This window comes from Lytechinus variegatus, chromosome 1 (assembly GCF_018143015.1).
Source record: "Lytechinus variegatus isolate NC3 chromosome 1, Lvar_3.0, whole genome shotgun sequence".
NCBI lineage: Eukaryota > Metazoa > Echinodermata > Echinoidea > Temnopleuroida > Toxopneustidae > Lytechinus > Lytechinus variegatus.
This window is the reverse complement of record NC_054740.1, coordinates 69,203,583-69,421,359: the sequence shown is the minus strand read 5'-3', so window position 1 is coordinate 69,421,359 and position 217,777 is coordinate 69,203,583. Positions and strand designations below refer to the sequence as shown.

The following is a 217,777-nucleotide window of genomic DNA, read 5'->3' as shown; positions in this document are numbered from 1 at the left end:
GGAATTCCATCAAATGTCTGGTACTTTTCCAAGTGATATTAATACACTGTCCTACCTATGCCTGTCTGTGATAGAGATCATCAGAATTATCTGTTTTCAGCTAAGATTTCATGATTTCTCAGAGATAAGTTTACACTAATATACCCGATGTAGATCAATGGTGATATTGTGACCATTAACGTTTTTCTAATGAAATAATTGTTTACTACAAATACTTTTTTTGACCTTTAAGATGATATACTCATATTTCGTAATAAATACCACCACACATCTCACATGCATGTAGATAATTTCCAATTCAGCAATTTACTTTCTTTTTAACTGTCCATCCCGTTTTGATGAAACAACAGAGAGTTCCAGAATTATATTTAAAATATCACCTTTGATTCACTGCAATGTTGCAGAATTTGGTAGAAGGTTCCAAAATGTAGCCCCCGAAAATAAACAATAATGATAATGATTTCATGCCTGGTACATGTAGGTTTATAGTACAGTGTAATTATTTTTCCCAGCTTCATTCTCATGTGTAAAGACCATGCACTCACAATAACTTTATTAACATCAGTGAAAAAGAAACAAAAGCATTATGTACAGATCACATACCATAATAATCAACAATCTGATATTAGTACATCTTAATCTGTTTGGGTTGCCTTCTGAAAACCAGTTATCCCAGTACAATGCCTGTAGAATAACAGATTTCATTTATAGCCAAAGGGATAAGCTATACAAATTTCAAATTGCACAAAGTGTGGTAAATACCAGTTTGTCTTTATTTATCCATATTGGAAATTTGTTTTGTTCACAACTTCAAGTCAATAAACATAAAAAATGCCATATTAAACATATAAACCATAATACATTTATAAGAATTATATACAGTGAAGTTGATACCCCTTTACATAAAGACTAAAGCCATAAAGCCTGAAGTGTTAACATTAATTTCAAAAAGTTAGTGTACTGCCTCCCGGCCAAAGAGGTGTGAAATACATGTTTGTTATCAGCATTTCATTACAGTCTAAAAATTTCCTTCCAATGATAAGAGCATGGAGTATTAGCATATTAAATTCTAAAGGCTATACTGTTCTGCCATCAAAAAAGAATTAAATTAGATTTGAAGTAATCAATATTTCATTACAAGCAGTTTAGCATTCAAAATTTCATTTCAAATTCAAGCATGATGTATTAACATAATTCCTAAAAAATGCTGTATTGCTTCCAAAAGATTGAAATTACTATTAATGTGTGTAATCAATATATTATTTCAAAAAATTCAAATTTTTTCATTCCAATAATAAATGCATACTTATTCAAAAAATTTTGCCTCCAAAACGTTTTTTAGATTTGTATTATCAATATTTCATTATTAAAAAAATGAAAATTTCATTCCAATAATCTACATTTAGTATAATTAACATATCTATTTAAAAAATCACTGTATTGCTTCAAAGTTTAAAATGCATGTGTGCTATCAGCATTTCATTAAAGTAAAAAAAATTCCAATAATAAGAGCATGAAGTATTAGCATTTTAAACCGTAAAATCGATACTGTTATGCCATCAAAAAGAATTAAATTAGATGTGGGTAATCAATATTTCATTTCATTTCAAAATTTAATTCCAATACAAGCATGAAGTACATAATTCCTAAAAATTACTGTATTGTCTCCAAAAAGATTTAAATTACATGTGTGTAAAAACCAATATTTCATTTCAAACAATTCAAAATTTTCACTCCAATAATAAATGCATATTTATTTAAAAAAGTTATTGTATTGCCTCCAAAAAAGGTTTTTAGATGTGCATAATCAATACTCCATTACTAACAGTAAATTTATGTTGCCCTGTATTACGTTCGTTTAGAACTAATAACCTGGGCCCCTTATTGTAATTGATTCCCTTTTTTATGAATAAAAGGTGATTTATAAAAAAAAGAATGCCAACATCGATACAAACAATACATAACATGAATTACTGATAACATTAGAAGTAGGCATACCTGAATTTGAACTATTATTAGTACCGCATTGGAGTGTATCTTTCCATTCTTTGGCTAATATTGTAGTACTAGTATTAGAACTATCTTCGACACACTTCTCTTCCATTTCCTCTACAAGTAAATCTATTTTGAATTTTGTTTGCCCCCCTTCATTCCTACTCCAACAGGTGTAGAGACCAATCATATCCTTAGTTACATCACTGATAAGAAGTGCATTATGTGGGAGGATAGAAATTGATTCTGGTAGGGTGTCTCTTACAGTGTATAGTTGTTCCCCTTGAAATGTGACTGACCAGTAAATGTCATTTGATGTTATTATTGGGCAAGGTAACTCAACCATTTTGTCACCAAGGAATGAAAGAAGAGTTTGGTAGGGCTGAGAGCACAGCAGTGGTCGGCAGGTGAAGCTGTTCTTGGCAGCAAGGTCAGCCACTGAATAGTTGGCATAAGCTAAAGGTTTGTCACATTTAATGGGGGTGAGTGTGTGTTTCAGAGCAGAAATTGATTTGATGAGGTCACAATTACATGTCCAAGGATTATTTTCTAATTCAATTTGGATGCTTTTCAAAGAGAAGGTCAGAAAGCCGAGATCAAGCTTTGTAAGTTGGTTGCCTTGAAGGCGAAGATCAGTCAAGTATGTCTGATGCCGTAATGAGCCAAATTCAAAGAACATTATGTGGTTGTAACTTAAATCTAGAAACCAGAATTGTTGATGCTTGTCAAATGAATCGTTTAAGATCCATTTCAGTTTATTTTGAGACAGATAGAGACTGTATGTTTTTTTACTTCTTGGCAGACAGTATTTTGGGATGGTAGTAATGGCATTGTTTGACAAATCAAGAATTTTTACAGTGTTTATTAACACATTTTGACAGTGGTCCCCAAGGTTGATAGAAGAGAGATTTAAAAACCATAGATCTGAGAATTCCAAAATGGTTCCTACAAGATTACTTGTGTTTCTCACAAAGTGCGCACGAAAAGCCAAATTTTCATGAAGTTCCAAGTAGTGTAAATTTGGAATATCTTGAAATATGCTCAAGGATGTGTTTGAAAAGGGTATAGAAGGAAAAGATATGCCCTCTATATCCTGACTCGCTGGAAACAGGTGATTTGAAATGCTTGTCAAAGGATTTTCACCTAAACATATAAACTTTAAATCCAGAATGTTAGAGAAAAGACCAGAACGAAGGTGTGTTATGCGATTCCTTTCCAGCTTCAATGTCATAACTTTTCTCAAACCAAAGAATGCTGTAGGATATATATCAGCTATGTCATTATCATTCAATTCAAGAAATATTAGTGAGGATGCTGATATGAAAGTAAAATTGGGTATGGAGACAATATGATTCTTATTCAGGTATAGTCCCACCAAATTGGGAGAAATTTTGATGTTTTTGAAATCAGTCAGGTTGTTGTTGCATGCAAATATATTGGTTCCTGATAGCTCACTTGAATTTGAAGCTCCAAAAGCATTATTATTAACGTTTATATGAAGAGCTGAAGTAGAAACAACATCGGTGATTCTGTTGCCCTCTGCATTGATTTTAACGAGTGTTCTGTCACCAAAGAGGTGATTCAAGTTTAAATGATATAAAAGGTTGTGACTAATATCAAGGCTTTGGAGGGATTGCAAGTTGGGTGTATTAATCTCCATGAATAAATTAAATGACAAGTCCAAAGTTCTGAGATGGGTTAGAGTCAAGAAGTCTAAGGGGTTGATGGTTCTGAGTCTGTTATGGCTTAAATTCAGCTCCTCAAGTGAATAAATGGAATGAAGGAATCTAAGATCAGAAATTTCATTTTTGGCCAGGTTTAATATAGCTAGTCTTGGTGAAGAGTCAAATGTTGAGTTTTCTATAGTGTGAATTATGTTTTCTGATAATTGGAGATTTGTAAGTTCAGGGCAAGTTGGAAGGTTTGATAATATTGATATTCTGTTGTTATCGAGCGTGAGCTCACGAAGTTGAGGAAGGCAAATGAGGGTTTTGTCATCCAAAGATGTGATGGAGTTTGAAGACAGTTGCAGCCACTTTAGGTTTGGCAAATTTCCAAACTTGTTCATGTTCTTAATTCGATTAGAATTCAAATTAATGTATTTTAAATGATGATGACTATCAATGCCAAAGTCAACATCTCTTATTTTATTGAATGAAGCACATAGAAAATACAGGTTAGGATAGGACGAGATTGAAATATTTTGCAGGTCATTCCTATCAACATTAAGAATTCTTAACTTTGTATAATTCCCTCCAAATAATTCAAATCTTGTCAGGCTGTTTTTTGGAAGGAGAAGACTTTGTGGTGTACTGAAGAAAGATTGTGATAATTGAATAATTTCATTGCCCTTTAAATTGATTGTATCTATGTTTGGAATGTTAGTAAAGGCAGGTCTTTGCACAACTCTTATATTGTTTTCTTCTAAAAATATATGCCTGATGTACATCATATTACAGAAGGAAGAGATATCTACAATGTTGTTGTGCCCGAGTTTGATTGTTTCTAGCAAAGGGACACTTGAGAATACATTGTCACGGATGCGTCTTATGTAGTTGAATTCAAGCATAAGTATCTTCAGGCTTTTCATTGTTTGCAGTCTATCCAAATATTCAATATTGTTGTAGTTAATGTTCAGATGTGATATGGCATTTGGATATGCCAACATCATCATTGTGTGGAGGTCATTGATAGCATTTCCCTTCAAATTCAAAATTGATAATTTGAATGGAATTTTTGGTGGATTTGTGAGTTTATTGTATGCCAGTTCAAGTTCTGTAAGGTGTGTTTTATTCTGAAGTGTTTGATGATGCCAATCTGTCAGAGAGTTCCGCATGACAGATATTTGTAGAATGATGGGTAACGAACCAAGGTATGGAATGCTCTGAAGGAAGTTAGAGTGAAGTTCTATGAGCATAAGTTCTCCTGTATCATCAAAGACTTGCTTCTCAATGTAGCGTAGATGGTTATTGGACAGAAGAAGTTCCCTCAACCTGTTTTGGCATGGGAATGACTCTCTGTTTAGCGTGGTGATGAAGTTCCTGCGCAAGTTGAGTACACCAACATGACACGGGAGATCCTTTGGAACATCTTCTAGATAATGATCTGTACATATCATTTTAAAATTCACACCCTGCTGCTCACAATGACATGGGTCCTGACATTGTGAATTACAGCCCCTTCCATAAAGAGTAAGTAGGAATATGAAGATATACATTGTTGTTCTGAGAGAAGGAATATCCAGGTGAAAAATATATCAATGTAAGATTGCATTGATAGAGACCATCTTATTTCTCCTTTGGAAATGTCAAACACAAGGATATCAACAAAGAAAGGGTAATCCAACGATCTTCATGTTCTTGAAGTATTGTATTACTCTCATGTTTTATGCAGAGAAATGCATAAAAAACAATGTCTAGAGAGCACCAAATATAGAATCCTGAAACTTATGATAACGAATGATACATGTGACTTATAAAGTGCCAGATCCACTCTTAAGAGAGCTCGAGGTCCGTAAAGAAACTGTCAAGTGAACAGAAATTTTTAAACTCGACAGAGATGCAGTTTTAATGTCTTCAGGGAGTCTATTCCACAGTAGTAGCTTCCTGAAGACATACAGAATCACAAACATATGAGAAGAATAAGCAACTGATCTTGATAAGAAAACACAAAAAATATTAGAATAGACAACAAAACAGAGCTCTGTGGGAGGGCATCCCCCAAGCGTGCACACCCAAATTAATGATGGATTTGTTTACATCATTATAAAGAGGAAGTCTTCTCTCTCTAAAAAAAGCTAATTATCTCAGGGAAAGAATCATCCGGAATTTATGCTAGGGGGAAAGAATCATCCGGAATTTATGCTACTACTAGTAGCATAAATTCCGGATGATTCTTTCCCCCAAGATAATTAGCTTTTTTTTTAGAGAGAAGACTTCCTCTTCATAATTTACATCATTCTAAAGAGGAAGTCTTACTTCTCTCTGTAAAAAAAGCTTCTAATTATCTCAGGGAAAGAATCATCCAAAATTTTTGCCTCTAGCATTTCAAAGTATCTAATCGCTAATTGCAGTTGAGATGATTGCTTTTTAGTATAGAGCGATTTGACTCCGGGGAGGGGGGTGCACTCAGTATATAATAAATGGTGGGTTTGTGCTGTGGAGAGGACCCTCATTTTTACATGTACACTCAAATTTCTGTTCTAGTAGAGCGGATAAGCTCTAAAAACAAATTTTGACTAAAGCATGAAACTTTAACAAGTGTTAGTATATGCCGTAAGATTTATTTCAATGATGGGAGGTAAATTTGTAAATGCCATTTTCGGCCATTGCCATGGCAATGGATTGATTTCTCCAAAATAACATACATTCTCATGTATGTGGTAAATAAACATGGTATAGATGGCCAAAAAGATCACTTTTAAGCATCCAATTGATTACATAAGATTTAGAAATATTCAAGATCACTGAGATAGATCCAATTGGTCCATTACCATGGAAACGGCTTCTTTTTCCCCAGAAACAAAAAAAATTGATAAAGAAAATTTTGTAGAATCTGATTTATCTTTACTTTCCCCTAATTTTACAGTGTTTAACAAAGATATTTTAAGCTATTGCTATGGCAACCAAATAACATCTAATATAATTCTAATACCCTTTTTAGACAGGCTAAAATTTCCTTAACCCCGTACTATTGGTGGGGCTAAATGGCAATTTAGTGAGCATGATCGGTTAAGGGTTCGCATTGAGGTGAAAATTTTTTTTTAAGGTACTTCTATCAAATTTGCTTTTAAAATGATCTTTGATATCTCAGTTTTCAAAAAACTTAGTTTCATGAAGATTGATTATTCCGAAAGTACCGGAATAGTCCATTTTATTCATGGGGGTGCTGCTACCTCTCATCACGGACGGACATTTGTACTCAAATTAAATTCACTCTAGTTTTATTGTTTTTAAAGTTACTCTAATTTGGTTTGAATGTTCTTGCACTCTGAACATTACTCTATTATCAGACATAATATAGTAGAATAAAAATATTGGAAAGTAATTTTTTTTGGTAGGTGTTAACATTTCCATGTAGAAATTTCTGTCCGTGATGGAAAAAAATATGAAAAGTTTTTTTATTCTTTATCAGAATAGAAATAAAAAATAAAAAGGTGTAGAGGTATCTCTCTAAACACAGTACATCATTTTATTTGAACATAGCTGAAATCCATACATTTTATCCATATCATAAAGTCAATAAAAAATGATCACGGACGGACATTAATTTCATCACGGACGGACAAAGTTAATTCACTCAAATTCAATTCACTCTAGTTTTATTGTTTTCAAAGGTACTCCAATTTTTTTTAATAGTCTTGCACTCTGAACATCAGTCTATCATCAACCATAAATTAGTAGGAAAAAAAATATGGGAAGTAAACTTTCCTTGTGGATGTTAACATTTCCATCCGTCCGTGATGAAATTAATGTCCGTCCGTGATCATTTTTATTAGGATAATTTCTATGGATTCAGCTCTTTATTCTTTATCAGAATAGAAACAGAAATAAAAGTGTGTAGAAGTATTTCACTGGACACTGTACATCATTTTATTTGAACATAGCTATAAAAATCCATACATTTTATGCATATAATAAATCAATCAAAAATGATCACGGACTGACATTAATTTCATCAGACGGACGAGTGAAATACTGTGGAAAGATTCATATATGCAAATGAGAAACTTTGCTGAGCAGATTATAAATTTAATTTTAGCTTCTTATTACTGTGAAAGGTATTTCTGAGAATTATTCAGAATTCAAATGGAATAAACCTACAACCCTTCACAATTTTTTGTGATATCTTTGTTTGGCCGTTATTGGGGCTATATTGTTGTCAGGAAAAATTGTTAAACATTATTGGAATGCAGATAGAGTTGGAAAGCTACATGTACATGTATATGCCAAAAAAGCAGGAAATAAAACATGGGAAGTACAAGTCCAAAGCTGTAGATTTCATTAATTCAAGCTTGCAGAAAGTGATGGAGAAGAAGAAAGTACATAAGTAGAAAAATCATCAATTTTTCTATTCATAAACCTATGGATTCACAATGCTTATAACAGAACATGACATCACAGTCTTGAGGCTTGTGAAAATTACGTGAATACCTTTTTTCTAAGTCCATTTTGGAGCTAATTTTAAGCAAATCGCTTACCTGGTAAACTGTGAAAATGAATAAAGCTTGCACTATAGTGTTTAGAAGTTTTAATAAACTTAGGATTGGTGTATCAATTTCAATTTTGGATTTGGTCAGGGCCTAAATACATGAGGGCTTTTGATATTATGGGGTGTCTCTACTGTGCAAAAGATGGATTCAAAGAGAGCCCCTGACAAGTGTTGATCCAACAAACAAGCATAAGGATCAACGACCTGTTGATCTTTTCGATTTAGTTTTTGGATTAAAAAAACACATCTTTGCTACTGGAAAATTAATGCCTAAAAATCATCATGATCATAAAAATACTTGTATCAACATGATCATTGATCAACTAGCTGTTGATTTGGATCCTACATGTACGAGTATTCTACAATTTAAAAAGACAATATTCTTTCCATTCGATTTTGGCAAGAACTGTGTTTAGAGCAATGTTGCATCTGTCTAGATAATACTGTGCGTCTTGCATAGAAATGAAGTTGCTACATCTTAAATCAAGTTGCAGCAACTTGATTGAAGTTGTAACAACTTGATTGTGCAACTAATACTGTTTAATAATATTAAAATATGTACAAATCATCAATACAATAGCATTTGTTCCCCCCAAAAAGTATTAAGAACATGTTACAGGGTACTTCCAATGTATTTTGATTGTGTCCGTCCGTGATGTCCGTCCGAGATGTCCGTCCGTAATGGAAAATATTTGCAATTCTCTCAGAAGTTTGATATTGATGAAGAATTCAATGTGGTGAACATAGAAGCTAACATTCCCGAGTGTTAGTTGCATTAACAATTATTGGTCAATGTTAAGCTGTTTAGATAGAAACAATAAAAATGTACAAAAATTCTAAAAACCACATTTCTATCATGTCCGTCCGTGATATGGCACATTTAGTGGATACCTATGTTTGTAGGTAACCATGGCAACAAACTTTTTTCATCATTCAGCATACTTTGTCCTATCCTTCACTATAAAACACAAAGGGACCTTGTTCATCTTATTCCTAATTTGTTACAAGCCTTCAAAACTTTCAAAATCTATCAAATGTCCGTCCGTGATGAACCGATCACGCTCAGTACGGGGTTAAGCTTAGCCCACTTTTGTTTTACACAGCGTTTTTGCAAAGTGGGCTAACCCCACCTATAGTACGGGATTATTTGGCCCTGCAAAAAAGCAGGGTTATCCCACCAATTGCGGTGCTAAGAGCAATAGTACGGGGTTAAGATCGCATGTGTAAAACGAAAGTGGGCTAAGCTTAACCCCGTACTATAGGTGGGGCTAAATGGCAATTTGGCCCCACCTATAGTACGGGGTTAAGGAAATTGTAGCGTGTGTAAAACGTGTACGAGTGAAGCACTTCAATGATCGACAAAAACCACTAGTCCGGGGTTAGCGAGTTTCGTGTGTTAAAAGCAAGCATTCCTTTATCCAGGGTTAGCAATAACAATTTGGCATGTGTGAAAAGGAAAAAAAATAGTACGGGGTTAAGGATAGTACGGGGTTAGCGATAGTCCGGGGTTAAGAAAATCCTGTGCAAAAAGGGCATAAGGCATAGCATTTATGCTTAGTAATACCAGATCCATTTTAAACAAGATTGATGAAATTCGAGGAAAGGCAAGTAATGACCTTAATTTTCGTAATTCTGGTTTGCTATGTTTTACTGAAACTTGGCTGAATCCAATATCCCCAAGCGAAGCATTTGACATTAACGGTTTTACGTTGTTTCATAGCGATAGAGTTTGTGATAATACCAACAAGAAAAGAGGAGGAGGATTAGCAGTGTATGTGCATGAAAGGTGGAGTACGAATTATAAAGTTTGGAAAGAGACATGCAACCAAAATTTAGAACTGATGTGCATTTCATGTAGACCATTTTATCTTCCTCGGGAATTTAATCGTGTGGACATCTTCTTAGTCTACATTCCGCCTGATGGAAACGCACCTGCAGCAGCGCGTGAACTTGCAGACGTAGTTCAAACCATGGAAACCGCATCTCCGGACTCGCTGAAAATAATACTAGGGGACTTCAACCATTGTTCACTTGATGACGTCTTGCCGAACTATGAACAGTGCGTCCGAATTCTGACTCGCGGGGACCGAATTCTGGATAAGTGCTATTGCTCTATTAAGCAATCATACAAATCAATTTGTTCGATCGCCTACCGGGAACTCGGATCACTCAACTGTTCATATCATGTCCAAATATCGTTCTAAACTGAAATCGGAGAAAGTTAAATCAAAATGTGTAAAGATTTGGGACACTGAAACAATCAAAACGTTGCAAACATGTTTTTATATAACTTACTGGGATGTTTTGTTAGACAGCGCAGATAATTTGGAAGAGGCTACGGACATAGTCAACTCTTACATTAATTTCTGTGAAGAAAAACATGTGAGATGTCGAGAAATTAAGATTTCGATCTCTCTTTCGTGAAAGGAATCTTGCGTTATTGCAGCAGGACAGTAGTAAAGGAAAAGAATTATCTAGGGCAGTTACAAAAGAAATCGCATGTGCCAAAAGAAAATATAAAGAAAAACTTGAGAACAACTTTCGGTCCAATGACTCCAGAGCAGTGTAGAATTGTATGCATATCTTAGCAGGAACAAAAAAGCAACGCAAAGAAATGCCGACTATCGTATCTGCTACCGTAAATGAGTTTAATTACTTTTACGCACGCTTTGATACTGCCGACTTTACAAAAGAAATTGCTGAAAAATGCGACGAACTTAGGGTTGCCAGTAACAGTCCTGCCTTACCGCACATTCATGAAATAAGCATTCAACAGGTCATTAACATTTTTCGCCGTGATATCCCCCGCAAGGCAATGGGGCCAGATCATATCACGGGAAAGATAATTAAATATTGTGCTCACCAATTAGCTATCCCCTACACGAACCTCTTTGAACGCTCGCTTCTACAAGGTGACTTACCTAGTTGTTGGAAGAAAGCAACAGTTATTCCAGTCCCCAAAACAAACAAAGCGTCTGAACTAAATGACTACCGACCTGTTGCCCTGACATTGATAGGGATGAAATGTTTTGAAAGAATCATAATGAAACTCATCCTCCCAGTAGTTTCCCCTGTTATAGATTCACATCAGTTTGCCTACCAACTGAAGAAATCAGTTACGGACGCTGTGCTGACATTAGTATATGAGATAGCTCAACATACAGACAAACTGAGGTGTTATTCTCGGGCCCTTTTCGTAGATTTTGCTTCGGCTTTCAACACGATACAGACACACATTCCTGTTGATAAACTCAATGAATTTAACCTTCACCCTAGGATTGTACTTTGGCTAGTAGAATTTTTAACATTTAAAACCCAACGTGTTCGAGTTCAGAATACTATGATGAGATTATAGTAAATACAGGTGCCCCCAATGATGCGTCCTATCAGCACTCATGTATATCTTGTGTACTAATGATTGTAACTCAAGTTACAGAAATGTAAAAATACTAAAATATGCTGATGACACAGTAATTCTAGGCCTTATGAAAAGTGAAACTGATGATGATAGTTATAGAAGTATTGAACGCTTCTCAAGGTGGTACAAAAACAACCACCTCTTCATAAACCCATCTAAAGTGTAAAAAACTTATTCTTTATTTTAGAATTGCTCCCCCACAACCAGATTCAATTGTATTAGACGGTGTTACTATTGAAGAAGTAGATAGTTTTAAGTATCTAGGGACAACCATTGACAACAAACTTAATTGGATACCCCAAGCCAAGATCACACTTTCAAAAGCTCGAAGTAGAATGTTTTTCCTTTGAAAGCTTAGGACCGCGCATGTTCAAGAGAGGATATTGCAGGTCTTTTATAAAGCAATGGTGGAAAGTGCACTTCTTTTTAATTCAATTGTTTGGATTCATGCAAGTTGGAAAGAGGACATACAGAAACTAGAAAGAGTTGAAAAGCAAGCCTCTAAAATAACAAAAGAATTAAATGGTGCTTTGTAAATGAGAATGAAGGTAGAGTCATCGGAAAAGCCAAAGAGATCCTGACCAATGAGAACCATGCCCTTCATAAATATTATAATTTGATGAGGTCAGGTAAACATCTGAGATCCCTTCCTGGTAGAACCTCACGCTTTGTAAATTCTTTCGTTCCAGCTTCAATCCGTGCATTTAATAGCCATACTTAAAATTATGTTACCCCCTGCCTTTATCTTAATTTATCTTATCTTTGCTTGTTAATTTGTATAATGTTTAATATATGTTATTCTACTATGTGTCATGTAATCTTCTGTGTATATCATGTATTCTATATTATTTTGTGCAAACAAATTGAATTTCCTTTGTACTAGATTACAATTGGACAATAAAAATATCTGAATCTGAATTTTGATCTTATTGAGAAAAAGAACAAAGAAAGAGGCTCCAAAGCATAACATTATCTTCTTATCGAGAAAAAAAAGAAGAGAGAAATCTGTTCCAAAGCTTCGCACATATTTTGTTATGCCATTCCGGCCGCCTTTATGATATACAATTATCTGCATTTTTGGTGAAAAGCGGCCCGCAGAGCGCTGTCTGACCATCGCCTCTGTGCGAGCGCACCCAGTGCCCATGCTGCCAGGCTAGCTGCGTGCATGTGTGCCTGCTCCATAGGGATGCATACGCACTCGCACGCAGGGACCCGTTCCAAGGACCCACATTTTCACAAACATTTATTCTGAAGCTTGTTTCGAGGACCTTCCTTTTTACAGTAATCCCGCTCCAAAGCTCCCGTATTTGTCTCGCCCACAGCACACACACTTTATTGGTTGAGTACACCCCCCATGGGTTACACGGGCCTAATTACAACTGGCAGCAAATGATATTCATTCGAGCCAACCCATTTTTTTTTGTCTCACCTACATAGCAGAGTGAAAGACTTGTTAAGAGGTTGAACGCTGCATTTTTTAGTACAAATGTCCCACTTGGCACAAATGTTCCTTGAGTCAAAAGAAAAAGATTCATCCAAAGATCGAGACATGCTGTATCTATGCAAATAAGCAAGTAATTTGCATAAATTTGCATATTATGTCAATGTAGTGAAAATAGTATCCCTAAATTAGACCCCAAAGTAGCCAATCTGGAATAAAATTATTGGAAATGGTTTTTTGACTGATTTGAGTAGGTATGGGTGTCAACATTTACCAAAAAAAAGTTAGGAGGAATACGGGTTGGGGAAAGTGTTTTTTTTCAAGGTCAAAGGTCAATGACCTTTTCATATACTGTATAATGGTATCTCTGGGATGGAAAGATGCAGATTGGTGATAATGGTGTCAAAATGCATAAATTCCTAACAGAATATCAAACAAAATAAAATTAAGTACCCAGAATGCACATTCACCAATAAACTTCAAGGTCAACCTTTCAAAGGTCAATGACCCTTTTTACATTGTATACCATACTGCATAATGGTATCTCTGAGATGATCGGCTGGCGATCATGGTGTCAAAATGTACAGATTCTTACAAGAAGATAAAATAGAATGAATTCAAGTACTTAGAATTGATATTCACCAATGAAATTGAAGGTCAAAGGTTTTAAAAAGTCAATGACCTTTTTACATTATATATACCATACTGTATAAAGGTATCTCTGGGATGAAAAGGCAAGGCACAGGTTGGTGATCAAGGTGTCAAAATGCACAGATTCTGACCAGAAGACCAAATAGAATAAAATTAAGTACCTAGAATACACATTCACCATTAAAATTTAAGGCCAAAGGTCAATGACCTTTTATACATTGTATACCATATTATATAATGGTATCTCTAAGATGAAATTGTGAAGGTTGGTGTTCTTGGTGTCAAAATACACAGATTCTTACAGGAAGATTAAATAAGATAAAATTAAGCATCACGAACTTACATTCACCTTTAAAATTCAAGGACAAAGGTCAATGTCCTTTTTAACATAAGATAATAATAATGTATCTCTGAGATAAAACATCACAGGTTCGTAATCTTGGTGCCAAAATGCAAAGATTTGTACCAGTAGATCAAACAACAACAAAATCAGTATACAGAATATTGTTTCACCCTTGAATTCCAAGTTCAGATGAAATAATATATACATATATATATACATATACAGTGCGTCCCAGAATAAACGAAACCGAGATTTAGCGATCATTTATCATTACTTAATCATAAATAAAATAGACAAATGACCTACCAATTTAAAGCTTAGAATCTCCTCTTTCATCTGATATTACTTAGCTTATTTCTTATTCACGCATGAGTGAGCAAAAACAATGTGAAGAAAGGATACCAAAATCTCATTTGGCGAGGGGTATCTGGGTTTCAAAAAGGAAACCACATTTCCGAAAAGTTCAATATCTGCTCTTTAATTTGGTACCTCAATTACAGAATATGGTCAAGAAATAAAAAAGTTCTGGTCATTTGAAATAAGGCTTGCATTTCCATAATTTCATGAGATAAACGTGTTTTCACCGGTTTCCCACAGAAGCTTTCACATGGTGAACAAAAGATTCAATGCATGGCTGATCGTCAACAAAACGGAGTGTCGAGTGAGTTTGAAAGCCAGCCTGGAGAACCTCTTCATTTTATGAAATTATTGAAATTCAAGCCTTATTTCAAATGACCAGAACTTTCTTATTTCTTGACCATTTTCTGTAATTTAGGTATCAAATTAAAGAGGAGATATTGAACTTTTCACAAATGTGGTTTTCTTTTTGAAACCCAGATACCCCCCGCCAAATGAGTTTTTGATATCCTTTCTTCAAATTGTATTTGCTCACTCATGCGTGAATGAGAAATAATGTAAGTAATATCAGATGAAAGAGGAGATTCTAAGCTTTAAATTGGTAGGTCATTTGTCTATTTTATTTATGATTAAGTAATGATAAATGATCGCTAAATCTCGGTTTCGTTTTTTCTGGGACGCACTGTATATGTGTGTGTGTATAATCTGTATGAAATAAAAAATAACAAAACATTTATCCTATGTGTTCATATTTGTGATATCAGTGATAATGTAAATAAAGATGGCTAATTTGTAATGAAAACATGGAGGTTTCATAATTTCAGTCTGAAGTAAGGTCATGGAGAACGTATTTAGGGTTCAGAGGTCAATAACTCTTTCCAAAATATCAGTGGAAATTGTTTAAAAAAGGTGATAACCAAATAACACTTCTTCATATAGTGCGATGCATTTCCAAAAGCAATGAAAAAAAAATGAAATGGATTATACAATTTGAAATTTGATGCATCATAATAGCTAAATCAAGGTTGTCGTGTCTTTTTCTCTCCAGCAATAGTCCATTCATCTCATTAGCTTAATCTTCTGAAAATTGATAGGATAGGTCTAAATCTTATGTCACAGCTTGCATCATCTTAGAGCATTTCCAAACAGCAGAGGGATGACGATGAAGATGAAATGAAGGCCATCATTAGAGCTGCAGCTTTTGTCATAGTAAATGGCATGTATCTCAACTTTAACAAAGATGAATTCCTGTATTATTATTAATTACCTCTCATTGCGAGCTGCCAGAATCTCTTGAGATGCTAATGCTGCATGACAAAACTTCATATCTGCTCTCTAGCTGCCGTAGGTCACCCATGATGCTATTTCTACTAGGTATCAGTTTGTACAAGGATCATGTATTTGGTCCCGAACAACTGATTGTTATCATGCATAGTAATGAAATTCAAAAGGAGATAATAGCTTACAAGTACACATCCATTGATCTAACAACACTCCTACAGCACCACTTCCAGTTCTTGAGGATCAAGCTGTGCAACATATCAGTAATGATACAGATCCTGGTATGTTATCCCTTGACAGAACATTAGGCTTTCATTGAATGGGCCAGATCAAAGTCCTGAAAATGTCAGGTTTCCAAGAGTTTGATTACTCTTTGCTGAAGTTCAGACACTTAACTTCATTTACTATCATTTGCTATTGTAATAGCGCCATGCTATGACAAAACCTGCCGCTCTAATGATTGCCTTATTTAAATTATTCATCATTGTCCCTGGCTATATGAAAATGTTCTTGGATGATGCCTTTCTTTTCCATTTACAGATTAAGTTATAGTATATAGTATTGATTGTAGCATTTGAGGTTAGTTAAATATTGCTACAGAGAAATTAGTACCTTGATTTAGATTTATAAAATGCATATCTAAATGCTGCTACTTTAGACAACTTCACCATTTCAAATTATTTCATACATGATTTTTTTTACACTTTTGGCAATGCATTACTACAGTATATATTAAAGAGTGCTATTTGATTTCAATTCCACCTCGAACTTGTATTTTGACATCATCATTGGTCCAGGAATCAACTATTAAATTTCTGTTCATTTTCCACGCAGGTGAGTCTTTTTCCCATCAAAATCACTATATACCTACATGCCACAATCAAGTTATCGACATATTTACTTAAATTTCCAGCAGTTTTTGACATAGTTCATTGACCTCTAACCCCTAAATATATTTTTCATGGCAATTATTTATCCTTATTTCAAAGTGAAATTATTAAACATCCAAGTTTTCATTACAAATAGCCATCTTTCTTTCTATTATTCACAAAAATGTGAATATAATGGATTAATTTCTTTTCTGGGGGAATCATAAATGGATATATCAATGTTTATTAACTTTTGACCTTTGACATTGGATATCAAAGGTGAAGGATAATTCTTTAATATTATTTTGTGCCTTTTTATCTTCTTGCAAAAATTGTTTTTTGACACCAAAATCACCAACATGCAGCGTTTTATCTCAGAGATACCATTATAAGGTCATTGACCTTTGACCTTGAACTTTATGGATTAATATGCATTCTGGGTACTTAATTTCATTTTATTTGATCTTCCTGTAAGAAAGTCTGCATTTTGACACCAAGATCACTAACCTGCGCCTTTTCATCTCAGAGATACCATTATACCGTACATGGTATATAATGTAAAAAAGGTCATTGACCTTTGAAAGGTTTTGACTTTGAATTTCATTGGTGAATGAGCATAGTATGTACTTGATTTGATTTTATTTGATATTCTTGTAAGAATCCGTGCATTTTGACACCAAGATCATCAACCTGCGCCTTTTCATATCAGAGATACCATTATATCGCATATGGTATATAATGTAAAAAAGGTCAATGACCTTTGAAATGCTTTGACCTTGAAAATTTTCGTTTAATGTGCATTTTGGGGACCTAATTTCATTTTATTTGATATTGTGGTAAGAATTTGTGCATTTTGACACCATTATCACCAACCTGCGCCTTTCCATCTCAGAGATACCATTATACAGTATATATGAAAAGGTCATTGACCTTTGACCTTGAAAAAAAGCACTTTCCCCAACCCGTATTCCTCCTAACTTTTTTTTGGTAAATGTTGACACCCATACCTACTCAAATCAGTCAAAAAACCATTTCCAATAATTTTATTCCAGATGGTTACTAATTACGGGAGACTAAAACAAGTATTTAAGAATATATATTTAACCAGAACTGCCCTAAAATTGGAAATAAAGACTTAGGGTAAGAAAGGGAAGAAAATTATAAAATGATTGGGATATCCTTGTTTAGTATTACCTAATTTACATAAATTATGCAAATTGTAATTTAAAACAGAGTATTTTTACATGAATCCTAAATTGTTTTATAAATAACAGCAATTAATACACAATGTCAACATTCTACATGAAAGAGAATATATTAGCGAAAACATCGATATGCTTCATGACAGTATTAGTGTCTTAATTTGCTTAGAAAGAGGGCAAATATGTCAAAATGTAAGACGTAATATTGCGCTAAAACGAGACCAAAACAACCTCTATGTCACAGTCACACTCACGATTCGGACAATAAAGCGATTAATGGTATGTTCTGGCAGTTCTGATTAAATATATATTCTTAAATACTTGTTTTCGCTATATTGACATAATATGCAGATTTATGCAAATTACTTGCTTATTTGCATATCTTTTTCTTTTGACTCAAGAAACATTTGTGCCAAGTGGGACATTTGTACTAAAAAATGCAGCGTTCACCCCTTTTTTGCAGTTAACAAGTCTACTATGAGACTATAGGCGCCACTTTTGCGATGGCGACGGTGGCGTCAACACCAAATCTTATACTAAAGTGGGCTTTGCAAATAACCTTAAAACTGTATGTTTGGACATCTTTCAGACTCTATAAGGAACCAAATAAAAGCAGAAGTTGTCAAACATTACCCAAAGACATTTAAACACTCTTTTTGTCTCACCTGCATAGCAGAGTGAGACTATAGGCGCCGCTTTTACGACGGCGGCGTCAACATCAAATCTTAACCTGAGGTTAAGTTTTTGAAATGACATCATAAATTATAAAGTATATAGACCTAGTTCATGAAACTTGGCCATAAGGTTAATCAAGTATTACTGAACATCCTATTAGAGTTTCATGTCACATAACCAAGGTCAAAGGTCATTTAGTGTCAATGAACTTAGACCATGTTGGAGGAATCAACATCAAAATCTTAACCTGAGGTTAAGTTTTTGAAATGTCATCATAACTTAGAAAATATATGGACCTAGTTCATGAAACTTGGACATAAGGTTAATCAAGTATCACTGAACATACTGCAATAGTTTCATGTCACATGACCAAGGTCAAAGGTCATTTAGGGTCAATGAACTTTGGCCGAACTTGGGGTATCTGTTGAATTCCCATCATAACTTTGAAAGTTTATGGATCTGATTCCTGAAACTTGGACATAATAGCAGCCAAGCATGAACATCCTGTGTGCACTTCAGGTCTCATGATTAAGGTCAAAGGTCAATGAACTTTGGCCGAATTGGGGGTATCCGTAGAATTACCATCATAACTTTGAAAGTTTATTAGTCTAGTTCGTTAAACTTGGACATTAGAGTAATCAAGTATCACTGAACATCCTGTGCGAGTTTCAGGTTACATGATCAAGGTCAAAGGTCATATAAGGTCAATGAACTTTGGCCATGTTGGGTTTTTTTGTTGAATTACCATCATATCTCTGTAAGTTTATTGGTCTAGTTCATAAAAAGTGAACATAAGAGTAACCATGTATCACTGAACGTCTTGTGCGAGTTAGAGTAGTTTTCAAAGTCAGCACTTCTGCTATATCGAACTGCGTGATGCAGGTGAGACGGCCAGAGGCATTCCACTTGTTTATCAATATCAATAATGTATTATTTCTTCAGGTTTTGTAAAAAGTACAAGCAGATAACTGAATGTCATATTGCTCTCATATTAACCAATTGCTTTGTTTTACACAGCTGTACTACAATGAAGAATGCACTGAGATCCTGTGGAGTGAATCTGGTAGGTAACATTCATCCAATTTAAGCATTTACACATGTACATGGTTTGATACATTCTTTTGTGCAGTTAAGTATGCTGTGATATAGGCAGAGAACCATAGTCATTTGGATAAATTCTGGTTAAATCCAAAACTATTCAAACACTTCCTTGCTTTTTACCCTAAATGACACTTTTGTTATATAACCAGTATAATGATAACAATTACATTTTTCTTGTTACAACATTGATTCCTCAAGGTATGCTAATAACCATAGAAATTACCTTTTGAAGCATTCCTGTTTTTCAATAAATTCATCAATGACCATTGTATTACCCCAAAAGTTACAATTTTAATTGTTTATAATGAAAAGGGTATATATGACGCTTCAGACTAACAAGCATATTGGATATGGTAGGACACCTACTCTTAATACTGACCATCGAGGAGGACAGGTCCGTCTAAGAACACCTTGGGTATTAAAACAAAAAGACTTAGTTCAATGTGCTTTGGACATGTGCATTGATTCACAGGTGCAGCAGCATGGCTTCCACAGTTGACAGCAGACTCAGTGGTTACTAGCATCATCCTTGAAGCAGGTGCAAATTTGGTCATAGCGGGACGGGTCATAGCTGATCGTGTATCTGGAAGGTTGACCAGCTCTCTGCATCTACCATCCGGAGGCCAACTATCCATAAAGGAACTCTTGGCTGTTGATACAGTAACCAATCCTGGTTCTACACTTCGCCTTCTAGGGATCAGACCAGCATCAGTCAGAGTATCCCACCATGTTGTTGTGAGGGGTGAGCTGTTGACTGAAGCCACAACCCAGTTGATTGTAGGTGCTGATGCTCTAGACCCAGATAGTAGTCAATCCACTTTAGAGTTGTACCCACAATCTGGCATTGAATCCAATTCTGCATTGCATATTGTTGGCCTGGACATCAAAGGGGGTGCTTCTTTCTTCCTTGGTGCCTCTGATGAAACGGATGTTTGCGGATATTCGTTGGACATCAACGACCTTAATTATGGTTATCTTCACATGGAATCCAATTCTAGACTGGTGCTTGCATGCCCTTCTAGAATCATTGCTAATCAGGTGACATTAGCTGATGTGTCGTTTGACAGCAAGGCTGCAGAATCTGGCTCTTACCAAGTACCTTCTTACATTGAGACCCCTGCACTCAATGTCATAGGAATTACCAATGCTGGGCTTTTGAGTTTATATCCTAGTTTGGCCTATGACATCACTATAGGGATAAATGGTATATTTTGGTTTCAACCAGTGTCTCCTGATTTCACATTCCGTGAGATTTCGGTAGAAGGAAACTTAACTGCCTCTCGACCCCTGCATTTTGATTGCACTGTTCTCTCTATCGGAAGTGCTGGAATTGTGCATTGGCATGGTACAGTGGACTCGATACTTGAGTGCCACAATGTTCATGTCGATGGATCTCTCTATCCTGGTGATCGAGTTGACTTTGGACGTGGGATCAACACCTTTGAAGTGTCCTCAACAGGTACTGTGACTTTCACCCCAACCTTGACACCACTGAAAACAGAAATAGTATCAATTTACGGAGAGGTAAACATTCTTGCACCTCTCTCTATAACTCCTTATGATGACAACTTGGAATATGTCCAACAGCTTCTTGTCGGTCCTAACGGAATCATCCATGCTGACAGGTTGAACATTGGTGCTGAAGGAATCAGGATGCTAACAGTAAGAGGCACGTTAACGTTCACTTCTGACGGAGATTACCCACTTCATGAGACCAATATCTATGGAAGACTTGATTGCAGGAATAGATTATCTATCCATGGGATAAGGAATGATTCCTATCTCCAAACCTTTGATGAAAGTCAAGTAACTGTGAACAGTGCAGCAGAAGGGGACCTATCCAATGCTCTGTATGTTGAATTGAATACTATTTCTATTGATGGAAGTTTACGGGTGATAGGACGAGCTGATGCGGAAGTATACACTTCTTTTACTGTGGATAATAATGGATACTTTTTCATCGATGATCAAAGTAAGGTTTTTAAAATATTTTTCTATCATATAGGTAATAAGTTATCTACATCTTTCAGAAACCCAGCTACCTCAAAAACATTAGAAATATATAATAATTTTAGCGTAAGTTTAAGAAAACATTTTCCAGTTGTCAAAACATCTGGTTTCATGATAATCAAGATTTGTTTGTGCAATAATAATATGCTCAAGTTGTTGAATTAAAAACATTTCTTAGTCCAGTAGACGGTCTCTTAGGCCATGTACAAGACCTGGAAAAGTTGTTAAGTACACTGTACAATTTTTTTTTTGTTGATTCGTGTTCTAGATGGGTATTGAAGTAAATTCAGCTTGGTTGCCACGTTGGCAACCTTGAGCAATTTGTATAATTAGCCTAATTAGCATAATCATCTAATTAGCAAATGCTACTTCTCTTATACCAGAAAGACTAAAATCATAAATAAAATCAATTTTCTAATGGGTCCTGTGACGAGGAATCGATTCATAACAATAATCTAAATATTTAAGTTATGCAATTATCGTAATCAACCTAATTAGCATAATGAGCTAATTAACTTAAGTGTAATATATACATTTTTGTGGATTTGTATCCAGAAAATGCACAATACGAAGTAATGCAATCCTCATAGATGGTTTTCTAGAGCAAGGATTTCATTCATGATATTATTTTTCAATTTCAACCAATGTAATTGCTGTAATTAGCGTAATTAGCATAACGCACTAATTAACTTATATGTGTGTAATATATATTAAAATATACATTTCTTTGTCATTTCATATCGAGAATGCCCGAAAACATGGATAATACAGCTATATTATGGTTTTCTATGGCGAAGAATTCATTTATGAAATTTTTCCATTTTAACCAAATGTAGTCGCTGTAATTAGCATAATTAACATATATATAGATTTATTTGTCAAAGTACTACAACAGCCTGAAAACATACATAATACAGCTCTTCTAATGTTTTTGAAGTTCAGGAATTCATTTATGACAGTAATTTTCCCTTTTGACCAATGAAAATGTCTTAATTAGAATAATTAGCATAATTCACTACCGGTAATTAACATTGATTGTGCAACATATATTATATATTTGTTGTTTTACATCGAGAATGCCCCAAAACAACTATCCCATGATTTTCTATGACTGACGAGGAATTAATTTATGACATTATTTTTCCCTTTTTAATTATCGTAATAAGCATAATGCGCTAATTAACATTTATGTGCAATATATATATTCCTAGTACTTACATATATTCATTTGTCATTTTTTACTGAGAAAGCCTGAAAACATACAATAATACAGCTATCCTATGGTTTTTGATGAGGGATTCTTTTTTGACATTATTTCCCCTGTTTAACAAATTTTATTGTTTTAATTAGCGTAATTATCATAATGTGCTAATTAAAGAGCAAGAAAATTATATGAATATATATTCCTTTATCATTTTATATCAAGAATGCCCGAAAACATTAATAATACAGCTATTTCATAGTTTTCAATGACGAGAAATTGATTTATGACATTTTATTTCGCTGTTAACAATGTTAATGTTGTAGTTAGCTTAATTAGCATAATGAGCTAATTAAAGTGGAACGCAACTGGCAGTCTCGCCTGCATTATGCGATTCGATATAGTAGAATTGACTTTGGAAACGGCTATTGAATAAATATTCACATAAGAAAATATTCATATGATGTCCATTGACCTAAAATGTCATTTGACCATTATCATATGACCTAACGTGTGTGCAAAACAATCCTCCATACTAGATTAACCTTATGTTTATGCTTCATGAACTAGATCCATAAACTTTTTAAGTTGTGATGCCAAGTTAACAAATACCCTTAACATTGCAGAACTTCACTGACCTTACATGATCTCTGATCTTATTCATGTGTCCTGACATGCGCACAGGATATTCAGGGATGGGCCTACATGGTTGCACTTATATCCAATTTTCATAAACTACATGTAGATCCATAAACTTTTTAAAGTTATGATGACAATTCCACAAATATCCCCAACATTATCAAAGTTCGTTGACCCTGCAGGACCTTTGACCTTTGTCATATGACCTGAAACTAAGGGAGAATGTTCAGTAATACTTGATTACTATATATCCCAGTTTCATGAACTACATGTAGGTCCATATACTTTCTAAGTAATGATGACATTGCAAAACCTTAACCTTGGTTTATAAGATTTCAATGTGGACGATGCTGCAGTCGCCGCTGCCGTCAGAAAAGTGGCGCCTCTACATGTACGTGTAGTCTCGCTCTGCTATGCAGGCAAGGACACCTGTATTTTTCATGTTTTCAGGCACTCTCGATATAATGTAACAAAGGAATATATACATGTACTTAGTATATTGCACACAGATGTTAATTAGTGTGCATTCTAATTAATCCATTGACATTGGTTAAAATGGAAAATTACTGTCATAAAATTCACCAACGTAGAATACATTAAAAAAGATGTAGAGAGTATCTCGACATAGAAATTTATGTAATGCAAATACATGTATATGTTAAGTAGCGCATTATGCTAATTACTCTAATTACAACAATAACATTGATTAAAAGGAAAAAAAGTAATGTCACTAAGAATTCCTCGTCATAGAAAACTATAGGATAGCTAGATTATTTGTTTTCAGGCATTCTCAGTATAAAATGAGAGGAATATATAAACATATATATTGCACATATATGTAATCGCATTATGTTAATTATGCTACATGTAATTACGACAAGTACATTGGTAAAAAAGGAAAAGTAATGTCATAAATGAATTCATCACCATAGAATATTATAGGATAGCTGTATTGTTTATGTTTTCATGCATTCTCAATATAGAATGATAAAGCAATATATATATTGCACATATATGTTAATTAGCGCGTCATGCTAACTATGCTAATTACGACAGTTAATTAGTAAAAAAGGAAAAATAATTTCATAAATGAATTTTCTGGCAGTAGAAAACCATAGGATAGCTGTATTATTCATGTTTTCAGGCATTCTCAATATGAAATGGCAAAGAAATGTATATTTTGATATATATTACACACATTATATGTTAATTAGTGTATTATACTAATTATGCTAATGGCAGCGATTACATTGGTTAAAATATGAAAAATTATGTCATATATGAATTCCTCGCTATAGAAAACCATAAGGGTTGTGTTATCTACGTATTGGGTATTTTCCGGAGAGACATCCATAAATATGTATATATTGCACTTATGTTAATTAGCTCATTATGCTAATTAGGCTGAATATGATAATTGCGTAGCTTAGATATTTAAGTTATTGCTATTGATCAATTCCTCGTCACAGGACCTCTTAGAAAAATGATATTATTTATGTCTTCAATCTTTCTGGTTTAAGAGAAGTAGCATATTACATATCGTAATATGCTAGTTAGATGATTATGTTAATTAGGCTAATTAAAAAAATTGCTCAAGGTTGCCAACGTGGTAACCAAGCTGAATTTACTTCAATACCCATCTAGAATATGAATCAGCAAAAAAAAACCTTGTACCTTGTACAACTTTTCCAGGTATGACAAATTTCTACTGGACCTTCTTGGAAAGCCTTTTAAAGTATATCGTTGAAACATGAACATATTTTGAAGAAAATGTTTGCAAGTATTACCATTAAAACATTTGGAGTCAATGTCATAAAACCATTAGACACAAGGAATATAAATTTTTATTGATAATTTTCAAAAAAAGTTATTCAAAATACTTTACCTGTAAAAATTCTGTGATCTTGGGGAAATGTTATTAAACATTAATTACTAGCGGGATAAAACAGAGTTACGCAGAATAAAAAAAAAGGAAAGAAAAGATGGGCCAAGTCGAGTTAACACTTATCTTAAGGTTCAATTATGTTTGTTGAATGTGTTTTATTTGAATTTTAATGTGTAATTCTATGTACCAGAATGTGCAATACTCTTTCAATGGTTTTTCCATGAGGGCTCGCATACCTCCGGGCAGTAGTACTGAATTTTACTTTTGCGAGCCTAGCTGGCCTGTGAAAAAAAAAACATTTACTTACTCATTTCTTCTTTTCTTTCATTTCTACTTATTCATATTTAATCATTCAATTTCAAATTGTATTTTTGTAATTATATTGTGTAATTTTTGTATGTTTGTTATATCTTAAGATCTTGTATTGATTTGCATACATTTATTTGGAATTCTGTATTCTTTATTTCTTGCACCGAATAGGGAACTCTACATTGGAGCCATCAATCATAGATACTGGTTTACTTACCGTTAATGGTGAGCTGTTTGGATCAACTCTGGATGTAACAGTAGAAGAGGATTTCATAGTAGGTCCATTGGGTGTTCTTTCTGTCAGTGATGGTGGCTATCTCTCTGACAATGGACCTGGTAAGATTGCTCATCATTCTTGTTATTTTCGCTCTTCTGCATCTTAGTCCCTTTTTATCTTTATCATATTTCTACTTTTTCTTTTTTTCTAATTTCTATTCCCACTGTCTTCTCTTTGCTTTTAGTCATTGCCCTCTTCTCCTCATCTTATCCTCCTCCTTCTTCTTCATCCTCTACCTTTTTATCCACCTTCCCCTCCTTCTTTTTCATTACCTTGTAATATGACTACTCTTTTTGTCATCTTTTGCCATATTTGATAATTTTTAGTTGTTCTATGATGTCTCCTTCCTCCTCTAATCATCTTCCTTCTCCTACTTCTTTATTTCTTTCTTTTTTATGTCTAGATGATAAACAATATTCTGTTGATCATAATGTGTTTTTATGCCATTCCCATATAGCCAACACCCACTGCAGCACTCCATTCATTTTGCAAGTATTTATGTACATTTGCCACTTTGCACCCAGGTGTTGTAAATGGCTATCCAGGGGGAAGGGATTACTCGAATGCCTGAGCACCGAATCAGGGTAAATATGCTAAGCTTGGGTAATGCATAGAAACGTGGTACATGTATCAAGCGCTATACAGATTTTTGTCTCACCTGCATAGCAGAGTGAGACTACAGGCGCCGCTTTTCCGACGGCGGCGGCATCGACATCAAATCTTAACCTAAGGTTAAGTTTTTGAAATGACATCATAACTTAGAAAGTATATGGACCTAGTTCATAAAACTTGGCCATAAGGTCAATCAAGTATTACTAAACATCCTATTAGAGTTTCATGTCACATGACCAAGGTCAAAGGTCATTTGGGGTCAATGAACTTACACCATGTTGGGAGAGTCAACATCAAAATCTTAACCTGAGGTTAAGTTTTTGAAATGTCATCATAACTTAGAAAATATATGGACCTAGTTCATTAAACTTGGACATAAGGTTATTCAAGTATCACCAAACACCCTGCATGAGTTTCAAGTAACATGACCAAGGTCAAATGTCATTTAGGGTCAATGAACTCTGGCCGATTTGGGGGTATCTGTTGAATTACAATCAAAACTTTAAAAGTTTTTGGATCTGATTCATGAAACTTGGACATGATAGTAATCAAGTATCACTAAACATCCTGTGCAAGTTTCAGGTCACATGATCAAGGTCAAAGGTCATTTAGGGTCAATGAACTTTGGCCGAATTGGGGGTATTTGTTGAATTACCATCATTAACTTTGAAAGTATGTTGGTCTAGTTCATAAAACTTGGACATAAGAGTAATCAAGTATCATTGAACATCCTGTGCGCATTTTGGGTCACATGACCAAGGTCAAAGGTCAATGAACTTTGGCCATAATGGGGGTATCTGTTGAATTACCATCATAACTTTGCAATTTTATCGATCTGACTTTTGAAACTTGGACATAAGAGTAATCAAGTATCACTGAATATCCTGTGCAAGTTTCAGGTCACATGATCAAGGTCAAAGCTCATGTGAGGTCAATGAATTTTGGCCACATTGGGGGTATTTGTTGAATTACCATCCTATCTCTGTAAGTGTATTGGTCTATTTCATAAAACGTGGAAATAAGAGTAACCAAGTATCACTGAACATCTTGTGGGAGTTATAGTAGTTTTCAAAGTCAGCACTGCTGCTATGTTGAATCGCGTGATGCAGGTGAGACGGCCAGAGGCATTCCACTTGTTTATTATATTAATAACTCTGCTTGCCAAAATATTTTTGTTTGCATAGGTGCTGGGACTGCAAGTTCCTCGGGAGCATCTGGGGCAAGCCATGGTGGACGTGGTGGACACGGACAAGGCGATAGTATCTTAGCCGAGGTTCCCTATGGCAGTATCTACACCCCCGGGATCAGGGGCAGTGGAGGAGGAAGCGGTACTACCACACAATCTGGAGGACGGGGCGGTGGTTATCTACATGCTGTGGTCCAGGGTACCGTTACTGTCAATGGACAGGTCTTGGCTAATGGTCAAAATGCAGAGGTAAATGCATACAAATACATACATGTAGTACATGGGTTTTATCAAAGCCCCTGATCAAGGTAACTTTGCTAAAGTGCACAGAAACATTTGTATCCAAGCACTATATGATTGGTACAAATTATAACTTACATGTACTAACAAATTAGGATTGAAAATAAAGAAAATGAACGAAAGAAAATTTAACACTGACATGAGTCTGCAGGTTCCTGGCTTGCTTAACATGTGCTTTATAAAAAAAAAATGATTTCAATTATGTATTGTTCTAATCATAATAGGTACTTAACATAAAGTATAAAACTTAAAACATGTTTAATATTTGTCTTCTGAGACCCCCTTGGTACTATTTACATTTTTCTAAAAGTGACAATGATAATATGAAAATCTATCTGATTAAAAGTGTTAATTGCTGTTTGCATCATAAGGGATCCCATGCAGGTGGAGGGAGTGGTGGCTCTGTCTGGGTGTCATGTGATCACTTTCAAGGAACTGGGCGTGTCTATGCGGATGGTGGGAGTGGCCAAGGGAACGGAGGGGGAGGATCAGGAGGGCGTGTTCTCATCCAATGCTCATCTCTTACATTTGAAGATGAGAATATTGGTGCAGCAGGTAAAAATAACTACAATTTTTTTTAATAAGGTATTTTGATTTTATGCTCTAAAAAGGAAGGAACGACTCAAAGTGAATATGGAATTGTATTGAAGCTCGAAACAGTTTTCCAAATGACAGGAGCATGTTGTTTTGTTTGATACGTGTTTGTGAACTACACAAACACAGGTAAACAAGCATGATAGAAATATCCATTGATAACTTTTATTATTGTTTGTTAACTGTAGACGACCCAACTGATATTTGTTTTATTTAGAATGCTTTCAAGATTTTGAATCTATGTGCGTGCATTTATTTCAAAATGCACAGAGATATTAACAAACATTATCTCGATTGCTGATGTGGTTTACGGTACACCATGTGGAGTGTTATAGAAACAGTGGATAGAACAAGAGAAGAAATGGATAGGCGAGAAAGTGGAGATTTGAGAGTAGAGTATTCTTTTTTTAAAGTAGTCCTGAAAAGGACTGTAAACCAGAAGGAATTGATGAGTGAGAACAGCTTGAGTAGTAGAGCTGATGAGGAGATGCTGGCTTGAGTCGGCGAGTAGAGATGATGAGAAGTAGAGAGACTCGACGTTTCGGACAGTCAACCTGTCACTCCTGAAGACGGACAGTCACTCCTGAAGCTCAAGCCGTTCTCACTCATCCTTCTGGTTTACAGTCCTTTTCAGGACTACTTTCAAGAAAAAATACTCTACTCTCAAATCTCTACTTTCTCGCCTATCCATTTCTTCTCTTCTATCCACTGTTTCTATAACACTCCATATGGTGTACTGTAAACCACATCAGCAATTGTACATGCCACCATGCAAACCTTCAAACAACATCAAACATTATATCGGTATTTACTATTGGAAATAGAATGAGGAATATATTGTACAGAGTTCATTACGATAATGATGAGAAATCATTACTTAACTTACTTTATGTAACATTTCAATTAAGAGGAATCAGTATTGCTTTAAATTTTTGAAAATTATATATCCAGTGATTGTCATTTTGTAGTACCATTGTATATTGTGAGAAGCCATTGCATTATTTATGACGTATTTTTTTACACTCATGATTGCTGGACTGTGAAAATTTATAAGTCTTAGATTTAATGATATCAAAATTATGAACATTGCATCATTTTTGTCTCGCCCACCAGAGGTGAAGGCGAGACTTAGGGATCCAAATGTCATCTGTCTGTCACAAATCTAATGACACATAACTCCACAATCGTAAGTGGCTGTTCAACCAAACTTGGATGGTAGATGGACTTGGGGGACCTGCATGTTATAATGCTGTCGGAGGTCACATGGTAAGGTCAAAGGTCATTTTCAGGTCAACGTTAAAGTTAACATGCAAGACTCGCTTATGACACCTAAACTCCGCAACCTAAATCACTTTTCAGCCAAACTTGGATGATAGATGGACTTGGAGGACCTGCATGTTATGCTGCAGACAGAGGTCACATGGTAAGGTCAAAGGTCATTTTCAGGTCAACGTTAAAGTTTACATGCAAGACTCTCTTAAGACACCTAACTCCGCAACCGTAAGTCGCTTTTCAACCAAACTTGGATGGTAGATGTACTTAGGGGACCTGCATGTTATGCTGCAGTCGGAGGTCACATGGTAAGGTCAAAGGTCATTTCAGGTCAACATTAAAGTTTACGTGCAAGGCTCTTATGACAAGTTTTTTTCCATCCCAGTCATTTCACAATGAAGTTTTAATACAATTCTGTTGCGTGCCCTCGCAAATTACAATATTTCTGGTTATTTTCATAAGTGGGCGAGACACAAAATTAATGTTAATACTGTATCATACTTTGCCATTTTGATGTAAAATGTTATGTTGTTTTGAACTTGTAAGTTGTAAATTGTCATGCAATTCAACTGAGTCTGTGATATGATAAATTATACACTGAACTGAATTTGTAGGAATCAGTTTTATTTTTTTTTAATTGTTTCTCAGAATTAGAATGTGGTTTCAATTGTGCCACTGTCTTAATCCAGTATTGGTAATTTTATGTCTATTGTGATAAAGGTGGACTAGGCAGGAATGTAGGAGGACCAGGACTGATTTACATAGAAGCTTTAGAGACAAAGTTACTACGAGTGGATAACAAATGTAGGATGCCCCAGGTAAGACTCACCAGGGCTGCATGGTGATAGGAGGGGAAATGTTTCAATGTGCCAATATTGATTTAATATGAAACTGGTTAAAACCAGTCTCATTAGATTGTTAAACTCTCATTACCACTGGCATTTTGACGGGGCAAACCAGGAACAAAAAGTAGGGAGAGTAAAAAATGGGGCAGGAAAAGGGTGCAATACAGTATTATTTCCGGAGTATTTTGGTCAGATCTGTTCCAAAAATTAGACTTTCATTTTAACTCGCCCGTTTTACTTTATCACAACTTTTTAGGAATCTTGCTCACACCCCATGTTTTTCACTCTCACTCTCTTTGACTCATTTTGCCACTACTCATGACCATATATCAATTTAATGTTTTCATTGAAATTTCCATTGTACTTGGGTGTCTAATATTTATCGGTTATGGAAGTTCAGGTATTATCATCATTTCCGGTTAAAATTCAAGGCTGAGGTAGTATAGTCTAATGCTAATGCTACATGGACACACTAGTGTACCTTGAATGTTACTTTGTATTAGGGCTTCTTGAATTTATTGGTTATCTTCATTTCCAGTTAGGTTGAAGGTTGCCTAATTCATGTACTTGTGCAGAATGCTTTACAGTAGTGTACATGTACCGTGAATGTTCCATTGTTTTGGGGCTTCTTAAATCCATCAGTTCCGGAAGTTGATTCATTATCGTCATTTCCGGTTGGGTTGAAGGTTGCCTAATACTTGTGCAGAATGCTTTACAGTAGTGTACATGTACTGTGAATGTTCCATTGTTTTGGGGCTTCTTAAATCCATCAGTTATGGGGGTCGATTCATTGTCGTCATTTCCGGTTAGGTTGAAGTTGCCTAATACTTGTGCAGAATGCTTTACAGTACTGTACATGTACCGTGAATGTTCCATTGTTTTGGGGCTTCTTAAATCCATCAGTTATGGGGGTCGATTCATTATCGTCATTTCCGGTTGGGTTGAAGGTTGCCTAATACTTGTGCAGAATGCTTTACAGTACTGTACATGTACCGTGAATGTTCCATTGTTTTGGGGCTTCTTAAATCCATCAGTTCCGGAAGTTGATTCATTATCGTCATTTCCGGTTAGGTTAAAGTTTGCCTAATAATAAGACAGTGCTTTGCAGTAGGGTATTTCGAAAACATCATAAGTAGAAGGGAACATTTTCCTACAATAAAAAAAAGGAAACAAAGAATCCTGACAAAACTGTTTGTCAAGGAGATACTTCCCCAACCTGAACCTTCCATTAAGTATTATATGACAATTATGAATCAGCACTGCATCCTTTTGGAGGGATGTTTTCACATTTAGTTATTTTGGCATCCTTAATCAAGAACTAAACTGATATCTTCATATTGAATTTCATTTCATCTGTAAAAAAAAAAGTAAACTGGAATCAATAATGTTGTTGGGTCATTGAACTTTCATCAGGGTGGGGTAAGAACATATTATTCCAATCAACTACACATCTCCCTTCTTTCATTCACATATTACATGAAGATGTTTTTGTTTGTAAGGGTTCATCGATGCAGTCTCTAAAAGTTTGATTGTATTGAACCTTTTTTTTTATCAATTTCCATGTTTATTTGAATCATGATATTTTTTATCTTCCTTGACCAGGTTACTTTCCCTTCATCCTCAATGGACAGAGCATTAGAGGAAAGCTACTACCAGTTTACACTCTCAGGTACACCTGGGCCCTGTTCTATAAATAGTTGCAATAGATTCACATCAAATTGTGATTGATTTAATGTTGTGTAGTTAAGAGATTGAGGAGTTTTACATCCAGCGATTTGAGTTTGATTTGGATTTCCTAACTCTTTGTAAGACCGGGCCTGTATACATAAATTTATATTATGTTTATTTTCTTTTAGACATTGAGACTAGTGACTTTGAATTTCAAAATTTCAAAATGCCAAATGTATGCAATATCACCTTTTACTTTTTTATTTTCCCTTTGATAATCTGTTGTAGAATTTTATTATAATCATAAAATTTATTTGAGCAGTTGTAATTCCTTCACCATTTTATACAGGAAATCTGGAAATACTTAGTGATATCCATGTGAAAATAAATAATATTATTTAGAAAGACAAAAAGTGACCAGTATACTTTCATTCATCATTCAAGCTAAATGAACAGCCGAGGTAAATAGGAATACTCATATAGAAGATTTATTTTTGACTGTTTATAATTTTAGCACAAACTGAGATTGTGACTTCAGTTTCAAGTTATGCATGTATGTGAATATGGCCTTTGGTCTTTTTTTTTCTTGTTGTGTAGGTGGTATCGCATTCCTAGATGATAGTAGGATGCAGCATGATTTCACAGCAATCCGCATCAACGGAAGCGCTCATCTCGCTTTCATGGGAAATGACACGGTCGTCAATGCAGGCAACATCTATGGAGATGATACTGGTCATATCCATGTTGGTCCAACGCAGACATTGAACATCACAGATGTGAGTTCATGAGTGATTATTTTATGGATGAAGTGTATATTGACAAGGAGCAATATTAGCTGACAATGAAAAATCAAATAAACTTTGATACTTAGTTACCTACAGAAACAATTTTATTTGTCATTCATAACTTACAATGTATGTGGACTTATGTTTACTTGTGCACCCATCTTATTTTTAAAGCTATCTGACAGCAAAAATCATTGTTGTAAATATTTTAAATGTATGTCAATATTTTTGAAGAATTCATATTCTTTTATTGAAAAAGAAAACATGTTTATCATGAACGGATAAAATGATTGATCGTATTCCAATCAATGGCATGTGTTTCAGACTTGGGCATACAAGTACCAAAAAGTAAACTGGGCCCCTGTTATATACGAGAAGGCTACACTTGCACTCCCAGAGGCTACTGTGGAAGTACGACAGCCTTTTGACTGGAACACGCTCTCTGTGAACAGGCCGTATGCATGCCCAGTCAGCAATCTCCGAGAGTCTGGGGTAACAATCTGGGGAACTCTGGAAGGAAGAAAAGCACACCTCCTTGTCGGAACAGGTACTTGTAGAGATAAAGGGAATAATGTGGAAACTTTTAAGAATGAAAAAGAGAAAAGAGAGAGGGAAGAAGAGAATGGGACAAGGAGGAGGATGGAGAAGAGGAGAGGTGGAGGGATAGAGAAAGAATGAAAGCCATTGCTCTTGATTTCCAGGTCCCTTGCTTCAAATCATTTGCCCTCTGCCTGGATAGGCATAATTACTAGCCTTCTTATTAATAATGATAATAATATTCTCCTTTCATATAGCACTTAATTCATCAAAACAATGTCTCTAAAGCATTTTAAAGATAAATGATTACCCCGGTAATCGGGGATCATTCTAAAACTAGAGAGCACAAACATACGAAGAACTGATTATTGAGGCCATAGAAGAACAGAGTAAAGCAGAATTCGAGCAACACTGTGTTTACGTGAGCAAACTTATTAAAGCTTTAGACATTCTTGGATAGAAAGGATGAATATTTTTTCTAAATTTGTTCTCTTATCTATCAGGTTGTCAACTTCGTATGGCTGTTCCAAGCCACCGTGAGCTAGAATTTGCTGCCCTCACAGTTCAAGATGGAGGTGTTTTCAAAGTCGACAGTCTCTACAATATGACCCAGGATGCATGGAATATCAAGGTAATATTAATACCTTACATGTATATTATTATTAGAAGTATTATTGTTATTGTTGTAAAGTACATACACATTGCACCAGATGTGTTGGTGAGATAAAAAACAATTACAATACATGAACTTGCAAAGAAATGTGGGAACGGCATGTTGGTCAGGGGGGCACAAAAGCAAAATTTAGCACTGTTACCTGAAGGCATATACCCCCACACATGCTGCTTCCAAGACAAAAATCAAATATATAAATACTCTTACACAAAATATTGCACGATTTCATGAAAAACAGGGAATGCAAAAAGAGGCCAAATAAATAATTAATAGATAGGCCTAGAGATGCATTAGATTGAAAAAAGAATATTGAGCACATGAGGATATATGAACATAGCAACTGCACTATTAGATTGATAAGTGGGTCTATTTTTGTCAGTGATATGCTCTGCCGAAACTTTGACTGACTCTGCGGTATGTGTAGGAGAAGGACAAAGAAAATGTAAAAAAAAAATCTTCAAAACAGTAGATATATCAGTCTACTGCACTGCATAAATGGACCTATAATGATAATTATGATGATGAATAAGGAAGTGTAAAACTAAAAACTTGATTTTTTTCATCTCCATAAATTTATTTCAATCCTTAGATTTAATTTTCTCGATATGGTAATGACATCAGGGCCCCATTGCATAAAATCTATTATATGACACCTATATAGATCCTTGTCATTTGATTGGTTGTTTGATATCGATCCTTCAGCCTATTTTACAATGACGTCATCAACCGTGCGATTTAGGATCCATACGATTTTGTCCATTGCACGCACGCACTGAGACAGAAGGCACCAAAAAACAACTTGTGTTTGAAGCGTACATGTACGCGATAATCAGCAGACCGAGCTTGCACTGCATGACTATAATTTTGCATCGAAATTCATAAATTTTGTATGGAAAAAGAATCAATTTTTAGGTGTCATGTACACCAAATAATGAATGTTCTCTCCATTTGTGCAATGGACAGAATACTTCTTTTGGTGAAAAAGAATAAATGAATGATCCATTCAACTCGGTCACGCCTCATTGAATGGATCATTTCATCTTTCGCCTCATGAAGTATTCTGTCCTTTGCACTCATGAACATTCATTATTTGTGTGCTTTGCCTTCCCAATGGTATCTTTCATGGAATCAAGGATTTTGATTGGCTAATAAGGTGAGCATCATTACCATGAATTGCATGGCAAATTTACTATGTTAGTTATTTTTATGCAATTACAGGACCCTGGACCCTTTTTTCAGGTCCAGGTCCATCAACAAAAAATGAATAAATATCTTTTTTTCACACATCGAAAAATGTATTTCTTCTCAAAATGTAAGAATACATGTCAGCAATAAGTCAAAGTAAATCTTGTATATTCCAACATGTACATGTATATTAGGAAAAAAAAAACTATTTTATTTTTAGGGGCTACTTTTCATAATCTAGCGCCTAAATGAACAACGCTGGATAAACTTTAACAATGCAATGCAATGAATGGAGATTTTCCAGGGTTCTTTTTGAGTTTCCACGCTAGGGTCTTTTTAAGGATTGCAGGGGCTAAATTGCCCCAAGCCCCCTTGTAAATTTTCCAGATATGCACTTCACCATCATAGTTAGACAGTGGGGAATGTGGGAAAGCTATTCTGGGAGATGCATAGGTGTATATGGCCCTTCAAATCATGTCATAGATTGGCTTTATATCCTGTATATTGAAAAAAATTGCTCATTAAAGAATATATTGGGCACCACTTTGACTGCCCTCCCTCTAAACAGGTATGGCCTTTTGAGGGTGAGTGCCATGCATGCAAGACCGGAACTGTTACCATCGAAGGTGGAGGTATATTGACTGCAAGGGCATTGACCTTGGACACCTACTCACTGGTTGTGGATTCCCAGGGCATCGTGACTGCAAATGGACAAGGCTTGATAGATGGTCCTGGTTACCATGGTGATGATACAAGTGGGGCGGGACATGGAGGAATAGGAGGCAGAGGGTCGGGTCAAGGTCTGTATCCTGAAAGATGAAGTACATCAATATCAACATGATAAGAATAAACCTCGATTTTTAAAACATTTATTTGTTCATTCAGTTATTCTTGATTTTGATTTGATTGTCATTCTGATGATACTACATTGTAACATTAGTGCTATAAAGTTTGAAAACTTATTTTTCTTTTCTTTTTTCATTTCATTATTTGAAATTTCTCACTCAAAGCAAATACTGGAAAATGCTATGCTTTGTTGTTCAATCCAAAATAACTGTGATCTCATTTCAAGTATGATATGTGTAAGTGCTGTCATATAAATAATTTTAGGTAGAAGCTAGTAAATAGAATCCAAATGTATTTTTGATAATTTGTCTCCCATGCAGAAGCTCATGTTGGAGTCACATATGGATCAGTGAGAGAACCTGCAGACTTTGGAAGTGGAACGGGTGGTAGTAATGGAGCAGGTAATGATGGGGAACAAACCAAATTTGAGATTTTATGATAAAAGTCACCTTTAGAGAGGATATTGTAAGGTTTGTTTTCTTGAGGGTGGCGTAGCAATCTTTCAAAATTTATGTTCATCTGTGATGTGTGTAATATTCACTTTGATGTTTGTCCAAGAGATCCCTTGGAATGCCTGCCTGAAATCAACAAAAGATATTCTACTGAATTTATTTGACCCCCCCTCCCCCCCCAAAAAAATCCAAACCCCACTGCAATGATAACAAATGGAATAAATCTTCCAAAGGTCACATGCATTTTACCCAAATTGTCTACCTAACACTTTCAGCTGGTATTTGTTATATTTTTCTTAGTTTGAGGGTATTTGAAGCATCACAATCATGACAATAATTTGCTCTTTGAATTAATTTGTAATATCTTGTCTAGATATGCAAAGAATTAGATTGAGGCAGCTCACAATGATTATTTCCATCTTCCCCACAACTTTTATTTATCTTTCAAGGAGGTGGAGTGCTTCGTTTCATAGTTGAGACAGTATTAGAGGTGGAAGGAACTTTACGTGCTGATGGCAATGAAGCTGCAGGAGGACCTGGATGTAGTGGTGGATCTATTTGGATTACAACTCAAGAACTGAAAGGCTCAGGCATCATTATGGTAACTAGTCTTGTTATTGCGAGTAGATTTTCAATTTGTAATGGGGATCTGTATGATTTCAGTTTTTATGTCTCCCATCACTTCAAACATGATGGTGAATGATGGTGATTGTAGTGTTTGTGATGGTGATAGTGATGATGATGAATGCTTGTCATGGATGACAAGTGATGAAGATGATGATTATTATTGTAACGATGATAGCAATCAAACTATTGCTGATGATAAGGAAAATCATACATGTATGTTTATGGTAAGGATGATCAAAATGTTGATAATGATTAAAATGTTGATGATAAGGTTGATCGAAATGTTCATTATATAGATAATAAAAATTTGATAATTAGTATAATCAAATGTTGATGATGATAGTGATCTTATGTTGATGATAAGGATAATCGAATGTTGATAATGGGGATGATCATATGCTAATGATGAGAGTGATCAAAATATTGATGATTAATTTGCTTTCAGGTTAATGGTGGGCAAGGTTGGAGTTCTTCCTTAGGAGGCGGTGGTGGAGGACGTTTAGCTGTCTACTACAAGGCCCTTGATTGGTGGTTTGGGGAGTTCCAGGCATACGGTGGATCAGCAAGTAATCAAAGAAGTGGCGGTGCTGGAACTGTGTATCTAGAGGTATATATTTTCATGCCCCCGCAGACGAAATCCAGAGGGGGCATTAAAAACATTGCCCCTGTCCGTCCGGCCTCCATTAAAGATATTTAATGGATTAAAAAAAAAATTGTGTGCAGGTAGATGACACCAAAATACAGGCTAAGTTTGAATTCAGAGTCCGCAGGTCAAAGGTCACAGCTTGTGAAATATGCAAGTTGGTTTCCTCGTGACAACTCAAAAAATATTTAATGGATTTTTAAAAATTTTGGTGTGTAGGTAAATGACATAATACCTTGTAAACTGCATATTGTGCATAAACTAATGATTGGTTAATCAAATTGAATTTGGATTCACTGTTGTTAAAACCAATTACAGTAACGTTTTCTTCTGAATAAGTGTCCTTTTGAAACCAATCTTACATCAATTTATGAACCTTTTCCAAAAATCAGCTACTTGGTGACTTTTTAACAAAATGTGAGTAGATGATGCAGGTTTGTTAAAAAATGAGCATGTAATGTTTTACAAGATTTTCTTTAAAAGGCAAATTATTGTGCAGTAATTTGAAATTGAATAGTCTTACTTTATTAGCTCTGATATTTTTCAACTTAGAATCTAATACGTGATTTCATATATAATCTATTGGCAGTCGACAAATTTCCTCCCACCACCATCTTTATTATTATTCCAGCAATTATGATTGGCAAATTTTTTTCAACTTCTTTAATACCATAGTAAATACTGTCAAACGAGTCCTTTTGGCCACCTGTCCATTGTTTACCCCTGTCTCCAGTGACCACCCAAATTGTTTCCCTTTTTAAAGCGAGGTGTATTATATAACCTGTCTGTAATGGCCATCTGCCGTTATTGGCTACTTTGTTCTGTTTCTCTTTGGTGGCCTTACTAGATAAGTTTGACCGTGATTTAATTATTTAGGCTCAATAACAAACAAAGACATATTCCACAAGCTATTAGAAATTTTGATGGGCGTTTTTCACGCAGCATTCTTCTGTTCCCATTGGTTTTATGCAGAGCAAGGATTCTACTGAAAGAAGCAGCTCATATACCTTTATTTTGGAGCCTTTCATTTAGAAGCAATATTTTTCTGAACCATCTCTAAATGATGACATTTGATACATTCATGTTCGACATCCAATGTTTTTGATTGTGTGAAACTCGTGTTCAATACATCTTTAATTAAACATTTATGAAAATCATGACTCATTTTTCCTAGAGAAATTTAAACTTCTCGAGGAAATGTACAAAGCATTCTAAACATTTGTTTGAATCCTTTATTCCAGCATACACTCTGCTACATAATATTATTTACATATATGTCTTTATATACTATTCCCCAGGTTGTGTTTGGTCATTTACTCCATAATTAAAGTTTTAAAGCACTTTTAAACTGTTTTACCTTGGAATGATGGCTCAATGGTAGAGTGCCCGCCTCATCAAGAAGAGGTTGTTTGTTGATCTCCAGCCAAGTCATGCAAAATTTTTTTTTTTATTGGATGATCTTGTCTTCTGGCATTTTAGAGTAGAGAAGATCTATTACTAGAAATATGTTAATATATTTATGTTATTTAGGGCCTCATGGAAGATATGCTTATGGCTAGAGTGGTAATCATTGGTAAAGAAGGACTTATTTTTATCATTATTTCCCATGTGTTCATTTGTGTAATGTAAGGTTACAAGTGTTGTAGCATGAATCAAACCAATGTTTGGTAAGACACCTCTGTATGCACATCAATTAAGTTTTTGATCCAGTTTCATGTTTGTTTTTTTTTTGTTCAGGATCAATCCATTGGCAGACAAAACCAGACTCTGTACATTAACAACAATGGCCAGCTCCCTCCTTCCGAGATCATCGCGTCTTATGACTTAGTCTCGTTAGATTCCTCTCGCACATGGCTCTCCGACCATGACTCCAATATGACCTTTGACATCGATACTCTCACCCTGATTGGCAGTTCTCACATGGCTCTTGATCCAAGCATCCATCAGTATGTATTAAAAAAAATATTGCCCTTTATTTTTTAAGTATGTTGATTGAATCATTGTTATCTGTATTTGATAAGTTCGTAGTGATTGTGTTATTAGTATTATATTTGAGGACTCAGAATGGGACACCAGAGATATTCCATTAGTTATAGCAACAAACTGTAGATAAGTATTGCATCTATGATATTCCATGATATAAGACCATCCGATAGCTTTCTTATTATCTATCCCCCCCCAAAAAAAAATGATTAATGAAATTATGTCACTTATCACACCCAGTTAATATGGAGCCCCACTTCATCATTTCATTTTCATTATTTTGATCACAATAATGCCCCTTACATTTGCATCCTACATACATGTAGCTCTTCATCACATCATGAAGTATTATTTGGGATTAAATTAATTGTGTGCCTTGTCCATTGTCACATGGGCGTATTTGTGCATTCACAGAGACCATGGAATACTACACTACTTTTACTATCTTGAAATCGTATCATTTTCATTCAGATTTCAAGCAAAAAGATTAGTCAGTGACCAGCGATCACTCCTGCATGTTGGGCCAGGCCAAGTCTTTATCATATCAGTTCCAGAATGGGAAGAGCTTGAGGCTAACATCCATGTTTACGAAGGGGGTATCCTGCTGCTGCCACCGGAAGTCACATGTTACAATATTGACATCATTGTGAGGTATCTAAATTTGATCTTTGATTGCAATAATACATGTATTTGTTGAGTACAATAGAGTAATAGGACAGTTGGTATAGCAGGGGTTTGGGATTCCAGTGACATGATGTCAGTTCCCCCATTGTGTGTTAATGCCCTTTGGAAAGGCATTTATCCTCATTACCAGGTCCCACAAATAGGATAGGTTACTTGCTAACAAATATTCATGCTTTCTTAGCAATGAGAAAAAAAATAACCACCACCTTATTAAGTCATAGAGAATTTGAAGGCTTAATAGTTTCACAATTGTCTTTGGCTTGGATATAAATTCAGGAACTAAACCTGTCTCAATTAAACTGTTATTATCTTTCATTTAGTAAGCATTGATTTTGAAGTAACATTGGTGTTAAAAACTGTGCTTTATTTTGTAATTCCCCTACTTCTTTGGGTAGCTTTTATGTAACAATCATTTCATAAGTTAGAGCTTGTTGGCAGGTACACGTATGTGGATATAATTATGACATTTGACAAATAGCATTGATCAAGTAAATTGCATGCTTACAATTGTCTTTTTTTGTGCGTTTTGATTAATCAGGGGAACCATTAGTGCCCATGCAATGACAGTGGGTAAGGGTTGTCGTCTGCTCCTCTCGACAACAGGAACATCCAGTCTCCTCGATGATGACCTGGAAACCTCTCTAGCCGTTGCCCATGGCAGCCTGGCAGGCCATTACCGCTTTGACTCCCTGACCATTGCAGATGGTGGTGAAGTCACCATGACCGAGGATGTCCCTTTGGTCAATCGCAGTTTTGAGCTTACTGTGGACAAACTTCATATTCAGGGTGGCGGTCGAGTGCATGAGGTTGCCATGGTGATAAATGCTAATCAACTTATAATAGATGACCTAGGTCATCTGACTGGTGATGTCCATGGTTTGGACTGTGATCCAAGTGAAGGTGATGGTCTTCCAGCCGTTGTAGTCAACAGAGGTGCATCAGGTAATAGCCAGATCCACAGAGGTTAAATTGTTGCTTTAATTGGCTTAGAGTTGTACTCAAGTCCCAGGGTTGGGAATCAATATTTTAATCAGTTGACCTAATGAAACTAAATACAGTACAGTACCACTCCCTAATTTTCCGAACCTCGTACTTTCTACTTATCTATGGACACTGATTAGCGTATTCTCCACACATGGTCCTGTTGACCCCTTTAGGATTTTTATGAATATATTTACTGGGTTATGTATTATTAAACTGGATTAATATCCAGTGGTTTTAAAGGTTATTTTCATTTTGCTTTATATGTGCTACAGTATGTCAGGGATTCATATTTCTTTATCACATTTACAGGTATGATAGTCAGAATATGGGTAGTAGATTCAGAAGTATTAAAATTAGTAGAATCATTATCACTTAATCCAGATCAATTAATTGCGACAAACTTATTCATCCAAAAGAATTTATGGTTGATTAATCTTTCATGTTAATTACTTAAGGACAAAACTTTTCAGTATTTGATTGTCGGAAGTGGATGTTTTCTTTTATTTGATCAATTAGGTGCTGGACATGGAGGTAGAGGTGGGCGTGGCTCAAACCAACCAATCACAGGTGCAGCCTTTGGTCATGTGTACGAGCCTTCCAACTTGGGTTGTAGAGGAGGGGGCGCGGGTGGCGGCGACGGAGGAGGACATTTGGTGCTTCGTGTGAATGACACCTTAAAGATAGATGGAACCATAAGTGTGAATGGAGCTGATGGATGGAGAAATGCTGGGGGAGGCGGGAGTGGAGGGTCTATTGAGGTACACACAAGACTAATGCAGGTAAATTCCCTCTTTAGCTTTTTTATCTCAGATTGTATTACAAGCACCGGAATCAGTAGACAAGCTTAGCTTGGGTAATATAGGAGTGCCTTGAGCAGCTATACAGTTACATGCCATCTGTATTTGTATATGTACTTGTAGTCTGGTCTGTTAGCGTCAAAAATGCCCTACTTGTGGACACGGTGGACAAAAGCATGATTTTTTCTCCAGACCTTTATTTATGTATAAGAATTAAGAATGGGGTATGCTCCAAAAAATCTGGCTGCAGGAACAGTGAAAAAATGGGTGAAAATGTCAGAATTTATGAGTTCAGATTTGTCTGATATATAGACTAGCGCTAGTGCAAAACTCAATAGCAGTGCATTATTTTGCATTGGATTAGTTCTTGAATTCAGACCCATTTTGAATAGATCTTCTGTTTGTCCTTGCATCTCAATGCACCAAATATTTAAAGCAGATGCTAAACAAGCTGAAGGGTGACGGTGGAGGGGGTTGAATGTTGATGTGTATGTACATATTTTGGTCTTGGGGGAAAGATTTGCAAGACACATTTTTTGCATGTGTTGGAAATTGTGTTGCCATGGTAACAGTGTACCATTGCAAAAATAAGGTAAAAATCTTGCAGTTGGAACTTCTTCCTCTGTTTTCATCCAATTCTCATGAAATTTGGCACACACATTGATCTTGAGGTGAAGATGTCCAAGACTTATATTTGTGTGTCTTTCAGAAATCTTGTTGCCATGGCAACAACATATTATCTGGTGAAAATTGGGGGAAAAACCTTACAATTCAAACTGTTTCATCAGTTTTCAATCAATTTTCATGAAATTTGGCACACACATTGGTATTGAAGTAAAGATGTACAAGGCACTTTTTGTGTGTGTTTCCAAAATCGTGTTGCCATGGGAACAACATATATTATATGGCAAAATTTAGGGAAAAAAAAAACCTTGCAATTTGAACTACTTTTTTCATCAGTTTTTTTTTTTGTTGTTGTTTTGAACCAATTCTCGTGAAATAATTATGGCTCACACATTGGCCTTGAGGTAAAGATGTGCAAGATCCTTTGTCAGAGAGTGCATTGCCTTGGTAACCACATTTGGCCAGAAATATGGGGAAAACTCATTGTGGATCAGTCTACTTCTCAGTTTTCAGCCTGTGCTCATAGAAGTTGACACAAATATTCATGTTGGGTAAAGATTCATATTCAGTATTAAAAGGGAATCAAGCCTAATTGGTCATAATGTTGTGTGCATGGAAAAGGAGAAAAATAAGAATGGTGAAAGTTTTAAAGAAATCGGACAAGCAAAATAAAGCTATGGATGCTATAAAATTAAGATCCCTAAGGCTACTTGTATATGTAGAATTCAAATTGGCAACTGGGTTCAAGTAAATTATGACAAGGGGTGAGGCCGCAAGGACAACGTTCCCATAACACTAGTTATCAGGATTTTTGGTTTTCTCCTAAATCCCTATTCCATTGGGGCCGTAATATAAAGCCGGTAGTATGTTTTATGTCCTCATGAAAGAAAGATATAATTTGAAGTAAAACTTTTGAAAATTTTTTTTTTAGCTAATTAATTATTCCAGTACATGGAAGAGTGGTCCTTGCCTTCTTACATCACTATGACATCACATATGCGGTCAATTTGAAGTCTTCATGGGTATAGTGATTACCAATGTTTATAACTTTAATATGTTCACAACTTTGTTATGGTTTGTCCGATATTGTTCAAACTTTGACCTATAAACTTGTCTGATTTTTCATTTTCCTCTAAAAACAAGTGTTTATTTGGGTTTGATTCCCCTTTATAACGTCATATATATATTAATCACCTTCAATAATATTTATAGGCTTTTTTTGGGGGGCGGAGAAGGTCCTTAAAAACTGGCAACATAAAAATATAGAAGGTTAAAGGCCATGACCATGAGGAACTTAAACACTCTTAAAAAAAAAAACCTTACATTTTTTTATTGGGGGGGGGCTTTAGAAAATTGCCACATAAAGAGTAAAAGGAAATTATAACGACTAGGAACTTATCCCCCCCCCAAAAAAAAAAAAGGGGGGGAATCCTTTACACTTCAGCATATTAATTTAAAGCCTCAAACATTCTGCTTTGAAAAAAAAAATGTTTCCGGTGTCCAATTAATCAATGTTTAATTTGAAGCATGAAGCAGGGGCTGACACAGAAATATACTGAAAAAATTAAATGAAAGAAAATATAAGGCTAAAATCTATTGTGCACATAGGTATATTTTTGATATGGTATGTTACTGAGTCATGGATTGCAAGTGAATTTCTAAAACAAGTAGATTTTTGTATATATTTATATTTCTATAATTAGTTGCATGATTAAAGGTACACTTTAAAATATGTCAGAAAAATATACTTAGAGAGAGACAGGAAACAGGAGATGGCATGGTGAAGCTCAAAATCAAGAGTGATGTGAAAGTTAAAAAGAAAGAGTAGGAACGGAATATGAATATGAATAAAAGACTGAGTAGGAGAATATAAATAAACAATGGTTAATTGGGTACTGTAAACAATTTTTTTATCAAATCTGAATGCATTAAACTTCAAATGAATGGTCTGAAGTGCAAAGGACTCTTCTTACCTTTGAGTGGGGGGGGGGGCATTTTCTGCTAAAAAGTATATCAGCCCCCTATTTTTTCGGGGAGGGGGTTAAGTTCCTAGTCATAATCCTTTAACTGTAATTTTTATGAGGCCATTTTCTAAAGACCCCCCCCCCAAAAAAAAAAAAAGAGTAATGTCTAGCTTTAAAAATGCATTGACCCCTGAGGGACAAAGGTGTAGACTGGTTTGAGCATGGGGAAGTAGAACTAAAAGTGGTATGGGGAGGGGTGCACATCTTGGAGAGGTGGAACTAAGGTTTGGAAAATCAGCTGTTGAAAGTAGAAGGGGTACACATTTTGTTTTGCTTGCCAGTGTTGGAACTCCCCTGCTTCAGCGGAAGGTTTCATATTCACCCAGTGTACCTCCAGTCTATATGCCCTTAAGGGGATGCGTTTTTTAAGAGTGTTTATCATTTTTATGTTTCTAATGGCCACTGCCTTTAACCTTCTTTGATGTCAGATTTAAAGGACTAATCCTGCCCCTTCCCCCAAACCCTGAAATATTAATGAAGGTGATTAATACCCCCACATTTTAATGCAGAGAAGACATTTAGAATTTAATATGAATCTTTACCCCAAGATGAATATTTCTTCCAATTTTTATAAGCACTGACTAAAAACAGGGGGAGAAGTTTGATCTACAATAAGTTTTCCTACATTTCTGGCTATCATATGTGGCTACCCTGGTAATGCACTCTCTGACAAATGCAAAAAAAAAAGGTTCTTGCAAATCTTTAGCCCAAGGCCAATGTGTGAGCCAAATTTCACGAGAATTGGTTCAAAACTGATGAAGTAGTTCAAATTGCAAGTTTTTTACCTAAATTTTGCCACATGATATTTTGTTACCATGACAACACAGTTTCTGAAGCACACATAAAAAGTGCCTAGTACATGATCTTTACTTCAATACCAATGTGTGTGCCAAATTTCATGAAAATTGATTGAAAACTGATGAAGCAGTTTGAATTGTAAGTTTTTTCTCAATTTTGACCATATAATATGTTGTTACCATGGCAACAAGATTTCTGAAAGACACACAAAAGTGTGTCTTAGACATCTTCACCTCAAGAACAATGTGTGTGCCAAATTTCATGAGAATCGTTTAAAAACAGAGGAAGTGGTTCTAACTGCAAGATTTTTACCTTATTTTTGCAATACACTGTTACCATGGCAACACAATTTCCAACACATGCAAAAAATGTGTGTTGCAAATCTTCCAAAGACCAAAATATGTACATACACATCGACATTCAACCCCCTCCACCGTCACCCTTCGGCTTGTTTAGCATCTGCTTTAAATATTTAGTGCATTGAGATGCAAGGACAAACAGAAGATCTGTTCAAAATGGGTCTGAATTCAAGAACTAATCCAATGCAAAATAATGCACTGCTATTGAGTTTTGCACTAGCGCTAGTCTATATATCAGACAAATCTGAACTCATAAATTCTGACATTTTCACCCATTTTTTCACTGTTCCTGCAGCCAGATTTTTTGGAGCATACCCCATTCTTAATTCTTATACATAAATAAAGGTCTGGAGAAAAAATCATGCTTTTGTCCACCGTGTCCACATAATTTCGCTAACTGACCAGACTATTGTATGTGAAGATAATTATACCAATTAAAGCAACAATGCCACCTGACATATTGGAATCAGATGGAATCCAAACTTCTCAATTAGTTTACTACTTTCATGTAGAATGCAGCATTTTGATCATTTGATCTTATGATTTGCCCATAATACATGTACTCGTGATGTTCATATCCATACCACAAATGCGTTAACAAGTAACACTTGGATCACCTTTTGCTTCCAAACATTGCTGGGTTTTTAAAAGGTCAATAAACAGGAGCTTATGTATATGTATCCCATTACTAATTATATTTGAATGTTTGACCACAGTAAGCCTTCTCTACACTGTCAGTCATCTTGATTGTATCATTTGTTTCCCAAATGTTTGATGAGAAAATTGAATTGTGGAATCTGTTCACACTTTGCTGTGTTGTATGTGATATTACAGGGCTATGGCACTGTCTCAGCTAATGGAGGAAATGGTCACACATATTCAACTAGCTACCAAGGTGGAGGTGGTGCTGCTGGACGAATTGCTATTTATTTCTCCTTGAACAGGACGTTCTCTGGCTCTTTCGAGGCACATGGCGGTTTATCAGGTGGTCCTCGTGCAGGCCATGGTGGGCCTGGAACCATGTTCTTCTACCATACAGGTATGTTGATTACCAGTGTTTTTTATCCAAACCTTTTACTGTCCCTCGGAGTGTATCTTAATAATTTGATGCTTTCATTTAATAAGATTATTAACTCTCCTAGCATTCAGAATATTAACATTATCTTAAGAAAAGAAATCTGACTTACAAAATTATGGTACTGATAGACTTTCTCACTAATACTGAATGGTGAGATAATTTTTTTTCTGTAAAATATATCGTTTGCAGTGTGAAGATATTTACATGATGCTCTTGAAATGGTATTGTGCATTTTTCAGAATTTAATCACCGCACTTTGATTGTGGATAACCATGGGAATGACCCATACAACGATGTCATCAGTAGCTATGCAGATGTAACACAGGACTCTGGACGAGCTTGGATCCTACCTTCATCTGGGAATCATGAGTTTTCAGGTAGGTTGATTGATGGCAAAAAATAGTACTCTGCCACACTTCAAACATGGTATTCTATAAATATCCTTTCTGTAGGGTTTGAACCCATGACCCTATTGTTGCAAAGCGAGAGTCGGTACTACTACACTATGCAACCCCTTATGACTCGTGTAGCTCCATTCGTTTGTTATATGCAGGTCTTTTTATATGAGCCATTTGTGATGAGGATACAATGTGGCTATATTATGTACATAACAGATTCACATTTTATGTGTTTATTAGTCTTTTCCTAGTTTAATCCTACAATAAAAATACAGAAAAAGTACATAATAAATCATTATAAACTATTTTTAAATGAAAACTAAATATATTGTTGGAACAATTGAATTTTTTTTTGTTTTGCTATTTTGTTTAGGCAATGATAATTATCACTTTGAGGAGTTCCAGCTCCATGGCAATGCTCATCTGGCTGTGTTGGCAGAACCGTGGAATGAAACGGCTAGCTTCTACTTCGAGAACATGATTGGAGATCGCTCAGGGACCCTTCATGTTGGGCCCCAGCAGACCATGGACCTCTATCGCTCTCAGATAGACCTTCCATTCAACGTTCATGTCTATCAAGATGGTGTCCTTGGCCTTGCTAATCACACCATTGTACATGGTGTCACAATCACCATGGAAGGAACTCTTGTGTTTGTGGAAAACCTAACCCTGCATCATGGTGGTCGCTTCAACTTGAGGAGAGGAGGTCGTACAGCAGTAGCAGCGGAGATTGGTCATTACGAATTTGATACTGTTCATGTTCAGGATGATGGATATATCCAGATGACCTCTGACCCTGTGAATGACCCAGGAATGACCTTTCGGGTCAGAGCTCTCCAAGTGGATGGTGGTGGTGTGGTTGAAGGCACGCATCTCTATGTGCATGCTGAGAACATCACCATTGATGCAGGAGGGTTACTGACTACAAATGGTCAGGGATACTCGGTGGAGAATGGCATGCCATTGTATCCTAATGGAACATTCCGGAGGGGACTGCATGGAATTATCAATTATGGTCAAGGATATCTGCAAGGAAGTTATTCTTCTGGTGCTGGTCACGGGGGTAGTGGAGGCCATGGTCATGGTGGGTACCATTTGTCATTAGGGGTGGGCAGGGTGTTTACCGGAAATGTGAAAGTAATTTATTATCATTAATATCAAGTGTTCAAATTTACGTTAATGTACTAAGTACTAATGGAAAAAGGTTAGTTGAAGAGGACTGAGTTTCATCCGATATTTATGAAAGCAAGTAAATAGAGAACATTTGTTTTTATGGGATACTGAAAAAAAAAACAATTCGCTGAAAAATAATATGTATCTAAGATTTAACCCTAAATAGACTGGGCTATTTTGACGCCTTAGAAGACGGGGGGGGGGGGGGGCTGATTCAGCCCCCCCTTATGATCTCGGCCGTCGATCGCGCGATCGCAACAAAAATTGGCACACGCGTTACCCATGGCATTATCTACAACACTATAACATCAAACTCTGCAAAAAATCTCATGTCTCATTAATTATGCTAATTTATGCGTAAAATCATAAGTTTCCTCTAATTAATAGAATAATGCCCCTGAAATGCTAATTTTTGTTTCACATACTCTAGATAGGCATCTGATCAAATATATTTAAAAAAAATTTCAACATCACATTTATTTTCTTATGTCTTCTATTGTTTTCTAAATTTCTTATGTATTTCTTGTTTTTCAACTTTTTGTTTTTTATTTTTTTTTCAATGGAAATTATCGGGGACTTTCTTTTGACCATAAAAAAGATTAAATTAATTGATTTTAAGCAGTAAAAGGAAAAATAATGGTACATTTATGAATTTTGGCTAAAAACACTATTTGCATTGGATTTGTACACAAATTCACGCTTTTGAGTAATTTTGGGTCTGCATGCACTTATGAAACGTTGGGTAATTTCGGAACCACGTACCCGGTGTCACAATTTTGGTCTTAAAAGTTGCGCGAGACTTGAAAGTAAAAAGTCAGCGAGCAATGCGGTCAAAAAATTTCGCGCGACGGATTTATCGCGAAAAAAGTTGAGGGGGGGGGCTGAATCAGCCCCCCCCCCAGTCTTTTTAGGGTTAAAGGTACATCATTGAAATGCCTTTTTTATTTCATTCTTGTAGGTGGGAGACAGACTGGGAAGCCATACAGTGATTTATATGAGCCTGGAGAGTTGGGAAGTGCAGGAGGTGGTAGCTTAGGTGGTCCAGGAGGAGGGCACATTTGGTTCAATGTGACAGATACCATTCATATTGATGGCATTGTGTCTTCTAATGGCGCCTCTGGTGGTACCAGAAGTGGTGGAGGAAGTGGCGGTAGTATCTGGATGCACTCTAACCTGATCAAAGGATATGGCTCAATCGAAACCAATGGTGGCCAGGGAGGGAGCTACTCTGGTGGCGGAGCAGGCGGACGCATAGCGCTGTACTTTTGGCAGAATCGTACATCAACAGGATTCAAGTATGATTCCCATGGTGGTGTAGGAGGTTCGGGAACCACTGAAGGTGGCGGACCCGGCACCGTCTTTCTGTACCACATGGAACATGACCATAGATCGCTCTATGTGGACAATGCAGGAATCGAACCCCAAGAAAAGCTGGTCGACTGGGAGAGTTTAGATGAAGATGGGTGCAGAGCATGGCTCCTGCCTCTGTCTGGTTTGCATCCTTTCGCTGGTTCAAACAATGAATTTCATTTCGAAGAACTCCAGATCTATGGCAATGCTCATGTAGCCATTTTAACACCTAATGAAACCAGGGATGCAGTGGGAATGTTCATGGACTCCAGTGTGGGTACTAATCCATTTGAAGCATCTGGTGGTTTGACTTTGTCAGTTTCATCAGCTCCTGTGATGCACTTCCTGTACATGATAGGAGATCGTACAGGATCTTTCCACATAGACAATATGCAGGAAATGGATTTTGACAGAGAAGACATCGATCTTCCTTTCAATGTGTATGTCTATCAGGGAGGGCATTTAGGGCTTGCTAATAGGACTGTAGTTCATGGTGTGGAGATATACAATGCTGGCACCATGTCCCATATCCAGAATCTTACCCTTCACCATGGTGGGTTCCTGTGGCTGATGCATGGGGGACATACTGCAGGTGAACCAGAAAGTCATTACCAGTTTGAAGTTGTAAGGATTCAGGACAGTGCAGAGATTCATGCTGTCACAGACCCAATTTCAGAGCCGGGAATAACTTTCCTGACCGATGCCTTCTTTATTGAGGGTGGTGGTAGGATGCAAGGTACAAAGCTCACCATTCAAGCCATCAACATCACTGTAGATGATGCCGGACTGTTGTCTGCCGATGGAACTGGCTACCATTACTACCACAGTGATGACACTCATGGAATGGATTCCTTACATGGAGCTGTCAACCCTGGAAAGCCACCAGATAACTCACAGTCTGGTGGGAGCCATGGTGGAACTGGAGGAAGAGAACAAAATGGTCAGACTGGACTCCCCTACGGTGACCTGTATCAGCCATATGTCTTTGGAAGTTCTGGAGCAAGAGTCAGTAGTGGCTCAGGAGGGGGTATCATCTGGATGAATGTTACAGGTAAGTTTTAATCAAGTACCATGTTTGAAACATGGTATGTAATTTAAATGATATCTTGAGTTGTGAGAATTGCTGTCTTTTAAACTTGTACGTATCAGAAGATCATAATTAAATGATATGTCCTGTACTGTAGTAATATGATTCTCATGATCTGATCACATAGGGAATAAAAATCTGTTGAAGGCCTAGTATGAAGGTTGAATAATGTATATTCTAGCATTCCAATCTTACCAACGTGTAGTTACTGTTATATCATATTGAACTGATTGATAATTTGTTAAAATTAGAAGGTTTCCTTTGATCAGTAATATTTCCACTTTGGTAAATGACTTCTTAAACATTTAATCATTGCTTACTTGCATAAAAAAATTACATTCCAAAGTTTTCATCCCATTCAATACTTTAGAAGGAATTTTTCTATACAAGTAGAAAAAATGTGCACTTTTATATTTTTTCAGGTGACAAAACTGTGTGTATTTGTACCAGACATTTAAAGGTACAACATACCCATGAATACCAAACTTTAAATCACACCTTACCTCCTAAAACTTGATACTAGACTTCAATGTGGTAATGATATTCTCAACATGCATAATACTGTAAATTTATATACATTTGATAATGAGCACCCTTTCTTTTTATAGGTACGATACATGTGGATGGTGAAGTGACAGCCAGAGGTGGAATCGGAGATGGTCATGGAGGTGGAAGTGGTGGTAGCATTTGGATCTACAGCTTCACCATCAAAGGCTATGGACGATTCTCAGTTGATGGTGGCGATGGCACAATCGGTGGTGGAGGAGGAGGAGGACGATTTGCTCTGTACTTCAGGGAGAATCTTACTTCAACTGGATTCAGCTACCATGCAAGGGGCGGAAGATCGAACAGTGCTGAGAATGGTGGAGCCGGGACTGCGTTTTTGTATGACCTTGTCATAGAACATCGCACACTTATCCTTGACAATGGTGGACTTCAGCCGAGGACTGAGCATCATACACTCTGGAACTACACCGAGGTCACAAGAGATGGCTGTCGAACGTGGATCTTACCACAATCTGGTCGTCACTTTCTTGCTAATGGCACTTACTCCTATCACTTTGAGGAACTTCAGGTGTATGGGGCTGCTCATGCAGCAGTTCTAACTGACCCAGTGGATTCCTTCGCATCTCTGTTTTTCCTTTATATGATAGGGGATCGCACTGGAACATTCCATATTGGCTTCAACCAGACCCTAGACCTCGAAAGACCGGAAATAGATCTACCATTTAGTGCCAGAGTCTACCGTGGAGGTTATCTAGGACTGGCCCCAGATACCATTGTACATGGTGTCAGCATATGGATGCATGGTGAGCTTGATCATGTAGAGTTCCTCACAATTCGTTGGTATGGACACTTCTCAATGGAGCATGGAGGACATACCGAGGGTCAGAAAAGCAGTTTTTACAACTTCACCTCAGTGACGGTACAAGATTTTGCTCTCATGTCTGGCATATCCTCAACCACCTTAGATCCAGGGATCACTCTCACTGTGGAAACCCTAGATGTTGAAGGAGGCGGAGAAGCCAGATTTTCTCATGCTTTCATTCAAGCAGAAAATCTTACAATTGATGATGGAGGCCTTTTGAATAGTAATGGACTTGGGTACAATACAACAGACAATATGGACTTATCCAAAGGTGTGAATCTTGGCAGAGGTGCAGCACATTCATCGGGTAGTTCTGGAGGTGGTCATGGTGGAACAAGTGGACGTGGTCATGGGACAGAACTAACTGGCCAACCTTATGGTAATCTCTACGAGCCATTTGATTTTGGAAGTGTAGGAGGAGGAGGTAATGGTGGGTTTGGAGGAGGATTCCTCCTGCTCAATGTATCAGACACAGTCAAAATCGACGGAATCATGAGTGCGGATGGAGCCAATGGTGGAGGCACTTCTGGTGGCGGAAGTGGAGGCAGCATCCTCATGAACTGCAATCTCATAAAGGGTAGGGGGTTTATAATGGCTAATGGTGGCAATGGTGGAGGTAGTGGAGGTGGAGGTTCTGGTGGTAGGATTGCCGTGTATCTTATGAGAAATGAGACATTCAGAGGAAAGTTTCTCTGTCATGGTGGGGATGGCTTCGAGCCTGGTGGACCAGGGACAGTATTTCTCTACCATCTTTTCTTTGAACATCGTACATTGCTTGTTGAAAATGCCTTCCATGAGAGCACCTTTGTCACTCCTATCAACTCATACTTCGATATCTCTAGAGACAGCTTCAAAGCTTGGGTCCTCCCACAGTCAGGAGAGCATCATTTTGCCGGTGGTATTCATGATTATCGCTTTGATGAACTTCAGATCTACGGAAATGCTCACTTTGCAATTCTTGCAGAGCCTCGCAATCACAGTGCCTCACTACACTTTTTACACATGATTGGAGACCGGTCTGGGGTGATTCATGTTGGTCCTAACCAGGTGATGGATTTGGAGCGTGAATCAATTGACACTCCTTTCAGCTCCTACGTGTACAGGGATGGTTACCTTGGCCTCGGGTATTCTACAATCCTTAGTTACGTGTTCATTCACAATGCCGGTACCATAGACCATATTCATGACCTCACCATGTACAATGGTGCTACAATCTATGCACAGCTATCGGGGTCCACCTACAGCCTTCCAGAACGAGAATTCCACTTCAACGGAACTCTACGCATCAAGGCACGGTCGGTTTTCAACTTTTCGGCTCCATTTGCCCCATTGGAATCATACCACTTAAAGGTAATACCAATAGAAAGTGATCCTCTATCTTGAGTGTGAAGAGAGATTTGTCTTGAGCAGGATGTTGAGCAAAACTGTTAGCTAGCAAAGGAAAATTACTGCATAGATAGCTTTAAAACAACTTTCACATAATCACACAACAAACCACACCATAAACAGCAAATGAGAAAGTAAGAAATAGTATTCAATTGTCATGATTACATTCAATACTGAAATACAAATTAATCTTATAAAGAGGGTCAGATAAAAAGAAATCCATCAACTGTTTCAAGAAACATTCTTTTATCAACATCCCTATCACATATTTGTAGCTGTCCAAATGTATTTTTATACTCTTTTCTTTATTCATGCCCTTCTTCCAAGCAATTCAAGACATGATTTAATGTTTCCCTTATTCTGTTATTTTGTAAATTAAGAAGTTAAATGATGATATGTACAAGTTCTTTTTTTTTATAAATATATTTCAACAAGAATTTGTTGTTTCTTTTGTTGGTAAATTGATAACATTATTATGTTGTATGCATGTTTTTCATCTCATTTATTTCAATGGACAAATGTATTTTTAAGTATAAAACTCCATTTCTTAAATCATTTAACTACTAGTATGATGCACATGTCTTTTTATTATATGTTTCAAAAGGCAGGATTGGAAAGTTGATAATTATTCCTTCCATGTTTTTATATCCATATACTCTAATAGGCAAGCACAATTATTGTAGAAGGAGGTGCCAAGGTATATGGGAAGAACCTGGTTCTAGAAAGTGTAAATATGACTGTGGATGATGGTGGTTATATAGACGTCAGTGATGGAGGACATCTTGCTCAGCAAGGACAGGGTTAGAATTCCTTTAATTTCTGAATGTAGGATTGAGTATGGAATATAATATATGACAATTATTCTTGTGTATTTACTCTTTTTTTGGTTTTCATCTATTTTGCCTATTTCCATTACAATTGAATTTCAGAATTTTAGGAGTCATATTTTGAACAAAAAAATTGGGAGCATCCCAAAGGGAAGATAGGGTATATGGTTTGGATTGAATTGTAAACATAACCGCACGTGAACAGGTACTTGTGAATTACTTGGAAACAGATCAATATTTATTGCATGATTTGATATAAGTGAGATGCTACCTTACATTTGAAGCACAGTATGTAAATCAATTTCTAATAAATTTAAAATAATTTCCACTTATATCATTTGTTCAATGAATGTTAAGATGAACTGAACTTCTATTCGTGCAATACATTTACCATGCTGTATTATGAAATACAATGTAATTCATTGATAAATTAATTTTTATCAAATGAAATTTAAATCTCTCCATTTAAAAAAATACTTATTGCTACATGTATCTGAAAACCGACCTAATCTACATTTCAATTTATGTTTTTGTATTATTTGTACTGTGTATGCTTGTACCTGTCTTAAACATTCTTGTGCCAAATTTGTGCAATGTCATTGCAGGTGCAGGTATAAGTCATCGCCTCGGGGGCAGTGGGGCATCCCATGCTGGTCTCGGTGGTAGAGGGGGGTGTCAGGGGTATGTCACATGCACCCTTCCCAAGAATCTTCCTTATGGTGACCTCTACAATCCAAGGGACTTTGGTAGTGGTGGGGGTGGAGCAGTAGGTGGTATCGGTAAGTAGATGTTCCCTTTCGTAAATTAACTTTACCCTAATACTAATAGTGCATGTTATCATGGTTATGACGTGTTTAGGGGGCTGTACGCAGATGTTTCCAAGCAGGCAGGTGGGCTGACTAATAAAAAGAATAAATGTATTCATATTAATGAAGAAAAAAAAGGATAAATAAGTCAACTTCTACGCACAATTTAATTACTACATCACTGCTGTAGGAAATAAAAAGTGAAGAAGTAGGCTGATACAATGACATCATAAAATCATGGTTCAAACATTGTTCACTATATCAACCTTTTTTAAACATGATTCTGTACAAATGTCCCCTTTGTGATTTGAGACACATTAACTTTTGATGAAACGCAACCATGATTCTGCGAAACCATCTTTCAAAACGTTTTTCAGGTCATCATGATTCTAGCTGAAAAGTCGTGATTGAACGCAGCCAAGTTTGAAATAAGATTTTGAATTACAAAATGTTCATACGTTATTATGTACTGTGTGAAAACCTCTAGGTGGGGGAACTCTACAGATTCAAGTAGTTGATATTCTTCAAGTAGATGGTACTATAATGGCTGATAGTCTTGATCTGGACCTGACCTCATCTGGATCCGATAGCTCTGGCGGCAGTGGAGGAAGCATCCTAATTGAATCAGGAGCTTTTATTGGTGAGCACAAACTGTCAATTTCTCCAAAGAAATCCGAGAAATTTGCCTTCTTCTACTTCTGATATAGGTCATTATTAAGCAATGCCACATACAGTATTCATTCAGTACAGTTGCCTTTGGGTTTAATAAGGTGTAGGACTGGAATTATTTTCTGTATGAATATATCCCATTGCTGCCATGGGTATGAAAAGGGTTGGCAGGTCTTCACTCTCAAGGGAGGTTTTCCAGCCAGTTACCACATTATGGCCCGTATTCTGAAGTCGGGTTTAACTTAAACTCAGGTTTAAAATTGTGGTTTAAATATGGATAGCCAATTGTCACATAAATCACTAACCGTAGAGATATCATATTTCAGCTCATATGGCTCCTAAATCATTCATAGTTGTCTAGGAAGTATAAATAGATGATTGTCTTCACCATCAATGAATCAAGAAAGAGCATAGTAAACGTAAGAAACATACAACTTAATAAAAGTTTTGACACTTTTGGCTTCCCATACTGAAACCACAACTTTAGACCTGAGTTTAAGTTAAACCTGTCTTCAGAATACGGGCCTATGAGTCCATAATACTTGGCAAATTGTGATGAATTATGCATTATGGAAGTTAGATCTGTAGCACCTTGGTGGAAAGTGACCAATGTAGATAGATGCTTTATGGATTCATAGAGAATTTCAGCATTATTTGTTGGGCCTTTATGCTCATGTCTTAGTGGATTTTTTATTTGAACACTATTAATTCAAATGAGGATTTTTCTTACGCATTGAATTGGTTGTATCTTATTATCTCCTATGATCATTCTTTAAGGTGGACACACTGGTTCAGTACAGGCATTGGGCGGTGCTGCAAAGTACACCAACGGTGGGAGCGGCGCCGGAGGCCGCATAGCTATATACCACCAAACAAATGTTACCCATGGAGAATACCGAGGCTCACTGAGGACGGAGGGTGGTCCAGTAGGCATGGGTGGTGCTGAGGCAGGAGCAGCTGGTACTGTGTACATCAAGCACCTTGATACAGGGTTCTCTGTGCTCAAGGTAGACAACGGTGGTAGAAAGCCAATCACCAAGGAGATCGAAAATGTTGGTACACGACTTAATTTAGCCGGTGGATCTCGGTCCAAGTCTTCAGTCTACACTGCTACCTCTGGTGTCAGAATCTCTTCAAGTGGACCAACCTATGATCCTTATCCGTAAGCTGATAAGTCTTTGCCAGATTCAATTACATAAAACAAAGGTGTTTTTTTACATGTTGAAAAAAATTGATATATTTAAATAATTCATATCCCAGTTTCTAATTTTGTTAATGTGTTTTCCCCCTTTAACTTTGATGCAGAACAATCTGTTATGTATGAAGCAGGGATATTTTTTGTGGGGGGGGTGTATGCTGTAATGATACAATTGTGTTATATAATATAGGTACCAGCAATATAAATTTTTGAAAAAAATTCTTTTTTCATGACATGAGAAGTAGTTTGTTTTGGCAGTTTCCCAAAGATAGCAATTAGTGGTCTTTCAGATTATTCATATTCCTGCTGAAAACTATGATTTTTGGTGGCTTATTAAAAAAGACGATGAATATTTCATATATGTATGACAACGGCAAAAAGAAAGAAAACGATAATGAGTTGCACTTTACAGCTGGACATACGCATTCCATGATTATAACTTTTTATTCAGGAATTGCATTGTGACTGTTCGAGCAGGTTTTGTAGGTAGCAAATGGGGTATCAGACATCCTCCTCCCCCCCTTGAGCCCCCCTTTCTTTTCAGGGTTATCATTTTAATGGAATATGTGAAAATATGTCCTGCTATTAGTACTGTAATTATTGGCATTAGAATATCCTCAGATAGTGAATTGCTTCTGTCTACCTGGATAATAATGATGAATATCTTTTATTATGTTTACAATAGGCATCATGATGATTATTACTATCTGGCGTACCTCTTTGACCAGTCATATAATGGCGATGTAAGGTCATACTACAGAAGCAGCTATCACAGTGTAATCTTGACCTTTGACCTTAAAGAAATCTTCTTTGTGAATGTCATCAGAGTTCATGTTCAGTGTAATGCTCTTACAAAGTTCAGGGTAAGTGACCTTACTAGAAAACATGTACCCCTGAAGTAAGATAGACAGTGTTGAAGTAAAATATACCAAACAATTTCAGTCTTATTTAGAGTAGATATTCTGAATGAACAGAAAAAGAAAATCAGAGGTTATGACAAAATCTTGAATTTTTTGTTGAATTGATTTTCAAAAGAAAGGAAATGATTTGAAAATACATCCATGCAACTTCACAAAATTCGGGTATCTCTTATTCAGTATGAAGAGATACGGTAAACCTCTCATTTCGTTTGAAGCAAATTTAACAATGTTACTTCATCCCTTTGGCATTGAAAAATTCCCAGAAGTTTTTAATGATTGAATGATAAATGTTTTCATTGTCTCCTATTGGTTTCAGGTGGAGTCTTCTTTAGGAGGTACCATTCTGCCAGTAACTACAGACTATGTCCTTCCTCCAAACCCATGTCTTGGTTCTGGCCCTTATCTGGAACTGTCCGTTAAACGCAGGGCTGACACTATCAAATTCCATTTGACTTCTACTCAATCAAGCTCTGCGAGTTACAGTGATGCTGCATTGTCAGAAATTGAGATCTTTATTGATGAATCTCATGTGCACTCCAGGTAAATAATTATACATGCACTGTCTTTAATAAGATTGATTATATATATTTATATATACATGATATAGTTGTGTTACAATGATGAATATGACTTCTGGGAAGATTGTCATACAGCTTGGGAAATAATTATTAGACCATACCATAATGGATTTTAGGCACATTGTCAAAAGTCAGATCTGCTTCTTTTCCACAGGAAACCCACAAGCCACAAGTTTTCATTACAAGTCCTCACATGTTTGAAAGACGAGCGTCAGAAATACTAACAGCAATACATTTGACGCCCCCCCCCCTGGACCTGGGGCCTGTTTCATAATGGACTTGCAACTACATGTACCAGGAAACCTTGATTATGGTTGGCTGCTGAGCCCTGTTACCATAGTAGTTGCCATTATTGGCAAAGTTACAACAGTTGCAAGTCCTTTATGAAACGGGGCCCCAGAATATCTGAATATCATTTTATCCGTAATACAATCCTTCACCTATTGGTAGAAGTACATGCAGTTCTTGATACCTACATGTATCCATGTGTCCAACCATTCCTTACCGTAGGTATGAACACAGAGAACTAGACAGTGCAAGGACCTGGATTGAACCTGTGGGCACCAGTTTTCACCAGTTTGATGAGGTTTATATACTTGGAGGTGCACACCTGGCCTTCATGCCAGTGAATTACAACCTTACCGAGCCGGTTTCAGTTCAAGTTGGTCAGCTGTATGGGGATACAACTGGTAAGTATTACCTCTTGTAAGAAACTGAGATGATGATATCCTGGAGTTGCCAAAGATCGGTTCTTACTATCATGTAGAAATGTTGAATCAGTCCTGGCAGTCTACAGAAGAGACATCATGTAAAATAAGTCCTGAAAGCTCACACACACCAGCATGAAAAGTCTTCCATATTTTCACGACAGCTTCCTTTCACAATTATTAAACTAACACAGAATTCACACAATTATGTAGATACTAATGTACATGTATATACCTGACCTGCTTAATACTTGATTCTCCTTGCATACTGGAACAGGATATCTTCTTTGAATAGAATATAGGAATTACAGAATACAGAAGTCAACATATTTGGTAAAGAGACTGAAGTAATCTTATTTATTTATTTTGCAAAGGGGAAATGAATGTTGTTCACCTTTTCAGGTGAAGAATTCAATTATTTACTGTAAATAATTGTAAGTTTGCAGCACAATTAGTGCTTTTCAGCTACCCATTAGTGTTGAAAAAGGGTATATTTTAGGCTGATTTAATCAGAGAGTCCATTTTCATCAAATCCTGCCCAATTTGAGAATATCGGACATCTTTCATAAACAGTATCAAAACATTTCCTAGCATTTTTTATTCAGGGATATATTAAACTCCATGTACATTATTGTGATTTTTGTATTTTCTTATCTTATTGAATTACATTTTGTTTTATTCTAACATAGACAACTTTACTTGAACATCTTTGCTTGACATCATTTGCCAATGCTTAATTCAATTTACTTAATTTATCTTCTATACTGGCATATGTTTTCCCATGATGCCTTTTTGTTACCTCATTTTCTTTTAATTCATCTCAATATTTGAATTCATATTTTAATACGAATTGAATCCTCTCAATCCATGTACATGTACGTTATAATCAATCTGCTCTGTATTGAATGAATTCCATGACTCCTGTTCTCTTTTTCCAGGCTACATTCACCTTGGTTTCAAGCAATCCATGTCTATCAACATCACTCATCCTGATATCTCCTTCAATACAATGGTCTATGAGGAAGGCAGACTGGTGATGCCTTCTAGGGCATTCTTCAAAGGAGTTGAGCTTATTTCTTCAGGAAATGTTAGTCCATACTGTTAAAATATGAAAAGACTTCTACTACTACTACTACTACTACTACTACTACTACTACTACTACTACTACTACTACTACTACTACTACTACTACTACTACTACTACTACTACTACTACTACTACCACCACCACCACCACCACCACCACTACCACCACTACCACTACTACCACCACTACCACTACTACCACTACTACCACCACTACCACCACTACCACTACTACCACTACTACCACCACTACCACTACTACCACCACCACCACCACCACCACTACTTTCTACTTCTACTTCTACTACTACATGTACTACTACTACTACCACCACTACTACCACTACTACTACTACTACTACTACTACTATTACTACTACTACTACTACTACTACTACTACTACTACTACTACTACTACTACTACTACTACTACTACTACCACTACTACTACTACTACTACTACTACTACTACTACTACTACTACCACCACCACCACCACCACCACCACCACTACTTTCTACTTCTACTTCTACTACTACATGTACTACTACTACTACCACCACTACTACTACTACTACCACTACTACTACCACTACTATGACTACTACTACTACTACTACTACTACTACTACTACTACTACTACTACTACTACTACTACTACTACTACTACTACTACCACTACCACTACCACTACCACTACCACTACTACTACTACCACTACTACTACTACCACTACTACTACTACTACTACTACTACTACTACTACTACTACTACTACTACCACTACTACTACTACTACTACTACTACTACTACTACTACCACTACTACTACCACTACTACTACTACTACTACTACTACTACTACCACTACTACTACTACTACTACTACCACTACCACTACTACTACCACTACTACTACCACTACTACCACCACCACCACTACCACCACCACCACCACCACTACTTTCTACTTCTACTTCTACTACTACCACCACTACTACCATTACTATGACTACTACTACCACTACTATGACTACTACTACTACTACTACTACTACTACTACTACTACTACTCTTAATACCAATACTACTAATACTACTACTACTACTACTTATAATAATAATGATAATTCTACTTCTAATTCTACTTCTTCTTATTCTTCTACTACTACTACTTCTTCTACTAGTGCTCCAACAACAGCAGCAACTTCTAGTACTACAACTAAAAGCCTACTACTTGTACTACTACTACCACTACTGCTATATAACCTTGATGATGTACATGTAGCTCAGAGTGCACTGACAAAATGAAGTCCCTATGTCCTTTGGAGAGAGTGAAATTAAAATTCTATGCAACGAACCTCTCTTTTCATACAGTGAACATGTAATCACCATGTAACTGATTTATCAATTAATCTCTTTTACTTGTAGTGGGAGTACAAACAAATTGGAAAAGAAGGGTTTTGCAAGAAGGTTTCTGTAAGAAATACTCTTTTGCTCTCTATCTTTGTTTTAACGCTTTCTCATTTATTTTTTCCTTTTCTCATTCTGTGCTATTCCTTCATTAATTTCTCTTTATTATTTTTCCAGGTTGCAGGGATTGATGATCTGTTCGTCTTTGATGGTGGTTTTGTTCACTTGGATGCCAATGGTAGCCTTGGTTATGACAGCGATCCTAGAGAACACACTTTGTCTAGTCTACACGTACAAGATGGCGGGACCTTCTGGCTGGAGAGCATAGATGTGTGTGATCGTGTGAGCCTATCTGCATACAACATCACTGTAAGTACTGCAAGATTGTAAAAAGAACATGTCCTTAAGTCAGTTACATGTAGGAGTCAGTAGTCCACAGTGTAAATCCACTATTACTTGTTGAACTGGGGTGGCTGGATTCACCCCATGTCATGACAATCTGCCTTACCCCTGACTCCACTTTGCATGACTTGGTGCATATTCTCCACACCTTGTACCAACCCTCCGACTCTCCACCTTCAGTTGCTTCTGCCATGCTCTACAGGGGTTGGAAAAGGAAAGAGGAACTCATTAAAAGAGTGGTTCTATGGTTGATGGCTTGTGTTTTGTGTATAATGTGTCGCCTCACTGGCAAAATTTAATGTGTCAAGGTGTCAACAACTAATTGAAAACACAACAATGACACTAGAGGATTAAAATATTCATTAGGAATCTACTTTAGATGTGAATGTATTTTGTTCAAATTGATCATTTGTGAAAGACATAGTTGAGCTATCGGAGTTCTTTGTGATGGTGTTGCTAAAACTTCAATTTTTGTTTGCTCTTTATGATAAGTCACCATCTTAACAAAGATTTTGTTCTTTTTCAATATGTTTCTTCATAATATATATTTATATACAGAGAGTAAAAATAATTTTTATATTGTATTGTACTAATGGGACGATATCTCATTTATCCTTCATGTGTGTGCATTATTTTATACAAAGGGGATTCAAAAGCATTTGTTAGAATAAGGGCTTGAATTTTAGTGCTAGGGTGGATTTGTCAGTTTGAATGAATGTCAGTATGTTGGTGGAGTGCTCGATACTGCCAAGTGATCAATATATTTAACTCTTAATCAAGATTGATAATGTATGCAGAAAATACATGGAGAAAATGTTGTCTGTTGCATCAAAATCAAATATAATATGTATATTGGAAGTGTCTTCATGAAGTTAAATATCATTTTGTAAGTCTTTGGCTAACATCATGCACATTTAAGTGAAGGTACATGTAACTTTGTGGAGGTAATAATTTTGTTTCATTAAATTACATACAGGTGTATGGAGGAGGTCACTTTCAGTCTAACGCTGGTCTCAATATCTCGGCATCTCATCTCTTTGCTATTTACTCTGGTGGTGAACTCAATCTTGATCATTCTGGTTTCCAGACTCGGTCTTCCATCCAGCTTGGATCTACACTCGTCAGGGGACCGGGCCAGGGCTATGGTAAGACCATATGCATGAAAAATCCAGTTTAGAAATAGATGTTCATAATTGGTCTAATTTGCTCTTTGAAATTTGATGCCTCAATCACACATAATGGTCAAGAAATAAAAACAATTCTGTTTATTTGGAATACTCCTTGAATGTCAATTAATTCATAAAATGAAGAGGTTTTACAGGTTAGCTTTCAGACTTACTTTGACTCTCCGTTTTGTTGATGATCAGCCATGCATAAAGTTAGGTGGGAAGCCAATGAGCACATTTGTTGAATGAAATTATGGAAATATAAGCATCGTTTCGAGGGAACAGAACTTTGAAATTTCTTGTAACATAGGTATCAAATTAAAAAGCAGATATTGACCTTTTTAGTCATGTGATTTTCGTTTTGAAATTAAGATACCTCCCGCCATATGTCTTTTTGGTATGCTTCAAATTATTTTTACTCAATTATGTGTTAATGAGAAATGTTCTCTGTTGTACCAGATGAAAGAGGAGACTCTAAGCTTAACAATGATAGGGCATGTGTCTATTGTATTTGTGATCAAGTTATGATTAATCATGGCTAAATCTCGGTTTCATTTTTTGTGGGACGCACTGTATATACCCTCACTTGTCATATATATTGTCCCATTTACACAATTTATGAAAAGAAGTGTCTGTTTATAGCTGTAGTAGGTGTTTTGAACATTTGTTGATAAATGGAAATAGAAATTTGTAATAATTGTTAAGGGAAAAACTTAAAAAATTATTGTCCACTTTACAAATGTGACATTTACAATGTACATAATAACAATCGTAAGCTATCGTAAGTAAAATTCTTGTAATACTAGCTTAAGTTTATGGTACATGATTTGAGAAAGTGGGCGGTATCCACCTATCTTTTATACAAAAAATGCAGTCTCATTTTAATGATCCAGAACAAAATGCTCTGTACAACAATAAAAAATAAAAAAAACTTATTTACCCAAAATCAATTTTTCGTGTAAATTGGTAGAAATATATGGCTAGTGCAGGTATATCCATATGCAATATTCTTGAAGGAAATTGTGAAATGCAATCGATACAATTTTTTAGGTGGTGTTTCTGGTGGTAGTGGAGGAGGTCATGGTGGAAGTGGAGGTCAAGGGTCAGGTCAATCTCTTGTTGGTCTGGCCTATGGCTCTATCTATGAACCCACAGACTGTGGCAGTGCAGGAGGCTATGGAGAACACTATGGTAAGCTATTCTATTCTATAGTTGCCAGAATTGTAGTTTCAGAAATTTTCAACAACCATTCTCTTTTATTGTAGACCTATTTATTTTCATGAATATAAAAAAAAACACTCTCTTTTGTTATAACAATAGGTATGTAGTTCCAAAAATATTTGACCACCATTTTCTTTTATTGCTGCAGTGATTACCCTTTTCCAGAATAAGTCCCAGTATTATGTACTTTGCAATAACTGTAAATAAAGAAGTATTTAATGTCAAACTTGATGTATAATTGGTTCTTGATGAAGTATCTAATGTCAAACTTGATGTATAATTGGTTCCTGATTGGTAATTGATTTATGCATTAACCTGTTTAGAGCTGTTTAGAGCTATGGATATTTGCATTCATTTGTCAATCTAATCGAGTCAACTTTATATTGAAGTAAATACTTTCAAGAGAATATTGCAGCTGATGGGATAGTGAAATGAAGGATGTAGTTAATGTGCCTAGTTTATCCGTCTTCTATTTTGGTAATATCAAAGTAAGAAATTATATGCTTTGCCTACTGGGGCAGTCTCGAAAGTTTAGATTTGTATCATACAAAATGTCATAATGATGATTATAATACTGATAAAAAATTTTCTAGTACCATCTACTAGAAATAATATATTCTGAGGTGCACTTTTATTATTACCCCAGCTTTAGCTTGAGCAGCCTTCCAGTGTACAGCCATTATAGGTATTAATCCTGCTGGGTACTCATTCCTGTCACCTGGGTTGAGTGCCGCATGATGTAGGTAAATTTCTTGCCGAAGTAAAACATTCCATGCAGGGTTTCAAACCCACGACCCTCCAATTGACAGATGAGAGTCAGAACCACTAGACCACAACATCCCCAATATTAAGATAAATTTATACGACTGAATTTATTCATTTTTTTTTTACAGGTGAGCTGTATTTTGGATCTGAACCTACCAAGAATACACTTCAGTTGCGCGGCATTGGAGGCAGAGGGGGCGGAGCTTTGAAAGTTACATCACGTCATGTGATCATTGATGGCATTATATCAGCCAATGGCGAACCTTCATTATATGCCAGAGCAGGTATGAAATGAATGGTGAACCATACCAAATGTAAAATGGCAATGATTTAGTGTATCCTTATTGAATAACTGCTGGTTGTTGTGGAAATTACTGCTGGAAATAGAGGAAGCAGCATCCAGAACTGAACCTTACGTAAAAGATGAAGAAAGATTCTGAATTCAATTAACAGGCAAAAAAAAAATATTTGAATGGATAGTGCAATCAGTTGAATGGAGTAAGGAAATAGATGGGGTTGTTTTTTATTATGATTCTGTTTTTGTATTGGATTATTATGACTGACTAGAGCCCATGTTTATTTTACATGATGTGTGCTTAACATTTTAAGCATATTTTCTTGATATTTGATACATGTTCGTATTGTTTGATATGCTCAATATACTTTCATCATGTTAAAATGTGTGTAAAAAGTTAAATTTTCCTGTAGTTTATAATGACAGTCACAGTTCTGTGTGCACGCCCTTCTTGGCGACCCAGATTGGCTGGCTCCTCCAATGCGCCTTTGAATGTCTTTGACAGATATATGGCGCTATACAAATGCTGTCCATCATCATCATCATGAACTAGGAAATGAATTGAATTGGATTGTGTTATCATGAATTTTAAAATTTCTATCTTAGGAGGAGGATCTGGAGGGAGTGTTTGGGTAGAGTCTGAGGAGCTGGATGGCGTTGGTACCATCTCTGTTGACGGAGGCAATGGCCAGCTTGAAGGAGGAGGAGGTGCAGGTGGAAGGGTTGCTATTAACTATCAGAACATGGTCAACTTTAATGGCACCATCACAGCTACTGGAGGTAAGAGATAATTCCAGAAAGTTTGTACCGCACCCTCATATATGGGACATTCCAGAAAATTTTAATCTTTGTTTAATAGTTCATACGAATGGATGTTATGCAGTAAATATTTCATGGCTGAGCAGTTCCTGAAATGAAGATTGATTATTTTATAAATAAACCAATTTCATTCATCATTTTGATCCCTTTTGGACACTAATATACATGTACACGGTAGTTTATGATTTTGGTGTATACATGTATGGTAGTGTAAGTGAAACAGTATGACCTTCCTTATATCATGATCTGTAGAATATACAATTTGGATTAGTTTGCTTATGTTTGATAATCAGTACGGCTGAATCTTCGATCAAATATGTGCAAACTTATGTAAGATCTTCAGTAAGTTAAAAATAGTAAAAGAAATCACACCACTTATGCCTTTCTTTGTGCATTTTACACTTCAATTCTTAAAGTGGGTCCAAGGTTTGATGGAGGAGCTCTTGACATCATGATGATTCCTTGTGTGATGTCATCGTTCATTTTATGTGATGTCATAATTATGATTTCATCGAGACATCGTGAAGATGTTGAAAAATGGAAGTTGTTTGTCTGCACCACACCAGACAGATTATTTTGCTTACACCTGTTTTCATGTGCTCTACACTTTTGAATGAATGATTGTCGCATTAGCAATATTTTTAGATGCCACATATCCTTTTAACTATGATATAAGAGCCTTGTTGCATTATATTGTGTGAAAGGTCAACATGTTCTGTATGCATGTCCAACATAGGCAGTTCATCCAGAGAAGATGGTGCAGCTGGAACAGTTTACCTGGAACGTCATGAACTCCTGTCAAACACATCTAGACAGGTCACCCACAAGATACTCAAGGTCAACAACAGAGGGCGTTCTGAGCCTCGTTCATTAGATGGATTGCAGGAACCTCTACGTAACCTCCTGGATGGACTCTATGATGATATTACCGAAGCTGGAGGGATAACGTGGCTGTGGCATACTGATAATGAATATGGGTTTGATGAGGTGATTAGCTGTCATCTGAAAGAGTTGCGTTTAAACGAAAGCCAAAAAATCAATCGCAAGTCCAAAATGCGTGCTGTTGATTGGTTGAAAATCAAGTTGCGCCTAAATTTTTAGAGTTGCGATTGATTGCAACTCTTTCTGCAACAGACCCCTGCAATATGTGACTTGCCACCCCACAACCAACAATATGTCGACCAAAATGAATATTGATTTTTTTTTATTAAGCTTGAAAATTCACTTCCTAAGCTTTAAAATGATATGCAGTATGGTGAAATTCACCAACAATAACCATTACAAGTACTTGTTTGAATGCAGAGGAAATAAAGCAAGAGCTTTAAAAATAAGGACAAAACTAGGTTTGAAGTCTGGGGTTCACTCAAGCATGACATGTGCATACTGTGTAATCTCAGTGAAACTTTCAAGCAGTCCGAAATAGTAGTGTCCAAGAAACTCTTATATCTTTTCTTTTATTCAACTTTTTGACTTCAAATTTTAATGGTATGAAGAAGAAGAATTGCTCTTTCAGATCAGCTATTTTATTTTATTTTTGGTTTTTGAAGACCAATTTACTATTTTTGCTATTTACAGAGAACCGGCTTACCTAGCGACTTTTTGGTGGTTTTGGGGTGGTAGTACACATATAGAAGTTAAAATATTAGGGGAGCAAATTGCATGTTCATTTATATTGTCTGAAGCATTGTCAATGGATTTTGTTGAGTTCAGAATAACCCATGGAGTTATTTCTATGAATGATTTGAAACAACATTGAAATATAATTTACATATCTCCATTGCTTAAGACTTCAACTGACCATAGCTCTTTCATCTTTCAAAATAACCATAGTAACAATAATAATAGTATTTTTTCATCATATCACTGATGGCAGAGATTCATAATTGAATTCTGGGGTTAGTTAAGAAAAACATGTGCTTATTGTCAACCCTTGTGAAATAGACATTTCGCCTACGCTTCTATTGAAAATGTCTCTCCTAATTCTTCTTTGTTTATACATGTAGATTCATCTTCATGGAAATGCACATGTTGCAATTCTGAGTAACACTTCCGGGGAGACAATCACCATTGTTGGAGGAGAACTGTACGGGGATCGTTCGGCAGTGATACACATTGGCAAGAATCAATACCTTCACTTCAACTTCACGGATGTCTACTTTGCTGCCAATGTTCTCCTCTATAGGTAAACGTATGAACAGAATTGTGTTGTCTGTGTGACATGGAAGTGCTGACACTATTCTCTTTCCTCATGATGTGAAAGTCATGAATAAAATTAGTTACATGTATCTATTTAAAAAATTATACATCTTATATGTAATAAATCAATCATTGGACTGATACAATTAGTAAATACTGCATGATCATTTAAAAATTCTCTCTCATCTTTGTTTGTCATTATTATATGCAAGTTATTAACCAAAATACAATTTATGTCATTATTGATGCATGATGTACATGTACACGTATAGATGATTATTTTCATTCATTTTATACAACACTTCTTCCAATTGTTTGTGAAACTATATTCATTGCTTCAACCAATGGTTTTTAAAAGCACATTTGTGAATTTGGGCCATTATGTACAAATTTGTATGGATGTATCTTCTGTCATTACTGTCTCTAATTTTGATGTCAGATATGGTGAGCTGACAGTTCCTCCCAGACTCAGCATGAGGGATGTTTGGATGGATATCAAGGGGACATTTAACGGAATAGATCAGTTTACAGTAGATGAAGGTGGTCAGCTGACTATATGGTCAGTTGGACGGTCAACTGGTCAACCGATGGGTGTCTATAAGTGTGTCAACATGACGGTCAGATCAGAGGGAAATGTGAAGGTAAACATCTAGTTTATTCAAGAAAAAAATAGTAGGGTATCAAATCTTGAGACAAATATTTTTCTGGGGAAAACAGGTGCAAAGATAATCAGTTATTGCCAATCCTAGAGCTCTAAGGATCAATAGTTTATTTAGTGTATTACTTCTTGCATTTAATATGATATTTTTAGGGCAAGTCCTCTTGTCCATAGCATGCATTTTGATATTACAGCACAAATGGGAAAAATCAAAATCCAGTCAATGGGGCGCCTATGGCCATGATATTCTAAAGCCTTGGATTAGTTTAAGTCCAGAGATGGAAATAATATTGCTTGCACAATAGTTGGTACTGATAAAAATGTTTAAATAAAATCAATATGTTGAAATGAAATTCACATGGCTGAGAGAAAAATCATGTCAAGAGAAATTAGGAGAAGCCATCTTTAAAAGAAGTTAAGCATTTGAAAAAAAGAATATATTCATTTATTTTGCTGAGAAAATAATGGATACCAATTTAATGTGAAGTTAATGGTTCGTTCTCTGTGAAGTTTGGTATTGAAGAGGTGGAAAGAGAGAGCAAAACAAAATACATTTCAGGATTTTGGAAGGCATCAGCGAACATTGAGCTAGAGGATTTCTTTTCATTTTAAGTGTGCTATTTATAAGCCTGGCAATTCTAGAATTGTATTTTAATATATTTTTTTCATTCCAAGGTATGTTGACTTTATATGAAATTATTGCATTTTAGATGTTAGCAGTGGAAGGAGATGATGACATCACATTCCAGACCACATACCTTATCATCCAGGCTGGTGGGATTGTAGAAACTAATCGATTGATCATCTCTGCTGAAAATATCACCATTGATTCATCAGGTATACCCTTCAATATTATGCTTCCTTTCCCATTATATGAGAGTGAGGTAGATGTGTTCAAATATAGAAGAGTGAAGGTGTATCAGAGAATGAATCTTAAAGTGTTATTTAATATGTATGCATTTATATATATTGTTATCTTATTTAATTTTCTCTCCTGGAATATGAATATGAAATATACAAACACTGCAACAGTTGTTCACTCGTCATTTAAGCAGAATGGGCTTGTATCCCACAGCTGTCACCATATCAGATAACAAAAATAAATTACATCTTGTTTGTACTGCCAAAATCAATATGGTTGGCAGCTTTGCCCCCCCCCTCATGGGTGCCACTTTAATGTCTGCAACCTTTTTGAGGGGGGTATGGATATGTTTGTTTCTTTCTAGTAGCTCTTATTTTCTTATTCTCAAACATTTGCTTCGTGCAGGATCACTGAATGCAGATCACCGAGGACATCCAGCTGGAGAAGGTCCTGGGGCTGGTCTGCCTCGCACTGCATTCCCTGGCGTCCAGGGTGGATCAGGGGCAGGACACGGTGGACGAGGGGGACGGTCCTATGGAGGGATCTACTCTGCTTGGTCCTATGGTTCCACTCACATGCCTCGGCAGATGGGCAGCGGTGGAGGTCTTGGTGGATCTGGTGGTAAAGGGGCAGGTGAGAAACTTGTTAAACCTGTCTTAATGGCAACCTTTCTGTAAAGGTCACCGGGGAAGACTAACCATGAAGCTTGCTACAATAAAGGAAGAAGTCTGTGTTGTTAGGTATATCCGACTACTTATTTGACTTGAAGAACATTTCATGTGGGGGCGTCTCGGTCTAGTGATTATGACTCGTCTTTCAATCAGAGGGACATGGGTTCGAAAACCAACCATAGCATGCTTTCCTTCAGCAAAAAATTTACCCACATGGTGCTGCACTTGACCCAGGTGAGGTGAATGGGTACCTAGTAGGATTTATTCCTTGAATGCCTTAGAGCCTATATGACAGCTCAGCTACAGCTGGGGTAATGATATGATACCAAGTATCAAGCACATTAAAGTTTATGCAATTATAGTACATGCAGCTGCACTATATAAATAGACTATATTATTATCATTATTATAAATGGCCACACTTTCAACAGCTTCGATATGATACTTGATGACATATAATTAAATCCCCTAGCTTAATTTCCAGTTATATATCAAAACTGAAGTGGGGAATAGGCGCTAAGAGATAGATACCTTTTTTTTTTGGTGTGACTCTCCCAGGATCTATGTGGCTGCTTGTCAATGATACCTTGAGGGTCGAAGGTCGTCTCCATGCCAACGGAGAGGATGGATATTCGACCTCAGGAGGAGGATCTGGTGGAAGTCTGTTGCTGGATGTCTTTCATCTTGATGGGTCTGGTAGTATTGAAGTCAGAGGAGGCAGCGGTAAGTTGAAAAGTAAACATATTAAAAAGAATAAAGACTGAATGGATGAATATGATGTATTTTTGTAATAATTGATGAAATTAAAATGCATTTCTTTCGATACATATCAAAATCTCTTGCAAATCAGGATTGCTAATTGCTGTTGACGTTGACCTTTGCACCCATGCCTCATAATATATTGCCATCTAGGAAAGAATATTAGTGCAGTATATTGGTTGTTGAATATGTCAGGACTGGCTGTTGACATATAATACCAGATCCATAGCTGATACGAAGTGTGATTGCTCCTAAGCGCGTCACGTGATATGATCAAAATCTGTATATTTTAATGTAAAATTGTTGTCCATTCACTGAATTTCAGCCAGCAATGGTGGAGCAGGAAGCGGTGGTAGGGGTGCCATATACTACCAGCATAGCAGCTTCACTGGTGACTACCTTATGCAAGGGGGCATGGCATCAGAGAAAAATGGTGCTGCAGGTACCTTCTTCCTCCAACAGAACACAACCGATGGCAACGCAGTCTATCGCCATCTAGTGGCGGACAATGACCAGCAATCGTCAACATCGACGGTCATTGAGGAAGAGAGTCTTAACTTGAGAGGGCCGTTTTCCGCTGGATCTGTCTCGTATGCGGCATACAGTGGAGTGATTGTCGGGACCACTCATAGTCCTTACAAGCAGTCGTCTTCATCGTCTCATCCCTATAATGCTCTGAGCAACATGTTCAACCCTGTCTCTGGTGCCTATGTCACCCATACCTCAGCAACTGTCATGATCACCATCACACTTCCTTTCACCGTCTATGTCAAGGCTATCAAAATCAATCCTGTATGCAATGGGTAAGATGATTCTTTTGAAGATTTTAAATATCTCTGCATATTTGCAGTGGCTTTTGTTACAAGTTCTATTTCTTACCATCAATAATCATAATTCAGACATTGTATTTGGTTGGTAAGAGCAATCAAGTATTACCACTGAACCAAATAAATAATGACCCTTTGCAAAAAATAAACTGAAAATATTTGATTATCAAACATAAGAAATAGTGATTAAATAATTTTTACATTTTTTGAAATCAAATATAAAGTCATATTTTAATGAAGAAAACATACCTTTTGTTCATTGATTTATGTATTTTCTTTTCTCACAAAAGCTAAGAATTCAGTATGTATCAAATACAAATTGGATGGGGCATAATTTGGAAATTATCAGCTCTATAAATGTATGTTAAGTCTGCTCTCATGCAATGATTTATCATATGACTTCAAATTCATATTTCCCTTAAAAACCATATGAGAATGTTTGAGATAAGTGAGAAAGCCAATTCATCATATTATATATCACATGCAGTTGGGGTTATGGAACTCAGTTCCGCATCGTTGCCTACTCTGAGATGGAAGCTGATGTAGCAGATGTGACCAATGGGTTTGTAAGCACTCTCGGGTGCTCTGGAATTTATCAAGGATTCTACCATGTCAGAAAAGATGTCATTAAGGTAGGTTTTATCAGTCTTTATCCATAAAACTTATCTGTATCCCTTTCTTTGGCTTATTTATGAAAGCTAGATCATTTGGCCATTAAATTGATTTAAAGATATGCCCCCCAAGAAAAAAGAGGAAATATGCTGTTTTTTTTATAAAGTCAATAATTTTATTTGGTTCTTTTTTGGTTTACTTGGTTGTTAAGGCTTGCTATCTAGACTTATAAGACCATCTTGACAGTCACAATGCTACCTGTTTTGATAAGGGGTATATTTGAGAAGATGACGGTGTCAATGCTTTTGGTCAGATTTAAGATAAAATTTAAATATATTCATAAATGTTGCTTGAACTACCATTAGGGTTAGCCTGTTCCACTTGTCGATGGATTGGAAATACATAGGGACTTTGTCACCAATACCGCTAAAATTGCATTAATATAGAAATAAGATTGGATGTTGTTTTTTTTTACATAACTCTTACAGTTTGAGATTCACCTCCAAGGAAATGCAGGATTTGCTTCTTTGGGGAATGTTGAGATCTTGTCAACAGAGAACCCCTTAGCTACAGAGCAATCAAGGTATTCTGTCCATCCTGAAACACTCATAGTGACATCATCAGAGGAATCCTCAGTCCTTCATTATGACAAGGTAATGAGAGAGAAGCCATTCCATCATAATGGACATGACATGCCCACAGTTTCAAAGACTCATAATTCTGCGACAGTAGACGAAGACGACTACTTCTCTGTGATTAGGTTTATTGTTTCTATGAAAGGGAATTTACAGATGCTGCTTCTAAAAAAGTTGTTGATCCTTGATGTCTGTTGATAATGATAATAATAAGAATAATAATGGTATAGGTTATTTGGATAGAACACATATCCACCTTGTTATGTAATCAAGGTGCTCCTAGATTACCCCAGGAATTACTTAATGCCGGTACCCATTTAGCTCACCTGGGTGCTTGGGTGCTGGACATGGTGGATCAATTTTTTGGCTGAAAAAAATTATGCCATGGTTGGGATTGAAACTCGCAACCCACTGTTTCAAAGTCCGGACACTAATTCAGTGGGCCAAAACACTCCAATAGCAACAACAAAAAATATTGCTCATAGCCTGTATTTTTCATTGCATATCATTTTCACAGATCACAGTGAAAGGTGGAGCCAAACTTGGAATAACTGGCAATTCTTCAAGTCTCTCACTCAGAGAATCTCTGACTGGTGATCATACTGGTCAGATCACTATCAGAACCGGACAGTCATTCGATATCCAGATACCTAGGACCTTCTTGACCATTTCACTCTTAGCCAAAGTCAACAGCTCTATCACTTTGTCCCAAGTAGTAGAGTGTCGTCGTATTGGCATGAAAATATATGGTAAATACATGTACACTCGTGAAGTCCAACAACTTTTTCAGATATACAGTATGTATCCAAAACACATCTGACAGATCACAGGATTGCAATAATGATTGCATAATGCTAATATAAAGTTTACATCTTGTGAAATTATGAAATGTGCATTAAATTCATAGAAATACTTACAGATGGTCATTAATATATTTCAGTTTGGATAATTTCTTGAACATACTTAAAAAAAAGAAGAAATGTATACATGAGTTTAAACAATATTTTATGGATGCTGCTTTTTCATTCAAGGCATTTTTTGAATTCTGACTTTTGTTATCAACATATGTCTTTTTGCAAGGACCATTTGGTTCAAGTAGGTAATAGGATAAGTTTAGAATCCCATTTTACTCTACTTTAATTGATATTTTATAATCAATGAATTGACATCAACAATTGCATTTATAAAACTTGTTATTAAAGGGGGGGGGGGGTTTACCCTGACAAAAAGTTTTTTGTAAAAAATACTAGAAAAAACAATAGTCAATTTGGGGAATGTTTGAGAAAAATCAATCGAAGATTAAAGAAAGTTATATGAAATGCATAAATTTCAATTGTTTAATGGTGCATGATGACAAAAATATTTTTTCGTTCAGGAGTGAGTGTAAAATGATTTGTCTGTTGGTATACTGAAGGTGCAATTGAAAAAAAATTTAAATTTTTTAGAAACTTACATTTCACTGAATTTTTGAAATTCACAATACAATGAAAGCTGCTCGCATGTAATAATAATAAAAAAACTTTTAATAACTTTTTTAATCTTTGATGGATTTGCCTCAAAAATTCACCAATATTTTGAAAATATGTTTTTGGCAATTTCTACATTAAACTGTCTGAGAGGATGAAAATTCCCTCCAATGGATATTTTGACAAATATGGTAGAGAAATTTGTATAAAAAGAGCCTTCAAGTACTTGTGCATTCTACATCTCTGTGAAAAGGTGAACTTCACAGACTAGACAGACTGACCATTGGTGACCAGTGCAGAGTGAGCTTGGAAAATCCTACTTTCACTCTACTTGAGATTGACTACCTGGACATCAAGACATTCGGTTCTCTGGACATAAACAATGAAAATGATGGACATACTACAATCCTTGGAACGAAACTCGATGTGAGGAGTGGAGCCCAGGTTAGTGAAAAGAGTATGTTATGAGCCCTCTGACCCGAAGACTAACAATTTATTTGAGATCTGTTATGAAAAATCTGATTTGTTTGATGGTTTGCCTAACAGTGAGGTGAATGCAAGTCTGATCTTGACTCTTCACTGAACAAACTATATTTTGTAAATACTTATAAATGTTTGTTTCATGGACCTCCAATTCATTCATCATTCATTTCTAGGCCAAATAATGCTTTCTTTTTATAGTCAAGGAATTATTTCAATAATTAGGTTTTGACATACTAGATAAGAACTCTTTCACTGATCGAAGTATAAGTGTTACCATCAGCTGTCCCCACGTTCATTGAAATATTTTCTTATTTTTTGACAGATGATGTGTGGAGATCTGAAGGTTGATTATGATGATATCAGTTTTGAGCCATCAAGTCTTCTCCAGGTTGGATTCTCACCAAACTATGAGCATCATCAATATGATGGTACGTATACACTCAGCATATCATCAGGGCCCTGTCTAACAAGGATTTGCAATTGATCCACTGATAATCAACTATGGATAGCCAGTGACCCCAAATCTTAAATGCAAATTTAAGATTCAAAGTGTTGTATTATTCATACTTTTGCAAGCATCAGTGTCTTGAAAAGTCAGTGTGCTCCTTCTAAGTTCCAAAATCATATTAACATTATGTTATACAGTGGAAAATCTCACCAGTCAAACCTTCTTTAGATTGTGTTTGCCAAGCTTTATTTCCATACTGCAACGTGTGAATAATCATGATAGAAGTTTTGCTTATGTCACCAAAGAGCAAAGAATGTGGTGTTAAGAATCTCAACGAACACTGAATTTCCATTTTGGAAAAAGGAAAACGGGGAACTCTAGGACAGTCATTATCATACCCTACAACGCCATTGATGCAACAGATTCACCATGTACACTTGACTGTTTTGACAGTACCTCAGTGGTTGTCTTTCCTTCTCTAGGAATAGGGCTTGGTTTATCAGGTGCTTCTGGAAGCTCAGGTGCAGGTCATGGCAGCAATGGAGGACAGGGCCAATCTCAGCCTATTGCTGGGGCATCCTATGGTTCCTTCATGACCCCTGATACCTTTGGGTCAGTTGGAGGTCACTCCATCTTCCCCCATCATGGAGGATCCCCCGGTGGAGGTCTCTTCCTCTGTGCCAAACGGAGTTTGCACATTGATGGTACTATAGATGCATCAGGTAAATAATGACAGAGTTTATAATAATAATTATAATAGATACATTTGTATCGTGCTTGATACATATGTTTCATATCGTATCCGGGCATGCCCCTCACACAATGCATGTCTTACACCACTCCCTGGGGAGCATTCCAACAAGAGATCCAAGACTCAATTGCTAAGCATACTACCGAGGCCATTGCATCCTTCCAGGTACCCATTAACACCTGGGTGGAGAGTGGCATAGTGTGGATTACGTCTTGCCAAAGGATGCTAGGCCGAGCTGGGATTCAAACACATGACCCTTGTATTACAAGCTATAGCTAAACCACAACGCTTCCACAACACAGTTTGAGTTGACCAGTACTGCAATTATTGTTGCTCTCAAGTTTGTATTGTTGTTAGTAGGTTTTATTTGGTTTCATGATATTGTTTAATAAAGTAGATAATATGATGTTGTAACGATTTTGAAGGTGGTCTAACATTACCCCATCTTTACTGGACTTCCATCTCAGCAATCAGAACATTAAGTTCCTGATATCTGTTCCAACTGTGTTAGGAGTAGTAAGTGTAGATTAGGACATGAAAGTAAAACCTTGTTAATGTCAGTCTGACCATGTATCCACTACAACATGATACCCTTTGCAGATGCTAAGGAAGTTATGTTTCCTGTTTCATACACTGATGAACATGTACCATAGATTAAATATAGGAATGTTGTGAGTTGTAAGAAAAATGTTAGCAGTCATTGTACATATCATTAACAAATTTCACAATGGATACCAAAGCACTTCAGTTGGTATTCCTTTTTTTAAGATGCTGAACATTTTGTTATGGCTTATTATTCATTTTGGACCTGAGCTTGACTAACAGCTGAGTCCAAGTCTCTTGTATTGCTCAAGATTGGTTTCATTGCTTGCTTTCATTGTTTCAGGTGGAGGTGGGGCATCTCCTCATGCAGGTGGTGGAAGTGGAGGGAGTATCTGGATTGAGACAGAGACATTCAATGGAGATGGCTCCATCAATGCCCTTGGAGGAGATGGAGAGGGAACCGGAGGGGGAGGTGGAGCTGGTGGGAGAGTGGCCGTTTATTATACCTACAACCACTTCTCAGGTAAACGAATATGACAGTCACGGAGTGTTACAGCATGCAATAGAGAGAGTAGAAAGAGCCATAAGAGTACATAGAGGGAAAAAAAAATGAGAGAGGGAGGGGGGTACATTTGATATGAGAGATGCTGCCTATGTGTTTACTTAGGAGAATATATAGATATTTCATAAACTTCTCATACTAACCACACTTGTCGATTCTTTCATGACCTTTGGAATTTATTACCAACTTTTTCTGCATGAATGATCCTTGTGCATATATTTTTAATGACTTTTAGGAAAGCATTGTCAAAGAAATTTTAACACATGTACCAATTGTAAACTATCCCTCTAATCACTTATAGTTCTTATCCATTCTGATAAATGATTGTACTCTAAATATGTTTTATCTTTTTAGGTTCATTTGTAGCAGCTGGTGGAGTATCATCCTACGAGCCTGGTGGTCCAGGAACAGTATACCTTCACAAGCTTCAACCAGTCAATGGCACCGCATTCCTTGATGCTTCCAGCCCTGAAGGACAGATCACACATGACTCCAATGTCTCATCCCCTCTCACCAATCGCACACTCTACCTCAACAACCTAGGTCGCCTGCCAAGATCCAAGAACCGCAATCTCACTGAGCTGTACTCGGACTACCAGTCAGCCACGACTATCACCTGGTTAGAGCCTTCCGAACCCGCAATGATTGCAATTCTGAGGAATAGCCAATCGCATAATTACTCCGACGACTTCGTTATAGATGAATTGCATGTGTATGGAGGTGCAGAAGTGGCTTTTATTGATCCTCTGCATCCAGAATCACAGTTGATGATGCGTCTTGGAACCATTGGTGGTGACCGTACAGGTCGGATGCTCGTCGGCTTCAATCAGACCATGGAGGTGATACAGCCAGATTTTCCTCTCAGCGTTGATGTCTATAGAGGAGGAGAGATAGTTCTCTATGGAGAACTGATTGTCAGTGGTGTGACTTTCAACATTGAGGGCGTCCTTCCTTATGCAGAAAATATTACCATCAGGGATGGAGGTGAGATATTTTTTCAGAAAAAATACATTTCCACAGCATTCAGTGATACATTTTTCATTAAATTTATGGATAAATTGATATTTTGAGTTCTTGATTAATGGTACAAGTACAATGATTTGTGAAAAATACATGTAGTTTTCTTATCATGTATTTTCTTCATTAATATCATATTTTGCATCATTGGAAAGAATACCTCCAAGCATAAACATGTACCACATGAAACTGGTTTCATATTATTGGCAGAAACTCTTTCACGACAACCAGCTCGTGTTACATGACTAGGTTTTTTGTTACAGTAATCATATTTGGATTTTAAAAAGTTAATTTCCCAAAATAGATGTCTTGCTATGTCTTGCTATAAGCAATGAGTAATGATATAATTTTAAAATTGATTTATTTATTATAATATTGATACTTGCAACCGATTGTAGATACATGTGATGTTAAACATTATTTGCAGGGGTACTTAACATGCATGAAATGATAGGGCTGGATGGTGAAGCAACAGAGACGGTTCTTTTCAACTCTATCAACATCAGGAATCATGGGACATTCCTAACTCACAACGGGAAAAACAGGAGGGCTCTGATTGGCGATTATTTACAGGTTAGATTGTAAGATTGTAATAGAGATCCTTATAATATTAACGTTTTGTTTACCCATGGCAGCCACTTTTTTTAGAAAGCTGTTTTCCACTGAGCCCTGCATAACAAAACATTTAGTACCTATGTCTAATCTAAAGGCTGAGCACTTAGTATGTAGGCAGAAGGTTCTATTTCTGTAAGTCTTATGGTGTGACTCAGCGGGGGAGTTTATTTGATATTATAATTTTAGAGATACCAATACGAGTTCATAGTGTATTGGTTTTGCGATCCGATAATACACATGTGAAATGTAATCGCATGAGCAAGTACAATCTACTTAGGCGTGAATAATCTTTTGAAAATACTGATTTCCTCACCAAAATACTGATATTCAGCTTTTAAAATACTGAAATGTACTTGTTCAGGTTGGCAGCTCTTTCAATATCTTCTTACCTTTTCATCTAACCACTTCTATCATCCACAATAGTGCTTTATACTATTGTGTTTTTATGATATTTTGTTAATAATGTGTTTTTTTGTCTTTTCCCCTCTTTTACTGTTTTGATTCTGTCAATATGTCATCGTTCATGCTCTCTCTCACCCCCCCCCCCATCCTTACACTTGCTCTTTCTTCCTTTGTGCTGTATACCCCTTAGGTGTATGGTGGAGCATCATTGCTTTCGACTAATCTCTACCTTGAAGTGACTACAGTCATAGTGGATTCATATGGGACGATCGGTGTTCTTGGGTCAACCAAGGAATCTGCAGGTATTTTCCTTTTCGCTCCTTGTATCTGCACCCTATGTCAAAAGTTTCAGTGTCAATTAATAAAAATCTCATCAGAATTTTTGTATGAACTCATTTTTGTACACTAGAATATTTGGCAAAAAGACAGATACATAAACAGATTATGAAATTAAAACAATAATCTAATAAATGAATGCATTTATATATCTTACATTACATGTATGTACATATTCCATATAATATGAATAATCATTTTGAAATTAGGATATTTGCATCAAAGCTGAATTCTGAATAGCAGTAACGATTGAATAAATCATTCAATTAATGAAGCTCACAAGTAAGGCTTTTAGTGATATGATTTTCAAGCTACTTTCTGATTTCGAATAATAGTGAAACATTTTTTGGCAAGGAGCTTTTCAGGTTGCTATTCATTTACATGCCAAATAACAAATGGTATGTGGGGTGTTTACTCTTATGAAGCAGATATGTCATAATTAAATCTGTATTTTTTTATTACTACATGATTTTTCCTGTAGAAGGACCTGGCGGAGCATTCATGAACACCGGTGCTTCCCATGGTGGAGAAGGGGGCGGTGAAAACTCTTTGGTGCCCGTACCCCAAGCCTATGGCTCCTTCACCACCCCAACAGAGTTTGGGAGTTCCTCCAGCCCAGGAACCAATGGAGGTGGCATCCTTAGTGCTTTGATCTCGGATTTGAGGGTTGAGGGTCGTCTTGAGGCAAATGGAATGAATTCTGAGGATTCCGGCGGGGCGAGTGGTGGCAGCATCATGATACAAGCAGGAACAATACATGGGACTGGTGTCATCTCGGTAAGATATGAAACATGTGTACATTATAAATGTACGTTGCTAAGCAAGCAACTGTCCAGGGGCCCATTTCACAAGACTTACAACTATGGTCACTTTACCATTATCATAACTACTTTAGAAACCTTGATTTTGATTGATTGTTTTGCCCTGTTACCATGCTCATTGCCATGATAATACAGTTGCTATAGTTGCAACTGTTTCTGAAACTGGATGCTAAAGAATTATTATTCTGGTTTCATATTCTATAAATATTGAATATTTTTTGTGACTTCATAAAACATTGTTATTAAATTAGCAGGAAATCATATTGCAGTGCCTTGCTTACAACTTGTCAAGTCATGCAGAATGTTGGTTCTTTATTCGAGAATTATGTAATGTCTCAAAATGTTTTCCTCAAATATTCTTTTCAGTTGTCATTTCCTACCATCTACTTTGAGAGCTGAAAATTTTTATAAAAATAGGTCATCTTTTTGTCTGAAAGTATATTTTTTTTGTGTTCAGCAAATGAGGTTTAATATGACCTGCTACCCCCAAAAAACCAACAATAATTCATCCCAATTGAATTTTGATATTTTTATCAAGCTTTAAAAACCAAATCCTTAGCTTTAAACTGATTTATCAACAGTCACTTAAACTGTTCTACTGAATGTAGAATATATTTTAGTGAGAGCTACAAAGGAGAAAGCAAGGTTAGAATCGGGGATTTACTCAAACATGAGAAGTGCACACGCTGTGCAATCTCAGTGAAATTTCCAAGCAATATGGAAAAAAAATGTGTCAATAACACCCCTGTATCTTGTGCTTTATTTTACTTTACAACTTTAAACTTTGAAAAGAATTACTCTTTCAGAAACGATAATTTTGTAATCTATATTCTTGTTGATCAAATTATAGTTTTAGCTACATTCTATTTACAGTGAGCCTTCCCGGGTGACTTGTTGGTTTTGGGGTGGCTTGTCACAAATGAGAGGACTCTAATGGCACATTGCAAGAAACTTGTGATCAATTGCAAGTATAATTTCAGTCCCTGAATCAAGCATATGTCTTGTAGTTAATTATAAATTTGCATCTAATTGCTAATCTGCTTCTGGAAACAAGGAGTGTAATCTGATTTGAAATTGTTTGCAAATATTTTCTTGCAACAACCCCTTAGTACAGGTAAATTGTCTATTTCCAGGCAAATGGAGGCTCAGGGACATGTGGAGGAGGGGGTGGAAGAATGGCACTGTACTATAAACACCTCAGCGATGGCGTGACCCATGAGGTCAGAGGAGGTCAAGGGTCATTGTATGAACACGGAGCATCAGGAACAGTCTATCTGAAGGAAGAAGGGGATCTGGAGAGAAAGACTCTTAAATCTTACAACCATTTTGCCAGAGCAAGCTCACAGGTACATGTACTCACCATTGTTTTTTTTTTTTTTCAGTAATGATAATGAAAATAATTGGTTAAGACACAGGACTATTTATCGAGAAATGATCTGAACCGTTTACATTTTGTGTGTTGTTTGCTTGATGTACATAGAGTCTCAATTCTAAAAAAGTACTTTTCTTTTCTGTTGCATATCGAAAATATATGCCTTAATTACACAATCTATTTCAGTTATCCTATTTGTTGTAGGGATTTTTACCTTTATTATTGCTGGTGGCACATCCCGATGATCGCAGCCTTGTTTTAGTTTTCAATCCAATGCTTTGGATTGAGATATGTGCCATAACAGGTTATCTTTGAAGTAGATCCCCATTTGCTTTGGCTGTTAATTTGCTAGTGCTGATTTTTTTTTCTCTGGCAAAAAATTGCAGTCATCAGCTTCAAAAGTCAGCAGCAATGATGTATGTTGATGTATCACTCTAAAAATAATGTTTGTGTAATGAAGTAATGTTTGTTCAATGTGTCGTATCAGTGGTATAAAGAGCCAACGATTTTTAGGGGGCACAAGAAAATATATCAGGTAAACATTCTAAAATGTGAAAAGTGAAAGAAGCAAATGTGATATCATATCTTATTTCCCTGTCATTTTCTAGCTTGTTATCTTTCTTTGTCATTTTCCTTGGTGGTGGAACATTGAGGGGGATATGCCACCAACCCCCATTTTGTGGATATGATACAACCATCATTATCATTTTGTGCATTGGGTGATGGGATGAGGGCCCCTCCTATAATTTTTCAACATAGAAGAAAAATACATAATGTGGAAGAAAAGGGGAAAAAGAAAAAAAATAATCATCAGGTATATATGTAGATTAATTGTGTTACTCTTTCTTAGCCCTGATAGTAAAATAAATTTATACTGCTCATTCTGATGTCATCTTCATAAAAAATTACTTCCTAGTCTAAACTGCTCACAATTCTCTCTGAGCTCTGCTTTAGAGGAATGCTCCATAATATATATTGTACTATTAGGCTTACACTGTATGGTACATGTATCTGTTTTTATTCCCATGACAGGTCAGAAGAACTGTTGTCCCTCTTCCTCCAGACCCTGATCTTGACCATGATCTTGATCTCCTGGACATTGGTCAGTATGCTCATGTTGAGCTTGAAGCAGTGGACTTTCATGGTGACCCTGCAACCGATGACTCTCGTAGAACGCTTCACACGTCTGATATCGCTGGTGATCTGCTGGGAGTGCTTCATGTAGGAGAGAATGATAGTATAGAGATTGGGGCTAATGCTACTTCCAGGATACCGTTCGGCATCACTGTTTACCAGGTATGGATTGTAGCTTTAAAAGAAGTGCAAGAACGGGGGAAAACCTGATTAAACACATCTGAAGAAAACATTGTCAAATAACACTACATGTGTTGTTATATACATGTAAGACTCTTTCATTTAAGTGCAGTGAGACTTTGTGGTTTGGTCTTGCATTTCTGTTTCTTACCATAACAACTTCTAAGTTTTACTGTATATGACTCTGATATTACATGTGAAATATAGTACACAGATACGTGCGCTATACAAATTCTATGTTATTACCATTAATGATAAAGAAATTTGGGGCTCATGTTTTATGAAACTTGGTATTACAATGGCTTGGTTTTACTTTCCTTTACCAGGATGGAAGAGTATCCCTACCACCAAAGTCTGTCTTCCAGGGTGTAGACCTCACCATGCTGGGAGGAAGATTAGAAAGAGTGGACTTGTTGGAGATCGCAAAGCACTCTCGATTCACCTTTGACCCCAGTGCCAGCATCAATTCTGAGCAGCCCAGTGATATCGACCTGGTTTCCATGCTCCTATTAGGAGGAGGAACCATGGAATATACAGGAAGCCCAGCCGATGATGATGAGATGAAGATGAGCTTGGAGGAAGAGCTGGAGATACGAGGAGGAGGAGTTGTGAGAGGAAATCATCTCTCCATCACAGGTTGGTTTCTCTCTGTTTGTGGGCGATCTTGGCAGTAAAGTAATATTTCACAGACGGTGTAATAAAATGTAGTGAAGAAGGTATAATGTATTTACCCCAACCATCTTTCATTCATCACCTCTGTAAGAAGTTGGAAATTTAGATTTTTTATCAATATATTACATGAAAATAAACAACAATTTGAATAATTTTGAAACCATTTGAATGGCTTAGTTTGGTAAACACATGAAATAAGTAATATGATGTTTTCATACAGTGTTCTATGATACTATAGGACATTATTGTTCCAGAGGCCTTTTTCTTTTCTTATGTAAGGTGAGTTCAGATTTATTATAGAAACGTAAAATTATGAATATTGTTCTATCATCTTGTTGCTGTTTCATTTTACTGTTTGAAAGTAATATGCCAAAGGTAGAATGTTTATCCTTACAATCAAAGAAATAGAATCCAAGCAATGAAATTCACCGTTTTTGTAATAATTTCACTTAAAATGTGGCACAAAGTATACTTTGCTCTTATACATGTAGCTTGTGTTTAATAGCATAAAAATTTAAAGGACATCAGCATATTTCAGCTTTAACCACTGTGATTGCATTGATAAAGAAATTTACAAGGCTTTACCATCCTCCACTTATGCAGTAAGTTCCTTGTAAGATTACAAAAGGTTTATCACTCCCTCCCCCAATAAAAACAATGAAAACCCTTAAAATTTGGAATTATAATTCAAAAATTTGCAGATTATTATCATTCTCTGTACAAAGAATATTGGAACTTCACTAGTCATATGCTTCAATAATTTTTCATGTACTCTACTCCAGCACATGATATAGTGATCGATTCTGGAGCCCTGATGGATGTGAGAAGGCGTGGTTGGCGATCTGGAGAGGGTCCCGCTCCTGGTATCTATGGTGAAAAGGGTGCAGCTGGCGCCTCCCATGGAGGGCGTGGTGGAAAGGGGACCAGCGTGGATCACAGTAATAATGCATATGGAAATGTTACGAATCCAAACGACTATGGTAGTGGCGGTAGTCCTCTGTCCGGTGGAGATCAGGTGAGAATGAATCACGAATATGACTCTCCAAAGGTTTATGAAACAGAATTTGGGATTTGGGGCTAAAATTTATATCAGAAGTATGCCTATAAATTTGACCCATGCCCAACATAGAGTGTAATGTGTGTCTGAAAACGATGCATTTATGCAGAACTGGTCATCTACATTGATGATTACTCAGTAGCATGCATGCATCATTTTCACACAATGTGACCAATGAGGTGATGTATTTTACACTGCAGACAACTTGGAAATAAATTGCGATTGTAACTCAACCTTAACTCTTTTTGAGACACCTTCCAAAACACTTGGATAGGTGGATTAGATTTGAAACTGTCACATATATTTAGTAATGCTAGGAGTCCACCGGGCTGGTGCCAGTTTGCGCCAAGGCAGGAGCACCCGGTGTCGCCAATAAGATGCATAGCGGCGTGCAGTGGCTCAAACTGCCTCCCAACTGTCCCGTGGTGGAGTGTAAAGGCACCAAAAATTGAATTTGGTGCGAATGAAATTTTGAAATGTGTTACAGATTTTTGGACTTCTAGCATAAAAGTACATGCTTACTACAGGAGACAAACAACTCAGTTCTGCAGATCCAATGAATTTCAGACTATCATAACTAGGAAAACAGAATTTTTACAAGTAATGCTTCTTCTCTATGTATTAATTACAAAAGCTGTTCTGTATTGTAAAATGGTAATGTGGACCCTATTCATTAAATAAACTTTAAGCTTCAAGCAGCCTTAATGATTATTTGGGGCGAGTACGGAGCAATGATATCCCGGCTTTTTACCGAAGGGTATTCAAGGCTTACTAAATAAGCCACGATAATCAGAGGCCACTACTCCCCCTTATTCCTCTTCTGGATGGACCAAAATCAATTGATTGGCTGAAATCTATCACATGCCCAGTCATTTTTAGTAGCTAATGGCGAAAATTTTACTAATGACTGGTACTAATGGCTAGTTCTATTGACAAGTAGTGATTTGGAGATGAGGTTGGTGTATTATTATAACAAATATCCACATCTATATCCTATAAAACATTTAATACTCCTCACTCTGCTCTTGCGCTAGAATGATTATTCACTCTCATTTCCTTTTAACTACTCTGAATTCCCTTGGTTATGCATCAGGTTTCTTAGAACTATTCCAAAAGTACCTTATGCATATAGTTCTTACGAATGCCCTTGATAACATGTATTATTTATATACTATATGTATGTCTCTATAGACATCAAGTGGTGGTGGCATCATCAAACTGTTGGCCACAGGCAATGTTCTTCTGGATGGTGAGATTTTGGCAAGCGGAGGAGATGCGAATCGTGTAAGGACAAGTGGGGCTAGTGGCGGCAGTATTTTTATCTCTGGACGTGCTGTGACAGGTAAAATGAATTATATCGGCAGTAGGTATAAATTCAGCAAATTAGCTTGAAAGTAATAATTTTGTCTGTTTATTGATTAAATGCAAGGATAATTATTTATCCTGACAGCAGTGGTAGTCACTGTTGTTTCTCCTGAAATATGGATATTTATATAATATTGACTGGCCTTGAGGGGAACATCAAATATATTGCCAGCAAAAGAATCATATTGGCCCGAGTCTTTAGACGAGGGCAATATGGGTCTTTTAAGGGCAATATATTTGATGTTCCCCGAAAGAAGAGCCAGTCAATATTTTTATTATCCAAATCAGATATCTAGAGCAAAAATCATGATAATGGGGATATTTCTTTAAAAATAGAGTTCTATTGTGTCATGTTGATATCGGTCTAGGCTCTGCACTTTACCATTATGACGTACTTGCAAGCTCTCGGATCCAGCGTTGTCTTTATTATGACGTATATTGTTGGTGCGCGGATCCTTATGAAGCGTATCTCTTTATACGCATCCACAAATGCCCGGATGTGAGACCAGGGAAAATACAAAGGTATATTTTGCGTCGTCTCTGCATGCAAAGTAAATGCGCACATTGAGACCGAGGAAAATACAAACAATATACCTACCCTTCCCGATATTAAGAAAATGTAGGGCAATACGGTTTTGTAAATGACCAGCTCAGATGTCTGATACGGGTGATAATTTCCTTTAGTGACTGATTACAAAGATAAATTTTTTACGTTTTATGTTTTTTTGTTAAATTGATAATGATCATGATGCTTTAAATTAAATTATATTGTTATTTTAGTAAAAGTAATTTGCTTACCGCCGGCGGAAAATGAACTATAGATTAAATACTTGTACTTGTGGTGTCAGTCTTCAAGTACCCATCACAAACCTAAAGGGGTACCGTGCCTTTTCATCTATCGCTCCACGCCTCTGGAACTCCCTCCCTTTTTCTTTCTGTGAACTTGACGACATTGAACTCTTTAAATCATTTCTCAAAATTCCCATATTTCAGCAGATGTGTAATAATTAGCTTTATTGCATGAGCCAGCAAATATGAATATTATTAACAGATATATGGGGCAATATAAATGCTGTGGATCATCATGACTTGTACCTATTTCAACTGATTAATATCAGAGTAAATGTACATGTAAGTTCTTTGCAAACTAGCAAGAGATATCTACAAATGATTTTTTTTTTCATTTAACGGCTCTTATTCTTTTGTAAAAATGCCTGAATTTGCTAAGAGGCATTGACCTGTCTTTTTAACATTTCCAGGGCGTGGCCGTATCTTGTCTGATGGAGGCGATGCTACATGTGTACCTCATTGCGGCAGCTGCGATCCTGAACGTCGCTGCTTGTCGTGCACTGATTATAAGTACTGGATTGACTTCAATTGTGTTGATGACTGCAGATACTATTTTAACAGAAGGAGGAAGGAGTACAGAGATGGACGTTATTGCCATGGAGAAACAGATGGTGGAATCAAGGTAGGTGTAGTAAACGCAACTTGAAAATGATCTATGCCTCCATGAGGAGCCTATGCAGCTTTGGCAATTCTATATGCCCCAACAACAGGAAATTCTTGCATATTGATGTCCATATGATGCTTCCTAGTGTTGCATGTTTTGTATACAAATTTAACAAAAAAACCTGCATTGCATGTACATAATGTTAACTCATGCATGGACATTGTATATTAATGAAGCTATCAAATTTATCTTTCATTTTGAGCTTAAACTAATTTATATCCACAGTAAGTAGAAGATGTTTTTAATTTGCAACTTTTTAAGTGAAACTTCATCAACTTTAAAAAAGAAGTTTTTCCCAAAGTCTGAGCATCCCTCTTAACATTTCCCTTTATTTTGTTGAATCGGACAGGAAATTGGAGGAGGAGGATCGGGTGGAAGAATTGCTGTCCATGCCACGGATGATTACAAGTTCCGAGGGACACTGCAGGCTCATGGCGGTAGCAGCCACCTGGAGCCTGGAGCAGCAGGAACCATTTATACCAGCTTGGTATCTTCCAACATCACCCAACGTTCTCTCATTGTTGACAACTTCAATCGTGAACCAGCCGCAGAGTTTCTGCCTGGCGATCGTGACCTTGACAGCAGCAGGACATATGTGTTTGTCGGAGACAAGGACTTGGATGTGGAAAGGCTCCAGATTGACAGAGGTGCTCATGTGGTCTTTGCAACGTCTGCAGAAGGCGAGGGGCGGTTCACCTGTGGGCATGTGGAAGGTGATGGGACGGGCTTGGTACACATCCTACCCGAAACACCTGTGCACATCTTGGATTCAGTTTCACCATTTCCATTTGCCTTCAGAAACTATGAGGGATCAACAATGGGACTTCCAAAAGGTAATGTATTAGCACATTTTCTAGGCAAAGTCCTTTTCTGGTAAGTACATGTAGCTCTTTATGTAAACTTTACATCAAACGTAACTAGCTAACATTAGTGTAAACATCTACAAGGGATCACACAATTACAATATTTGATGTATAGGCTAACTTCCATATCTATCATTTTTATACTCCATAGTATTCACTGTAATGTTAATTTTATTGTCTCGCCCGCATAGTAGAGCAAGACATTAGGCATGGCATCCTCCATCCGAAACCCAACGCTCTTATTCCCCTCCCCTTCTTCTTCCATTTCTTCTTTGGCTGTCTTCTTCTCTCGATCCACCCATCTTGAACTCAAAACCCCTTCTTAATTCACGCTCATCCCTGAAATATCAATCTGATTACTTTTCTATAATCAATTACCTAATTTCATAAATAATTACATATACGTTATTTCCTTTATAGGAAGCAAATTTGATTTTTATATCACTTTTATTGGATTTACTGCCATGATTTCCTTTTCTAGCTGTTTATCTTGGTGACCTGTCCCACAAGAAGATCTATGTAGAGGGTTCTGTTGAAGGCCTGGAAGACTTCATTGTTGGAGAGAGAATTGAAGTAGTCCTAGGAACCAAGGTATGCACCAATTAAAGTTTAATTCAAACTACTTTTAACCTTTTGAACAGCTAAATGTGTTTGAATTTTTTGTTTGCTGTGGTTCAAAGCATATTATGCTTACAGGGATAAAATAAATTGATATTAAAGGTTCAGTATACTTAGGAATATCATAATTTGTTTTACCACAAAATTATCTGAGAAAAACAGATTTTAGCAATGAAAACGTATTCTTGTCCCTTAATAAATCTATTCCATATTTTCATGGAGTATTGTAATTTGGTATTGGAAGTTTGCTGGTTTAGATCTCAAAGTCCTGAAATTTTGATCTTAGCCATGAATACATTACCATGAAAACCTCAAGTCTTGTTTGCATATAATCATATTTTTTTTCTTGGTTATACCAACATAATTTCACATCATCAGGGAGGTTCTGCGAATTATCCTGACCAGACTCTAGTCCTGAACTCTCTCCGCATCCTCACAGACGGAAGCTTAAGCTCCCATTACTCGGGTTCTCTTGCTTATGAAGATGTTGTAAGCCCATCGCTGTCATTAGCAATCACTGACTCTCTTCACATTCAGCCTGGTGGACAGCTAAAGGTAGGATCCATGTTGTTTCTTTTCTGATTGAGTAATTTAGTTGCTCCTTGAATATCATAAGCCAGTTCATAGTTCCATTCTGCACATGATCAAAAGAAGGTGATTGGTACTAAAGTGACATGCCGGTTTGATATTTAATGAGATGAGCACCAACTTGTCCAGATGTCTTGCACCAGATGTCTTGATTATTATTTTGAATTTGGGTTTTCATTACATCCACAAAAAAACAATGGGCCCACAGTTGTTATAACATGCGAATGGATTCGAGGTAGAAATACAACAAATACCTTCTTAGATTGTTAATCGGTGTGCTAAATATTCTAGTCACCTGGCCTATTCAATTTCATCATCCTGCTATGTAAGACATGATTACATAATATCTTTCTTTGAAATGATGAATGAAATGAAAGATCATTTGACCAAAATTGCCCATGAAGTAACTACAAAGTGGTCTATTCACCTATCATATTCAAGAGATGTGCAATGTCTTGAGTAGGGTGACTTTGGACTTTCATTCTCTTTAGATATCAAACTCAAGGGCCAATTTTCTAAGGCTTTGGTTTCTCTTTGGTCCTAATCAGCTTATGTTATACGTTATGCTTTGATTCTGATCTATATATTTCATATTGATTTAAATCAGATTAGTGCAATGTTGGATGTACCCCTTGGTGTACAAGTAGTTGGTATACTTCTAAAATAGTTTGATACCATATGAGCTAAGCCCATTTGGTCTACTTCAATTTGGTCTACATTGATGTTTGGTCTTCCCTACACATTCTTCACCACACAGTCTTATTCTCATGTAATTCGTGCCCAAATTGTCATTTGAATTCTAAATTTCATTTGCTTTCATATGGATTAACAAAAATAAGATTGAATCGTTTTCATTTTCCCATATTGTAACAGAGTGGCCTCATGATTACTGTAACAACGTGGATATTCTACGAAAATGTCTTTTATTATGATTTCAGGGAAGTTGGATTAATGTTACAGCAGGACGGATCATTGAGATTGATTCAGCTGGTATCATCGATGTGAATGGTCAAAGTCCCATCAGGCCAACAGACCAGGAGAGTGGACATCCTGGTACCACAGGTATATTTTACTTAACGATTCTACCCTCACATCAAGTTCAAGTTGCTCATGTGGTTTACGGTACACCATGTGGAGTGTTATAGAAACAGTGGATAGAAGAAGAGAAGAAGTGGATAGGCGAGAAAGTGGAGATTTGAGAGTAGAGTATTCTTTCTTGAAAATAGTCCTGAAAAGGACTGTAAACCAGAAGGAATGTTGAGTGAGAACAGCTTGAGTAGTAGAGCTGATGAGGAGATGCTGGCTTGAGTCGGCGAGTAGAGATGATGAGTAGTAGAGAGACTCGACGTTTCAGACAGGTTGACTGTCCGTCTTCAGGAGTGAATCCTATCCACTTCTTCTCTTCTTCTATCTACTGTTTCTATAACACTCCACATGGTGTACCGTAAACCACATCAGCAATTGTACATGCCACCACGCAAACCTTCAAACAACATCTAAGTTCAAGTTGGTTTCAATACATGTAGAGTAAGAGAGTGATGAATTTTTAATTTTGTATTTTCACATTCAATTAAATGTTCCATTTGTCATGTAATATAGAATGTAAGCATCATCATAATTCTCTGAGATAATGGCATTATATCCAATTTATGCCATGTGTATCATGGGGTAAATGCTCACATGTAACGTTACAAAAACAATCCTTTATAAACTTTTAGCTTGATATTCTTTTATAGATTTTCAGCCATACTTTTGTCAATTCATTTTTCTTGTATCAAAACTAAATTGAGTAATTTAGTGCATTCATCATACTCTATTATTTTACTTTCAATGATGATGTAATACCTTTCATAGTATATGGCTGTAAACTTCAGTAGTTATCTTACATACTTCATTACTTATCTTGATGTATTTTAAAAACATGTTTTTGAATTCCAATATTTTGCTTGCCTTCTTTCTCTGTGATCAATGTGGCTGTGATTGCATTTTTGAACACTAAATTTGTTTATGATTTGAAAGAAACTATTTGGATCATATCTCTCAGGATCATCTGGTGGCAGTTTGGGTGGTACAGGAGGACGAACCTTTGACCAGGCCATCCCAGGCCCACCCCGAGGTTCACTCTTCAATCCTCTCGACTTTGGGAGCTGTGGAGGTCAAAACTCTATTGATCTAGATTCCTTGGGGTATGGTGGTGGAATCATCAGTCTTACAGCACCTATTCTAGATTTGAATGGAGCAATCCTTGCAGATGGTTCATCCTCCAAAGGCGGGCGTAATGGAGGAGGCAGTGGGGGTTCTATCCTCATTAAAGGTATTTTGAATGACATCCCTTGGGCCCATTTCATAAAGAGAATTGCTGAAAATTTGTCATTATGGCAACTACCACGGTCACAAGGTTTACCATTGTAGTTTCCACAATAGCAAGTTGCAATAGTTTTAATTTATATGAAATAGGCACTTTGTGATAAGTATGTGTAAGGCTATAAAGAACACATTCCCAATCTCAGTACACTAGTTTGGTATTTGGGAATGGGAATTTACATCAAATTAAACATTTTATTTGAAGTAAAAGAAATTAAAACATTTGAAATATCTGGATACTTAAGTACAAGTGATTTCCTACTTTTAAAATCTCCATTTAGCATGATATAGGAGGTGGGAGGATTTTGTTGAAATGGTATGTAGGCAAAATTTTCTTTCACTGAGTGCTTCATTGCTTATTTAAAAATTTTGGTGTGGTAGAATGGACCTCTCTTGCATATTGATTTAGTTTCTTCAGTGTACAGACAGGTTTCCATTGGCAGCCGCAGTGGGATGCATAGTAATTGATGATATGGAGATCGGATATCCTCTAAAACAAACCTTTTTTAAGGGTCCTGATACTGTAAAAAAAAAACTCATTTAAAAAATGTAGTGGTTCCCATACTTTATGGATTGACAAGAAATATCTCCTTGTCATGCTAGGTTCTTCAGTACAAGGTCAAGGGTCATTGTCAGCCATTGGTGGCAGCGGTGGGATGCATGGTGGCGGAGGAGGTGGAGGACGGATAGGCATCCACTTCAATAACAATACCTTCCATGGTGATCTACAAGCCACGGGTGGTGGTAGTGGCTATGAAATAGGAGGTGCGGGGACTGTTTTGTTCTACAACAGAGCTTCCGATGAAAAGACATTGATGACTGACAATTCTTTCAAGACTCCTGGTCCACTTGCAATTTCTACTGATTATGATATTACTGGGAGTGAAGAGAGTTGCCACACTTGGCTTCTACCTGTGTTTGATGGCGATCAGTATGTCTTTGATGAGTTGGTCTTGAGAGGAAGAGCCCATTTAGCTATAGCTGGTGGTGATCATCCCAGCATGAATACTACTGTGAGGGTTAGGAAGACTTCAGGAGATGCTTCTGGGATCTTCCATGTTGGTCCGCATCAGGTGAGTTGCTCTGGTATACAGTCAAATTTGTGGTGATCAAAGTTTTGCTTGCCTCCTGGGACCAATTACTCACAGTAAAACTTAATTATTATATACCTCAAAACATCCGTGTTCAAGTGTGTATTTACATTTCTAGTGTGTATATGCTGAAAAAAAGAAGGTTCGGTTGTCCCATTTAACTGCTTTAGTATATTATTATGATGAAATAGATAAAGACATGTCCTAGAGTCCATTTGAGATTTTTTACAGATGAAAATGTGGATATTAATGCTTTTGTAGTTCAGTGCCTTTCACACTAAGTAAAATGTTGTATTCTCTATGTACTGAAGTAAGTAAATTTCTCTCTCAAGGATCTCAACATTGACCTTCCATCTGAACACCCACGTGTTGCTTGGGGTGTGCTTCTCAACCCTTATGGTGACCTTGAAATGCCTGCTGACCTTGAAGTCCATGGAGTAACCTTTGAACTTGAAGGGCAACTACACAATGTTCAAAACCTCATCATTGGCCATGGTGGTGTAGTAAACATAAGGTGAATAATTATTGTTAATCTGTGTCAAACCAATTAAAAATGGTGTTTTACATGTAACTTGTGCTGAAATCTATACAGTTTTGCAACTAAGAATATATCAATATTGATGGTGCTACACAAAGATTTACAAATTGGTAGGCTACTTGGTTTTAGTTTTGATATTGGATATAATTAGTTATGAAAAGACAACTTCACTGTGCCCCCTCATGATTCATTGATGCTAGCTGTTTTACTGTAGAAGTATTTCACTGAAGTTGAATGTTAAATTGAGAATGAGTGTAAGCCTTTTGCAAAAACAAGAAGCTATTGTGCTATTTCTGTTGAAGTGGAAAAATTTCAGTATATTCGAAGCAGTTTCTACCTTTGAGCAATATACCAGTGTGAGGCACAAGTTATAACAGACACTTAATGATAGTGGTTATAATCAAGTGATGATTGTTTCAATGTATTCCATGGGGATTAAAAGAAAATATCAATAGTAGTTGATAATATTTCATGTCAGATGGCTATCTGATGCTAATAATATGCAGCATTTATATAATGCTTTATGTTTGTGCAGAATGTCTCTAAGTGCTGCATACTATTACTCCAGTTTTAAGCATGCCTACATGTTGCATATAAGACATTCCAAATCACAACTGAAGTCACATAGTGAAAATTATTTAAAACCAATATCATACTTGAAAACCTCAATTTATGTATCATTTTTTATTTTCAACTATTTACCAGACCATACACAAATAGCACTGCAGGAATATCACACATGCTACAATATAACTCAATCATAATCAGAGGTGGAGGCAAACTAGTCGTGGAAGGTGGAGAAAAAGGCTTCAATCTCCATGGAAACACCCTCATTGTGGAGAGCGGTGGTATTCTCGAGGCAGACCATCTAGCTTTAGTGGTGGATGATCTTGTCGTCGAGGAACTGGCAGTGATTGATTTGAATCACATTGTAAGTCTGCGATTTCAAGTGTAACTGTAATTGAACAATACTCTTGGGTTGAGAATTCTAACCAGTTGCTTTGTTCCCATTCAGGGCACTGTTCATTTTATGGATCTTTTCAGTGTTTACCTATTTATGTTTTGTCCATATATTGTTATGAAATAATCTGTAATTGTGTAAGATATAATGACATTTCTAAATTGTTTGTATGCTTGGAGAAGCCTGTGCATAACTCCTTGTCAAGGTTGACATAGAATGTGGTGTGTTTAGGTAGCCGGCAGATTGCCCTAATAGGATAGATAAACTTCCCTCTAGTACACATTATGAGGAATGGCGATGTGACCTATATAAGCCATTATTTATCCATAACCCTTGTATTCAAATGATAATGCATTGTGTTTTTAAATTATATTGATGATGATGATGATGCAAAGCATTATAGTGCCATATATCTGTCAAAGGCGCATAGGAGGAGCCAGCCAATCTGGGTCACCTAGAAGGGCGCGCAGACAGAACTGTGACCCGCAGGTCTCTCTTATATATTGATAAGCAATATATGTTTACATAATGAAACTGTCTTTAGATTGTTGAATCGTGTATGAACGTTTCCAATTAAAGTGAGGTAGGTTTTATAGTATGATGAATAATGGTAATGAATGCTTCATTTCTCTCAGTCACAGTTCACCGAGGGTCAAGGGTCAGAGGTCACCGGGGCAGGTCATGGAGGATTCGGAGGAGGTAGTGAAGATCATCCTGGAGGCATTGCATATGGAAATGCATTCCATCCGGCTCACTTTGGCAGCATTGGTGGTAGTGATGATGTAATGGGAGGTGGAATACTACATGTAGATGCAAGAAACATACGAATAGATGGTGAGATCAGGGCTTCTGGTATCGTAATCTATTATTTTGACTGCATCTTTTATGAACTGAATTTTCTTTTAGAGTGTAGCAATCACCTGAAACAGTAGTCATAAACTGCAAATATATACAGACATTCTATAGATAATTGAGCAGGAGTGTACAAGATAGCGTCTGAGATACCATGAAGCTTTCATGAGTCCATAGTCTGAGCTTGGAACCGTGCAAGCCCCTATATAGACAAAATTGAACAGGTGCATTAGAAGTACATGTATGTTTGCAAGTCATGTTTTAATTTATTGAAATGGCGTAAATCATGTATTACCTCACTTTAGAAGTAATCAATGAAAAGAATCATTTCATTTTTATAATATGTTAACATTGAGTGTCTTAGAGGAGAATATTCATTAGTGTTTGGAACACAATAGTCCAAGAGCCATAAGTTTAATTATCCAATCAATTGGATTTCAGGATGGGCAAAATTATATATTAGAACAGAAAATAATATGACTGATAAGCTTTAAGTGGCCCTGGCCATCAGGTGTGTAAGAACCACTTTAATTTGTGCAAGCCTTACTTTTGGTGGCAGCGGTGGGATTATACACTCAACTTTCATACAGGCCTTCAATCATGTAAAAATTATGCAGTATTTGAGTAAATTGCAATCGAATGACATCCTTAATAAAGGCTAGTTTAGATGAGTCAGAAAAGAAACAAATTGATCAATGTGAATTAAACAAATGGTAATTTGATCTTAGGAACTGTCAGGTGTGATGGAGAAAAGGGCATGGATAGAGCTGAAGGAGGAGCCAGCGGAGGGAGCATTCTCCTTGAGACAAGAATCTTTACAGGATCAGGAATTATCCAGGCAAATGGAGGGAGAGGTAAGTATTTCAACCCATAGCAAACATTATGAGATGGATTTCCAGGTATTTTATACATTTTTACAGATATTTAATTCAATTTGAAATTGAAGAATCAAGTTGAGACAACAGCGTAATTAGAACAATGTACAGACATATGGATCCTTGCTCTTATTGTGAAGTCATTTGTATTGAAAAGGGGTATGGTTTGGTAACAGTGAATTTATTTGTAAAGGACCTTGAAAATGAATAAATGAATGAAACATGATGATTTTTTATCTTTACTCAGGTTTTGGAACAGTTGGATCAGGAGGAGCAGGAGGAAGGATTGCTGTCTATTACACCGAGCACTCATTTGTTGGTCAAATGGTAGCTTATGGAGGAGCGGGATCTAATCTGAAGAATGGAGCAGCAGGAACAGTATACCAAGAATCCAGAGATCCATTGTCTGTCCATAGAACACTTCTTGTGGACAATAACGGTCTTCAGGTTCCCGATGTAAGTACCATTACTCAGTTCATTCAGAATGCTTTGATGTCAAGTCATGTGTAGTGCTTGTGAAGTGTTCAACGTGTAGATGTTTTTTTTTTAAGTGTTAGGTTATTATTGTAGTTGCAAGTTTTCGTGAACACTCAAAGAATGTACATATTCTAATAGGATTTTAGACTGATTAAATAGCCTTACAGAACTGACTAATTACCTCTCATGGAGGAAGTGTTTGATAGGATACAATGTGGGCTTACTTTTAGTGTGTGGAAATGGTGGATTGTAGAGTTATTCCCTCTGAGTAACTCCTACCTTTTGCTTTTGTCTCTTCCCAGACTATGATTACTGATTACAACAATCTCCAGACTGTTGGAACAAAGACCTGGTTCCCGGCAACTGTCAACAGCATGGAGTTTGACGAACTAACCCTGCTTGGAAATGCCCATCTTGCTTTTGAAGCCATTGGAAGTTTGACCTTGATTGTTGCCAAAGTCATTGGTCCTTCAGTCCATGACGGTTCCTTTGGAACTCTCCACATTGGACTGTACCAGTCGTTTCAACTGAATGAAGTTGACATTATTCTGCCATTCAACCTGAAGCTCTATCGTGATGCTACTCTCACAATCCTCCCACCTGGTGTCACCTTTCAGTCAAGTCAGAACTTCATCAATGGGAGGGTAATTGGAGGTGGAGATGTAACGGTCATTGATGCAGAGTTGTCTTACGGTCAGCATGCAAGGTCTGGAAATACTCCAAAAGCAACGATTGTACTGCATTCATTACAAATCAGATATGGTGGAATCGTATCATTCCTAGATGGTATTGAAGAGTACACTGTTAGGGCTGGAACTGTTAATCTGTCTCCTGGAGGTATTCTGAGAGGAAGAGCTTTGCTAATGGAAGATGTGGACACACTAACTATTGAGGAAACAGCCATTCTGAAAGTAGATCATGCTAATCCTTTCTCTCAGAATACTGGTAAGCAGTCAAATCATGTCTCATTAGCTTATAATGCTGAAATACATGTAGAAGTTTGCTTTGTTCCTTTGAAGTTTTTCATATTGACAGAATATGAGGATCCACTTTTCTTAAAGGAATTTGTTCACAAACAGAAATAATTAATAATAGTATTACCTGGATTTATAAAGGGTTTTTTTTAACCCTTTCCAGCCTGGGGGGCCTTATTTTTGCTGCAGATAATTTTTTACCGTGCTTCTCGCTGACTGTGCATGTCATTTTGTGTACCTAGTCAATGCAGATTGTGTTTTCAACCAAAAATCATAAATGTATGATTATTTTTAGTTTTGCCAGTCTAAATGTATCTATTTTGTGCTGTTTATGATCTCAGAAGAGTCCTCAACAAATTTTGTTGAAAAAACAATGAAAAACGAAAGGTAAAAAAAACAAAGAAGTACAAAGGAATTGCAAAAAAAACACAATATAATACACAACAAATTAATCTGATATTTTTTGTCATGTACACTTGATTTGAACACCACAAAGGGTTTTTATACTAAAAATTAGAACATTTGGTGCTATATTTAGGGAGTTAGAGGGAAAAGTATGATTTTGCATACTAATTACATATAGATTAGCATAATCACTAAATATCAATTTGCAAGAAATAAATTACTGTTGAATTTTGTAAATAATGTCTCAGACAACCTGCATGCCGATTTTCAGCGTGATCATGCGGCCAAGATCTCAGGGACCCCTCCCGGCCATATGAACTCCCAAAATTTCCCGAAACACCACAATTATTACCCTATATTAGCTGTGCTGCCCATACATGTATATGCGTTGAAAGAATTCTAGGAACTTTTCCTATCCAGTACCTATTCACCTCATTGTTATTTGTGGAGTACAGCACAATGTCAGTAAATTTCTTGCTGAAGGAAAACACGCCATGGCTGGGATTGAACCCACGTCCCTCAGATTGAAAGACGAGAGTTATAACCATTAGATGCACTGTCTGCTTACTGTTGCATCTGCACCCTACCACAGCATCATGGAACTCTTGTCTGTTAACTGTATATCTGTGATGATGATGAGACCACGACTGTTTGTTCAATAAGAGTGGGTAATTGTTATTAAAAAAAATTGGTTTCATTGTGTGTAGAATTTTTCAGACATTTTTAATGAAGTTATTTTTATACATCAAGAGAAATTTAATCTTTCGTATTTTGGCTTGATTTAAAGAAGTACAATATACATTCTCTTTTAAATGATTTGAAGAATTTAGGTCTGGCTCTGGTGGAAGCCTTGGTGGAGAAGGAGGATATGGACAGGGCACCAGCACAAGAATATACCCCATCACTGATATCAGCCGTCCAAACCTGTTTGGTGAACCTGGACAATGTCGATGGAACCCCTGTCTAAATGGAGAGTCCCCAGCGGGAGGTGGGAAGTTGCTTATCAAGGCACATACTATCATTAATCGGGGCACCATTAGTGCAAGGTATTCAGAATTATATTTCACCTACCTAGAAGCTTTTGGAGGATCATTCAAAAGTCTTTCATGTGATAAAATGGCTTATCCCATCTTTTATCTGTGAAAAGAAGGTTGTTGCAAACTAGATCTTGACGTTAACATTGATTGCACATGTGCAAGTGTCTGATCATCCATTTGTTCTGGATTTATTATTATGCTGGTGATAAGTAGTCATGAGTAAAGTTTAGTTATCACTCATGCTTTACTGTATTCCGTTTGATAAAAGTGCATTTTACTTTTAACTATGTTGCTATTTAAATATCAATGATGGTAACATTTATTTCGTTCGTCTCGAGAGGAGACTAATTGAGATCCCGCCTCGCACATGCGCACTCATTAGCGCTTCATCGCAAAATAGCAGGTTCAAACACCTGCCGCACTCTTACAGAAAAAACGATTTTTCTTCGGAAATACGACGCATTTTTACTCAAAAGACTATTCATATCTATTTTCAGAAGTTATTCAAGGCAAGGTGATAATTTCTTGCACTTCAGAATCGTATTTTTACGTTTTCTATCATGAGTTCGAGCAACGCTCGCGATCAAGATTCGGCGGATTTGAGTCCGTCTCCGACCGGACCGAGAGCCTCCTCGGCCCCCGAAACTCCGGCGGCGATGCTCCACCATGGGTCTAAGCACCCCGCGAGCACATCCACCTCCAAAAGCCTCACAAGTCATGAGCCCAAGAGCTCCGTGAGCGGGAAGAAGATCGATAAACGGTATGTTAAGAAACCAGAGAAAGATAAGAAGAAGCAAAGCAATGTTAAAGACGGCAATAGCGGACCCCCAGCTTCAGTTTCATCTTCAAAAAAGGAGCAGTCGTCCCGCTAACGGGATGAAAATAAAAACTTGGCTGATGTTGACAGTCGTTTAACAAAACTGGAATCCATGCTTAACCGTGTCATTGGTGCTCTCCCATTGCCGGAGGAAGATTATGACCAACATTACGCTGAACATGCTCATAATGAGGACTCAGCTGATGATCATGATGACATCAATCCGTACCAATCATGCCAAAGGCTGTACACGCAACCAGTTGATGTTGATTACGATGACATCACATGTACTTCCCAAGAGGAATCCACATTGCCAAAAATGATTCCCACATTCGCAGCTAAGTTTGCTGCCCAATCTGATGAGGGGCCTCCTCTTGAAGAAGAAATAGCTAGCTCAACAATGTTCATGATGAACAATAAATTGGAGGAGAAAGTCCTCGAAGAGACTGGAATAAAATATTTATCACCAAGCAACTGCCCCTACTTGGATGTACCTAAAGTGAACCCTGTTATTTGGGAGAATCTGTCTCCTTCAACAAGAAGCAGAGACCTCAAGCTAGCTAGGGTACAGAAGTCCCTCACTAGGGGCTTGACTGCCTTCACTCGCTCAATCTCGTCAGGCAACCTTTCTCCATCTCAACAAGATGCATTGGCCTTGCTGTCTAATGCAAATTACGAAATGAATGCTCTACGCAAGGAACAAATAAAGCCTGACATGAATGCTGCATACAGCCACCTGTGCAAACCAACTATTCCGGTCACAAAGTTCCTTTTTGGGGACGATTTGGGAAAGCGAGTTAAGGACATGACCGAAGAGCAGAAAGCTACTGGACGAGTTGTAAAAACTTCAGAGCCAGGCCGTGGCCGTTATCGAGCTCACGCCAATTACCATCCTTACAGAGCTGGAGATTACTCCCGCCAAGGTTACACAGCTGCAGGTTGGTCTACTCCTAACCATCGACCACAATCAGGTGCTCCTTACAGGCCTTTTTTGGACAGAAAGGCCCCTATCAGGGGCCGCAGACAGCCACAAGCCCCCATGGTGAAAAAACCACCAGCATCTCAGGGCAGATACCGAGAGAATCCCCAGCGGAAGTAGCTACCAGTATACCCCAAGAGGTAGGTAGCAATAATTCTTTGTTTTATACAAACGATCATGAAATTGCATGCACAAATAATTCTGACCAAGCATCCCCTGTTGGAGGTCGACTGAAACAATATTATAATAATTGGAAGAAAATCACATCCGATCATACAATACTGGAAGCTGTCAGGGGTTTTAAGATAGAATTTGATACAAGTTTACCACATCCAGAAAGGTTGATATGTCATCAATTTAAACGTAACAGATCAGAAACAGATAAGATATCAGCTGAACTGAGAAATCTTGAAGGAAAGAATGTAATAGAAAGAAGTTCACCCTTTATCAAGGGTGGTTATTTTTCCAACATATTTACAAGGCCAAAGAAAAATGGCAGTCTAAGATTGATCTTGGATCTATCAGACCTAAATGAATTTGTGGTTAAACAACACTTTAAGATGGATAATATCCATTCTGTGATTTGCCTCTTGGCGGAAAATTTTTACATGGCTTCAGTAGACCTCCAAGATGCATACTACTCTATTCCGATTCATTCTGAATTCCGGAAATACTTGCAATTTAATTGGCAAGGACAACAGTGGCAATACAAGGCACTGCCAAATGGGTTAACCTCTGCACCCAGGTTATTCACTAAGATGTTGAAACCAGTATTCTCTTCACTACGTGAAAAGGGTCATATTGTACTTGGATATCTTGATGATACAATTCTTATTGGGGACACAAAAGAAAAAGTTGAGTCTGCAATTAATGCCACTTTGCAGGCATTTTCAGAATTAGGGTTTAAAGTTCACCCAGAAAAATCAGTACTAAAACCAGTACAGGAGCTCCAGTTCTTGGGCTTTACCCTCAATACAGTAGACATGACCATTAAACTCCCAGTAGAGAGAGCTCAGAATGTCAGGGAAGAATGTGAAAAGTTACTCCTGCAACCAAAACCCACAATTCGACATGTCGCACATGTTATCGGAAAGATAATCTCCACCTTCCCTGCTGTCCAGCATGGACCATTGTTTTATAGGAATATGGAGAAAGAAAAAATAGAAGCCTTGAAAAAGAATAAAGGGCATTATGACAGAATTATGGAGCTATCATGCGAGTCGAAGCAGGAACTAGAATGGTGGATAAGTCATGCAGATAGTGCATTTGCTCCTATCAAAAGGGAAAACCCTAAATTTGAAATCCGCACGGATGCTAGTGGCTATGGATGGGGTGCCACAAATATGCAAGTTCATACAGGGGGAAGGTGGAATCAGTCTGAAAATGAAAAGGCACAAAATAATGAAATTAATTATCTAGAAATCTTGGCCATCGATCTAGGGCTGAGATCCTTTCATGGTAGTACATCCAATGCTCATATCTTAATTAGATCTGATAACACAACAGCAGTGTGCTATGTAAATAACATGGGAGGCATTAAATCCCCAAGTTGTAACAAGCTTTCCATAAAAATTTGGAAATGGTGCATGGAACGAAATATCTGGCTTAGTGCTGCACACCTTCCAGGCAGCCAGAATATTGAAGCAGATTATGAATCACGCAATTTCAATGATAGAACTGAATGGATGCTCAGCAAAAGAGCATACAGAAAAGTCATCCAAAGATTTGGCAGCCCAAAAATTGATATTTTTGCCTCCAGGTTGAATGCACAAACACAAAGATATGTTTCATGGTTACCAGATCCAAATGCAGAATCAGTTGATGCATTCACACTAGACTGGGGAAAGCTAGATTTTTATGCATTTCCTCCCTTCTGCTTATTGGCTAAATGCATTCAAAAGATCAAGTCTGATAGGGCATCGGGCATTTTGGTCGTTCCAAACTGGCCAACACAATCATGGTTCCCATGCCTTAATAGCATCCTTGTGGAGGAACCGTTGCTCCTTAGGAGAGACATTAACCTCCTTAGACAACCTGTAACAAACTTACCTCACCCACTTTATGATCGCCTTGATCTTTTGTGTTGCAGGGTAACAGGGGACCCTTCGAGAATATAGGCTTAGATGAAGGGATCACCGACGTGTTGACAGCATCATTGAGGAAGTCTACTCAACGTCAGTACCGAGTATATTGGACAAAATGGACAAAATTTTGTGAAAGCAGGAAGAAAAGTCCTCTTCGTTCTTCAGTTAACTTTGTGTTAGAATTTTTAGCAGAACTGTTTCATAGAGAGAAGGCTAGTTATAGTACAATGAATGCAGCAAGAAGTGCATTATCCTTGTATGTAACGCTGGAGAATAGTGTTCATTCTGTGGGGACACAACCTCTTATCTGTAGGTTTCTTAAAGGGACCTTTAACCTCAGACCTCCACAAGCACGTTATCAAGACACTTGGGATGTCAGCGTAGCATTGAAATTTCTACGTAGGCTTTCGCCAGCTAAGACTTTAAGTTTAAAGCAGCTTACACATAAACTTTGCTTATTGTTAGCCTTAGTCTCTGCACAAAGGGTGCAGACGTTACATTTGTTAAACTTAGATAAGATGGAACTGAAACAAAGTTCAGTGAGTTTTCATGTAGATGAACTGCTCAAGCATAGCAGACCAGGTCATCATGGTTTCACTATGAAGTTGAAGGCATATCCATCAGACAGGAGGTTGTGTATTGTTAAATATTTACGAGCATATATGAAAAGGACTAATCAGAGGACTATATAGAGCGACGCTTGTTCATTAGCTATACCAAGCCATATGGCAAAGTTTCATCACAGACCATATCAAGATGGATTAAAGTGACATTAGCAGGCGCCGGGATTGATACTTCAGTGTATAAATCACATTCTACAAGATCGGCTGCAACGTCGGCAGCAATCAGAGCAAGTGTGCCTATTTCTAGCATCATGAATCAAGCTGGATGGTCAAGAGAAAAAACCTTCCAGCAATATTACAATAAACCTCTTGCTGATAGTGAAGCAACTGAATTTTCGCAAGCAATTCTACAACAGTAGTAAAGTTGAAATAAGGTATATACAAATTTGCTTTGTACATGTTCCATACTGTATATTCTTTGTATCTGCACAAACATGTCTTTTGCAGACAGTGCAACTCAAAATGTGTTCGCTGAGCTACAAAATCTCAATTAGTCTCCTCTCGAGACGAACGAAATAAAATTGAAAGCTCAAACGATAACTTACCAGTTTGAAGTTTGAGCAGAATTTTATGAGGGAGTTGAGTGAGGAGATTAATTGCCCTCCTCTCCCTCCCTCTTGAGAGAAATTAATTTTAATAGTCTGTGGTGACTTAAAGCTAATGTTCGTTCGTATCAGCTGCATTAGGAAGCTGATATTTTAAACAGCGATCACATTTTGATGCTCCGAAGAATGAGTGCGCATGTGCGAGGCGGGATCTCAATCTCCTCACTCAACTCCCTCATAAAATTCTGCTCAAACTTCAAACTGGTAAGTTATCGTTTGAGCTTTCAATTCGAGATCATTGATGGTAACATGCATATCATGTTAAAGTAAAACTTACAAACAGGATATCTGCAGTTGAATTGATGTAATGTGTAATAAATAATACATTATTTAAAACTAGATATCAATATAAATGTTGGTTCACTTTCTTTTTCCACAGTGGAGAAGATACTCGAGATAGTATGCAGGCTGGAGGTGGGTCTGGAGGAAGTATCTGGTTAGAGTGCACAAATATTGACTCTACTGGTAAGTTAATTGTAACACCTCTTCACCTCTATGGATAATATAAATTGCGTAAAGGATATATATCCTTAAAGTATAGAGAAGAATGCAATGAAATTTTAAATGATGTAATGCATACTTTAGTTTTCATTTTATGTATATGTATTTGTCATTTAAATTGATACTTTTGTTAATTTCTAAAAAGGTGATGCAACAGTTTGAATATTTTACTCAAAATGTAGACAATAATGAATAAAAGGACCTTTTCTCGATTTGGTGCATTAAATTGGATATTGCCAATCATAAAAAAAAGATAATGATAATGTATTTTGGCATGTTTTGGGTTAATATGTTTCCATCTTTCAGTGTGTTAACACCTAAGTGAATGAAGTTGGACCAAGTAAGAAAATTATTTTGATACTGGTCTTGTCATAGGTACTGTATCTGCAGCTGGCGGTACTGGTAGGGAAGGGGGAGGTGGGAGTGGTGGCCTGATCAAGATTTCATATGAAGTTGGGTCCATCTCGAAAACACCGAGGTCCTGTGGAGGGCTGGGGCACCAGACAGGAGGTCCAGGACTGGTTATGCTAGAACAGAAACTGATTGGATCATATCACAAAATGGTAAGTGCACATTTTCTGGATCTGGATTTGGATTTTTACAACTCAACACTAAAATGAGTTGGGTAGGTGTGTGCAAATATTTCCTATCTTTGCAGGTACCGAGTTCCAGTCTATCCGTATTTTAGCGATGATTGAATGTTTGAAAAAATATTTTTCCTTGAGCCAATTACAATAAATGATGCATTTAACTCCTGGTTAATGTCTGACAGGGTTTAGCATGTTGTGGACTTTGTCTCTCTGTAAATGTTCTCCAACCAAGTTCTGCCATACTCCCTGTTCACAAATCTAAAAGCATTTCTTTACACTTGTGATATTAGGTCATTGGTATAATTGCTTTTGCCCTGGTTTTTGTCTCACCTGCGAAGCAGAGTGAGACTATAGGCGCCGCTTTTCCGACGGCGGTGGCGTCAACATCAAATCTTAACCTGAGGTTAAGTTTTTGAAATGACGTCATAACTTAGAGAGTATATGGACCTAGTTAATAAAACTTGGCCATAAGGTTAATCAAGTATTACTGAACATCCTATTAGAGTTTCATGTCACATGACCAAGGTCAAAGGTCATTTAGGGTCAATGAACTTAGACCATGTTGGAGGAATCAACATCGAAATCTTAACCTGAGGTTAAGTTTTTGAAATGTCATCATAACTTAGAAAATATATGGACCTAGTTCATGAAACTTGGACATAAGGTTAATCAAGTATCACTGAACATCCTGCATGAGTTTCACGTCACATGACTAAGGTCAAAGGTCATTTAGGGTCAATGAACTTTGGCCGAATTGGGGATATCTGTTGAATTCCCATCATAACTTTGAAAGTTTATGGATCTGATTCATGAAACTTGGACATAATAGTAATCAAGTATCACTGAACATTTTGTGCAAGTTTCAGGTCTAATGATTAAGGTCAAAGGTCATTTAGGGTCAATGAACTTTGGCCGAATCGGGGGTGTCTGTTGAATTACCATCATAACTTTGAAAGTTTATTGGTATAGTTCATTAAACTTGGACATTAGAGTAATCAAGTATCACTGAACATCCTGTGCGCGTTTCAGGTCACATGACCAAGGTCAAAGGTCAATGAACTTTCTCCGAATTGGATGTATCTGTTGAATTACCATCATAACTTTGAAAGTTTATGGATCTGATTCATGAAACTTGGACATAATAGTAATCAAGCATCACTGAACATCCTGTGCGAGTTTCAGGTCACATGATCAAGGTCAAAGGTCATGTAAGGTCAGTGAACTTTGGCCATGTTGGGGTTTTTTTGTTGAATAACCATCATATCTCTGTAAGTTTATTGGTCTAGTTCATAAAAAGTGGACATAAGAGTAACCATGTATCACTGAACATCTTGTGCGAGTTAGAGTAGTATTCAAAGTCAGCCCTGCTGCTATATTGAACCGCGTGATGCAGGTGAGACGGCCAGAGGCATTCCACTTGTTCTTCTGGTCAAATCACTGTTATGTTTGGGGGGATGAAAATGATGAAGTGGAAAATTATTAGACAATAATTCATCACATGAATTTCCTTTAAAAATGTTTCCTCTTCTCTGTTTTCCACTTTAGATGCATATCAGCAATTGTGGAAGAGAAACAGATCGCGTTGCCCATTTGGCTGTGCCATTTCCATCTCTGAGTCTGCAAACTCTTCACATCCGTGACAAAGGAAAAGTCATTGTCATATGTACTCTGAACAATGATGCAACGTGCATTAGTGCTGGTCATGTCATCGGTGACAGAACTGGTAGTATTGAAATAGCACATGGTGCTTCATTTTTTCTTGGTGTTTGTGGATCCTCTGGCTGTGAATATGAAGAACAAACTGAGATGGATCTTGCAGTAAACATTATTGTTCAATATGAGGCTTACATTAAGATACCAAGCTATCTTACATTGAGAGGTGTGACCTTTGACCTTTGTGGAGCAGTAGATGGTGTCCAAGATGGAAGAGTTGATATTCGGAAGGATGGTGCCTTTCTAGCAAGTTATCCTGCAAGGACTGGGCCACAAAACTCAGATGTTGGTGAACTCGGCATTCTCAGAATAAATAATGTACATGTGTATGAAGATGGCAGATTGGATGTGTCTGATAGGTGTCCATACAACATAAAACTCAGTCTTGACTTTGCTACATTTGAAACTCTCTATAGGTCACAGTTTAACCCAGGATCATTTGAGTTGATTACAGCAATGCCATGGACAGAGCCTGTAGGAGATCCTTTAGATGATGTTTTTTGTATGACTGATGGAAACCTAGTCTTGCTGTCTGGTCAGACCTGCTCCTTGCCTGCTGGCAGCTATGACTATCATTCCATTATGATTCATGGTGGAGCTGTCCTCAAGATCCTAGGAAATGAAAGTGGTGATATTATCACTGTGATTTCAGTTGTTGACCTTCATATCAATCCTGGAGGTCTGATTGATGGGAAAGGAGCAGGTTTGAGATTTGTTGGAGATACGCCATCACCAGAAGGGGGTAGCTATGGGGGTTATGGTGGCAATACAGAACATCCTCCATTTGGAAGCGCCATTGATCCATTGGACTATGGTTCTTATGGCTCAGGAAGTAGAGGAGGTGGGCAGCTGAAGCTTGTCATTGCGAGATGTGCAGTTATCAACGGGGATATCAGCATGGATGGTGGTGATTCGACTTTGCAGAACCAAGGTGCTGGAAGTGGTGGCAGTATTCTCATTCAAACACCTTGTCTCGTAGGTTATGGTACCATTTCAAGCCGAGGAGGAAATGCGTTAGCAAACTTTGGAGGTGGTGGAGGGGGTGGAGGAAGGATCTCTGTCCATTTCACAGATGATGACAACAACTTCATGGGTTCCTTTGAAGTTGATGGTGGACACGGGTCAGGTTCAAGTGGTACCATCTACCAGCAATCATATGATGGAGAAAGACATCTCATCCTGGCCGGGTTAACAGATACCCCTACAACAATAACAGCAGACACGTTGAATAACGTAAATCAGGTTGATATTCTGAAGGTAACAGATGGATATCAAGTGGCATTAGACCTGAATATTACCATAGGACAACTGAGAGGTGATTTGAGTGGTCATGTACTGCTGCCTGGTAATTCAACTGTGCAATTAGATTCTGTTGAGTTTGATCACCTTGGAGCACAGTGCAGTTTTGAAATTACCGAACATGCCAGACTCATCCTTCCGCCTTCCATTTTGATGCAAGGGACAGTGAATTTGGAAGGGCTGCTAGAAACAGAAGATTTCATCCTTGGGGAAGGGGCATCAGCTACTGTATCAGGTACTCTCATGGCAATATCTGTCAGATTACAAAGGAACTCGTATCTCACTAGCTACGAGAATGCCACATTTGGTAGGATGGCGATACCTGGAACCATGGACATTGAAAGTCTTATCATTGACGTCAGTGCCCATCTTGATCTTAGTGAAGGCTACCGAATACATGCATCAGACTTCCAAATGCATGAGTCATCAGAACTGAGTACGAATTCAGATCGTAAGATGTTTTCCATCATCTGCGGAGATGCCTACATAGCAAGAGGTGCCCGCATATCTGCAGATGCTGGTGGTCTTGTTGATGGCCCGGGAAGCCCTCCAGACCCCAGATCTGGTGCAAGCCATGGCGGCGAAGGTGGTGTGTATGCAGGAATAGCAGGTGTAACCTATGGTTCCAGCACTGTTGCTTCCACACCAGGTAGTGGAGTCAATTATGGTTCTTCAGAAGTTCGTGGAGGAGGAACGATATCTTTTGAAGTTGAATCAGATATGATATTGGAAGGGATGCTTTCTGCAAATGGACAAGACTCTTCAGGAATTATTGGTGGTGGCTCTGGAGGAAGTATTAACATCCAGGTAAATGGTTTCTTTCAGGGTCATGGTACAATCAGGTCTAATGGAGGGACAGCAAGAGGATCATCAACATCAGGTGGTGGTGGGGGTCGCATCTCTCTTTCATCAAGTATCAGTCACTTTTATGGTATAATTGAAGCTCATGGAGGTGGCGGATATTCCAATGGTGCAGCTGGTACAGTTTATGCCACAACCACTATAGGTAACTCTGGACAAAGCTCCTTGACTGTGGATAATGGTGGTATGTTAACTGTTAGTAGTACTGTGTTTTATTCAAATGAGACAGATATAACTTTTGATGATGTTGTGTTGAGGAAATATGCAAAACTCAGATTTAACAGTTCATCACATTCCACAATCACAATTAACAATTTGCATGGAGATAATACAGGATTACTTCAGGTTATTGATAATCAAAAACTGTTCCTTGCCAGAGATCAAGCAGTTGCAACATTTTACTACATAACATGTGCTCTTGAGGTAATGGAAAGTGCAGAGATATACCTTCCACCAAACATTTACATCTTAGAAAACATGTTTACAGAAACCTCATTTAAACTTTCCGGTCAGTTAACTGATGTAGCAAACATTGTTATTGGATCCAGTGCATCTATGGTTATCGATGCCACAGCCCATTCTGCAATACTTCTGGATCGTAATGAGCTAATTATCAATCCACCAGGATCTTTCTCAGCTACCTCAATCCAAGTTCATGGAAACGGCCTGTTACAATTTGAGAGTTCTACAGAATTATTTATCAATCTGGAATTGCTGAGTAGTTTGGAAGTAAGATACGGTGGTAAACTGGAAAGTGGATGGCTTGAAATCAATACCCCTTCTGTTGTGGTGGAGTATGGGGGAATGATATCAAGTTATGGAAGAGGCTTTGGACCAGGTGAAGGGCCATGCCCGGGTCAGAGTGTCTCTGGGGGTGGTTCCGGTGCTTGTCATGGTGGATCTGGTGGTTTTGCATCCAGTGGTGCAACCACTCTTCAAAGGACAATAGGTAGTCTGTATGGCACAAGGGACTTTGGAAGTGGGGGCGGAAGTAGCGATGCTGGAGCAGGTGGAGTTGGTGGTGGAGTGATTTCTATTTTATCAGAGACTATAAGGGTTGATGGAACTATTGGTGCAGATGGCCAGAGTGGAAACGGGGCAGGTGGTGGAGGAAGCGGTGGTGCCATACACATCATGACAGAACATTTCTTAGGATCAGGTGTTCTCAGAGCAACTGGTGGGAATGGTGGGGAAATAGCTGGTGGGGGAGGAGGAGGGGGTCGCATTGCTGCAATCCTTTCTTCTGCTAGTAAATTCAAAGGTACTTATGTTACCCATGGTGGAAGCGCCAGTGACGGCAACCAAGGAGGCTCTTCAGGCACTGCTTTGCAACAAACTCAGATAGGAATCACAACATCTAATGAACTCTATATCAGCAATGACGGTGCTGTTTCCATTTCACCCCTTGTTACCCTGATAAACGAGACGCAGAATGAACCCTTTATATTTTCCAAGTTGACACTTCTGAGTAGCGTTCGCCTTGAACTTGAGGGAGAGAACATTGAAGTCGTGATTGACAAACTGGAGAGTGATTCATCCTGCCAAATTCAGGTTCATAACACCATGGTACTAAGCGTGGAGAGCGAGGAAGAGAGAGGTGTCTTTCATTGTAGCTTTTTGGTGGATCCTGAAGGAGAAATCAGACTACCCTCAAGTGTTGCCTTCCAGGGTGCAAGCAATCAGATATCTGGTAAGAATGATATTGTAGAATATTGTTGAATCTATCTAATGTTTACTTTTCTTTTTACTTTTCTTTTTTTCTTTTTTTCAAATTGTATTTGAATTCAGTTAGAAGGATTGTTTTCAGGAAAATGAAAAATATGAACGAATTGGTCTTTAAAGGTCAAGTCCACCTCAGAAAAATGTTGATTTGAATCAATAGAGAAAAAACAGACAAGCACATTGCTTAAAAAATTTCGTCAAAATCGGATGTAAAATAAGAAAGTTATGACTTTTCAAAGTTTCGCTTATTTTTAACAAAATTTTTAACAAAATGAACAATCAGTTACATCCAAATGAGAGAGTTGATGATGTCACTCACTCACTATTTCTTTTGTTTTTTGTTGTTTGAATTATACAATATTTCAATTTTTACGAATTGATGATTAGGACCTCCTTGCCCTGAAGCACAAAATGTTAAATAATGGAATTCCACGTGTTCAGGGAGGAATGAAACTTCATTTCACATGACAATGACGAGAAAATACAAATATTTCATATGATAAAATACATAAGAAATAGTGAGTGAGTGATGTCATCAGTTCCCTCATTTGCATACCGACCGAGATGTGCATATAACTGTTTTGTGAAATGAAGCGAAACTTTAAAATTTCATAATTTTCTTATTTTACATCCGATTTTGATGAAATTATCAGTGTTACGCTTGTTGAATTTTTCTCTTTTTATTCAAATCAAGTTCTTGTTGGAGTGGACTTGTCCTTTGAAAACCCACCAACTTTTTGTTCATACATGCACTATTTTCATAGCTACACATATGTAATCATGAATTCAAACATGGAATCTATTATCATCTTGTTTTTACTCTTTGTCTTTCTCTGATGTAGGTACTTTAACCAACATTTTTGAGCTTGTAGTTGGTGCCCACCAGTTTCTGTCACTTTCCTCTGAGGCTCGTACTGCAGTGTACGTCGGCGGAAGCTACACTTTCATCTCCCCTCGTGGAGTGTACAGCTTGGCATCCATCGTTATCCAGGAGCATGCTACTCTTTCTCTGTCTGGGAGGAGTGCAAACATATCTGTAGGAAGACTTCAGGTAGACTATGGAGGAAGTCTCTCCATACCTGAATTGTACCTGGAGGGTAGCAACGTCATAGTGAATCCTGGAGGTTCTATTGATCTGACTGGAGGCAGTTTAGAAGGGCCGGGTCAGGGCATGGTAGGTAAACCCTTTGATGAAGTTGCTGATATAGATGTGGGGTTAAGAAATCAGCCTTTGTCTTAAAAGAAACTTTGCAGATCTACTTGGAATTTTAGGGGTCACTTCTTCTTTTACTATAATGGGGATTCATCTTGTATGTCTGAAGATTTGATAAGATACTTGCATCTACATACTACTTCTAGCACTTACCCCTCCAGGATTAACTTTCAAACAAAAACCCCATCAGGATTAACTTTGTCAAACAAAAAGTCTTTGGCAACCAGTCTACATGCCTGCCTTAACACCTGTAGTAATTTTGGCTCACAGTCATAGGTTTTTTTTAAACATCTCTTTGTTGAAAGAAAGACTACTCATCTTTTATATGATAAACTATCAGCAACTTTCACCTTAAGCCCAAAATATCTTTATGGCATGCATATCGATTATATGCTATAGACTTCCAAATGAAAGCAAGTTAGGTCTGGGTGAACCAGATTTATGCGCCCTTTCACTGCACCCACAGGGTGATCAGGATATAACCCTACAGGGTAGCTTGCTTGTACTCTATACTTATATACATTTGAATATTTCTAAGATAATTGTATGCATGTCAATTGATGCATGACGCAATATCCATGTAAAGACACTGTACCTTTTCCGTGCTTGGTAATCATGGCCCTTTCATACTATATGCTTATTAATGTCTTACCCCATTTTCCAAATAGGGTGGAACTGGCGGAGGTCATGGAGGTTACGGGGGATCACCCCAGGGTGAGAGCATGCCAGGAGGAGCTGCGTATGGTGATGTCATGAAACCTGACAAAGGGGGTAGCAGGGGAGGAAATGGAACTGATGGATATGGCGGAGCTGGAGGTGGATTCCTGTCCATTACCCTTACAGGGGTTGCAACCATAAATGGTGAGTTAATTATTAATTAATTCTGCAGAGTTGATGTCCATTTGGTGAATCACTGTCCATTTCCATGTTTCCCCCCTTTTTGTCTCGCCCACCAGAGGTGAAGGCGAGACTTAGGGATCCAAATGTCGTCCGTCGTCCGTCCGTCACAAATCTAATGACACATAACTCCACAACCGTAAGGTGCTTTTCAACCAAACTTGGATGGTAGATGGACTTGGGGGACCTGCATGTTATGCTGCAGTTGGAGGTCACATGGTAAGGTCAAAGGTCATTTTCAGGTCAACGTTAAAGTTTACATGCAAGACTTTCTTATGACACCTAACTCCGCAACCGTAGGTCACTTTTCAACCAAACTTGGATGGTAGATGGACTTAGGGGACCTGCATGATATGCTGCAGTCGGAGGTCATATGGTAAGGTCAAAGGTCATTTTCAGGTCAACGTTAAAGTTTACATGCAAGACTCTCTTATGACACCTAACTCTGCAACCATAAGTCGCTTGTCAACCAAACTTGGATGGTAGATGGACTTTGGGGACCTGCATGTTATGCTGCAGTTGGAGGTCACATGGTAAGGTCAAAGGTCATTTTCAGGTCAACGTTAAAGTTTACATGCAAGACTCTCTTATGACACCTAACTCCGCAACCGTAGGTCACTTTTCAACCAAACTTGGATGGTAGATGTACTTAGGGGACCTGCATGATATGCTGCAGTCGGAGGTCATATGGTAAGGTCAAAGGTCATTTTCAGGTCAACCTTACCTAACTCCGCAACCGTAAGGTGCTTTTCAACCAAACTTGGATGGTAGATTGACTTGGGGGACCTGCATGTTATGCTGCAGTCGGAGGTCACATGATAAGGTAAAAGGTTATTTTCAGGTCAACATTAAAGTTTACGTGCAAGGCTCTTAAGGCAAGTGTTATTCCATCCCAATCATATTACAATGAAGTTTTGATACAATTCTGTTGCATGCCCTCGCGAATCACAATATTTCTGGTTATTTATACGTGGGCGAGACACAAAATTGCTTTTGCCTTGTTTGAACTACTGCCCAAGTTGAAAAAAACATTGAGATCTTAATAATTTCATGAAATATTCACCATTTACGTATATTCAATCTCCATTATCACCCCACTTGACAAATTCATCAGGCCTTGATCATCATAGCTTTCCATGTGAACTAGAAAACCCAAACAAATAATTTCTGGTACATGTAGGTCTCATATTGTATATAAGGGGTCAGACATGCTACTCTCAATTTGCATTCTTTATAAATTTACCAAAATTTAGCCAAAGAATCATTGTTTTTTAACAGGCATGATCATAGTTGATGGGCTGCCAGGAACAGGATCTAGTGGAGGGGGTAGTGGAGGTGCTGTCTTCTTGGATGTCCAAGACCTGAATGGCCATGGCTCTATTCGGGCTCAAGGAGGAAACGGGGCTGGGACTGGTGGTGGAGGTTCAGGTGGAAGGATTGCTATTCATTCTCAAAACAGGTAAGCTCATAATTACTCACTAATATTTCAAAGTAACCTTGTGCAGACAGGTTGAGAAAAGTAGATTGGAAATTTGCCTGGTTATGCCACTCTTGAAGACAACTTTGATTTTAGTTCAAACCTGATCATACATTGTTGTCTCAACTAATTATTCCAGCTATTTGGAGATCATTAACTGCTGCTACTTGCGCAAACAGGCTGCCAATGTACACCATCTCCATACATGTATTTAACGACATTCATATTGAATGTACCAAAATGTGGCTCAAGATCAATGCTTGAAATATGCCTTTTAATACTCTTGTCTCTGCAGTTTAAGCTATGTAGGATCCTATGAAACTAGAGGAGGTGGAAGCAACATCCCGAGTCCCGAGACCTACATAGGCGCAGCTGGAACTGTATATTTGGCAGATAAACTGAGCGGTATTCCAAGACACAGGATGATCATTGACGGATCTCAAAGAAGCAGCAACCCTCAGCAGGCCTTCACTATCCTGAGATCTGATCAGGGCATTCGAGATTTTGCTTTGGATTCACTAAACATTCGAGGTAAAATCACATATATACATTGCATGCCATACCGTAAGTTGTCTGAAGGATTTTGACTATTGGTCTGTGTAAAATCAACTAAAGGAAATAAAAAGTTTATATCTATTTATTGTTAGGCCAGGAATGCTTGGAGTCCACTGGCCGGCGCCAGTTTGTGCCAAAGCAAAGTAACTTTTGTGCCTAGTGTCGCCAATAAGGTGCCTAGTGGCATGCATTGGCTTAAACTGAATCCCAACTGGCACCTAAAGATGCGTAACAGTGTTAAAAATTGAATTTGGAGTGACAAAAATTTCAAACCATGAATATAAGTAATGAAATCCTATTGCTAGATTCCTATGAGAGAGATGTGACTCTGACATTTGACCAGGTGCCTAGGAGGCATCACATTTTTTCACCTGCATCTGTTGTTATGTCATAATGTTGATCTCACAATTGTGAATCCAGGTTCAGAATACATGCCTTTGTGTAAGAGGTATGAATATTCAAAAGGTGCCAAATTTGCCCATTGTCACATGGATATACTCAAATAAAACTCACATCAAACTTGTGCCATTCAGTATGATATTATTTACAATTTATTTCAGTTAATTTTGTTTGATTTCCAATTAGAAATAAAAATGGTTTCTCACTGATAAAATTCAGGACAAAAAAAATACAATGTAAATTCTCAAAAAAAAAGATATCACTTATTTCCACTTCAACTTTACCTTGTCTCGAGACACCCAAAACTGATAAATATCTCTACAACTGAATATACCTTTGATCGACCTGTTTCAAATTTTCATTTGTCTATCTTCAACATACCTTCAAAATACCTTCAAAATAATTGGTTTGTTTTGCAATATCACAACTCACTCTATGAAGGATCCTGTACTGATCCACTCATAACCTGAATCACATTCAAATATGATATAATCAATATAACACTTAACTCCAACTTCTCGACCCTTTGTTCTAATCACCTATCAATATTAAACATTTCATTTTCAAAACACTGCGAACTCCATGGAGTTTACCATTTCACCAAAAACATCATAAATTCAAATATAATCAACTTCGCTGTTATCATCAGAGTTTTCTTTCTAAAACTGTCTTCTTTTCCTCTAAAACATCATTTGCCTCATCTCAACACTAACATCAACTGTGAGGATCCTGTATTGATCCATCCACGAACACAAGTATTTATATTCAACATCAGTCAAGGACTGAGATAAAAATAAAAAGCAACCTATGTTGAAAGTTCCTCTATAAAATCAAGTTTCTAAAATAACTTAACAATTAATGTCCATCGGACTATCATTCTCATCAGTGTTCATAGTTCTATCAATCATTCCTGCTTCAGTTCGACAAACAATCACGTGTATACGTCACCACAATCAATGGTATCTCTTGTTCGTTTACTCTCGGTGAATCTCGGGGAATCTCGTGGTCCTTCGCGACTTTCGGAAATGCTCGGCTTCAATGACTAGAAGTCGTCAGGGAATTATGTCCCACCTTGGCACCATCTAAAATTTAAATAAACCAAAACCTTTTCTACAATATATCCTAAAACAAATATTTCTTCTCTTGTAATTAACATTTAAATCCAATTCAAGCTTGTCTGATTTTCATACATTTATTTATCTCAGTTTTTCAAAACATTTGATTACTAACTAGTATAAACTTCAACTTCAAATGAAACTTTTCAACAACATTAAAGTCTCTGTAAACCCAAGAAAATGTATCTTGATTTTTACAAAACTATCACAATAAATCACATCTTATTTCACATTATATTATACTGGTTATTTTTCTTCTTCCTTTTCTTTTTGTATACCAAAATTTAAGGATGGAAAAGTCATTTACACTCACCGATGACTTTCAGCAAAACAGGCTCAAAAATGATTTAAATACTGCTTTCTGACCTCATGCAGGTAATAAAGATAAGCAGCTCACAAACTGGAAAATAAGGCTGCTCCAAAAGAAAATAAGCCTAGAGAAATACCCTCAGAATTTTAAGGAAAAATTGTAATTTCTCTACTGGCTTCAAAACTGCACATAAGCTGTGTGCTCACCGAAGTTAAAATGGTGTCTGCCAAAACCTAATGGAAAACTACTGCACACACACACCCTTGCCCTAAACTATCCCAAGCAGCTGGTCAAAAAAGAATGGATCCCTGCCTGGGACAAAAGGGACCTATCCAAGCACGGCATGGAAAAATCCACTGCCCTGGACAAAAGTAACTATTTCAATTAGCTATGGTCATCGATGGCAACCTAAATTAAAGAAGCTCTGCTCAGTGAAGAATAAAATCAAATTCCTGTCTCTATGCAACCTTGCTAGAGTACAAGATAAGGTTAAATGGTTTTGCTAAAAAAAGGACAAATAAATAAATAAAATAAAATGTATTTTCAATGTGACATTTTACTCCCCCTTTTGAGGAAATACATATATACTTTTCATTTATTTATTTACAATCTACTCAAAAGATCTGCTCCCACATTGTCGCTACCACGAAAAGCCTCCACTCTAAACCTGTATGGCTGTAACGCTAAGATCCAGCGCATCAGTCTTCCATTAGCAGGATTCACACTATTCATGTAGGTCAAAGGATGGTGATCTGTTTCGAGCACAAACTGTCTTCCGTACAAATATGGCTCAAACTTCCTAACAGCCCAAATTACGGCTAGACACTCTCGTTCTATGGTGGAGTATGCTTGTTCTCTCTTCAGTAACTTGCGACTTCCATAAGCAACTGGAAATCGTTTACCTTCATGCGTCTGAAGTAGAACTGCTCCAAGTCCGATATTAGATGCATCCGTTCTGAGGATGAAATCTTGTGACAAATCTGGTAGATGAAGGATGGGTGGGTTGGTGAGTTTGTCTTTGAGTGTGTTGAAGGACTGTTCTTGACTCGTTTCCCATCTGATTTGGAAGGGTTCAGCATTTCTTGTCCTATCTGTTAGTGGTGCGGCGATGGCGGCATAATTGGGGATGAATTTCCTGTAGTAGTTGGTCATACCTAAGAATGACCTGAGTTCCCGCTTGGTTTGTGGTCGGCTGATTTCTTGAATAGCCTTGAGCTTCTCTGGACGTGGACTCACTGTTCCTTTGTTGATCACATGCCCTAGAAATTCAACGCTTGACTGTCCGACGAAACACTTGCTGGGTCTAGCGGTGAGCTTTGCAGCTCGTAGTCTACTGAGTAGTTCGTTGAGGGTTGCAACATGTTGTTCCCATGTCGTTGAGTATATCAGTATGTCATCTATGTAGTTCACAGCTCCATCAAGTCCATTAAGAAGTCTTCTCATCATTCGACTGAAGGAGGCAGGGGCGTTTACAAGGCCAAACGGCATAACTGTAAACTGAAAGAGACCATTTGGTGTGAGAAAGGCGGTTAGAGGTTTTGATTCAGGTGACATGGGCATTTGCCAGTATCCTTTGCTTAGATCTATTTTTGTGAAATATTTTGCATGAGCAACTTTGGTGAACAACTCATCTTGATCTGGTATGGGTTCTGCGTCAAACAAAGTAACCTTGTTTAGTTTCCTGAAATCGACACAGAAACGATTAGTTCCATCGGGTTTTTTGACAAGTACAATTGGGGAAGCTATAGGGCTCTCTGATGGTTCAATAACTCCCATAGACAACATTGTCTTCACTTCGTCTTTGACGGTGTCCCTAAGAGAATAAGGAATGGGGTAAGGTTTACTCTTGAGATGCTTAAAGTCATTATCTTTTAGTATGATGCTGTGCTCGCCTAACGAGGTGCATCCAGGTAGATCTGACAAGACATCTTGATAGTGGTTGAGAAGTTCATTGATTTGTTCTTTCTGTGGGGAAGAAAGGTCTGAATTAATTGTGATGTCATTAAGTGACTCCTTTGCCTGCAACGGAAATGGTTGTAAGAGAGATGTGTTGGTTAGTTGTGGTGTGTCATCTTCGGTGTCGTCATCCTCGCATTCGATGATAGCAGTACAAGCCGTCTGAGTATCTGAAAGAGAAGGAGATGGGTCAATTCTATCATGATACCTTTTGAGAAGGTTGATATGGAATACCTTTGATTTACCATTTAGATCAATCCTGTAGTCAGTAGGACTTACTTTGGAGATTACTTCGAAGGGTCCCTTCCACTGTAGAAGGAGTTTGTTACGATCAGTTGGGAGGAGTAGAAGTGCCTTATCTCCAGCCTGAAGTTCTCTGTGTCTTGCCTTCTGATTGTAGTATCTGGCATATCTGTCTGATGACTATTGAAGCTGGGCATGGGCATTTCTACATGTCTCATCGATCCTGTTACGGAGATCCAAGATGTAGTGGTAGGTGGATTTCGTTTCAGCCGTTTCAACTTCACCAGTCCAGAGTTCCTTGAGAATGTCGAGGGGTCCGCGAACTTTCCTTCCGTAGAGAAGCTCAAACGGTGAGAAGCCCATACTTTCTTGTGGTGATTCTCTGACTGCAAACAGAAGTGGGGTGATGTACCTGTCCCAATCCTTCGGGTTCTCTGCACACATACGTTTCAGCATCTGTTTGAGGGTTCCATTAAAACGTTCGACGAGACCATTTGCTGCTGGGTGGTACGGTGATGTTGTGAAGTGATGGATAGAAAGTAGCTTGCTTACTTCTTTCATGAGATCTAATGTAAACTGGGCTCCTTGATCAGTCAGCATTTCCTTTGGAATTCCAACTCGGGTGAAGATGCTAACAAGGGCCTCGGCGACTCTTTCTGTCTCGATGCTTGGTAGAGGAACTGCTTCAGGATATCTGGTGGCGTAATCTATAACAGTGAGAATATAACGATTTTTGTTATCGGTCATGGGATGTATTGGTCCTACTATGTCTACGGCTATACGCTCAAAGGGGACTTCTATGAGCGGCATTTTCCCTAAGGGAACTTTGGTTACTCGGCCTTTAGCTAATGTACGCTGACATACATCACATGATCGGACATATCTTGTAACATCCGAACTTATCCCAGGCCAAAAGAAATTGGTAAGAATTTTCTCTGTTGTCTTCTTTGCACCTTGATGACCTCCTAGGAGATTCTCATGGGCCATGTGCATAACCTGTTTACGGTACTCGCTTGGTACAACTACTTGTTTGATTACTGAATCTGGATCTGTGTTGGAAGAATGAAATACTCTAAACAGTATTCCATCTCTGTACTTGAATGAAGAGATGTTACTATGGCGACTTACTTTCTCTGCACCGCTGTCGGCCAATTCTCGTAGTCGATGTAAAGTCTGATCCTTCTGCTGCGCTTCTTTCAGAACTGATGGCGTCACAATGTCTTCCATGGGATTAGGAGTCTTGAGGGGACGAAATGGCTTGCCTTCTCGTTGTGCTTGTGCTCTAGTCTGTACTGCGCAACCTGGCGTGACAATTTTTGTCGGCTTCCAATGTGGGTCTGGATGATCTGGTGATTTTACACCAGGAATGTTTCCTAGAATTAGATCATAGAGAGGAGTTTTTACACACAATGCACGAACTTTACCAACGTAAAAGGGGGTGTTTACATCAATCATTGCAATTGGGAAGGTTCTCAATGTACGATCAATTAGAACACAAGTACATTCTTCACCTGTCATTTGTTTTTGTGATACGAGATCTTGTTTGATGATTGCTCCGCTGCAACCACTGTCTCTTAGAACTGAAATTATTTTGTTATCTATCATACCTTCAACAACTGGCATGTCTTTGACTACATACTCATCAGAGCATGCAGCGCTCATCAGTGGTAACCTGTGTCCGCAACTAAATGTGACATGGTCTGCTGTGGGTTCAAAAGGAGGGGTATCGGGTGGCATCCTTACCACCATGCATGAAGCTTCTATTCGAACCTGTGTGTTAGTACAAGATGGACATTGACATGGACTGTGTGGGATAGGTTCTGAATATTCGGGTTGTGAATAATCAGCATCGGTTCCTGATTCAACTTCTGATTCGCAGGCTGCTTCTGGTTCCTGTGATACCAATAAACCTGCTGACTTAATGGAAGAGAAACGACAATTATTAGCAAAGTGACCCGGTTTATGACATATAAAACAAGTCTTAGGCACATTAGGTTTGGTTGCCTGTTTGGGGCAATTTCTAGACAAGTGACCTGGTTGGTTACATGTGTAACACGTTTGTGGTGTTCGGGGTCGGGGTGGAGTTTGAGGAGTATAAGTTTTACCTTCTGGTCTTGTGGTATGCACTGTAGGGTTATTCCTCTGTTGCGGTGGTGCTCTGAACACGCCTCCTCTTGCGTCTAAGTATTGTTCTGCCAGTTTCACGGTGTCTTTAGTAGTCTTTGGCTGTCTTTCCCTCAGGAAAATTGCTAAGTCACGATGGCACCCATTCATGAAATGTTCTCTGAGAAGAAGATCAAATAGGCATTCATATCGATGGTTGATGCTGGAGAGGTCAATCCATCTAGTTAAGTAGCTCTCCAGTCTGTTCGCATATTGGGATGCGGTTTCTCCGTTGGCTGGTTTACCTGAATAAAACTTCGCACGGAATCCTTCTGCTGTAAGCTGGAAGGCCTTCAGGAGGGCTGTCTTCAATGTCCTGTAATCTTTTGCTTCATCACTGGTCAATCTAGCGTGTACATCCAGAGCTTTTCCTGTGAGTAAAGCACTAAGATTCATTGCCCAATCTGTGGTTGGCCAACTTTGGCTTTGGGCATAACGTTCAAATCGTTGTAAGTAAGCATCAATGTTATCTTTGTCTTCGTAAAATCGAGGTAACTTTGGAGACCTAGCTCTAATACCATCAGAACTTGATTCACTTTTTGCATTTCTTTGGCGTTCTATCTCTAACTGTATTTCTGCTGTTTCTTTTTCCTGTCTCCTTAATTCTAACAACTGAACTCTCTCTTCCCTTTGCTTTTTCTGTTCTTCTGAAACAAAATTTCTAAGGTCTTCGCCAGTAAACCCAAACTTTTCACCAGCTGCAATTAAACTAGCATAATCCATTTTGGAGAAAAAAAATCTATCCTACTGTAATTGAAAAATTCTACTTCGTCTAGATGAGGTCAGATAAACAATGTTTCAATATTCCAAAAATTCAAAAATATAATATTCCAACGAACACATTACCCATGTGACTGCGAACGGCACAAGTTGGACTCCCGGACAAGCCCCCAGAAAATGTCACATGGATATACTCAAATAAAACTCACATCAAACTTGTGCCATTCAGTATGATATTATTTACAATTTATTTCAGTTAATTTTGTTTGATTTCCAATTAGAAATAAAAATGGTTTCTCACTGTTAAAATTCAGGACAAAAAAAATACAATGTAAATTCTCAAAAAAAAAGATATCACTTATTTCCACTTCAACTTTACCTTGTCTCGAGACACCCAAAACTGATAAATATCTCTACAACTGAATATACCTTTGATCGACCTGTTTCAAAGTTTCATTTGTCTATCTTCAACATACCTTCAAAATACCTTCAAAATAATTGGTTTGTTTTGCAATATCAGAACTCACTCTATGAAGGATCCTGTACTGATCCACTCATAACCTGAATCACATTCAAATATGATATAATCAATATAACACTTAACTCCAACTTCTCGACCCTTTGTTCTAATCACCTATCAATATTAAACATTTCATTTTCAAAACACTGCGAACTCCATGCAGTTTACCATTTCACCAAAAACATCATAAATTCAAATATAATCAACTTCGCTGTTATCATCAGAGTTTTCTTTCTAAAACTGTCTTCTTTTCCTCTAAAACATCATTTGCCTCATCTCAACACTAACATCAACTGTGAGGATCCTGTATTGATCCATCCACGAACACAAGTATTTATATTCAACATCAGTCAAGGACTGAGATAAAAATAAAAAGCAACCTATGTTGAAAGTTCCTCTATAAAATCAAGTTTCTAAAATAACTTAACAATTAATGTCCATCGGACTATCATTCTCATCAGTGTTCATAGTTCTATCAATCATTCCTGCTTTAGTTCGACAAACAATCACGTGTATACGTCACCACAATCAATGGTATCTCTTGTTCGTTTACTCTCGGTGAATCTCGGGGAATCTCGTGGTCCTTCGCGACTTTCGGAAATGCTCGGCTTCAATGACTAGAAGTCGTCAGGGAATTATGTCCCACCTTGGCACCATCTAAAATTTAAATAAACCAAAACCTTTTCTACAATATATCCTAAAACAAATATTTCTTCTCTTGTAATTAACATTTAAATCCAATTCAAGCTTGTCTGATTTTCATACATTTATTTATCTCAGTTTTTCAAAACATTTGATTACTAACTAGTATAAACTTCAACTTCAAATGAAACTTTTCAACAACATTAAAGTCTCTGTAAACCCAAGAAAATGTATCTTGATTTTTACAAAACTATCCCAATAAATCACATCTTATTTCACATTATATTATACTGGTTATTTTTCTTCTTCCTTTTCTTTTTGTATACCAAAATTTAAGGATGGAAAAGTCATTTACACTCACCGATGACTTTCAGCAAAACAGGCTCAAAAATGATTTAAATACTGCTTTCTGACCTCATGCAGGTAATAAAGATCAGCAGCTCACAAACTGGAAAATAAGGCTGCTCCAAAAGAAAATAAGCCTAGAGATATGCCTTCAGAATTTTAAGGAAAAATTGTAATTTCTCTACTGGCTTCAAAACTGCACATAAGCTGTGTGCTCACCGAAGTTAAAATGGTGTCTGCCAAAACCTAATGGAAAACTACTGCACACACACACCCTTGCCCTAAACTATCCCAAGCAGCTGGTCAAAAAAGAATGGATCCCTGCCTGGGACAAAAGGGACCTATCCAAGCACGGCATGGAAAAATCCACTGCCCTGGACAAAAGTAACTATTTCAATTAGCTATGGTCATCGATGGCAACCTAAATTAAAGAAGCTCTGCTCAGTGAAGAATAAAATCAAATTCCTGTCTCTATGCAACCTTGCTAGAGTACAAGATAAGGTTAAATGGTTTTGCTAAAAAAAGGACAAATAAATAAATAAAATAAAATGTATTTTCAATGTCATAAATTTGCCCATAACCTTTATTTTTCAAAAGGAAATTGTTGGTATTGAATGCATCCTTTTGTTCTGTTTTTATTTTTTCTTTTGTGCAGGACATGCATTCTTAGAGCTTGGTCACCCAAATTCATCTTTGAACATTGGAACAATGTTTGGTGACAGGACAGGTACCCTGATAGTTGGGAATCAACAATTGCTGGAGGTAGATACGTTGATACCAGCCAATACATCATCTTTGACCCAGTGTAACTTTGAAGTTGAAAGAGAAGGCATCTTGACATTTCCTGGGTTGCTCTCCATTGATCAGACAACCCTGGTTGTGGCTGGAATGCTTGCTGTAGAAAATGTGGCTGTAGAAGAGAATGGCAGGCTGACCTTTCTTGATGGAGCCACCATTGTGAGCAGAAATGAGAGCAACTTTGCACCACTTTCAGCACCAGGGGAGTTCTACTTCACATCTTTAACACTGAAACAGGGTTCAACATTTGATCCTGTTGGAGGATTAGTTATAAAAGGTGGGCTGTTCCATTTGAAGATAGGTGTTGTTTTGGATTTGGACTATCTAGATGTCAGGACCAATGAACTCATAGTTGAAGAAGGGGCCATATTAAGTACCAGTGGTAGGAGCATGGTCAATCAAAGTCATGATATGGATGGAAGCTGTAGAGGTGGTGGCCATGGTGGTCCAGGGGGTATCGGCGATGGTCAACATCCTGCTGAGGCTTTGCCATCATTTGGTACAATATATGAGCCCTCATTGTATGGAACACGAGGAGAGGGCACTCAAGGTGGATATGGAGGTTCAGTAATTACTGTAAGTAGTGACGACATTAGGATTGATGGTGTCCTAGAAGCTAATGGACAAGACTCCATTCATGGAGGTGGGAGTGGTGGAAGTGTTTGGGTAAGTGCTCGACGGGATCTTAGTGGTAATGGTCTTATCTCAGCTTCCGGGGGTTCCTCATCATCACCCAGCTGTGGTAGTGGTGGAGGTGGCAGAATAGCCATACACATATTACCAAGGGCATCATACCTCTATCATGGAACCTACAATGCTGCTGGAGGAAGTGGTAGTGGTGGATATGGTGGTCCTGGATCCATCTACTTCAAGAGGTACAAAGAGGAAGATTACACAGATGAACTTGTGATTGACAACAGCAATGGTCAAGCTCTCCTGTACTTCACCTTGAATGAAACCTGGACTGTAGGTCATCTTGACATTTTAGAACTGAACAACCATGCTCTCTTTCATCTTCCTGAAGATGGTCAGGTCAGAGAACTTGATTTGAGGAAGGTAGAAGGAGATGGCACAGGTCTTCTGCATGTCCATTCCAATCATACTGTACTATATGAACAGACTTTCGGTGAAAATCAGACTCACACAACTGTCAATACTAACCTTATCATTGATGATGGTGGAGCAATTATTTTCTCGACTCTGACATTCATATCAGGTAAAGGATCCGTACATACAGCTCTTGACCTTCATGGCAGGATGCTAGGGGTACACAACCTTATCCTCACTGAAGGTCGTACCATGAAAGTGTCAAACACTGCTGTTGCAAGTACAGACATTGATTACACCACAACTCCTGGTCAGTTTACATTTGGTAGCGTTGAGCTTCATGCAGGCAGCCGATGGGAGTTTGAAACCAACATGGGATCTGTTCTTAACATGGGCTCTCTTGACGTCAAATTCGGTGCAACGATATCAGCTGACTATGTCATCGCAGAAGTGAACTCTGTGGATGTTGAGATTGGATCTGTCATTGCTTGCTCAGGCACTGAACGATTGGAATCCTCATCAGCAGAAAGAGAGGGCATTCCATCAAGTGCAGATGCAGGTTCTGGCCATGGATCTTTTGGTGGGACAGGTCCTGATGGTGTTACTGGTGGTGGTTTCCCTTATGGATCTCTCTACTGGCCGACAAGAAGAGGTAGTGATGCCTATACTGGTGGACGAAAGGGAGGAGGTAAGAAATTTTAAATTTTCTATTTCTAAATATACATTACGAAAATGTCCCGTTTGATTCTCGACCTCACTTCGCACTGCAAACTGCGGTTTTATACCCCGATTCGTGTTTGGAATATCTCAAACAACTTTTCCAACCCCGATAAACTCGTCTTGGCCAGGTAATCCCCTTGTCTCGATTTCACCACCACGGGCCAGCTAAATGAGCGTTGAGCCAAGGACGAAATGATAATCAACGCTGTGCTATTACGTAAGACTTGTCTGCCTGTAGAAGGATCTTCGGAATGAAATTATTGTATTCGATATTAAACACGTTTTCAAAGGCATATTACATTCAGACATCCAATGCTAGTCCATTTTCAATTTCGAACGAAGAAAATCGACCTTGAAATAAGGAAAGTAAGCGAATAAAAATTACGGTATGCTTAGCATGCAAGGACTGCGATGCATGCATAGTTTCTGTCCGTCCAGCAAGAAAATGGGTTCACTCGCGCAATGATACAGTCTTAACGTTCGAAAAATAGAAGTAATGGCATACCAACATACAAAGTATAATAATCATGCTGCTAATATGCACAAAAATATGAAATCATTATTTTTTTACCCCAAAGTCTTATTCATAATTTAAATACAAACTATGCCTGTAACTATTTTTTTAATCGCAAACGTATTATTGCACCATACGTGGTTCTCCGGTAAACTGCCCATGTGCGCTGCATCCATTCCACCGTTTGTTTTGGGTCGTTTTAGTTTCCACCATTAAATGTCTAACTTAGGTATGTTGTGCTAATTTTTTTGTAAGTCAAAATGTTCATCGTTGGAGAGCGAGTTCAGGCGAAGAACCCCAAGACTGTTTAATTCTCAAGAAATTTATTTTTGAATGCTCTTAGAAACGCAACTTTTACACTCAATTTTTACACCCTCAACCACACCCTCTCCCGCTCGATCGCTTCCGTATCTCACGCTTTCAAAAATATTGTGCCCCCTTCGGGATTTTGCCCCCCCCCCAAAAAAAAAAAAAAAAAAAAAAAAACTGAAAGTGTTCCGGCGCGCCTGGGTGGAAACAAATCTGAAAGAAAACATGAAACCAAGAAAGGTATTTCAGAGGGAGGTTTACCGTATACACAGGCTATAGGCCTACAAAATAAGAACAATAATGGGAGATAAAGATAAAGAAGATCACCTGCTAATAACGCATGTGAATTAGAAAACGTTCTGAATAGATATGAATAGAACATTGAAATGCTATCCAAACATTTAGATTCATAATGCTGGTCTTTGTATTTTAATGTTCTATGTATAGGCCTACACCTCAACTTTGAGAAAAGGACATTTATAGGCCTTACTACAGATATGATTGGCAAATGCACGTTCTTTAGAGGTGTAGAAAGGGGGTGGATGAAGAAAATAAGTCTAGAAAGAAAAGAATTAGACAGTCAGACAGAGAGAAAGAAGGAAAGAAAGGAAGGAAGAAAGAAAGAAAGAAAGGAAGAAAGGAAGGAAGAGAGAGAGAGAGAGAAAGAAAGAAAGAAAGAAAGAAAGAAAGAAAGGAAGGAAGGAAGGAAGAGAGAGAGAGAGAGAGAAAGAGAGAAAGAAAGAAAGAAAGAAGGAAGGAAGGAAAGAAAGAAAGGAAGAAAAAACTTTCTATCAACGCGTGTATACATCCATGCTCTCGCCGGAACTACACACATTGCAATCCATCGTGTGTGGCCCCCTGCTGTGACCGTAGACGCTGGGGTGAATTATCTTCGGACCGAGGTCAAGAAACAGGTGTTTCTATACTTAAATTTCATGCCTGAGGGCAATAGGATTTGTATTACTGGGAGAAGATATTTGATGATAAGGGAAAATCGGGGTATACAGTCCTCAAACGCGAGATTTTCGATCATTTGTGCTTTAACTGTTCTTTCTACATACAATTCATTTTTGGCATTCAAAATACTGCAGTCACTGTGATTTTGATAAAATTGATGTCTCTTAAAACTCCTAGTTCCTCAATTATGATTCCCATGTTACATATTTTGATCTATGATTATTACTTTTCTCTCAAATAACAAAGAATAAGGATATTTCAATTTTGCTATATGATATGACTGTATGCTATTATTATTGTTATGCTTTGTAATTTTCTATTCATTTTCACCACTAAAGGCACAGTACACATCATTTCCAATGAGCTGATCATAGATGGTACTATCTCAGCCAGTGGCGCTGAGGGAGGGGCTAGTGGAGGAAGTGTCCTTGTTCAGGCATATCTTTTTATAGGTGAGTAAACATTACAAATATTTCATCAAAATTAAATTCACTTTTTTATGTATCTTAATAAAACTATAGACCACTTTTATTTAGACCGTAATCTGGAATCCCTTTCAATGCCATTTACATGTACCTTCTTACATGTACACTGTACCCTTCTTTCCTGTATAAAATAAAGATTGAGATCTGGCAAAGTAATATGCTGGATATGGCAACAGCATGACTGTTGTTACGCTTTCAAAGATTTGTAAAATCTCTTTGAATGAAATACATGTACTTTTGAAATAGTCACCTTGAACTCAGATGAAAAATGTCTCTTTGTGCTATTTTAGGGACTATACAGAGACATAATTTTCTTCTTTTTTTCTTGTTTGTGGTGTGATATCATGAAATTGGAGATTGTACTCATTCTCCATTTTCTTTTACACAAAATATGTATACATATACTTCCATTTAAATTTGTTGTTTTTATAGGGAGTGGTGAAATAGACGTGAGTGGAGGATCTGGGACTGGTGGTGAGGGAGGTGGCTCTGGGGGTCGAATTGCCATCTACACCAACAGCACTAATCAGTTCTATGGTTTCTACAATGCTCTTGGTGGAAGTGCTTCAAATGACCATCTGCAACCAAGAGGTGGTGGGAGTGGCACTGTGTATCTTTGGCAACCACAGAATAGTTCTCCTTTCCAAATTCTTCTCATTGACAACCAAAACAGACCACATTCTCAATTTGTGATGCTAGATGAAGGCAGAACGTATTATGAGTTTGATGAAATCCACCTTCCGAGGCAGTCCTCTCTTCACATCAATGACTCGGTATCTGCAGAATTTGTGATTCACAAAGTTGTGGGAGATCGAACGGGTCTCCTTCAGTCCCATGCAGGACACATATTTTTTGTGGAAGTTGTAGAGTCTATACCAACTATTGGGAAGACACCTGTGAACTTTATCATTGACAGCCGATCAGAAATGGTATTTGCTCCTACCCTCCATGTCCTGGGCCTTGGTGTACCCACAAGTAGTGGACAATTAGCGTCCTTAGACATCAAGGGGAGATTAACGAATGTGATGGACTTAATTGCTAACCAGCACTCTCATATACAATTTGGACAAGATGCACACACTGCAAAACTGGAAAACGGAGAATATGTAGAGATCACTGAGCCTCTAAGCTTTACGTTTGGTGCTGTACAGCTTCTGACCGATTCATCAATGTACTTTACAGCAGACTTGGGCATGCGATTCCTTGTGGCCGATCTTCATGCAAGATATAATTCCTTCATATCTGCAGAACATATTGAGCTAGTTGCCTCCTCTGTCAACATCGAAAAGGGGGCCATCTTAACTTGTAGTGCAGAAGACAGACCCGAAGATCTCATGTCTTCTAGCTTGGGTCAAGGTGCTCCTGCATCTTCTAATGGGGCTGGTGGTGCTGGACATGCAAATCTTGGTGGGAATGCTTGCACAGAATCTTCAGAAACTCTAGAGAGTGGAGGTGCATTCTATGGAAGTATTTACCAGGGGGAAGAACGTGGTAGCGATGGCGGTGATGGAACAAATAGCGAGGCTGGTGGAAAAGGTGGTGGATACATGAAGATTGAGGTTGGAGATACATTGAGGCTTGATGGTGAGTTGAGAGTTGATGGCTCTAGTGGTTCCTCTGGGAGCGGAGGTGGGAGTGGAGGGTCTGTACATCTCTCTGTGACAGAGTTTGATGGGCTAGGAAGGATAACAGCTCATGGTGGGAGCGGTAGTCAATCATCTGGTGGAGGTTCTGGTGGTATCATCACTGTGTACACCACATCTGTCAACAACTATCAAGGCCTGTATGAGGCACATGGCGGTGAAGGCAACCCATCTGATGAATCGCAGAGATGCCATGGTAGTCCTGGATCTGTATTCATTCACCATCTCTTTGAAGGTTACCCACGAACAACTCTTCTCATAGATAATCAACAAAAGTCTTGGGTACATTACTTCACACTCAGAGAAAGCAATATGAGGCATTACTACTTTGATGAAATTCATCTAAATAACAAAGCATCACTGCAGCTTTTGGATAATGGAATTCCGCAGACGCTGTCCGCAGCCGAGCTTCTTGGCGACCAAACTGGTTTAATACATATACATGGTAACCACACCCACACTTACGATGTCATCGAGGGAGAGATAACAAGCATGAAGCTTCCAGTAAATCTTAGGATTGACCCCGAAGGTGTAGCAGAGTTGGCTACCACAGTGGACGTTGTTGGCATGGGTAGTCCAGCCTTTGAATGGGACGGACAGCTTCTTGGTGTAAGGCACCTGAGGATATCACCAGGCAGGGAAGTACTCATAGCTGCCAATGCTCACACTGCTCTAAAGGTAGATGGCCAGTACATTCAATTGGACAATCCTGGTACCTTCCACTTCTCAAGTCTGGAGTTTGGATCACAGACGTCCATCAGTTTTCCACCGCCACTTGGAGTTACCTTTACTGTTGGATTTTTGGTAAGTATATTCTCTCTCCAGCTTATGTTGTTTTTTATTCTGGTGATACCATGTGCAATTTGAAGTGCACACCTTTTCTAGTAGAATCTTGTTAATTCTGGAATACAGGCTTAAAGTATCAAATCATCCTAGTAGGGCCTACATTATGATACTAATTTTACTATTTCAGTAATGATAGTTTTACATGATATCAGTACAGGTGAATCTATAGTTTAGTCTAATCTTTTTGAGACCAAAGAAATCAGTTTTTACTGAAGCAATATTAGACTTCAAACATGTCACACATATTTGCATATTCTGGTCTGAAAAATGCTTTTGTTTTTAGCATATAGAAGGGCAACCTAATCTCTATGCAAATACATTCTAAAGTTATTAATCATATGTAGTTTTGTTTTCTCCCTCTCTCTTTCTTTCTATGCTCCTTCTGCATGGTGGATTTTACGCATAATTATGAATATCATATTATATCATTATTATTATTATGTAATGCAGGATATGAAATGGGCCTCAGTCTTCAGTGCTGAGTATTTCAACATCACATCTTCAGACTTCAACCTTGAGATTGAAGCCACCTTAGATTGCTCTGGACGAGGCCTGGAGAATGGTAGTCCAGGAAGAGGTCTGATGCCAGGTTCAGGAGCAGGCCATGCAACAACAGGAGGATCATGTGCATGTATGTTGATTAAGGATAAAATTTCTTGGGGTGATAATCGCAAAATTCAAACAGAATCAAATTTACCACCCAACTGTTTCTAAGTATAGGTGAAAAGGACATGTCAATTAAGTCTTGAAGAAAAATAAGTAAATGCCCAGAAATTACCACCATAATAAGAATGATGTTATGTTCGTAGATGAGTTTATTTTCCCAAGTAACAGTCAATGCATGTGTCCACAACAGCTAATCCATAATTTTTACTTGGAGTTTTCAGTGGTTTTTTTTTTTGTTTTACTTATCAACATTTCACTTACTGTACTTAATATGTCAGAATTTACCAGATCTATATCTATGATAATGTAGAATTCACATTTATTTGAAGACATATTCTTTAAATTATGGCTCCATGAAATTACTTATGGATTCATCTTTGAACAGATTTTGATTGTCCAGTGATCAGTTGATTGCAAAAATAGTTTGAGAAAAAATACTTGCTCAAACATTGGAGAGAATTATATGTGCGCTTTAGCTAAGAATATTATTAATATAGAGACATTTATTTCGAATCCCTTTCTAAGTTTTGTCCTTGCCGAACACATTCCCTCAAGCCCCTCTGCTCCTGGACTTTTCAATGTGTTGACTTTTTATTGATATGCTCCATTTATTGTTACTTTTCCTGGCTCGCTATACATGTAGCTACTGGCTGTGAAGGTGGCTCTGTGTATGGATCTCTTTATGAACCTATTGATGCTGGATCCAGAGGTGGAGCTGACAATTCAGGAAACCCTGGTCCACGTGGAGGAGGCCACATCCGTATCCGGGTGGGACATATCTTCCAGTTGGATGGCATCTTAGATGCAGATGGTCTTCCTGGATCTAATCGTGCAGGGGGAGGCAGTGGTGGTGCCGTATGGATTACAACAGGTGAATACTTGAATAGAAAATCAATTGTAGGTCACATCTATCTTGTACCCCAAGAAGATTAGTGTTCCTTTTACCAAAAGTTTTAACCAAGACAATTGAAGAGATGATCAATGCTGAGGTAATTCATTGAATTAAGGAATGAAATAAACATAAACATCCCTCTGTCCTTATTCTGAAGTAGCATGTATCAGTTCCTTTTTTTCAACAAATGTGGCATGTATCATTTAAAAGATGTTGTGTTCTGAACCGCCTAGCTCGAGTAGCTCAGACAACAATGAGTGAAATAATTAATTGGGGAGGTTCTTGTGTTAAACAAATTTATACTGATAACACAATGGGATACACTTATGCAGTACTCACATTTACAGTTCTGAATCAAAAATTTTGTTGCTGATCATCAATTCCATGACATACTGTAGGTCACTTGAGAGGTCATGGTCGTGCACAGGCTTCAGGAGGATTGGGAGACCACTCCTCTGGTGGAGGGGCAGGTGGGCGCATCGCTGTCCACATTGCAGGCACCGACGAGTATAGGGGTGCATTGGTCGCCCTCGGTGCAGCTGGTGGTGGACATGGAGGGGATCATGGAGGCACTGGCACAGTGTACGTGGAGGAGTACAGGAATGGGACAGCCAGGACCAGGCTCTATCTGGATGGCCAGGGATTTTCTCCAGCCAAAGATTTCATCCTGATGGAAACCAACCCAAGAATCCTTTATGAGGGCCTTTCCATCCACAGTGGTGCACCTTTCGCTTTTGATGAAGTCACCTTGCAGGGAGGGGTAAGGATATGCTGCTTGAAAGAAGACAGTGTCTCATAGAGTGAAGAACAATGTTCAATCACCTTCATACTCTTAAACTTAGGCATTTCCACAGTGTGCAGCACTATTTCACACGGATAGGAAACAGTTCGCCCATGCACTCACCATTTTGTCTAATATCCAGTTGGTTGAATAGCCATGCATAGCCATACATACTATTTGGACTAAGTGTTAATTGGATGGAATGGAAAGAAAATGGGAATTAGACCAACTGGTTTTGAGACAAAATGGTCATAGACAAACTGGTAATTATTGGACATGGACCAAATTGTTGTCAGATGAAATGTTGATGGACGGAATGGCATAGACTTGAGGAGGGGACAAGTTGGCAATAGAAGAATATGCAATTTACTTGTTGGAACTGTGATTTAATGTCTTAGTTTTGGAGGCTCTATAACATGATACAATGCAGTTCGTCCACTGTCCACAGAGTTCGTCCATGCACTTACCGTTTTGTATAATAACCAGTTGGTTGATTTGCCATGCATAGCCATGCATACTATATGGTCTATTTGGGCTAAGTGTTAATTGGGCCGAATGAATGTGAAAGAAAATGGGGATTAGGCCAGCTGCATGGTTATGAGACAAAATGGTCATAAACAAACTGATAATTATTGGACCGAATGGTTGTCCGATTAAATGTTGATGGACGGAATGGCTACATGTATGTGATGAGGGGACAAGTTGGCAATAGAATTGACAGTTTACTGGTTGATACTGCAATTTAATGTCTTAGTTTTGGATGCTCTATAAAATGATACAATGCAATGCAATACACTGAAAAATTACCATTCTACAGTGTAATTTTGTCATGAGTTTGATAATGAGATGAAAGATGTTTAAAAAATGCTATTTCATTTTTTCAGACAATCATGTTTTGTTTAAAAGAGTAAAGTTTTTAGTTGTAGCATTTTGATTTATTTGGTAGTATGGTAAAGCTATTTTTGAGAATGTGCTACACTTTTATATTAATCACATTACAGGTTATCTTCAAGCTTTCACCAGATGAAGATGTTTCACCGAAGCTCTCAATCCTTACCATCCTAGGCGATGCAAGCGGTCTTCTCCACATCCAACCCAACCAAACATTCTTTATTGAGTACACATCTGCTGTAAATAGACGTTCAGTCCCACCTGTTAATATACATGTCAGTCAAGATTCCACTGTCTACTTGCCAGCTGACTTTAGGATCATAGGAGATGCTAGTCCGCCATTCTACCTCGATGGCACCATGGTTGGGGTTTACAATCTTACTATTGGAGGAGGGAAACAGATGGAGATAGGAGAACATGCAACCAATCGTCATATCAGTAATGGGACCTGGGTTTCATCATCTGTAGAAGGTATGGATGTCCAAAGTTGTGTGGTTAACAATTGATATACGTGCAGTTCCATAAAATAAGCAACCTATTTTTTTACGTCTGACCTTTATTTCTCTCCATTTTTGCTTCTTGAACTTATCAAGTCAATCATTTCAAATAAAAGAGTAGAAATATCAGGAAGATCCCACTTATATTGGGTTTCAAGAACATATGTTTTGTGACATTTTCCATGCATTATGTTGGCATAAGCAGTGATATGAGTGATAGAGGAAAAAGTTCTTTAGTAAAAAAAAGAAAAATAGTTGAATTAGCTCCATTTGCAGCTACCAAAGAATTGATATAAATCTCCATAATTGATTAAAGGTTGTTTAAAGACTTACTGATTAAAATATACTAAATGTGTTTTAATATCAGGTAGGTTATAAAAAGGGCTCTTTTGCAAAGTCCACCAGCTTTCTCTATTATACAACAAAGGTTGTATTGCATAAAATTTCCAGTTGATCATAACTGTGCTGTGGTAACTTCGGATGAATCCTCATTTGAGGTTGTGAGTTTGTTGACTAATTTGCCATGGTAGTTGTCATTAATGATTAAGTAGATATCAATTGTAACTTCATGATCTTTTTTATTTATTTCTTTAGGCCACATTCTTGTAGGTCATCTGGAAATGGAAGCCCAGTCCAGTTTTGTCAGTCCTACCCATCTCACAATGGACGCTGCTTCCATCATCATGCATTACAAATCATACATCACTGCACAATCCCTTCATATTACCGCCAACGACCTCACCATTGAAGGAGAAGCACGCCTAGATGTATCAGCACGAGAACCTGGACCTGGGCTTGGTCCAGGAACAGAAACGCCTTCAGGCGGAACTGGAGCTGGTCACGGAGGCTTTGGTGGAGGTGCCGATCATACTAACTACACACATGGTAAAAATTTATGATCAAAATTTTTACTATCAAAGTTGTGAATTTCATATCTCCTACTTTTTTGTACATGCTTGAATGCAGATTTTCCTGGTAATTTTGTGAGTTAAAAGAAAAGTCTCTTTCTGGAAATTGAAAATGGTATACATGTAAATGAAAAAGTTTGAGTTACATAGTTTTTTCTGAAAGTTTGAAAGCATCATATGTATTGGTTTCAGTTTGATTTTCAATTGATATGAAGCTATCCACATACAAAACTCACCTCACCCTGAATTGTTTTTTTTTTAATTGATTGTCTTTAGTACATCTTAAATGAATCATTTGAATCATGAATTTGATACCATTTCATTTTTTTCTTCATGGGTAATTACCATGCTAATATTCTAAGCCAATCAGAACTGAAAATTTCATTGATAATTTTTTTGTGTATGACAAGTTATTAATAACCTTTGAACTTCCCGATACTGCGCCCTGATTTTGCTGTCATACACTTACGGAAATTATGACTCTCTTTCACTTCTGCAGGTGTTGCATATGGTTCCTACATCACCCCGTCTCACCCAGGGAGTCATGGTGGAGGTAATAGTGGTGGTACAGGTGGCAGCACGATCAGACTGGAAGTAGGCAACAAACTCCACGTTGATGGATCAATCCTTGCAGAAGGGGGTAATGCCGAGGTCTCTTCCACTAGCGGAGGGGGCAGTGGAGGAAGTATTTGGATAGATGCATTAACATTCTCAGGACATGGGACAATATCAACTGACGGTGGAAACGGAACAGGAAATGGAGGCGCTGGTGGCAGGATTGCCGTGCATGTCTCTTGGCTGAGGGAATTCTCTGGTTCATACAGCTCTCTTGGTGGTTTAGGGATTGATGGAGCAAATGGAGCTTGTGGAACTGTTTACTACACGGACACCAATCAGGGGTTGAATTATAGAAGGGCTATCACTGGCAGTGATGAGGAACAGATTTGGATAGTAGGTTTTACTAAACTTCAACTAGATAACCAAAACCGCAACCATTTGCTCCCTACTGTCATTGAGGATGATCATGGTACTGGCTACTTCGAGTTTGATGAGCTAGAGACCAATAATCATGTGACAGTGTGGCTTCATGAATCGAATGCAACACTGGTGGTACATAAGTTCATCGGAGATCGAACAGGCCGTCTTCATTTGAGATCTGGTCAGACAATGTTCAATGAGTTTGTGGAATCTGAAAGTGGTATTTCTGTAGCACCTGTCAGTTTTCTAGTTGATGTGGGTGCAGAGTTGATATGTCCATCTACGGTTATAATGTTGGGAACAAGAACAATAATCAATGGACTTTTGGCTGCTGTGCTTGATATCTATGTTGCTGAAGGAGCTAGTGTAACATTCTCATCAACATCCACAACCGCTCTGTTGATCAATGATACATATGAGTCAATGACAGAGCCAGGAAATATCAGTTTTAGCCAAATGATCATCCAAAAGGATTCCCACATTGAGTTTCAGGAACTTGAAGCTGACTTCACCCTAACAGCTAGTAAATTGACCATCAAGTACCATGGATTGGTTGATATGAACAGAGGTAATATCCACACAGGAGAAGCAGTCATTGAGAGTGAGGGATACCTAAACCTTAATGGAACTGGATTTGGACCAGAGTCGGGTCCAGGAAAGGGAACAACTACTGTAAATGGTCGTGGTCTTGGTGGCGGATTTGGAGGTGCTGGTGGGGGCCCAGAGCCACAGGAAGGTGGTTTGGCATATGGTTCACTGTATGAGCCACTACAGATGGGGAGTGGTGGTGGAAATGGTGGTGGATCTGGAGGAGCAGGTGGAGGGGTTCTGCACTGGATAAATGGAAAGACAATGCAAATTGATGGCTTCATCTACGCAGCAGGGACGCATGGTAGTGGCTCAAATGCAGGTGGTGGTAGTGGAGGAGGAATATTGATTGAGGTCACTGACTTTTCTGGTCATGGTGAGATCAATGCTCAGGGAGGCGATGCTGCATCGGTAGAAGGAAACTTTGGGCATGGGTTTGGAGGATCAGGTGGACGCATAGCCATTCATGCAAGAAAGTCATTCCTGTTCTCTGGAAACTTCCAAAACGCTGGCGGTAAACGTGGATCTGAAGGCTTTGGTGCTGCCGGTACTGTATATGTTGAAGAAAATGACAGGGGACCACAATATGCTGACATTAAAACTAGTAAAGGTACAAATTCAACCTTTATTGTGGCTGATCATCGATATGTTGAGGTGGACAACGACAACCAGCATGTACCATGGATTTTCACCATGCTATCAGAGGGAAATTTAGCAGAATGGGAACTTGATGAACTGCATGTTACCAGACATGCTAATGTAAGATTCTACCATCCGCAAGATGAGGAAAATGTGACAGTTGTTATTCATAGGTTCCTTGGTGATAGGACAGGACTTGTGAACATCCGCCTCAACCAAACAATATACTTTGAGTTTGTGGAATCCCAAAGCAATGAAACTGTCGCACCATGCAGTTATCAAATAGACGCTGGCAGTGAAATTGTATTTCCTACAACTGTATTCATCCTAGGTACTAGATCCTGGTTTGCTGGACTAATAACAGGTGTTCACCACCTACATATTGCAGATGGAGGAAATGCAGTATTCATGTCAACAGCACACACAGCACTACTTGAAAATCTGGAATATGTGGACATCACTCCACAGGGGAATTTCAGCTTTGCAACCTTCACAGTGGAAAGGGATTCAGAAGGTCACTTCTGGCAGATAACTCAGCCACTTGGACTCTATGTTAGTGAATTCAGAGTGAAATTTGAAGGACAGCTATACATGAATACGGCTGAGATAAAATCTTCCTTTGCATGGATTGAGAGTCGAGGAAGGTTCCACATGGACGAAAGAGGCCATACTGCAGAAACTGGTCCAGGAGCAGGGTTCACAACACAAGATGGATCAGGCACTGGAGGAGGGCATGGAGGACAAGGAGGAGGACCATCAACTGAATATGGGGGTGTGCCATATGATTCTGTGTACACACCACTATTTAGCGGTAGTGGGGGTGGTGATGGTCAAGGAACAGGTGGTACTGGTGGAGGCTATCTGTATTGGGAAGTTGCCGAAAAGCTGTCATTGAATGGAGAACTAGCACTACGTGGTGGGAATGGTGTAGGCTCCAATGCAGGAGGTGGTAGTGGTGGAGGACTGCTGATAGAGACAACCAATATGACAGGCCATGGTGTGATTGATGTGAGGGGAGGAAACGGCACTGGGCAAGGAGGCGGTGGTGCAGGAGGTAGAGTAGGGATCCACTGCAGGTGGCGCTACCAGTTTGGAGGAAAATTCATAGATCATGGAGGCCTAGGAGAGGAGGGCAAAGTTTTGAGTCATGGAGGTGCAGGTGGAACTATCTACAAAGAAGAGAATCTGCGCCCTCTGCCATACCGCATCCTAAAGAGAGATAAGGTACACAACAGTACATACCTTGATGTTGATCACAAATATGTGCACAGTGACAATGATGGGAATGATGTTCCTACTGCTGCAATGTTAAGTGAGGGAGGAACTGTAGTGTACTATTTTGATGAGATGGAACTCACCGGTTCGTCGAGACTCCTAATCTACCATCCTGATAATGAAACTGAAGTCAACATAACTGTGCACCTGTTCATTGGTGATCGTACTGGGCAGCTGCATCTGCGAACGAACCAGACAGCATTTGTTGAGGTAGAAGAGACAGAAACAAACAAGACAGATGCCCCCTGCAGTTACATCATTGATCCCGGTGCAGTTCTTATTCTGCCTACGGAATTCCATGTCCATGGAACAAACAGCCTAATTAAAGGACTCATCGCAGGAGTACATCATCTCTATGTTGAAGACCAGGCCAGGATGATATTTGAATCAACAGGAAATACTGCATTGTGGATGCAGAGACAGTTTGTCAGCATAACCCCATTGGGAAATTTTGCATTTTCGACTATTACAGTCAAGGAAGGAGGTACAGTGGGGTTCATGAGGATCACTTCTCCGTTGAGGTTAGAATCAAGTGAAATGAGGGTAAAGTATGGAGGGCAGCTGTTCATGAATGAAGCACATCTGTTTTCATCATATGCCTGGGTAGAGAGTACTGGAACCTTTCATCTCGATGGCGGGGGACATGATGCAGAGTCTGGACCAGGAGCTGGTTTTAATCAGGATGGTGTTGGATATGGTGCAGCACATGGCGGAGAAGGGGGAGGAGTAGATGTGTCCCTGGTTTCCCAGCCGTATGGCTCTATTTATTTACCATTTCAATCTGGGAGTGGTGGAGGTAGTGGTCAAGGAGCCGGAGGAAAAGGTGGAGGCCTTCTGCGATGGACTATTGGACATTATCTTGAATTGAATGGGTTGCTTTCCCTCAAAGGACTTGATGGTGGTCAACATGCAGGTGGTGGAAGTGGGGGCAGTGCTATCATTGAAAGCACAAACATGACTGGCCATGGTGAGATCAATGTGCAGGGAGGCAGTGGGTCTGGTCAAGGATGTGGTGGAGCTGGTGGCAGGGTAGCCATACTCTGTAGATGGAGGTATACATATGGTGGAAAATTCACTGATTTTGGAGGTAGTGGGAGCTCAAACCAGAGGGGCGCAGCAGCAGGTACCATCTACAAGGAAGAGAATATGCGTCCATTGGAATATCGTAAGAGCAAGTATATCAAATCCTTGAACACCACTTTGCTTGTTGTGGACCATACCTATCTCCACATTGATAATAATAACATTGATGTCCCAGTTTCTACAATGATTCGAGAGGACAATGCAATAAGTTATGAATTAGATGAACTTGAAGTTACTGGTCTCGCACGGTCAACTGTTTATCACCCAAGTAATGAGACAGAAGTCCAAGTCATTGCACATCGATTTATTGGAGATAGAACAGGGCAGATGCATCTGAGACGAAACCAAACCTTATTTGCTGAGGTTGTGGAATCTGAAACAAATCATACAGAAGCACCTTGTAGCTTCAGAATCGATGATGGGGCAGAGATAGTGCTCCCTTCCGAAGTTCATTTACATGGAATACGAACTGAAATCCATGGTCGAGTGACTGGCATCCATGATCTATACATTGAAGCTGATGGATATGTAATAGTGACATCTACTACACAAACTGCTCTCCTTGAAAGACAAGAGTATGTTTACATATCTTCCAATGGCAACTTCTCAATTCCTCGCCTGTACATTAAACAAGGTGGCAACATTGACTTCCATCGTGTCAATGAAGAAATTCTGGTTGATGTTGCATTTCTGGAAATAAAATTTGGAGGGCTCTTTGAGATGAATAGTGGTTCCATTTACTCTGACGTTGCAGATCTGGAGAGTGAAGGCATTCTAAGTCTGGATGGAAGAGGGTATAGCGGGAGCGCAGGACCTGGAGCTGGAGTAACCATTAGCAGTAGGGGTTCCGGTGCCCACCATGGTGGAATTGGTGGAAATCCAACCATAGGTGATAATGGATCATATGGGTCTGTTTTCAATCCCACTGAGCTTGGAAGTGGGGGTGGCAGGAGCAGCCGTGGGTCAGGCGGATCTGGAGGAGGTTCTCTCCGATGGGTTGTGGGTAAGGTTATACACATCAATGGTCTGGTCTCAGCAGATGGTTCCACTGGAGAGATTGATGCAGGAGGTGGTAGTGGAGGCAGCATATTGATTCAAGCACTGAACATGACGGGTCATGGTGAGGTTAGGACCAGTGGGGGTAACGGCTCAAGATATGGGGCTGGTGGAGCTGGTGGGAGAATGGCAATACACATTGATTACCAGAACAACTTTGATGGGTTATATAACTGCAGAGGAGGGTTTTATGGAGGAAACTCTGATCCTGATCACTCAGGAAATGGAGCAGCTGGGACTATTTATAAATATGAATCAAGAAGAGGTCCTCAATACAGAGACTTAAAATATAATGACCCAGCTCTCAATATCTCCACAATAAAACCAGAACACAGCAAATTGACAGTAGATAATGGGATAATAGACGTTGATCATCCAGCAGTTGTAATGGAAGAAGGTCGTCAGTTCTATGAATTTGATGAAGTCCAAGTGGAAGGCTATTCTTATGTCCACTTTTATCACCCAGAAACAGCCCTTGATATCACTGTAATCATACATGAGTTGACTGGCAATAAGAAAGGTCTTATACGTGTCCAGAGTAGGCAGCGAGTGTTTGTCAACATTGTAGAGTCAACGCATACCTACCTTGATGCTCCTTGTGGATTCCATGTGGATTGGGGTGGTGACCTTGTCCTTCCTACAAATGTCATCATCCTGACTGAGAGGATTCTAGTTGAAGGACAACTCTCTGGAGTGGAGGAATTAACTGTTGAGAGAGATGGAGAACTTCAGTTTGGCGGTAGAGCCTTTACCTCTCTCCTTCCACCCAGCTCAGAATGGTACATCGATGTGCCCTATGACACTTCCAGAAATGGCACTATTGATATTGGCACCATTCTCGTCAACAATCGGGGTATTATTCGGCTTGCATCTTCTGCTGCTGAACCAGTAATAGATGCTGGTGTCCTGAGGGTGAAGAAAGGTGGATCTGTAGTTGCTGAATGTGAGAAGATCAGTGTCAATGCTGGGGAGCTGGTGATCGAGTATGTAGGCATCCTGTCCTCCGTAGGGTCTGGGATGGGTCCTGGTGCTGGGAGTAGCTATGGCGGTGCAGGACATGGCTCACCAGGTAAGATGTGAATATATCTTCATAACTATGATAAGATGATAAACCCCCCCAAAAAAAAAACAAATTCATTGCCATAGATACTATTCTATGAGACAATTTTGCACCATCGCTTTTCTATCTTTATGTGTCAAATTACAGGCAACTTGCATCACTTTTTTAATGGAGGCCACCATTGACGGTAACCATATCTCTATTGATGATTATTGATATAATTTCTCTTGCTCACATCATATAAGTTTAGTTTTAATTGAGTTTCATAGGCTGCACGCTTGTCACCCATTATGTATGTAATGCATATTCTGTAAGAAACAGAATCAGGATCATCATGATTCCAAAGCTTTTATACACCATGCTCTGTTGATCCTCAATCCATTTCTGACAATTTAGGTAGAACTTTTTTACAGAATGATGAAATGTAAATCACATATAAAATGTTATCAACTACTCTACTATGATATCACATTGATTTATTTATTCATATATGTGATAAATTAATTTCTGTTTCAAGGTGGTAATAATGGTGGCGGATCAGCATATGGTGATTTGTTCAACCCCAGTTTGCCCGGGAGTAGGGGAAGTGGGGTGAGCAAAGGAGGTGGCGTTATCCTTCTAAACATTGGTGGGGTAAGTTTTAAACTTGTTACTTTTGATATTTGAAAGAGACAAAGAAGATCCCAGGATATTATATACCTGTTTTTTGAAGTAGATTTTGGGGGCAGCACACTCGGTATTTTCAAATTCTGGGCCCCATCTTGATTACAAAGAATTACGACTTATTCGATCAAGTAACTCTATTGAAATCCATCAATTTCATATTTTTTTTCTGCAGGAAATTTGCACAATGTCTCCTATAAGCAAAGAGAAGGACAACAAATTTTCAAGAAAACAATGAATGCATGAATATATATCATAGTTAGAAAATATTTTGAACAAACATGCATAAAAAATGTTGATGTTGCTGGCTTTCCATAGTGGCAAATGATTAGATCAATCACAACTCTGTGTAAGACAGGGCCCAGATTCTGTAGTTAATATCTCTTCCAACAATTTATTAACTCAAATTATGATAATAATAGTTTTACATATTAGTCTGCCTCTTCCCCATCTTGCAATGGATATATGTCTCTATTTAGGATTGCTGCATGTTGTGTCTTCCAACTGTATGTCCAAACCTGTTTCTCTTCCGTCTTTCAAAGGTTTCCCACAGATTCTCACTCTCCTAAAAAATCATGTTAGTCATCATCTTAGACATCCCTTCTCCCTAGCCATATTACTAAGATTTCAAGCCTCTTTTCTTCTGACTTTCTGATTATCCAAGTTTTAGATCCATACAATGCTACACTCCAAACAAAACATTTGACAAGTTACTTCCTCATATGTTTATTTTACCTCGCTGATAAAGATTGCTTTGGCAGTATCTTTTTTTTATGCTATCATTATTTTATTATTGATATTATTAATAATAATGATAATGATATTAATGATAATGATATCATTATTGTTGATATTTTTATATAAAAGGTATGTACATTTTTTTTTTCAATCAAAACCAGCAGTTCTTATGCCAGTCAGTGGTAACCAAACAGGATTAAGTGAAGCAAAGTATGGAAATAAACTGATGTATGTTTTGATTAATCCAGGAAAGTCAAATATCGATGGAAAAAATAAATCTATTCATCTGGAGTTACGTGTTGAAGCAGAGGACAGTTTCACATCCGATCCGGGACGCTTCTTCAGCTCTTCTGAACTGGCGGAAATTCCCACTGAAACTGTCCTCTGCTTCAATAAGTAAGTCCAGATGAATAGATTTATTTTTTCCATCGATAAAGTATGGAAATTTTCACATTATAGATACAAACAAAAAGAAAAAACACCATCAAATACTATGTTTCTAAAATATGTTGGAAGTAATTAGTAAGTTTGAAATAAACAAAAAAGCAAGATGGTTAATGTGTAGTGATATTGTTAAAATGCATATTAAAGTAAAAGGGTGTAATCCTAGATAATATCATATGATGTGAAGAATTAGTAATATGGATTTTTTTTTATTGTAGAAACCTGCATGTGTGGCGAATGATTAAAAGATGAAACTATGTTGTTATTATGATTGAAATATCATTGAATTGTATTGAATCTTTGTTTTGTAGAAAATGATCTGTGATGGCACTATATCTGTTAATGCCCATGACCCTACTGCTACTTATAAAAGTGGGGGAAGTGGTGGAAGTCTGCTAATCAAGTCTAATACCTTGCGAGGTCATGGAGAGATCGTTGCAAATGGTGCAAGTGGAGACAGTGGTGAGAATTTTGTTTAAGCCAGCTGAATATATGTTTTATGATATTAGTACCAATTGGAACTTGCTGAGACAATAGTAAACTTTGAAACTAATGTGATACCTTCCTTGCCATTACTAAATTATCATAGAACCCTGAACAGTATTAATTGAATTGTGGGAAATATTTCTCTCTTAGTATCATTAATACAATTTAAGGCAATATTTTAGAATTCATTAGCTTAATCCTCTTTTTACTTTAATAAACGATATGTAATTCTCTCAGGATGAAATGAACTTTTTGCATAATGATTTGTGGATTTGATTTATTTTTTTCTTTGAAGCGTTTATTAAAGATGGAAAGTGTATATATGATTATTAGTTTACTACAGTGCATATCAAAAAAAAGTATACACTTAGGAAAAATCCTGTAAAATTATACATTTGTAATATCCTGAATATTTTTCCACATTTTAGCATAGGTACAGATCCATTTAAGCATATGACGATATAACTGTTGAAAAATATTTCCGCTTGAGCGAGCACCACTTACTTTTGAAAAGTTAGTGAAAAATGATTTGCACAGAACTTTGAAATAGTTATGCAAATAAAAGTAGGCCTTAATCATGAAGAACATGGTGAATTTAGCTAGTGAAATTGATTTGAAGATACCTTATACCTATTTTAATTTGTTTCCTTGCCCAAAACTCTTCGAAGAGTGCATTACGCCCCATCCCACTCCCCCACACATCGAGGCCATCGTGACGATATTTGCTTTACATTGAGCTGTGATTTACATGAAATGGCTTAGGCTTGATTTTCATTTTGTTATTCATTGTCAAGCTCAGGAAAAGTGTGGAGAAACAAGTATTAAATGAAAAATGAAATGTAACCCCACTTTAAATGTTAAAAACTTAGTGAAAAAATGCTAGAGATGTCTGATAAAAACTTTTTTTCAGATTCAGTTATGTCTTCAGATCCAGCTTGCATAAAAAGGGTAAAGGTTGTGCCTACTAAGTGTTGAAATTTCAATTTTGGTGGCAAAATTGTTACAAAATGCTTGAATGTATCCGTTTTATTCAATTGACTAAAAGTGCAAGGGAAATGTATGAGAAATGTTCCGCAGGATAAGATTGATTTTGCTCTTTCCCTTGACACAGCGTGAAAATGAGCATTTCTGCACAAACAGATTTCTGCGAGCTTTACAAAAATGGACAGTGCTCACTCAAGTGCAACATTCTGTCAGAACTATTACTTTCATTGGATAGATGAGACCCAAACCCAAGATTATATGTGAATAAATTACCCACACATGTTGTATATTTTTAAATTCTCAGGGCTTTTTCAAAGTGTAAGCTTTTTTTGATAAGCACTGTATATTGATCTTATGTATTATTATATAGTTCAACATTAAATTAAACTTGATGGCCTTCTTTATTTTTTTTTTAGGATCATCAACCCGATATGGGGGTGGAAGCGGAGGACGTATGGCTTTATGCATCAATGAGCCTTACAGGTTTCAAGGCACTGTTCAAGCCCTTGGTGGTGCAGGGTCACACACTGGAGTTTCTGGAGGGCCAGGTACTGTCTACAGGCAGTATGAGCAGGATGGCCACACATGGAAGGAGCTGGTGTTAGATGGCAGTGATCACTCACTGAGTGCAAATACAGTGACACTTGCTGGAGCTGTTCACTATGAGTTTGACGCTGTTATTCTCCTACGAGGGGCAAAGTTAGACATTAAGGTAGGCTGCTATTGTGTATTGTCATTCAGGTACTTATTAGCACTGTGAATTTGCTAAGATAAAAGTTTAAGAAATCTCCTTCCCTGTGGAATTTTATAAACTAATGTATCTAAGATGTTTGCAGCCTTCATTCATGAAGCCATGCAGTTTAGATAACAAAATAAATATAATGATAATGACAATGTAACTGCTGAAGGTTTCCATGGGAAAGAAGAAGAGTGTAGTTGATTTCATGGTAAACAGTGTATCTTTCGTGGGCAATTGATAAGAACAATAATAACGAAGAATGAATATTCAATCTTTAAATGCATTAAAAGTTATTTTCGTTACTCTTGTGTCAGATGTATCTCGATGCTTGTGACATTTTAGATCAGAAGACTGCATTTGTGTAGGCCCGATTCAGTAGATTTTCAACTTGGACAGCAGATGCATTGTTTCTGTTATCAAATACAATGAAGAATGGATGATTTCAGAGAAAAGGAGAGGGATTGTATCCTCTAGTAATATGTCTGTATAGAGATGCATGTTAAGAATATTAAGTGCAGGACATGTACTGATTGTAATGTTTCTTTTTTTTCAGGGGTCAGAACGGTCCATAGGCTATGGAACTATACATTTCCTAAAGGGTGATGGGACAGGAGAATTGATTGTAAAAGATCATACCGAGATACAGCTTTCTCCTGCTGTCGGCAGATCAAGACCGACCGAAGGCATATCCATACAACCGAGAGGAATCTTCATTGTGCCAAGTATCCTTGAAGTTCCTGATACTCTCTCAATACAGGGTGGTATATTCGGATTACAAGAGCTTGTTGTCTCTGGAACCATTCACATACACAACTCTGGCTATTCAGTTTGCTCAAACTGCTCACTGGCCTCAACAGAGCTGGGTCAATACCGTCTTACCAGTATCCATGTGCGTAATACTGGAATCTTTCATGTCAGGAGCAGCACCTACAGCACTTGGGATGAAAGCGGGGTTCGTCTGTTTCTTACTGGGATTCTAGAAGTGGAATACGGAGGAGTTGCACGTGTAGAGAAGAGTATTGCAGGATATACCAAATGCCTTAAAGTGGAACTGTCCGGAAGTGTTGATGGATCAGGGTTAGGCTACCTGCAAGAAAGTGGCCCTGGGCGAGGTTACAGATGCAGCTATGCTGGCAGTGGAGCTGGGCATGGCGGTATGGGGAATAGGATAGGATGTGTTCATGGCAGTGAGACATATGGTGAAGCTTGCCTGCCAGTCAATTCAGGAAGTGGAGGTGGTTCAGGATGCACTGGCAGTCATGTCGGTGGAAGTGGTGGAGCTGCTGTCAAATTCATCTCAATTCTGTCTCATGTAGAAGGTGATATAAGAATGGATGGAAATAATGGAGCATATTCATCTGGAGGTGGCAGTGGGGGGTCTATCTGGCTTGATAGTGATGTCATTGAAGGATGGGGTGTTCTGTCGGCTTCAGGTGGGAGTGCATCTTCAGCATGGTGTTATCAATATACAAGATATGGTGGTGGAGGAGGAGGGGGCCGTATAAGGACATTTTCCCCAGGCCCATATCCCATTTTGTCTGGAAGACGTGTGGTGGATGGACCAAATGCCGGCTCTGGAACGCTCTGCACGGATCCTTTGCTTTGCAATTGCCCAATCTCTTCTCTGTGCAGTAATCATGGTACATGGAACACAACAACAGAGGAATGTACCTGTGGAGATGGATATGTTGGTACCTGGTGCCAGGTACCATGTTCATCAAGCTTGACCTGCAATGGGCATGGTCTATGTACTGATTCTGGTGACTGCATCTGTGAAGTGGGATATGTTGGATATCAATGTGAGCATGAATGCACCAGAAATGACACCTGTAACGGACATGGTGAATGCTCAGTATTCGGGGAATGCCTATGTCAGGATTGTTTTCATGGTGAAGATTGCTCACAAGAATGCAGTGATGCTGGAACATGTTCTCTCCTGGGTACTTGCGATTGCAATAGCTGCCATGTTGGGGAATACTGTGAAACTGTTTGCTCGGACCATGGATCTTGTGAAAATGGGGTTTGTTCGTGTGATGATGGTTGGAGCGGTGAGCACTGCTCCATCGCTGGATGTCCAGGTGACAATAATTGTTGTGGAAATGGAGTTTGCAATTCTGCAATTCATCAGTGTTATTGCGATCCTGGATGGTGGGGTAGTGACTGCTGCTCTCCAGACTGCCCAGGAGATCCAGATTGCAACAGTAATGGAAACTGCACAGCTCTGAGTAATCCCCCACAATGTACATGCTTCCATGGCTGGATGGGTCTCGCGTGTGAACATGAATGCCTCCATGGGAGTGTGGTTGTTCTAAATGGAGATTACACATGCGAGTGTGATCCCTGCTGGGTAGGTTCGGGATGCAATGTCTTGTGTTCAGGTTTTGGCTTGTGCAATGATACTACAGAAATATGTCAATGTGATCCTCTATCTGGGTGGAGAGGTGATCTCTGTGAGGTCCCTGGGTGTCCTGGAATTGGAGAAGATTGCTCTGGACATGGTGATTGCAATAGTGCAATTCATGAATGTACCTGTGATCCTGGCTGGTCTGGCGTTGGCTGCCACATACCTGACTGCCCTGGTGAACCAGACTGCTATGAACGAGGCTTCTGCAATGCAACATTCAATCCGCCTGAATGCAGAAACTGCTCCACTGGGTTTATGGGACATGATTGCAATGAACGTTGCATCAATGGTCAGCAGCAACCCATGGACAGTGGGATATGTGTTTGTGAACCAGGATGGGTAGGCACGAGTTGTGATTCAGAATGCTCTGGTCATGGTTCAATCATTGATGGAGAGTGTGTATGTGATGAAGTCTGGCGCGGAATATTCTGTGACTACCCTGGTTGTCCAGGTGATGGTATTGATTGTAGTGGCCATGGAGAATGTGACAGCTCACAACATGTCTGTACTTGTGATCCTGGCTGGATTGAAGATGGCTGCAACATTGCTGATTGCCCTGGAGAACCAGACTGCAATGGTAAAGGTACCTGCAACAGCACATTTGATCCACCAAGGTGTCTTGACTGTCAGCCAGGCTTTATGGGACTTTCCTGTGAAGACCCCTGTGTCCACGGAACTCAAGATCCTCCAAACAGTGGCATTTGCCAGTGTGACTCACTCTATACTGGCATTGGATGTGATGCAGAATGTTCTTTACATGGAAGAATTGTTGGTGATCAATGCCTGTGTGATCCTACATGGTGGGGAACTCTTTGCGATGAACCAGGCTGTTACGGCAATGGCTCATCCTGCACAGATAGGGGTGAATGCAATGCAGCTTCTCATATTTGTAGCTGTGTGAGTGGATACAGAGGAGATGGCTGTGAATATCTGGACTGTCCTGGAGATCCTGATTGCTTTGGACGTGGTGAATGCAGTGATAACTTTGAAACGCCACTTTGTATTAACTGCCATTGGCCTTACATAGGAAGGGATTGCAACCAACTTTGTCAAAATGGCACTGAAGAACCAGTCAACAGTGGAAACTGCATATGCGATGCCTGTTTTGCAGGTATGGGATGTAATGCTGAGTGTTCTGGAAACGGCCAATGCCTCACCAACCCTGAGAGTGGGCTTCTCCAATGCTCTTGCATCACAAGATGGCGAGGAGATCTATGTAATGTGCCAGGCTGTCCTGGTGATGGGGAAGACTGTACTGGACATGGAGACTGTAATACAGGTGTTGGGCAGTGTTTCTGCTACCCAGGGTGGATTGGAGAGGGATGTGATGTGCCAGACTGTCCAGGAGAACCTGATTGTAATGGACATGGCGAATGTGCAGTATCATCCGATTCTCAACCAGTGAGTTGATATTAATTTACTAGCATTATACTTTTACATACATTAATTTACTAGCATTATACTTTTACATTTACCTGAATCATTCAAATTTTAAACGCAGGAAAGAATAAAGATTAACTATCTTGTGCGCATGTATTATGAATCACACAATTTGATCCTCATTTGATTACAGGTTTATGCAAAGAAATTAGAGTTTTACATTATAATATATATTACAAATATCGGATGATCATTGATCACTATAATTTACAGACAGAATTTAATTTCTTATTTAGATCTCTGAGTTTTTAAAAGGGAGTGAAAAAAATTATTTTGCCCTTATTCTGTGTATTTACATTCTAAGATCTAATCAGCTGGTTGTCTTTTTCATTTGCATAACCTCTTACCCTTACCAGATCTGCATTTGTGAAAATGGCTTCTTTGGAAGTGATTGTGATTTCTTTTGCATGGAAGGTGAGGTGCAGGATGGGCACACTTGCAAATGTGACAGATGCTATACTGGATTTGAGTGTAACGTTGAGTGCTCTGGCAATGGAATTTGTAGATCTGGCGAATGCGATTGCTCCAGCAATGAAATTCAGTCTATTCTTGGAGTTCAGTCTTTTCTGGGACCACTGTGTGAGTTTAGAGGATGCCCTGGAGATGATGGTTCCTGCAATGGTCAGGGATCCTGTAACATTGACAGCCAAGAATGCACCTGTTACCCGGGCTGGAGTGGAGAGGACTGCAATGAGCCGGATTGCCCAGGAGTTCCCAGCTGCTCTGGTATGTTACAAACTCTTGATAACCTCTCCATATTGGATTGTAACTGTTCTTCGCTGTCGCACAAATGACTAACCCATTCAATAACAACTGTGAAACCCTCAACACCAACATCTTGAATGATTGTACATGCAGCTGCTTTCTGATTGTGGTTAATACCCTTGCATGTGTCTTTGTCTTTTCAAATCAGAGTACTCTTTGTTTTCAAAGGTACATAGTGCACTATAACTATAAAGAATTATCACATTGATGGATTTCCATGGTTGAGATTGATTAAATCAATCAAAACTCTAGAAAATTAGTCACATGCCATATGCAGCTTCCATATTTTGTATAACCAGGCCAAGTGTTTCCTTTTCAAATTGCCATACCATTTAACATGCAAAATTTTATCTTTTTTATTCAAAGGTTGTGCAAGATTTCAAGTCAATTCCTCCCACCTGCTCTAATAAAAATTTCCAAAATATCTCATTATTACCAATCCATAACTCATTTTCTATTTACTTTCTCTTTAGTGTGTTTTCAAAGCGTCCAAATACAATGTTTGCCATGTTTAAAAATGTTGCATTAATGACCCTTTACAGGAAACGGTGTGTGTGAGAATAGACAGCCAAGGCGATGTTCCTGCGATGAAGAATGGACCGGTGAAGCTTGTAGCACCTCCTGTGTCCATGGCAAGAATATTGATGGATCACGATGTGTCTGTGACCCATGCTATACAGGGCTTGGCTGCACAGAGATATGCAGTGGCAATGGCCAGTGTAATGATGGGTAAGAACTGTATATTTCAAACCGATGAAAATACTGGATATGGGGGGAGTGTCTGGTGTTTTGTGTAGGCATAAAACCTAAACCTGCTTTAGGTTAGAAATATAATGGTCCCGGAATTGATAAAGTGGGAATCAGTTAATCCATAGGTAAATATGTTCATTTGCTAACTTATGTTATATGAATGTTCAACTAAGAAAGACATGGTACATTTCTGTGATATTTAGAGATATACAAGTGGTTTTTGCTTTAATCGTTCTTTGTAATCAATATTTACTTGTTGCATTTTCTGTGTTTGTATTTTAGAACTTGCATATGTGACTTCAAGAGTGGTTTCCGAGGTGACCACTGTCAGATAAATGGCTGTCCAGGAAATATGACAGATTGTAGTGGTCATGGATCATGTAATACTGGAAGCTGGGAGTGTCTCTGTGATCCTGGTTGGCAAGATATTGGATGCCAAACTCCAGATTGTCCAGGAACTCCAGATTGTTCTGGACATGGTGATTGTCCTTTACCTGCATCTGAGGAGAATCCTATTTGCCATTGTGAGGATACTTACATGGGGCATGCTTGTGAGTTCAGATGCTTCCATGGACAACCCTCTTTGCTTAACATGACATGGGTCTGTGAATGTGAAGCATGTTACAGTGGCCTGGATTGCGGTTCTTTGTGCAACAATCAAAGCGATGTATGTGATAATGGGATTTGTGATTGTGGATTTGACGGATGGAGGGGAGACGTCTGTGACAGGCAGGGCTGCCCAGGAGAAGGAACAGACTGTAGCAACCATGGACAATGCAATCTTGCTGATCGCTCCTGTTCGTGCAACCCTGGTTGGACAGGAATAGGATGCCACATCCCAGACTGTCCTGGAGAACCTTATGACTGCAATGGCCGTGGTGTCTGTCATCCCGAGGATCCCTTTCCTCGTTGCATCAACTGCAGTGCTGGTTGGATGGGAGCTGCATGTGAGGTTCCTTGTGTGAATGGAACCCAAAACCCACCTAATTCAGGCATCTGTGATTGCCAGCCTTGCTTTCATGGAATAAGCTGTGACAGCCGTTGCTCTGGTATTGGTGTGTGCTCCAGTAATGGTACCTGTGACTGCACTTATGCTGCTGGGAAGGGAGCATTCTGTGAAATCCCAGGCTGTCCTGGAGTATTTGAACTTGATTGCTCTGGAAGAGGATCATGTCTCGAAGGTATGTTTATATTTTATTTTTTAATCTAATATCAGGAGATACAGAAAGGCAACTCCGAAAGATATGTGCACCTAACTTCCTATACGTGGGAACTTCCTGAATTAATCAATCTTTCTAGTTCATATGAATTGTTGAAATGCTCATAAACTATCATGGCTTATTCAGTTGATGAAGTGAAGTAAGATTGGAGAAAATTTTGTGGAGCCATTTTTCTTTTGAATGTTCTGCTCATGATTTTTTTTCACAAACATTATTTAGTGTCTGTATAACAAACATTACATAACGTAAATATAGCATTAGTGTGTGACTATAATGCAAATAGATTAAAAGTTAATATTCCGGTGAATTCTTTCTCTGCAATGAGTGGAGATCCAGAACAAGAAAACATGGAAGAAAACATAAGGCAGCATAAAAACATAAAAATCAGAAGTTCATAATTTTTATTGGTGTATGGCACGAGAAATATTCCAATTATTTTGATGCAAGTTGTTTTTATCTGTCTGCAGGAGAGTGTTTGTGCAACCAGGGTTGGACTGGTGTTGGTTGCGAGATAGCAGACTGTCCTGGAGATCCTGACTGTAACGATAGAGGAGTTTGCTTCTCTGAGCTCGATGTCCCTGAATGTCGTAGCTGTGCTACAGGATGGATGGGCGAGGCTTGTGAGGTACCATGTGGTCCAGGTATGTTCACGAAGAGTTATCCCTAATGTTATATATACCAAGATGAATGTTTTTTTTTCCTTTAGTAAAGATGCAATTTTCTTAAGATTGCTGTGAGATCTTTTATGAATTAATTATGCTTTCAGGGTTCTTAAAGAATAATAAGGAAAAGTTATCACATCAACCTCTTGTACTTGTATTGCTTGTGATAAACTGCTTTCTAATAAGAATCGATAACAAATTGATGATGATTAATCTGAAAGTTTCATCAGTCAACTTCCATTTTTATTTTATCCATTGAGAAAATCAAATGAGATATGTGCATGTCATCAGTGTTTTTTCATGGTTATTAGTAGAAGTCATTTACATTTACTTTGGAATGTATTTTGTCCACAGACCATGGCATCCAGTTTCCAATGGACAGAGGAGTCTGTAAGTGTACAGACCCTTGCTGGCATGGAGTTAGCTGTCATGACCTTTGTAGTGGTCAAGGATTCTGTACCCAGGACGGAAACAGCCAGTGTGAATGCCAACCTAGCTATTGGGGAGAGTTCTGTGAAATAGCAAGTTGCCATGGCGATGGCCGCCCATGCACGGGGCATGGCGTTTGTCAACCAGACAGAACGTGCATGTGTGAGAGCAGCTGGTTAGGACAAGGATGTGAAATCCCTGTCTGCATCAACGACTGCAACGGATACGGCTTCTGCGATGGCTCCAGTGGCATTCCAGTGTGCCAGTGCGATGAGAACCACTTTGGAGTGGATTGTGGGTATGACTGTGTGAATGGTACTGTCTTCAATGAAACCTGTGTATGCGATCCATGTTCCTCCGGCCCATTCTGTGATCAGGAATGTGCTGGTCATGGCAGATGTATGGATGACACATGTCATTGTGATCAGGCATGGTGGGGTGAGGACCTGTTATTTTTTTTTTCACATGTGTAATCTATGGACAATTACCAAAATGCATTTCTTTGTTCATATTTTGAGATGAAGATGTTTGAGATTAATGCTACTTCAGCACATTTATTTGATTCTCATGATATCCTTTTCGAGATATAGATTATGTTATTTTTCGTCATAGATCTGGAAAAATGTTGATCATGTGAACATTTATCTAACATCAAGGATCAGTTATTTGCACATTTTTCAAGCTGTTTATTTTCACTCACCAGTCTTCAAGGAAAGCATAATATTTGATGGCAATATGCATAAGGAAGACAAAGGAAGATTAGAACTTCTGTCATTGTAATTTTTAGCACATCTTGGCTCTCATATGTATGGTCAATCAAAGAAGGCATCCAGTATTCTCTCATTACCATTACTTTTGTGTCTCCTGGGAAAATTTTGATGAAAGAACTTGTCAGATGTTTTATCAGACAATTCCTGTTTTCTCTAACAGTTTCCATTGGAAATGTGCTTCTCTATCATTCAAAATCAAGAAGAGTTATCAGATAAAATGTTGGTAAAATGCTCCTCAGGTTACAATTTTCTCTCGCTCTTCCCCTATCAGGTACTGATTGCAGTTACCGTGGCTGTCCAGGTGATGGAACCAACTGCACTGGACATGGCTACTGCGATGCTCTTCATCAACAATGCAGCTGTATGTTAGGATGGAAGGACCAAGGCTGTAACGTTCCGGATTGTGATGGAGAACCTGACTGTGGAGGAAGGGGTAATGTTTATCATTCCTTTATGAGTTCTAGAAGCCTTATTTTGTTCTTTATTGTTATTTGCTTATGTGCAGGGGATGAAAACCCTTGGGGAAAACTGTTGATTTCTTTTTTTGATAAACATGTACAAAAAACATTAAAATGGCCATCTGATTTTTTTGCATGGTCACCCCCCACCCTTGCCACCAAAGAACACATTTTATTTTTTATTTGCACACATATGATTTTGTTTGATGTTGTCCTTTTTTGGGGTACATGTAAGGATGATTTTACATAAGCACAGCAACATATGTATAATGGAACAAATTATTATCAAATAACAAGAATCATTATGATATACTCATCATGATAACTTATTAATGACCTTAGTAGTAGTGTATCTTTTCTTTGCTGATGTAGAGTAAAATTAAACATAAAATGTGGAATGGTGCATCCATAAATGATGTATAGCCCTTGAAAGAGAAGGATATTTTTAATACAATACGTTAGGACTTTTCTGTTGCAGTAATTGCAAACAGTTCAGACAGCATTCAGTTGAAGGATTTTACCATTATTTTTCTAGGTTACTGCAATGGATCTTATGACCCATTACCGCAATGTGATTGCTTCAATGGATGGATAGGAGAAGCTTGTGATGTCCCATGCATCAATGGAACTCAAGACCCATTAGACCCTAACCGTTGCATCTGTCACCAATGCTTTGGTGGGTTGAGCTGTGATGTGGAATGCAACAACAGAGGGAGCTGTTCGGAGAGTGAAGGCTGTGCCTGTGACCCATTCTTCAAGGGGGAGCTTTGCGAGGAGTTTGATTGTCCAGGGGAACCAGATTGCTCGGATCGAGGTTCATGCCTCTTCAGACATGGAGAAGCATTCTGTCTCTGTGATCCTGGATTCACATCAGAAAACTGTAGTGAACTGGTGTGTCCTGGACAGCCTCAGTGCTCAGGCTTCGGTGAGAAACAACTTCTTATGCTGTAATTACATGCATTATTTATGATAAATTATAATGATAATGATGATAATAATGACAATGTTATGCTAGATTTGGATATCAACATTTTGTCTTTGATAAGATGCTTAATGTGCTTTAGAAAGTACTCAGAGAGTTAGTAACAAGGGAAAAAAGAAGAAGAAGAATTTGAATTTTACAATATATATAGAACACCATGTCTCTCTTTCAGAGCATGCTTTTGAGATTTTAGCCCATATTCTGATAGCAGGTTTAACGTAAACTCAGGTTTAAAGTTGTGGTTTAAGTATGGAAAGCCAAAAGTATCAAGATTTTTATCAAAGTTGTATGTTTCATATGTTTACTTTGCTCTTTCCTGATTCATTGATGTTGAAGACAATCATCTATTTATACTTCCTACACAATTATGAATGAGTTGAGAGCAAAATGAGCTGAAGTATGCAATCTCTGCTGTTAGTGATTATGTAACCATTGGCTGTCCATACTTAAATCACAACTTTAAACCTGAGTTTAAGTTAAACCCGACTTCAGAATACGGTCCATTAATTAAGTCTCATAATGTGTGGACAATCCATCCATTTACACATCCTGAATAGTGCTGACAAGACAAATTTGATAACGTTGCAATGTTACCATAACAGTCATTAAAACTACATTTACTATATTCATATTATTTGTACTATTTAGGAACTTGTACATTGATAGATGATACGCCCCTTTGTATATGTCAACATGGCTTTGATGGCGATGCTTGTCAGACCTGCCGCCCTCGGTTTACCGGAGACACCTGCGATAGTTGCATTGAAGGATACATCGGTTACAACACCAGCTGCAGTATCTACTGTCTTCATGGCTATGCTTCCGAGCCTGGAGGAGACGAATGTCAGTGCTATGACGATGATGAACATGGCCACTGGAGTGGACAGAGCTGTCTCCAGTGCAAGAATGGATTTGCTTTGCCAGACTGCCAACAGTGTGAAAGAAGTAAGGAGGAAGCCCTGTTTCACATTGTTTTGGTTTTTTCTTTCTTTTATTTAGTTTTTGCAAAGTCCTTCTGTTTCAAAACTTTGGTGGAATAGGATACACTAATTGTTTGAAAGAAGTGTTTTAGTTGGTCTTCCACAGAAAACAAACATGAATATCTTTAAAATTATTATTAATGGTAATGTGTAAACAAGAAAAAATTCCATTCTGTTTTGCTTTTAAACTCCCAAATGGTGTTTTATCTCAGAATCAATAAATGCTTTAGCTTTATCTTAGTATTTTTCAAGAATTTCTGAATCTGAAGATTATTCATAGCTCTGATAGCCAGACTGTTTTATAATTTTTAAGATTGAATTTGTTAGTCCAACACCTAATACTGCCTGATTAATGATGCATGGAAGTTAGCTGACTGACGACTATATATCTTTTTACCTTAGACTTTGTTGGAGATTGTAGCATCAGTTGTATAGAAGGCCAAGGTACCTACTCTGACCCTATGGATGGGTCAGGAGGAAAGGGAGCCCTTCAACCATTCTTGCAGTGCCTTACGCCCAAGAACGAAACGTCAGATGGAATTGCTTGGTTTGGTTACAGGAACCTGAATACCCACAATGTGTACCTTCCCATTGGTCCCGCCAATCACTTTGATTTTGATGATTATGGTGGTCAACCCACCAAGTTCAAACCAGGTCTCCACTACAGCACCGTGCGAATTACGTAAGTCTACGACACTCTGGTTCATTTTGAAGCACAGTTTTTCAGTGCTGCTTGTATTAATTGATCGTCCATTTTGCTCATCCAAGTAGTCATTTGTTTTTTTTTACTTTGCCTTTGAATAGGGTTTTGTATTAATTGTACCAAGCACAATTTTCGTTATCTCTAATATATCTGCAAATTTTGAAAGTTGCTTACATTTTTTCATAACAATTTCTGGTGTGTCATCCACAGACATCTGCTTAGTTGTGCGAATAATACTGGAGGCTATTGTATATTGCCTGCTTAAGGTCACTGTTTTGCACAAATCTTTCTTGATGCTGTGTAAACTATGATTTACTACACTGCGCTATACTTACCTATACCATCTCATCAAATTGCTATTCGTTACCCTGACTCGAATAGCCACCGGTAAAAAACTCCCCGAAAGAGGCTAACTGCAAACAGATAGCCTGGGAAACCCGTCACGGGACGAGACCCATAAAACCCCCTCGCCACATATAAGCTTCCTCTTTCGTTACCGCGACGTCGTTGAGTACACTCGAAACGTTTAGCCACCGCGCAATTTTTTTTATGAATCACGATGTCTGAAGAAATAACTGAATTAAACATTATTAATTCCAAAGCCTCCCCCAACCCAAAAGATCTCAATTAAAAGGGGAGATCAACTCGGTCAAGATAAAGCCGAGGGCCTTTATCTCGGTCAAGACAAAGCCGAGAAATAATAACAGCACGATGATAAGGCGGCCAAGATAAAGCCGAAGAATAGGAAGTCTAACATTTATAACCCGGCCAAGACAACGCCGGCTGATGACACTACACAATCAGACACCCAGCCCCTTAGGCGGGAGGTAGACAAGGGTACGGATAAATCGGAAGAGCCTGTTTACACTCCTTCCGATCGGGGTAGCTCCTCATCAAAGACTAGGGCGGGCAAGAAGAAGCCTCGCGATGACCACTCGTGTTCTAATGACAATCAGGCTCGAGTTAACGACCCACTACAACCCCTATATTTCTTATAAGAAGCTTCGACTGGCCCGGGATTGTGACCGGTCAGTCCATTCATTGCCAGACCCCGCCGAGACGGTCATCATCAGTTATCTATAGTACAGTCCACCAGGTTGGTGTATCATCGTACTTGTAGAATTGTGCAGGAGTTCATACAGTGCTGTGGAATTAAGATCTATTCTACGTACATGCGGTTTAAATTAATAATAATAATAAAGAGGAAGTATTAACAATTGTAGTAGTTGGATCTTGGAAGCCTTGCAGGCAGTCCTCCCCCATCGGGTGCTGCAATCGACCCATCCCGAGCCGCCCGAGACAATGGGCTAATGAAAACTCGACTCATTCTAGACCATAATTCAATGCTCTAGACGTAGAGAGAGAGGCCTAGATCGCCTCATACAAATCACGGAGTTGGGGCTAATGATAACTCGCCTCGTACTAGCCGTAGATAATAGGAGTTTTCCATCGTGGGAGAATCTGATTCGGAATTCGATTACCACCGACCCAATTCATTAGAAGAGATTGGGGGCGATTTCCCCCATCAAATTCTTATAGCAGCTCCTTGCATTCCCTGAAAGCTGCCCAGCAAATGGGATTCGATCGAAGAGATTCACCATTAGGGGTACGAGAGAGTTCTGGCTTACTCAAACGCGATACTCCGACTAGTGGGAACATGCATTTTAAATACTGCCCTCATCTTCGGGCCGAAAACAGTATACCAGTAGCGTAGCGAATAATGAGCGAGGGAGAAGTCAATCTTCCGCCTGAACTCGTCCGTCTGCGATCAAGATGGACGCTCCGTATATAGATCCTGCTTTCGGGACGTCCGCTCCCAGATAAGCAACACTCTCGGCTTATACCCATCAGTAAAGAAGTCTCGAACTTTTATCGTTTTGCTGCTCAAGACTTTGAGGATTTTTTGTGCATCCCTTCGGCCCCGGACGTTGCTTTCCGTGTCGGGGATGCGGGAGCGAGGTAGACTAGATCGGGCCGTAACCCTCGCCGCGGCACTGGTTACCACTCAGCCGACTATCAGCTTACAGTTTGCAGCGCTGGACGTGGCCGTGGCCGCCCGGAGCGGTATGGTTTTCGCGATGTACTAGGGGTATCTGATATCCGCTCGTAGTGAGGCTGAGCGGCTTGGACTGAGTCTCTACCAATGACAAGAACTTATTGCTAGAGTCACAAAATCGCTGATCTCCAGTATGAGCAAGCAGCAATCAACACTGCTATGCACAAGGGCAAGGAGGGCTAAAGACTAGATGCTCTCAAGATGATTGAGAAAGGGGCAGCTACTGAGCTGGACTTCTCATTCTCAATAAGTTTCCTTGCAAAGGTAAGGACTTGTTTCATGGACACTTTCAAGAAGTATTGCACAAATCTTTTTCAGCCAGCACCACAGCTGACAAGACATTTTATAAGCTCTCCTCGAGTAGACCTAGTCCAGGGCCAGACCAGAGACCTCCATACGCTAGCTCTAGCTCCATACCCTAGACCTATAATGAACTTAAAGGGTCATCCCCCTCTTCCCTCGCTCTGGTAGTGACGCCAGGAATGAAAGGGGCCGCTGGGAAAGTCATAGGAATCCTCATGGTGGGGGACGGGGCCGCCAGGCGTTCTTTCAATGCACCAATTTCAGGGCCCCCACTCATAACCGGGACTTATGACAATCTAACACTAACCCTTCCCCACAAGCAGTAGGGAGAAGACTATTTCTTTGCCTTTACTTTTCATTATTTGAAATCTGTTCCAAGCCCACAGCAATATGTAATATTGAGGTGTTCATGTGCCCAAAAAAAAAAAAAAAAAAAAAAAAAAAAAAAAAAAAAAAAAATCCTTTCATATCAGGAGAACATAGAAAGGAGGAAATAGTGGTGATGGATGAGGTTGTCAAAATCATACCAGGCAAATCATACAGGCATAATGGTAAAACTTGCCAAACTTGGGTTACTTACAAAGTTGCGTTCACTTGTATAGAATGTAGACCTAGTAATATTCTTGATAATTTTGTGGCATCTGAGGTATATATCTACACTATTTTTGGCTTATAAAGCAATGACAGAAGTAAGTTGTAGATGTGGTTTATGGAGTGGTCCTTGGATGCTCAGACAGTCTTGAGATCTCAAACCAAGGCCTGAGGGTGGTGAACCCTTAAGAATTGCTGCTATTGTCCATCAGTTTCTACCACACTTGCCATAATGATATCAGCTTCTCCTTGGAAATATTTATGACATAAATCTACTGTGTGTTCCAATGATAAAGATTCCCATACAATCCCAGAGTTCTCAATCAGGGATTGTGATTAAGATAATATTTTAATGTTCGTAATAGAAATCTGAGTTTAGAAATATTCCAAAATTCTTTTTACCCAATTTATTGTGAGCCCGGCAGCCACTGTGCAGCTCCAGACCGATGAGGCTCTATACTCTAAATGTTGAACGCCGAACAGGGTGGTAGCAAATACCCCCCCCCCCACACCTGTTTGTGAGAAGTACATTCTACCAACTGATCCAACTAACTGGTTCTGAAAGTGTACAAGGGGTGGTCAATTTTTTGCCTACATCAAATTGAAGGCCAATATGGTATCTCATATATTTTGCCTGCAACTTTCATTAGGAATTGGTTAATGATATTAAATCAGTTCTTGTTTAGCACATATCACATTATTTCCAAAGACCTGGATATTATTACCCTGGGTTTTCGAGGAATAAAGTCCTGCCAGGTACCCATTCATCTCTCTTGGATTGAGTGCTGCGCAATGTGGATTAAAAAAAAAAAAATTTGCTGAAGGTAATTATGCCGTGACTGGGATACGAGCCCACGACCCTCTGTTACAAAGTTGGAAGACTAATCCACAGGGCCACAAAGCCCCACATCATCTGTACGATATTCATTACTATGCAAATGTCATTGGTTTGATCATGAAGCCCTTGTCTGATATCAAAAAGTCGCTATGGACCTTGCAGCAATCCAACAACTATCAAAGGGTTGAGCAAGTGCTGTTTAAAGAGGTTTCCATCCAAAATAACTGTTTGAAAAGGATAGAAAAGACAATTCTAGATTTGTTAGGGATTCCACCAGAAAGGTTATATCTTATGATATGACAGGTTTGTTCTCAAACCAGGGCCCTGTCTTACAAAGAGTTACGATTGATCCAATCAATCGTCCAATTAATCGTAACTATATTGAAATCCATCAGCGTCATAAAATTTTTTCTACAGGAAATTTGCATAATGTCATTTGTAAACGAGAAGCTCACTGAAATTTTAAGATAACAATGAATGCATGAATATACATCATAATTAGAACACTCATGATTCTAGACTCCAGAGATACTTCAGATGGTGTGGCAGTTTACAAATTGATCCAATTTCTGCCTCTTTAAGTCAGATAGCAGATTTATTTCCTTTATTATTTGATGAAGGTTTATCAGTCTCTTTTATAAGGGGTTACTGGTCAACCATAGCAGCCATTCATTCAGGCTTCTATAATAGGGAAACTACCTCAATTCAGCTGTCCTTACCAGACTAACAAGATCCTTCTTAACAGATTCCTCCCAGCCGAAGACTCTTCCCCAATTGGAACCTGCCAAGAGTCCTTCGGTGCCCTAGCCAAATTCCCCTTTAAACCCATACATAATTGCTCCCTTCTTGATCTTTCCATTAAGACAGCCTTCTTGTTGACTATAGCTTCAAGTCTAAGACGTAGTTTGCTTCATGCACCACGGTGAGACCGGGTCATATTCGTTGGGAGAAGGACAGAGTCCGCTTGATCCCTAGACCTGATTTCCTAGCTAAGAAAAAGAAACCCCTAAATCCTGTGATGTTGTTCTTCCAACCATTAGGGGGATATCATGGCTGAATGGATAACGCACTTGACTAGCATCCTTGGAGTCCCAGGTTCAAGTCCTGGGGTGAACAATGTGATTTTACAGTCTCTCATCAGTTTCCGAAGATAGGTTATGTTGTCCTGTACGTGCCTTAAAGTGGTACATTGATTAAAGTACATTCGCACTTCCCACCAACTGTTCATTAGTTCAATAGAACCTCACAGCCCTGTTAATCCAATTACAATTTCTCGAAGGTTAGTGCAGGGGATCAGGTCAGATGGAGAAAATGCCATTTTATCAGGATCCTTTAGAGCCCACGATTCACGGGGCATAGCAGCATCTTGGGCGCTTTTCAGGGTACCTCTTTGGAGGAGATCCTCCAGGCATCCTATTGGACCTATTCAATACCTTTGTATCTTATTACTTATTTGATGTAATAGCCAAGACACAGGTTTTGCCTTGGCGGTTCTTGTCTTGTCCTAATTTTTCCTAGGCTATTTCCAGTTGATATATTTCATTAACGTGGTTGATGATTCTTATCCCTTTATTACAAGAGTAGCTTCTCCAGTTGGGAGACTACTCCATTTTATAGTAAATCAGTTTCTTTATCATTGTTATGCCTACTTGTCTGGAAAGGGTCTCGTTTCTGCCCCTCCTCCAGTTTTTCCGTGCTATTCTAGCAATTTGATGAGATGGTATAGGTAAGTATAGCGCAGTGTAGTAAATCAGAATGCTCAGTAGTGAGCATATTATTTACTAACAAGCTATACTTACCTATAGCTCCCCACCCGTCCTCCCCAGCAGACCTCGCCCCTCCTTGGCAACGAAAGAGGAGGCTTATATGTGGCGAGGGGGTTTTATGGGTCTCGTCCCGTGACGGGTTTCCCAGGCTATCTGTTTGCAGTTAGCCTCTTTCGGGGAGTTTTTTACCGGTGGCTATTCGAGTCAGGGTAACGAATAGCAATTTGATGAGATGGTATAGGTAAGTATAGCTTGTTAGTAAATAATATGCTCACTACTGAGCATTCTGATGTCTATCAGTATAATCCTCACAGAGAAATCTTATTATTTGAGTTATGTATAGTCACCTGAATTAGAATGAAAATTGATTGATTTTTCAGCATTTCTTTTTATGATGGTGGTTAATTCAGATTATTTTCAGGTATTTAATGATGAATGAAATGATTACTAATGATCATTTTTGCTTTTGTTAAAGTAAATATGACGATGAGTCTAAAAAATAGAAAGTTAATATGGTATTTGGGGATTATTTCTTTTCATCTGCATAATTTATTCATAAGGTACATATATCAATCATTGGTTACCACTCCTTTTAGGTTCAATGACAAGGCATCAGCAACATGGTTCCTGTCTTATAGTCCTTCAAACAGTCAATTCAGAGAGACTGCTTCAGAGGCCAACAGTACTGTCCGTCTCTGTACATCACGGGATGAAGAGATAGCCCTTGTAAGTTTGGTGCTCAATGCAATACTGTAAATTCCACAGAATAAATTATAAAGAATAATCTTCCACATAAAATGAATATTTTCAGGAAGGCACATCATGTAGGGATCTGGATGTACATTCATTATATTATGGAATTGAACAAATGATATCTAATGATTTGTTTTTAAGTAACAGAAAATATATGAATCTGATATAGTTTCCACTGGGGCATTTGTGTATTATTAACAAGTCCCATCAATTGGCTGTCAGAAATATTTAGTTTGTATGTTTACTTCTACCCCCACAATGTTGATTCTAATATACATGTATCACTATGTTTTCATGGTTTAACTTGTAGGATTTTCTTTAATTGCAATACTAGCTTTTGATTTACCTCATCTGTTACACTTGAAAAATAAACCATTGCATATAATCTACAGTTCTCAAAAGATGGTTGGCATTGCTTGGCATTAGTCTCAAATAAATGGAATGTTAAATAATGCCTTGTGTTCATCATATAGTTCTTGGTGTTTCAAAAGCAACTTTCTATTAGATTCATGATCAATCATATGTAGTCATTGCCATTATCCATGAACTTCATATTTATCCTTCAACAGGAGAATCAGTTGGAAGCAGCCAATGACAGTCACTGCATTTGCAACCATGGGTATTGGGGCCCAGCTTGCCAGAATGAGTGCATTGGGGGATCAGACAATCCTTGCTTTGGTAATGGCATCTGCAATTCAACCTCCGGGCTGTGTCATTGTGAAGATTCTGTGGATCAAATGTCAGCTAACTGTACCTTGTGTTCAGACGGGAGATTTGGAATAGATTGCTCTGTGGCATCAAGTAGCCGGATAGAAGATGCGAATGGGATGCGGTATGCAGCTGCATATGGCCCAGGGCACTTCACAACATTTGATGGATCGTCTTATACTTACCGAGGAGAGGGAGAGCATTACTTGATAAACAGTTCCATAGAGCTACAAGTTAGACTTGTGCCATGTAGACAAGGGAACCCAGCAACTTGTATCAACGCAGTGGCATTCTCTGCAGGAAATGGAAGAATCGTTGCCATCCATGGTGGTTACACAGATAATGATGTCCAGTTCGTTACTTGGATTGATGGAGAAGAGCAAAGTATCGACTCGGACCTGCTTGGCAATGGCTTTTTGATCACCCGCCTTTCTTATGACCATTTCTTGATTTCGAAAGATGATTTCATGGACATCAGTGTATACATCAGAGGGCGCTATATCAGTATATTTGTCAAAACCACTGGTGCTGCATGTAGCGAACTGCATGGACTCCTTAGTTTATGCAATGGAAATCCATATGATGACTTTGTTCTATCTGATGGAAACCACCTTTATTTAGACAGGACCAGTTCATATTCCTTGAGTCAAGACAGCATTCATCGTATATTCGGACCCTCTTGGAAAGTTAGAGATTCTTCACTTCTGTCATCAATCTACTTTCATGGCAATTATCAAGAAGTTTACGATATTGAGGGTTCAGATGCTGGATATGCCATGTTTTTTGAGGATTCCTCCCTGATTTCAACCTCCCCTCTCAATTCATTTACAGGACCTGATGTCACATTTGAACTGGATTTGAAGCTTTTTGAAGTGTCTCAAGAGTGCAAGGCTGTTTTCTCCTACTATCTGTCGGATACATCAGGACTGCTGTTGTGTGATGGTTACCTTACAATTTCAGTGGAAACCAGTCAAGTTGCTACTTTTAATATCAAGCTTGAGGTTGATACATGGTATCAGATATCTATTCTTTGGCTTCAGTCTGTTAGAAGGCTTCAGGTGTATGCCATATCAGACTCCACTTTCCAATCTGATGTTTTTGTTGTTGATGGAAGCCTATCCAACTTCCTTGATCCCGGTGGCATCTTGGTGTTTGGTCAATGGCAGCTGCCATCAGGTTACTCCGGGCCATTTCTGTACAGAGGCTTCTCAGGTTGGCTCGATGAAATTAAGATCTGGAACTCTTACTACTTTGAGAATGATGTGAGATCACATTATGGTGTTACTGCTGATATGTCAGATTCTGCTCTATCTAGTTACTTTATGCTGAACGAAGGTCAAGGGTCAGTGATTAAGGATTCAAAGTCTATCATTACGTTAATGATACTTCCAGAAATATGGAATCCCCCAAGGTGGCAGTTCTCCTCTGCTACTGTACATAGATCTGCTGTGGCAACATTAAGAAATATTTATTATCCTTCTTGGTCTAATCAATTAGCCCATGACGAAGCAGCAGTCTTGTGCTCTAGGATAATAAATAATACTCCTACATCACCATTTAGTGATTGTTCAGATCTAGAGATGGTAGAATACTATGCATATCTTTGTTCCGCAGATGCTGCACTATATGATACATCATCATATTCTATGGAAGTTATCCTTGCATACTCCCAACATTGCGGATCTATTCTCAACTTAACGCAGTCTCCTGAACAGTCATATTGCAATGACTTTCCAGGGAGACGCTTTCCTGATTGGACAGGTCCTGGATGCAATGTTCCATGTAAGTCTGGAGTTGGTCCCAGCTCGTGTTCCTGCTATAGTGGATATTGGGGTGAAGCATGCGAGCACAGCTGTCTAGGAGGTGATGGATCTCTTGCTTGTGGTGGTGTGGGTGTTTGTCTATCAGATAATGGTACGTGTGACTGCCCTCCATCCTTTGATTCATCCTCGGATTGTTCCTCATGCACTCCTGGATGGTCTGGGCTGGATTGCTCTGTGGCTACTGTCAATAGTACAAACATACTCCAGCCTGTTTGTGCAATGTTTGGCTTTGGGCATATAATAACCTTTGATGGACTTTCATTGTCACTAGATATTCCTGGTGAATACCAATTAGCCAGTGTTGGAGACATTGATGTCTATATCAGACACACACCATCTCCATGGTTTGACCTATCATGCAGCATAACCTCAGTTTGGTTGCAGCTCTCAGACACCAGCTTAACCTTTCAGGCTTCTTTGTCAGATGAAGGTTCTGTGATGGTGTATTTGGATGATGATCCCTTAACTCCATCTGTAGACATAACACTTCCGTCTGGTCACATCCTCCTGATATCCCATGATGGCTATATAGTACATGATAACCAGACTACTGTGGCTATCATCAGTCATCTGACGTATTTTGACATCCAGGTGACCACACGATTTGAGATTTGCAGGAACTCATCTGGACCCTTGATCAGTGGAAACTGTGACAGTGACCCATCCAATGACCTTCGCATCAGTAAGGATGAATTCATAGATCCAGTAGATATAACTTATGAGAAGGTCAATGGGCCTTGGGCGAAATACATCAGACTAGCTCCAGAAAGTTCAACCAAGTTTGTCTACCACCATCCTAATCGTATAGATGCACAAGATTTGACTCCAGGCGGTTATGGCTTATACTTCAATGACTCGAGCTGCATTAGCGATCAACTTCAGGATGATATTTTCAGTGGAGAACAAGACATGACTGTTGAACTCCTCTTCTTTCCATTTGGTAATACCTCTGGCTGCTTATTTTCCTATCTCAATGGAAACTCTTTCTTTGCTTTAACTATCGATGTAACTCTTCAAATCTATGTCTCTACTTTGAACATTGACACAGGAATTATGATTCACCCAGATCATTGGAACTTTTTATCCTTTGCTTATCACAGAGAGAGTGGAGGATGTACAATTGTTTACATAGGTAATGACACTATAAGTGGATGGTCATTTGTTGTAGGAAGGGGATACTTCTTGCCAGGAGGCAGTGTAGCAGTAGGTACCTGGCAAAGTTTAGATTATGAATATCCTTATGAAACTGGATTTCATGGTTACATAGATGAATTACGTATTTGGAAGAGAACATTTGATATCACAACAACGTGGAGTAATACAAATCTTAACCTTCAGGCTGGTGTTCCTGGGCTTGTTGTTCTGTGGAAGTTTAATGAAGGGAATGGAGTAAAAGCAGTAGACATTGTAAGCTTCATCCAACTCCAGTTTTCAAGTGATAGAGGACCTTTCTTTGCTCTATGTGGTGCACCAATAGATTCAATTCCAAAATCATTTCACTACTTTGAAGTTTACGACAGATACCCAAGTTCAGAGTCAAGAAAAGAAGCATTAGACATTTGTGCTGAGGTAGTTTTAGATGAATACTTGATTGATGCATGCAGTCATTTGGGTAGATCTGTTTCTTTGTTTTTCCTGCAGAATTGTTTCTATGACTCCTCACATATGTCAAATAATCAAGTTGCATATGTGAATGCTCGTATCTACTCGGCTTACTGTGGATCAGTTCTCGATCTTGAAGCGTCACCAAAGACGGAATTATGCGACAATGCTCGTGGAAACCCAGATGTTTTCCTTGCGCTTGGATGCACTGATATCGGTTCTTGCAAGTTTGGGTATTTTGATGTTGCTACAGCAGAGTGTGTTTGCCTAGAAGGCTACTGGGGTTCATACTGTTCAAATATCTGTCCTGGTGGACATGAAACCCCATGTAACAGGAAAGGATACTGTGATAAATACACAGGAGTCTGTCATTGTCCATTGACATGGTCATCAGAAAGTAACTGTACACAATGTGAAATTGCATGGTCTGGGGAAAACTGTGATGTTGCACTGCCTGTGCCAGATATTGAAACTAACAATAAAACCTGTGGTCTTTTTGGCCAGGGTCACGTCTTGAACTTTGATGGTGCATATTTTGATTTTAAGGAGTTTGGGGAGTATGTGCTGCTGTATGACAAAGATTCTTCTTTCTCTGTTCAAGCACGAATCCTTCCTTGCTACAATTTTTCATCATGTGTCACGGCAGTAGCTGTGTCCAATAACTCGCATACATTCATTATTCGGTCAGGATATACATCTCAAAGCAAACCACTCTTCTGGTTTGCTGGAAAGCAGATAGAGCTGAATCATTTGGAAGAAACTGTTGGACATGTTGTTGTGAGACATATGTCAAATTTTGAATACCACTTGATAGCTATTGACCAAACCTGGACAGCCCAGATACGTATCATTGACCGTTATCTCAACATAATAATGAATATGGCAAGAGAATGTACCTCATTATCAGGTATCTGTGGGTCTTGTGATAACAATGTAACAAATGACATCTTCCCAGTCCATGAAGGAAAGCTGCTCTGGCAGAATCGTGGAAGTTCGTTGTTTTCGCCCATGTTTGAGTCACATTCATACAATGAATTAGAAGTCAGTTTTGGAAGTGGTTATACTTTAACCTTTGATGACACTTTCCTTCAGTCAGAAAACCTGGATCTTGATGTACAGGGGTCAGTGTCATTTGAGCTATACTTTCGAACCGAAACTAACCATGGTGTTCTAATATCCTTTGGAGCAAGACAGACCTTCTCCATGTACCTAGATACGACACTACAGATTATTGTTGGCACAGCTCATTTTGATACAAATGTTGTTCCTTTCATCGACTGGAACCATCTTGTTTTGGTAATTAAGCCTTCCGATCAACAAGATGTATTTTCACTAAGATTGGCATTAATTGATTCTGATGGTCTCACCAAAACTTGGGAAATAACCATCACTGAAAATATCTTTTTCTCAAGCTTCTATGTTGTCTTTGGTCAATGGCTGCCAGGTGAGGATACTTACATTCCATCCCCTGTATCTCGTCCATTCCGTGGTTCCATTGACGAGTTTTGCATCTGGAAGAAGGAGCTTTTGGTAACAGAGGTCCTTGCAAAATTGGGCAGCAGTGTACTTCCTGGCCCAGCTGACCTTGTGGCTCTCTGGAAGTTTGATGAGGGTCAAGGTAACACGGCAACAGATTTGGTTAACCAAAAACAGTTCATAATAAGGCAGTACTCATGGAATGTAAGAACACCCATATGGCAGTTTTCATCAGCACCTATCAGCTTGTACTCTCCAACATATATTTTGCATAATCCTTATGAATGGTCTCAGTCCTGTGTGGAATTGTTCGCAGCGATCAGTTCCACTTGTCATTCCATCTCAGGTCAGATAGATGTTTATCTAGTTGCATGTGCAAGGGACTATGCTTTGTCCAATTCTGAGTATGCAAGACTTGGGGTAGTCCTTTCGTATGCAGACGTATGCCATCAGAATTCAGAATCTACACTGAGTTGGCCTGCACAGGATCTTTGCAATTCGTTTGATGTTTATTTCCCTCTTTGGTATGGACCATCTTGTGAATCAAAGTGTTACTTCTCATTAGACACTGATTCACCAATATCAAACTGCACATGTTCTCCAGGAACTTGGGGAATTGAATGTGATTCAGCCTGTGTAGGAGGTGTGGGGTCACATTGCAATGGCCATGGTATATGTTCTGATGCTAGCGGATCTTGTCAATGTGAGTCTAACTGGATGGGTAGCAATTGCGATGTGTGTAGTCCAGGATGGTTCGGAAGTGACTGTTCCCTAACTGCCAGTAGAACCCCTGACATACCTCTGTCAAGGTGCTCCATGTACATCAATGGACATATCACTATGTTTGATGGTTCTGTCTTTGAAATTTCAGATACCAGTGATATGGTTTTCTTCTCTTCCTCAGATATTGAGATTCAAATAAGGCAGATTCCTTGCAACGGTTTGCCATCATGCATCACAGCAGTATCTTTTGCCACTGGCACAAGTCACATGCTTTTATCTGCCCCTCATTCACAACAATCGGATCCAGTCATCTTGCTGAACAATGTCACACTGCCATTGGAAACTGAGCTATTTTTGGGATCTACTGGCTTTTCTCTTATCAGGGTTGCGGTTGGTCACTTTGAAATAAATGGACCAAATAACTTTAAGTTCAAGATAATAAGTCCTGGAGCTTACTTCAATTTAGAGGTTTTACAAACAGATTGCATCTTCTCTTCTGGACTTTGTGGTCCCTGTCAAGTAATGGCCACATCATGTAGTGATTCTCAAGCTCTGTGTGCAATCAATAATCTCGGCTTTGTTGTTTACGCATCACTCTACCCATTAAGCTTTTCATTAACACAACAATATGGTGATAGCTATGTGAGATATGGACCTTCAAGTTTAATATACACACAGCTGTTGGCAGCATCTCAAGCTACCTATATCCCAGTCTTTGGGAGCCCTTCAGGTTATGCCTTACAGTTCTATGAAGAAGGAATCATGAGTGATCCACTACCAAGTTTTTTCTCTGCTGGACGAACCACCACACTTCAATGGTATTGCAAATTCACAGATATTCCTGGGGGTACCTTGTTTTCTGCTTCAGAGAGCACGTCATTAGCGGTAATAGTAGGAGATGATGGTAACTTCTGGATTCATGCAGGATTCGATTTCCAAACAACAGGCATCATTGCTCCACAGAATGACTGGTTATTTATCATGTTATCATACTCCTCGGATGATGGACAGATTGTCTTCTATTGCGTCAAGTCATCTGGTGCAGTGTATAAAGCTTCATTGAACTTTTCCTTCAGAGTACAGTTTATTAGCCCTGGAGCTGTCCTTGGTATTGGGTCTTGGGTATTACCATCCACTGGTTCAGTGCCTTTGCCAAGATTGCAATTTCATGGAATGATTGACAATGTCATAATAACAAAAGACAGCTTTGTGACTTTGAATGAAGTACTGGTAGCCTGGAAACAGCAGTTTTCCCCAGGTGATCCTTCTGTTGTTCTTTATTTGACCTTTGATAAGGGTACTGGAGCTAAATTCTATGATGCTGCATCTAGTATTCCATGGAATATTCCACAGAGTTTACATAGGAAACCTTCCTGGGTTGTTAGTGATCTGCCGATCGTTCCCCAACCTGGGAGGGAGATCTTCACCCTCCAAGTTAGCTTCTCAGATGAAACCTTAGAGAAGGATGCCCTTGCAATATGTAGGGAACAAATTTATGATGGTCCTGTTGATCAGGCATGCGGCAGCTTAAGCGAATCAGCGCAATACCACTATCAAGCATGCTTGAGCATAATTGCCTCTTCTGGAAGGCCTCGACTCTCACTGGATAGTACTCTGGATTTTTCAAGTGGTTGTCAAGAAGTCCTACATCTCCCTTCTTCACCTGCTCAACAGCTGTGCAATGCATTCACTGATACATTTTCTTGGCCATATGCTGGAAGTACCTGCAGTGAGCGATGTGTCTTTGGATACTTCACAGACCACTGCATATGTGACCTAGGCTACTACGGAGCTCAGTGTGATCAGACCTGCCCCGGAGGACCCAACAACCCCTGCAACGCTCATGGCTCTTGCAATCCTTTGACAGGTCACTGCATGTGTGAACCCAACTGGGAGAGTGGAACTAACTGTACAACATGCTCAGAAGGTTATGTTGGAGAAGATTGCTCAATAGGCATAGTTCTCCAACACCCTACCACAACATCCATATCTGTTGTCTGGCCTGACACAATAACTACTTATGGTGGACTTCAGGTGCCATTGATGTCATTTGGTATCTTCATCATATCTGATGCTACTGCTCCAGGATTTCGTTTCTACTGTCATGTAAGTTTGAATTAGGAGAATTTTTAAGGTAACAATTCCTACTGATGTAGATTAGTGTTATAGATTCCTTCCCCCACTTTGAATTATCTTATCCATGTTTGCCTTCCATGACATTAGTGTCCATAAGCAAAACTTGTATACATTAATCTTCACAGATGTTAAATCATATGTTCATAAGAGCATGTAAAAGGTTAGACTAGTATGCCTTACATTGTAAGGGCCAATAAATGTTTGAAACATTTATTTTGGAAGCTCACATAAATTTTCTATAGTAATGTTGATACTGTTAAGGTTTTACATTCCCTTCATTTTGATGTGTTGGCAGACTGTGAACTATTGTTGTTTGACCACACAAATTGACCTTAAATACCGGTTTATCTGTATTATGAAACAATCTCAACTCCTTACAATGATTTGCGTAAATAATAAGCATGTTAACAATTTTCTCTCAGTTCTATCATGAAGCAATTTATGGATTTCATGTGATGTACTTTTTTTTACCAGGTGAACCTTATTCCATCTCCTCAAGGATTTGTGATTCTCATTATCACCTTCGGCCACAATGATGTGCGAGTGCGATTTCATCTCGATAGAAGAACACAGCAAGTGAATACAGTGGTAGGGGGTTTCCACACACAGATTGATGATGTCATTACTAGAACCGATAGCCATGGCAATACTATCACCATCAATCATCCGTCACCAGATCACTATGAGGTTGAGTGTTCGACTGGTTTGACACTGATGGTGATGGTCTTAGATGGCACACTTGGTGCAGAGATCAAGTTATCTCGAGAGGCTTGCTGTTTGGGTGGACCATCATGGGGAGGACTTGCTGGATTGTGCCATTGTAGTCACAGAATTATAAAACCCACATATTTCTTTAATGAAACAGACAGTAACTCAGACATCACAAAAAAAACTTTGGAATGGGTGACAACAGATGACGTGTCCTCAGGCAATGATTCATTTGAGTATGTGCTACCGGGGGGCTTTGCTGGATTTTCAATCAAGCTGAACAACTCATTAGCATACGTTGATTCAGTTGCAGCTTTCGTCAGCAATGCAATCACGATATCAATAAATGTGAAGTTCTGTGGCCCTACTTGTGGAGGTGTCATCTTCGCATATGCTGGAGCATCCACCTTCCTCTTATCTGTGGAGACCTTTGTGACCATCCATGTTGATGACATCCTGTACTCAACTGATCTACAACCTGTCATTGGGAACTGGACTCAAGTCAGTTTGCTATATGATAGGTCAAACCTTGTTCTTCAAGTATACCTCCATGACTTCTCAGGCTATGCAGCATGGCGAAGCATTCACCTTGATACAGATGTCTTTGAACCCCTTGGCAGTCTTGCTCTAGGAAACTGGTTTCCAGGATCTTCATACCGAAATCTAGGCATCTTTCAAGGAGAGATTGATGAGTTTACTGTCTGGGACAGGTATTGTACTTTTGTTTTTAATTTGTAATGTTCAAGGAAAGGTTTAACCGTAAAAAGTTGAATTGCTATCATAACCTTGAAAGTTTATGGATCTAGTTCATAAAACTTAGACATAAAAGTAATCAAGTATCATTGAACATCCTTGGTGAATTATCATATGACCAATGTCAAACGTCAATGTTTGGGGTATTGTTAATTTGAAATCATAACGTTGAAAGTTTATGCATCTAGTTCATGAAACAATGACGAAAGGATAATCAGGTATCACTTGTTGTTTTGCATGAATCTTGCGTCACATGATCAAGGTCTTAGGTCATTTAGGGTAAATGAATATAGTGTTTTATTATCTTTGTGAATGGTGTTTTTTTTTCTTAAATAATCATTCAATATTCATTTTCAAATTCAGCACTGCTGCTATATTGGATTGCGTAATGCAGGCGAGACTGCCGGAGTCGTTCCGCTTGTTTTCAATAGATATCTGTAGATATATATGTTTAAAGGAATTTGAGGTATACATGTATTTCTATGCCTCCGCCCTTCATAGGTGTCCATCCCATTTCCATTCTCACTTTTTTAACGAAAGTTTGAGATATCAACTTCAAGCTCGCTTCAAGTATGTTCATCCATTCTGATTGAAAAATAACTGATTAGTTTTGTGGGTCATTAAAAGTAAAAAGTCCAATGTCATAGTTATTTGTAAATTTATTGTTTACGTGACAACTTACAACCCTGGTCAAATATGGTTCTGTAAGTGAGGATGAACTGATTAGATTTTGGGGTCACATTGTCAGAAGACACCATGGTAGTAATTTGACAATTCAAGAAGTAATATGTAGTACATTCTTTTTGTGGTAATGACAGAGGCATAAATTCTTACTGCATATTATTGTGAATCCAATGGATTGAACAATGTGCATCGACTTACAGAACTATTCTGCAGAGCTGTATATTATCTTATATTGCTAGCTTGCTTATAAATGAATGAATATTTTACCAATACTAAAATCCTTTGTATATTGTCCATATGCTTTATTTTATGCCTAGGTTTTTAGATGAAGCTGAACTACGAGCCCTTCTGAGAGCAAGTCCTCTGTCTTGCACCCCAGACTTGGTAGCTCAATGGAGATTCGATTCTTTGAATGGTATGTTGAATTTCAAACTACTGACCATGAAATTTCTGTCTTATATGGGGGCATTGTGGCTCATTGGATTAGTCTCAGATCTTGGGTTTAAATACCAGCCATGATGTACTTTGTAATACCTATGGTGTAACTTGTAGCACCCATCAATTACATTGTGCTGCAATCAACCCAGGTGAGGTGTTCCTGGCAGTTTTCAATTCCTTGAGATTCTTGTTTGCTTAAAACGCCGCCACGCCATAGTCAAGGTCATAATATGTCCTTTGAAGCACATAAAGATATTATATCGTATTGTGATGTGTTGTACAAGAATGATATGCATTGTTATTGTTTTGTTTTAGAAATGGGCATTTATCAGAGTTACTGCATTTAATTTTTTTTTATGAGAAATTAAACATTGGATTAGAATGTATGTTGATTGTAAGTTCTTATAATTGGCATTTTGATTGTGTTAATAGATCACAGGTTATCAGTAAGGAAAAATATCTGTAAAGCAGCAATTGAACCTTGATTGTGGATCTATCAGCACAAATCTGTTACTGACAAAGTCATTCAAGATCCTCGCATTTTTTAATTCTACATTTTCACTAGGTGACATGATATTGGACTCAGTGTCTGATGTACCAATGCACCTGTCATCCCCTGGCTACCAATCTCCTGAACTTGTGACCTCTGACCTGGAATTGGATGTCCCAGGATCAGGCATACCTCCAGGAGAAGATTCTGCGTCAAACCTTCAAGGGACAGTAGTCACCGATGGCAATGGATTTGATGTCATTGATCCATGTGGGCAGGAAACCTCTGTAGGATCTTGGATTGAGGTGTTCTGCTCTGATATCGTCTATTCAGGACCTCTTGGACAGTAAGATTTTTTTTGTGTGTTTTGTTTTAATTCAAGACATCTTTTCAGTTAAAATTTTCAATGCAAATCAAGTAATGACCATTTATGGTTTGAAGCTTTAGAATTCCTGTAGTTTGCTGTTATTTCTTTTTTTCTTCATATTGGTGATAAAATATAATGTTTGTTCCTATTAACCACTAATAGTGTATCATTTTGATTATCAATCATTAAGCACATTTTTTTTGTTCCTTTTCAGGGAGTGCCAGCTTGGACAGTCTGCCTCATTAGATGTCTATGCAGAATGTATGAAGGCTCTTGAGAATACAAACAGCACTGAAGCATCCCTACCAATCATCATCAGATATGCAGACTTCTGTCAGGCTACACTGTTATTATCTTTCTGGCCAGCTCAGAAACTCTGCAACAGGTTTGGAGATGCTCCGTTCCCATTGTGGATCGGGGATGACTGCGACATCCAGTGTGTCTATGGTAGCAAGGATCCCAATGACCATAACATCTGCCTCTGTGATGCGGGCCACTGGAATGTCTCCTGTGATGAGGTGTGTCCCGGTGGATCCATCAATCCATGCAATGGTATAGGTGTGTGCAACAGGCTGACAGGACGTTGTGACTGTCCAGTGAACTGGCAAGGGGCTCCAGATTGTTCTGTCTGTACTCCAGGATGGACTGGGCTTGGATGTGCTCTGTCTAAGATGCCCATCGGTCATGGAGAAAGGATATCATCCATTGGTCTTTCTTTCATCACAACATACAATGGATTTACCTTCCAGTTTACCCACATCGGAGAGTATCAGCTTTTGGTAATAGGGCATCATCAATTTGGTCTTCAAGCCAAATTTGTTAATTGCTTTACAAAAAAATCGTGCATGCAACACCTCGGCTTTTACTTTGGTGACAACGTCAATGGTTATGGTTCTGTAACAATTAGTGCTGGGGAGCATCCAAACAACTTCATGTCTGTTAGAATAAATGGAAGATCATATGATATGCATACCGATGTGACCTTTGGGACCGCTGGGTATGTCTTTAGGAGACTATCCTTGACTGAAATCTTGTGCACCGGTCCAGATGGTTTGAGGTTAACTGTGAGGTCATCTGGTTTGTACATCACTCTTCAAACAGTGCTTCCTGAAATCCTGTGTGCGGTATCACAGGGTCTTCTAGCAGGTGGTTGCTGTAACTCAAGCTCCAACTCCACATCACCCTTTACCATCCCTATGCATCCTCTGAAATGTCCTGGCATCAGTAGTTGGGAAATAAACCCAGCACCTCTTGATAATTCTGACTATACCTATATCACTGATGATTCCATACCTGCATGTCAAGATGGACAGGGAACAAGGTCATCCAATGTCAATGACCTCCTACATGCCTGGTTAATCAACAACTGTGAGTCTGTCATCAGTTACAGTTCTTTGCTGATACAGCATCAACAGCAAATCAATTTCAATCTTCAGCTCAACCCTTCTGTCCTCTTCGTCAAGGAACTTGTTTCCATTGCCCCTGTCAAATATGATGTCACTTTTGAGCTGTTTGTGAAACTTCTTGACCCTTATGGTGTAATCTTGTCATTCTCACACTCCTCGACATTTTCCTTGTATGTCAATGGCACTCTTCATATCAACCTTGGGGGTATTGTTTACACAACTTCACTGAGGCTACAACTTCAAGCATGGTATAAGATTGTGGTAGTGTTCACTGCTTCAAGCAACAACCATATCAACATCTATCTCGTGACTTCTACTCAAGATGTTTTCAGAGAAACGATTAAGCTTCTTCATCACCCTGATTTCTTCAAGCAGGCTGGATACCTTGCACTTGGTTCTTGGCTTCCGAGCTCTAATGATGTAGGTGTTTCTTCTCTACCAGGTCTAAGGGGACATATTGATGATCTACGGATATGGAATAGGTATATTATTATGAACATGGTTTCATAGAATTGATTATCTGTAACCAAACCTTACAGAGTTTGACCTGATGAATCAAACAGTTTTGATGAATCACATTCGTAAGACATTACTCTCACAGTTCTGTTGCCTGTTTCTTAACAGTAAAATTCACATGATCTTTTCATTTCCATGTGAGATAAATCATGCTTCATAATACTTCATCAAATACAATTTTATACCCTGTGTGTTTTCTCTCTTTGTTGATATCCACTTGCGGACAGACTTTTCCCTCTACAACTATGTTGTTGACCATTAACATGTGATGGATAGACACAATTGCATACCAAATTGTATGTATTTGACTTGTAATATAGAATGATAAAATAAGTGTAATACATGATAGAATGACACATGATTTTCCCAAATAATATGTCACTGAGCATTGACTTTATACAGAGTATTAGTAACTTGTGTAAAGGCTACATGTAGCTTCATAAACCTTATTACTTCTCATTGCTCATTTTATTTCTTTCCATTTGTAGAGCTTTCACTCCTGGAGATGTGGCTACACTTTGGACTACCATAATTCCAGATGATGCTGAGTTCCTGACAGCATTCTGGCCTTTAGATGAAGGACAGGGAGATGTTGCTGTGGACATTGTTCGAGGCATTCGTCTGAATATGCCAGATGAACCATGGTCACCATCTGTGTGGGTCACTTCGGATATCATCAATCCCATCCAGTCTGTTCCATTACCAGATGGTCATTTGAATGTCAGTATTAATGTTTGCTCAAGACTTTTCTTAACTGATCCCTTGCATGGTGCATGTCAGCCATTCCTTGGCCCAACCACAGCCTCGTACCATGATCTCTGTCTTCAAGCCGCCGATGATGCTGGAGAAGAAGGAGCATATAATGTTGCATTTGCCTATGCTGATATCTGCCAAACGATTTTGAACCTGACCAGTTGGCCTGCCCAGCCACTCTGCAAAGAAGTTCCACACCTCAGAGCTGGTAGCCAATGCAAGGGTGATTGTGTTAATGGAGTAGAAGTCTCAGATGTTTGCTATTGCCATGAGGGTTTCTTTGGAAACCATTGTGAATTAGTTTGCCCCGGTGGCTTTGTAAAACCTTGTAGTAATCATGGAGTGTGTGATCTTCAAGGACAGTGCAGATGTGAACCAAACTGGCAAGGTTCTGTAGATTGTAGTACGTGTTCCAGCAATTGGGAAGGCATAGATTGTACACTAGTACATTCATCTGTCCTGGTTGCTGCACCAGGTGGTCATCAAATCAATTACAATGCTTTGATAAGTGTCCATACCCAATATATAACATTTGATGGTCTGACTTTCTACTTTGGAGCAGTTGGAGAATTCTACCTTGTAAGAACTCAGAGTTTCCAGCTGCAAATACGCCAAGTCCCATGCTTCACTGAAGGCACATGTGTTGCAGCATTCGCAGTCCTCTCCTATAAAGACCAAATTGTGTTCCATGCTCCTTACAATATTGGAGACGTGCCAATTCTCTGGCTCAACCAAAGAATTATTCACATAAGCCAAATTGAGACCGTGATAACCCAGCACTGGTTGCTACATAAGTTGCTACAAGGAAAATACAAACTAACATTCATTGCAGAAGGCTACTCTGTTGATATTCAAGTCATTAGAAGACATCTCCAACTGAGTATTTCATTACCACAACAAACCTGTCATGATTCTGCAGGATTACTTGGGAACTGTAACGGTGATGTCAGTGATGATTTTCTTGGACCTTTGAATACCACCACTCAACAGGACATTAATGAAGAGATAGCCGACGTTTGGCGTGTACCAATCAATGAAAGCTACTTTGTACACTCTTATGGCCCATACATTGAAATGCCTATACCATCGGGAGCTATCTACAGCCTTCGAGTTGATGACACCGGTGCCGTTACAACTCCAACAAATTTCACCAATAGAAATGCCACCTCGATTGAATCAGTAACAATCAATTTCAGGATCAAGGTTCTCTCTGATGAAGGAGTTATAATTTCATTGAACTTTGGAAGAACAGTTACAATGTACCTTGTGGGTTCACATCTAAGAATATATGACAGCTTGCTCCACTATGATACAGCTATCGTACTTGCTGAGAATTTATGGATCCAAATCTATTTTGTCATCACAGCAAATGGGACCCTTAGGTTATATGTCTTTACAGATACAGGTATCAGCAATTCATACACAACAAATATTGCATCCTTCCCTTCATTCATGGATGATTTCTACATATCCATTGGTCAGCACATCATACAGCCAACTGAGAATAATATTCTGTTGCTTTCTTCATTTGTGGGGGATATTGATGACTTACGTTTGTGGTCCAGACCATTTCACCCAGCTCTCATTGACCAAGGAAGAACGGTGAACTTATTTGCAAGTGTTGACCAAGAATTCCTTATTGGACTCTACCGATTTGATGACAGTTCTTCTAGTCACATGGATGATGTTCAGAGAATCAATCTACTTAGTCCTCATGATCCCTGGCCAAGTCCTTGGACCATACCTTCTGATGCCAATATTGACATCTCGATAGCGGATCCATTCGCAAGGACATTCAACGATAAAAATCTGGCCGCAGACGCAGTGGACATATGTTCTTTCCTTGACCCTAATAGCAATGTCAGTACATGGGATCTGTGTTTAAACTCGACAGAAGCCTTTCAAGGCTTTTTTTATCTATCATGCCTAAGGACGGTCTCAACCTCCAGGTCTACAGATGCTGCATTTGCACTGATGTCTTCTGTGTTAGAGTATTGCGCAACTTTAAATGGAGAAAATGTCAGCTATGATGGATTATGTTTGATGTTAAGAAACCAAACACTGCCCAACTGGTTGTTAGACCTTTGTGATGCATCATGTATATACGGAACACCTGATGCTGATGGAAAGTGTTCTTGTCACCATGGCTTTTGGGGAGTCAGCTGTTCCTTTGATTGCCCAGGTGGTCACTCTCATCCCTGCAATGACAATGGACAGTGTTTACGTGAAGGAATGTGTGAGTGTTTACCCAATTGGTCTGGTGATGAATGCAATCAATGCAACTATGGATGGTCTGGTGAGGATTGCTCTCTAGGAATCGCTCGTATTGGAAATAGTCTTGAAGTCAACACACAGAATGCATATTTCAGCATGCATGGCAGGATTGTAACCTTTGATGGAGCTTCAATCTTTCTTCGTAAAGGCTACACTTACGACATCCTCTCTGGTATCCATTTGGATCATCAGTTCAAATTGAAACTGAGGCTGTCAGATTGTGTGAATGCTCATGGCTTCACATTATGCTATGATGCCATTTCTGTCAGCTATCACTTCCACACAATTACTTTGAATGTCAACACCAATGTTCGTTTCGGAGTCAATGTCTGGATCAATCATCACCTGATTGCATTAGACCATATTACACAAATCACTGAGAACTTCATCATCACAAGACTTAATGTCATTCAGTATGAGATCAGCCTATCATCAACAATTCGCATCATTGTGACTGTTCATGAGAAAGAGCTAGAGATACAAGTCATTGCACCAACAGAATACTGCATGATAGAAGGATTATCGGGACTTCTTTCTTCCTGCAACACCCCTGGTGAACTTTCAGATTCATCATGTACTCTTTCCAGGAATGGCAGTACATCAAGCAACCAAAGTAGTAGTAACTGCTCTTTTAATGGCACACAGAGCAGCATTGATAACTATACATCTAGATTCATTGCACAAGAGATATACAATTCCGAATATGAGTCTCACCTAAACCTGCTACCAACTCAGGGTGCTGGCTACTTTCTCTTCTTCAAGGACAGTATTGTTGTTTCTGGAGAGATGTGGAATTTCCCAACAGAGCTTTTTACTCTTGAAATGTATGTTCTACCGCTTAGTGTTGATGGGGTTCTGCTGTCATATGGGACCAATCAAGGGATATTTGCTTTGCTTCTGTCCAACACCAGTCTCCAGGTATCTTATGGAACCACTTTGTATGACCTTGACCTTTATGTTGAGCTAGATGTGTGGCAACAGATCACTCTTGTATGGCATCAAAGTACCTTGATCCTGGAAATATATCTCTTTGATCTGCAAGGTTCAATTAGAGTTAATGCTATACAGTTCCAATCAGCCATTTTCCATCTTGGAGGACATCTTGCATTAGGGCAATGGTATGCCCCTGTACCGTTGGATGCTCCAGCTCTACAAGCAGTTCCATTTGAAGGTGGCTTGGATGAAATCAGACTATGGACAAGGAGGACCAATCCATCCGTGGTTAGATCAAGTTGGAAGTTCAATGGTGATATGAATACACCAGACCTTACAAACCTGTGGAAGATGAATTCTGGAGTTGGGGATACTATTATAGATGTAATTGGAGACTACAACCTCAAACCTGTGGACACTCATCCTGCATCGTGGCAGATATCAGGAGATATCTACACCAGTAGAAGTATTTCACCCTTTACCTTCCCTGTCTTCCGCACAGCCAATCTATCAGACCTGGCTCATAGGCTTTGTCATCAAATATTTCTGCAAGGTCAGTTGTTTGAAACTTGTCAAGAACTTGATGACATTTTCTTCTCAAAATATCATACACAATGCTTATATGACATTTCTTTCCAATCTGATGTCAATGCCGCTATCCAGGCCACAATTTCCTTTGCAGATATATGTTTCCATGAACTGACTTTGACAAGTTGGCCAGCACAATACCTTTGTAATACCTTCCAAGATAGAGATTTCCCATACTGGATTGGAAGCGAGTGCGACATCCCATGCTTGTTTGGAAAACGGAATGATACAAACAGTGAAATCTGCGAATGTGAAGTTGGCTACTGGAAAGAAGACTGCAGTAGTCCCTGTCCTGGTGGAACCATCAACCCGTGCTCTGGACATGGATTGTGTGATAAACAATCAGGTCATTGCTCCTGTGATATTCACTGGTTGGGAAAAGTGAGTGACATGGAATATTATCCTTGCAATGAATGCTCTGAGGGATGGATTGGCACTGATTGTTCTTCAACTACTATTTACCACAACTTGACTGATACCAGAAATGAAGCAGTTGCCATCTTTTCGAGTGGTGCACATGTCACAATGTTGGATGGAGCAAGCTTACGGTTTGATATCCCTGGATTATTCAGTCTACTTTCTACAGCACGTTGCAGGATCAGTATATTTGTGAAACCATGTAATGGTAGGACAGCCTGCCGTGAACTTGCAGAAGTATACATCTCCAGTGGGGAACAGCAGTTGTCTGTAAGAACTCATGGCAGTTCACTCCTTGTAGCACTGTACTTTCAAGACGTCTGGACAGAAATGAGTGTTGGATCTCGGCAGACCATGAGATACGGGATTGGAGTTGACTTCAAGGACAGTGGATTCATTTCTATCACTGTGATTGATGGCCTCACCATTGATGTAACCCTATATGCAAATATGATGTCAGTAGTGTTATACGTTCCTGAGAACATTGAGACAAGACCTGATTCTCTTCTAGGATCCTGGGATTTTAACTGGCTCAATGATATCAATGTGGGCTATCCCTCTGCCGGAAATGATCTTGATTGGCTTCCTATCAATTCCACATATTTTCGGGAATCAGTTTATTCTCAGGAATACATTAACAGCTTCATTGCCAAGTTCCACAGGATCGCCGTTGATGAGGTGAATTTCCAGCATCCCATGGCAGAAGCATTCATGAGTAGCAGTTTCATGCTACGCTTCCAAAATGGAATGTTAACCTTCATCGATCTTCCTTTGCTGGTTCTCAATCAGTTCAGTCTTCAGTTCTGGATCCGTGTTCATGACACAACCAGAGCACATCAAACGGTACTCACATGGCACTCAAGGAGTCTGGTTGTTCATCTTGAAGAAACAGACATAGTTGTAACTATTAACAATCATGTCATCCGTACTACTCTATCTCTTTCAAGTGATGTATGGTTCCACCTGGTAGTAACATGGAGAAACTATGATGGAAGATTGATTTTGTATTTGTACAACTCCAATATTGATCTAACTTCTACTTTTCTTGTGTTTGGTGTCTCAACTGCACAACATCTTGAACTGCCTCAAACTTTATCAATTGGGCAATCCTCTAATGACCAAGGCACTTCACTTGATGGAGACATTGATCAAATCATCCTTCAAAACAAACATATCAGTAATGCCATTGCCAAGAAAATGAGGGATATCTTCACAGATGAGCTTTCAGAGGACATAGTGTTGGCAATTCCTCTTCAGGAAGGGATCGGTAATGAAACTATATCGAGAGGTCAGAATGGTTCTCAATTTGTTGGGCATCTTGAAGGATTCACTGTACCAGAATGGATGCCATCAGATGCACCCTTTTCTATATTACCCAACTATGCACCAGACTTCATACCTGAGGAATTAGAAAAAGAGTCATTCCAAATCTGTGAGATGATGTTCTTTGAGGGTCCACTCTACAGCAATTGCCGTGACCTTGAAAGCACCCATCATTTCTACTATGAGTCCTGTCTCGAAGACATTGCAGCAACGGGTAATCTCGAAGCTGGCAACATATCAGCAAATATGTTTGCTGTTCTCTGCAAAGAAGCTTTGAACATCCCAGAGGTTCAGCTGTGTGGGTTTTACAATTACTGTCGTTACGAATCCACAAGCCTTTCATGGTGGTGGTGCATGTTTCTGCTCATCATCTTAATCCTCATCGGTGTTTGTTTCTACTGGAAGTTTCGACCAAATCATCGTGGAGGTCGATCAGATGGTAGAGTGATGAGCGTCAGAGAGACGGACACGGGTCAAGGCCCATATCAAGGTGCATCCAGTTTATCAGGTTTTGTGTTTGGTGAACAAGCCGATGATCCGAGAAACTTCAGGGACCTTCTAGTAAAAAATACAGAAGCTGAGTATGGTATAGAGATGAGTGCTATTAATACGGACGAAGACAGAGACCCTGATCAAGGTATATCCGACTTATCAGATTTTGTCTTTGCTGGACCATCTTATGCTGATAGTCAACACACTGATGAACCTGAAGATGCTTTCCTTCATTAAATGAATGATTTGTGTAAATGACTTGTTTTGAATTCATAAACACCATATCCATGTATTCATGTTAGCTACATTAATCATGCAGTTTTTTCTCTCATTCATTTATCCCCAGTTTTTCATCATGTCACTTGTATGCAATCATAAAATTAGTTTCATATTTGTTTGCAATCTATGAAAACCATCTTTTGTATATTAAAAATGATACAATCTATTGTATTAATTTTCATTTTTATAAGATACCTTTGTATCTGTCCTTGATTTTCTAACATTGAATGTGAAATTTGTATTCCTTGATATGTGTTTTGGTTTCCTAATCCTTGAAAACTTATATGGTGGAGTTTTTTTCAGTTACATATATAACCAGGTTTTGTCATATTTTACAAATGTGTTTATTTGATTTTGTGGGGGTTTGGAGCTGTTTGTTTCTACAATTGAACATGTATGAATAACTAAGATTGGTATGATTTCAATTGTATTTTGTTTTCATTGTTCATTAGATACTTTTTATATAACATACAATTTGAATAACTTTTCAGAAAGCTTGAGCAGATTGGATATTTCTATGTTATTTTCTTGAAATGTTCTTTTAGAAATGAAATTAGTGCAAATCCACTTGACATTTACAGAGGTGAGATCTTACATCCAGATGCGGCGGATTGTCAGGCTCATACATTGAAAGTGGAGAGGTACCTATTGTTTGGCAGACAAAAGGTGCCCCTCCACTTTCTTTGTCCAATCCTGACGTTCCGCTACATTTACCTCTGTGTACGTATGGTAGGAGAATTAACAAAGAAAAATATTTTTAGAATTGTGAATCTAAACAAGACTTGATTAGCTCTTAAGTAATTTACATTTATTTTCAGATGCCTTTATCAATTCATTGGTATGGATTTAGTGTGAACAAACTTTTTTTTTGAAGTTTACAATTCCTTCTTAAACTTTCCCTTAATCATTTTGATGTAAAATAAAAAGCCTCTTATTTGGTGATTTCTGAGTATAACAAGTTGAGCGATTCTCACTGATCTGCATTGTATAGCTTCAGTGATATTCAGAATCATTGAACAAAATCATAGCAGTCATGGTATATCACTTTTTTAACAAATTGATGTGAATACATCTGTGACAACACACTTATATTATTTCGTTAGCTGTTTGGGAGTTTTAAAGTGTGATATTTGTAATATTTTACATGCATGGGTTAATTAATGGCATGCCCTTTGGTAGCATGCTCGTTACTAAAAATGTGATCACCACGTGCTCATGAAAAGACTACGCTTGAAAGCATAAGGTGTTTGCCCACAATGTGGAACACAACTGTTATTAAATAGGAACATTTTACAAATGTGAATCACGTTTCAACATAGTCCACAGTATGAAGTTATGTTCACACTGTAAAATATCAGCACTCTAACAGTGAATCATTTTCTCATATTCCACACTGTGAACATGCTTTGTGACCCTGTTCTTTTTAGCAGGAATATCACACCACACAGACATCACCTAGCTGGAGTGAACTTATGGCTGTTGTATACGTCAACAGCTATTGGGCCTGTTTCACAAAGAGTTGCAATCAAGCACAACTGTAAATATCAAACGCAGCATGATTCTTCAACCAATGAAACATGTGTAGTAGGGACTTGCGCTTGATTTCTTGATTTGCTTTCAAAGGCAAGCCTTTCTGAAACAGGCACCTGGAGGCCCAAGGTCTTGAGGCATTCAGGATATAGAACACTGGTATGGTATCCCAGTATGGGGCATTATGTCATTATGTACTGGTCAGTACCATGTGATGGCTTGACCGTCTTGTATGTGCAATGTCTAAGGATTGAGATGAAGATATGCTACTGGCCCATATACTGAAGTCCAGTCTAACTTAGGCCATGGTCTAACTCTTTGTAAAATTATTGGAAGCCAAAAATATCAAAAATTATGTCTACATCCTATATTTTGTATGCTTACTGTGCTTTTTCTCCATGCTTTAGTTGTGAATAAGTTGCGTTAACTATTTTTTAAAGACAATTATGAGAAAAATGAGTTGGTAAATTCAATGTGTATTGTGAAAGATTTCTGTCACATTTAGCTATCCATAGCCAGAACTTTAGAACAGAGTTTAACATAACCCAGAGTTCAGAATACTGGCCATAGATCCCCTTTTTAGAAACCAGTGGCCTGTTTCATAAAAGTTTCATGATTCCAGCTTGAGGCCATTTCTATGGAAAGCCAAGCTTGACAAAACACATATTGGACAAAATGCAGTGCATTCAATTTGCATGTAAAAGGCATGTTCACAGCAATTATTGTCCAACTTGGCTTTCCATAGAGATGGTTTTGAGCTTGAGTTCTGACGTTTTCATGAGACAGGCCCCAGTCATCAAAATTAATCCTCTATCCCAGGCCTAAGTTTAAAAAAAAAAGGTATGAACTTCATTGACTTAAAATATATCCACATCAGCAGTAGATATTCATCAGTCAAATTCTGGATTTAGTCTAGATGAAAATCCTAAAGATTCCTTTTTAAATCTTGTACTATTTGGATTCATGTCATAGATTTTCATTCAAATCCAGATTTCCATCTAGTCATTATTCGCAGCAGAGATCTGGATATATTTTCAACCCTTCAAGTGAAGATTCATGAATTCCTGTGTTGCCTACATTAAACTTATTCATGAACCTATCAATCACATTAAACGGAATTGCAAGCAAACCAGCATCTCCTGTATGAGAATACCTAGAAAAGAAACTCTTTTGGTTTTGATAGACTTCCAGATTTTGTATAACTACTTGAAATTATTAGATAACAATATCACTTACATTTTGCTGCATTTATTTTATTTGGATGTGCCTAGCTGTAATCACAGACGAATAATCTGTCATGTAATTTTGTGACGATTTTTTACATTTTGTGTGTGTGTGTGTTTGTTGAGTGGATGTATTACTCAGAGTCATATATACATAGTCCATAGCGTTCCTTTAAAGTTAGAAGTTGAAAAAAATGAGGTGTAAAACTCTCGTGTAATTTGCACCTCTCAATATGTATTACTTTTCATGTTCATGGTTTTCATTTATTTTGTATGTTTGAGTCATCTTTTCACGGATTGATTGCCATGTGCCAGTTGGGTTAGAAGCAATCTCAATGAATATAAGGTATAGTCAACTCTTCAGCCGATACCTAAGGCCTATAATATGATTTAAAACAAAAAAAAAGAACTCGGCTCGGTGTTCGGGCTCGGTTCAGCAGCCTTTTCATGCTCTCAACACCAACACTGAACACTGTAATTGAAATCACCCTTTAGAAAATATATATATATACAATGCGTTTCAGGAAAAAAAAGTTAATCCAAATCTAGAGGGTGGATCTTATTTAATATTTTTTATTAATATTCTGCATGGATATAAATGGGAAACTCATCAGCTTTCCATCGATACCATATTTGTGCCATCAATGACGGAATTAATTGATGTTGAAGACAAGTGCAGATACCACTTTTTCCAAGTTTTGGTAAAGTGGGTATAATGTTCACCTGACAGAATACTGTAATATGTTTTCCAAAGTAATTTTTGGAATGAAGTGTTACTTCAGGCATTTCACTGAAATGATTAGTGAAAGGTTAATGTCATATCATGGGCCTAGTCATATTCAGGCCACACCTTCAACATGTCTTCCTCTCCTTTGAAAACAAAGCCGGAAGCGTGGAAGGATATCTTGGACATCTCGTCTCGCCATGGCATTGCTGGGTCGGTGCGCAAAGCATCCACCTCATGTCGAATTCGGCCCTGCAATTCATGAAGATCTTGGGGAGGAGTTGGAGAAAGCTTTTTGTAAGTGTCCCCAAAGGAAATAATCACAAGGTGTGCGGTTAGGCGATCTTAGTGGCCGTTCAATGCCATGGTTGAGGGCAACAACTCAATGTCCAAAGCGTTCTCTGAATCTATCACGAATGATATTGGAACGATGGGCAGGAACGCCATCCTGAATCCACCAAAGATGCCTGCACACTCCTCACAAGTGTCTCTCAAAAGGTTGGTCCAACTGTGGGACGATCGCCTCGTTTATGATGTGCAAGTACATTTACCTATTTACAATCCTTTAGAAGAAAAAGGGTCCAATCAAAATATTTTTGCCAACTCAGGCATCGATGAAAGTATTTACATCAGCCTTTGCCTTTTCATCAAGTTTTCAAAACTTAGAAAACGTGGTCTCTGCACCTTTTGTCTTCAATATCAATTGATTTGGTCATGCGTAACGCAAATGGCACAAATCGGTCAATGGAAAGCTGATGAGTTTTTCTTTCATATTCATGAACAATGTCACAAAATTAAATATGATTCAATTATCAGCCCTTTAGATTTTGATTACCTTTTTTTCTTAAACGCACCGTATATTAATGAATAAGACTGCTCTTGTTATCAAATTGATGAGTTCAGAAATATTCATATATATATCGTTCAGAATATCAATATTTACTCTGAAAGTCTTAAGGTTGGTTATCATTCTTGAAATATTAGACGGAAATAAAAGATGAAAGAATGAGATAATAATTTCTACCCTGGAAATCTTGCTCTTGATTTACAAAGAATTTTACCAGTTAGTGCACAGTTACTATAAAATGTTTTGTTTCTATTTTTACCTATTGCAATGGTTTTCTTGATTAGTACAATGTAAAAAGTAAAGAATGTGTATGCAGATGAATAATATGCTTTTATACTTGCATGTTATTTCTAATTTTCACAATTAAGTTACAAAAATGTAAGCATGATTGACAGTTTCCATTTGATGTATTAGATGAATTTGAAAATTATATCTTCATTGTTCAGGTCTACCTTTCTAGAGTCCATGCATGTATTAAACTTTGTTTTCATTTGCACCCGATACCTCTGCATGGATCCTATTGCGGGAGATGTGATGAGAAAGTTTATATACACTGCAATCCATTAAAAATGATGTAATGCTGATTTTTCTTTAAAATTTCATTTGAATTTGATAAGTATGGGATTGCTCGTTCACGTATTAGTATTAGATCACAGAAAACTGTCGTTTTCTTTTCTCCTAAAAGGATCATGTTTCTATCCCCACCTCCAAAATTGTGCACATATTGGCAGAGCACTGGGAACGATTTTTTTTTGGGGGGGCTGGGGGTGCTGAAGTTAATTTGAAGAGCAAAAAAGGGGGTTTCACTCCGAAATGAAGGTCGTTTTGGTCTGGTCCCAAGAAATTTGACAACCAAAAAAAAAAGGTTTCACTGCAAAGGTCGTTTTGGTCCCCCCCCCCAAAAAAAAAAAAATGAGAAGCAAAAAAAAAGGTTTCACTACATAATGAAGCTTTACGAGCAAAAAAATGGGGGTTCAGTAAAAAAAATGTTAGTCATTTCCCTTTCATTTCTCCAATTTGCCATGCTTCCCAGAATTCCAGGGGGTGCTGTCTGTGAGGAATAATAAACGCAACACCCCTTGGGAAAGTCTTGGAGGTGCTTCAGCACCCCCGCTTCCCAGGGCCATGCGTGTGCAAGGTACTTTTGAAAAAAAAATGAAGGGAAATACGCACTTTCCTACTTTCGCCCTGATTTCCCCAATGAAGTTCGGGTTTTTAATCAAGTGAGTGCACTTATTTCTTTTTTTTTAATTGTCCTATATGCTGTATTTGTACATTTATTTCGTGTATACTTTAGTTTATACAACCTATTTGAATATTCAAATTGGTAATATGTGATTTGGCAGTCCATTACCACTTGATTTGTCATTTAGATGTTGTATTTGGTGTAATGCATTAAATGGAAATATCTTGATTTGTTATGTATGTATATGTATTTTTGGTTAATTTTGATATCATTCATTGATCGAAACGTATGGGGTTTTCTTCCAATAAAATATTGAATTTCAATGCCATGCAACCGATTGAAACATCTTATTTGTAATTGTGTGTTGTCTTTTACTAAAATGAAATAAGAACCTATTGAAACAAGAAACTCTGTATGAGGAATGAATAAAAAAGCTGCATTGGGTATTAATAGTGCAGACTATCGGCATTATGCCTTAGATTTAATAGATTTAATGAATTATGAGTGACTGTCATCTATGGAGCATTAAGGGAATGCCTTCTTCTAAGTTCATAATCATCGTAACAGACGAGATTTGATGACACTACAGGGTTTCTACCAAGGATATCGAGGTATACATGAAATATTGATCAAGAAAAGTACATTGACCTTCGGTGAGAGCACGCTTTCCTTTCATTATGAAATCGTCCTTGTCACGTACCAGACCTGCTTATCGCATTTTGGGGTTCATTTTTTTTTAATACGGGAATATCTGGTATTATCCGGGCAGATAAAACTGGTAATCAGTTTTTAGTATATATTAGTATTTTCACCGTTCCTGAATAATATAGATCTGATAAAAGTAAAGAAGTATTTAATCATGATCTGTTTGAAGCTATTCATGTTGTTGGATTGATGATTGACCGACAAACTGAATTCTTTATAGATATGTAGAAGGCATGCACCAGACAAGTAAACGAAATTCAGACTGACATGGAGTTTCAAAAAGAAATTTTGCTTTTTTTCGAGATTAGCGTAACGAAATATAGACATTGTCAAAGAAATAGTAAATTTAAAGGGAGCTTCACGGTGCAGGCTACCTCCTCCAGCCCCCGATCCCCTGTCATGTTAAAAGAACTACATGTTAAAAGAACTACATGCATGTGAGGATTAGATAGCCCTCTTCTCCTGATATGATTACAGAGGAAGATAACGTTGAAATATTGCACTTGTCGCTCGCAGTATAGTGATGGAGAAACAGCGGGATTTATTAACGTGCCCATCTTCCCACTGCATCATGCGCAGAACTGAATAATAATTAACGTACGCACATTCATAATGCTCCAACTCGGTTTGAGCGGGTAAAACACAGCTGTCCCTTCAGGACCTACTATGTAAAAATCTATATTTAAGCTATCTTCAAGCAATGGGGCCATTGGAATTGAAATTGCTTGGAGCATTATTCAGGTTCTATATGCCTCCCTTTTCGACATGTGACATTTTATTGTTGGTGTTGTAACGGAACTGAGGTTGATTTTACACAGAGCGGGAGAAAAATGAATTTTATTTGGAATAATTGGACTCTTGCACAGCGCGTTATTATCTCCTGGTAGGAGGGTAGGTCGTCATCATGTTTTCTTGGAAATAAGCCACAACTTTCAGAGCGGGGAAAGATTTAAACGGTTTGAGATCTAAAGGTAAGTTATCGTAATATTGATGATTAATGAAGTAGGATGTTAAGCGGTTTCCGATCACCGTTCTGGTGTCAAATTTGCCGGGAAAGTGGGCTGTCGTATCATAAAAGGATGCATTGATCTCACGGGAAGTGGAATAGCGAGTTTATCATGATATTTGATGATTTCTTTCTGTCTCATGAGTTTGTCAGTAGTGGTTTCATGGTGAATAATGTGCGGCAAATAATCACATTCCATTGTTACGAGAGATTTGCTATCATGGTATAAAACCACGCCATATGTCCATTTTGTAATACAACTGATCACAGTGACATAAAGTGCGATACCTTCTAGTTTTTTTTTTTTTTTTTTTATGCCTGTCAAATTTCTCGGCACAGAAATAAGCGTCATTATGTAGTGAAAACCTTATTCTTCTTTTGTTTTCTCTTTGGCTTCGCTTGTCAAACTTCAGCACCCCCAGCTAAAAAAAAATCGTTTCCATGCAGGGCCCTGGAAGAACCCCTATTGACAAGATAGATACCATATTTTTACACATGTATTTCTACCCCATTGCTGTATAATCATGTTTACCTATATAATGCACTTTATTTATTTATTCATTCATTTTGGTAGGGACAGAGTTATAAACATAACACCGAAACAGTTCCGTTTTCCCCTATATGAACAAGAAAGAGATATGATTCTTACATATTACATCTTTGAAAATTTCTTTTCAAATTTCGCAAGAAAAATTCCAATAGAAGATATACGAATGTATTATATATAAAAACCCAGTTTGGCGCCTCTTTGCCCATGCCATGCTGAATTTTCATCATGATGAGCGGTGACAACAGCCCCAACATCACGGGTGATTGGGAATCGGTACCTTTCTCTTCTTCACTTCGCCTTACCTGAACGACTTAATGAAATATAGGGGGGCTTGGATAGAGACTCGATCGGTGGTAGAAGGTGCAAGGAAGCATGAATATGGGATTACCAATAAGACGAATAATTATAAAGGGGTGCATTGGGCTATGTGGTGATCAGAGGTTCAAAGGGAGGAATGGTCGGAGCTTCTCGTTTTCAAGAAAGGAGAGATATATCTTGCTCTTTTTTGCGTCACTATGACTTGGTATTCTTTTCTCTATGTGTATAATGTAGGCCTACATGAATTTTGCTTTTGATCGGCATGTCCATTATCCTGGTTTCCTCTCTTTTTTTGTGGGGTTCCTATTTTTCTTCCTAGCTAAGTGTGATTGATTCATTTGTTTATCCAGTTGCGGAGGGCCCCTGGGCCAGTCCACCTCCCCCCCCCAAAAAAAAAAAATACACAAAATAACAAAAAATAAAGTGTTGGCTTAAAAGAAAAGAAATAAAAGAAGAAATGGTAAGAATGAATCTCTCATACAATTAGATTTTCATTGTAAAAAGGTCGGATTCTTTGCTCCCTCGTGACTTTAGACATTTAATTTCACCTAAAAAAATATTGAATATATTATTACCGTAATGAGCAGGCCTACTTAAATAATGGGATGAAGGTTTGACGGCTTCAGTTCCTTTTTCGTCATTCAAAGGTATGATAATGGAGTTGAGCAACATTCAAAAGCATCGGTGAAATTGGAGAAGAGAAACTGGATGGTTTAAGATGTCTGCGTCAAATTAAATTTGCAAATGATGAGGAAAAACACATCGACAGAAATGCGATGCAGGATGTATGTGGGTAATCAGGAATAGAAACAAAATTCAATGAAGAGGAAGGAAATTATTGGGAATACAAACATACATTTGCAAACTTCTGTGGAAAAAGGGCAAAGTCAGACCTAAAGATACAAAGGAAGCAGTAAAGGGTAAATTATTACGAAAGGGAGTAGGTTGTCAAAATGAATTTGATCTCCTTAATGAGATTGAGTCGATGGAGGAGGGATCGTGAAATTGTATTGGGGGATACATACATGCAAGTAAAAGGGCATTGTGGAAATGTAAAACAAAAAAGGGGGATGGCATCTTAGGTCTATTCTGCTTAAATTGTTTTGAAATGTGTTTTAAAATTTGTTAACAAATTTTCGGCATTACTCCTATTTGTTTAAGATAAGTATGCTCGATCTGTAATGAAAATCATAAGATCATAAGTCAGAAAAAAAGGAATTCCAGTTCATCGTGGCTTAGCCGTAACCAGAATAGCCTGGTAGTTGAGTCGCTGCCCGGAAAGCAGTAGATGACGGGTTCGAATCCCGTTGGTTCCATTTTTTTCTGACTTATGATTTTCAGTACAGATCGAGCATACTGATCTTATGATTTTCATTACAGATCGAGCATACTGATCTTAAACAAATAGGAGTAATGCCGAAAATTTGTTAACAAATTATAATTTCCTCCTATAAAAAGCATCTTAATTTATTGTGTTTTAAAATCATATCTAAAAAGAAAACGGAGCATTACTCTAAAAAATGAAAGATATTCCGTCAGTTTCCTATGTTTTTTTTTTTGGGGGGGGGGGGTTATTGTTTTATTTTTGTCAAGTAAACATTCTTTTCTTTTCCTGATTATGCTTTTCTCTTGACGGAATTGGATTAGGAATTATTTTCTTTGACCAGAAAAAAAGGGATTGAGAGGGAGAAAGGTAAAGAACGAGCGGAGAGAAACCGCACAAAGAGTGGGATGGATAGGGAGAGAGAGGAAGATGGAGAGAGACGGAGGGGGAGAGATACCTGTAGAAAAGAATGAGTGCTTATAATGCACATTACTGTGTCGTATTGGCAATGATAGATGGTGATGGGAAAAGAGACGCGGTTCTTGATCAAAGGAATTGACAAATGAATGAAGAGAGGGAGACAGGTTGAAATGGGCGTAAAGGTCAAGTGATATAGGAAAGGTACTTTCTGGATAGAACAGCATTTTTGGACTTGTCCCAGAATTGAATTGAGACCCTTTAGGAAGAGGCACTAAATTCGCGTTTCAATGTAGGTCGTTTATAACAGAAAATTATACAAGGCATCAATATTTTGACAAAAGTATTATCTTATATTTAGAAACAAAATGGAATACATAAAATTACATTTCCGTTTCATTCCCGGGGGGGCACCTACATTGACGAGTGGATACCATGCGCGACCAAAATTTCAATACTTTTGTGTTAACTCGTTGCCTCCGAGATTCTGTAATTCCCATAGAGATAATACAGGGCACACCCGGTTCCCGTAAGCGACGGGTTAATACCAGAATGCACCAAAATCCATTTTAGTATCCACCATTTCTGTGTTGTAATCTTGCGCCCCCTCTAGTTTTCCTGTAATTTGTAATCTAAATAATGATCGAATTCCTTTACGTTTCTCTCGAATGAGATCACCACATTATGGCAAATTAGTCCTAATCTTTTAATCAAAAATTTATTATTAACACAGTAAAAACGATGTTTACTATATGAATTGCACAGTAGTTGTTAAACTTACAGTTTAACCATTCTTAATTTATTGAGAATTGAATATTAGATATCAAACTTTGTTTGAGATTTTAAACACTTGTTTAAACTGTTTAAGCAACTACTGTACGATTCATATGATAAACAGCATTGGTTTTTTTTTATTAAACAGTGTAGAAAATATGGCTAATTTTATGTTGCGTCATTTCCTAAAGTATTCTCGGTTACTTAATTGAATAAAGCATGCGCTACTTGTAAGCAATCTATTTCCATTTATATTTCTTTCTTTGTATGTTTCCCCGTATGTCTCACTATTGTCTCTTGCTAATCGTCATTGAATGCAACATGCTTGAAGACGTAATTTGACTTTTTTATAGGTCATAACTTGATTCTTTATTTTGTGTTTCTGTGAATTCAACTATTCAATGGCGCGCTGTTTGTCCTCCCCATAATATATTCAACAAACTTTTCATCGAACTTCCTTCACTATTTGGTGTTTCTAGCTTTCTTTTACACAAATTTCACTGCTTTAGTTCTGAGCAGTTACTCGTTCCGCCTTTTAAAAAAAGTGAACTTATAACAAACTCGGCTCTCTTGGAATGTTTGCCCCACACCGGGGCCCCACAACTCCATTGATTATTATATTTGAGAGAATGTGTCTGATTGTAGAGCTTTCTTTCGGGAAGATGCGGATATGGTTGATTTCTTTTTTTTAGCAATCGGCATTAAACTGATTTGATAATTTGATATTTGGTCATTTTAGATTTTTCTGTGAATTCTAGGCAACCACATTTCCATCAAAGTCTATGTTCTAAAGATTATATAGTTTAAATTAATTGTAGAACAAAATGAAAAGGTATTAATTTTGAAGTAAAGCTGAAATATTTCGCATTTCATGTAATATAAAACAAAATATATACTGTATATACTGCATGTGTGACGTCATTTGCTCCCTCATTAGATAAGATGCTTATTCGTCTGTCTATTTCTGTACATACATTGACGCAACAAAGGTGATTGCATTTGGGCAAGAAATGAAGGCTTCGGGTCTCCTTGTGCCAAATATACGTGTGACATAAATATCTCTAAAACTGAAAGCTAACCACAATAACAGTAACAAAATAATATACATGGCATAAAAGTACATTATAAGTAAAAAAAATAGTAATGAATTAACAACCAAATTAATTAAGACATAAAATAACGGGAAAAAGTGAGAAATAATACAATTAGAGATAGTAAAACTGAAATAAACAATACGTGACAAAAACTAAAACACAATTCAAGAAAAATAAAATTAGCTGGCCCTCTGTTACAATATCTTGCACATTAATAGATCATCTACTACAACTTACAAATATCAAGGAAGTGGATTACTATAGCCCATTATGTGCATAACTGTTTTGCGAGAATAGGAGAAAATCAAATAAAAGTTCACGACCTTTTTTATTGTATGTGCAATATTTTTGTTTAGCTGGTTTGATTTTCTCTATGTCATTTAGCTCAAGCGTTGGGGAAATCATGGAGAAAATTGATCTCTTTTGGGAAACGTTACCTCTCATAAAGATAAAGGAGGGTCATAACTCATTCATTTTCGGAGGGTCATGTCACCCCCCTCTCTCTCTCTCCTTCCATCCCTTGCTCTTATCTCCCCACTTCTTGGACGGCCAAGGAATTATCGACTCTCTTTATTCCCTCTCACCCCCCCCCCCCTTCCCCCTGTCTCTCCCCCTCCGCCACAAACACGCATGTATGTCCGTGCCTTTTTTTCTCTCTCTTTCTGTCTCTCTCACATCCTCTCTCATTGATCTCTTTGTTTTGCTATGACTCAATATAGGCTCAAAGATGTATGTTTGGATCAATAAGATAATCTGATTTTTTCAGACTGTAAAATCGATATCTATTTCAACTGCAGTAGAAGCCAATAGTTTATACTTTTTATTTCAATAATGATGTAGTAGTTGTTGATGATGACATGTGATGATGCTGGTGAGGATGATGATGATGGTGGTGGTGATGATGATGATAATGATCGTAATGATGAGGAGGAGGACATTTATTATAGCCATAATTATTAAAGTCTCCTTATTCCCAAACCTAAAACTGAAATTATGAAAAAGTCCTTTCAATATTATGGTCCGTTCCTCTGGAATAAGCTTCCCTCCAACCTTAGAAATTCAACATCCCTTCAAGCATTCAAAACTAAATGTAAATTCTTTCAGCTGAAGCCTTAGTTTTAGACCCCACTTGGATCCTTTTTTTTCTTTAATTTATATGTATACGTTTCCTAATGTTATTTTTATTGTATGATTGTATCTTATTTATATGTCCATTGTAAAATATGTATATGTTCTTTTTATCGTTGCAGGGCCTCTTTGTAAATCAGTTTTATAACTGAAAGGGCTACCCTGCGTAAATAAAACTGAAATAAATAAATAAATGAAAATAATTGTAATGATGATAGTCCTAACATAATAATAAAAAATATAGGTTATTTTTAATCCTCACAACAAATTATTTGAATTGATTTCTTTGTATATTGTTTCACTCTTTTCATTTCCATTGTTCCTCCTCCTTAATTTCCGATTTACAGACATTAAACACTGGTCTTCTGGTGGCTTTTGGTATGGCAAACACTTTAGGAATCCGTGTTGTTCGACCGGTAACACTCCGAAAGTTTCATCAACCTGAGCTCGACCTTTCAAAGGAACGTGACACCGATCCTCTTTTATCGGCCAACAGAGTGCGCACTTCTCATCAACGAATGACAGGGGATTGTCAGCCAAGCAAGTCGTGGAATGCACATTCAAATCCACAATCTCAGTCAAGCACTGTCGACCGTAGTACGCAAACACAGTGCACGGACGATATTCGACACACAGATTTTGTTATTCGGGGCACGGCTGCAGACGACAGAGTAGACATGCCAGTATCGTCTACACTCACACATTATTCTATGCACAAAAGTAACCAGGATTTCTCGAATTTCGAGCCGAACTGCCCAAACTCGATGGACTATCACTCTCATGGAGGAACTTTAACCCATTCGTCTCCGTTTAACGGGATTAAACAAGCAGGATATGACACTTATGGTAGCGAGTTAGAGTATCGAGTTGGAGCACCGATTCCCGTGGGAGATACTGGTAGCGGCGGAGTTGGTACCGGCTTTGGTGGCGGACCATTGCTGAAACAGGGTGGATCTTTGGTAGACGAGATTGGACCAAAAGAGGCGCCACATAAACTTGGAAGTAGCAAGGATACCTATACTAAAATGACGAGAGCGGTGACACAGAAACCCGAAGGGATCGGGGAATCATTAGCCTGGCTCAAACGAGAACTGGTGAGCATAGATCTTGATTTGACATGTATTTGATGATTTTGTTGGATATATGAGGTTGATAAAAATGTGTGTTCGGTTGATTCAAAGTGGTATTAGTGTGGGGGGGGTCTTTGATTGGTGACGTCGTTTTTTGCTTTTCTTCTTTACAATCAAATTACATTTAAAGCACACGTATTGTGGTTTTAAATGTTAAGCGTGGAAGATTTTTATGTGAATGAAATCAAAATATTCATAAAAGTTGAAAGACAAATTCTTTGTAGGTCGATCTGCATTTATTTAGCGCTTTGAGCCTTTATGGGAAGAGCGCTATATAAAAACTAGCTATTGTTATTATTATTGTTATTATTTTTATTATTCTCATCATCATCCTCATTTATAATATGAACATTAATTGCTGAAGACGAAAAATGGGCTTCAATATATTAGTCAAGAGGTACAATAGTTAAGCATGGGCAACTAACCTTGATGGTCAGATCTTTTGTGGGTTATAGAAGGCATACACACCTTCACTTTTTGTACAATTTATAGAAACCACGTGAATGACGTTACTCAAGAACGGAGCAAAAAAAAACATGATTGGGTGTATTCAGTGAAGCACATGAACATTACTATATCACTTTTAATAGATCCCGTTTCATCAACAAACATGACAAAAACAAACTGACGTTTATTTAGCCCATTATTTGCGTACATCATTTTGTTTTCAAGATCAAGATGTAGAAGTTGGATACTGAGCTTTTCAGGAGTTTCTCTACCAATATTATAAAGTCTATAGAAATACTTCTCCCTGTTTTTAGGTTAAACTGCGCTGTAATCACATGAAGTGTTTTTAGGCACTTTTTCCAGAAGGGCATTACGAAGCTGTTTGTTTGATTGTTTTAAAATACATTATGGGAGATAAAGTCCAAGCGTACCACTGACAGTTTTCCTTTGATGTATTGTGTTGAACTGGTAGTTTTATGCAGTTCGTCTCCGACATTCATTTGGGTGCGGTGACTGTGTTATAAATGGAATGCAGGATTATGCCATTTTCACGATCTCTTTCTATTATTACATCAATCCCTCGTTCCAATTCAATCCTCTTCACCTCACTCTCACAAAGAACACCACTCTGAAAGAGATCCATGCATGCCAAACAAATAACCTCAACGAATTCGTTATTTCGACACACCGAAAAAACCCACTCTTTCAAAAATGGGTAAGGAGCAAGTTACTTCCTGTGTAGTAACATGCAGTAGCACAGATTTGTAAATGCAAGGATCATTTTAATACACAGTTTAACCAGCTTAGATATACGCCTACTGAAGATTTTCATAAACCAATGTGACAACTATATGCAGCCCGATTTCGTGTTCATCGCATGGGATATTTATTTTGAGAAAGGAGATAAGGGACGATAAACGAGATAGGCAAAGCAAACGTGATGTGATTATTAGTAATAAGGTCATCTTATGGCAACCTTATAATGTTTTATTCCAAGTCTTGGCACGTTCCGTCTTTGATATTAGAGTGATTTCGCTTTATCTTAAAAGATATTATTGTAGATTGAACTGTAAACATGATGTCGATCGAGATAAACTTATGCAACACGTTTGCACGTATATGTATATATATACCCTCGTACATTGACGATAAAAAATGAAATGTTAAATAAGCAATTGAAATATTTTAGGATTGATCACCTTTTCCAAATATTGCTTTTACCACTTTGATTTTTCGATCCAACACTTACATTATTGTATTCAGCTTCATGCAAGTTTGGATATAACATGTGGGGAAAAAAAAATGTCACTCTAACCTAGTTTCAATTGCCGATTTAACATTACATTTTTAACTCCAGAGTGTATTGTTTCCAAATAAAACAACAATAATATGCTGAGCTTATATCATATCTTGGCAGTATTTAATGTAAAACAGCTACTGCTGATATCTTGTGACAACAGTTTAAACCGTAATGATCTTCGTCATCCTCCTCCGTCTGGGCAAGAAGTGATTCCAATCAGGCAGGTGCTGAGGAAGGAAATGTTCTTTCATCGTCGAATACACTACAAGAGCATTTAACTCGAGACCGATTTATGCATGTATAAGAAAAATGCACGTTTCGAAGTTTTGACACAACACCAGTTTAGAATCAAACCCAGAATTGACGTTGTTTTAGACGCCTATTTGATGTTAGCCCAAAATAAAACTGGTGAAATTCATGTAAGACACTAGGCTGGTATTGACACTGACTTTTGCAGTGAGTGAGTGTAGGCAGCTAATAAGTATTTTTGAAATATTTAAGTAAATTGGAAGAGGATATACGCTTATTATCCCGTACGATATCAGTGATTACAATTTCCTTCATACTTTAGAATTACAATTGACCCTCTCCAGGTTACAAAATAATGCTTTGTCGATTCCCCCCATTATGTCAAACAAAATATATATCAAGAGGGTGGGTTAACGTCTAAAAAAATAGGGAAACTCGAGAAAGATAAGTAGTTTTCTTTGGTGTGTGGAGATACGATGTTTGAAAAAAATTAGTTCTTGTCACTATGAGCCCAATATTTTCAAATTAGATCGTTTATCATTCGATATCTGTCACCGTACTCTGACAAATGATGAGAAAGTTTGCAACTCGTAAGATCATATATTTTATAATTGTCTTAAATATTGTAGGTATCTATTGTTCTAGAAACGAATTCGATGTTTTAATTGCTTTGAAATATGACAAACAATAAAACATGGCACGTAGTCTTCGACCATGCAAATCTCTGTGCGGTGAAATTGCCTTATACGGTATATTCCTCGATACTGTAGGATTTTTTTTCTGTGCCAGCAAATTGAATTTTTGGCTAAGAGATCGGGAAGGATATTCGAGCAAAACTTCCGATTTTACAAGCTTAAATGGAATAACCTGAATCCCCACACATATATCCAAACATAATACACCTAAAACTTGAAACGTGTTAGTTTATGGGTATCACGAGATCATTTTTTATATAGGCCTACATACAATATACAAGATATATAATAGCAGCTTTATAATGTACTTATTTGATTTTATTCACTTCCCTCTAGTACTTGGAAATAATCGTTATCTACCAATTGTACTAATCAGCTAATGGTGACGTTTAAACGTGACTTTTTCTAAGGTTCGAGATAATATATAACTGAAAAATGATTTAATACATGCCATCAATTCTGACTTGTCAATCAATTCCTATACAATACATGTTTAAAACTTCAGTTCATCTATCCTCCATCGTCCTCCATTGAAATCAATCTAGTTCTTACAAACGACAGCTTAGTTTGATTGATACAAATGTATTTTAACGAATAGTTATAAAGGCAATTATCATGAAGGAAATGCGTGTTTCTCTACGTTATTTTGAAGAGTTATTATACAGATTCATCCAGCTGTAGGCGGAGACCTTCATTTCTATAACCCAATCTGATGAAATGCGTCCATCTCCCATACGATTTATATTTGGCAGATGGTTCTTGTAGCTACGAAGATAAATAATGTGCAGAAGAAGAACACATTCGTCATCGCTAATGAGAGGAAATCATACAATGTTTTCAGAGTCCATTCACCTTCTAGAACAGACATGATGAGTATTTGGATTAGTAAATCCTTCACAGCCTTACAAAGGAAGATTTGTGTTTCCTGTCTTTGATGATTACATCTTTATTTCAAAGCAGACGATTGTTTACAAGCTTAAATGGAAAGTTCACTCTTAATAATAACTTGGTTGTGATAAGAAAATGATATTGGAGTTAATTGTTACGGAGTTATTAGTTTTATAAGAAAAAATATATAGATTGTGACGTCACAGGCGAGCAGTTCCTCCATGTGCCAGGTTATTTGAATTCCAAAAAGTTTCATTTTCTCTTTAAAAAAATGGAAGTGATTTTATGTGTGCTGTGGATGTATTATCATTACACTTCATTCATAACCTCTTTTATGAGAAAATATTCATGTTCCACTAAAAAGAAATGGAGATTAGTGAATTATTAGTCCTGTGTGTTATATAGGGGAGCTGTTCGCATATTACGTTACGAAATAAAAACAAAATTATGAATTTTCATCAAACCTTCATATTTTTTCGCGAATATTCCTGTTACTATCAAAACCAACTGTACGTTAGGGGGAACTTCCCTTTAACGAATCTTCCTCAAAATATTATGTCTGTAGTCATATAAGGGATGAATACCTTTTCTTATCCTGGTGTGATCGAATAGTTATTAAACAGAGCTCCTTCAAGTGAAACATTGATTTCGGTTTATAGGTTTAACCGAGTTTAAATAAGCCGATTAACAACAATAAAGTGCTGATCATCTGATCATCCTTACAAATTATGCTACAGGCTGACATGAACACTAAGAAATGTACAGTATCATTGTTTGTTGTTGTTTTTCGGTAAAAGCTAATACAGTAAACCATGTTGATATTCCGCGACTGACATAATGAATTAATGCAGTAATTGAATCGTTTCAATTTAATTTATTCACATTGAAATCATCAAGGTGGATAATACTGTGATTCTTGATGATTCACAAAAAGGAATATGTAGGGCCTATATGTGTATGATATAACACAATCAAGGTGAAGCTAATTTATAGAATAAACTAAAAGTATGAATTATGTTGTAGCATAACGTTAATGATGATTGTGTAGATCTTTCATAAACTTATCATATCGGAAATCGGATAAAATGAGCACAATGATAGCGTATTAACAAAATTCGATGGTTAGGCTGTCAGTTAGACCACAAAATTTTGTAAAGCTCCGTTTAAATTGAACTTTTAATCCGAATATGGATAATATAATCAGGGAGTTGGGAATAATCGGTGATAATAACAAATATAAATACGTATGTTCATCCTTCAGGCCTATCCTCTTTGACCGGAAGCTAGTCGCAATAAGAGATTCAGTTGGATTTACTATAAATATAACTTTTAAAATCAATCACAGTTCCCTCATTAATTGGTTTAGAAATCAAGTTTGATCATGATTCTTAGAGTTGCGTTCGATCACAACTATTCCTGCAAAGAGGGGCTGGCCAGGGACTTCCTTACCCGTGATCTAAGCTATAAACCATGACCAAGGAAATCAGTGGTCTGTCTGCACTTGTTCTGACATGGTGTCCCTTAGTCATGGGATCTCCATTGTCCACTCCACCTGCACCTGGTTTAGAGATGAGCACGTTTGTTATCTTCAAGACCACTGCCGTACATATGGGGGGGGGGTCTTTGGAGTACTGGATTACCCCCCAAATAATAATAATAGTTAAAATAATAAAAAATTATAATGAATTGATGAATAAATGAATAAATAAATGATAATAATAAATTGATGAATAGATGAATAACATAAATAAAAAAATAAAAAACAAAAAGACAATATACAAAAATCAAATTAAATTAAAAAAAATGATGATGATAAACTTAAAAAAGGAAAGGGAAATGTACCATTTTCTTAAGGAAAGGGAAAGGTACAATTTTCAATTTCGGACGGTCAAAATTTTCTCGTTTCATACTTTTGTCCGCTCGAATCCGACTTTTTGACTCCCCCCCCATCCCTCAAATGTTTTGACTCACTACGCCACTGTTCAAGACTGCCTGTAAAGACGAGAAACATTCGTCATGTCTTGCCTGATGAGAAGTAAGATTGGTTCCAATTCTCAGCAGGTGACTTTTATCATTCCATGCACAGCAGTTATCTGGATTGTAAACTATACTGTATCTTCCCACAAAGATAGCAATGCCTCCCCTCTTTTATATTGGCAAAGCTTTATTTCTTTGAAATGGACAATCATGACTATCTTGATCAGTGGTGTAATGAGGCAAAAAATTTCAGGGGGCTCGATATGACGTCTCGCGTAAAATTACTAAACAGTTACAAGCGAGCGAGCAAAAATTTCAACATTTTTATTACAAAAATTCTAGTTTGTGATAGATTTTGACACATTATTCTGAAAGCAATATCATATTTCACCCTTATCCCTCTCTCTTTCTCTTTTTTTTTTCTTACTCGTGAAAAATTGGGGGCGGGACAAGTGCCCCCCCCCCCCCCTCTGTACGCCCATGGTCTTGATTATCTATAGAGGGATGCATCACCATTCCAAATCGAAATTTAAAAGAAAAAAATGAAGATATCATACATATGAGCAACATTATGCTTTATCTGTGAAAACTGCTTCACTGTCATTTCGATGTCAGTGTGAACACACTGGTACATTTCGGAGGTTATTAATAAAGAGTGCATTAATTAATTGGAATAGATAAATGTAGTTGTTCGTTTTAGCCAAACAGAAGTCAATAATGTCGGTAAACTGATGCTGGATATGCCTTGCATGCCTTCCCCCACTTTTGCACTCAAGACTCGCCATGTGTGAGAGCGAACACTGCATTATTAGATGTATGACTCATCGATAATTCCACGTCTTCCCTGCATACACTGGCGAATATAATTATGAACGCTATTTCTGTTTGCATTCGGCTTGCTTGGAGCTTTGGGGTAGTGCGACCGAGTCATACCAATTTACCCACGATTCGAAAGTTTGAATAATATAGTTTGCAAAGCACCATGCAGCGTGTGATAATACAAGGCATTCTTTCACCCCGACAACAGAAAATGCAATTATTCTTTATTCCACGAATAGGTGACCTTTGTATTGTGTGTTTTTGAAGTCAAAGACGTTGAGTTCATAAAGTAATAATGCCTTTTGATAAAAATTCAATTCAAGTAAATGATCCATTAGGTAACTGTGTACGCATGATGGAGATAAAGCTATGCTTTATGCTACTGAGTGTCGTATAATCATTATTATGAGCCAAACGGTAATTAGAGGAATATTAACCTCGGGATAACGAGAGTTATTAACCCCCAGAGTAAAGCTTTGCTGAGTGATAAGAGCATATACAAGGGATTGTCCCTAATAAATTTATGTAGTTATGCTCATGACACACCTTTGCCAAGAATTATAGTTGAACACACTAAATGTCTTTATTTTGAATAAGGAATGTTTCGATATTTGCTGTTGAATGTGTACATTTACATACAGAGTATGAAGGGAAGGGAGATAAAATATTGATTTTTATGAACTAATTACTTTGTATTTGCTTTTCTGTTTTATTATGTACACGTACATTTTGTAATTCTCGCTTTCGGTTTGCCAGGGCTGTGGATTAAAAAAAACATTTCTTTGTAAATTTCATCAAAGTCTTAAGTTGACAGTTAGGGTTTAATATCCTGAATTCGGTTCCCATCCCTCGCACCCAACTAATTTGCTCTGCAGTGCTAACTCAGTTAGAATTCGGCTTCTTTGCTGTAATAATCACCGGGCCAATTCGTAACAAGATTTCCCCCACACAGAAATCATAGCAAACAAACCCGGTAATTAGCTCTAATAGGCCCTCTTGTTAGCCTATATTCTCCTTCAATAATTGCATTTCCTGGCCTTGAATACACCAAGTCCAGTGGAAATAAAAAGACGCATCCTCCTTCCAACTTTGCACCATTGATTTTGTGTCATCGCTGGTCTTCGTTCCATTCTGCAAGGTTTATCACTGTCGTATATTGATGCAAGGGTTTAATTTTTGGTCTGAGGTGACAGTCAAAGACTGAACCCTCTCAGGTGTCAAACGGATTGATATTTCGTTCAGGGGGGTATACACTGCAGTATCGGTCCACGCCAGAGAGGTGTTGAAACTACACCAGTTAAGAATCAAACCGACATTGGTTTAACACTAATTGCTGTTGCTTAAATGCCAAATTTGGTGTTAGCCCAACGCCTAACTGGTGTTGTTTCAACACCGCTCTGGTGTGGACCGACATAGGTACAAAGCAGGTATTAAACTAACACCGGCGCTTTGCTGTGTAGGCCTTTGATTTTATATTACTTTATTCGAATTTATTGGCTTGGTTCACTCACATACATGTAGAGACGGGATATTTTTTTCTGCTTACACCTGGAATAAAGACTAGAATTTTAAGAGCGAATGAAGCTGTCGATTGACTCTTGAGGGGAAGTACACAAATATACGATGACGTCACCATGATAGAATGTTGGTGGTCACAGTCTCCCGTCTCCTTTTTCCATCTCGATTGCTGGACTTGAAATCTTCTGAAGATGTAGATGCCTTTTCGTAGACGCGATGCCGTGGTTTTGGAAAGTAATCTAAGAGATTACCCTATAAAGCGTATCCGTATTGATACTTAGGCATAGTATATCCGTCTTGTCTACATAGGCCTAAATGGATGTCGTAAGATAGCCCTGTGAAATTTTCACCATGGTTATGGTGTTTCATCTTGATAAATTTATGATTTTCACTGCAGATTCGTATCTTCTTCATGTCATTAACACGAATAATATATAGGCCTATATTCCACACTCGTAAAAAAATGTCATTTCTAAAGCTATATAGCGGGAAACTGAATAGGCTTGCTGTCCAATTCAATCCATAGTTTACGATTGGTTTCTCGAACGGGTAAAAAGCAGTAAATGTAATAGGCCTATAGACGGTCAGTGGTTACATTATGTATTCAGGTCATTCCCTACGTCATCAATGTGGGAAACCCGATGTATTCGTGCTATTCTTAGAATGGACAGAAAGTAATGGTGTGTTAATGTATTAACTGGGGGTGGAAAACGTGTTGGCGGAATGATCGGTTTGGGTGAATCTCCTAAATCTCCTTAAAGTCGTATTCTCTCGCAAAAGTGCCTATGGTATTGCAAAGGCAAGCTATTAATATGTATGGAGAGTGTGTGTATCGTGGAAATAATGCAAGATTTACTGAAGAGATAGCGTTTTAGTGTGTTTGAACATGGAAACAAAAACGTCACAGATGACGTTCGTGTTATTTCTGTCAAAAGTCTGTTGTTAGAATGAAAAGGGATATGTTTAGTTATTGTTGGCACGAACGGAAACCGATTGGTAAATTATTACACAGATGTTGAATTAATGACATGTCACCATTTTAAGCCGAGCAACCACTGCACACATAACGATTGGCATACGACCCGAATTTCGTAGAAAAAAATGTTATAAAAATGATGAGAAATTTAAATAAATCTTAAATACCGGAACGATATATCCAGAAATACATTCATATTGCCTTATTGGGCATTCATATTGCCTTATTACACTTTGCAGAAATTAATCTCCCGTCTAACATTTTTTTGAAAGACGTCACCATCACAATTCATGTTTATTCAGAATTAATCATTCCTTTTTGTGATACTCAACAAGCTTATTTACAGATTGAGTGATAAACTAAACATCATCTGATTCTGAGAGATAGTTAAAACACTCTAGTCTTGCCGAAGTTTGGGTAAATCTTTAAAAATGACAGTCATTTTAAAACACTACTACCACGATAACATTATTACTGAATATTTTCTGAAATTGTTATGGTGTGGATAAAGGGAAATAAAATTTGTTTTAGTGGATTTCTTTTGGCGGTTTTACATGAAAATATTTTTGGTTGGGGTCCCAATCAAAATATAGGTTCTCTTTTTTGTCTTTTTTGGTATTAAACATTTTTGTAGTTTGGGATATTCTGACAATTTCGAGATGATATCTTTGTTTGTAGCTTTCAGATATATTTAATCTTTAAATTTGTAAGATGGTAAATCAAATCAGTCTTCAAATAAAAATATTAAGACTTTACCGAAAGCGCTAAAATATTCATCTATGTAAAGAATCTTTTGGTAAAAAAAAATGAACTGCACTCCACTTTGTACGATTGGAATGCTAGATGAGTATCCAATATGATTCACTTTACTGAACATTTATCAAAGCTTTTTTGTCGTATACATAACAATCTTTTATATTTCCCTACATTTTGTTTACAATGGTTTGTTTGAGATAGCAATCTGTTCACGATGTTAAACTCCATGTTTACGATTTTCATTAAGGGTATATATATGTAGATAGTGAGCGTTTATGGGGTCAATCTTATGATCTTTTCAGCCTATAATTTTCACCCTGTCGTCCTGCCTGTATAGAGCCAGTTCCAAACTCCATCATTCATAATTTATATGTCTAATTATCACATGAGCTTATGACTGTACACTTCTGTCTAATACATGACACGTATGAGCGTGGTTGGTCAATTAGCGCTCTTTATCTATGGAATCTCATTAGGTCATTGTTTGTATTCAATTATTAATCAGCAGACAGCGACACAGGTCATACAGGAAGCAATGTGTTTGCTCTGCATCTTCCAAGAAAATAAACGATTCTAACCAGGTCCTGGTGCTCGCATGTATTCTTAGCCCGACATATTATGACTATATTGCAAGGGACGTGAATAGAAAACAAGATTTGTTTCCTAACACCAAAGTTCTCCTTGATAAAACTGATCATAATCGTTATGCATAAGTCTATGAGCGACTGAGGTATGAAGTCGCTCATGCCAACAGAGAGCCTAATTGGCCTGTCATACTCGTCTTTAGAGTCACAATTTAACTTTGGACCCTAACCCCACTCCCAATAGATGCAGAATATTTACAGGATGTTTTTTTAAAGCATGATCTGTTTTTAGGTTTTAGCAGGATACATGGTCTATTCTTGAATGTTTTTTTTTTTCCAGAAACGATTCCCTGGCGGCATGGTGTATGAATTCGTATCAAAACTTGCATCATACAGGCGAGTGAGGCGATCGCACGATTTTGCAATTATTAGGCTATGGTCATTCTATCAGAGCATTCGGATTCGATGAGTTCCCAAAAGTATGGTACAGATAATGTCCAAGGACGCCTAATCTCGACACACAGTTTTCATCTCTGTTATTTTATGTTTTCTGGCATTTATGATGTATATCCCTATGTTCCGTTTTGATTACAAGTCCTTGTCATGTCTGATTATAGACTAAATGGACAGGAAACATATGATGGCCCGGGTGACGGTGACTCAATGAGCTAGCTTGCATTCACAGAATTTTTATCTGTCATATTATGTCTCATCAGTCCAAAGTTGAGATTAACGTTTAGGGGTATGCCCCCTATAAGAAAATAAACAGGGGCCCAAGAGAATGATCCCACAGTCCTGCAGATTTGTTCATAGTATCCCATTGTAGTGTGTGTGTGTGTGTATGTATATATATATATATATATGTATATATATATATATATGTATATATATATATATGTATATATATGTACGTGTACGGGTCTCCTTCATAATTATACTTGAGATCAAGAGTATGGAGAGGGCCTTAGCAATGTCAATACCAGTCTTCATCAAGCTTTCGGGCACATGCCCTTCATCAGGATCTAAACCAATACATGAAATACAAAATATAGGCCTACTAATGATAATGACAAATACAATATATACTTTATATATACAATATATAATAAATAATAATGATTATATATATATATATATATTATTCCCTGGTCTTATGGTCTAACTCTAGTATGGGTTTGGGATCACATTCCTTCTTACCAGTGGCAATCCGAATATCCAATCACTTGCCTGACCAATTGGGGTACCGTACCATTCGAAGTGTTGGCAACGCACACCCCATTCTGGAGCCTCAACTGGGTCTCTTTTTTATAGCAAAAGGATCTTTTCTTGCAAAAACATATTAACCTATTCCAACACATCTCTCAGCAAAGTCCTGTTTAACCTTTTTGAGCTGCAAAATAAAATTTCTCGTCCCCTTATGAGAGCCTAATACAAATAGACACCGTTCTCACTACGTTCCTAAAACTAGTTTATTGGAAACTAGTTCTTGTGAGACCTATGTGTTAAAAATTATTCTTCTGTGGTATACCTGAAAATTATCTAGGACATCCCCACTGTCATCAGTTCCCTCCCATTCCGGAAATAATTTTGCAGGAGGTCCGGAATGGGGAGGGGGCTGCATTTCGTGACTAGTAAAATGGAAATGAATGTGATGGATGCTCATGATGGCAGATCATCCATCTAAAAAAACAGTAGGGATCCCTTTTAGTGCCAGACAGTGTTGACAAGATAGAGCTCGTCCTGAAACATTGTTAACATCAGAATGTGATCCCCGCGTTGAAATTTCTCGATTGATTTCCGCTTGGCATATCCTCTTTTCATACTCATTAATTTTCATTTAATTTTATTTTTCATTTGCTTCTTTTGGCTATTTAGATTTCTTTTTAAACTCGCCTCTTGAAAAGTCCTTGCCGATACCTGCGCATGCGTATCGAGCCGAGACTGGGCAATCATGGTTATTTTGTTTGTATACATTTTATGAAAAGAATGGTATGATCGATTGACCATGTAGCTGTAATACAGGATTTAGCATCAAACCCTTGATCGACTATGCGTGAAAGTTTTTAATATGTTTAACTACCGGGAGATGTTTCATCATGGATCTTCAAACTAAAAATATAATGAGCTGGACCCCTGGGATTAGAAATCGTCAGATCCTTCAATATTTGCCACGCGCTCCTAGAATAATTTTTACCATTTTTAATGAATTTATGAAGTTTCAGAGAAATATAAATATGACTTAGCCACGCCGTAAGCAGATTTTTCCCGTTGGATGTCCAAATAAGCGCATGCACCCTTCATTCTTTCCATTCTGTTTCCTTTTCTGGTTTTCTTCGGTTTCCCGCGCTTTCTTGCACACGCCAAACACAAACCACATAGATCATCTCCTTACCCAAATAAATTTAATTGAATAACCTAAATTTATCATTTTCGACCCTTTCAAATGTCTGCTTACTCCCATTTCAACTAAGTTTAAAATACACAGCAGTCAATGCTTGCAAGCATTTCCATTTTCCATTTCCAAACCAAGCTGTGGCGCCAAATAATATTATTGATTTCCCCCTCCCCATGTCCGTTTCGCTCCCCTCAGGCCTATGTTCATCCCTTTCCCGTTCCGGATACCCATGCACGACTCCTGGCTCTGAAACTGTAATTATCCCCCACTCCCCTTCCCCATTTCAATAAAACGCACCCACTCCCTCTCATTTCAGTTACCCCCATGTAGGAATTCAGGCTCTAAAATTGTAATTAGTTTTCTATATTAAAAACGCCTGCCGCCTGATTATAGGGAGCAAACACTCTTAGCTGCTCTCTAAGCACTGTGATTAAGTTTACCAAACGTATAGCGCGTATGACTCTCTTGGGATATCATTTTCAAGCATTTCAAACGAAAATAATTTATTTTTCACTTTGCTGATAAGGTGGAATAGTGCCAAATATAATCAATGTAATAATCGCATTCCATGCAAACCGATAGTTCGGCTTCTTTCTATATTATCAGCCTACACTAGTGAATTGTTTATACCCCCAATCATCAGCAAATTCTTGGTCATAAACTGTACCCCCATTATTTTTTCCGCGATATGGTTTACCCCCATTATTTTTCCGCGATATGATTGATCATTCGTATTGGCCAAAAGGCGGATATTGGAAATGAAATTGAGGAAGGAGGCCTTGGGTCAGGGGTATAGGGCTTGTTTGTCATCTGTCCAGATCTGGTACCGGTGCAGAGTGAGAAAACCTATATGTCCTATTCCATTTTATATTTGTTTTGCCTTGTTTGTGAAAAGGAAAGAGAACTGGGCTCCGTAACACAAAGGTTTGCGATGAATTACAAATATGAAAGAACCGCACGGATTGGTTGCCGGTTAGTATTTTAAACCTACTGCGCGTGTAACATTAATAATGATTGGTCAGTTCATTTAGCGATTGATCGCTAATCTTTGTGTTACGGAGCCCTGATTCATTTTGTTCAATACAGAATACATCTGAATTGGGAAAACACATGTCACATGTCATGCATGTAGAAGCGCGAGTCGTGTAGACTTATTTTTTATATATAGCAAAATGTACATGTATAAGCGTACTATGTTCAGATCCCATTGTGAAGATGTAAGTCTTTTTTTGTGTGGGGATGCGGATGGGGCATGTGTTTGATTCTCACCTCTTTAACGTGTGTCAATGCGAGAAGGTTCCATTATCTCCTTGGTCAAAGTAGCAAGACGCATTGTCACGATTACGATGCGCGTACTAATTAATTAATTAAGTAATAAGTCCAAAATTTACATCGGGATCAAAGTTCCGGCGGAATAGGGGAAAGAGTGTAGATGCGGGGAAGGGGGGGGGGGGTCAGGAGATGCTCTTTATCTTTAAGATGCCTTGTCATCCTCATATATAAGCCTATGTCCACGATGCCAGTGACATAGCGTTGTGTCCAGATCCTTCGCTAATTGAACCACATCCGCCCTTTATTCAAACAGAGAGTAATGAACCTACCTCACTAATTAGATTCCCAAATGACTTCTCATTTTCTCCAAGGTGCCATTAGGATACCTTTGTTCAGTTCAAGGAGCGTCATCTATAAGCATGTCCAATAAATGTACCATTCATGCGTGCAGATATTGCAGTTTTTCTGCCATTCATCAAGAACATCGATGAGCATTGTGAGCGTTATCATGGAAGAAGTCCTATTGTAATGATGATAAAGAATGTGGAAGAAATTCTGATATTATTCCAAAATCTATATTTTTTTCTTGGCTTGTGTTGCCCCCCCCCCATTCTTACTGCAGAATTTAGTTTGGCGAAAACACGTATACACACGCAGATAATACAATTTAGACAATATCAGACCAATTCAGACACAAAGTGCTGTTTCATCAGCATGCAAAGTTCGAAGATTTATCTCTGCGATAAAAGCAACATAAAACTCTGAATTTGTTGGCAACATGAGAAGGGTCAATCTATTACGGGGAGAGCAACGGCACGCGACACCCGTGCCTGTCCCTCTAGAAAACAGCTGCATACCTCTACCAATTTCAAGATGTACGTCACCATGTCAGAGCCTATTAAGAATCGTTTAGAACTATGCCAAGCACACATCGTTTTGTCTTGGACGGTCCTGATGAAAAAGATGATCTATTTATTTTGCTAACCATCACAATGTGAAAAATAGAATACAATTTTGATGAATCAAAATTTATCATAACCAATTTTTGGTGATGAATTAGAGAAAAAAAATAGTAATGTGGTATAGATGATTCAATGGCACAATTTCACAACCCTTTTGGGCTCAGGCATCGGAACCCCCCACCCCGTATACACACATGCAGGCACGCACACAAATAAAAAGATAAATGAATTAGAATATGATGGCCATATTTCAGCAATTTAAATGCTTCTGGTCTTTGACGGCAAATACCACCGAGTTGATTGTGATTGTTTCGTCGCAGAAATCTGGGATATCGTTGAAGTTTTAAAGTGTTTTACTACATTCAGCATGAGGAGTTGGGAAACGGAACACTGTAATTCACCATCAGCTTATTTTCGCCTTCCTGTGTGATTAGAGGTCCTCCTTCTCCACATCTATTAATAAGACTTTGAATTTCTAGTGCTTATCACATGCTCAAAAGCTTACGAGTGGGACTATACTAGGGCTAATATGGTTAACTGGAGGAAAATCGGATCTTCTGCAGAGGTTTTCAGGAAAGAAGTAAAGCCGCAGAGTATAAGAGTAGATTATCAAGTTCAACTTAACATGTCTTGAGGAGTATTAGCTATAAGGGGCCTAGGATTAGAAGTGAAAACGGTAGCTTTCTGCAAGCCATCTTCTCTCTCCCTAGTATAAATGCAATTTGCCTGCGCGCTTGCATGCGCCATTTTCATCCCTCTTGTTTTTGTTTTAACTTCAGCATATCAAAGAAGTTCTCATTTCATCCCGATGAATTGCTAATAAAAATGAAATGGTAATAAACGCGTAAAATCAGATACCAGTACAGTACAGAAACAAATCCAACTTTCACGTCGAATGGATCGGTGTTTTCATTAGGTGTAGTTATGAATATGATGTTTTCATTCTCTGACAACCGTTTCCCTTTCAACTGAAGATTGTATCACAATTTTCCCACAATTGCATTTGCTTGTGTTTCCTCTTGGGAACATACCTGTTGCCAGGCATGTTTGTTAATCCTACTTGATTTCGTGAAATAGACCAGCAATTAAAATCAAGTCGGAATACTTTTTATATGTATTATATTTACTCACCACGATATTAAGACTTGCTTTAGGATCCACACATGAAAGATCTTGGATCATTAGGTCTATGCTTTTGTTAATAATGTCAGGTAGATTAAGATGATCGAAAATGGTATTAAAGATGTTGATATCCACAGAAGATTGAATAGTTTCTTGGATATCGCATACCACATGCATTCGGACCCCCCCCCCCCCTGAAATCCCCATTACTTTTTGATCGCATTGAAAATATTTTCCCGAGATCCCTCTGAAAATGAGGATTGTTTTTTTTTATGTGGATGCAGGCAACTTTAGACGGTTACAAGAAAGGCTGCCCATAGTATAGTGGCCAACTGCTATTAGGGAGCTTTAGTTGCAAAAGCTCAGTCTGGAAAAACCCCGAAGGATGGTCGCATAGCACTGTCATCTCTTTGTCATATTTATTCATTCGTGGTTCCTGTTTTTGTCCACATTCTTTGGCAGGCAGTACACTATTCAAACGTTAAACCACCAAATATCACACAATATATTTTGTGTTTACCTGTCGCATAAGAGTTATTTCGGGAAGCTGGCATGGAGAGAACAAGAGACTTGTAACGGCGTCATGAATAGCGAGTTGCTTTTGCAGATCATCATCAGAAAATTATCAGTGCAAAGAGTGCTTTTAATATTGTTTGCTAATGGTACACTAGTTTGCTGTTTATCATGTCATTCAACAACCACCCCCCCCCCCCTGAGAAATAGTGTCTGATATTTATCCCTCATTTTGAAATTAATGAATGGGAAAGCCCGGAAATACAAGTAATGCCTTGTCGACAATACTAACCGTTAGGAATGTGCTGGAATAATATGTTAAGTGGGGGTTGTGGTATTTGTAAATCGGTCTCTAATATACATTAAAATGATTATCCTGATTACATAAAATAGGACCAAGCCAAATAGAGGAATATATATAATCATGTTTTTGTATCAATTCACTCTCTTTAATCTATATTTACCATGCATTTCAATGAGAGAAACGGCGCCGTAGAGCATTGTGCAAGGTCGTCTTTGTATGTCTTCGTGGCTTCACCACTAAAAATTCCCTGATATGACAATGGAATACAGATAGAGAAAGGGTGTGATGTAAACGTGAAAGTCCCATCAATATAGGGACTTTTCGCAATGCAACGGGGAATGGCTCAAGAACACAGCAAATGAATTGAAAATACCCTCACATAACCATGAACAGCTATGAGGTCTTGTCGAAAATTTGTGAATCAGAACAGCCGTTTCGTCGTAAGTTTGTGAGCTTACGAAAATTGCAAAAAAAAGCCTTTATCCAGAGTCACGGACGAAACCGCTGCTCTTATTCACCAGCTCTCGACAAAGACTGCTTCGTTATGAAGGACACTTAACAATACGTGTTCTATGTTCTCGAATGCATCGGGCG

The 217,777-nt window shown here is 38.1% G+C and overlaps 2 protein-coding genes and 1 long non-coding RNA gene across 3 annotated transcripts; 2 read left to right on the top strand and 1 right to left on the bottom strand.

Annotated features, from left to right (window-relative positions):
- The first annotated feature begins 19,393 nt into the window (after positions 1-19,393).
- LOC121431712 lies at positions 19,394-190,489 on the top strand. Its single transcript, XM_041629374.1, has 109 exons — positions 19,394-19,502; positions 20,013-21,512; positions 25,756-25,920; positions 27,658-27,908; positions 28,331-28,514; positions 30,546-30,643; positions 32,273-32,339; positions 32,936-33,114; positions 33,448-33,670; positions 34,164-34,291; positions 36,087-36,318; positions 36,685-36,765; positions 37,266-37,417; positions 37,889-38,050; positions 39,824-40,032; positions 40,541-40,720; positions 41,292-41,695; positions 42,254-42,516; positions 47,174-47,378; positions 47,657-47,794; positions 48,189-48,899; positions 49,947-51,389; positions 52,034-54,144; positions 54,845-54,980; positions 55,613-55,786; positions 56,301-56,453; positions 57,260-57,644; positions 58,366-58,543; positions 58,917-59,140; positions 59,689-59,867; positions 60,824-60,972; positions 62,565-62,756; positions 63,766-63,934; positions 65,006-65,146; positions 66,070-66,225; positions 66,843-67,016; positions 67,792-68,042; positions 69,059-69,237; positions 69,691-69,892; positions 70,620-70,746; positions 71,177-71,404; positions 72,001-72,165; positions 72,527-73,004; positions 73,516-73,660; positions 74,129-74,293; positions 74,793-75,024; positions 75,995-76,185; positions 76,547-76,652; positions 77,155-77,394; positions 78,310-78,489; positions 78,883-79,512; positions 79,973-80,118; positions 80,753-80,864; positions 81,380-81,675; positions 82,853-83,065; positions 84,124-84,387; positions 84,732-85,059; positions 85,860-86,092; positions 87,326-87,476; positions 88,759-88,970; positions 89,362-89,845; positions 90,357-90,466; positions 90,872-91,048; positions 92,020-92,143; positions 93,126-93,479; positions 94,049-94,518; positions 94,869-95,050; positions 95,780-96,005; positions 96,671-96,869; positions 97,616-97,741; positions 98,010-98,218; positions 98,542-99,184; positions 100,442-100,664; positions 106,143-106,228; positions 106,640-106,827; positions 108,400-112,417; positions 113,292-113,623; positions 114,331-114,523; positions 115,838-116,018; positions 116,332-116,567; positions 125,660-127,537; positions 129,688-129,801; positions 130,267-132,281; positions 132,774-132,954; positions 133,633-133,860; positions 134,280-134,641; positions 135,664-136,024; positions 136,645-136,935; positions 137,458-143,646; positions 144,155-144,270; positions 145,794-145,944; positions 147,369-147,664; positions 148,245-151,496; positions 151,892-152,261; positions 152,843-153,029; positions 153,333-154,231; positions 154,738-154,911; positions 155,287-155,799; positions 156,403-156,564; positions 157,125-157,514; positions 158,220-158,516; positions 158,954-159,233; positions 165,405-165,534; positions 166,131-173,999; positions 174,504-175,447; positions 176,492-176,589; positions 177,178-177,448; positions 177,684-179,357; positions 179,880-190,489. The coding sequence occupies exons 1-109, from the start codon at positions 19,412-19,414 to the stop codon at positions 186,406-186,408; spliced, it is 62,043 nt and encodes a 20,680-aa protein (XP_041485308.1). The 5' UTR covers positions 19,394-19,411; the 3' UTR covers positions 186,409-190,489.
- LOC121421249 lies at positions 121,190-123,785 on the bottom strand. Its single transcript, XM_041615914.1, has 2 exons — positions 121,743-123,785; positions 121,190-121,321 (listed from the first exon to the last, which is right to left on the bottom strand). The coding sequence occupies exons 1-2, from the start codon at positions 123,498-123,500 to the stop codon at positions 121,208-121,210; spliced, it is 1,872 nt and encodes a 623-aa protein (XP_041471848.1). The 5' UTR covers positions 123,501-123,785; the 3' UTR covers positions 121,190-121,207.
- A 2,704-nt stretch (positions 190,490-193,193) lies between the features above and the next one.
- Positions 193,194-204,600, top strand: LOC121421243. Its single transcript, XR_005970950.1, has 2 exons — positions 193,194-193,636; positions 199,624-204,600. It is a non-coding gene; the product is annotated as an uncharacterized LOC121421243 (long non-coding RNA).
- The last annotated feature ends 13,177 nt before the right edge of the window (positions 204,601-217,777 follow it).

Excerpts from the sequence above, each read along its gene's own strand:
- LOC121431712 (XM_041629374.1), top strand. The coding sequence starts at position 19,412 with ATGTCATATTGCTCTCATATTAACCAATTGCTTTGTTTTACACAGCTG. Across the intron at positions 73,005-73,515 it reads ATCAATCCTGTATGCAATGG|TTGGGGTTATGGAACTCAGT; the intron begins GTAAGATGATTC and ends TATCACATGCAG. Across the intron at positions 84,388-84,731 it reads TCGGCATCACTGTTTACCAG|GATGGAAGAGTATCCCTACC; the intron begins GTATGGATTGTA and ends TTCCTTTACCAG.
- LOC121421249 (XM_041615914.1), bottom strand. The coding sequence starts at position 123,500 with ATGGATTATGCTAGTTTAATTGCAGCTGGTGAAAAGTTTGGGTTTACT. Across the intron at positions 121,322-121,742 it reads CCGACAGCGGTGCAGAGAAA|ATTACGCCACCAGATATCCT; the intron begins GTAAGTCGCCAT and ends TCACTGTTATAG.